The sequence below is a fragment of the Amblyomma mixtum genome, chromosome 1 (assembly GCF_055824585.1).
Source record: "Amblyomma mixtum isolate Tamu chromosome 1, ASM5582458v1, whole genome shotgun sequence".
In the NCBI taxonomy this organism is placed as follows: domain Eukaryota; kingdom Metazoa; phylum Arthropoda; class Arachnida; order Ixodida; family Ixodidae; genus Amblyomma; species Amblyomma mixtum.
Window position 1 is genome coordinate 293,338,898 of NC_143012.1, and position 262,924 is coordinate 293,601,821.

The following is a 262,924-nucleotide window of genomic DNA, read 5'->3' on the forward strand; positions in this document are numbered from 1 at the left end:
GGACGCATAACCGCGGAGCCGTTGCGCAGGGCAGCAGGTATTCGATAGGAAAAGGCCATCGCTGTACATACAGACACGTTACTGCTGTAGTTGCTGAGAAAGTTGCACTTACAGCAGTACTCATGGGATGTTTGACGAGGTCCAAACATCTAGGACGCCAGCACTGAACCACTGCAGTTGTTGCTGGAGCACTGAGGCCATGTGCAATGAGTTACTGCAGGAGATCGGTATTCGGAATCAACATCAAGTGTCATCTCGAAACGAAGACAGTGCCCTGGTTGTTGTGCAACCACAGATCATATGTGCTTCACCCAGATCAAGTGCGATGGCATCGATGTGGTTCTGATGACGGTGCATACATTAGGCTTTATGCAACAAGGAAGCAGATAAAGAAATTTCTCTCTAGCTATCTCGTTACGTACAGTGTTGGCGCTGAAACGCCCTTCGACGACAACTCAAAGGGAAGAGTTGAGCCAGTGATCATAACGAGGTGTATCAACGCGGAAATTTCAAAAGCGGAAATCCAGTGGTTCAGCAAATACCCGAAGAAAGCCTATAAAGTAACAATTAGCACAACGGACTTAGTGCGACAACACGACAAACCAGAGTAAACAACCACGCCTTCACTAGGGGAGTCGACTTTAAAACTACCAAATATGTCTTCTAGTTCAATATGCACAGTCTGTTAGTCTCAGCACTAGAAACCGAACATGACGAGAGCAACAACAACATCGAGAGGAAGGAGGAATAAAGAATACTCAAAATGAAGAAACCGCGTTGTTGTATTCACACTGACAGTCGTCGTCGTGAGTATCATGCAGAATTCTCTCGCACTTCATAGGCAACCTCCGTAGTGGTTTCTGCAACATTTGTTTTTGGTTTGAATTGTTTGTTTAATTTACGGGGGTTTAACGGCTTAAAGCGCCTTAGGCTATGAGGGATGCAGCAGTGGAGGGCTCCGGAAATTTAGGTCTCCTGGGATTTTTTAATGTGCGCTGACATCGCACAGTACCCGGGCCTCAAGAATTTCGCCTCCATCGAAATTCGACCGCTCCGGCAGGATCGAACCCGCATCTTTCGGATCAGCAGCCGAGCGCCATAACTAATGAGCCACCACGGCGCCATTTCTTTAATTGTGAGAGCATATTTTTTTGCATAAAGTAGTGTTTTAACAATGCAGATATAGGTACACGTCGGATCGAGGCCAATGCTGGGGCCCCCGAGATCCAATCTTCTACATCCGGCGGTCGAGCTGGGGCCGATGCTCATCGAATTAGGTGTTTTTCCCGGAGGGCTTGCAAGGAGAGGCAAGTTGAGGTTAGGTGTTCTGTATCCACATTGCACTCAGAAGCGGGGCAGAAGGAAGTCGTGGTGCAGGTCCAGGCCCTGTTGTAGGAGAACATCGTGTACGGTGGGGCTCATAGTAGAACAGGTCCGCTCGTGAGTATCACAGAGGAGTGATAACATGTAGCCCATGTGCAATACTCGAACGGTAATACGCCTTAAAGTGAGTTGTAGTTCGACAGCTGAACTAAGTATGAGGTGAAAGCAAAAGCAGGTACCAACTACAGTACCATCTTCTCGAGCTCGATTGTGCGTTCTGAGAATGATGCAACCTTAGTAGGCTGTTTCGATTGCAAGATTTATCTGTGCAACTAGAAAGCAAAGCACCCAAAATTAAAAATAACGCTCAGGAGAACATCGCATCCCTGTTCGAAAGCAATTTCACCCTCATCCCCCACTTGTTTTGAATTCACAGACGGGGACTGACCTGTTGGAGGGGGAGGACTTATGGAGTGGCTACCATCGAGGAGCTCAGCAGCATGGGACATCGCTATTTGAGCGGAGGAGGAGTGGAGCGAACGATCCTTCAGTAAAGTCCGGTGCCTCCGGGTCCCATGATTATCGATCCTTGGCCTGAAACAGTGAGTTGATATATCGTGTTTATCTGTGTGATATATCGTGTTATGAGGCTTCTGGCGTCAATTTCCAAAGCACTGTTTAACGACGTCAACCACTGCTAAACATGAGAGGGCTGCTCGCTTCTTAACTCGAAGAATCACCTGTCATGCAGGCACGACTTAAAAAAATAGAAAAAAAAATTATAAGCGACAGTCGTGCTTCTGGCGACATGCCTCTCGACGCACCGGGGCGCGCCAGCAACCGCTACTCGTTTACCTGATTGCGCATGCAGTTTTCGTAGCGCGCGGCTTTGTACGCGTGACGCCCGAGCCCCATCCCGGAACGGGAATTAACCCAGCCGTGGCTGGGCGATGACACACACACCGACGTCCGCATCGCGCAAGCTGTGCCTTCCGACAAGCGCTCGGGAGCGCTCAGGCGCCGGCACGGCACTGCAGGTGCGCACAGCTATAGTAGACGACGGCGGAGCGAGTTTTCTTCGCGCCCGTTCGTTTATTTTTTTCTTCTCTCTACTTTTCGGCGGCTGCCACTCAGCAGCAGCACAGCCGGCATCCCAAACACGAAGCCGATGCCCCGAGGAGCGGCGTCGGCGGCCGCGAGAGGGGGCCGGGCCCGGCAGACAAGGAAACAAGGTCATGACTACTCCTCCTCTCTGGCCGAGCCCGCCCGTCGTATAAAATCTAGAACAAGTTCAGGGTGAAATAGTTGCTGGCTTGGCATTGATCCTCGTGGATGCGGCGCCCGACCTGCGAGCCAAAACGACGACTCGCACCCAGACGACGCCGCCGCCGAGCACCACAGGCGAGCCCCATAGCGCGCGGGCGCATCACCGTCCGCCACCGATCCGCCTCCTTCGGTTTGAACGTGTGCCGCCGCTGCTGAAGTGACCATCGGACGTTCTGCCCGGTCGTGCTTGGGAGCGGGTTTTCGGTTGCGCCGGCTCCTGATTCGTTTGTGTCACCCGCCGTACTCGCGGACGCTCTGCTGTGCGCTACGCCGCCGGACTCGGGTGGACTACGATACTGGCCTTGACTGTGTTGTGAAACGACCAGTGGAACCATCATCGTTGCCAGGATGTTGCCAGCCGTGAGTAAAGCACGACATACGTCGTCTTCACTTGGTTAGGTGCTTACAGGCTGCGATGAGGACTGCGTGTGGGTATTGGAACGAGTGGAGTAGACCTTCGTTACAGTGCAGTCGGCCGACGTGGCGAAGTATATCAATAGGAGCGGTATTTCGATAGAGTGGGACTGCTACGAATGCGCGGGGATCGTTAAGCTTCTCTGAATGGGTCCTAATATACAGGCATTGCCCATTTGTTAATGAGAGGGGGCTCTGTACAACTCGGGCGTTGTTCCTCTCAACTGTCTGCTTCACCAATTTACTCTTTGCCCGGCAATGTGAAGAAAAGAGAAATTCGCGATGAAATTTGTGAACTTTCAGCATTTCGTCGTTACTTTCCCGTAAATTGCAGCAAGGTAGATATGTTGTGAAATTAATATTTAAATCAGGTAAAATGAGCGATTTGGACTGGTTTTTATTTATTTCATTTGTAGAATACTGGGCATCTTAAACAATCCAAGCAGGAGGGCGTAAAGTGCACAAAACAGCAAAGAACAAAACGTAGAGCAAAACTTCGCGAATGTCTCACAACAGTAAAGCTGCGCACAGATTCTCGAGCTAGTACACTATAGCTCCATCACCTAATGACGTAGAAGCATACGTCACCTGAAAGTTTAGCTTGGTTTGATGGTGGGGTTAGCTTTGGTAGTGAGTGGTCTTTCAGGACAGCTAATACTTCGCTCAAGTAAATACGTTGGGAGATGCGACTTGTGCAATACGGCGAGGATGCGATATGTTTCTACCACCATGAACGAACACTGTTTGCAATCGCGCAGTGTGTATCGCACGTGACACTCCGGCCATTACGAGGTTAAATTCGTGGGCTTCCTCAACTTTTTTACAGCTGTCGACCAGGGGCATGTATTTGAGCGTACTTTAACGTTTCAGTGAAAGCGCCCACATTTTGAAAAAAAAAAAAATGAAGAAAAAAACATCCAAAGAAGTAAAGGTTCCTCAAGAAACGGTTTCATGGAGATGTGGATAGGCGGAAGGATCTGTGAGCGATAAATGAGGCATTCACAATTGTTTTTTTTTCTTTTTCCCGCAGAGAGAGGAGGGTGCGAGCTAAAGAACTTGTCTAGGATGAGTGTCGCATACGGCTAGAAAAACCTTGTTTGGAAGCCTCGTGACACGAGACCGTTCCGATGGGAAGGATTTTATCGTTGATTAGTTTATGAATGGATACTATCCCAAACATCAGCAACCACGGCATATTTCTACAATGGATATGCACAGGTATTATAATTAAATCTGGCTCAGCGGTATACAGTGGTATGCCTGAGAGCACACGGGGAACCTTCAGGTTGTGTTGGCGTTCACTTCTGAGACTAAATTGTGTCTGACGCGTCTCGGAATCCGGCTTAGTCTTCAGCTGCGGTCCCATCAAGCTCGCAGGTGCAGGCTGTGTTGCATGAATATATGAGTGCGTTAAGTGCGTTAAACAACTAGGAGAACGACGTTTTAGAAAAGAAAGTCATTGGAGATCGGGCTATCTCTCCGCGCTTAGTTGCAGCTCGTTTTGAGACAGCCTTTGCATTTAATGAACTTTACACAAAAATAAATAAATAAAGAGCGAGCGGAGGGATAGAAGAAGAATCTTAGGAAATAACTAAAGTGCTACTGATAAAACGAAGGTAATTTACGAAATGAGCACCTCCGTCCTCCTATGCGTGGGTCATATGCGCCGAAGCAAAATATGACAACAAAAATAAAGAAGCAATTGCTTTTCTCTTAATAAAAGATATGGCATGTGAGGTTCAACTTCCTAAAGCGACGCGTGAGCTGTGAGGTACGCTGCAGTGGAGGACTCCAGATTAATTCAGACCAATGGGGATTGTTACGTGCACTGACATCGCACAGCACACGGATGTTATGTGAGTGTCACCTCCATTGAAGCGTGGTCGCCGGGCCGGATTTAGACCCGCGTCCCGGAGATCAGCAACCGACTGCTCTAACCACTGAGCCACCACGGCAGATCCTTATCAAAGATAACCTTGAGTGCTGCTGTTTCTCATTGACGCTTGCAAATTGGCCCTTTTAGCAAGTAAGAAACAAAACTTCTGCATGAAAGCATTGCTCGCCCCGCTGTAATGCCCTGCAGCTAACATTTGTAGGAGAATACCCGTGCAGATACGTTGGTAGTAGAATTTGCGCAAACTGTCGTCGTTAGGCGCGAATCCCTGCGAACGACGAAGTTCAATGTCCGGGTCTGTTTAAATGAAAGTCAAAAGTAAAAATAGCTAGCTATTCGTTCATAACGGTAAGAGGAACTATCGCTAAGCCTTGAAAAGGCAGTAAACTTGATTTCTGTGCATATTCGGCGATATATATTAAATTTCCTGGTACCGAGCATGGCCTAAAGAAAAGCTAAAAGCAGCCAAATATTTTGCTTATTAGTTCACAGCTACTTATGCAGCTTTTAATAAAAACCACGTTTTCAGACACTTATGCGATCCTTTGGGATACCTACCTTTGTTTTGGCTTATACGCAATATTGCGTCTCCATTGCACTCGCGCGTCAAACGCTGTTAGCGTAGCCTCAGTCGATCTGAAGAGCTTCCAAGTCTTCACCTTTCCATGCAATCCTCGTCAAACGCTACTTTTTTAAGAGTCGGACGCTACTTTTAACACTGCGTGCCGAAATAACTAAAAACTTCGTTACGACGGTGTTACGTAATAAACAAGAGAGCAAAGAAACGCAAATGACACGGTGGTCTATTTGCGCAACGTAATGAGGTCACTCTGCCGCCCAAACTCGCCGGGGGAGGAAAACACGGCGCAAAACGCTTCGACCTCTTTTGTATGCAGCCGGCGTCGCGCGCGCTGAGGCCCGTCGATAAGGGCGGAATGCGGAATACCTGCTCAACCTGCTAAGCACTTGAACCAAGCACCGAGGCTGTTCAACACCGCTGTATCGTCACAGCTCTTAAGACATCCAAAAAGGTGGTCTGAATGGGACGAACATCTGAATGGCTGGTTGGCTGGTTTATTAGGTTTAACGTCCCAAAGAGACTCAGACTACGAGGGACGCCGTAGTGGAGAGCTCCGAATGATTTCGATCACCTGGGGTTCTTTAACGTGCACTGACATCACGCAGTACACGGGCCTCTAAAATGTCACCTCCATCGAAACAACGTTTGACAAAATGTCACTGTCGGTTTTGAGTTTACCGTGTGTGCAAAATGAGGACCGGGGTGAAAGCATGCTTTCATCTGGATACCTTATAAAGAAACCGTAGTAAATGCTGCCGCTGCGTTTTGGCGAACCAGCCCAAGAGTTACAGCTGACTATTGAAGAATTTATTTGCCCCAGTGTTGAACAATTCAAGGCCTTTGCAATTGTTGCGGATAAATTTTCAGCTTCGTAGGGGCACATAGAGCGGTATGTGCTTTTCTTTTATCTGTTCCGCATACATCCCGAACGAAGCGGCAATTTTTGGTTTTGGTGGGAGATGGAGTCAACAGTAGACGTCGCTAAGGGTCGGGTGACGGCTAGTGGTGCCTACCGCAGCCTGGAGAGCAAGTGATTCGGTATTACAGCCCTATCGCTAATTCACATTTTACAGCTCAGAGCATGTACAGTCGGCGAAGGCGTTGTGAGCTTCTGCATCAATGCGTGCTGAGCACAGTGACCACACATAGACGACGTGCGCACGGGGGTGTTCGAGGAGGATTCTTAATGTTCAACTTAGAAGCGAAGTCCCTCCAACAACACTAAATTTCTGCTTAACCGTGTTTTTGTTTGTGGTAAGTTAGAAGGAATGTTTCTAGGTGTTAAAACCCCATCTGACGAAAATGTATTGCTGAGGGATCTTCTGCGTCGTCCTTTTCAGTTCGGCTCCAAAATTTTTTCTGAGGGACTGGTCATTGTAGTGGTCATGCAGGAGCAAACATTTTTTTTTACAAAACATGTAAGCGAACTGCGGACCTTGGAATTATCTTAATGAGGCACCGCATGTCAAATTCATCTAAACTGGCGCGTTAGTCTACAATGAGATTAGTCTTTCAAGCAATCCAAGCGGATAAAATTGGAATCCATGGGATAGACCTTAACGAGATAAACTGCAATGCCTGGGGAATCGCAATGTTGCGTGCTAGATGTTCAAGTATACAAGCGAGGCTTCTCATAACATATTGACACCCACTTGAACACAACTTGCATGACTAATTTGCAGCGATCTCAATGCTTTTCATCACGTCGGAGCGAGCTGAGTGCTGGATACATTCAGTTTAATTCTACATTCACAATATTTGCACACGTCTATCTCTGACATGTACTTCAGGGGGTTAGAAGGAAAAAGGACGCACAGAGGAGAGGTCACTATAAACAGAGAGAGGGCGCGCTGTGCTGTCTCGCCGCATTCAGAGCAATTAGTGATAAGATGCTAACGAAAACAGTACGTTTAAAGAACTTTTTATTAAGTGTAGAGAGATCACGTAAGCCCTGTAATTTAGACTAGAGAAAAATACTCACATACATCGCTTCCTCAGATAAATAATTATTTGCTGAGGTTGAGCCTATTGTGAAGTTGTACTATTGTACCTCTCAGGAGCGTACAGTAGTTGCACTTTTTAAAGTTGAAGACATAAACTGTTTTTTTTTTGCAGTATTTTGTTCAGCAGGCTTAGCTAAAGTCATGCACTGATTGCGCAGATGAAACCCTCGAGAAATGACGAGTGTGGCCCAAATGCCCGAGTAGGTGCAAAGAGAGCCACTCCTCAAAAAAGAAATTAGGCTATATTTACGCTGTCACTTTGTAAATCATTAGCTCGGAGAAATTTCGGTATACAGAGAGGTAGCGCGCAGCGCCTCATGGTGTCTACGATGCCTCAAATCACTCCGTATATCCGCGTCGTGACGTCACTGCTGCGTCATGCCTCATCGCTTTTCATTAGTTCATACAGTGTATAGCAGCGCCTCTACACGCGCGTATGGAAATTTGTTCCCACTATCCGTTTAAAGGTATGACGTCAGTTATGACGTAAGCCTTGGCTGTAGCGCTTCATGACTGGTTCCATAGAAAAAAAAGAGGGTGGGAGGGGGAGGATGGACGTCTCTAGCGATTCGAGCGCAAGTAAAGATGGAAATGAAGAGAGAGAAAGAGAAAGCGGATGGCGGCTGGTGGCCTGACCCGAAATACGCGGTTTCGATCCCGGCCGCGGCGTTAGAATTTCGAGATGGAGGCGAAATTCTATATGTCTGTGTACTGTGCGATGCCAGTGCACGTTAAAGAACCCCAGGTGGTCGAAATTTCCTAAGCCCTTCACTACGGCGTCCCTCATAGCTCGAGTCGCATTGGGACGTTAAACCCCCTTAACCAAAACCTTTTTAAAGGTCGTTGTTTGCTGAGTTTTGCCGAGTACCTGGAACATGTGAACAGTCCTTACTGAAAATCCCAATGAAATTTTCGGAAGGGTAGAGAAGAAATGTTTCGTCTATCACTAACAAGATGAATCAAAATTGGTTGCCTGTTTCGGATTCATGCAGTTCCAACATTCTAGCACGGTGGGTCTCAAATCCCCTTGTTAATACTCTTGAGGGGTCTGATACCCTTCGAGGCCCACCTCATTTTAAGCCCTGCGAGGACGCGCCCAAGTGCTGTGCAACGCCAGTGCACGTTAGAAAACCCGTTGTGGTCTAAATTATTACGGAGCCCTCCGCTACGGCCCTTCTTCATCTGTTCCCTGTTTAGCTCTCTGCTTCATCCCATCCCCTCAAGGAGCGAATGAGGTGACCATCGTGAAGTGGGACAGTTACTGTGTCTTTCCATTCATTGAAATTAATTTTTCTCCGCAGCTCCATCCTGTGGTGGCGCAGCTAACCTGTGTAAAGTCACCCAGTGAGTTTAAACCCGTGCTGCGTGCAGCGCCCCTGGTGTACGGTATGCAAACTACTGTCTACGGGTTCGAAGCGGCTACCCGCGTTTTTCATGAAAAGCCTTCCATCAACAGCTTTCGCTGTAAAAAAAAAAAAAAAATCACTTATGTCTCTTAAAGCGATTCTGACATTCTGAGAAGCCGCAGGGCTGCGAGGCGGTCTGGTGGCGTGTGCATGACGTCAGGCGTTACTGATTGCCTGCTTTCGTATGCAGACATTAAAATTTGTTGTCTGGCACCAGTGTTCAACTCCTCGAAAAAAAAAAGCACCGTTGTGCGTGTGCTGCAGTAGGGAACCTATGAATATTTTTAGTAATTTTAGGCACACTGCGCTAAGAAACGCGCTTTTACGAGAGAAGTACACCGCGCATGACCTGAGCTCTAATTTCGTCCCGTGCCCGCAGACGCAGCGCTATAAACTATCTACTAGCCCGTCAGACAGTCTTACAATGCCGTCAAACGAACAGAAGCTTTGCGAACATAGGAATTCTTCGTAGTGTCTTGTAAAAATTTGGCTTAAGAGACACGATAAAGATAGCCAGAGCTTATGAAAATTGTTTTTCATTACATTTCGGGGACATACTTATGCGATGCATAATTGGCGCAGTAAAATCCACTTGTAATACGACACAAACTAGTTCATGCTTTTTTGGATATCACTTTTAATTTTGAGCCAACCGCTCAATATTGTAAGACACTGTTATGGACATTTTGATAGGAATGGTCTAACATTCCGGTGCGTAGACAAACCTTGCTTTTGAACCTTGTCCGCCACTCGCACAGAGTAGCTCCCTTATAAAAATGGTCTATAGAGAGTCTATAGTCTTCTTATAGACTCTGTTGGCTTCCTATAGATATTTCTTTTACAGACAAAAATCTACTAAAAGTGTATGGCGATAAATCTGTAGATTGTCTATAGACTGCCCATAGCAATTGTATTGCTTATAGACTGTTCTCTAGGATTTGTCTATAGAGATTCTATAGACTTTATAGAAAGAAGTCTATAGACTGTCTAAAAAATTTTCTGAGGGGGAGTAAGGCTGTCATAGACAACCAATGGGGTAGGCTTTTGACTATAAACAGCAGAAAACTACGAACGTAACGAGGAGGGATTTGCGGATTCAGTGATTGCAATGGTGAAATCTTAAGATAAGACAAAACTTGCATTCCTAAATAACTCCCTGTTGAAAAAAAAAATGCACTTGCCCAGAATTTGTGGGTGTGAACGTAGAAATTTCATAACGTACTTACAATAGACACCGGTTTCATGAACAGAAGTGGAGTCGGCCTGAGCGCGCTCATTTAAACACATACAGTGCCTGGCTTCGCAACCATTGCGCCGGGCTAAACATCACCTTCGTGATAATTGCAAGGTGTTACGCAGTTGACTGTCGCTAATACGAAGTATCTTAACTCGAACTTCCGATAATATGAACTGACGCTGTGGTTCTGTCTGCATCGAGTGCATTAAAAAGGCTCCCCTTTGTTGACTCTGCGAACAGATTTTTGACCAACTTCAACTTCGAATTATCGAGACTTAAAAGTGCTAGCTTACTGGTTTATTTCAGATATTCTCCGCCTCACGTTTGGTTTCTGGAAAACTGAGAGCAGGCTCATCATTTTAAATCATGCTTCTATATATTGCGAATCCCTTCCAGTTTATCTAAAAAAAAAAAAAAAACAGGGGGAACGCTTTAGCTCCGCCTTTGAAGGTATGACGCGACAGCGGTTCCTCTTGCCCACGTAGACACGTTACACACTGTTTCCTCTTTCACAATCATTATGTGAAAGGCTACACGACGAACATATAAAGCACCACTTTAGCCAAGCCCTACGAACGTGCTTGCGTGTGCGCTCTGAACAGCTTTCCTCTAGCACAAAGAGAGCACGCTAGAGGCCTGCTTCATCTCTTTTTACTCCCCTATAGGCGTATTCGTGTTTAGAGTGTAGAGTGTCTGACTCCCAACCGAAGGTTCAGGAGATACAGCGATGGGTCTGCTGCGTAGAAGCGTGAGAGGCGATACTAGTGATGTGAGTCGTCGCCTCCTACATGTTTATATGAGGGTGAGGAAGCAGACGGTGGCTGACGACCCGAGCGCTTGGCGCGTTGCTCACGGTTACTACCATCGCTGAAGATCCGATGTGCCACTGGTGTGACTTGCGCCATCTATGGGATACTGTTATAACAGACACTTTTTCGACCAATCCGGATTTTTAGGTAACAATAGGAACGCCAACTGTAACGCCGAGGCCGGCTTTTCTGAACAACGAAGCCCTCAGGCTGTCGCGTGAAAAAAACATAGTTAGAAACCACTCAGCGCAAGAAATTGCTGAAGGCGATCGCGAAAATGTAGTGCCGTGAAGGCGAACCTCGGCACGCTCTCCACTGCCAGCGAAAGTATTCGTGAACGAATTGCGTGTAGAGGCATTGACGACCGCTGTCGCCTTTGGCGCACCTCGGGGTTTATGCACGCCATAAAGCCGGTCAGTAGAAGAAAGCAGGCCTTGAGCTTCGCGGTGTTAACCACCCTCACCGTGAACAAACAACGCGCGCGCGTTTTCTCGGTGACCCATTAGCTCGAGCGGCTTCGCAAAGTATCACTAAGTCCGAGCTGTCGAAGCCCACACCGCCGCGGGCGGACGCCTCTAATGGCTCGCTATTATACGCAAGAGGCACGTCGAACAAGGTTAAAGACCGCGTCTTTTATTGCGCCTCTTTTATTTTTTTGCATGTGCGTGTACTGGCCCACACGCAACCGCGCCTTCGACGAGAAAAAGCCGTAACGCGAGGGATTGTGATGGAAAGGTGACAGAGGGTGCGTGAGTGGCTAGCCCATTGCTTGAGACAGCAGGAATCTCGCTACACTTGAGGCAGTTAGCTCTTGCGCGATCAGTGAAGATTCCGAAAACTTTAGCGATGCAAGTTGTTTTTCTCGATGTGTTTTAAAAGCAAAAAAAAAAAAATGACAGTGGTTTAGATCTGGTTAAACATGGAGGATTGCAAAAGCAACGAGGAGAGAGAGAGAGAGGCGATGGAGAGAGCGCGGCAGCGGCGGCGGCCCCGGCACGCTACAGCGCATGCTCATCTGGCGAGCGCGGAAGCGGCACCTCTGAGTCGCGCAGCGACGGCGGCGGCGAGCCAACTGTGCGCCGTGCGACGTCACTGCTCTTCAAGCATGCGCAGTATGGCCTTTCGTCAGCTCCGCGAAATGTCTCGGCGACTGGCGTAGCGCAGCTTTTGCAACAAAGAGCTTTATTTTTTAACCAACAATCCCCAGCAGTAGTTTTTCCGAGCTCGTCTTGTTTCTCACTTGTCAAGCCATTTCCTCATCCCGTTAGGAACCGCGATTATTCCGCGCGCGCGCGGCGCGCTCTGCCGTGCAATCGCCGGAGGCGCCACTCTGACCGTCTTTAATTGCAGTCCAAATAGGAACGAGCCCGTGCGCAACAGGCCGCTCTATCTGTTTACTTGTTCCTCGCTGCCTCCCAGAGGCCGGGCGGCGGAGGAGGCCGTCTTCCAAAATGAGGCTAACACGCGACCGGGGGAAGCGCTCGGGAGCCCTCGCCGGCCGGCGGCTGCCTTCCACGGCACAGCTTCTTTTTCGTTCCCTTCCCCCTTTTTGCACCGGCGTTCGTTGAGAAAAACCGGCGAAAATAAGATCGCTCGGTGCATCGTCATCAGCGGTGCGGCTGTTGCCGCTGCCGGGGCCTCAATTGACCCCTTTCGGAGCTGGATTATGTGTGCCGTAGCCATTCCAGAGGGGAAAAAGGCAGAACCAGAAAAAAAAAAAAAAAACTAAACACCACAGGTACACACATAGCCGCGACGATAAGAAACGTGACGCTAGAGATAGCGATATTGACCGCACGAAACGGGTAACTTGCAGATAAGGCAAACAGATTAATAGCCGATGCGGCGGTTACGCGGGATTCTGCTAAAAATGATGACTCGCGCCTTAGCCTACAAGCCGGGAACGTGCGCGGTCTATGCGGGAGGTCGTTTATATAGCGCAGGCAAAACGAAAGAGCGCCGGTGTTGCCTTCGTCGTTCTGTTTGTATTCAAGCTCTGGAAGAAAAAAAAAAATAATGGGAACTTGAGGTAGCTGCGTCCAGCTTTCAACGCTCACGTACAGGAATATTTTCGCATTGCTGGAGCCCAAATCGAGCCCGAAATCGCGCAGTCGGCTGCAGGTCGTGGTAAAACTCGTTAACCCTGGTGACCACCCGAGACGGGCGCATGCCGTGGGAATATGCGTGCGGGACATAGTTTGCGGTCCGCTCCTTTTTTTTCAAACGTCAGCCGTAGTAAGCCCGTAAGGGACTCCGCACACAAAGACTCGATGGTTTGGCAGCCTGTACGTGCTCAGTCGCCAGAATGCGATGATACCGGGAAGAGACGTCACATAACCTGAATTCGTGACAGCTAAATGTGACGTGTGCGAAGCTCTTCACAAGTCTATCACCTTCTTGCAAGAATCTAAAGGCGCAGACGAACGCTAAGAGGGGGAGTGGGAACGTTTAATAAAACGAAACCAGCAGAGCGGCAACGGGATCACGTGACGGTGAGCAGACCCAGCTGAGCATATTCTCATCAACGTGAGGCTTTGGCGAGAACTGGTGTGATTAGAAAACGGAGGCGAGGCGAGGAGGGGGGCAGGGGGGCATTTCAACTTTGCAAGCCCTGTATTTATGTATTTATTTGTGCCTCACAGGCTCCGAAGAGCATTGGGTGAGTGGGACATATCGAAAAATTAATATGCAGAAGGAAAAAAACCATAATAATGGCACAACGAACGCGGTATAAAGGAAATACACGAAAGGAACACGAAACTGATACAAAACGAAGTTAAAATAACCTCAAACATCATCATTTTTCATTTTTTTTTATTCCAACATCAACATTACAGATGCTGAGGGCCGTGAACAAAAAGTCTCTAGCTGGGCTTGACGGGGTTCACGGCCCCTAAAAATCATGGCATTGGCAACAAAACTAGAATACAAACACAACGCATCAGACATGGGAGGATGTGGCACAAAATCAGGACATAAGCAAAACAATTACAACATTAGTAGAGTGTTTAATGAAGTATACAATGTACGGTGCAATACAGAAAAAGGTAGAAAGTGCAATTATTGTGGCTATGATATATTTACAAAAAAAAAAACAGTATTGTGGCTATGAAACAACTCGTTTGTTTAGAAGCGACGGGAGCATATTACGTAGCATCTGGTATCCATAGTTAGTGCGTGCTCGAGGTATTTCCCACAGTTCAGTACTGCGGGTATTCAGTGTTTTTCGTTTAGGTGTGAGGTTTGCTATGCCGCCTAAAATGTTTTTATTCTGTTTAATTCCGTTAGAATAACGCTTAAGGAGCATTGTTTTATAAATGTCAGGAAGGGTGATAATGTTTAGTTCCCTGAAGAGAGGTGCAGTGTGACTATCGTATGCAGCGTTTGCAACTATACGAATTGCCTTTTTTTGTAGGAGGTGAAGTTTAGTAATATTTGACAAAGTAGTTGTACCCCACACTAGGTGACAGTAGTTAATATGTGAAGTAAAAAGGGCACTGAAAATAAGGCGTTTAATGCAAACAGGAGCAAAATATCGCAGTTTGCACAGGATCCCTGTAATGCGACAAATTTTAGTTGCAACTGCATCTATGTGAGCATTCCAGGACATATTTTTTTTCGAACAGAACACCAAGACATTTAACTTGCGATGCTATCTGAATATTTGCAGTGCCGAGATGGAGTATGGCCTGCGTGTCTATGTTACGGTTACACAAAAATAGAAAGGAAAAAAAAAGCGAAACACGAACATGTCGAAAAAAAGGTAACCACGGCAACACAAGCAGTGGTAAATGGGAAAACAACGTTAAGAGCAAATTAAACTGTCGTACATTTCGAACATCACTAGGGCAATAAATGTATACATAGATGTTTTTTAAACTCTCCAGGATCAATGAAAGAAATTATGTTGTCAGGAAGATCATTCCAGAGTTTAATTGCTTTAGGTAATGCAGAAGAATTAAATGACATGGTCTTTCCATATATCCGGTTGAAGCTGAGTTGATTATGTAAGCATTGTGAAGAGCGGAAAGGTGATTCCAGAGGTAACAACGAAGGGCGGGTGGGGACATATTTATGGAACAAACACAGGAGTGAAATGGAGCGACAAATTTCAAGCACCTGTATGTCGATAAGGTTTTTAAGCTGGGAGACACTCCTCAAAAGTTATCTCTATATCTCAAAAGTTACTGCGCTGCCGCGGTGCCTGAGTGGTTACGGCGCTCGGCTGCTGACCCGAAAGACGCGGGTTCGATCCCGGCCGCGGCGGTTGCATTTCGATGGAGGCGAAATGCTAGAGGCCCGTGTACTGTGCGATGTCAGTGCACGTTACAGAACCTCAGGTGGTCGAAATTTCCGGAGCCCTCCACTACGGCGTCTTTCATAGCCTGAGTATCTTTGGGGCGTTAAACCAAATAAACCATAAACCAATGAAAGAGGAGCTAACTACTCGAGAAGATTGTTGCGCGGCTACTCAGGCTGAAGAATGCCTTCTTTGCGTCGATAATTGCGGTTCTGTTTCGTAGGGCCTTCGTTAGCGCTCCTGCTTGCTTGGCGTCGTGGTTACAGGCGACGACCTCTGTGGATTCCCGCAAGGACGGGGCGTTTGCATTCACCCCTTTCTGAGGTGAGGAGAGGGGCTGTCCTCATCGACGGTGCACTGCAGCTATTGCACACGCACACACGAGGGGTGCGAGGTCGAACGTTGCTCCTCGAGCCGCTCGGCCGCGCCGTCGCGCTTCGCCAGCTCCACGCGGGCCTCCGGGATCGACCCGATACCGCGGCGGTCGCATGAAAAGTGCATAGGGGCGCCAGATACGTATAAATAGACACACACTCCTGGCCGACCCTTTGTACGCCACCACCCCACTAGCATCGGACCGCTATTCCCCGATCTTTCTGCATTTTTCCTGCGGTATAGAAAAGGCCTTACGCACGCGTCCCCCTCCCCCACGCCACCTCCTGTCCCGCTCTCTCATTCCAACGTAAGGTCCCCGCAGTGCGTCTATTTTTGACATTTTCTGCGATTCCTTGATTGCCCGCATATGTATTATACACTCACACGCCTGTGTGCGTGCGAACGTGGGTAACCTGCGTCACGAGCGTGAATCCAGCCCGGTCGGCGATGGCTCTCGCGTATCGTGGCCCACTCACCTGCTGGGGCTGTAGGAAAAAAGCTGGGCATAAAACGAGGCAATGGTGCATATGGGACAGAGAGGAAAAGGTATATGTGTGCTCAGACTCGAAGAAGCGGCCTGTATTATGGCGCAGGAGAGAGGAAATAAAGGAGGCAATAAAAAAGAAACGGCAGAGATGATTCGACGCGGCGCGGTGGTCGCCACGGATCAAAGAGAAAGAGGCGGCCGTGCTGGCGACCTTGCACGGTTCGGGGGTGCTGTAGAGGGAGCCTCAGCGCCGAAAGCAATAACCTGGGAAATTTTCAAGAGCTGGCACGAAAAACATGATGCATGGCGATCGTGATGACTTTACTCTCGTTCATAGAATACTGTTCGTCACTGTTATAAGAGCTTCGTTTTTGGCGCACGGAATTTTCGTTACTCCTAATCCAGTTGCTCTCCACACGAATAATTCCCAGCGTAGTGACACTCGCTTTAATTTGCTACCATGGGTCACGCCGAGTGTGAATTATGAGTTACGTAATTTTTCATCTATGTTTCCAAGAAAAGCAGTCGCTAAGAGGCACATAGCTGAACAAGCGAAATAGCTGTGGGGACTGCCATCATTGCATTTAGTCGATAGCACAACAAAGTACGCAGACGTGGAACAGAGGATATTGTCCAGAGGATCCTAATAAACTCTACTTGCTCTGGATAGCCATAGCGACGTTTTACCTGCGACGAAGTAAAAAAAAAAGACTATCAGTGACTATCGTCCGCATCCGCAGCAGGGGCTATGAACATTCGCCATGGTATGCGTGAGGTGTGGGGTTCAATCCGCAGTGCCGGCGGGTACCCAATGGTTTCCAAAGCCTACATGCTTTCCTCTATAGCCTGGTGCTCAGCTTCAATGGGATGGGATGCTCGAGGTGGCTTTGACCCCAGCTCGCGAAGACCGCAAACGACAAACATTGCACCCTCTGACCAAGCTGCTCTTGTTCCTTCTAAATTCGATCAACACCATCGCCACTACTTGCGTTCATTAATTCGAGCTCGTAAAACAGAGATAAGCGTCATGGCTCGGTCGTTTGTTATCAAGTTTTCTTCGGCTTTTTAAAGGGCCGGTGTTTCCTCCGAACGCGTGTTTTCCTGCGCCGTCCCACCCACCGCAGCGAGTCGGCAGAGCCACGATGTTGGTGCCCAGGCAGCGTGTCGTGGGATATCCAGGAATGCAGCCCGCCCCCTCAGGCGGCATTCCCGAGCGATCGTCGGCACTGACCACGCGGCCCCAATGGCGGCAGCCGGGCCGCTGCTTTCCGGCTGACCTTCCCGGTCGTGGCGGAAGTCGGCGGTGCAGGCAGGCGCCGGTTCAGTGTCAAGAGCGCCGCGCCGTCGGGACACGCCGTCTCGAGCGGCCGCCGTACCTCCATCTCGGAAGCTGCGTCGTGCTCTTCCTCCTTGCCGCGCCCGCATGGAATATTAATTGAGCCGAAGGGACATCCTCGAAGGCCCGGCGTGCGTGGCACATCGCGACCGGGCCCGCGTGCTGCGCCTTCGACGGTGCTCACGCGCCGGGAAGATCGGCGGTGTCGCCGATCGCGTGCTGCTCCCGTTGCGGCCTCCGTGGGCTGTCAGGGAGGCACGGACGAGGAAACGCCGACTTCGTTAGTGCGTGTGTGTTCTGTGTGCCCGGTGTTACACGAAGTGAAGCGTGTGCCGACCGGGTTCCCGCTTGCGCAATGGAAACGAGTCAATCCTGGCCACCGCCGCGGAGATTTCTTCGCCCGACAAGAGTGGGCCTCTTACGGCACACGGTCGCTTATCTGGCACGAAGGCAAGGCATTGGGACGAAACTTTTTTGGGAAGGAGCTATACAGCGCCCCTGGCAACGGTCGCCCACTATATGTACGACAGCTGCCCCGACAAGAAAACGTTGCGTTCGCTCGACAAATGCGGGATGGGGGTTATGTGGGACGCACTTGTACAGAGGGCAAAACGACCGAGCTGTGTGTTCCGCAGCTCCCAAAGTCGCTGCGACCGGGAAGGCAATACATGACGACGAAGTCCTAAGGAGTCTAAATGGACATGCTTACATCTAGACCATTTCTAACCAAATGTTATCGCTAGATATCTCGTGTTCATCCCCAAACACATCCAGAACGTGTTCTAAACAACCGTTTTGCCCTCTGTGCATGCTCTCGCAGGTATTCCAAGCGACGACCGAAAGTTTGATTAGCTTGCGCCGATTGATTGAAAAACTTTATTGAGCTCTGAAAATGCTGATGCGCTTCCTCGAGCTCCGCGGAGGAGCCCTTAATCCTTAGCTTGTGCCAAGTACCCTGCCTTAAAAACACCCCTGGCAGTCAGGCTAACTACTAATTAGGGAATGGAATGCGGTTATATGTTAGCCTGTGATGTCGTTGAAACCACTCAATCGCAAATTTAGCGATTCGTCAATTAATGTGACGACAGTTGAGAATCGCGAGTTTTACGGAGAGCATCTGTCGGCCGGCATCATGTGATCGTTCGCCGGCATAACCCACGAAATGTCATTAAAGCGACTGCAAAACGCTGTCCAATAAGTGTGTCCGAGAGAGGCAAATCTGAATCTTTGCTTGTCGTCTGGGAAGTGTAAAGGCTGTTTCTCAGCTGTTAGTCGAACGACTCAGAAGATGCTGCCTTCACTGAGTATAGTTGGGGAGAAAGGCTAGCCGACGGCGTGAAAAGCGCAACATACGAAGACGTCGGAGAAGTCACCGCGGAGACCGAGTCCGAGAGAGCCTCTACGAAGGCAGAGAGCGCCGGCGAAGGCTCGAGCCACAAGGCGTCCAGCTGCGCAGCGATGCGGCCAGAGCGTCCGTACTGCGTGAAAGTCAAGGCCCAGAGACGCGGCTGTGCCGTTGCCCCAAGGCGCGCGAGAGCGCGTGCACGGAGAGGAAATCGTCCGTGTCTGATGGCCGTCACCCACTGACCATGGCCATGACGATAGATGCAGCTGAGAGATGGACAGGGAGAAAAAGAAGAGGCAAAGAAAAGAAAAAGGAAACACCATACTATCCGCTTCACGGTGCAGCCCAAGGACTCGCCGGCGTACCGCTCGATGGAGGATAGCCAGGGAGCAGACACCAACAGTCCGAAAGAAAGGATCAGTGGATGAAAAAGAAAAGGAGCAATGCCAGAAAGAAAGAAGAAAGAAAGCACGCGGGAAAGAGAGTATCTGGAGCACCTTGGCCGAGAAGGTAAGCGCATTACACATTTGGAAAAACGGCCGTCGGCGGCGGCGGCGGCTGCGCGCAGATCTTCTCCTCGGTCCCGTAAGCGGGGTCTGCCGAGCGTGTGCTCCTGTGGACCATCCGACCAGAAACAAGGCGTGCGTCCGAGCGTGACATCTTGCTCCGAGAAGGAAAATATAAACAAGCAAGAAAGGAGCGCATGGGCACAAAGAGAGCAGAAAAGTCAACAGCGACTCCTTCAAGAAGAGGGAAAGCGAAAGCGCCTCTCTTGGATTGAAAGTTGGCGAGCGCTCTTGATGGATTCGGTCTGGACGCCGAAAACGGCTTCGAGAGCGGCACGCGCGACTCGCGGCCTGCGTCGTTGACGCTGGGGGTCACGGGATCCATCCCATCCTCCGCGCAAGCTCTCCTTTTTTCGCCGCTTATTTCTTATACCCCTGAAACTCGAGCTTCGAGCGGAGGTGTCTCCACCGGCGTCGTCATTCTCTTTCGCGCTCACTGCTGTGGTCGTGGCGGCGTCTTTTCGGGCCGCCTAATGGTCCTCCGTGAATGAAGCGGCAGCTGGATGGCAAGTCATATGAAACTGGCTTACGGTCTTCTTCCTCCTCTTTCTCCGGGGGTAAAAGGATGAGACGAGCGGGATACCGTGCGCTTTACGAACCGTGACCGAGCATTCGCCCAGCGGCGCCCACGACTCTCTTTGTCGGGGGAATGGCGCAATCTCCGCCGCGTGAGCCCGTCCGTGGATTAGCGCCGCGTTTGCCGGCGACGCCGTTGAGCAAGAATCACGCGTGGTTGTTACACGCCTACTATTTCTGACGACTTCAAAAGACGGCTATTGAGAGCAGGGAACATGTGTAAAGAGGAATTCGGTCGCCACCTGCGTCAGACACCCGCGGTAGTGTGGCCTGGCTGCAAGTCACATTCACGGCGGGAAGCGTCCGGGACATGAAAAGAATCAAGAATTTTCGTGCACTGGATTTTGAGAACGGCTGCTAGCAGCTGACGCTGGTGGCACGAAGAGCCTTTTTGAAAAAAAAAAAAGAAGAAACACGCGGACTGAATTCGCAGAGCATTGAAACTACGACTAACGTTGGCTCACTTGAACTGAGCTGGCCTAGATCAAGGTATATAGGTTATGCACCGTCTGCGCCGAAAGTAACCAGATTGGCCTTACCCTTCTCATGCCGTCAGAGGAATTTTCATCACCCTGAGGAGGATAGCGATAGCGCACGTTCCCAGCACGCGCACCCTAAACACAGATACGTTGATATGGGAGTAAAAAGGGAGTGAGTTGTACTCTGGAGGACAGCGCACTCCTCTTTTTGCTCCTTTGTGGTTAGAGTGCAAGTGATCTTCGTAGCCGATAACCGCAGCGTAGCCGACCTGCCGGATGCCAGTTCTCGGAACGGTCATGGCACTCCGGTTACATTTTGGCAGAGACGGTACTGTTCTCAACGCCCTGTGGTTATCGAACCCTGCATCTGGACGCCGTAGTGAGCTGCACTTTTTGCTCGAAGTAGGGAAGCATTCATAAAGAGATAATTTGAAGGAAGAATGTTCGGCCACTCGAGCTATGCAAGTATAAGCCGTAGCTGCCGCGTATTTCCTGACACAAAACGGAATCGCTAGTGCGTCGAAATTTATTTCGCTAGTGCGAAATAAGTGCGTCGATCACCTAGTGGCACTCTGAGCAGTGTCCCGAAAGAGCCCACGCTAAACCTTAATTATTCAGTTCGCGTCGCCGTATTTGGGCTGCGGCACAACAAGCCGGCACTGCACTGCGTCTAGAAGCACTCGAGGAAGGGGAAGAAAGTGCGCAGACTCGTCGACGCCAGCGCGTGGCCTCGACCCGTCGTCCCAAGGGTCGGGGCGCATTTTGTCGCCGCGGACAATGCATCTTTGTTTCCGTGTTCCCACGCAGAGACGCCGGTGTCGCGCCGGTCCAAGGGCAGCGACCTTCCACGGAGTGGCGTTGCGGAGGTCGCCACTCGAGAAGGCGCGGCCCTCTCCCACCGGCGGCCGTCAGCGGTGGCCCGTCTGTAAGATGCGCAGTGTTTGCCGCGGCGATGTAGTGTGCAGCCCAGTTCCATGCGGAATCCAGCGAGCCACCCGTGTGTGTGACCTTCTTAAAGAGATGCCGGCCGAGATGAGTGCGCGCCGTCGAGAAAGAGGAGGACGAGGCGCAACACTCCGCACTGGGAGTGCGCGGTGCATTGCGCTCGGCAGTGCGCGGCCATCACGCCGCCACATCGGGAAAGGCACTTGTGTGCAGGGGACAGCGCGTAATGGGCCGTCTCCTCTGTAGGAAGCGACCGCGGGGGTATTTTACGTGCATGGGGGTCGCGACATCAGGTGACGAATGCTTGCGCGCGCGGCCAGGTGGTGTCGTATACGGGCCGTGCGTCTCTTTGTCGTCCTGAGCGCTTAACTTTCTATGCTCCGTTGATGTGTTGCTGCGGCTGCAGACCAGGCCAAAGTCAACGGCGTTGGGAGCATGAACTTTTTAGGCAGTCAGGGTTTAAAAAAAAAGGCAGCACTTATATTCAAGTGGGGGAGGGGGGGGGGGATATGCGCGCTCAAATGGCTCTAGCAACATGCTGATGTGATGCTAAGGTGGGACGTCCACATGTCAAGTTGTTCTTGTTACCAACGAAAAATGACGGGAGCGAGTACAGAATGAGAACAGTATACCTTCACACTGAGTGAGAAAGGGACACAGGGTACGATGTGGACAGAGGGTTTGTTCATATTGCTCACTTTGTTCATTCTTCTAGCCGTTGAGAATTGTTCATCTGCCATGATGTGCTAATGGTCTCAAGGTCGCACTACATTTCCATTAAGCCCCAGTTTCACGTTTTCATTTCAATGCGGCGTGGAAAGGCAGTAAAATGCTCTTAATTACGGCCTGCAAAGTTATTCTTGACTAATAAGGGGGTTAATTGCCTGCTTAAACGTTTATTCACGTTGCTCGCCACGATTGACGTGTTAATTAGGCGGTAGAAGAATGTAGCGTCGAAGTTTCCAAATTGATGACTGAGAAGTGTGGGCGTAAAGCAGAGGCAACAGCGTTGACCGATAGTGGCTAAAATGACTACCGCGTAACTAACGCAACCAGGCTAAGTCTTTCACCGGAAAGAGAGGCAAGAACAATTCAAATAGGCCCAGTTTGGGCCCTATGTAGTACTTGCACACTAGGGAAAGGTAACTCGGAAAGATGTAAGAAAAAAGAAGCGAATGTGCAGATCGGTGCTTGTAAAAATTAACAGGTACAGACGAGAGTAATGCATGCGATCCCGCCGTTACCTCTCGTACTCTCGTATCTCCCACCAGCTGTCGGTTCTTATTTTACGGCGTGGCGCCGATATCGCCTCGCGTAGCAACGGAATCTACACCATGAACAGAAAGGAGTAAAACGGAAAGCAAGCCCTGTTCTAGCGCATTCTAGAGGACAGCTTACTCCATTTTCACTCCCATGCAGACCTATTTGTGTTTAGAGTATACCGCAGGCCATAGCGAGCGCACGTTGTAGCACTGCGGCGTTCTTGGCGCTCAAGCATCCAGTTCGCGCGCGAAGCAACTTCTCGGAGCTCCGTTGCAAGTTTACGCAAGGCGGTCTGTTTGTTTGTATCATTGGGGCCTGCTCCCTCCCGGCTTCTCTCATTCAGCGAGGCATGCGAAAGGGGAGCGGCTCCGTCACATGGCGGCTGCCTTACATGCACGGCCTGCGTGCTTTCCTATTGCGCCTCGCTTTCCTCGTGCAGTGGACGTAACACGCCGCCGGCGTAAGCAGCTCCCGAGGCGAGATCGCGAAACTGGAACGGGAATCTCGTGCCGGGGCCCGAAGCGCCAACTGGTCGCCGTTCCATTTTCCGAGGACAGAGCGAGGCGCGGATGCCGTCCAACGGCACACGAGGGAGAGGAGGTCGTACAAACCCTCGGCGCGCTGCCATCGCGGTACTGGCAAGAATGCTCGCACAAAAACACGCAAATTTTCGACGGCTCAGTACATCAGCGAGCGAAGAAATTATTTGAAAGATGAAAATTCTTTTTTGAACTTCTAAGTCCTCTGAGCGCCAAGAATGGCAGGATGGTTGGTAAACTGGCTTTTGGGGAAAGGAAATGGCGCAGTATCGTTCTCGGATATCTCGGCGGACGCCCCAACCGCGCCGTAAGGGAAGGGAGGAAGGTAGGAGTGAAAAAGAGAAAGAGAGAAAGAGGTGCAGTAGTGGAGGTCTCCGGAATAATTTCGACCCCCTGGGGATTTTTAACGTGCATTGGTACCGCACAGCACCCGGGCCCCTTTTGTGTTCCGCCTCCATCGAAACGCGGCCACCTTACTTTGAATTGTGTGGTAATAGCAGCTATAGTAGGATAGAAGTTTAAAAAGCAGCAATTATTAACACAGCTAAGTGGATGCCAACGAGTAATTACGCCCTTATTACTGTATTATTCCGCTGGCCAAATCTTATAGTAAACTAAATCAAATTTTTAATGTTTTGTATATTAAACGAGCCAGGTGTCAAAATATCAGAGCTTATAAATTTTTCTCGCGAATAGCTTCTTGCTTAGGCAACAGGAAAAGTTTTAACAACGGGCTACTTTTTTCCCGTGGAGGATTCTTTGAGGCGGTCCTTAATGTGGAACATGGGCACAGCTTCACTGCAGACTGAAGTTGTAACCGACTGTGTAATAGTAGCGATTAGAATCGCATGATTTAAAAATTTCGACGTTGCTAGGTTAGTCCGTCGTGCATATGGCCAGCACTGTAACGGCGAGCTAAGAAGCAGCTTTTGGGAATATTTACGCACACACAAGACAGGGCGTGAAAGGAGACACACACGGGCGCTAGCAGAGGCGTCGCCATAATGGCCGCCACCGCGGATAGTAAAAAGTGGTCAGTGAATTATTTCTGTACGCCGCGACAAGTCGGACGCCTCTTGCAATATAATCGCAGGCTGCCACCACGGTGGTGTCGTTTTAATGCTGGAAATGCCGTTTAGCGGTGATTGTCGACGCAACACGAGGCATTCAAACCCTTCGAAGCCAAATAAAATCACGGAAATACAACTTAGCCCAAATAGAACTCATGCTATGGGCTGTTACTTAGTGAAGAAAGTGGCGCGACAATTTTTAAGCCGCCATTACAATGCCTAAACACGAGAGTTCGTATTTGGCTTGGTCTGTGCTCGGAGGAGAACAGGGATTTGGTTGCTGTTTAGATCTCTCCGGAGCGAACCATCAGAACACCTAAAAATTGTCCTGTTGTTTTTAGGACACACGCCAAGTGAAAAGCGTGCTTTTGGGCACGGTTTTAAGATAAAAGAAAGTGATGAAATAATGCGGAAGCAGACCATTTAAAGAATACAACCGGCACAATGTCGGAGCGTCTACTCTGTCAAACTCAGCAACCTGCAGAAATGATGATAGTTTGACTTGTGCAAGCTTTGTGGTGTTGGTATTACACTGACGTTGAAACAGCCTATGACATGCATGTTAGCTGCGGAATATGACCAGTTCTATGACATTTCTATTACGCTCTTTGTCAAGCATGCAGTATAATTAAGAGAGCGCAAACGCACAAACCCAAGCCTGTAGCGCGATCACGAAAGATGGCGTGACGTCGCACTGTTTTTCACCAAGTTCAACCTAAGCTTCGTTTATGGCCCCCAAACTAAACGTACAGACACTTGAGCAGTGAGACAACAAATTTGTTTTCTCCATAATAGCACGGTTGAAGAAAAAAAAAGGGGGTATTGTTTTAGCGTAATTAAACCGAGTAGACGTTAGGTAGCATGTGTTTATTTTTAGCCTCTTCTGGCATCTGGATGTGCAGGCAATTTCGTTTCTCGCTCTTCATCTTCACACCCTCGCTCCACTGGGCGGCAGCTGGCACGGCGCCCTCCTCTCATTGGCTACATCTGGCGCGACGCTCCTCACATTGGCTACAGCTAGCGCGATGCCCTCCTCCCATTGGCTACAGCTGGCGCGAAGCCCTCTTCCCATTGGCTACAGCTGGCGCGACGCCCTCCTCCCGTTGGCTACAGCTGGCGCGATGCCCTCCTCCCATTGGCTACAGCTGGAGCGACGCCCTCCTCCCGTTGGCTACAGCTGGCGCGATGCCCTCCTCCCATTGGCTACAGCTGGCGCGACGCCCTCCTCCCATTGGCTACAGCTGGCGCGACGCTCCTCCGAACCTACCCGAGGTTTCCTGAGTTACTCTGAGGCTTCACAAAAGATTCTTGGCCTGGTCCGGGTTAATTAGTATTTTCGCGCTAAAAGCAAGTGGTGCAGGCAGACAGAGAGCACCCACAGTCGGCCGCTACCTTGCTGACCTTCGGCGATAGCAGCTAGCGAGAGTAACGCACAGGCGAACACCAATAGCGCTTGACACGTTGAGGGCCGGCGGAGACTGAAAAAGAATTAAACAGCCTGGCTTAGAACAGCCTGGCTTAGAACAGCTTGGCCTAAAACAGCGGGAACGAGAAGACAACGCACGATGCACACTAAAACGCACAGTGCCAAACCGTTTTTGTGTGCCGTCTGTTTTAATACACTGCTTGTGTTGCGGCTACGTTCATCCTGTTTCAAGGCAAAAGATTCGGTTCCGCCGGGTTATGCAAAGTGCTTCGTAAGTTAGGCTCAGTTTCGCTCACGTATGCGGTAAATGAAGCAGGCTGATGTCCAGCTCGGACGACAGTAAAGCATCAGGTGTACAAGAAAGAGAGGGAGAGAGCGTAGAAAAGGGAAAGGCTTGGTGGTTAACCGGACCAAGATCCGGTTTGCTAGCCTTGGCGTGAGAATGAGACAACAAAAAAGCGGAAGGAGAAAAGAAGAGAGAGAGAGAGTGTGTGTATGGTGTAGAAGTAAGCACGAGTATATATGACCTCGCGAGTATTTAAGCGAAGTAATGGAGTGGAACGTATATAGGGATGAAATATCATGCTGCGATGCGCTAAAAAGGGAGAACAAAAAAGTGAAAACTTTCAGGCCTAACACCATCCCTAAATGCCGAGATCACATGTGAAAGCATACCAATAATACGCTAAAAAATATTTAATTCGCTCCCATTCTAATCATACTTTACCCGAAAGCGTAAAAGCATGATATTATTAGCGGGGTGATTGTAATTCACTGTCATCACTGAAATCAACGTTGTCAAAATGATGGTCTTTCTGGCTTGATCTTTGGAACGCTGCTTCGTACACGTTGGCTTAGCCCTCAAAACGGCCTCGTCGGTGACTTCTCTTGGGGAAGATTGCCCCTTTGCTGCCGTTGCTTTCTGACTTGATAACGTGTCGATGGTGCTCACGACCAGCCAGCGCTCTTACATTGTCTCGGCACGCAACACAGTCCCTCTGGCGAAGTTTTAGGGACGAGGCCGAACAATACTGCTCGGGAGAACAACATGCTCATCTCGATTTACTTAGCAAGCAATGTAGAGACAGCGTATTGCGGGATTAAGTGTGTGAGCAACGAGGAGTTCGGCTTCATTAGCAGAAGAAAAAAAACAATTTGCGGTTGTATTTTATGTGAAAGTAGTCATAAAACGTATTTATAGATTGCCTGAACCAAAAAAAAAAAAGACCTTTCATGCATATAGGCGAAAAATAATAGTGCTCTCAGCAACACGAGCATCAGTAGTGGCTGGAAGTCACTGCGTAATTTATGTTAGCGGGGATGTTCGAACTGCACCCTCGCAATTTCATTCACTCCAATGGTAGAAGAGTCCCCACAATTCTTCTGTAACTGGCTGAATACCAAGTAGAGAACTGCGGGGCTTAAGGGGAGCTATACCAGCTGCCATCTACGCAGAACGCAGCAGTGTCACTTCGAGAGGAGCAGAAATCTCAAGCAAATATACGGCTTTTTTATTCTTTTTTTCTCAAAGTGCGTTGACCTCAAGGCGTTGCTGTTGTCTTTGGCGCATGACATTGCGACTTCGTTACACTCTTGTCCCGTTTTCTCCGCCATACATTGGTAGTAAAATACGGATCGCAACGAAGCATCCCTTACTCGCAGTTGGAACTGCTCACACCTGCAGTGTTCCCTTGGCTGTTCTGACAACAAAACGCAAACAGAAAAGAACCATCGACCTTTGTGTCTGAAGTTTGCTCTGGATTGAAGTGAGTTCAGCTCGAACTGGTTCACTCACCTTACGTGTCAAGGGCCGGGTAGAACAAAAAAAAAACAAAAAAACAACCAAAAGAAAGAAAAAGAGGCAAGGATACGCAGTCGAGGTGAAAGAGCCAGCAGATTACAGGGGTTCACGCGCAACCTCCTGCGGCACATAGCGCGCCTCGCTCACGACTCCGAGACAGCCGACGTGCCTGGAGTCGAAGAGCGACAGCGACGATCGCGTTTTCTGTACCGCCGATATAGCTTCCCGCGTTGTTTCGAATTCGAAGCGGAGAGCCGCTACGAAGGAGTAAAGAAAGGAGCAGAAAAAAAAAGAAGACAGGAAATAAAAGCGCATAGGGAGAAAGAAAGAGAAAAAGGGGATCTCCGCACGGCCGGACTACGCGGTGGTCCCCTTCATTTTCAGCGACTCCGCGGTTGCGGCGTCGCGCAAAAATCGCGCCCGTCCTTCCTTGCACGGGATTACGGAGGCGCTTCGAGGGCATAGCGCCACAGGTCGCTGCCGCTTCTCGGCGGCCGGGGAATGTGGGTCAGCGACGTGGGATGCCTTCGGATATGGGGTAAACACAGGGATAGAGCGCCGCCGCGACTTGCCTCGCCCGAGGGGCCTTGATCTTGAAAGAGCCGCCATCGGCTCCTCCTTGCCTCGCCTGCAGCGGAGGCCCCAGATACGTAATCCCCCGGCCGCCGTTGGCCCGTTGCTCGGGGGCGCCCGGAGGATCGGTAATTCAGGTCTGGCTGGGAGCGTTGCCCTAGACTGCGTGTCGCGCGCGCGCGCACGCCGTTCCGTTGCGCCCTCGACGGCATCGCGGGGCGCAATCTGCGCGCGCCGCGGGCGCCGAGCGAGTTTTGTGTTTGTGTTGTCGCGCGAAGAGAAGGAAGGCCCTTTCTTTTGCTTCCTCCGGAGCAGCGCCGCCGCTCGCGTCAAGCGCGTCCTGTTCGGGGGGCGATAACGATGCCCTGCCATCGGTTGACGCTTGCGACTCGTTTCTTGCGGCCTCGCGCTGACGACGACGACTCGCGCCCCGGCAGCTCGTCGCCTGTAGCTGCGCCGGGCGCGAACGTTCCTGACAGTCCCGAATGACGCCTCCCCCACCCCTCCTTTTTCTCTCTAGAGGACGTAACTGCGCCCTCACCCCGCTGTACGCGTATACAGGCAGAAAAACCGAGAACTGTGCCGCTCCACTTTTGAGAAACGCTCGCATTGGTATTCATCATGCGGATGCCGCCGCCGACGAAGCAGTGAAGGCAGGGAGAGGCGCTGCCAACTGACGAGGAGAACTGGGCCTTTGTGCGTGTGCACACACAAAGGAATTGCGTACATCAACGCGCGGAGAATTCCATCGGCATCGATACGTGATTCTGTGCAGCGTCTTCTGTTTATTTTCTTGTTACCCGCCTCTGCTGAACAGCAGTAGCCTAAGGGATCACGCTGCCGCTCATCTTTCCGGCGGAGACGCCGGTTTAGCAACCTGACACTAAACGACGCCTGTCCGTACATACACCTGAAGGATGTGTAGAAACTTGGCGGTGAACCGCCCTGACCGCTGTGCAGAAAACAAAGCTGAGCGGCGTGTTCGTTAAGTTTTCGCAAAATCTCTCTGAATGGTTATTTAGCATAACCTGCTTACGGAACGCTTACTCACTGGCAGCTTCGGCGTCCATCAGAGTAACAGCCTGGGGCTACAAATGTCTCTTGGTATTGCCTAAGCCCGGCGCATCTCCACTTGATACCTACTGTATTCCGCTTTGGTATCCGTGCTGCTCCTTCTGCGAGACTGTCTCGCAAAGGAAGAGCAGTTCACAATTGGTAGCGAGGTACTGGAAGTGGTAAGGGAATATGTCTACTTAGGGCAGGTAGCGACCTCTGATCCGGATCATGAGACGGAAATAACTAGAATAATAAGAATGGGGTGGAGCGCAAATGGCAAATTCTTTTGGATGATGAATAGCAGCTTACCAATATCCCTCAATTCAAAAGTATACAACCTCTCTATCTTACCCGTACTCACCTGTGGGGCACAAACGTGGAGGCTAACGATAAGGGTACAGCTTGAGTTCAGGACAACGCAGCGAGCATTGCAAAGAAAAATGATAGGTGTAAAGTTGAGAGACAGGAAAAGCGCAGAGTGGGTGAGGGAACAAACGTTTGTTAATGATATTTCTAGACAAAATTGAGAGGAAGAAATGGGCTTGGCCAGGGCATGTAATGCGAAGGCAGGATAACCGCTGGTCCTTAAGGGTAACGGAGTGGATTTCAAGAGAAGGCAAGCGTAGCAGGGGTCGGCAGAAAGTTAGGTGGGCGGATTAGATTAAGAAGTTTGCGAGATGCGATGGGCTCAGTTGGATAAGGACAGGGTCAGTTGGAGAGACATGGGAGAGGGCTTTCTTTGCCCTGCAGTGGGCATAGTCAGGCTTATGATGATGATGATGATGATGCGTGCTGCTCTCTTCTTGGCCACCGATAAAAAGCTTATGTAGCTGTTGCTATGAGAACTTGTGTAGCCGCAGCTTTGCTGGTCCAGGAGCAACCAACCCACGCTACGTTTAGTCTCTCTCAAAGCGTGCTCTTCGCAAAATCCCGTTCCCGAATGCGAGCACCATCTGGCGCGCGCCAGAGATGCATGACAGCGTTGTATAATACGACACTGCCATTCTCTGCTTTGGTGAGGTCGGGGGCCAGTGCTTTGACGTCACCAGTCGGACGGTGACAACATTAAGGAGAGACAGATTGTGGAGAGAAGCTGCTCAGAACTTGACTTAGATGTCGTTAGAATTGCGATTGGAAATTACGTGGAACTTTGCATACGAGTATTGTAGAATTATAGACAGTATATTATGAGCTTTCTTGCAGTTCTGTAAACGCGGTACCTGCAGCCTCCCTTCCAAGCACGAACAGTCTGTTCATGCTACCACGTTGTTTTGGCGTTGCTTTCGCCCGTCATGAAATGCTCGCGACCTTGCCGCTCGTTCCCTTAGCAGAAATGTTGACTCGCAGACGCTACGCACTAAGCGAAGTAGGAGTGGAATAGGCTATTCATTGCAGTCCATTCATTCCACGAAGATCGCGACTGCTGCTTAGCAAACAAGCACGCTGGCTCGCGTCTGGGGAACCCACAGAAAGCTGCGAGTCTCAACGAGGTTAATGTCACGACGCTCACTGCGTGTGAAGCAGCTTTCCGTTAAAGACGGCGGAGATTAATTGCGAGCTGCTGATAGAAGCCGAGAAGTAGCCTGCCTATAAACGCGCCTCATTTCACAACGTGGGCAACATGCGCCCGCAGGTCATGCATATGTGACGAGGCAGGCCTGCCTGGATAACGCATCCATAACGGCCCTTCGTTCTTCGTATGAGAATATGGCGCTTACATTTTGCACACCCTCCTCTCAATGGTGGGCACGTTGTGTGTTCACCACCGCCTGGCACACTTTCTGCGCTGTTTCTGCATATTGTTTCTGCTTTCTGCACGTTGTAGTTCTGGTATTCGGAGCCGACGTTATGAAGGTGTTTCCTTGGAAGCAGCAATTTTTAGTTGAAAGAGGAGAATAGTCTCATAGCACAACACAATTACAAACTCAGTCCATTAACTGGAACGCCTGGTGTTTGCATTCCATAGAGGTGAATAAGCCCTTGCATGCATTAGACGAGTATACTTGACTAAGCGCTCGCATTATTAGGTTCACTTAAGCTCACAAGCTGGCACACTGTTCTGTGCGTGGGCGTACTCTTTATCACAAGCGAACATATCTCCTTACCATGCAGTACTTTGCAAGATGCCTCCCCGCAGCAGGGTAAGCAAAGAGGCTATGGTGCTCAGCTGATTCTTGCTAAACCTCTTTAGAATGAAAATGCGCTTCATGAAGAAGTTTCCGTGCTGCGCAATACTATGCCTTTCAGAAAAAAAAAAACAACACTACTCTACTTTTACAGCAAGAAGTTTCTATAGATAACCACAATGTTGACATCAACGAAAATTCCTACACAGACAGTGTGTGCAACGCTGATTGCTGATGCTAGCACGATGTGCGGTATGGTTTGGATGGCGCGAATTCCAAAGGTCGGTCGTAATTTTTGCTTGCGTCTGGACAAGCACAGCCAAGGTAGCTAAACTGAGTATTATAGGGTGCATGCATTGCACAAATTTTTCAGATGACTGAGCACGTCGACCTCCCTGTGGGGTGTTTCATGAGCGACAAGGTTATAGTGACCTCATGGCTACGTTTTAGATACTTTGAGTGTTCTGCGGTGGAAGTTTTAGCACAGGGCCAGAACATAAAAGTTTTTTGTTATTTTGTCTTCGCAGGTGGTATGCACGCTCCTGTGTGGGATGGCAACTGCCCAGAACTTCTACCTGCAGCAGGGACTGGCACCACCTTATATGCCGCCGTCAGTGGTGCCTTACGCTCCGGCCGAGTCCAGTCCGAAGCCATCCTTCTTCCGAAAGCCCTTCTTCTCTTCCGGAGGAAATGGCGGAAGCCGTCCTCCTGGAAAGGGCTTCTTCCGGCTAAGGGCCCCGTCCTTCCTCTCCGGACTCAGGGGCTCAGCCAGTTCACCGCGACCGAGCTTCTTCTCCTTCGGAAGACCGTCCCAATCGCAGCAGCACCACCAGCCTCAACCCATATTCGCTCACCAAATACCGATGCCTCCGATGCAGGCAGCCGCGGCGCACGCCACGTTCCAGACGCTCCCGATGCCCGGAGGACCACGGTTCACCTTCGGCCCTGAAACAGTCCTCCAGCACGCACCGACGCACATCGCCCAGGCTACAGAGTTTTCCGAGAGCCAGATCGACTCAGACCGGTCTCCTGGCGGCTTCCCTGGGCTGTCTTCGCTCTTCCAGCCGCAGACCAGCGAGTCCTTCGGGTCTTCGGTCGGAGACCAGGACAGCTTCCAGCAGCAGGTGAACTCGGTAGTTCAGCTTTCTCCATCACAGAGCGGCGCTTACGGGTACAAGACGGAAGGCTCGAGCATCTACAATGGCATCATGACGGCGCAGCTTGGAGTGCCTGTGAGCTTGACTAATTACGGAGAGAATCCCGTGGCCATTCCAGTCGGAGCAACGAGGGGCCAACAAAGCGAAGGATCAGGAACCGAGTCGCAGAGCTACACACCTACCGCCGAACTCTACTCTCAGTCACAGGGGACGAATGCACAAAAGGCGCAGTCGTCATCGGCGGACCAGCAATACAGCACCTTCAGTGCCAGCTATCAAGGGCAGCCAACTTCGGGAGGTTACGGTCAGAGCAGCTCGTCAGGAACACGGTACTCGTCGGCCCCTTCCTCTGACCCTACCGTGGCCTTCTTCGCATCTCAAGCAGGTTCTGGATACAGCAATTCCGCTCCTACGTTTTCACTGTCCTCGGGGGGCGGATACGTTAGCTCCTCTCCGTCAGCCTATCTTGGCGGACTCACGAGTGGCTACGAAACGACTATCACAAATCACGGAACAGGCTCGAACAAGTACGGACCGGCGTATAGTCTTGTAGGAGCAGGAAACTACCCAACGTCATCTTCAGGAAGCTACGGTAGTTCGCAGCCGTCGTCATATAGTTCATCTAGCGGGGCGTACAGTCCGTCCAGCTATGGCACTTCCTCAGGCCGCTATACTGCACCTACCAGGGCATACACTTCGAGCCAGCCGTCGTCTGGCTACTCGTCAGCGTACACTAGTGGTTCGCCAGCCAAGTACAGCACAACGGGCAGTGCGTACACCAGCGGATACGGCAGCAGCTCATCATCCTCTCTTCCGAGTTCCTCGGTTGCGTATGACAATTCACAATCAAACTACGGTTCTTATGGCCAGCGATACACGTCGTCCACTTACGGAGGCTCTTCGCAATCGGCTTATTCTCCGAAACGGCCAGCTACGAACTATGCCAGCACATCCACGTCGTATAAAAACTCGCAAGCAGCGTCAGCCGCCCTCGCACAGGCATTGAAGGCTTACGCAGCCGGAAACGCCAAGTACGTGTCTACGAAGACCTCGTCACCGAGCACGGACAGTTCTTACTCAACCTCTTACAGTTCTTCATCGGGGTCGTCCAGCTACGGTGACAAGAGCGCGGCAGCTCCGTACTTCAGGACCAAGACGTCGTCGCCAGCTTACAGCAAGTACAGTGACACTTCGTTAAGCTACTCTGACAACGGCAGTGACAGCGGCAGCAGTGGCAGCAAGACCTCGTCCAAGACATCTTTCGACCAGAGGACCGTGGGCCAGACACTCCGGGTCAGCGGGGACAGCGCGAGCAGCGGCGACAGCTACAGCACATCAACGAGAACCACAAGCAGCGCGCCCAGTAAATCGAGTACAGTCTAGGCCTGGTCTAATGGCGCCGCTCGGTTGAGAGGCACAGAGCAACGCGTGTGGTAGCCTGGGCAAGCGACGCCTAGCGCAGAACTTAGCCATCTGTGTCTTGCGCAAAGGCAGCATACAGGGTGCCAGATGCACCACTGAATAAGCGCAAAGCAGGGGTAGGGAACGAGAAGGAGAGTAAGAAACCAAGAAGAATAACAACGCGCGGAAGGAGTTTTTTTTTCTTGGCCATCTTTCAGTTGAAAGGTCCTCTAGTTTCACGTCCGCTTGGTTTCTATCTTACACCGAGAGTCAAAGGGTCCTGCTTTCCGCTGCCATTTGGCGACAAGAGAGAGAAGAAAAGGAGTGTAGCTACGCTATTTGTTCAGCATTTTAAAACAATCTAACACATAACACTAACTGATAAAAACACGACATCAGTGCCTATGGTCAGTATCCGGCAGCACCAAAAGACATATGTGTCCTTTGCGCTGGCGTCGAACTTAATGGTCCCACCGCGCCTCTCACTTAGAGAGCAGATATTAGTGATGCCCAGCTTGAAGTTTATAACATTGAACATTAATTTTGTTGTTCCTTCGCTGCGTGAAATTTATGAACACTCAATTTCGAAGCATTGCAGCAGCTGGCCTGTGGTAGTGTATTCAATTTACTTGGCATCGAACGTAGCGAAACGGCTTAGCGTGCACATTCCTTTCGTTAGATTTGTCGCTCTGTGCCTATCAACTTAGTCGGTCGAACACAATTTATAAGGAGCGCATGGGAACGGGTAGACAAGTCGGTCGGCCTCGAAGGGCCGCCCTATGGTAGCAGTGATGTGAGAAAAGAAAGGAAAAAAAAAATGTACATACCGAAAATGCTCCCACGGAGCTCGTTTCAACTTAACGCTGTGTCTCTGTCGTCCATTCCTGCTTAACGCCTATTTTTTCTCTTATTCTCACCTACGCTGTCAATCACCTCCACTTTTATTTCGCCATAAAAAAAGAGAAGAAAAAATATTCATCTTCATCATACTGTAATGTGAGAAAGGCACCTACCTATTACATGATATCAGCGCCCTGCCTAAGGTCAACATGTCGTGTGTGTGTTCTGTTTACCTCCCCTTTTTTTTCGAGTGCTTATAGTGGCCTATTTATGACATACTGATCATTTTCTTCCCATGTTCACTACCTAATTCCTGTCCGAAGTTGTTTTTGATATGTGTATGTAAGCTACTTGCACTCTTTTGTTTGAATCCATGTCACAGGGCGAGAAGATGAAGAGAACAAGCTGGGCGCCTATGGTATACATGCATTACCTCTACTTGAATGACCGTCTCCTTTTGTCGCCATTTTTTATTTATACCGAAAAAATAAACAAAAACACATTTAACAAGAGTGAGTGTGTTGTTATTGGAAACGGACGACCAGCTGACACAAGCCAAGAAGACGAGTATTAACGTACAGGAAACGTGTAAGAGTGCAGCAGTAACGTGGGCGTATAGCGTCTCTGCATACGTGCGGCTCTGATGGTTTGGGGGCTTGGTCGTCACTAGGGAGTCAAGCACCGTTTATCTATGCTGTTCCCTAATGCTGCAATTTTCGATGTACCTGAAGTAACCCTGCAAGTGTTACCGCGTAGTTCGTGAGGTATCCGACAAGGGACAGAGAATTACACCAAAGCATATTTTTAGATCTTGTGCATGAAAGATCTAGTTTTGAAATTCAACAAGGTGGGGCGCAGCGTTGCTTGCTAGCAGAAAAATCACCCAAGATATGTTATCAAAAAATAAGGAATGTGTCTCAAAACTGCTTAATTCTGAATCTAGTGGGGTTTTCCCAGCTCTGTTTACACGCGAATTAGTTTGCATTACCCTGGCTTTAAATTACCGTCAAAATTCTCCTGTCTCTTTTGTGTACAATCAGGTCAGAATTAAATGCCAACAACGCGTGTGAACAAAACAAAATATTTTACCTGTGTACTTGCAACTGCGGTGTGCAGTTAGCCCGATTCATATTTATGAGTAAAATGTCAACTAGTGTAAATATTCATGAGCCGGTTGTAAAGCAATATCTCGCTGTAAAGTAGAAAAGTATGACATATGCGTGCAGTCAAGCCTGAATGCGTACTTGATCCCCGAGCAAGCTTCTCACGCAGTTTGGCACGCCACTGGTTTCTATTTTTTTTTTAAGGCAAATCATTTCTTGGGGACATCTTCACTCGTGTTCAAAACAGAAGCCCCATCACGTCTCAGCAGCCTACACACTGAGATTAACCCCAGCACAAAGAGTTAACATGCGAAGCTGGCCTCTATTCAGAAGTTCGAGCTTCGCTCATTTGGATTGCCTTAGTATTAGAATAATCCTGCTTCGCCGTATTGCAATAAATATACGCACGGATATGACTGTGGACTTTTCAAAGCTTCTTTGTCCCATGCGGCTCAACCACAACTCTCTTGAATACGAAGCCTGCGAAAGTCAACTCGTGCGCTCGGTCTGGCAAGCATTTAATTAAAGGAAGCCCCTCAGAGTTGGTAGTTTGACGTCATCGCTGACATTGAGTCAGCTGCAGTGAACTTCGGCTGGCATCAATTAAATCCGCTCAAAATCCTTTCACTCCACCTAATTAGATCGAGCGTCCTCTTTCTTAATAATCAGGAACGCCGCCCCCCCTCCCCCAACTTCAGTCCCTCGCGCTTCCAAAAGTCATTGCTTCCGAGAATTTTGAGCTGCTTCTGCCGTCAGCGTCCAAGGAGTTTTATTGAGAAAATGTGCTCGCGTTTTGAATAAACTCGATGAAGTGAAGTCTACAGCTTCAAAGCGAAGCTGTAAAAAAATAAGTCTCATCTAAACTTGCGTATATAGTCAGTTTTATTTAATAGTCTTGCTCAAACTTTGATCGGGATATGCCTTTCAGATTTGCGTTGCTTCTAAAACCAAACAAACGAGAGAGTACTTTTAAGAATTACACTTCGTACTGAAAACGTGCCGGTTCTTCGAATTTACTCGCTAGAAATTCAATTAATATTTTTTTGATCATAAGAAGATAAAGAAAAATAGCCCACGAAGGAAGGGTAGGGTACTAGGGCGCCGAGTAGGATTTCTAAAAACAAATTGTTGGCAAAGAAGACTATCTTGAAAAAAGTGGCAGGCACTGTTACGAATGGAAAACCTGAATTTTTTAATGAACCTAGCTGTTTTGTGATCGGCATGTGCCACAGCATAGCGTGTAAATACATAGCATAACGCTGATTACTACAAACGCGGCTGCTTAAGTTCACATATTATAATTGCCAGATAAACTATACAATTCGCCGCATTTCCAGATGTGTTGAACTCTGAGGGCCGGGCTCACAATGAAAAAGAACGATACGTCCCAGTCACCAACACCGATATAGAGGCATGCATAGATGCCGCACTGCTGCTCGGAAATATATTTGCGCTGTCAGGTTTGGTCACGAATTAAAAAAAAAAAAACATGCTCTAGGATACCTTGGAGGCTAGCTAACTATAACAAGCGATGTCTACAGCCTCACTGCAAGGCGAAAAAATCGACCCCCACTCCAATTGCGCTTGAATTGCGAGCCATTATTGAGCTTGATGGCTTCTCCACTAGATGACGCTGCTTTCTACGCGGTGGTAGCTTTTAACGATAGATGTCGACACCAAGCCACTTTCTTTTTGTTACCTGCTGCACGCGCGCTGCGCTATGCCTGTGTTTCTAAAAACACCGGCAGTTATGAATGGCGAGAGCACAAAGGCTAAATTCTCATTTGCGGCAAGAAACTGTTAAGCTAACATCACCAGTAGCTCGTCCATCTTGTGGAGCCAGTGCATGGAAGGACCCATACGTATTTAACGCCATTAAGTTAGCAAATTTTTTTCTCCCGGTCGCAGTGACTGTGCTGTCATTCTGCATGCATTAAGGAGCCACCACATTGTACTCCTGATATGCCACTTCCTGACACCAAGATGTAAAACAGAGCGTAAAAATAGACGTGAAATACACAATCTTCCATGTGCACGAGTCCCCCGCCCACACTGCACCCGACATCCGCCACACAAGCGACGAACCTGCTCACTGCATTTATCAGCAAATTTGGACGATGGACCAGTCCGTTGCTAACATTACACTTCAGTGGCGTTATAATGTCGCTTCTTCGGCGGCTATTTTCTCAGATTAGCGTCCGCCCACCAGACACAAGTTCTGTTCAATTTATCTCCCGCTGCGAGACTCACAAACGAATTCATGCTGTGACGTGCATAGTAAAAAGTGGACATTTTAATTATCGGTGCATCTACTGTCGACAAGACAGCTTTATCCAGATGAGTGCATATTCTAAAGTCATTCGCTGCCCTGAAGTACAGTGATTCTTATCTCAGCATTAATTTGAGGCCCGGTAGAGTATAAAATTGCATTCCGATTCTGTTTCATTTACCAATCTCACACCCTTATTAATAGAGCTTAGGGACACCAAATCCCCCTTAATGGCTGGATCAAGTCCCTGCGATTAGCGGGAATACAAAATTGGAAGGAAATCAGAAAGAATCTTAATACCGGGCCTTGAATGGAGCCCCGTCCTTGAGGCACACAGCGGATATGCCATCCACTTGGTGTCCAGATCTCTATCGGGTATGCTGTGGCTCGGAACTCAGAGGGCGCTGTCTTGTTTCGTGCGAACGACCAATACATAAAGACGCAAAATTATCGCCTTAAAAAAAAAAAAAAAACCCTCGTGGTAGAAATCTGTCACCGTGCCACAGGTGAGTTGAGCTAGAAATCGAAAAGACAATACACATAATCCTTAGAGAACCAAAGGAGATCTATGGATACAGAGTGTCTGCACAACACATGACGAACACGAACCTGGGGATAACGCCAGCGTGACTGCTGTGGTTTTGGCAGTACGTGGGACCACCTTTATTAATCCGTTCATAGTGGCGGGTAAGGACTAACCACCTACAAGTTTAATAGTTTTATCGCGGGGAAGGAAATGAGGTGAAGAGATGTCTGGTGGGAAGCTTTACAAGAAGTGATGGATGCAAACATCGCTGTCTAGGTGATCCACAAGAGCCTCCTGAACACTCTTCCGACCACGGAAATCGATGAGTGATTACTAGTAAGCAGGAACGTTTCCTTATCAAGCACCTGAAAGCATGCGAGTTGTCAGACGACGAGGCCAGCGTCAGAAGCTTTGCATACTGCTACGATCTGCCGTAAGTACATGTTGTTCGTGGCGCTTTTCAGCGGAGAACAAGTGCTGGTGGTTGCAGAGTACGCTTGCTCGGACGCTCGTTCCCTTTAAAACTCTTCGCTAGTCAAGTTGAAAACTTTTTCGGGCTAACGTTAAATATACGACTGTGACGGTTAGCTTCCAAGCGGTTTGACTCATAAGACGCCGTGTCCTTGCCGATCGCGACAACTGTCACCACTGCCGTCGACCCACCCCACACAGGGAACGCGGAAAATGGGGAAGCTGTCGCTTATTTTAACGGACCACACGCGACGCCTCGACTGGCTTGACCAGAATTAATATGTGCGAGTGAGATGAGACTGATTGTAATGGGGGTGGTTGAGTGTACACAACTGCGCACCACGGTGACATGAAAATCGAACTATGACGGTCATTCGCAACTGGTCTACATTGATTCATCTACACTGCGCTCTAAGTGCAAGCTAATATCAGAGACAGCAGAGCCGGAATGGTGCTGGTATTTTTTGGTTATTTTTCAGGTTCTTATTCACAAGGGTGTCCTTACCCCGTGCTCTTAACAATGGCTGAAACGTCCAGAAGGAAGAGACTTGAAAGATTAACGTCGCTGTTATACCGAGACGGTAGATACGGAGAGAAAAAGGCGCCCTTCCCTGCTTGCTGAAGAAACGTGCATTTCCTGACAGGTATGTCGTTCTGCATCCCGCCTGCCATGCTCAAGGGGCAACGTGAATCAGCAAAAAGCACCCAGACCATGTTCCGTCTGGAAGACGGAACATGGTCTGGGAAGATGAACCGTGAGCACCACATGGACCCATCGCCGATCTCGTCTGTTTTTTTTTACGCTTATTTTTTTAGCAGCCAGCGCCATCTCTCGCAAAGGTTTTCGAACTGTCGCTACATTCGCGGTCGCAAAGGGACGCGGTAAGTAGGGTAGGTGGCTCCTCGGAATTCCTCTAAAGCCGTGGGTGTTCGGATCAGTTTCACGCGTTTCTTATCTCTCTCCTGTCCCGTTTTGGCTGCTTTCTTTCATTGCGTAGAACAGATCTTCATCGCTGTTTTAGCATATATAGGAATGACACAGCTAGTTGGTAATCAATCGTGTAATCTTTCAGTTTCTAAGCTCTTTTTTCCTTTCGCTATTTCGGCATCGTGGTCACAACGCAGTGGAGAGCGCTCCGCTGCCATATATGCCTTGCGCTTGCAGTCAGCTTTGCACTGCATTGCAGTGAACGTGTACATTGAAATCAGCACGCAATGTCACCTAGTATAGCGAGCAATAAAATTCCAATAAGGAAGGATGTCAAGTAGGGAGACACAATCTCTCCAGTGCTGTTCACCGCCTGGTTAAGGAGGTATTCCGAGGCCTGGATTGGGAACAATTGGGCATAAGAGTTAGTGGAGAACACCTGAGTAGTCTGTGATTAGCTGATGACATTTCCTTGCTAAGTCACTGAGGTGATGAACTGCAAAGAATTATCAATGTGTTAGACAGACAGAGCAGAACGGTAGGTATAAAATTAATATGCAGAAAACTAGAGTAATGTTCGAAAGTCTCGGAAGGAAGCAGCAGTTTACAATTGGCAGTGAGGTGCTGGAAGTGGTAATACATCTACTTGGGGCAGGTAGTGACAGCAGATCCGGATTACGGGCGTGAAACTAGATGAATAAGAATGGGATGGAACGCATTTGGCAGGTTATCTCAGGTCATAAATGACAGGTTACCAGTATCTCAAAAGAAAAAAGTATATATCAGCTGCATCTCACTGGTATTCACCTATAGGGCAGGAACGTGGAGGCTAACGAAAAGGGTTCAAGGACAACGCAGCGAGGTATGGAAAGGAAAATGATAGCTGTAACGTTAAGAGACAAGAAGAGGGCAGTGTGGGCCATGAAGAAACGTCGTTTAATGACATCCTAGACGAAATCAAGAGGAAAAAATGGGCTTGATCAGGGCATGTAATGCGAAGGCAAGATAACCGCAGGTCCTTAAGAGCAACGGAGTGGATTCCAAGCGAAGGTAATCATGGCAGGGGGCGTCAGAAAGTTAGGTGGGCGTACGAGATTAGGAAGCTTTGCGGAGATAAGGTGGCCGCAGCTGGCACAGGACAGGGTTTATTGGAGAGATATGGGAGAGACCTTTGCCGTGCAGTGGACGTAGTCAGGCTTATTATGATATATTTGTGCAGGGGAAACGCAAGTCACACATGGGCAGCGAAAGTATGTTTATGAAAACTTGCTGGCTAATCCGTACTACGCCTTGACTGCATATCCTTACACTCAATTTGTACCGCTCTCATAGACTGCCCGTGGCGTCTTCTGCGAACGATGCTATGGTCTACGCAAAGGTGCTCTTGTTTTTCAAATGATCTTGGACCTGTATAAGTGAAGGCTCCCACTGGACTTCATGCATAAAGCGCTAGGCTTTTGCATTTTGTATGTCCATTTCACGACGCCGGACGTCCTGTGGGGAGTGTAAGCGCAGCTGCAGGCCGTGGTTAGACAGAGCTGAATAAACGGACGGGCGTACAGAAATGAGGGTATTGGCAAAGCAGACACCGAGAAATCGAACACGTTTAAACTTTCCGTTAATTTCATTCGAAATACGGAGCACACTATGCAGATCAGTCATGAATGCTCAAAATATTTTATTTTGCACACTACAGCTTAAGCATATCTATCACGCTTATGAGCTGTAATAATCCCGATTATAAAATTCAGCGCAGAAAATAACACCTGTACATTGTTTTCGCGGCGTACAACCTCCGCTTTCGTCCACGAGAACTTCAAAACTTTTGCGACAGACGACGCTGGCTGCTCAAAAATAGGATGAAAAACAAAATAAAAAAGACGACACCGGCTACGGGGGACATCAACACCGCCTATTCTAAGTAGTGTTGGGGTTATGCGAGCGCATGGATAATACTCCGTGAAGTATCTGCCCTTCACTTACGCTCACTGTGGCTCCGTTAGTCCGTCGCCTTCTGATGCCCTCTATCGCCTGTGCGCTGAACTCGTCTTGGGCTGCGTCCTACTTGGGCGCTGTTGTTGAACCGCGCCACATTCAAACATACGCACAGCCGCATAAGCGCAGAGCTTGCTGCCGACAACGGATAAGGTGGGATACACACGTTCCAAGGCTTATGACAAAGGCCCTGAAAGAAAGAAGTTGCGCAGAATGTTGTCAGGCGCGTGAGAAACAGCCTTGTTTTGCCAAAGATTCCATTCCATACTAAATGCTTAGAGGTTTTGAGCCGTGCAGCCGGAACACTTTTGGATAGCATTGAGTCTAAGTCTTGCAATATCCTTTCAATGTACCCATATATATCTAGATACGCGCTTGCAAAATTCTATTTCAAGTTCCTGAGCTCAACAGCGAACTCCGGGTGATGCTGCTGTTTGCCGCCCCGGAAGTGGTAGTGTTCATGAAAAGAGTGCTTCATTGCCTCGGTGATTACCAGGCAAATGCGAAAATTATGTAAAAAAGGGGGCAGGCAGCTGCAGCAAGGCAGTTTTTTCGCAATCAGGATAAATGTTTTCTTGAAAGAGTAGCGACTTTGCAGAAAAAAGAAAAAAAATTGGAGGGGACACTTCAGCTCCGCCTTAAGGATATGACGCGATAGCATAATGGACGAATTCCCGTATATGAAGAATGTCGTTCTCTATTCTTTACATTCAGAGATCCCTGGGAGTCCTCATAGCCCTCCGGGCGCAGTGCTTCCAGCGGTTAAGCGATGCGCAGATGCACTGGGACGCCGCTGCTCCCAGCGGTAGGCTTTGTCCGGGCCAGGTTGCTCTTCGCGAGCGACCAAACATTAACTGCCACCTGCCAAGGTGGGCAGATTGCTCATTATTCGGTGCGCAGGTTGTGATGACGCTGGTCACGTGACCTAGGTGGCATTAAAAAATAAAGGCAAAATTAAAGAACCCCGCGTGGTCGAAATTTCCGGAGCCCTTCACTACTGCGTCTCTCATAGGTTGAGTCGCTTTGGGACGTTAAACCCCATAAACAAAACCGAACCAAACCAAGCAAAATAAAAGGAACGCAGAGGGCAGTGAACGTCCAGGAGGGAGTGCAGAATGCTACACAAATCAATGCTGGCAGTCCCAGCTACCAGCAAGGAACAAGAACTCGCTTTCTTCCTTATTTGGCTTCGCGTATGGAAAGGTATTGCTTGCAACGAACTGCCGCACATGCACGGCTCACGCTTTATGCCCTCCAGAGCTTAGCAGGTGCTGAATTTGGCCTTGGACAGGTGCAATCTGACACCGCAAGCTTCTGCGAGACATGGCGAGGTTTCTGTCGAAGACCCGAGCGGTCGCTCCGACATTCTTGTTACCGAACACGGCTTCCCTGTGAGTCAAGCCCATAGAGAATCGTGTCCGCTTGTCGCCTCCGCGACGGCAGGCGACCCGCGAGGCGGCCGTAAATTATCCGGCACGCAACACCGCCTCCTCTGGCAGCCCGTACGCACGGCGTCATTTTCGCCCACTGCGACCACGCGCCATCGGATCGCTCGGAATGAGTATTGTTCACGTGAGAGTGTGTTGCGCAGCGCGTCGCTCGCTACGGCCGCAGGCTTCTGCCAACACCGTGCACGCCCTCGCGCCTGGGGCGGAAGCAGCAGAAGCGTTTAAGGGGAGCCATCACCTGTGGTACAGATTAGACATGTGCCTGTGAGGCAAACTTCTAAGCGTATTATTACAGTCAGTAGTAGTTCATGCGAATCAATAATAGCGAGAAAAAAAAGCTTCATTGGGTCATCGTTTTAGCAGGCAGCTTGGAAGAGATGTATGTCCATGAATTCTGAGTGCGGGCTGCACAGCGCATCATTAAATTTGAAGCAATGCGACCTAGATGCAAAGAAATTGAACATTATTGACAAAGCCTACTCCCATAACCTTATCACTCTGGGCGTGCACCGATAGACGTAATAACTTCATCACCATCATTATCATCATCATCAGCCTGACTACACCCACTGCAGGGCAAAGGCCTCTCCAATGTCTCCCCAATGACCCTGTCCTTTGCCAGTTGCGGCCACTGTATCCTCGAAAACTCCTTAATCTCATCCACCAACCTAACTTTCTGCCGTCCCCTGCTACGTTTGCCTTCTCTTGGAATCATCAGTAATAACTTACTGATGAGTAAAGAAGGTGTTGTGTCCCCTTATTGCTTTTGTGTGTGTGCGCCCCCGCATCCTCCTCCTAACGACCACTCGCATCCTCCTCCTAACGACCACTCGCATCCTCCTCCTAACGACCACTCGCATCCTCCTCCTAACGACCACTTGCCCCTCGTCGCACGCTGTCGCCAGATGCCCCCCCATGGTGCGCCCCCGCATCCTCCTCCTGTTTTGGGAAGCCACTCCCTCCCGTGGACGCTTCTCCGCTCCCTCCTTTCTTCGGGCGGCCAGTTCGGCTCCTGCCTCGGTCGACGCTGGTCGCACCCTCTTCGGCTTTAAATAAACGAAGTCTTAAAGTACCGTGTGCGTCTTTCGCTGCATTCAACACAGCGACCGGACACGACAGTGGCGACGAGAAAGTGGATTCGACCCGCGCTACGCAACGCTATTGACAAGCCATGGCTACGCGAGGGTTTCCCAATCAGATACCAGAGTTCAACGGCTCATCGTGGTCATCGTGGGTTGGACGCCTTCAGTTCTACTTTGAAGCTAACAACATCACAGACCCGGCCTTGAAGAGGGCCAACCTGCTGACGCTGTGCGGGGAGCAGACCTACGATACTGTCTGCGCCCTTATTCAGCCAAGCACACCAGCGGCAGTGTCTTACGACGACATCGTAAAAGCGCTGCAAAAGCACTACGACCCAAGGCCATCCGAGGTCTACAGCCGGGCTCGCTTCCAACGACGAGATCAACTGGGAGGAGAAACTGTGAGCGCCTACGTAGCCGCGCTCAAGAAGCTCGCTGCCGACTGCAATTTTGGAACGCTGTCGACAACAGCTACCGGGCAGGAGGGAGACGCAGCTTCTTCTGCTAACACCACCATGCTTCCCTTGGACGTGATGTTACGCGACAGATTTGTGTGCGGACTGAGTGACGAGTCACTGCAGCAGCGCCTGTTCGCTGAGAAGGACCTCACATTCAGCAAAGCTTACGACATCGCCGTTCGAGCGGAGAGCGCCGGTCACCAGCAGAGAGGGATTCGCCGGAACACCGAGCCGGTACACCAGACAAGCAACCAGGTGCGCAAGCCTTCTGTTGTTGTAAAATCGGTCAAAAAGGCACAACGCTGCTGGCGGTGTGACGACCAACACAACCCCCAGGGATGTCGATTCCAGTCAGCCACGTGTAATTTTTGCTACAAGCGAGGGCATATCGAAAGAGCATGCATTACGAAACGGAGACTTGCCAAGATAAAGTCACCTTCCCAGCCTAATCACAGCGTCAACGCCTCAGAGAATACGCCGCTATCTGATCTCCATGGAACAACATCAGCAACACCATCTGTGTTGTACGACCTGAACACCATGAATCTCGGCACGCGACCGAAGATTTTTACAGAAGTAAGCGTACATCACCAGCTGATTAAGTTCGAGGTGGACTCCGGCGCAGCCTGTACTCTGATCAGTGAGGACACGTTCCGAACTTCATGGCCATCTGACGCACCCGCCCTGCAACAAGACGACACGCACCTGCGAACGTGGTCAGGACAGAATCTGCCACTATTAGGCTCTGCCAACGTGCAGGTTAACTACAACGGCCAGACCCATACGCTACCTCTGCTTGTTGTGAAGGGCACAGGATCAAGCCTTCTAGGGAGAAACTGGTTTTCTCCACTAGGCGTGATGATATGCGGCATACACCAGACGCCGAGCCAGAACATGGTTGAGCAACTGCAAGAGAAATACGAAAGAGTATTCTCGGAAGAGATTCCAGGAAACGAAGGGCCCCCGGTCACACCGGAGTTGTTGGACAACGCGCAACCCAAATTTCTGAAGGCCAGGCCGGTGCCGTTTGCTCTCCGAGATTCAGTTGAAAAAGAGTTGGACAAACTGGAGCAGCAAGGTGTCATCGAGCCGACGCAGCATTCAGAATGGGCCACACCACTTGTCGTAGTTCGCAAGAAGAACGGAACCATACGCCTCTGCGGAGACTACCGGAGCACCGTCAATCTTGCGACTAAAGCGTCCTCTTACCCGCTACCGACGCCTGAAGAAGTATTCAGTGTACTGCGTGGCGCAAGAGTCTTCAGCACATTGGACCTCACCCAGGCGTATCAGCAGCTGAAGGTGAGCGAGTCAACTGCTGAATTATTGGCAATTAACACACTGAAAGGCTTGTACAAAGTCAAGCGACTGCCTTTTGGCGTAGCTGCAGCCCCGGCCATATTTCAAAAATTCATGGAGACAGTGCTTCAGGGCATCCCAGGAGTTTGTGTCTACCTTGACGATGTCATCATCAGTGGCACTTCCACTGAAGAGCATGCAGTGCGCCTAGAGCTCGTTCTCGAAAGGCTAGCAAACGCTAATTTGTGCATAAGCAAATCGAAGTGCTGTTTTGCGGTGCCAGAGGTGCAATTTCTGGGACACCGAATTAATGCGGAAGGCATTCACCCTACCGAGGACAAAGTGCAAGCGATCACAGAAGCACGAGCTCCAACAAACAAGCAGGAGCTACAGGCTTTTCTCGGACTCTTGACGTTCTACGACCGGTTCTTGGAACAAAGAGCTACCGTGGCCAACGACTTATACCAACTCCTTCGGAAAGATGTGACATGGACATGGTCGCCACGCCATCAGCAGTCATTCGATGCCCTGAAAGACCTGATTCGAAGATGTACAGTCCTCCGCCACTACGACGAAAGGAAGCCTCTGCTTTTGGCTTGCGACGCATCACCGTACGGAGTCGGCGCGGTTCTATCACAAACTGACGAGCAAGGAAGGGAAGCTCCCATCGCCTTCGCCTCACGTACGTTGTCGCAAGCAGAACGCAACTACGCCCAACTTGACAAAGAAGGGCTAGCCATCGTCTACGCGGCGACACATTTTCACCAGTACATTGCCGGCCGGAAGGTGACCTTTATAACCGATCACCGACCGCTATTGGGCATTCTGGGACCACAAAGGCCTATGCCACCAACTTTGTCTCCGCGAATGACACGTTGGTGCATCAAACTCTCAGCGTACGACTACGCTCTGGTCTACCGCAATGGGAGTAAACATCAAAACGCCGATGCGCTAAGCCGTCTGCCACTAGACGCAACTGTTGACGAACCATTTCCACCAGGAGACGTTCTGATGTTCGAAGCACTGCCAGAACCTCCGCTTACAGCAGGCACAGTTGCAGCATCTACGCAGAAGTGCGCAGCTCTCCGGCTGGTTTACACAGCTGTTCAACAAGGCAACGTGCATAAACTCAAAGGGGACACCTTCGACGCTTACCGCAGGCGAGCTACAGAGTTGAGCACCCATCGCGGCTGCATCATATTTGGGTCCCGAGTTGTGATGCCGAGAGAACTACGCGCACAAGCTATGTCTCTCATCCACGCCGGACATCGGGGCATCGTTGCAATGAAAAAGTGTGCCAGAAGCTACATGTGGTGGCCTGGCATTGACAACGACATCGAAACAGTGGTGCGAGAATGCAAGCCTTGCCAGAGCAGCCGGAGCGCCCCGCCGAAAGCTCCTGTCCCAGAATGGGAAAAGCCAGACACACCATGGCACACACTGCACATTGATTTTGCAGGACCAGTTGAGGGCTGCACTTTCCTTGTGGTCGTAGATGCCTACACAAAGTGGCTTGAGATAAGGCAAATGGGACAGACGACTTCGGCAGCAGTCATTGACAACCTCCGATCACTATTTGCAACGTTCGGCCTGCCGCGCAAGGTAGTGTCGGACAACGGAACACCGTTTGTGTCTGCGGAGATCCTCAAGTTTTATCGCGACAAAGGGATCTCATCAGTTACATCGGCCCCCTACCACCCAGCGACAAACGGACAAGCCGAGCGCTACGTAGCCGAGCTAAAACGCGCCCTTGAAAGAGATCAGACAGGCTCGCTGCAGCGCCGCCTTGCGCGCTTTCTCTTCAAGCAGCACACGACGGTTCAGAGCACAACAGGCGAGACCCCCTCGAAAATGATGTTCGAGCGTGAAATGCGAACCCAGCTCACAGCCATCCTCCCCGAGCCAAAGGCAGAGACGTTCCGGGAAGAAAAAGCAATTCCGCGCTGCGGCACGCTTAATGAGGGGCAGCGCGTCCTCGCCCGACAGTTTCTGAAAAAGCCACGCTGGGAGGAAGCTACAATTGTCAGACGCATAGGCCTGCGCTCTTGGCTCGTCAACATACATGGCACAGTAGCACGCCGACATCTCAACCAGCTGCGTAGATTTACGACGCCGTCTGAGAGCTGTCCGCCAGCGGAGAGAACACGTGCACCATCTTCCCACATAGCCTGGCACCTCTTCCCGGAAGAAGAGACTTCGCCCAGGACAGACCTAGGAGACACAGCGAACAACAGCCAGCCTACAAGTGTTTCTCCCCCGAGCGCACAAAGCCAGCGCGCCTCCACGCGTGAGCGCCGACCCCCTGCACGATACCAGGCAACTTTCTAAGGGGGAAGGAAGTGTTGTGTCCCCTTATTGCTTTTGTGTGTGTGCGCCCCCGCATCCTCCTCCTAACGACCACTCGCATCCTCCTCCTAACGACCACTCGCATCCTCCTCCTAACGACCACTTGCCCCTCGTCGCACGCTGTCGCCAGATGCCCCCCCATGGTGCGCCCCCGCATCCTCCTCCTGTTTTGGGAAGCCACTCCCTCCCGTGGACGCTTCTCCGCTCCCTCCTTTCTTCGGGCGGCCAGTTCGGCTCCTGCCTCGGTCGACGCTGGTCGCACCCTCATCGGCTTTAAATAAACGAAGTCTTAAAGTACCGTGTGCGTCTTTCGCTGCATTCAACACAGCGACCGGACACGACAGAAGGTTTACTCTTTATGCATGCTTGTATGCAGAAGTATGTATGCACACGTGTGAGCAGAAGTAAATGGAGCACGCTATTACCTTCGAACCCTAATTACGTGTTGCCTAACGGAGATCGGGAGGTGAGTAGTGTAGGCTGGTTGGGATAGCTGCTGAGGATGCTCATAGGCACACAGTGTTGGGTGATTTCTTCAAAACAAGGGGGTTGCTGCGCTCAACCCAAAGTAGTGTGCCCCGTTTGCTTATATATCTACAATTCTGCGTAGAAGGTGTACGTAGTGCACGCTCGTATTAGGTAAAGTTTGTTGCTGGAAAGTCAGTTCTGATTATCTGAGAAACGCAAAAAAGTAGTCTGCTCCAGCACTATGAGTGAACATTCCAAAGATGAAACCATTACGTACTTTCCTCTTGACGGATATTTGTAAGGTACTAATTGTGGCTTGAGAGTGCACTGCAACATCTTACTAAACTATTTACTTCTCTTGTGGTCTGAATTAGCACGTTCTCCCTCGCCGTTCCTGGAAGGAGGGCAAAGAGCCCCTTGGCTTAATTTTGTTTTGCGGTATGCCAGAAGCAAAAAGCATGAACGCACGCAGTTGCTTACTGGCATTCATTAGTGACTGCCCCAACGGTGGTTAACGTGCACTGTTAACGGTATTACCGGGTATTAACGGTACAACGTTAACGTGTACCAACCATCCCAAAGCAGCCTACCCTCTCCCAGCACAGACTACAGCTCATCTTCGCTCATTCTTCGTGCAAACTGCTCGAGACTGGAACAGCCTGCCAATCGACTCCGTGCACCACTCCGATCCACTGCACTTCAAGGCTGCCATCCAGTCTCTTATTAGTGACACATTCAGCCCATCCCCCATGTAATACCCCATTCCTGGGGCATTTGAGGTATTGATAATAAATAAATAAATAAATAAATAAATAAATAAATAAATAAAAATCGGTGGCATTTTGAGAGGTGATAGGAAGACACGGCCGGCACAAACGCTAAACTTCTGCTGCTCTCGTTTATTTGGCGCTAAAATAAATAAAGTCGCCAAAGACACTTATGACTGCTTACATGTGAGAATGCGAAAGCATTAAAGTGCTGAGTGATGCTACGTTGTATTATGGCTATGATAACGAGGCATAAGTACGCATATTTTGCACAAACTCTGTACACCTTACACTGCGTTACTTTTAAAGTGCTGTATCATGCTACGTTGCAAAATGATTATGAAGTTTGCGCAGTCGTGACTGTGACTACGCATACTATGTCATGGTTCATATAACATTGCGTTTCATCATTCATGACTATACATTTTCACTTAGTTGTGTTGTGACATCGTTCATCGGCGTTCTGACATCATCCGAATTTCGTGCCATAGACGGCGACAGACGGCGGTCGGCAGCTTTTGTGCTAATCGGAGATATAATGCTGTCGCATTAAATATGCCTATACTATTTTAGACCACGACCAACTAGACTCGTCGTCTGCTCTCAGAGAGTTAATGTTACGCCGGGACGCAGGGTAATGATAACAGTGCTGCGTAGCATCCCCAAATTTCTCTCTTCCTGCGGAGGTTAAAAATTACTTTATGGCTATGCTTTCTCCTTAACGTGCTTTACCAACACAGCTGTTGCATGAATTTACGACGCGAACTGCGTGACGCCATCCTGGCGTTCGTTGCTCTACACATCACTTTTTATAGCATGTTCTGACCTTTTGTTGTTCTTTCGTATAACTTGAGGGGGGGGGGGGGGGGCACTCGTAGTTCAACCAGTCAGAAGCGTCGAGTAGTCACGTGATCTGCGAGCGGGGAGCACGCTCGGGCGGCTGTATGCTCGCGGTGACTTCGCGGCGCAGGGTCATGTGGCATGCCTTGTCACTACGCCAACGTCGACTGATCCAGGAGTCACTTTCTACAGCTACGCTGCAGAAAGTGACAGCGATAGCAGTAGAACGCTTCCTCCACTCCCGAGCCAACCACGTGGACCACGTGACCAGAGAATCCAAATGGGCGCACTTGTACATCATCCTCGCCAGCAGTTTTTGTTATGACGTGCTACAACACCGAAGACGACGCCATGTAGTGAGGAAGAACTCTCTGACGCAGGTATTGTCACGAAGACTAGAACTTCGACACCGAAAGCGCGAAGTTACTGAAATTTTCATTGAATAAAAACATAAAGCGCGTCGCAAAATGAATGACCAGTGCTTGCTCATGTTACGACGATACAGTATGGAAGCCGGAGCTGTGACTGTGCGATGCAAGCAGCTGCAACTTCCTGACCATATTTAGACGCAGTGGATGGCATCGCAAATAACCACATCCTCGGTGACGCAGTGAGGATTAGGGCCCCGTCATAAAGGTAATTTTTTTTTTAAATAGCGTTATTATGAATAGTTCCGAATTCAAAGAAGATATATGAGATTTTATCAGTTCCGCAAGTTATACCTGATGTAAAAAGGGTACTAAGTGACGAATGGTATAGAGACTTAGCCTTTGCGATGAGCAGCGAAAAGCGATACGCGAACAAGTCCGCAAGCTTACTGCAACAAGGAGAGCAAGAATGGGACTGGTTGGAGAGCGGGGCAGGTGAAATCGAATGTTTATTTTTTTTCTTTCATTCGATCACCTCCTCCGCACTACCTGCCACATCCTGGAGGGCGTGGCACTGCTGAATCTAATGCCGTAGAACGAAAATAGTCGAAAATAAAAGAGAATTAAAATTGAATCGTGATATCACTCCAGATCAGATGTGCCACTTGGATGAAAAGTTTAAAAAGAAAAGAGAGTAGACAAGTTTCTACCAGGAAAAAAAAAAAAACACAACTCGCAAATGAAGACGAGGCGAGGGTCAAGGCACGGACAAGCACTTGCCCGGGCCTTGCCCCTAGCCTCGTCTTCATTTGCGCGCTACGGTTTTTCAGATATGAATTATCGATATGCCCAAACCTATTCTCTTCTGATTTTTCTGCTATCTTACATGTGCGTTCGAAATACGGAGCGACCTTGTGTGCGGATACTTCAGTATACCTGCTGCCTTCCAACAGAACGTGCCATTGTTGCGCCTTAACGGATCAGTTGCCACGATATGAGAATTCTCTCTAAAATCTAGAGTTGCATCATCATGAGCCAGGTTTATGGTTACACCTTACAGATGCTGCGCTACGCAGACTTCAAAGGCGGCGACAGTGGAAGCAAAACAGCAACTCCGGAACGCTGAACAACTTTCCTGAACGAGTAACGGGATACTTCAGATCAAACAACAACAACTAAGAAATTGGCTAATTGGTACCACCTGCCCAGATTCTTGTGTAGACACTCGTCTATGGTGTCCCTCGTTGACGTCATTTTCCTCGCTCATTAGCGGTTAACGGAAAGCGAAAGCGGGTGGTACTCAAAAGACAGCGCTGTGGCGCGCTACAAATCAGCCTGTCCTCGTTCAGGGCATCACGCTAATTCAAGCGAGAATTCTAAAGGGTTGGCGAGGGAGTATGACGCAAAGGGAGGGAAAAAGGGAGTGACGGTTAGACGGCTCGGGGCGAACAAAAGAGGGGCTCCCAAATTTGAGCCGGCGAGGCCTGAGAACACGAGATACAGCGCATCACAACAACACGCGTCACCAGCACATTTAATTTTTGTTTGCTTTCCAAAAGCCCGGTATATCCCCGCGAGCTGTAGCCTATAGGAAAGCCACTGTGGAGTTGCAGCCCAGCTTTCGCAGTGTTTTCATTCTTGTCAAAGCCGCGGCGACGGTGAGGATCGACTTCGCTGCGGGAGCGAGGGGCTCAAAGAAAAGTAGAGAGGAGGAAGGGAGGAGAAAGCAGCGATAGGGGGGGGGGGGGGGGGGCGTACTGCACCGAGAGTGTAACTTCGCCATAAAACAATACCGGCACGGAAGGAAGCCTGGGCGGAAGCGCGCTTCCGGCAAGAGCGTCGTTAAGGGTTCGTTTACTCGGTCGGCCGATCCTGTGTCGCGCCCGAAAATTTACGGCTTTGTGTTGCTCTTCACGGCAAGGCACGCACGCTTCTCTTGGCGGCCAGAGAGAGAGAGAGGGGGGGGGGGGTCTTATTTTTCGGGGCTCCCTTTCCAGGCACCAGCCCCGCGTGCTTCTCCTTGAGACAAAGCGCGCTTACGCCGTAAGCAAGGTGAGATGAAGCTTGCCCCCAGTTGTCTAGTAGATTCGATAGGCAAACCTTAAAGAGCATGTCCTGTACGCAAAGCTAGTCCTTATTATGCGATACGCAGAACTTGATACTTAAAAGAATGACGAAACTACTGAGCTCCATACACGACATGTTCGGAGAACGTGCCTGCCTCTGCAAAGACAATGTGGGGAATATGTCGGCTCTGAGGGGCTTTACCCCAGCCTGAAAAGCTAAAGCAGCCTTTGATAATATGATAATATTCATGCCATGGTGTCGTATTTCATCTGCTATCGGTTTCCTGTGGAGTGCTATCGTTAGCCTTTATTTGGTCCCGCGTCGTTTCCTTCTTGATCGTAATGACGAAATATTATACGCTCGATCTTGGGCCTTATGAATACAGGTACTCATTGCTCAGGTGTCGACGTTTTCTTTTTTTTTATTGCCCAAAAACAAAAACAGGAAGTTCGCTATGTTATAGCCCGGAACAGAGAGAAACTTACCTATGAGTTGGTTAAAAGTACTAAGCTCATTATCGAGAGAGACAAAGAGAGAGTTGATGAGTGAGTGAGTGAGTGCGTGAAACTGACAATGAAGGAGTGGCAGAGAATTAAAGCTCACGATCATATGACTTACACAATATGCTCCTGCATGAATGCGAAACTTTATTCCTCAACGGCGGGTAATGACCAAGCCAGATTCTACGATCAAAACTACCAGTGATGACTGGAATACACTCGGAGCAAAGCGGAGAATGTAGGCCTTGATTCCCGTAAGGACCAACTAGACTGGTGTCAAGGAGCCTGGAAAATGATTTTTTTTAATATTTTTTTCCAGAGTTAGTAAAACAAATAATTGTAGCAGGAAGCCTAGTAAAATACTAAAATGAAGCCTTATTCTTCAACAAAGCAAACCATAGAGGTATCGTTTTAGGTGACACATTTTTACAGAAGCTGGCGAGCGCAATCTTCCTAAAAAAAAAAAAAAAACTCTTGCCGACCACAGTTCGACTCTAATGCTTTCTATAATCTTCCAACGACCCATGTACACCTCACGACACCACACCGAAATCCTGCTCTTGTGTCGGTGAAATAGTGCAGACGTTCCAAACACACAGGCGTAATAGGCTCTCGTGGTCTTGTGTAAACACAGCGTCGGTTGCAAGCTCCCCGAACAGCGACACTGCAAACTTTCCTCTTCAAATCGAGGGCTTTGTTTGCGATGGCGCTCCGAACACGTGAGCGGACGGCTGCTTGCGAAGGTGCTGCGCGATAATACATGGACTTCGTGAGGATAATCGTGTTTGGTGGATTTACGAGCAGCGAACTCGCGACAGCGCGGTAGGCTAGAAACTGTCTCACTGTATGTCCGTTCCACCCGAGGCACGGCGATTTTGCAGATAGCTAGTTGCTCCGCATTGTGTGCCATTACTCCTCCGAATCCCGCATATGGAATCAGCTTTGGCGGAAGCACTGACTGCAGGAGTGCGCTAACAGTGCCCGGTGTGCTTTAAGCGCTGACTGCTCCGATTACGCGGTTACAGGAAGCATGCGCAAGATTGCGAGTAAATCTCAAGCTTCTCACGTGTGTCAATCTGAAAAAGCGGGCGATTTACGGCCACTTTCTTGCTATATTGTTTTCTGTCCTATTTGCTATGTATTCTTGTCTTTTTTGTATTTTTGAATTTTGGAACTTCATATTTTTAGTTGCGAATTTTCCAGTTTCTTGCTTTTTATTTTTGCTTTGTTCGTTGTGCATATAACGCAAGGTAAAAAAGTACGTTCACGCTAATATCTGACTGCTGCTGGTACCGAAGCCGGCGCAGAAACTATACATGTGATAAGATACCGAGAATTTGACGCACTACGCCAGAAGGCAAAAGGTGCACAGAAGAAATGTTTGAAAAGGTCCGCCTCTCTCAGGAATTCATGGATGAAAAAACATGCCGGCAACTATCAGGACTGTCCCGTGGTCGCGCTTGGAGACATAGGGAGCCTAAATGCTCCCTGGAACCTGCTTTGAGGAGTGAGACAGAAAGAAACAAGGATTTCAAGAGGAACAAGGATTTCAAGGAGAGATTTCAAGGAGAAACAAGAGAATTTCTCTCCCTCTTGCGAATGAATGTACGGGGGCAACGTGTTTCAACGTCGGTTATATTGAAGCGCGTTTACTGCTTGCGCGTATCTGCCCTATATGACAGTGAGGGAGAAAAAAAAATTCGCAGTACTAAAGGTGGGAGAACCACACCGCATGCAAGGACGAACGGCAGAATTCGTTGTTAGTGCTGCAGAGAGCTGTTCATACGTCTGATCCGCACGGCGCTGGCGCTGAGCCTAGGCACGTTTGCACTTGAGGCTCCACTCCCGGTGAGCGTCCATTCTGCGCCGGAGGCATCTTGTGTACTGATTTCCTTCGGCGCGAGCAGCCGCGGTTCTATTTTATTATATGCGGCTTCACTGTTGCGCTGTTATTTTGTTGCTATCGCGGAAAGCAGCCCGTGCTTCGTTCCCAGGTGCGCGCATATTTGCCTTCAGACGACAGTGACTGACCTTTCCGCTTCAGCTAGAGCCATTACCGCTGGTAGTTACCAGGAAAATGATGTTTGCTCTCGAGCGCGACAAACTCTGCGATGACGGATGTGCAAGCAGTCCACATGCAATTCCTTTCACAGGTGACGACGCCTAACGTGTTTACAAATCACTTTATGACTTGTTCACATATGGATCACCTGAGTAAACGTTCAGATGAACGTCCTCGTACACAGGGTCGAATAATGGCTGGTCGGCGTTCATACGCCGGATATTTCCTGCAGTTACGAAAATGTAGCAAAGACAGGTACATCATGCATGGTCCGCACCCTGGCCAGTCGAAATAATAGGCATCAGCTGAGGCGCCGGCCAATGACCGAACAGTCTTACGTATGCAGACACATGCCGTCTTTGCCAAAGGTAATCGGGTTATCCTTACTACTTTTGATACTATCAGGACACTTACCATCCAGAGGAGGATAGCAACATCAAATGTTCGCTTAACGCGGATGCCTGGTTTCTTTTGGAAAATACGCTACAGCCTTCGTCGTAGATAAAGAGCCCAAAGGGTTTCTTTCTGAACTTCGCTGTGTGGTTGATTATGCATTTGTCAACTCTCCAAATTTCTTCAAGGTGAGATGGACTCCCTTCCTGAGCTATTGGATCCTTAGTATACTTCCACGCATGCTACAAAAACCACACTACAATTACTGACAAGCAAACGACTCAAGCACTCTCCTATTGACAATGACTGTGCGTGCCGGTTGGTAAACGCGGACTGAGGCGCAATTTTCTCGAATATTTTCGTACGTAAATTCAGTTTGTGAATCAGCTTCCTGGCGTGCGTGACTGCGTGACTGCGTGACTGGCGTGACTGGCGTGACGTAGCATTCGTCAAGAATGATTTTAGTCTCACGCTCTGCCCATATCCCTTGAATGACGTATATCTTACGGACTAAAGAGTCCGAGAAGCGTTCGGAGCTCTTGCCACTTACTGTCAGAGATACGGCCCCACATTTATGGGGCAGTATTTGCGAAAGTTTTAACAATTAATGCCTGCTCGTGATTGGTGGTGCCCACAGGCTGGCTGACTGCAGCAAGCAACCAGAGAGCAGCCAAATCGGCGGCCAATCACAGACCGGCCTTACGTATCGACGAGTACGAGCAATATTGATGGTTTAAAAGACGTCTGTAGGACGGAAATAATAAGGAGGAGCACAACGTGACAAGGCACCTGCATCGTACTGTCGTCCTGGAGACTTTTGAGCAACAAGAATTCCAACCAACTAGGCCAATAGCGATTCCCGTCAAGCTTTGGGAGTCCTGCGGCTGTATTTGTAAACATTTTTTTTCCGGCCCCTTATTTCGCCCTTTCGCCGTTTGTCGTTACTAACCGCGACCTCAGAGAAGTAGCTAACAGGCAGTGCATTTCACAAGCCTTAATATGGAAGGATTTAACCAATGGCAGGAGAGCAGATAAAACTGTCACGAAAAACATTACAGCAAACCTCGACCTCCGAGTCTGTACTGTCAGTTACCAAGTCGTTGCAGCAGGCTAAGTAGCAAGCCTTGAGGCTCTAATTGCGATGGGAAGGCAACCGGGTTGCGACAAAGCTGAGCAGGTGCCAGCAGCTTTGCAACCAGTACGACGCCAACTTCGCCGAGGCCATGAGTGGATGTGCAGCATAGTCGACAGGAGAAGCGTGATCAAAATGGCGGCAGGTTTCCTGGCTTCTGAGAAAACGCAAGGGCTGCAGGGTGGAATGCAGCGACAAGACGGGGACGAGGCGACCCTACAATTATGCACACCCGTCTTCTCTGCGTCCACAGAGCTGACGGCCGTTCTGATGTTACATGAGCTGACAAGGAAACCCGTGACATTCCTGTCCACTCTTGCAGATTTCAAGCTGATTAAGACGTCAGGCCGCTGGATAAGGACAGGGTCCATTGGGCAGAACAACTTTGAAATATGGGCCCATAAACGAGAATGAAAGAGCAACAGAGCTCCGGCTGGCAAAAGTGGAGGAAATGCTATCCACGATAGTCAATGGCGGCCTACATGGTAGCCGTATTATCCCCGCTAGCGAAGGTGATTCGGTCAGGGTGCTCATCTCAGGCCGATGACATCGCTTGTTCGATGAACAATGCGCGTGACGTACTGAGGCATTACGTCCTCAGTCGTCAAAGGGCGCGGCGAATGTGACGTAGCATTGGGCGACGGTGCACAATATGAATTATGCATCGTCGCGCTTCGTGGTTGCCGGAATGGAGCGGCGTGGGTACCGCGCACAAGTAGAGCTTGGGCACCGCAAAGCGGCGCCATAGGCAGTCAAGGCTTTTTCGTGTTGGCATGCTGCGTATGTGCATGAAGCGCTGGTATTCACACTAAACGTATACTCCTGACTAAGTCTGGAACACGCATTAGCGCCCGTGCATTATCATAGCTCATGTTGCTCTCAAACTACGCAAGTATAGCTAAGAATGACTCATAAATAACACGAGCTTCTCCCGGCCGGTGTGGTAGCTGGCGCACTATGAGAAGAAATAGTGTCATTTGGAAGCGCGTTACAACAGCTAAGCCTTACCATTATATAAAAAAAGGCTTCCAAAGCAGGAACTGCGTTTTGTTTCGCATTGTTATCGTATCTTTATCGCATTGTTATAAGACATTTTTCTCACACGAATGGGCAAGGCTGGAAATGTTCCCAAAATACGCAGATAATTATCCACCGCCTGATGTGGCAAATTAGGAATAGAAATTAGTACTCGTGAACCCGAGATATGTAGGTATTTTATGTTTCATTCTTGTCATTGCTTGTTGCTTTTTTCACGCCCTGGATGTATTGATGGATGCGCAGTGCCCTACAGACAAACAAGCAAAAAATAATTAGAGCGGGAGATGTCAAGGTTACTTTACCTTTACTTGGCCACAGTTTGTAAATCAAGATAATAATCGACTACTGTCACTTTCATGGCACGATAACACTAAAAAAAAGGTGCGTTCCTTCGAACACACTATTTATTATCGACTACGCAGTGTCCCATAGGCGGGCTTGAAACTTTCTTCTCTGTGTTTGTTTCGGTTTGTGTTGTCGGTGCCTCTGGTCTCTCAGAGCTCGGCTTCAGGATTGAATCTTCGGTTCAAATTGAAGATTCGAATCTTCTGAGCTGGCTGAATTTCAATAGCCTTTACAAGGACTGCACCGACTCGAACTGCAAGGAAGTGTGAGAGTAAACCAGCGTCTCGTAAATGCGGAGTCTGTGAACGCAGCCGGATAGAGCTCACGAGCAGTTTCGCCCGTACATTTAAAAGCAGCTTCAAATGCAGCACGAACAAGACGACTGAAACGCGAACAGCCAAGCATCACGCACCAACTGACCCGACTAATTACCGTGTAATTCCCGTGAAGCAGAGCAAGTTCTTATACGAAGGTTGTATCAAAAGTAATGTAAAAGTTTGCATAATTTGCTTAATAACTGATGTACTGCGTTAAAAATCTATGTGTTTGTAGAGTAGCTCTCACTCTGTAAGATCATTCTTTTTTATTGCAGGTAACTAAAAGATTCCAAGCAAAAACAATGGGCTTTCATTGATTTGTGAGCGACGGAAGGATGCACGGTGTCCGGCCTTCACAGAAGGCTACCAAATGTTTGCGGAGATGACACCATTGGCAAGAGCAATGAGAAGTTTAAAGTAATAGAAAACAGCGCTGATTGCATTTTAATGGATAACTTATTTAGTATAGGTGACCGCACTATTGCGCTGCTATTTTGTTTTTGCGACCACTAACATAAATCTTCAGCGAGTGGAAGAACTGATTTGCGAGGAGTGGAAGAACAATCCATGGGCTGACTGCAACTGAACTGTGGTTACAGAGCCATACAGAATATGGCGGCCATCAAAAAGGTATCAAAAAAGGATAGATCAAAAAGTAAGTGTAAAATGGGTACTTCGGCAGTCAACACGCAGTTTCAAAGAGAGAAGAGTGGGAGTCCGCTCTGGTTTTCTAGAAGCATTTGAAGCCAATGAAGACACGTTTTTTTTTTCGATCTGATGAGAGGGGATGAAATGCGGGTGTATCTTTTTGTTTGCTTATTTGATTAATCAAAGTTTTCATGTTGAGACATTGCATGAGGGAATGGGAGTTGTAGGGCAAACAGATGCAATAGAAATCAGAACGAAATGTTTTCGATGAGCTGCTTGAATACTAGTGGGTCGATGATGGTGGCAATTTCGGCGGGCAGGCCATTCCTGCCCCGTGCAGTCATCTTTCCCAGGGAAGATGACTGCTGAAACGGCGAAGTATGGACTTGTGGGGTATACACGGCATTACTGGCTGGAGCTGGCGATGCGGTGGGCTCCTTTTATGTACTGGTTATCAGCAGGCAAAGAAGCTAGAGAGATTAAATTTATACGAGCTTTTATCGCTGATATGCTTGAATCGTAGGAATACTGAGACCAAATGAATCGGGCTGCGACGTTCTGAAGCGACTCGAGAGATTTAGTAAGGTTATTGCGGTGTGGGTCAGAAATATAAAAAGCATTCTCCAGCTTGGGTTGCACAAACGTTGATGATCTTAATGATCCGAACTCTTTGTTGCACGACCACATCACACCTCTCTATGCGAAGAGAAGTTTCTCAATTTTCGTTGTTGGCTTTCATAGCCTAAATAACAACAAGCGTATTCCAAGGATCTTCCAAGTTCAGCAGTAGCTTTGTAACGCTGCCCACGTGGTAAGCTTTCTCGCACTACACGGTACACTTGCGAGGCGGCACGCTTTGGGTGGGCAGAAAAGTAAAGCCTGACAAAGCTTGAGAACTCACATAGATGCAAGTGAAATCTAATGAAATCATCCCAAGCAGGAAATTAAAAGGTTACAAGTGCAGATGAAGAAAACGCCTGCGCGCGGCGGTTAAATGTGCCATTAAGCCTTAGGACATCATCGTCATCATCAACTGCGACACCTCTGTAGAATCGTGCCTTCTGACATCCCCGCTACAAATTCTCTTCCCAACCCAGAAACAATGAAAGCGTGTTGTTCATAGCACTTTTGGCTTTCTGTTGACGCTGCATTGTTAAGGAGAAGAGAACAACGTGAAAAATACAGCAGGCCTTCGCTCACCGGAAGCCTTTTGAAGGAAAAATGCAGAGAGGCGACATTTTGCACGAATCTGATTGACGTGTTGAGAAGCGGTGTGCGTCGCGTGAGTATTAGGCCAATTTGCGCAAATGGTGCCGGTTTGGCGGATATTAAAATCCATTTGTGATTGAAGACGTGGGTGCTTTCTTCTTGATATTGAGACAATAGCATGACGAACACATAGCGTACTGACACCCCACGGGTGCTCAGAAACTCATGAGGTTTCGGTCCGGAACAACATGCTCACCACCGGTGAATAAACGCGATCACGAACACCACAGGCAGTGCCGAGTTAAGCATCCAAGAACTTTCACTTGAACAGTTTTTCCGCACTGTAGAAAACGCTGGGTCGTTGGAACGTTAGGAATGTGGTCGAAAGTCTGCTTCCTAGTTTTCATTTAAACAATGCTGCTGCGCGCTCTCTGCCCCTTCTTTCTTTCACGCTGGCGCTCGTTTCCTTTCCTCTTCCTGAGCTACTGCACAGCATCTCATCTCATAGCCTATAGCAGCGTCACAACATCTCGTAGCCGATAAATGCGAACGCCTAGCGGCTAAAAATGCGTCTTCACCCTGTTCACTAGTGGATACTATGAAGAAATGCGACGTATAATGCTCCGTAGTAAAGTGACACAGCGTGGGAGAGACAGGACACAGGGAGAGACACAGGCGAGAGCTGAGTTTCAAATGAAGATTTATTTCCTACAGTGAGGGGAAACAGAGAGGGCGAAAAAGGACGTGAGTGTACAGGGTACAAGAACCGAACTACAACAAAAACAAAAACACACAAAAAGGGGGGAGGGGGGGGGGAGTACCCATAAAAGTGACATGGCTGCTCACAAGGGCAGCCGCAAGGCACCCTGTGGAAACATTGAAAGCGCGCGAAAACCATCTGGGAGGGGTGAGCGGGGGAGGGGGAGGGGGGGGGGCGGGGTAGGATGCAGGACACGAAAGACAAGGTTAAAAGTCGGGGTGAGGGAAGTATAAATAGGGGAGGAGGACGACACTCTCGAAGCACCTGAGCCTCTCCCTCTTAAGCTGAGGTGCCGGACATGTAGGCCTATAGCGCGGGAAGTGCCCCAAGAATGCGGTTCTGCATTAAAATAAAGAACGAATGGTGGCAGGATTCAGCACAGCATTTATAGCTTAGGTGAAGGCCACAAAAGACACAGCTACACGGGAGAAAAGAAAGACATCGAGGTTGTTTCGGCGAGACCCAGTAAAGGCTACAAGTCTCATAAGGGAATGGTGTTTAAGTGGACGAAAGGCAAACCAAGTTCAAAATTTGTCGGCGACCATAACTGCTAATTTCAGTGGATGTCTCATCCACAGAAATTTGTCACCAGCCGCGTTTCCACTCCTATGGAATAACTGAGCCGAATGTTTTGCGAACGTGCTACTCGAGAGTCAACTTCAGGCCTCATAAAGAGCTACCTTGCTTCGAGCTACGTCGAATGAGCGGTGCAACTGGTGTGTGGCATTGTACCGAAAGCTGGAGTCGTCAGCACTGGAGTTACTTTATGCTCCTGCCACTGAAACGACCCGATCAGTGGAGAATTTATTTTCGTTAACTTTAGTTTCATGACCTAAAGAACGGTGCCCTAGGATTCTTGTGTCATTTAACTTTATAGGTGCTTCCTGAGATCAACGGTCTGCTGCAACCGTGTGTACTACCGAAAAGTTGACGCCTGTTCGTAACGTAAAAAGGAAATCTTGGTGCCGCTTACCACCATCGAAGTTTAATTGCATGCTACTTTATGGAATTAGTGCTCTTTAAAGATTTCGCCCTTTGAAGAAGAGGCCAGCATTGGCCCGAAGGACGTCTAGAACTCCGCTCTGCTCTTCTAGTATGTTAAGTCAAGCTTTGGGTCTGGTCATCAGACCCTTCTTCCAGGCTGGATGTCTGTCACTCGTATAGTACGGCAGACGCTGTCGCCTCTACTAGTAATCTTATGCCATCTTTAGGTCCTACGAGGCGAAGGCTCTCTATTAGCCTCCCAGTTCTAAGAAACAGGATTTGCCACCTGTTGCGCTTGCAGTGCAGCGCAAGTCCATCCACTTTCTACTCGACGAGTTTCATTCAGACCGACGTGTAGCACGGGGGCTCGGTCAAGCGAGAGTGCACTGCAAGCCCTTGCTACTCAGCTGATCCCTCCCTCCCCCAGCGCCTCGCAAAGCCACCGCCTCGCCAGCCCTCCTCCTTTCGCCTTCCGGGCTCTGCCGCCTTTTCCCCCTCCCGTCGCTCTCTCCGCCGCCGGCGTTTCGCCGAACCATTACGTCAACGCAGGGCCGGTGCGCGGAGCCAGCGGCGAGGCGCACGCCGCCGCCGCCGCTCCAGCGCAGCACTGCCGGCGGGGCTTTTTGAGCGCGAGGAGCCGCGGCCCGCGGCCACAGCGCGCGCCGCCTCAGCGCCCGCCGCACCGTGCCGGGGCGCGCACCCCGAGACGACGCAGCGAACCCGCGACATGCGCCGCCACGGCGTGGCCAGAGCCGAGCCCGGCTGAGCACTCCCGGCGAGCAGCAACAGGCGGACCACCACCCTCGCTCCCTCAGCGGCATTTGTTTTCTTCCACTTTCTTTTTGTGGTCCCCCGCCGGCGCGACTTCGGTGAGCTTTCTCTTCGTGGAACTGCGCTGTGGCTCGCGAGTGATTGAGCGCACGCGGGCAGCACGCGCGGCCTTCCAAAGTCAAAGGGGTGCCTGTGCGCCGGACTCGGCCGGAAACTGTGGCCCGGGTGGTGGACGGCATGACGGCGTCGCGCCGCTGTCCGCCGCCGCGACCGGTCGCTCTGGTGGGATTCGCTGTGCTCGTGTGCGCCTGCCGATGCTGCTGCCTGGAAGACGGTGAGCCCTCCTTCTGACATCGCTCGGTGGCAGCTGTCACTCGCTTGTATTTTCCTTTTGCTTTTCTAAGCTGTACTCCGCGACCTGCTACTGTTTGCTAGTCATTCCTTTGTTCCTCCGTAATTGACATCTGGCTGCTAGAGAGCTCCGGTATCAAAGAGGCGGAGCTGATCAATAGCATAAAAAAAATCAAACGAGCAGAGAGCAGCTACGAAATAGAACCTCACGGACCGTAGGTGAAAGAAATGTTTTTCAGACCACGGCACAAAGTGGAAAAACGAAAACAGGCGACTATCCATTGCAGACGCGCTGCTTAAAATTGGAGATGACGCGATTGCCCCTACCAACAACTGTGCAGCAAAAAAAAAAAAAAAAGCCAGACTGGACTTTCATTGACGTTTAAGTTAACAAAGTAGTGTCTCTATCTGTTGCGGTGCCGTACAAGTAAATGTTTTCATGAACATGAAAGTACTCGATTCTTGGAGTTGAGCGCGCGATACTGAGTAGCACGGTGCACAAGAAACACGTGTTAAAGTTTGACCACTTGTGCAAATTAGCTTGCAATACAGTTTTGGTTGTTAATAAGCCGTTAATTTCACCTGTAAAGCAAGAAAGTGAAGGTGTTTATTTCCTAGGTCCAACGTTGAAATATAAGCAAGTGAAGAGAAAAGGAGAGAGCAGCTTGGCGTCGTCACGAAAGGTGAACGGGAGCTACAGTTGGTTTTTTTTTTTGTACCTTCATGTACTTTCGGTTCCATATCTGTGGCGCCTTGCTACTTTTCGGTACCTCGTTAGGTACACGCCTGAAGCTGTGCGGATATAGAAGACGAAGGCTAAATTTATAAACAAATTGGCCCGACACCTAAAACGCCATGAATACACGCATTCCTTCCAGCAGCAGCTTTCTTCAAGGCTGAAGCGACAATCAACTAATTTCCCACGCGAGCACCAGCAGAAATCTTCCGTATTTTTTCTGTTCCTAGCTCTATCTGGAACAAACTGTTGTTGCCCGTATACCTTCTAGAGCTGCTCTCGTTCGCAAAGAAAACAGGGGGAAAAAAAAAGAACGAGCTAATTACATCTGTCAAACAAGCTTGCTCCTCGCCGCCGACCCAGACCCTGATTCATCTATTTCTTCCGTTCAACCGTGTCGTTCTATCCGCACGTGTGATAATTGGGCGGTTTGGTCGTTACCCTAACAATTACTGGCCGTGTACGGGAACGCCCATAATGACTGATAATGACAGCGATCGATTGTTGTGTCGCGACCACGCGACTCATTGATATGCCACTCCACACGCGCTCCGCGCACCCGCACAAACAGGACCACCGGGCCTGTGCCGGCGACGCTGGCGGCTAAGCACACAGCCTCGGGAAAGCGGCAAACTGCCCCGTGGCTCGACCAGTGCCGGTGCCAAAGGACGCACAGAAGCAGACAGAGGAGGCCTTCTATAGCCGCGTTTACATGCATGCGATCTAAGTCGACTCCAGTCGACCCTTTTTGAAATAAAGAGCAGGTTGTGAAAAGGGAAAGGCGTGACTAGTCATCGACTCTCTTCCTCGACGTTTTTGCACTTTCCCTCAAAAAGTGGGCTGGAGTCGACTCCTGTAGCGTTCATGTAAACGCGGCTTACGGTTTCGATTCCGTTCAGATTACGGTTTCGTCATGCGCGCGGTTCCTATTTGCTATTACACAGGAGGGTTTTTTTAACGTGTCAGTTTCCACGCTTCCGGAAGGTAACGAGAGGAGCGCAGACCTGTTGCGCCCGCTATGCAAGCTCGGCAAGCAATCGACGCCACCGAAGCGAAGAAAAAAAAATCATCCTCCGCTATGAGTAACGCGCGTTCATTCTTAAAATACACGCAGATAAAAGGAACAATGCCAAGTTGTGTGATCTATGGTAGGTTGAAAGAAATGGTTTGTCTTAGTCAACCCTTATCGTTGTCCGGTTCCGATGCTTGTAAGTTGGGTTGCAAACGTTGTTGAATAACTCTGCTATCTAAATGTATACTTGCTATCAGCATCTGTGCGAGTGAGTTTGACTTTTGTCACGGTACTGCACTTAGGTGCGACCGACATTGACAGCAACAGGCGTCTTCTGCCGGCCCCAAAGAAAGGGTTTCCAACTGCGGAAGGGAAATTAAAACATGTTGCTACAAGAACAATCGCAAATGCACCCTTCCTGTCCGCTGTATAGCCTAACAATGTCACGCAGCTACTCTGATGCTAACCTGGCTTTTGTTTCGTGTGAAGGACGAGGACGGGAAAGAAGCTCTTTAACACTGTCCGTGCCTCTGGTGTGAGTGATGAGAAATGGCAAGAGCGTCTGTCTTGTAGAACACGATTTTGGCAGACGTCATGCGAGAGACATGTCGGCAGAGTGGATAGGATGCATTGGGGCGTCGAAACACGGACGGACGGACGGACGGACGGACGGACGGACGGACGGACGGACGGACGGACGGACAGACAGACAGACAGACAGACAGACAGACATACATGCATGCATGCATACATACATACATACATACATACATACATACATACATACATACATACATACATACATACATACATACATACATACATACATACATACATACATACATACATACAGACAGACAGACAGGCGGACGGACGGATGGACGGACGGAAATATCGCACCGCACCATATCTCACTGCACCACATTATACCACACCATTTCACACCACATTACACCACATTACACCAAACTGCGCCACATTTTACCACACTGCGCCACATTTTACCACACCACCAACACCCCACCACATAATATTAACGATAACTGCATGCCGTTTCTCTTCTTGTACGCTGACCTCATCCACTGCGGCAGAAAAATTTACAATGCGTTTATGACTACGCAGGGAATAACATAAGTGCGAGCGAAGCGTTACTTCTAGTCCTGCTTACGACGGCGCGCCCAAAAATGCGAAATAGAAGAAAGATAACTGTCTCAAGGAGAGCGGATCTTTGAGAGAGCCGTTACTCGAGAAACCCGTCCCGAGGTGATCACTGAGGAGTGTCATGGCAAAGCTCGCGGTGGTTCGTTCCCGTAGCTTGAAAGCCTTACAGAAGCTGCGCTGCTTCAGCTTATCTCCGCCGACTGGTTGGCGAGGCAATTACTTCACGCTGTGTTGCAACAGCGGCCTTTCATCGGCGCGAACCGAGTGCGGCAGCTTCAGCGGTGGTGCCGTTCAATGGCCGCCGATATTGCCGGTGCGACAGCAGTGTAATAGCCTCGCGCGCGGGCCATTTTTCGTTTCCTAAGCTCGCATTTGTCAAGACAGGAGCCCCACGCGAGAGGAGGCGGCACGGACCACCCGTTGAGCACTCTGTCTTCCAGCTGTTTCCGCGTTTTGCCGTGAGAGGCGTGGTCACCATTGCAGCCTGCATCTCAGCTGAGCATGCTGCTGGTGCTCCCAGGTGCTGCCCTATCAGGCCATTTTAGTTTCGGTCAAATGCCATGTCCGCTAATGGGTGCCGCACATACATCCCCCTCTCCGTTCATTTTTGTTAGCCCTGTATACCCCCTGTATGTCCTTTCTTTGCTTCCTCAGTACAGGATATTTAACCGGAATCTTCTGATGAACTCGCCTTTATTTCTCCTTTTCTTTTTGGGTGTCTGGGTTAATAATGCGAAGTATTTCTTATTACGTCATTCCGCTTCGGTCACATAATATGTTCTTAATATGAGAAAATTTGTTCTCTTCTTATCGACAACCTGCATCTGGGCATTATAGTGACCAAACCTCTAACCTAACGCCTTTCGTTTCTTATCGGCGCCGTACATCTGTGCCTTAAAATGGAAAAACCTCTAACCTAACAGCCCAAGATGTCAGTGCCCATAGATGGTAGAACTCAAACGGAGCGCACACGTCTCTGGCGAGATCCACAGCTCACTCGCTAGTGCCTTTCTCGTTGCCATTGCTTATCAGCCATCGTCTACACGCTTTGTTTGTGAATATCTTTCCAACACCCCAACGATAGCGCAAGAACAGCTCGCGGTAGGGTTAAGTGGCTACCGCCACCGGAAGCTAGCAAGAAAAACAAACCAATTTAAGGTATAGTGAAGCCCAAACCAACCAATCGCTTCTCGAAAAAAAAAAAAAAAGGCTGTGCGGGTAAAGTGCGTCACAGCCTCTCGAAGCTGTCACGCGGTCGAGCTTAAAGTGGGGGCCAACTTGTGCCAGGTTGGCGAGAAAATGCCGGACTGGTAGACGCCGCCGTGGGACAAGAAAAACAAGGCGGGGGCCGGGAGAAGACGAGGGGCCCCCCGGCGTCGGCAGCTTACGGAGGCGTGCGAGGATAGGCAAATTCAGAAATGCCAGGAAAGCTCTTTCTTTCCTCTTTCGACACTCGCAGCACATCCTCCCCCTGCCAAAGTCGACGGCTCTCTGCCTCATCGGTCACCGACGGCAGCGCCGTCGGGACGCCGCCGGCTCCCGCGGTCGCTTCCAGAGAACGCGGGAACTGCTGGCGTACCGCACCCTGTATATACCCACGGCTGCGGGAAATGTTATTGATCGCCCACTCACCTGTTTGCTTCTGTCTGCTTCTGTCTGCTTAGTTTACATTAGTCGCTATTATAAGCGCGCGAAGGCCAAACAACGACTTCTCAGCGTGTTACTGTGATATTTGAAGTGTATATAGGCTCTAGGCGCCGTCCGCACGACGCACAATGTTTTTTTTTCCTGCGTGACGTCTGCATGTATAGTAAATACACTTCTCTTTTCCTTCTGTCTTTTACAAGCTTCATTCTCCTTCCTATGGCGAGGTAGACAACCGGACGTACCTGTGGCTACTCCTCATAGTAATGCTTGCTCACCCGACTGCTGTTTGTCTAATAGGACAATAGAAGACCCGGACCTATGAGCTGGCGGCAGGTCGCAAGTCTGTAAGACATACACCGACATACCGTCACGCGCACTTGAGCGGAAGTGGTACCACCCTCTTTCGAAGAAACGCATCACCATAGGAGCGAATTTTCCCATGACTTGAGGATCTCGTTTTCTTTTTCCTTCTCTGTGCCGACTCGCCGAAAATGGGATAAACAAGTACGCGTGGGCTAGGCGTGTGGAATCCTGGCTTTTCGTTTCACAATAGAATAACAAGCCGATTTTAGAACACTTCAAAAATAGTTTTTGAAAAAGTAGTGCTTAAAAAAACAAAAAAAAAAAAGCCACGGGTGGCGAGCGGCCGTGGGTCGATTCAACGACTCCGTTGCTTGAGTTAGGCAAGGTCTGGGATTTCTGAAAAGCTGGCAGAACCTTCGCCCTGACATACGGTGCCTATTTTTAAATTAAGGCCCTCTCAGTGATCGGCTTAAAAACGGAGGGGTCTATATAAACGAGGAAGAGAGAGAGAGACAGAGCAGCCCTTTTTTTTTTCATCTAAATTTACCTGCTGTTTACGTGCTATGGTTGGCAGTAATCTCAGCTGTGCGGCGTAGTCATGAATTTATTGCGTTTCGTCTCATCACCAGTCATTTTCCTCCGTGTGCCAATTACCAAAAGACGCGAGCACTTTCTCTGCGTCAAATGCGGGTCCAGGAGTGCATCTCACTGTCGCCTTTCTTGCTTTTAGTCCGACAATGGCATGAGAAAACCAGCCTACTAACAGGCGGCTTTCGACCACATAGGCATCGTTCACCTAGGCAGAGATACGTTTTTATGTTTCCTTTAAGCCTAACAGCCATCCAAGAAAATTATCACTCACTCACTCACTCACTCACTCACTCACTCACTCACTCACTCACTCACTCACTCACTCACTCACTCACTCACTCACTCACTCACTCACTCACTCACTCACTCACTCACTCACTCACTCACTCACTCACTCACTCACTCACTCACTCACTCACTCACTCACTCACTCACTCACTCACTCACTCACTCACTCACTCACTCACTCTCTCACTCACTCACTCACTCACTCACTCACTCACTCACTCATACTCACTCACTCACTCACTCACTCACTCACTCACTCACTCACTCACTCACTCACTCACTCATACTCACTCACTCACTCACTCACTCACTCACTCACTCACTCACTCACTCACTCACTCACTCACTCACTCACTCACTCACTCACTCACTCACTCACTCACTCACTCACTCACTCACTCACTCACTCACTCAGTGTAACTACAACAAAATCAGCAACAAAATTTATTCCGCACAACATCAAATGCAAAAACTCCTTTTAGCACAACTGAGTGCGCTCATTACCTTGCAGCGGCAGAAGAAGGCACCGACGTGGCTTTCATGGGCTGTTGACTCGTTAGTAAGAATCTATTATTCAGCTTGTTGTTAACGCATTTTGTTAATTTGCCATGAAAAAAGCTTCGCAGAAACGGATCGTAATGAAGATGTGCTTCGTTGAGTGTATTAACAAGACTTTCCGGCTGCGAGCTGCGTTTAACAAGCGTGCGAGAAGTCCCGACAGCCAATCTATTTTTTACGACCAGCGGTGCCTCTATTCGAAAAGCTTCCGAGCAAGCTTTTGTTACTCATCACGTTTGTGTAATTAAGCTGTTTCTCATCGTCGGGACGACAATATCACTGAAGAACCACTCGTCTCTTAGCAACTGGTTTTGTTTTTTTTTGAATAAAAATAAATACTGTTTTGTAGGAGAACATTTCCTAAGAGCTTTTGTCAATTTCTGTTGAAAAAATACTCAGCGGTGAGGCGTTGCCTGGCAGTAACTGCTGAGACATAGAAACGTAAAGGGGATCCCCGTAAAGCCCAATGTGTATCTTGTATTACGGAGCGTAAAATGTGAACTATTTTAATTTCAGCTCACACAACTAGATGAATTGACAGCAAACTTGAAGAAACATTCTTTCCAACACATTTATCAAACCAAGGTCAATATACCTGCCTCCCGAGTTGCAGCAGACCTGGTAAAAGATGAATTCATGCAAAAGCTAACTCTAATGACGAAAGCGCGTACAATTTCAATGTCTGAATGGAATGGGCTGCCAAACGAAGTTGTAAATGCACAATTTCGAGAACAATTTTCCGTCCGTCTTTCTAAACATATAAAGCAATAAAGTATATAAAGAGAATCTTTTATTACCTGCCATTTTTCACCTCTGTATTTTATTACTGTACTTTGTTAACGCTGTTTTATTGTTTTTACTGTATTGACTGCATCTTGTTCCTGCTGGTCTGCGTATGCCGCAAGTTTGATGTTGTGTCCACTCCTATCTTGGTTCATGTTGGACCGATAGTATGTACAAATAAATGCTCGTAATGCTAGAATTGCAGATGAAGGAGCAATTTAGAGATTTCCTGTTATTTGAACCCATGCGCCTGAGTTTTATCAAGTTTTATCGTCATTGGACATGCAGGAATTATCCAAAACAGGTTAATCTAATTTGCTGTAGTTACCCTTCTTTTTTTTTTGTTAAATCTGCAAGCTTTTTTTTTACGTTTGTATAATGATGGCACCATTTCTGATAAAAGCCTTAGAAGTTCATCACCTTTATACGGCGTTTTATATGCCCGAGGTTTACCAGTCTAAATATCGTTGTCGGGGAACACTGGTACGCCTCGTTACAACCTCCAAGCGCAGCAGCCCGTCCTGGAAGGAAAGTTGGCGCTAGCCGCTGGCGACACTCTACTTGAACGGGGCGGCAATACGGAACCGGGAAAAGACCCGCCGCGGTGGCTAAGTGGCTGTGGCGTCGAGCTGCTGATCCCAAGGTTGAAGGATCGAATCCTGGCCGCGGGGCCGAATTTCGATAGAGGCGAATCGAAGAACGGGTCTTCTGCTGTGCTGCATCAGCGCACTGCAATGAACACCCGGCGGTATAAGTTAATCCGGAGCCCTCCACTACGGCATCTTACCGACACATGTCTTACTTCGAGTCGTTGAAGCCTACAATCCAATACGAACTATAAATAAAAAAAAAATCCCCAGCATAATACCAGTCGCCGCTTCCTACGAGCCGCTGTGGAACAGGGACACATTTTCACAAAAAGCATAGAAGTGCCCAGGGCAGGGATCGAGTCGGACTGTTGTTACATGGTAGACTGCTTTTTTATTGAGAGTAGAAGCAAGAAAACGGGTATCTACTTCTAAAGCCATTCCTTAAACATATACATGAAGAGGCCTTCATCACTCTAGCCGTCCGATAAAATCAGTTGATAAAAAAAAATATAGGTCGCCAGTTAAGCTATGGCCTGGCTTGATGAATTCAGCGAGAAGCTGCCATAGAGATCTAAGCTTGGTGTCTGCTTTGGCTGAGGGGATCATGCATTAGGTGAGCAATATGCACACTTATAGTAAATGCGTCTTACTAAGCGACTGATTGCAATGACGGTTATCCCGGATGATGCCCCTTAACCGTCTTCTCGCTGTAAAAAAGGAATGATGTGCGCATCATTAACAGCATGCTGCGCTGCGTATAAAATCAGGGCGTTTTAAGAGCGCTGTCGCGTCAAGAAATGTATGTACGGCTCTCTTTTTTATTACCATTCATACACAGACAATACACCTAGTTGTCACGAAACTGTTATTAAGAACTATCCCATGAAGAAGATAACTCCTGGCGAAAAATACTCAGGAGAGCTCAGAGCTTGCGGAAGAGATGCTTCTTCGAGTGAATAAATGGGCTTATTCTAAGGCCGAAAGCTGCAGTTGAAGGTAGCACTGGATGACGTACTGGCGTTGTTTTCAGTCTGAAACCACTATTTGTTATGCAGAAAGAACAGGTTTCCGGAAGACAGTTTAAAGTGTGGTACATGGGGGTTGGTGCATTTAGGAAATAAAACAAAAATGGCGCTTATACGTTCGTCCGGGTTCAAGATATACATGCTCGATTTTTCCTTTGGGGATACGTTGCTGATCTCAAAGTCTTCGTGAGCGGCACAAGGCCTACGCAGACGTTGTCAGTATACTCAATCACATCAAGCGCAAGCGTGCAAAGTAGAGAGACTCATTCGGGAGATCTTTAAGCGCCGTCGTGGGCAACCTTTGATACTTCTTGTTCTTGTGTTTCATTTTTAGGGCTCAAGGGAACCTGCGTCTCGAGATAAGACGTGTCAACGACTCTGCCGGCACTCGCCCCACACGACGCATTCTGATCACCCCACCAGATTAAACGGCCAAATCGTCGGCACGAATAATTTACGTGATCCCCTTTCCGAACAAGCCGCTCTTCGATGTCTTTCTCGATCAGCTGCAATCACGACAAAACGTTTCGAGCAACGAATGCGTCCTCGTCGTTTCTGTCTGCCTTAGGCGGGATTTATGTTTGTGATTTCCTGTCTCCGCAGCCACCCGAGGCAAGATTTGGATTGCGCCACGAAGCTTTTGTATCAATACTTCCGTTCTGCGCACGTCTTACTTGGATGAGGTGGCAAGCGGGCAGACTTAAGCTGACACGGTGGACAAATTTCGGTTGACCTGTATTTATTGGTGATCACGTTGTGTTGAGAAAGACGCTAATTTCACATAAAGTAGAGCGGGTATAAACTAGAAAAGGCCGACAATGAAATACAGACGTCGCCACCACCGGCAGTTTTCGCAAGTAAACTGGGTTGACGTCAATGCTATTTTATTCTCGCGGATCACCGAGGCTAGGCTACACCTCCATTTACTTCCCAACGGTGTTCACGGAGTCCGTTTCGAACTTGACGTCACGAACTTGAATCGAGTAAAGACAATCTTCATTTATAATTCCTAAAGCCGTACTATGTAGCAATTCATTTCGTCTTTGTTTCATTTGGTTGTGACGACAGTGGTGACGAATGCGATTGGATGTGGGCAGGCAGACGACCGAACGCAGGTACGGCCGGTAGGGTCAAGGCGCCGCCGATACCCACTCTGCTGGCGTTCACAGGAGCCATGCTTCGATAATTCATCGCGCAATCACCACACAGTTTCTTACTCGAGGCGGTATTAGAGCAAATATAAAGCTCGTGAGGGGAGTGAAATACGTCGTCGTGCGCCGCCATCATCAAAATCGGCGACACCCCGCCAGTGTGCCATGGGTGTCGGGCGCGCTATGCAAGTGAGCGGCACCATTGTGGTGTTCCTGCCACGCCTCACATGGCGTGCCCCCCCCCCCTCACTAGCTTACGTCATCGGGATCAGCTACCAATTACAGAAGAACAAATGAAATCAAAAAGAAAAAAAATGATCATAAAGTCCCAATTTTCTCAGCAACAATTGCGTTGTTTGATGCCGAACAAATATCACCATAGCCAGGAAGAGTCATACGGTTGAATTTTATTAAGGACAAAAATTGAATGGAACTGCCCTCAGTAGGTGAGCAATTACTCATTAGCATCCACCCAGTCCCAGCCGTGCAGTTGGAAAGGAAAGCTATGCAGGTGGAGAGAAATTCGTCCATCTCCGGAGTAGATTGTAGTACGGGGAGCCGATTACAAATCTACTCTACTTTGAGAGATTCCCTAAAGCATGGACTAATTGCCCTCTGTGTTCCTTTAAAGGCGGGATTTGCAGCAACATTTAAGATTAAGGGTTATGTGCAGGGCAGTCCAAGCAGACCTGATTTAGGAAACAGTTGAAGCGCAAACACAGACAACCACAGGAAGACGGCGCACATACGTAAGTGCAGTCTCCCTGTGGTTTTCTATGTTTTCGGTATAACTTTTTTACTAAATCACTATGTACCAAATCGCCCAAAAAGAGGTTTTAATCAACCAGACCTGCCGGCCAAGGGAACTGTGGCAGAAAGCAGGTCGCGCGGGCTTCGTCCGCTACTCGTAAGCATGCAGTAGCTGCTTCGCAATAGTCTTCGGTTAGTTTTCAGGGAGCGTGGACATCAGTATGCACATGGAGTTCCTCAGTACGGTAGCCTGCACAAGAACTCTGTTCGCTTGCGGGTGCACTACGAAATCGCGTGAGTACCTGCTGAGCCCTCAAAAACCCCTCTCCGACAAAATACACCTAAACCAGACATAGAAACTTTTACCTCACGGCGCAGTCGCTGCAGAAATGGCGGCACTTGATATTCAGAGCAAAGCAAGCACCGCTTCGCTCACTCTGACGTAATCTCCGCCTGAACACCATTCCACTTTTGCAGCGCTTACAGCCACACCTAAGCCATCGATGGGTGCAATGTATCTGTGCCAGGCAGCCGTCAGGGACTGAGTTTCGTCTGTGAATGCTTTAGTCTCAGCCAACTTCAGCCGCAGCACTTCTGCCACTGCCGCACAACCGAGCATGTAGAGATGCACTGCGCGCAGCCTTTGCTTTTGTGCGAGAGGACCACCATGGCCGTGAGCGGCCTTCAACGGCTCGAGAATGGTTCCGCGCTCTGAGAGGCGTTCGCGCGCTCAGGAGAAAAATCATTATGCGCACTAACCACTAGTTTCATCTCCTGCTCACGTATGAAACTCACTGCCTGCACACGAATTCAGCAGTCGACTGCTGCTCCGGTACCCGAAATGTGGAGGACTGGAGGGCCATTTATGGGCCTTAGGTGCAACCTTATGTGCATGCGTTCTATCTCCCCTCTCTTCTTGTTCTCCTTTCGTTATGCTTCTTCTGTCAGTGCAGGCTGGCCAACCGGACATGCACAGCTAACTTCCGTGCATTTCGTTTCCTTGTGGTGCCTCTTTCTCTCGGCACATGAAGCAGCCAGTCCGCCACGCGTCATTTTCTATACGACGGGAATTCTACGATCTGGTTTCCCAGCGGCCTTTTGTCTACCAGGCTTTCTCATAGTTGCAATGTTCTTTTTTTTTTTAGCTGCAGAATGTTCTTCGTACGCGAGGCGCACACTGGATGAGTGAGGGGCGCGCGAAACGAGGGTGTTTGCTTTCTTTGTGACTCAACAGATATCAAACTCTGTTACGGGCTCTGAGCGCGTGTTTCAAGTTATTTTTTGGCGCAGTTTGAGGCAGTTTGAGGTAGCTAGTGGAAATGCTAAAAGTTGCAGTTTTCACCGAATTATTTTTATTGAGGGAATTCATGCAATAGATTTACTTTTGACTTGTCTGTTTTTTTCTTCTTTTTGTTTACCGTTGTATATTCGCCATATAAAAAAGACGGAAATCATCAAATTCATGTCTTTATGCTTCGAAATTATTCGCCGTGCTGCAATATATTTATGCAGAGAACGTGCACTTTTCAACGCCAAGAGCGTAATGCTTTCTTCGTGGTGCCGCCTTTAACGTGAAGGTTGAAGCCAACCGGAATCCGGAATCCTTTCTGGTAAACATCCCTGCCGTTCTCTCTCTCTCTTTAAATAGAATTCCGCCGCCCTCATAAATCAGTCAGCTGGGCTGCCGTAAGCTCACGTTCGTTGAATAGGTGCGTAGCTTGTCCGCAGAACAGTCCTCGTCGCCAGAATGTTAACTGAATGTTGCGGACTGCGGAAATAGATTTGTGAGGCCACTATGAGTGTTAGGATGGTAAAAGGACGCCTCGTTTATTGTTCCACTGCAAAAACATGGCTACTCATGGCCACTACAGCAACATAGCGAATCAACATGATGTCCGCACATTTCCTGACATTCTTTCGATTTTGGGGAGGACATATTTGTAGGTGATAATATAGTTCACGTGGAGTGGCTTACTTTTTTGTTCTTTATTGAAAATATTACCTAATTTTGAGACTCGATTAAATGACAAAAATCCCTACGCAGTAAAAGCAAGATGAGCATTCCTAAAAACACGATATAGCACGATTATCTTTACACGTGCACGGGAAAAAAGTGGAGCCAGGAGCACAAAGTGAACACGTTAAACCATTGTGGCCATACCGCCCGCTAAAGAGCAACAAAAAAAAAAGGGCAATGACGAGAATGGAGATGGCGCACAATTTATTCTTCGTGACCTCACCCTCGCACGACACTCAAACTGGCGCGTTCTTTTGGCGAACATTAATCACTGTCCCATTTCACGAGCAATTAACTCTTGCCTACGCAGATTGCCTGTCTTCACATATGTTAGCATCGCAGCCCTCATTAGCTCTGTGTCGAGTCCCCATTAGCGAAAATAAGCGGCCACGGCATCACGGGGTCGCTGCTGCGACTCCACCCGATTTCAGATCGATGTCGATCTGTTGGTACGTCCCAAAATATTAATGAGATCTGTCAGAAAGGGGGAAACAGACCTATGTTCACCAGCAAAGGGTTTTGTTGAGCTAACGGAGCTACTGAGACGTTTTGCTCCCAGCCGAAAGCTTACGGTATTGATTATCGATGGTATAGTCTGATGAAGCCCTGGTATGAAAATATGCGCTCATACCTTTCGTTGAATGTTAGAGAGCCCGTTTTATGTTGGACTGGCCACTTCAGGCTGTTTCATTTTGCATAGCGCTTGCGGTTTTTCGTAACCGCATACAATTTTTTTTATTGCCAGCAGAGTGCCAGTTTGTAACGGCCTTTTTTAGTATTACTTTTTTTGTCCCTCAAGTGTACGAACTTTACAAAAAAAAAAGTGTGTTTTCTAAATTGCATTTTAATTCAATCTTCGGCAATACTTTCATAGGTCCTACTTTTTTTTTTCTGGAGATGATTCGATGAAAACAAACACTTGCCGTGAAGCACATTTTTGGCAACCATGTTAGCTGTATACAAACCTCACATGTTTTACAATGCAGAAAAAAATTGTTCGGGCTTTGTAATTTCTTCTCAGCAGTGTCAATTAATATTATCTAATACAAATAATAAGAGATGCTCAATATACTAGTGATTCGAAACCGAAGACGGAACTAAGAAGTTTTGTCTTCACTGGCATATTGCGACAAGAAGCGAAAAAAAATGTATGTAATGATGTTCATTTCTTAATTTGACTATTTCAGGTGCTCTAAAGCCTATTTATTGATGGTCATTGCCGAATGGGCCTGTTCCAGATGCTCCAAAACCTATTTAATTATGCTCATCGCTGAATGGGCCAGTTTCAGCTGCTATAAAACCTATTTAATAATGTTCATTGCCGAATTGGCCTTGGCAAGTGCTCTAAAACCTATTTAATGATTATCAATGTCTAATCAGCCTGTTTCAGGTGCTCTCTAAAACCTATTTAATGGTGTTCATTGCCGAATGGGCCTGTTTCAGGTGCTCCTATTTCCATTTTCGTCGCTGTGGAGCGTCTCAGTGCAATCCCCATTTGTATTTTCTTAATTAATAGTCGATGGTTATCAATTCAAAGAAAAATGGCTAATTACTGCTGTCACAACGATTAGTCATCTTTAGAAAAAGGATAAAGAAAAGGCCTTCGTTCACACTCACGCATGCACTCAAGCAGCTTCGCGGTTTTATTTTTCCTTTAGTCCACTGCTTCGGCATTTTGCGGCCTGCCAGATTAAGATTAACGAGCGGCCCGCCCTATTAGTTGCTCGAGCATCGAGTGTCTTGACACAGTGTACAAGCCGGCAGGCGACCTTATCTACCAGTCTTACCACTTCCATCGGCGGTCAGTGCGTGCGCTGAGGAAAAAGAAAGGAAAAACAAGACGCAAGGAAACATGCACACACACAAACTGGCTATTTGAACAAGTCCGTCTGCAACAGGTAGGCGCTGGTTTCCCACCGTAGACTGTTCGTTCGATCTGTTTGGTGAAGGCCGTTACGTTTCGTTTGCAAGTTAACAGTGAAAGGCGAGCCTGTGCTGGAGCGGCGAGCGAGCATATGATTGCCTTCCCGCTGTCCTTAGTAGGCGCGGTTTTTGCGCTCGACTAAATCTTATATCTCGGCGTGATTGTTTTTTGGTTGTTATCGGGTTTAACCTTCATAAACGACTCTGGCTATGAGGGGCGCTTCAGTGGAGGGCTCCGGATAATTTCGACGACTTCGGGTTCTTTAACATGTTCTGACAACGCACAGTACGCGGGCCTCTATAATTTCGCCTCCATGGAAATTCGACCACTATGGCCGGGACCGAACGCGCGTTTTTCAGGTCAGCAGCCGAGCACCATAACCACTGAGCCACCACGGCGGCTTTATCTCGGTGTGAGTGGAACAGTATTAAAATAAAGTAAGCTTTACCAGCAGTTCACAAATAACAACGAGAAGAAAAAGAACGATGCATTCTATTCTCTCCAAGACACTGTAGAAAATTTTCATTTTTTGCAAAGACGACGATGAGAATTATAGAAATGTTCTTTGAGAAGCTAGCATGGTGCATATTTTACCTGAGATATAAATTAGGATGGCAGTGGGCGTGGAAATTGGGAGCGAGAGGGGCCCAGAAATAAACAAGATTGAAATATTAGGGTGCTCAAATTATTTTTGAGCTTAACGCATTTTGCTGAAGTAGAACAGCTTTTTGGGGAAAGTTGGCTCATACCTAATAGAACTGGCTGCAGCGTGAATAGAAACTTAGAGGAGAGAACTCACAATCACAGCGCACGACCTTGTCGTTATGTGTCTTTTCGTCTATACGTTACTGATCGCTCTGAAGCTAGTTCTAATAGCGCATTTCAGCTGCTGGCCTCATGACGCGCTCTTAGATTCAGTAATAAACACAAGGCTTGAAGCTTGTGTGCATGAAGACAGCGCAGTAAGCCGTAATCCAGTCAACTGTTCTGGCTTATTTCTGTGGCAGAAGCCTTAGGTGTAGGCTTGTTGGAATGAGCGCTTGTCGGGAGTATTTTAGGTGAAAGAAGAAAGGCGCATAAACAAGACATGCAAGCTGCAGAACTGACGACAGACTTTCAGCTGAAAACCGAGAGCGTGTGCAGGTGGTGAAGTTAGCAAATTTGCAGGAATAATGTATCCGCGGCTGACACAAACTATGAGCAGCTGGAGGTCACTGAGAGGACTCCTTGTCTTGTCCTGCAGTGGGCCGAACTCAGCTGCTGATGATGATGGTGTGCAATGACGAGTGAAATAAAATCCTTTCTTCTAAGGCCTGGGGATTTTGGAAAATCTCAAGACTTCAGTTAGCTCTGAATCCGTCATGAAAAAAAAATAACAAATAAACAACGGCACTGCACTGAGATGGCTAACTACAAGGGATGTGCGAATAGTACTTTGTCACAACCGATTCGAATACAAATAGTATAGCATCAGTACCGAATCGAATGAGGATAGAAAATTACGATGATTATTCGCTACTTGAGCGAATATTGATTCCAAATAAATAATAATGCAAAACAGCGAAGCTCTAGGAGTGGCGCTATAGCTAATGGAATTAAAACTGTAGCTACCATAAGACCCAACAGTGATGTTCACTAGGGGTGCAGAGCACGAAATCAATATATTAATTTTGTGTCAGTCTTATCATGACATAAGGCAAACAAGCCAGTGCCACGCCTCATTTGATGAGAGGAGCGAGAGTTATGAGGGATGACCTCCGATATAAAGAACACTAAGTCTGCAGCTGAACTCTGCCACGTCGCCTAGTATCGGACATATGTAGGGTGTTTCACCTAAGACTTTACACAATTTTTAAAAACAGGCATTTTGAATTAGAAGAGCGCTTTCTTAGTCTAAGCACTGTCAGCGGTATTGGACATCAATATACAGCTAAGACATGGTAACTAGCAGAATGGCAAACTAATATTGAATAGTTAACTTTTTAACTACTACTGTTAGGCTCCTTAATTGCTGACAAGCGTGTAGCCCACCTTAAGTAATAGGCATATCATGTTTTAGAATTTTGAAAATGCGGTTACGCTAGGTTCTGTGGCTCTACAAATATTGGCTATTTTGATGAGTTACGTGCACTGGAGAGGTTGCTTTGCCTGAAAGCTTCTCGAAAGCTCAAGTATTTTGTCACTATATAGCCAAAATTTGTTGAGCCCCAGCGCCGAGGGTAACAGCGTTTTCGAAATTATAAAAACTGATATGGATATTGCTTACGGTGGGCTACATGCATACCTCTTAATAATTAAGGAGCCGAAGAGTAATAGTTAAAAGTAAGCGTTAAATATTAGTTAACTAGCCTGCTAGTTAGCACGTCTTAGCTGTATTCTGATGAACTACACCACTGACAATGCTATGCCGAAAAAAGTTCTCTTCTGAAAGCCAAAAAGCATGCTTTGCGGCGTCGGAGTGGGCCTTGCTTTTGAAATAGACACCGAAGAAAACTATACTGCGTGCTGAATTCGAATTTAGTCTGGAATTCACAATATATTCGCAAACTCGATATTGTATCCGATTCGTTGCGGATAGCTTTAAATATGCACTATTTGATTCGTTCAGCGAATTGAATGGGAGGATATCGTAATAGATATTCGAAAATTTGAAATATTCGCACACCCCTACTAACTAAGCGATTAGGCTCCCTTTGGCCTTCTACCTCTCGAACAGAAAGGCGACGATCGGTCATCATCATCACCATCATCATCAGCCTGATCACGACCACTGCAGGGCAAAGGCCTCTCCCACGTCTCTCCAACTAACCTTGTCCTTTGCCAGTTGCGGCCATCGTATCCCCGCAAATTTCTTAATCTCATCCGCCCACCTAACTTTCTGTCGTACCCTGCTACGCATGCCTCCTCTTGGAATCCACTCCGTTGCCCTTAAGGACCAGCGGTTATCTTGCCTTCGCATTAAATGCCCTGCCCAATCCCATTTCTTCCTTTTGATTTCGACTGGGATGTCATCAACCCGAGTTTGTTTCCTCACCCACTTCGCCGGCTTCCGATCTCTTTAATGTTACGCTTACCATTTTTCTTTCCATAGCTTACTGCGTTGTCCTTAACTTAAGCTGAACCCTCTCTGTTAGCCTCCACGTTTCTGGCTCGTAGGTGAGTACCGGTAAGATACAGCTGTTGTATACTTTTCTCTTGAGAGATATTGTTAAACTGCCATTCAAGATCTGAGAGAACCTGCCATAAGCGCTCCACCCGTCTTGTTCTTCTAGCTATATATTTCCGTCTCATGATCCGGATCAGCTGTCACTACCTGTCCTAAGTAGACATATTCTCTTACTACTTCCAGCACCTCGCTACCAGTTGCGAACTGCTGTTTCCTTGCTAGACTGTAAAACATTACTCTGGTTTTCTGCATGTTAATTTTCGGTAAAGTGCAGCTAAAGTACTGATCTGAGGTTGACTGGCCTCAGTAATCGCTCGCTATATTTCCGCGGGCATCATACTGTGCTTGTATTCTTCGAGCTCTGCTACGATCACTTTATGTCCCTATTTCGCTAACCAGTTATGCTATTTTCTTGACTGTTTATTTGTGTCGCCAGGTTATTAGGCCAGCATAGAAATTATTTATTCTGAGTAAGCATTTGCTCATTCAGCAAAGCATATATGTCCACGTTCTCTACTAGACTACCTTCAAAAATCAACTGCGGCTTATGCCTGGCAATTTTCTCAATTACTCTTTCTTCCTAAAAGTAAGTGAGCTCAAATAATGCTAGATCCTAGAACACCACTTACTTGTGGTTTTAAGAAAAAAACGAAGCCAGAATTAAGGAAGCCGTAGTGGAGAGCTTGAACGGTTCTTACGCCTCCCACTTGAAGCCCTAAGGATGCATCATTAAGCAAAGCTTTGTAATTTGATTTTTTTGCCCTCATCCGCAGCCTCCGCTAACCAATACTAAACCTTTTCAGCAGTGGGTTTTTCTTCAAACCTCTTGGCTCATTATCTAAATGTCAGATCAACCTGTTCAAGGCAAGGTCGCCTTTGGTTACTTTTTTCTAAATGCCCAGAAAAAGTTATTCACAGTAGACTCATTAAACTTTGCGCTAAACTTTGCTTACAATCCCCATACCGATATGGGTTTCCGGAAGGTAAATTTACGGAAAGCGCATGGTTGGCGGAAAAAGAAATTATTCCAAGGTCTCTTGAAGATGAACAAATCTGTCTAGTTCTATTTATAGATTTTTTAAAGGCGTTCGACCCTCTTAATATCACCGCTTATCCAAGAAATTAGAATTTGTAATAATCCGTGGAACACCTCTGCCTCTCATAAGGTCATACTTACAGCGTCGTCGCGTCGTCTTCAATGTGTAATGATAGCAAAGGAGACCTCATTATTTCGTATTTTACAACCGGTGTTCCAGAGGGCAGCATTTTAGGAACGCTACTGTCTCTTTTGGGTATAAATCCCGCATAGAACCCTGAGTTTAGATGCATCCCCTTTTCTCGCAATAAATATGGTCATCAGACACGGCGCCACAGTGCTCCGTCGACCCTTAATAAGCTTCTGTCCGTGAACGTTTGTATTGAAAACTGCAGCCTATCAGGCATTCGTGACGTGCTTTTACGGCAGTGATCTTATTTGTTTGTGTTTCTTGTGCTTGAGATTGCGTTTGACTGCTTGACGCACTTCTTTTCTTGCAAACTTGTGTAATTGCGATTTTTAAGTTTGACAGCCACGTTGCTCGATCGTTATTTTGCTATGAATGATGAGCAGGATGGATGTCTTGTGTGGCAAACGTTTTGTGCTTTTCTTTTTGTCACACAAGCCATATGCGGGTTTTCATTTTCATTCTTACATGTGCCCTCTTACGCGGTACACCCTGTATATGGGTGCTCAGGCTGTCCCGAGTGGAGATTAATTTCGCTTTTTGCCTGCGGCTACCCTCATCTTTCTGACGAAAACAAAACATGGATTGAATGAATGCTGACTCGGATGCTGCGTATTGACTTTTGAGTGATCTCATCTGGTGACATGCGGGCTTCAGAAATGGTTGCTTTGAGCGGGCTGGGCAAAGCGACCCAATTTTTACTGGTACTGCTTTGGAGATTGTCCTAACAAAAACGTCTTGCGCTTGTTGCAGCGGTGAAAGAAAGCGCACATTTTACCAGGTTTTTGATAACAGCAGAAATGCTGACCGCTTACAAACCCAGGAAGCTTAAGTAAGCAGATACAGTGTTTCGTCTCGTAGAGGAAGCCGAACTAGATTTAGCGAGCAAAAATGTTTTCTATCCTTTCGTCGGTCGAGAGTAGGCGTAAGCTTGAAAGGCATTGCTCAAAAGACGTAGCAAATTCCAGGATGGTCCATAAACGGTGCCAGCCGCACTCTAGGGTATTCTCTAGGTTCATTGGCTCCTTAACGAGCTGACATCTTCGTCCTCTGCTGTTCTACGAGCTAGGCAGCGCGCATGGTCTCATTGGCGCGCTTGATCTCACTGGAGCAGCCATTTCTCTTAGCTGGACAAAGCGCTTGCCTTTATTTGCCGCTTTTCTTGCTTCATGTCACGCCTTCTTCACATGCTCATGCTATTCGTGAAATCCAGCTGCTTGGCCTTCTCTACGCGTCGCGTTGTCCTAGTGTTGGTAAGCGTCGGCCAGAACAGTAAACAGCTGGCTAGATCAAAACGATGGGCAAGCTGCTGGCTGGTGCCCTGCGCCTGGGGAACGTCGATTTCCACGGCAGTTGTGATAATCTTAACCGCGGTTGAACCAGCACCTGATACTCTTAAGTAGTGGGCAAATGCAATCACTCTGTGGCTGCTGTCACTACAGGAGGTCGCGAGTTACAGGTCGCTGTATCACCTCTCGTCTTCAGTTTGTTCCTATTTCTTTCTTTTCTCCCCCGCTCTCCACCACTGTAGGCTGGTGGGACAGAGAATGTTACTCCGGCCGACCTCTCCACCATTCCGCGCATTAAAGATGTCTTTCTCTCTCTTCGTGGGCGCTTAGCGTGCCTTACCGCTTTCGCTGTTTAACGCGCCTTTCATCGGCCCTAGGGAGGAGTTTGGCCGCCTTCACACCTTCGTATGCGACTGCACAAAGCCGCTAACATTAGCGAGCCCATCTTCCTCTTCCCTCAACTGGCCTAACTTCACGGCCGCGGGGTCTGCTTGGAAATAATGGGCATTTCGAAGCGCAGAACGAACGTATGATGGATGACGATGACCACGATCCACAACGCGCAGCTCGAGAGGAGGCCACTTAGAACACGCAGTGCAGGAGGCTGCGGTGTTAGCCGAGTGGTCTGAAGCAACCGCAAATGAAGCTGCTGTGTTTTAACCGGCTTTGGTATAAATATCGCTCGGGGAAAAAATTGTTTTCCTGCTGCTCACAGTCTGAAAGAAAAGTTAGGAGTTTTTCTAATCAGTTCGGATTCGAGTTCTTATTAGGTTCAGGAAACGTTTGCCTGAGTTTGCCGATAATGGAAGCAAAAATCATTTCGTGCTTTGAGAAAAGAGCAGCAAACCAATATGTGCGCCTTTCGAAAGAAGCGAGTGAGTGCAGTGTCTAAAACAATTCAACTCCAATACGGATGACTTGTGTCATTACAAGGAGAGGCTTAAGTGAGTCATGCTTTTAGAACTTAGAAGACAACCAGCGAAGTCAACCGAAATGCAACGCATCCTGCTCATCGGTCAGTTACTTGCTGCAGAAAGAACCATAAAGTACACTTGATGGGCCGCAAATAAATTACGCGCAGAAAAAACACGTACAAGCGCAAGAGTCAAGAAAAAGATAACAAAACAAAATCTGATTTTCTTCGTCCCAGCCCTGGAAGGTTAAAGTTTCCGTGTTTTATGAGCCCATGATACTGAGACAGAGAGGCCTCCGTCGTTTGGCTGGCACGCACGGAAGGAGCTACGAGTGGATCTCTGTTTTCTGCGTCCTCATGCAATACCTCCTCCTCATTCTCCGCCATCACTGATTATGGGTGTGGTTGGGCTAAGAATGATCGGTCAGCGTAGGCTTGCGTTGCCAAACAAACAGCCAGCGCTTCAGTCAAGATTGAGAGGCTGGAGTGGAGCGGGCCCTTGATTGATGGGGCACGCGAAACACTCCGAAAGGATGCCAGGCATGAACAGAAAGCATGTAAACACGATGCATTCCTGTTTGTTGTACATTTTCCAACTTTCACCCCCGTTGTGTTTACACTGGGCAGCGATAACTGATTGACAAATTGCTCTGGATCAACCACTGATCCGTCCATTCAAGTAAATTTGCTCGTGAAAAAACTGTTGAGTACGTAATTCTACCGCTTTAGCATTTTAGTTGTTCTTCTAATGCTTTGCAAAACATTAGATCTGAATTGTCGAGAAAATGAATTTCCGAGTGTGTAGTGCAGCCGCCTAGGCAAATTATGCCGCTGTACTCGGCCAAATAGAGACGCTGCCCGTTTACTTGTGAAAGGACGTCAGCGTGCCGGGCGATAAAGGAAGTAATTTTTGAAAGAATCTGCGCTCTTTTTCAACTCGCGTCTTCTTTCATGCCGCTCACATCAGAATTCGAGACCCCGAGCTCGCTCTGAAAGGACGCGCCAGAAAGATGCAGTAAAGAAGAGAAAGGAAAGAGCAGAAAGAGGAAGAGCGCAGTTTCCGGAATAGCATATCAGGCACGAGGCGTCCCGGACGGTAGGGTGGTACATAAAGGAAGGGCCAAGTGCGTTAGGACAAGAATGCCCTCATCAAAACAAGGCCGGTGAAAGCAAATAGGGCTCAAAATCTCGGCCGCTGCTGTACGTAAGATGGGGAATTTTCTCCCGCGACATTATTTGCTTGGGGACGCTTCGTTTCCCTTCCAGAAATGGCCCAGGCCTAAAGAAAAGCGTGGAAGGGAGTGTATGCTAAAAAAAAAAAGGAACAGCTTGAGACGACTTTCCTTTTTTTTTCTTTATAGACTATTGGTAAACAACATACCCGGGGTAAAAGCATTTCATGTGTTCAAACCTAGCGTCTTCTTCAAGCTCCTTTATGAAAGGCAAGAGTCCTCTCATTTGCATAGCATTCTGTAAGAAGTAGTTTAGAGGTATGCATAGGCTTTGCTTCATTCTTCCCGGTATTGCGAGAACACAGGAGAGTGTCAGTGCGGCACCCAAGCATTAATGACGTCAGAGGAACGTCGGAAGCTTACAAGCAATTCAGCACGGGTCGACCGCTCTACGGTAGTGTCCAGCGCTCGAAAGTATGAGTAAGCCAGAACGGAAGTTTGTTGGCACAAAACTTTTTTGCGCGTAATGAACTCCTGCAATGATGTTTCGCAGGGCCCAACTTGCAGCAGTGTCAGTAATTTTCCCAGTAACTTCCTCGTTTGCCGCTAACGATTCTTATCTTCAAGCTTCATTATGTGCTAGTTTACCTCCCAGCGTTCATTGCTGGGCCTCACTCTCGATCTGGCCCGGCTGCCACATTACGGCACGCCATTTAGCGGCCACTGAACGCTGGGTCAGCATGAACGGGTGTGCGCAAAGCACAGAACACGCGGATGCAGAACCAGAACGCGCCCTGAAATACGAGCCTCATCAGAGGGCAGCTGTTAAGAGAAGCAAGTGAAACACCAGGGACCGGTATTGTTACGCTGCGAGCTTGGTCGAATCCCCCCTGCTCAAGTCGTTACTACCGCCCTCCGCTCACATGACAGTCGACTCCACCTCTTTTAGTGTCCTAAGAATGGGTGCGCCCATCTGTGTTGCTTTTTGTGCATCTGTACCGTCCCCACGCTCTGTTTTCCAGCTCGATTCACTGTGTGCCGCAATGGCTGATTTCCTAACGCCAATAAGTTCGTGCAACGCTGAGCCTCCCAAAGCATGCATGAATCACTTTCTCTGAACGCCTCTCATCCCACCACTCCCCACTTCCTTCCCTTCCATTTTTAGTGCTTGAATGCTAATTGTTTTCCTCAAAGACTGCTGGAAGAGACAAGGATGCGGTATGAAGATTTGCACTTGAGGCGACCACTCAACACTAACGAGAGCACGGTGGGTGTAGTACGTTCAGTGCAACGTTCCGAGGAATGTGACTCTCATTATAGCCATCGCTTAGTTGGAGTGAGCCTCTATACGACTCGTAGGGATTAGAGCGGGCAAGCTGGTGCGCCGTTACAATTCAACGCCGACTCCTCCCAAAGTGTTGCCACTCGCTGCCGCCACTCCTTTCCTCATCGCGTCGCACCTGGCTTTTCACCACCCGATCCGGGCGCTCGATAGCGTGCGCAGCGCTGCCGTTACGGAGCGCGCCTTATCGGAGCAACTCTCTCACTGGGCGGGAGCGGTATCGTGGTGCCCCGCCGCAAATGATGGCGCTGCCTCCGTGTCGTGCAGCTGTTCGCCGCAACTTGAGTGCAGCGCAGAGATGTGCAGTCAGCCGTTACGACTGATTCAGCAGTTGGTGCGACGACACTAAGTATGAAGCGTGGACATCGTCGTGCGAACTCGGAAACGCTCGCTGGGAAGGAGAAGAAAAAACGAAGCCGGGAGTTCTAGTTTTTAGGCTACATCCCTTCATAGAAACAATCGTCTTACGCCGAACGGAATGAGTAAGGACGTTAACAGCAGGGAGCATTCCTGGGAGCTAACCGTTGGTGTAGTGTTACAAACGATTCGGGTATGTGCTTGTTACTGCTATACTTCAAACTCCACCCACGCCATGAAGAGCTGAACAGGCTACGACAGCGCACTTCAGAATACGGAAATCGTCACGCAGCTGACGTGTCGCACCAGGAGCGGAAGACGATGTCGTCGTTTTGTGCCCTCCTGTGGTCATCGAAACAATGCTTCCCTCCACTATCTTTCTTAAACTCTAAACGTTGTTGTTGTGTTTTTGCATAGCATCGGTTTTGACTGCCAAAGCGCTTCAACAATAGCGCGCGGTTGGACTCTGGTATTCCAGAGTCAGGTGTCAGGACAAGGGCCCCTGTTGGGTAGACTGAGTGAGACTCCTTTGGCGTCCAGCTTCCATCCCACTGCACCGAAGTACCGTGAGAAGGGCCGCGAACGACCGGCGCGGGAGCACTCGCCTCCCTGCCGCCGCCCTGCGCGAATTTGCATAAGCACTCTGCGCGCGGCCGCATTTGTTCTCGCTTGTGAGGCAGGCGCTCGCCATCTTACGCCGATAGCGCTGTTAATTAGCCGCTATTGAAGACTCGTTCGCGTTTTAAACGGTCCTCCTCCACCCCCCCCCCCTCTCCTCTCTCCTTCTTCGCGTTCCCCGTCCCGCAGTCCACTCCCCCTTTTGTTAAGATCTCGCCTGTTCCCAGATCCCTTAACATGGTTTTCTCCACGATGCTTTGTTTACAAGCTTTTTAGAGCTGCTCCCGTGGTGTGCCGCAGTTAAAGCCCACAGCAACGCTATAGATTAGGTTATGCGATCGGGCTGTGTGTTAGCGGTGACACAACCTTACTGGAATCGCACGTTTTTAGCAAGACAGGGAGATTATTTCGTCTCCGCGGCTTTGGGTTCTATACAAAACCAGTAACCGAGAAAATATAAACGTGCGCGCAGGAAATATAAAAGAAAACGTGTAGATCAATATCACTTCAAAAGCCTCGTGGAGATTATGGGAATTGTGTGGAGCGTCTCCTTGTTTCATTGTAGGGAAGGATTCATGACGAAGCGCTGGGGTCACCATAGCGGCTCTCGTGTTTAAAAGCTTGTGGTTTGCGGGGGCACAGGATTAATCGATGAAAATTTCTCTTAGCGAGAATGGGTGACGCATATATTGAGCTGGATTGGTTAACGCGCTGGAACGGAGAAGTCACTGGTATTGTGAAAGGCGGATTATGTTGAAGTAGCATTATGCCTTAGCTCTAACGACTGTGTTAATTAGGTACATCTCTTTTACCATTGCGTAGGTCGAAATTTCGCAATGAATAAGAGTGGTGTCCATTCGTAAAGCGGATTCCAGATGCTTGCCGCCAATTTCGATCATTTCATGGGCGCAATTTTGTCGTCCCGATAATAATATGACTATATAATATAATATAATATAATATAATATAATATAATATAATATAATATAATATAATATAATATAATATAATATAATATAATATAATATAATATAATATAATATAATATAATATAATATAATTGTCGTGTCCGGTCGCTGTGTTGAATGCAGCGAAAGACGCACACGGTACTTTAAGACTTCGTTTATTTAAAGCCGATGAGGGTGCGACCAGCGTCGACCGAGGCAGGAGCCGAACTGGCCGCCCGAAGAAAGGAGGGAGCGGAGAAGCGTCCACGGGAGGGAGTGGCTTCCCAAAACAGGAGGAGGACGCGGGGGCGCACCATGGGGGGGCATCCGGCGACAGCGTGCGACGAGGGGCAAGTCGTCGTTAGGAGGAGGATGCGAGTGGTCGTTAGGAGGAGGATGCGAGTGGTCGTTAGGAGGAGGATGCGGGGGCGCACACATACAAAAGCAATAAGGGGACACAACACTTCCTTCCCCCTTAGAAAGTTGCCTGGTATCGTGCAGGGGGTTGGCGCTCACGCGTGGAGGCGCGCTGGCTTTGTGCGCTCGGGGGAGAAACACTTGTAGGCTGGCTGTTGTTCGCTGTGTCTCCTAGGTCTGTCCTGGGCGAAGTCTCTTCTTCCGGGAAGAGGTGCCAGGCTATGTGGGAAGATGGTGCACGTGTTCTCTCCGCTGGCGGACAGCTCTCAGACGGCGTCGTAAATCTACGCAGCTGGTTGAGATGTCGGCGTGCTACTGTGCCATGTATGTTGACGAGCCAAGAGCGCAGGCCTATGCGTCTGACAATTGTAGCTTCCTCCCAGCGTGGCTTTTTCAGAAACTGTCGGGCGAGGACGCGCTGCCCCTCATTAAGCGTGCCGCAGCGCGGAATTGCTTTTTCTTCCCGGAACGTCTCTGCCTTTGGCTCGGGGAGGATGGCTGTGAGCTGGGTTCGCATTTCACGCTCGAACATCATTTTCGAGGGGGTCTCGCCTGTTGTGCTCTGAACCGTCGTGTGCTGCTTGAAGAGAAAGCGCGCAAGGCGGCGCTGCAGCGAGCCTGTCTGATCTCTTTCAAGGGCGCGTTTTAGCTCGGCTACGTAGCGCTCGGCTTGTCCGTTTGTCGCTGGGTGGTAGGGGGCCGATGTAACTGATGAGATCCCGTTGTCGCGATAAAACTTGAGGATCTCCGCAGACACAAACGGTGTTCCGTTGTCCGACACTACCTTGCGCGGCAGGCCGAACGTTGCAAATAGTGATCGGAGGTTGTCAATGACTGCTGCCGAAGTCGTCTGTCCCATTTGCCTTATCTCAAGCCACTTTGTGTAGGCATCTACGACCACAAGGAAAGTGCAGCCCTCAATTGGTCCTGCAAAATCAATGTGCAGTGTGTGCCATGGTGTGTCTGGCTTTTCCAATTCTGGGACAGGAGCTTTCGGCGGGGCGCTCCGGCTGCTCTGGCAAGGCTTGCATTCTCGCACCACTGTTTCGATGTCGTTGTCAATGCCAGGCCACCACATGTAGCTTCTGGCACACTTTTTCATTGCAACGATGCCCCGATGTCCGGCGTGGATGAGAGACATAGCTTGTGCGCGTAGTTCTCTCGGAATCACAACTCGGGACCCAAATATGATACAGCCGCGATGGGTGCTCAACTCTGTAGCTCGCCTGCGGTAAGCGTCGAAGTTGTCCCCTTTGAGTTTATGCACGTTGCCTTGTTGAACAGCTGTGTAAACTAGCCGGAGAGCTGCGCACTTCTGCGTAGATGCTGCAACTGTGCCTGCTGTAAGCGGAGGTTCTGGCAGTGCTTCGAACATCAGAACGTCTCCTGGTGGAAATGGTTCGTCAACAGTTGCGTCTAGTGGCAGACGGCTTAGCGCATCGGCGTTTTGATGTTTACTCCCATTGCGGTAGACCAGAGCGTAGTCGTACGCTGAGAGTTTGATGCACCAACGTGTCATTCGCGGAGACAAAGTTGGTGGCATAGGCCTTTGTGGTCCCAGAATGCCCAATAGCGGTCGGTGATCGGTTATAAAGGTCACCTTCCGGCCGGCAATGTACTGGTGAAAATGTGTCGCCGCGTAGACGATGGCTAGCCCTTCTTTGTCAAGTTGCGCGTAGTTGCGTTCTGCTTGCGACAACGTACGTGAGGCGAAGGCGATGGGAGCTTCCCTTCCTTGCTCGTCAGTTTGCGATAGAACCGCGCCGACTCCGTACGGTGATGCGTCGCAAGCCAAAAGCAGAGGCTTCCTTTCGTCGTAGTGGCGGAGGACTGTACATATTCGAATCAGGTCTTTCAGGGCATCGAATGACTGCTGATGGCGTGGCGACCATGTCCATGTCACATCTTTCCGAAGGAGTTGGTATAAGTCGTTGGCCACGGTAGCTCTTTGTTCCAAGAACCGGTCGTAGAACGTCAAGAGTCCGAGAAAAGCCTGTAGCTCCTGCTTGTTTGTTGGAGCTCGTGCTTCTGTGATCGCTCGCACTTTGTCCTCGGTAGGGTGAATGCCTTCCGCATCAATTCGGTGTCCCAGAAATTGCACCTCTGGCACCGCAAAACAGCACTTCGATTTGCTTATGCACAAATTAGCGTTTGCTAGCCTTTCGAGAACGAGCTCTAGGCGCACTGCATGCTCTTCAGTGGAAGTGCCACTGATGATGACATCGTCAAGGTAGACACAAACTCCTGGGATGCCCTGAAGCACTGTCTCCATGAATTTTTGAAATATGGCCGGGGCTGCAGCTACGCCAAAAGGCAGTCGCTTGACTTTGTACAAGCCTTTCAGTGTGTTAATTGCCAATAATTCAGCAGTTGACTCGCTCACCTTCAGCTGCTGATACGCCTGGGTGAGGTCCAATGTGCTGAAGACTCTTGCGCCACGTAGTACACTGAATACTTCTTCAGGTGTCGGTAGCGGGTAAGAGGACGCTTTAGTCGCAAGATTGACGGTGCTCCGGTAGTCTCCGCAGAGGCGTATGGTTCCGTTCTTCTTGCGAACTACGACAAGTGGTGTGGCCCATTCTGAATGCTGCGTCGGCTCGATGACACCTTGCTGCTCCAGTTTGTCCAACTCTTTTTCAACTGAATCTCGGAGAGCAAACGGCACCGGCCTGGCCTTCAGAAATTTGGGTTGCGCGTTGTCCAACAACTCCAGTGTGACCGGGGGCCCTTCGTTTCCTGGAATCTCTTCCGAGAATACTCTTTCGTATTTCTCTTGCAGTTGCTCAACCATGTTCTGGCTCGGCGTCTGGTGTATGCCGCATATCATCACGCCTAGTGGAGAAAACCAGTTTCTCCCTAGAAGGCTTGATCCTGTGCCCTTCACAACAAGCAGAGGTAGCGTATGGGTCTGGCCGTTGTAGTTAACCTGCACGTTGGCAGAGCCCAATAGTGGCAGATTCTGTCCTGACCACGTTCGCAGGTGCGTGTCGTCTTGTTGCAGGGCGGGTGCGTCAGATGGCCATGAAGTTCGGAACGTGTCCTCACTGATCAGAGTACAGGCTGCGCCGGAGTCCACCTCGAACTTAATCAGCTGGTGATGTACGCTTACTTCTGTAAAAATCTTCGGTCGCGTGCCGAGATTCATGGTGTTCAGGTCGTACAACACAGATGGTGTTGCTGATGTTGTTCCATGGAGATCAGATAGCGGCGTATTCTCTGAGGCGTTGACGCTGTGATTAGGCTGGGAAGGTGACTTTATCTTGGCAAGTCTCCGTTTCGTAATGCATGCTCTTTCGATATGCCCTCGCTTGTGGCAAAAATTACACGTGGCTGACTGGAATCGACATCCCTGGGGGTTGTGTTGGTCGTCACACCGCCAGCAGCGTTGTGCCTTTTTGACCGATTTTACAACAACAGAAGGCTTGCGCACCTGGTTGCTTGTCTGGTGTACCGGCTCGGTGTTCGGGCGAATCCCTCTCTGCTGGTGACCGGCGCTCTCCGCTCGAACGGCGATGTCGTAAGCTTTGCTGAATGTGAGGTCCTTCTCAGCGAACAGGCGCTGCTGCAGTGACTCGTCACTCAGTCCGCACACAAATCTGTCGCGTAACATCACGTCCAAGGGAAGCATGGTGGTGTTAGCAGAAGAAGCTGCGTCTCCCTCCTGCCCGGTAGCTTTTGTCGACAGCGTTCCAAAATTGCAGTCGGCAGCGAGCTTCTTGAGCGCGGCTACGTAGGCGCTCACAGTTTCTCCTCCCAGTTGATCTCGTCGTTGGAAGCGAGCCCGGCTGTAGACCTCGGATGGCCTTGGGTCGTAGTGCTTTTGCAGCGCTTTTACGATGTCGTCGTAAGACACTGCCGCTGGTGTGCTTGGCTGAATAAGGGCGCAGACAGTATCGTAGGTCTGCTCCCCGCACAGCGTCAGCAGGTTGGCCCTCTTCAAGGCTGGGTCTGTGATGTTGTTAGCTTCAAAGTAGAACTGAAGGCGTCCAACCCACGATGACCACGATGAGCCGTTGAACTCTGGTATCTGATTGGGAAACCCTCGCGTAGCCATGGCTTGTCAATAGCGTTGCGTAGCGCGGGTCGAATCCACTTTCTCGTCGCCACTGTCGTGTCCGGTCGCTGTGTTGAATGCAGCGAAAGACGCACACGGTACTTTAAGACTTCGTTTATTTAAAGCCGATGAGGGTGCGACCAGCGTCGACCGAGGCAGGAGCCGAACTGGCCGCCCGAAGAAAGGAGGGAGCGGAGAAGCGTCCACGGGAGGGAGTGGCTTCCCAAAACAGGAGGAGGACGCGGGGGCGCACCATGGGGGGGCATCCGGCGACAGCGTGCGACGAGGGGCAAGTCGTCGTTAGGAGGAGGATGCGGGGGCGCACACATACAAAAGCAATAAGGGGACACAACAATAATATAATATAATATAATATAATATAACATAATATAATATAATATAATATAATATAATATAATATAATATAATATAATATAATATAATATAATATAATATAACATAATATAATATAATATAATATAATATAATATAATATACTAATGACTGGAATGACCTTCCATCCGAAGTGGCGACCATCATCAATCGTGTTCTATTCAAAACCGCCATTGAAGACCATCTGTGTTCGTATTAACTTTTTTGTTTGCCCACCCCTCATGTAATGTCCCCTGTGGACCCTTGAGGAAACAATAAATAAATAAATATGGAGAATATGTAAAAATAAACGGAGTAAACGTGACGTAGGCAAGGAGGGAATAAGAAACTGCTAGAAACCAGGTGTACGCAGTTAGAGGTAGAGGTGAAAATATCGTCATTATTTGGTACCGTTTCAACGAAGAACCATTTGGACAACATTTTGTTGAGGAATTATAACTTTTACGATAGGCGAACTAATTACGGCGCAAATGTTTGAATTACTTATGCGAAATGAAGACGGGAAGTAGCCAAGGAAAGGAAGGCGTAGTCAAGTGCGGCATCGATTGGTATGTAGGGGTGTGGATGGGAATTTTATCGGGACTTGTCATATCTAGTCTGCGATGATGCTCTGCCTGTCTTGTGTTTACGCTGCAATACCACGTAGCTATTCACTGCATACGCTGGTAATAGGTGCGCACACAGTACCGCACAAGTTTGCCCAGCTTAGCTGTTAAAAAAAAAACAGCAATTTAACACTTTATCTCCGCCCCTCTGCACTGAAAGGTGCATCTGAAACAGCGCGAAAGATTGGCGCGATATGCACATAACAAAATTGCTCGAAGTGTACAGGATGCCAGAGATCAAAGATTCACTTACTTCCTTTCAGTGGATATGAGTTAGTCTGCCGCAGATACCACTTAGGCTTAGTCAGCTTCATCATAAAGACAGGTTTGGCCCCATCGCTTCCGCCATGACGCCTGAACTGGATTCGGCTCGTTGCCGCAAGCGCAGTGATTAAACAGAAACTGCTTTCGTTTGTATTTTTTTTTTTGAAAAATCAAACCAATCCAATCAGCGGATGCAGTTTCCGGTTTGTGCGCAACGAACGAGTTTAATTTCCGGCAGCTTAGGTAGGACGCCGACAGAGAGGTCGAGGGCCAGCGCCTTGCACAGCACCGAAAGAGTTCAAGCAAGTCTGTTTTTATTGACAGTGACAAAACGTGAGCCTTTTAGTTAAGTTCTTTCACAACCATCTTGTTAGTTCATGTTCACGCACGTTAAGCACGAACAGTAACCGACAGAAAACACGGCGTGAGAGCGACTCCCAGGACTTGTGTTGTGCCGTCCCCACTCTTCTCCCTTTGGTGAACTAATGCACTGGAGGATTCTGATGGTTGAAGCTGAATGCAAGGTTGAGGTGGAAGGGGGGGGGGGGGGGGGATGGAGGTCGTTTGAAGGGTGGATGTGGGAAGTGATGAAGATTTACCACTTTGTAGGTGAATTTTATTATTTTGGAGTAACTTTGTCGAAACCAGCGCTTATTCCACGAAGTTCCATCGAGCCAATCACTGCATGTTGTAGCACTTATCACTTCAATGAATTGTTATTTCGACAAATAAAAAGAGAGAACGGAAAAAGGGAGAAGGGATCGGGGCTGTGTCAAAAGGCTCATCGAGAGGCAGCCATCCACGTTCAAATTAGCGAGAGCTGTCGAGTACGTTTAGCGCGGAAACAGGGTAGACACGCCTCGTTCGACGGTGACGAACCGCCCGAGCGTGTACCGCGCCGCCCACATTTCCGCGCCAGTGAGCCGATCCTGGTGGAAACGAGGGAGAGAGGGAGCGACTCGTGCAGCGAGCGAGGCTGTTCATTCACGGCCAGACAGGCTCGCGCCGCCGGCCCCGCGGTGCAGCGGAAGTTTGCCAGGCACTGTTTATCGAGAGTCGCCGGCATTTTGGCGCGCACGGCACGCACGGCGTCGCCTTTCCACATCCTTACTCGCTTACTATATCCGCATACACGCGATCGCGCCTCTCGTGGCAAACGTGCATCCATTGACTTGCCAGCTCCCGATCGGTCGACCTAGATGCATCGCTCTCTTGTCACACACCACGCACCCCGAGACCGGACAGATCCAGATCCGTCCGGTTCGTTCCATCAACGCTTTTCCGGAGTGCGCAGTTCGGGCCGATGCTCTTCATCACGTCCGGCGCTTGTTTGCCCCGTTGTCTACGGATCAATTACGAACGAGGACCAGCACTCGTGGAAGCTGCGAGAACCCTTGCAGGAAGAGGAAATGAGTGCAGACTTGAAATTCAAGACGGCGCTGATGTGCACTGCACTGCAGGAATGGGCTTTCCCTAGTGGCTCATGCTTAGGAGTGCGTCATCACTCTTCTAGCGGCAGGTGCGGAGCTCGCGTTTCGGACCATCTGTCCATCCCTTCTTCGCCTCTGCTATGTGTATTCTTCGCTTGAGTTATGTGTGTTTCGTGCGAGTGGGGCGGTTACAGCCGGAACAAAGGTGGGAAAGAAGCCACATCAACAAACACAAAGCGAAGCGATCATGGTATCTAATGGTTGCCACAGCTGACTGATGCTAGCAGACCAATTTGTCCTAGTATCCTTTGCATAAGTACTCAGCACGAACGAAGTGGTGTGTACCACCTGTACGCATCTATGAAAGCACTAACGGACCGTAAAAGAAAATAAAAGATGTGCGAGTCATTAAAAGCCGCAGGTTTCGACCAACGATGGGTCAGTGACTGTTCCTTGATTCCAAGGCTAGCTCTCAGCTGGACTTTTTACCTTCCACTACACGGCCTAAGTATTAAAATTCTACTGCTTGTATATCACACAGAAATGTGTAAAGAGGAAGCATTCAGCTTTAGCTTGACCTTCCTTTCCGAGCAGGGCGGGAAGTAGTGGTGTTAATGTACGTTGCCACCGAAAACATGTTTGACGGTCAACGCTAGAACGCGTCGTTGTATGGTGGCAAACGCATGCGGGATTTTTTTTTTTTTTTCATTTTAAGGAGCCCTCTGCCCGTTGTCGGCGCCATCACGGTCGGCGTAACATGTTGTAACACGTAGATGCTGGAATCACTCGTTAGCTTATGTGAAAGTGATCCAGGCATGGCTTGGCTGCTTACTGGGGTGCGACATAGGTGGTCATGGGATGTAGTAGGTAGACCTAGGAATATTCGCATTCGAGAGAGCGGGTGCAGTATGCCTGTCGCTATCACTTCGTATTGGAAGAGTGCGGGGAGGTGCTGAGGAACGAACAAAATAAACTGTTTCCTGACGCCATAGCATGGCTGGATGTTGAAACAAACATCCCGCTTGTGGCTGGAACTGCGACCTCAGTAATTCCACGCGTGCACACGAAATGAACTTGGGCTGCGAACGCAACTCGGATGCATGGATTTTGAAGCGACCTCAGATGCGCCCTTGGACGGCTGCGCAATCTGCTCGGCGTTAGCGCTCCCACTGATAGTAACTGGTTTCCTGCGCTGCTTGGCAGGCCAGCGTAGAGAATGGGCATTGTTAGTCAATGTAATTCCACTGGTTGGGGTTGATTTGGCTTCGCAATGCTATATGTAAGGACTAACCTAACGCGATTTCAGCAAAGGTTGCTCTCGTTGGGCAGGTGCAAGACCTTCGTGAAAGACTCGTATAGTTATATACGCTCGGGCTGTAAAGAGTGGAAACGTTTGTAATAGAATACCAAGTCTGGTGCCTCAAAGCCAGGGTGCTCTGAAGTACTTAAAAGTATGTGCAGAGGATCTGGTGTAATTTAGTGAGACGGTTAGGTCGCTAAAATGTACTATTAGGGCTGGAATCTGATACAGGGACTGAGTGATGGGGTATTGTAAAACTAATTCAGTCACATAATCGCCTGTTATTGAGCGTGCGGAGCAGCAGATCAATGGGATAGTGCTAAGTCTAAATTTCGCGTTGCCTATGCGTTACTCCCGATTTGCCCCAATGTGTTCTTTTAAGAAATCAGCAGATCGCCATTGTAAAAGAGCATTTGTCACCGGCGCTCTAACAGGGCTCTGCATTACAGGAAGAAAATTCTGAAAGCAGCTACTGCCGTGTTACAGATGAGCTGCTCGTATTAACAAGGTCGGTCAAAAGTTCCCAGGCCACAGGGTCTGCTCTTGAACAGTGCAGTCGGGCAGTTACGACACCTCCCATATCCGTAGAGGGTAGAAGAAGTATCATTCTAACGTCTGAGAACCTTTATAGGCTTACCGCCATCTTAAGTGCCTGGATATACCAATGAAAAGTCGACCCTGTGTCCTGGGAACTTTTGACCAACCCTGTACATATGTGTTGGTTTGTGTGCACGTGTCTTCAGCTGCCGCACAAAACACTTCCCACAAAAGGAAGAGGACACCACATGCGCTATTTGTCCTCTTCGTTTTCCCGTCTCTGATCGAGCACAACTTGTAGACATCCCCACAAGGTCGCGCTTATTCCCGAAGTCAGGTGAAGCTCCATTTTTTTTTTTTTTCCATGCCAGACATCGCCTCCCGACTGAAGCGGAGACAAGCTTAAGATCACAGTACTTGTCTCGGAATACGCTTCGTCATTGATGTTTGAATCCTGTGTAAAATTCGAAACTGAATAAAAAATGTTTATCCACAGTAAGCCAGTGAGGAACATTGCAGAGAACGTGAACACATCATGCAATCATCATCATCATCCTATCTACCACAGGACGAAAGCCTCTCCCATACATCTCTAATTATCCCTGTCCATCTCCATCCACGGTTGCCATATCCATGCACACTTCCTGAGGACATCTGCCTAACTTCACTTTGGACTTTCCTTGGTTGTGGGTGAGGAGATGGCTGGGTGAGCACAACTACACATGTAACCCCCGTAAGAGCCTTTGAGTTAGGCCGCAGGGTAGCAAAGACAACGCAAAAGACCTGTCTGTAATTTCAGCTATGATGACGGGTTACAGGCCGGCTAATCGATTGTGTACGGCTCCCGACTTGAGAATGCACCTCGATGCATGCAGTGTGTACGTGCAGCGACCAAGGCAACTCGTTGTGTACAAACAACGTGAAGCAATGTGGAGAGGGAGAGCGCATGCGCAGCCTACAAAAAGCGTCCCCCCGCTTTTCCGCTCGACGAAGAAACACAATGCACTGTTACAGCGCATTAGCCTCGTTCCAAGGTGAAGCTTACTTTCGCAATCGCAGTGCAGCAGTACAAACACACGTGCGCACGCGACGGCCGCGAAGAGTTGTCGATTTGCAAAGCGAGGAGGGGTCCCGGTTACGCTTGGGCTCGCGCCGGGCGTCCCCTTTGTCCGTGGAAGTTGGCGGCAAGGGCGCTCTTGCATGTCGCCGATACGATCGCCGGGCGCAAATCCATTGCGAGACGCGAGGGTGCGGTTATCCGCCAAAGCACGCTGCCCGATGATGCGGTAATCTCCGAGTGGACGCCGAACCGCCGCATGACGTGACCATTCCATTGCTGCTGCTGCGGCTGCTGCCAGTCGTCGCTAATGGTGTGCCGCGGCTGACTAATCGTGCGGCACCACTGACCCCACTCTCACCCTCCACATCCCCTCCCCTCTCCAGATCTCTGAATCCTCGCGCCGCAGGCCGAGCTCAGCTGTGGCCGGATATTGTCTTGCCGCAGCTTCACAGCAATCACTGGGACACGCCATTGGTCGCTCATGAAGGTTGTCGAGCGGGTGATATTGAGTACAGCACGAATGGCGTTTAGAGTGTCTGGAGGTTGGTCAATTGGGCAGCTATCTTCTGTGTCCACTTTGGCTTGATTGTTAGCTTGCTATTATAAATGCGAAGCACGTACTCTTTAGCTACTTCAACTAATTTCGCTATCTATCGATCTCCAGTGTGCGTGCGCACGCTAGTTGTCGCCGGCTCGCACTCTACACAGAAGAGGAAGAGGTAGACACATCTGTTGTAAGGCCAACAAAAACAACAACAAAAGCAATAACAAAAAGAACAGGAGGAGATGGGGTCTTGCAAGCGGCACCACCCACAGAAGAGGAGCTCCACGAAAGAAAAGGGAACGCGCAGCCGCCGACTGCCGCCGATACGCATCCAATCGGACGATTCGCCTTCAGCAGATGCTTGGCGCCACCTCACAGCGGCACGTGAGCGAAACAGCCCAGGAACATGAGCGAAGGCTTAGAAACACGCGTGTAGCTAGGCTACGTCGTGTGCAAGAACAACAGTCTACTGCCGGGAGCGATGCCTCCTTTGCGAAGCACTTCGTAAAAGACGGATACAGAGTGTCGAGTAGTGTGTGCGGGACACTGTGGTTATCGTACATCACGCGTGCAAAAGACCGACGCCGAGAGATGATATCAAGGGCTTTCTCAAAAGATGTAAGTACCTTCGTAGTTTGTTCAGCGAGAAAGGGAAGTTTAGGGAGGTGCAGATTCCCAAACTATCTAGAAATAACGGCTTCGCTTGCCCGGAAAGGCCAGCCCATTTAATGATCATCATCATCAGCCTGACTACGCCCACTGTAGTATAAAGACCTCTTCCATATCTCTCGAATTAATCCTGTCCTGTGCCAGCTGTGGCTACCTTAAGCTCTCAGAATTCTTGATCTCATCCGCCCACCTAACTTTCTTCCGCCACCTGCTAAGCTTGCCTTCTCTTGGCATCTATTCCGTCACCCTTAACGAAGATCGTTTATATTGCCTTCTCATTACAAACCCTGCCCAAGCCCGTTTCTTCATCTTGGTTTCGACTAGGATGTCATTATACTGCGTTTGTTCCCTGACCCACTCTGCCCTCTTCCTGTCTCTCACCGTTACACCTATAATTTTCCTTTCCATAGCTCGCTGCGTTGTCCTTAGTTTAAGTTGAAGCCTTTTCGTTAGCCTCCACGTTTCTGTCCCGTAAGTGAGTGCCGGTAAGATGCAGTTGTCATATAATCTTCTCTTGAGGGATGTTGGTAAACTGCCATTCAATATCTAAGAGAACCTGCCAAATTCGCTACTCCCCTTTAAAAAGAACAATGGGGTGGAGTGCATTTGGCCTGTTCTCTCAGATCAACATCTCTGAGCGCCTAGGCTCACCGCGTTTCCCCTTCGTGCTCATCGGAAGCCTCATGCAGGGTTGGCAATTCGGCATCGTCGTCCAAATTGGAAGCATGCCATTAAACACATGGCCAAGTTACCGCATATGCAATCGACGACTTGGGCGTGTACGTGAACCTGTGGATGAATGAGGAAAACTGGAAATCAAGATATTTCATGGCTGTATTCGAACTGAGAGGCGTCGTGAGTATCATGCGAAATGACTTAACATACAACTAGACTTGTACCATTGCCCAGCGAGTAAAATCACAGTTCGTGTTGATACTGACAAGGAAACAAGAGCATCAATAAAAGGAGTGCGTGATGTGTGCTTCGCACAGGTGAAGTGCCATGGCATCGATGTCGTTCTCGGGGCGGTGTGCACAAAGCGGGGGCCCGACGCTTGCGTGGCCGCTGGTGATTTTTCACAGTGCTTGCGCGATCGCTGTTGCTACTAACAATGTTGGCGCTGAAAAGCCCACTAACGACCACTGAAAGGACAGAGAGAAGCTAATGATCATAACGGGCGATTTCAACGTGAACATTTCCAGAGCGGAAAACCAGTGGCTCATCGTGTACGTGAACGTCTATAAAGTGAGAATATACAACGTGACAAGGAGGAGAAGGAGGAAGAAGAGGGAAGGCAGAAGGTTAACGGGAAGAATAATCGATTTGTTACCCTACACGAGGGGAACGGGGTGAGGGGATAAAAAATGTAAAGAGAAAAGAGAGTAGCAGAAAATTCAAGTGGTTATGAAAAGTCAGCGTTCGTTAAAGTCACAGCATATCGTGCAGGCCAGAAGTTCGCAAGAGGAGGAGCAGTGCCTTAGAGGCCTTCACTGCCGACGATCGCCGCAGCCAGTGGCCGAAAATCTTCATTTCCGTCAGTCGGCGTGGATCCAGACGCTCCAGCGCGCGGCTGAGAGACTGCCTTTCGGCGCTGTAGGCAGGGAAGTCACAAAGAATGGGGTTATAGTCTCGTCATACCCGCAGATGGCACATGCAAGGCTATCAGCCATACCGATTAGGAAAAAGTAATGGTTGGTGGAAGCTACACCAAGCCAGAAGAGACACAGCAAAGTTTCTTCACGTCGTGGTAGGCCGAATGGAAGCCGGAGTTTCAGGTCTGGGTCCAAGGATTTCAAACGTGAATTGGAAAATTGGTCGGAATTCCACGCGGCAAGCGTGATGTCCCGCACAAGTGCGTGAAGCCTGCCCGCTGACAAGACTTGGGGCAAACAACACGACATGGCAGTGTATCCGACCACGTCTTCAGGGAAGTCGACCTGCCAAATGCGTCGTCGTCGTCATCATCATCATCATCGTCATCACCATCATTTATTGTTCCCTTAAATGTCCCCCTTAGGGGCGTTACATAAGGGGGGTGGGGGAGACAGGGTTACCAAGCGGTCATAGGTACAAACAACAACAACAAAAAACAAGAACAAGAACACGAAAAGAGTAGCAGGCATTTTCTACTTCAGTAGACACAGACCATTAACCTCTATACTAGAAACCGAATACGACGAAAGCAACATCGAGAGTGCGGATGACTAAAGAGAACTCAGCATCAAGAAACTGCATCGTTGTATAAAAACTGACCGCCGTTGTGAGTGCCATGCTGAATGCTCTCGCACTTCATAGACAACAAGTGTAGCGGTTCTTGAAACTTAGATTTTTTTTTTAATGGAGGTCGATGGGGTAGGGTCAAACCTATCGAGGGAGGGGACATCCACAGAGAAGAAGTGACTAGTTAATAAACACACTTGCATTAGAACTGACAAATGTGTTTTTACCTCAATTTTTACTGAGTGACTCACTGACTACCGGATTGAGTGGCTGAATGATTCTACACACGCATCATTTACTCTGAACTCGTCAATACCCAGTTCTACTTCTCTGAAAATATTACGTTGAGAGCGAGCTAGCCGCGCCGGTAACAAGAACGCACTATGAAGATGGTTGCATCAGAGCTTTGTTTTTCTCGGCTCACATGCGCCTTCCGGCCAGACGGTGTGCACAATGAGTCACTGGAACGTGCGCGGCGCCTGTGCGGGTGCGTAGTGAAGGCAGACGTTGCAGGCACGTCTTAGCTGACCAGGCGCTGACAAACGAGTATAACCGCTGACGCGAGAAGCTAACAGCCTGGCGTTTTTCGTCCCGTTTTCAATAACTGCCGCTGGAATTGTTGTTTCAAGACATGTGGACTGCGGTGGAATATTCACGTTTTCATCGAGTAGCTGTAGCGCGCGAAAGCCCTATACTTTTAGCACGTTCTGTAGAGCCTAGGGCTCGATTTGCGACGCCAGCGTAGAAAGCGTTATATGAGTAATTAAAATAAATATAAAACGACATTTGATGGAAAGGTTTGTATTGTTACCTTGAGCATGCTCGTTGTATGTTAGGTTTTTCTGAATTCATTGTCTTGTTGTATCAAATATTTGTATCGTGAGATTGATATTGTTGATTCATTTGTATCGTTTTGTTTTTATGTGCTAAGACGTACGTATATACTGCTTTGTTTTCTTTGAACGTTCTGTGCAGGCTTGCATAGATATTGCATGATGTATTTAATTATGCTTGTAATATGTATGCACATTAGTGGCCTGTGGTTCTGCCAGGGAGCCAAGGCCCAGTCAGGTCCACCGTCTTCTTGCTCTGACTTCCCCTTTATTTAAAAAAAAAAAAATATGTGACAGCCAAACCAAACCAAACAATTGCAGCCTATTTGCGTAATTGAGCCAAAGTACAATATTATTCCACCCAGCGGCCAGGTGGGCAACTTGCCACGAGGCCACACTTCATACAAGCAAACACACAACGGCTAAAAATGCGGCAAATGGCCGAGGAATGGCGGAGGAAACGGAATTCTATGGACTTCTGTGAAGGAAACAACACCATCGCACATTACAAAATTTTAGCCACTTGATCCTAAATCGTTTGCTGGAGGCAGCCGACATCGTTTTGGTCACCTTGACACTAGCCGTGTGCTGACAGCTGGGTGAAGAGATAACGAACCTTGCCGTGAAGGGTCCTTTTAAAAGTTCAGCCCATGCTGAACAATCGTAATAGCATGGGTGAATTCACATGATAAAAAAAGAATAAACATAACATCTGGTGCCTGTTCCATCGCGTAAGGTGCATCTCAGCGAAAGCTGTGAGCACCCCACGACGAGAAACGGAGCTTGCCAACGTAGACGGGGATCGAACGACAGTCCACAAGGTTTTTGCGACGCCCCCCTCCCTTCTTCCTGAAGTGAATGAAATGTGTTGCGCGTGTGTGGAATTTATTTCGCATTGCCTTTTCCATGCCACCAACGCGTATTGTACGGTTATTTGTTATTTCTTTTGTAAACCTCCGCGTACCTGGTCATCGTTGTGAGAACCGGTGCTTTCTCGTGACGTCACGTCAGGAGACACACACGCACACACTCACACGCACACGACACACGCACACGCGGGCGCTCACTCGGTACGCGTGTTCACGCAGAAAGTCCTGCAAAGTTAGTACTCCCAACGTCCAGCACCGCAGAAGCTGCAGCATTGAGCGTTGCACTCAAGATCAAGAAGTATCGAGGACACCGCTTTCGCGATTATATGCCAGAGAGCGGAAGACACTGCAAAGAGCCACGGGTGAGACATGGCTCCATCTGCGACGTCGAGAGTCAGCTAAGAAAACTTACGTGTCGCGAAGTCGGCCAAAATTCTTTTTATTTTTCTTTCGTGAGCGCGGGTTGGAAATGCGACCGAGTCCACGGGCGTTCATCCTGGAATCACCGTTGTGACAGGCTTTCATTCGATGTGCTATGCATACTCTTAATATGAAAACGTGCTCGTCGAGAGATCTAAAGACAGACGCCACGTGTCAAAGAATCCCATCATTGGAGCTGGAGAAACACCCGCGGTTTCCGATCATTTTGGCAGCTACGTTTTCATCTCCTGAGTCTCGGGGGTTAACGACCTCCAAGAGAGATATGTTACTCTCGATATCGAGACCAGTAGCGTGCGAGTGGGAAGGACCTTTGCAAAGGGGCCGACAGCGCGCGTGTATATATGGCGTCCTCCCGGAGCCCATAGAAAGACGGGTACGGCCCACTCTCGTAAGAGGCAAGAGGCCAACAGGGAGAGAAAGACGGGGAGGAAGGCATCCAGATTAATGGCTGGTTAGATCTGGAGCCGGCCTATAATAAAGCCCTCTCGCCATAACGCGCTCGGCTGACGAGCACGCCGTCGCCTCCGTAGTCGGATGCATCCGCGGCGTGTTTCTTCTTCTTTCACGCGGCGAATGAAAGAAGAAAAAAAAAAGGAAAAGGCAGCTCGGACCGGCCCGTCGTTAACCAGCCGCGAAACACACGCTGCCGCCGGCGGCTACTACGAGCACTTCCCGATGCAGGCATTCCGTCTGTCCGGCTGCCGGTCTCCATCGTTTGTCATTGGACCGCGGAGCGACGCAGAGCGAAAAGAAGACGAAGCACGCGTTGTTGCTCTTTGCTGCCTTTTCACTTTTTCTGCTCTCGGTGTTTCTGCAGCTTGTTTATACCTTTTATGTGTATATTTTTTCGCGTTGACTCCTCTTTTTCATTGGCAGTCGTCGCGTGCGCAGAGTTGGCGAGAGGCAGAAAGGGGCAGTCGCTGGAGCCACGTTTCCGTCGTCGACACGCGCGCCTTTGCAAAGATATTGCCGGACAGCGAATACACCGCCAACGCGCGCGCACTTTAGCTGGGGGCGCGCCATGAGCGAAGCGAAAGCAACAAGCGATAACTCTTCAGCCATTGCACACCAGTGCCGTAGTTTTTAAGCTGACCCCATTCGCCCCCCGCCTCCTCCTCTTCTTTTTTCCCTTATATCGTCGCCTCTCTCGATTTCCCTCTCTTCTAAGCATTGAAGTTGCGTCTGGTCGGTGAAAGTACTTTTCTCTTCAATGTATGCGAAGAGCGCCGCCGGCGCTTCGTGGGGCTCCGGCCAGGCGACGGACGGCCCGATCGGCGGCGAGGAGAGGAGGAGAGTAAAGGGGGAAGTTCTCTGATGACCTCCTCTAGCCAGCCACTGGCTGGTCAAGATCGCTGGCCAATCTCACTTACCCGAAACGGAAGCTGGGATAGATTGAATGCGGCGAAAATAAACTGGTGATGCAGTAACAGAGTTCGAGTTCGCCCCGCTATAAATCAACGCGGCCAGATCCTTCTCTCCATCCCCTCTCCTGACTTTTTTTTTTTTCATTCACTCTTCCGGACGAACGCGGAGGCTTTAGGACCTCCCGGCTCCCATTTGTTGCGCCGCGGCGCCATTCCGGTGGGCGTCGGGTGGCACCACCATTTAAACTAGCGCGGTTCTTGTTTTTTTTTTGTTTCTTTTTCTGTTGAATTTTACTTTACCCCTGTCTAGTTTTATACTTCCCCTGCTCCCGCAGCCTACAAGGCCATCGTTTAGCACATCGTTCACCGAGTTGATGCGCTCGGCCCACTTTTGTTTCGCACACCGAGAGGAGGAAGCCATCAGGCCTTCCGAGTTGATCATCGTGCAGCCGTTCCTTCCGGCAGAGTGAAGCGCTTGATCTGTTGCAGTGTACGGCAGGCGCGATGACCTTGGATGGAGCGACGCGAAATGACAATGACACTCCCTAAATGCGAACTTGCAGAGGCCATTCATTTTCATAAAGAATACTGAAATAGATCTTAATTAGATTTTTCCCTATTTGCTGAAGTTTTCAGCCATGGGAATTGTATACCTTGGATATTCACGGCGTCTTCCAACGCGCTGATAATTGTAGAACCATATTTTTCCCATTTTTGTGTCTTTGCTTTTATGGCACGTTTCGCTCTTGCAGAAGCGAGCGCATGCTTTGAAGCCCCTAACTGGTACTTTAGGTTGGCGATTTAGCCAGTGTATTTCACTCCCTTCAGACACGGCTGCAGTATACGGCGTATCTCCTCCACCAAAACAAGCGCGAAGAACTTAAAAGGCACGCGTTGTATCCACTTCAAAGTACATTGATGCCACTTATGCATTTACAGATGCCGAAGTCGTTTCAACGCGGGGCGTCGCTGTATAACGCAACCGTGGCATAACCGTGACTCTTTGTTCTGGTTCTTTAGAGAAACAATGTTTCCAGTGAAAAGCAGGGACGTTCAGCCTAGCAGAAGCGGCAATTGAATAGCAGCCGGTCAACTCCGCGAAAAAAAAAAAAAGAGCTCGAATGAATATCTGAACGCAAAACTTAGAGCCGCGGAAGCCTGCATAGAGCGCAATAAAAACCCGCACTTCCCCTCGTCGCTTCCTGCGTTCGCTGGTGTCGGCACAATAGAGACTGAACTCCCTCTTCAGCTTAATGCTCCTTTTCTGTTAACAAACGAGGCCCGGCTGAATAAGTAAGCAGAGTATGACAGCGTGCCCGAGACAACTTTACGTATATATCCTCGCACCGGCCAAAATGAGCGCCCGGGGAACGCTTCTCGCGCTCTGCTCCATTATAGTCTCCCGTGAGTTATAAATTTTGCTGGCTGCCTTTCTAATGTGTGGCTTTCTTCCATACTTGTTTCTCCTTTCTTGCTTCTGCAAACCGATTTGGCTACGGGAAGCTTTAAAACGACGAAAAGAGAATCAAACAGGGGCAGAGATGAAAATGATGAGAGCGGTGGCAACTCAGTGGGTCCGGTCTGAGCTCCCCTCGTAAGCCCTGGCTGGCCCTCCTTCTGATTTTGGCCATAAATCTCGGCTTCGCGTTTCATTTTTGTCTGCCGCTTCGATGCTTTGTTCGGGCTTGCATTGGCGACCGGCTTTCGAGCGCCATGATAGCACTTTCAATTTAGCCTGCGTTTACCGTTCCCCAATCCCTTCCATTCTTCCATCCCTTCCATCCAAATTAGGTTAGCCACGTGCTTCATTTATGTAGGGGCGCAAGTTTTGATCGCAAAGCAATATTTAACCTTTAAGTTAGGGGTGGATGAGCGGTATTTCAATATAGCTTAGCTAGAGCCCCATGCGTGACATGTCGTCTCGGATTTTAGAAAAAAAAAAAATATAGGCCCGAAAGTTGTCGCAGCGATGTTACCTTCTGAAAAATTAAGAAACAAGATTCAATGGTTCAGCAAACGTCCTTTTGATCTCGTCCGTTTATTCATCGCACATGACAGCAATTCAGCATTTTACTGTACCCTGAAAGGACAGCCGTGTTTACTAAATTGGCGGTAAGGTGACGCCCCGATCATTTTGGACACCGTGTCTGCATGTTTTGTTATTTAAAACTCTGTAAACTTTTACTAACGCAGGAAATTATTGAAGAGTTGGGAAATAATAAGAAAAAAGAGTTTGGCTGCAGCCCAGAATTTCATTCCATTCCCGGAATGGAATGAAATGAATTCCCGATTCCATGCCCGGTGTTCCAGCATAATCAATAACGAAAGAGTTTCAACTCCGACTTCAAACTGGACCGAAATTGAAGAAAGCAAGAATAATAAATCGGAAAGAAGTTGACTAAATTATACGACTTGCCGGTATTGTACCGTACATTTCTCACGGTATGTGTGAACCGTAAAAGAATGTTTTCACTTCTAATTATCTGCATTAAGAATTCGAGGATGGCAAAAAAAAAAAAAAGAGCTTCAATTACTTGTTTATTCTTCGACTAACCAAGCATGCATATAAGCGTTGCATTGTGAGTTTGAAATCAGACATAAATCTACCAAGCATTATTGCTGACTGAGCTGCACTTGCGTTGCTTGTATAGCGCCTGTGCTTACAGCACTCTGAAAAATTTTTCCACGCGCGTCCAACGCGACACCATGCGATAAGAACACAGTGTGTTTGGTCAACGAAGTTCATTGCTGGGAATCGTTATGCATGGCAATGCTCTGCGAACTTCTTTACGCGGATAATGGACGCTAGTGCTTACTAAGGGCCATTTCAATTCGACAGAAAATGCCGCTTCAAAATTTTTTGATACCTAAATGCTTCGAGCTTAAGCAGCAGCCTCAATGTCGACCAGCAGCGGGCCAGTGGGCACATCTTACTCAGTCGTCCTGCTAGATCGAAACAGCATTCGTGGTCTGTGCCCAGTTCGCAGAAGCACATCTGTGCTTCCTCAGTCAGAACAGCTAGGACTTTCTCGGCTCCCAAACAACGCGACCCTGCGGCCCTTAGCATACATGATGGTTGGTGATCGTTTTAAGGCGTAATGCCAGCACTGGTTCATTAGATTTTATCAAGTCCGCCGTACCACAGCCCTAATTTTGTTGTAAACGCTTGTTACGCACGCACGACCTGACGACGGAAACATTTTAAAATGGCACCACTAAAAGTTAAAGAGCTTCTATATTTCACCTATATTAGGTTAATATTGGAGTATGCTTGTGTTGTTTGGCACCCCCCAACTTTAAATTTAACCGACATGCTTGAGCGTATTCAGAACTTTGCCGCTCGGTTTGTCTACAGTAATTACGATTTTAACAGCAATGTTACTAACATTAAACTAACGCTGGGATGGGAGCTGTTACGGAACGCCGTACCAACTCCTGGTTAGAAATGCTGTTATAAAATCTTTCACCTAAAAATAAAAATAGATAGAGAAAATTATTTGCTTCCACCGCATCTCAGGTCAAACAGACTTGACCATGGATGGAAGATTAGAGAAATTAAATGCAAAACTAACACTTATCAAAATGCATTTTTCCCATCTACCATTCATGACTGGAATCGCCTGCCCCATGAAATTGTTGAGTGCCGTTCCGAAGCTATGTTCCGCGCGTTGCTGTCGGATGTATGAGTGCGCAGTTGGCTTTTTTTTTGTTTTTTTTTGTCATGCCTAGTTGTATTGCTTTTTTTCTTTCTTTCTCTTTTTTTTTCTGGCCTATTGTTCTCTTATGTATCCTCACCCTTCCTGCAATAATGCCTACGGGCGCTGCAGGTATTTCTAATAAATAAATAAATAAATAAATAAATAAATGAAATAAGGGTCATATGCATTGCGTACCTCATAGCCAAGTTTCACTACACTGGGGGAGAAAAAAAAGGCTTGCACTTTTGGTACACTTCTCGAAGAGTAGGAGTGCATCTAATAAAATGCGCCTTATAAAGCAGGATGACTGATCACGTCTTTTGTCAGTTGATTTGAGCCGATCACTTCCTGGCCTTTGAAGCGAGAGCAAGACCTCAGTGCGTTCGCGTAAAGTTTCTAACTTGAGCCATTCCTTTCCTGCTCTTAGTAGACAGCTCAGCAGCGCTTAGTGGCGCAGTATATCATAACCATTAGTCCGCCATCACCGTCACTTGCACAACGTACAACCGATAACGACGGCACGATGGGCGCAGGATAATCAATCAACGCGCGAATGTCAGCAGGAAAGCCGAAATAAAAGACGGCTGGTTAGGATATATCGGCAGTCAAGTACGCTGCTGACAGGGCAGACCCGTCTGGCTACAACGCGAGGGCTGTTTCTTTCTTACTCGGGCTCCTTCCATTGACGTGATGGAGTTCTGCGGGCACACTGCAACACGGAAATCCTACAGCGCACGTTCGTGCACAAAACGGGATGTCATGTTGCTAAAACGCTGTTTTCCCTCACTGGACATTGTTTTGCTCGCACTGCAATGAAATGAATCTAACGAGTGATTGATTGAAATGCTGCTCGAGGCTTCTATGCAACAATATATTGATACAGATTTCAAAGGAAGCCACCGCGCACAGACGGAACACAAAAACACAAGGCGAACAACCCAGATTTTTTTGTTCCGTCTGAGTGCGATGCTTCCTCATCAAATGAATCCATACCTACTAACCCAGATAGCCGTTCTTGTACAGTACGTTGCTATGTAGTACAGCAAAGTTATGGATATGGAAAACAAGCCCGTGCTGAAGAATGGGTCTAGACAATATAGTAATAATTTGCTATGAACGCGGCAGTTGCACCTGATGATGCACGACAGGTCGCATGAAGGTTGACAATATAGGCAACAAGCTTAATCAGACGCCACGTCTGACAGTCCGCACCCACCACGAGACTAGGCGTATAGTGTTAGAGTATAATAATATTTAATAATAGATAATAATTTGGTTTGTTAAATATGCACAATATTACTCAATAAATGTGTGCGTGCAAGAAAGTAACACTTTTTTATATAGACACTTGCACGTAACCGTGGGGTTTTCACTTCGAAGGTCATCAACCTCTGTAACCCTTAAGAATCAGGAAATGTGTCCGTTGGAATTATGCACTTGTGCAGTTCCTATACGCAGCTTGATAGTTTAAGGAAATGACCTAACAAAGAAAGCGCTTTCACAAATGACCACACGCTGCGCATGCATCAATTTAACAGGGGTGTGAAACGCTGGGGGTCAACTCCTCTCCCTTTTCGTCAGCACTGACATCACAGCTCTGTTTCCAAAACACCGCCTCTCCGGTCGAGGCACCAACGGACATGCTTTCTCTCAATCCAAATACGGCGTGAAAAAGACGACAATGTTCCGCAATGTTTTGAGCCAACAAAGAGGTTCACGTTGGGTTCTGCTACAGAAATCTGTCTTGACGATAAAAACCCTTGTCGTAACATACCATTTTTGTTTTAGCAGTGCGCGGTCTCAGGTTGCCATCTTGTAAACCAGCGCAATGGCTGAAAGCCAAACAAGGAAGGGACAAAACACAGCGCTGACACAACATCCACTCCGTCGGAAACACATCAACTGGCCTGCGGTTCCTCAGCTCGTCGGGCAACTTACCATAGCAAGTAGCTCAGGAGGTTGCATTCTTGGCTGAACAGCACATTTTGGGCCAAGACGTAGGACTCGTTGAATATCCTTGGGAATAGGCACACCTTCGACATTGTGAACTTTGTTGAGCATCCCTGCTTGCTTGCTTTGGAACTCACCCTCGAAGTAGTGGAAGTAGTTGCTGCCACCAAAACTCCGCTGTGCTGCTGATGAACCGGCGGATTTCGTGCCACTGTTGTTTCCAATACAAAACATCAGCGCTGTGTTCTGTCCCTTCCTTGGTTGGCTTCGAGTCAGCGCTGTGTTTTTCCCTTCCTTGTTTGGCTTCGAGCCGTTGTGCTGGTTTACAAGAACCGTCAGACCAACTCGCCCACCATGTTGTCAGGTTGCCTCGGCACATCACTTCAAAAAGATTTTTCATCATTGGCAACCAACAATAGTAAGACAGAAATTGACCGATTATGTTGTAATCGCAGAGCTTTCTTTTCAACCGCGCTCGCAGTGGTAAAAAGACCCGCGCAGGTTGCAATCACTCATCCGACAACTTTCATGGTTCACCATTCATTTTATTCCGGGACTTTCCTTCGTTAGCAAACGGCGCTTTGTACCCGTCACCTTTCTCTTCCTATAGCCATGCGGCACCCCCGGCGATAATCTCCGCACGCAATATCTCCCATCAGTGGCGCCCTCAGCGGCACCACGGCGGTCGGCAATAACGAGACGGGCGTCCCTCATAAAAGCGCGGTCGCTCGGGACACGCCGGCCTCATCTGCACTAACCACATCGACGCGGATGCGATGCTTCGCAGCGGCTGGCGAAAACAAGAGGGTTCCACATTCTCATATTCGTACGAGCGGGTTTTCTTTCCTTTTGTGTTGCTGAGACTGAAATGTCTGCTCGTCATTTGTAGGAAACGTCGCTGTACGCTTAAATAACATTGCCATTTCCGTTTCCGGCGCGTTGCCCTGCTCACCAACGGAAGCACCATTTCGAACATTCATTATTACAGCGCAAAGACGGCACAGAACAAGAAGGGGACACAACAGCGCTGACAACAACAGCAGGGACAACAGCACAACACCAGCGCTGTTGTGTCCCCTTCTTGTTCTGTGCCGTCTTTGCGCTGTAATAATGAATGTAGGTAACCAACTCGCCAAAAATGTTGTATTATGGCACCATTTCGGAGCCAACCTGCTCCTATAAACTTGACAGACGCAAGCCAGAGTGTGAGAATTAGTCTTTTGGCTCGGTTATTAAGCTCTCCCAGTTTCTGATAGGCAAGTAATGATTGTGTGCAGGTAAATGTGATTCGTGTAATAGGGGGCCATTTTGATATTATTTTGCAAGCGGGAACAAGAGCTCTCGACACACGTACGCTGTTTATCGTGCGCGATACGCAGGACATTACAGGGTTCAAAGAATTTTCGGAAATGAGTGACTCGTGGAGGTACGGGATTGTTAGTGAAGCAAGTAGCGCGATGTCTTTCGAGCCAACTTTGCACCGGTGAGTTTCTCTTTCTTTCTTTCTTTCTTTCTTTCTTTCTTTCTTTCTTTCTTTCTTTCTTTCTTTCTTTCTTTCTTTCTTTCTTTCTTTCTTTCTTTCTTTCTTTCTTTCTTTCTTCTTTCTTTCTTTCTTTCTTTCTTTCTTTCTTTCTTTCTTTCTTTCTTTCTTTCTTTCTTTCTTTCCTTCTTTCTTTCCTTCTTTCTTTATTTCTTTCTTTCATTCTTTCTTACTTTCTTCCTTTCTTTCTGTCTTTCTTTCTTTCATTCTTTCATTCATTCATTCATTCATTCATTCATTCATTCATTCATTCATTCATTCATTCATTCATTCATTCTTTTTCTTTCTTTCTTTCTTTCTTTCTTTCTTTCTTTCTTTCTTTCTTTCCTTCTTTCTTTCTTTCTTTCTTTCTCTCTTTCTTTCTTTCATTCTTTCTTTCTTTCTTTCTTTCTTTCTTTCTTCCTTCCTTCCTTCCTTTCTTTCTTTCTTCCCTCCTTTCTTTCTTTCTTTCTTTCTTTCTTTCTTTCTTTCTTTCTTCCTTTCATTCTTTCTTCCTCTCTTTCTTTCTTTCTTTCTTCCTTCCTTTCTTTCTCTCTTTCTTTCTTTATTTCTTTCTTTCTTTCTCTTCGTGCTGCTAAAGGGCGCAACGGCCCTGCCACCGCACAAGAGACGGCTTGTCGCTCCGAAAAAAGCAGCGGTGACAGGGGGGGACCAGGTCGCCGCAACCGTTCGTTGCCAGATTTACGAGACGACTCGTTGCTGCGAGAACAGCTTCCACGCCAGCGCCACCAATGTCTCCCCGTACCCCGCATCCGGGGCGAACGAACGCGGCTGCCGCCTTGCTCGCGTGCCTATAAAGCAGCAGGGACGGGGAGGCCTCAGCAGCAACGCGACCGCCGCATTCGACCGAAGCAGCGACGCACGATCCGTAAAATTGATTTGGCTCTCCCCTCCGCTTCCTCGAACGCCTGGTAGCTGACGATCGCATAAAAGGGGACCTCACCTGCTCCGCTGGCGTGTCGGCCGTTGTCACCTGGATCCCCGCGAAATGGCCAATGTCCGTTGCGGGCCGTACACTTTGCGGTCGCCATACCGGTATGGAGCGACTGAAGAGAGAACTGTAAAGAGAACAGCTGACAGGAAAGAGGGGGGAAATGAAATTTTGGCGAGTTAGGGGTGGTCTGAGTGAGTCGTTTTGTATCTTTGCGGATATGTAGGTTGAAGCAGTTTGACGACTTAAATTTCCTGCCGTCCGCTGCGAGCCCGATAAGTTATGGACCAAGTCACGTGTTTCACGGGCTGTTTGACGCTGTCCCGTATTCGAGCAAAAAATATCAATAAATAAAACTCCCTATTTGACCCAAAAACAGGCCAGACGGGATAGCAGACGTGCATGATCGAGAGAAAAATAATCGATGTCGTAAACCTGGTACATGAAATCATATGGTTCCTTTGAAACTGGTTTGAACGCGAGTAACATTTTTAGGATTGCGAAATTTTTGTTCGCCGGTTGCACAGCGAGCTGAGTGATTCGGCGTTATGCGCGTTAGGCGCCATAAATTGCGTCTTCGGCAGTGGTTCTGCTCATAAATAAACTTTCTACTGCAGTTCACTTTTTTCGCTGCATGTAGGTTTGCAACCGCGGTGCTAAACTAGCACGATACACGTGCTCTGATTTTGTTTTCTTTTAGCTGAGCCTCAGTTTTATAATAGTTAGGCGCACCTCTTGGACAAAGGAAGGACAGTATCGCTAATACGCTTCGAGGATCAACGTATCGTATTTAGTATGTTGCATATGAATGAGTGATTTATGGTTATTTGTTGTTGCTGCGGCTTCAAACACGACGTAGGTTACCAAATGACCTAGTTAGGCAAATATATATAACAAAAAATGACCGACAATTTAGCTTGGTTGGGCCAAATGAGACATAGGTGCTCCAGCACTAGGATTGCTCTGCTTAACTTGGGACACATAAGTTCTGCCTTAAGGGTGTGACACGGCAGCGTTAATGACTCAATGCTCATATTTGCGGAAGTGATCGTTCTTTCTCTACTTAACATTCATTGATCCGTGGTAGTCCTCCTACCCCTCCTGAAGCAGTGGTGCCGTGGTGCAGCGGTTAAGCGATGCGCCACTGGTGGAGATTACGAGACTTAAGGTTGCTCTTTCTGGGGCAACCTCTCGGGACCAACCATTAATTAAACTGCCACGCATGACATGGTTGGCAATTCGCTCACAATCCGATGGGCAGGTTGTGATGACATGATCACGTCACGTGACCTAGGTGGCCCATCTGCTTCCTAGGGAGGCCACCTGGGGTAGGTTGCCCACAACCCGGTGGGCATACATACAGAAGTCACAAGAACGGCTAAGCGGCTCAGTGGAGGCTGTAGTGCTAGCACATTAAAACCATGGCGTGGATTTTTAATACAACAAAGCGCCAACAGTGTTTGAGGTCATGACCGGAGTAGTAGAAGCGTGAATTTTTCATTGCTTCAAAAGGGAGCACTGTTTATCATAAGCGCATCAAGCTCTTCCCTCAGAAGCTGCTTGTAGCCCTGGTAAACAAATGCTTAAACGAATGCAGTGTCACTGTAATACAAATTTAATTTGGTCTTATGAAGCTTAACTTGCGTGTTAACGAAAAACACTTGTCTTAGAAACGAAGCCCAGACAGCTTGATAGCACCTGCCGTAAGGGGCAAGTAAAAGCGCACCTACTAATAAATTTAATAAAGCGAGTTGTTGTAAGAGAGTGGCACTTTTACGTGAATTGTTTATACACTTCGAGCGGAAAGAAATGGTGCCGTATTGACGGTTATGCCCCCCTTGTAAAGCTTAGTATATACTATTTATCGCGCTGTCATGTAAGACGCTTTTCAGCGAGCTTTCGTTCTGTTCTAAGTTCACATGAGGATGATCGTTCGAAGAGGACTTTACTTGAGGGAGCTCGGCCGAAAGCAAGACAATCAGGAAAATAAATAAAGAAAAAAGAAAACAAGGAAGAGGAGACGTGAGCTTTGGGAAAAAGTTAACCCTAATCGAATGACGCGATAGAGCGCCATAGCTATAGCCTGGTAAGTAGAACATCGGCAGTGCAGGCCGCGGTGGGTGCCGAGCCCATACGTGTAAGGCTGCCCTCGTGCAGCAAGCACCAGTTCGTGCACGCGGCGTCGTGCAGCGCGTGCAAATGCAAATGGCGACCGGCATCCGTTTTACTCGCTTTACGAGCCCATAAAACACGACGCCCCGGTTGATATTGGAAGCCGCCGCAGCAGCAGCAGCAGTGCAGGACCCCGGGATCGATTGCTTGCTCCGTCGCCGCGTCCTTGTCACGGCTGCGTTTCGCGGCGGATGCAGCAGTAGCGGCAGCCAGTGCTGTTCACGTCCGCCGCTTCTTCCTTCTTCCTGCTCTCTTTCTCGGCTGTTCTCTCTTTCTCTCGGTGTTTACTGTTTGTCGCTCCGCCTGTTGCCCGTGCGTCGATCCTGTCCGCGGCTGTCCTTGCCCGGCTGTTTCCCCCCTGCCCGAGTCCGGACAGATGGGCGCGAAAGATGCGCGCCGTCTCAAAATAGATCGCGAGCGTCGACCTCGGACGTTTCTCAGGTTTAGGTCACGGCGCGAATTTGTTTTCAAGGAGAGACAGAGAGAGAGAGAGAAGAAAAAAAAAAAAAGGTGCAATTGAGGAATGGGAGGGGAAACGTGCTGGGAAATCCGGCTGCAGAAGATGAGGAGGCAGAGAGGAGGCAAGCTTAGGGGTGGTACGAAAACTTAGGTAAGTTAGCAGAACTTTTTGCTGGGCTAGTTGGTCCATTCTGACATTAGTGAAAACAGCGCTAAAGAAGGTAAGTAAGTAAAGAAGAAGAAGGTAAGTATTTATGGAAAGAGTTAACTGTCGGGTTATTGAATAGTCTGACATCCTTTTCATCCGTGTTCGACTTCTTTCTGGTGTCCTGTCCTTTGCGCTAAATGAGGTTAATATGATGTGAGTACTATGTGTGCGTGTGTGCGGATGAATTTCGGCTTTGTGACGACTGTCACTTGCAGCCTTGTTAGTACAACTAGGGTAGCTCATACCAGTTCCACAGCCTTGTTTCCAACAATTTGTTTTACGCCAGGAGTGGCTTGAAGTGCAGACGGCGAAATCGTTAAAGGAACAGGAAGCTACTTGCGTGGTGCTATTTTACGACTGATTGTTATCACTTAAACGCTTTTTCCCTCTTACAAATACTTCTGCTTTACTTTGATGACTCAGAATTTCTGTGAAGGTTAGTGAGTTTTACTGGAGCAACATTAGAAGCCTCGTCAAAAAAAAAAAGTGTGCCGGGGGTCATAAAATTCGCCCATTGCCTGGAGGAATGTCACGTCATCAGAACGGAAGTCAAGTAACTTCGAACCGGTTAGAAATTTTGCACTAATTCGCTTCATAATTTTTTGACCCTAAAGAGTAAGCTACTCTCAACGCCAGAAAAAGAGGAAGCTTCGTTCTTCATCGGCCCGGCCCGCTTAACATTGTAGCCAGGCCTATCACAGTTATCGAAGTTACGAAGGGGGGGGGGGGGGGGTTGCTGCGGGAGCCCCTGGTTTGTTGACGATCACTTTACCTTTCCCTTCAGTATGAACAAACTGAACAAGAGTAAATGTGCACCGGTTAGGCGTCAAACAGGCGTCTCAAGTTCACGTGGAAGAACGGTGAAAGGAAACTCTTGTTGGCCCTGCACTGAAATTAAGATAGTAAAATAGGTACATTTAGTCCAGACAAAGACTGTTTAGTAATAAAGAGGTAATTATATTCTGTAGTACATAGACAGTAAAGTTTGTTCAAATGACTATATCATGTTCCATTACGTACTTCTCACACTCGCACTTAGGACAGCTTAAGCAAAAGCTAAAGAGCACAGGGAACGAAGGGGAAATGAGCCCGAAAGATCAGGAGCCAAGGAAGAAGAAGCAGAGAGGGCGCAACTTTGGCGACGTATGGCACACGCATGCAAGAACGGTGAGTGCAGACACAGCAACCACTAGTCGCGACAGCACTCGTTCATTTACTGCACGAACATTCGCATCGAGCTTTGTTTTCATTCGCAACTAAGCATCTACTTTCCGCACGACGCCGAGTTTCTCCTAAGAGCGCAGATGCCGAAACGACCGCGCCAAAGTAATGGGCCGAAACGGCCGCCGCATGAGCAGAACCGGAAGCCAACACGCAGCGCAGGCTCGGAGAGATAAATGCCGCCGCGACAATGTCCCATGTTCTGTCGTCCCAAGGACAGCAGACACCTACTCACAGGCGCGCAAACACACACACACATACACACACGTAAGCTGCTCACGCGGAGCAGTGATCTCTTATGTCGGTGCTCAGTCGGAAGCAGCAAAACGTTGAGAAACGAGAGCAAGATCAGACGGACAACGACAGTGAGGGGAAGTACAACGCTGGGAGAGACATGTGAACACGAACTTGGTTGGACGAGAAGGAACGGGCCGGTCTTCTCGCCTCTCCCAGAGAGGGAGAGCGGTGCCTTAGCAGCGCCTTAGCAGCGGCTCATGAGCGGTTCCTAATGGTGCCGTTCGCGTCGCGCGCTGCCTCTGTGGCTGCTGTTGCTGCGCCGTGTTGCGTGAGTGTCGAGCACCAGAGGCAACTTGGAAGGGGCCGAATCTGCACGAAGTCGTCGGCATCGTCGTAGCCGTCGAATCTGGGTTAATGCCGCCGACACACACGCTGCCCAGCGCGAGCTCCCTCTCTCTCTCTAGACGAGACTGTTTCTTCTCTCTCTCTTCTCGTGTAAAAAGTCGCCCTCCTCGGTGAGGGTTCCGCAAAGTTTTCGTAGCACGCTGAAGATATGACTTTTCTCGGAGAGAATGAGAGAAAAGAGGAGGAGGGGAAGAGGGTGTATGGCGCACGCCTCCATTATACGCATGCGCTCGCGTGATGATACGACATTCCTCTGCCTGGAGTCACGCTTTTCATGTCATGATCCCCCTCCCGTGGGTTTGAATCGATGTCTCCGCGTGCAGCACCCTTCTCTCTGGACGTCAGAGTTGCCGCTAGAATGTAGTATGAACTTTCTTTATATGCCAACTGGGGTACGGGTCACGTGAGACTCGCGAGCTACGTTGAGAGTTGACAACAAAATGCAATGAAACTTTGCCTTGAGGTGTGAGAAAGAAACCGACACGTTGCAGTCCAGGTTGGCTGTCAGGGTCCCACGAACGTCACAGCACACCGCTTCTAATTAATCTTAGTATTTCGCTTCTGATCGGAAAGACAAAAAATAATTAGTTTTTTCCGCAGACAAAGTGGACAGGAACCTTACGCACCTAGACCGTTACGTACAGGAACCAAATATCGTCGTTTTGATCTGTTTCGAGCCACAATTCACTCGAGAATGTTTAATTTTCCGGGGGGAAATTTATCTACTGCTCAGCACGTCAGAGACCTCCGCTGAGAAAAGAAGAGATTAGGAACATATTTAAACTTACAGAGCTATTCTATCATCCACTAAGCTGCAATGTTCATGTCCCAGCCATGTTCATGTCATGCTCTACTGTTGTGACCGCGAGGTGAGCCACATGTCGCGTCACAAAGTTTGCTGTGCGGGCCCAGCGTAATAACATGGTGTTTTAGCGCTGTCATAATTGGACATACAATATGCTAGGACATGTCATGTCCACAGGTTTTCATAAATAACGTTGGGGCATGATCTAGCTAACTTTGTCACATTACTCCGGAAGAGGACAAGGAGTGAGGAGCATTCCATTTCTCTCTCTCTCTCTCTCTTCATAAAACAAGCTCCTCCTTCGGCACCTATAACTGTGTGGTTGACTTTCAGACTCCTCGCCAACTCCCTACCATGCATCCAAGCAACCAGACGACACCTCGCCATGAGTTTTCGAAACGCTGCCCACCCCTTACCGAGCATCAAGATTTCGGCGCAACGCCTACTGCCAAATAGTTTACACCAACTCCTATTTTTCACTGGCAATCGCTGCAGCCACCCGCTCAACAATCGCCGTATTTGTTCATTCTTCGTGTTCACTTCTCCTGGAACTCCACTCGCATTTGATCGCACAGGAATTCCAAGTAGTGCCGCGAGTAGGGCGCACCTACTTTCCAACTGACAGCTCCTGAAGCGTGGTCTAGACGCTGACTAGACGTCCACCACGCGGCGTTTCCAGCGCAGCCGATACCGGGCTGCAGTCGTCAACCGCGTCCCGACGACCTTCCCTGCCTTCCTTAGGAACTGCTTCTGAGGAGGAGGAGGAGGAAGAAGAAGAGGAAGAGGCAGGCGTGCGTTTCTGCGGCGCGCAGAGTCATTCGTCCGTTTACGACTGCCCCGACTTGCCGTAATGCGCATCTTTACGAGTTCATAAGCACAGACACACACACACTGTTGGCAGCTTCTTCGACGCCTCTGCTGCCTGCCCGTTCGACGCTGTGTCATGTGTGGACGTTCGAATTACGCACTGTTGCCGATATTAGCTTCACTTCCCCCACTTATTTTCTGGTTCGCTGCTTGTCTTTTATTGCCTGTTTCTTTCTTCTTTACCACCTCCGCGTACCATGAAGTCACCGAAACGTATACGACGTTCCTGTTTTCTAAACTGGCCGTCAACATTTGCATTCCTCTGCGGCCTCTGGACGCAGTTCAAAAAGTGCGTAGCAGAGTTGAGCGTTCTTTTCGAGCCAACGTTTCAGGCGACAGGGAAGATTGAAAAAGAGGCGAAAGAGAGAAAGAGAGAGATTGAGAAAGAGAGAAAAACGCAGCGCCTGCTTGCCTGTGTTTGGATTTACAGCGCTAACGTGCGAGGAATAGGAGCGTGCGATAAGCAACGTGGGCGTGTGTGTGCATAGGCAATGCGGTGGTGCAATGTTTATGGGTTTTTTTTCATTTTCTCCAGACCGCCTCTATCTCGCACTCTGGTAGTTCAATGACTGGCCTGCGATGCAACGGGTTAAACGCGGAGTTATGTTTTATTTAACGATTTCCGACCAGCTCTGCAGGAAATAGCGTCTTATAGTGTAAACACCGAACACTGCGCTCACGACACGATGCCGATAGAAGATGAAAATAACCAGCGTGTAGTGGGCTGGCGGCATTCTCAATGCGGATGGGTAAGCCGGAAGTTTCACCGTATTAACACGCCCGTGACCACGGGGAACTTTCTCCTTTTTTCTTCCGCAGGTTTTAGCTAAAAGAAAGAAAAGGAATATGGTGAATAACACCGACCGTCTGCCGCATGTTTTAGCTGTCACCAGAGCTAAAAGCAAGGAAAAAGAATGCGGCGAATAACCCGACCGCCTGAGATCTCAAACTGAGGCATCTGGGAGCGACGACACCGAGGTGACACTCATCGTATAAGCACCAGAGGTTAAGATTATTTCTTCTGCCAAGGCTAACCGTTGCGTTCTCCATCGAAAGCTTGTGAAGCAAGTTCTGCGTGCCCTTCAAATGAAGCAGGGCATTCGACCAGTGATGGGGGGCTGAACCTGAGGTTCTGGTAAAAGATTAAGTAATGTATGACGATAACGAAAGTGGTCTGACAGTGATCTCGGAGTATCGTATGCCTGATACGAGGGTAATCCCAAAAGTAAGGTCTCCAAACGGCTGCGGCTGCAGGGAAACAATTTGCGTGGCTGCTCTCTATACTGCTGTGTTCATTGTTCCCCGTCTTCTAAACAAGCCATGATTCAGCGCGAAAGGGACTGTCAGTCTTGGCACGGCAGCCATTTGAAATGGAGCTCCCGTTTGTCGCTACTGCCATGTGCGAAGTTCGCGCAGTCATTTGATTTTTGAACGCAGAATGCGGTCAACCAATCTAAATTCATCGCCAATTGACGGAGGAGTACGGACAGTCGTGCATGGATGTTAAAAACGTCCGCAAGTGGTGTAGGGAGTTCGCAGCTGGTCGCACTGAAATTCACGGCGAAGAAAGAATCGGGAGACCGTCAATTTCTGATGAGACAGTCGCGACGGTCGAAGAAATGATGCGTCAAGATTGGAGGATTACACTCGACAAACTCTGCATTTTGGTTCCTGGCGTTTTTAGTAGCACTATTCACAGGATTTTGACAGCAAAGTGTAAATATCGGAAGGTGTGCACAACATGGGTTCCGCGAATGCTCACCGACGACCATCAACGGCAACGCGTTGACACTTCTGGCGAATTTCTTCGGCGTTATGGAGATGAAAAGGAGACCTTTTTGGATTCCATTGTGACGGGAAACAAAACCTGGGCTTTCCACTTCACACCTGAGACCGAACAAGAATCACGTGAGTGGCGGCACTCCTCTTCTCCCAAGCCGCGAAAATTCAAGCGAACACAGTCTGCCGGCAAAGTCATGGCACCTGTGTTTTGGGATCGAAAAGGGGTATTGTTGGTAAACTTCATGGCTCCTGCATGGTACCACAGTAAACAGGGATAGATATAGTGAGACATTTAAAAAACTCAGATGGGTGATTCAAAATCGCAGGAGGAATGCTGAGCAAGGGCGGAGTTTTCTCCACGACAACGCTTGCCCCCACGTTGTCTGCCAAACCGCCGCTCTGCTGCAACAGTTTGGATGGGACGTCACTAGCCACCCACCTTGCAGTCCGGACTTGGCACCAAGTGACCACCACTTGTTTCCAAAGCTAAACGAACATTTCGCTGGAAGGCGCTTCACCGATGTTGACGGAGTGAAAGATGCGGTCAAACGCCTCCTCAACGGCATGGCGGCGAGCCGGTATGACATGGGCATACAAAAACTGCCCAGGCGTCTGCAAAAATGCATAGACAGCAAAGGCGATTATGTGAAAAAATAGAAGAATGATGTGACTTTTAAGTGATTTGTAAATTGCTTAAATTAAAGATTTGTTTCGATTTATAAAAGAACTAGAGACCTTAATTTTGGGATGACCCTCCTGTTACGCATCTTGATCAAGTTCTGTTTTTATGCGCGGGTTCCTGAAAGTGGTTAGGCCTGATCCGAGCTCGCATATCTTTATGAAGAAGCTGATGCGATTAGAAGAAAACACTTTTCTTTATCATCTGCTTCAGGGGCGAAACAACCGCACTTAGATACAAATGAGAGTAGTCAAAAGTCATACTTGTGCTAAAGAATATTTGAGCCACAATACTGTTGTCTAAGAAGCAGCGATCGCAACGGGCAGTTTATGTAGATTTGAAAAGAACGGACTTCACTAGTATACGAAATTCTTTGAATGATGAACGAGGATTCTATGTTCTGTTTAGAGCCCAGGAACAGAAGCGGGGTCTTTTGGGGGAAACGGATAATACATAACAACAGTGGAGGCCAAGTCTGAAAGTAAGAGGCAATTTCAAAAGTAAATGTTGCAAATGGTATCCGCTTACTTACAATTAAGTACCCAACCACCAAGGCTACCTTTAGAGCTAGATAGATCTGTTTGCGCAATCCGAGCGATGTCTCGAATTTTTAGCGGCCGCTCGCTGGCATTGTGTTTCACGCCTGGCTCGTATAACAGAAGAGCACAAACTTTCCACAAAAAAGCGGAAAAGAAAAACTAAAGAAAATCTCGAGATTTCGGCAGAACAACAACAGATACCCAGGGATTGTTGAGTGGTTGGAGGAGAACGTTTTGTAAGCAACAAGTTAGCTATGGGATTTCTCGCTGGCCGCCGCGGTGGCTGAGTGGTTATGGCGCTCGGCTGCTGACCCGAAAGACCCGGGTTCGATCTCGGCCGCGGCGGTCGAATTTCGATGGAGGAGAAATTCTAGAGGCCCGTGTACAGTGCGATGTCAGTGCACATTAAAGAACCCCAGGTGGTTCTTTCACGACCCCAGCCCTTCACAACGGCATTCCCCATAGCCTGAGTCGCTCTGAGACGTTAAATCTCTACATACCAAACCAAACAAAATCATTTCTTGCTGATATAGAGACGTAAGTATCAGGATGACAACCGGCAGAGAAAAGGCCGCAGAACTTGTCTTTCTTTACTTAGGTGCACGAGTCATTTAACGAGCTGGAACTCAATCCACAACTCGGTTGCCGGGGCTCTTTTCACGTCAGGTGTTCCGCGCGGGCCGACTCCATGATTCCGCGCCGAGAAAAAAACCGCGCGCTTTTCGGGCTCCCGGATTCCGCGCGGCCGCCTGAAAGCCGTCGGCGCTCTTTGCGCGCGCAGCTCTTCCACATCCTCGCTTCTCCGCCGGCGAGAGGAGAAACCCGGCGTGCACGGGGACTGCGCTTTTCCCGGACAATGGCTCCTCGTCACCGCTTTCGGCGGCGCCGCCTAATGGCTTTCTCGCCCACGGCCGGCCGTCCCTGCCCTTGATGATTTCACCTTTCCCGTTGCGAGAGATTGTTGCGAAACACGCGACGTAACAGTTTTTATGCTCCAGAAACCGCTCGGGACGACCCCCATGCGTTCTCCTTTTTCCGCTCTTGCCGTTAAAGCGACTCGCTATCTCTCAGCCGAGAAACGTACAGCGCTAGAGGAGGTACAGCTTTAACACCGTCGCTTATAGCCTCAAAGCCCGCTTCGCAAAGCTACTTGGGAACTCAGTACTCCGTTACTGTCACAAATGGCAACAATTCCCGTGCGCTTCCTTATCATGGGACGTTTGCAAGTGAGTGCAGATTTGCGAATCCGGCTTCTGACGTGCTTGTATAGCGCCTACTGCGACAGCGCTGCACCGTATTAATACGCGTATCAACGAAAACCACCAGGCAAGGGGAGTTTCCAGCACACCGATTCATGCTATTCCCCTCTCAGCTCATTACCACGAGCTTTATTCCGTCCATTTGCAGACTCACAACTTCACATCAGGCTTTCCATAATTTTTTCTTCATTTCATTATCCTTTTTAACCCTCATCTCATGCTTGAGAAGTCGTTTATTTTATAATAGACGGGTGGGAATTCGTTTTTCGCGTGCTCGCGACTTAGGCATTCTGTCGAAGTTTCTGTAGTGACAGCGATTGTGCTTTGCCAAGAGAAGATAGCAGTGAGCTACAGTGAGTGCCTGAATCTAGACACACTCATGGTACTCGTGGTGACCGCGTTCCTGGAGACACAGGCATAACCGGGCCATGACCACTAGTGACTATCTTTCGGAGAAAGCTGCAGTTACGTGAATCAGCTCCTTACTGCGACAGTATCTCACACGAAGCATCTAGATGCTTCCAGTTATTCAAAGATCGCTTGGCTCCCCATATGACGCGGGACGGCCCCGTTAGCCTCGCCAAGAAGGGAAGGAGCTCGGCGCGGTGTCATCAGAACGCACTGGCCAAGAATCCCGGTCTCGCATTAATCTTCATCATCCACATCGTATTAGAACTTGTTTCTTCCGACTCCCGTGTAGCACTGTTTGAAGTAATTTATATCCATGCAAGCGCTGTGATCTCCGCCATTAGTGACCCGACATTAAATCTTCGGAGGGAAGAATTCGCCCCTTGATTTATCGCTCGTTTAACGCGACCTGTCTTCAGTTTTTTTTTTATTTCTTCTGTTCTGCGTTCCAGAGAAGCTCGCGCAGCCTCCGAAAACCCGCCGGCCCGTTTAAAGCAACAACGGAAGAACGAGAGAAAGGCACAAAAATAAAGAAAGAAAACGCAGAAGAGGGGCGACGATGCAGATGCCGTTGCTGGAATTTGGCCAAGGGTGGAGAAGATGGTGGAGAGGAGGAGCGTGGGACATTTCGGCGGGCCGGCCATTTGTCAGAAAGGAGTAGCACTGGCGCCTCTTCCCCCGAGCATTTACCCGAGAATGTCACCACCAGCTCCGGGGGTAGTGACGAGACGAAGGGCCGCCGGGTTGCCTGATGGCATCGGAAAATGCCGAACTGCGCCGCTTCTGGCCGAACTGGAACAGATGATAAACGACTTCTCCGTCGCGCATAAGTCGACCCATCCCTTGGGCGAGTCGTTCGCGCCCTGTTGCTTGCGTTGCCTGTTAACGTGTTCGGACAATGTTTCGCACTGACTTTGCTTTGGGTTCACATCGAAACGTTTGTACCCAATTAGAAACTCCTCGGAGGCGCTGTATGATGACTGACTGTCATGACGCAGTCGAGTCGTGAGAGACAGACTAGCCCGTTGTTTCACTAGCGTCGCAAATAAAAGGGTGTGGCGCATTCGAATCGCATTAAAATAGAAACCTTCATACCAGCATCACAAAATGCAAGTGTAACGCTAAGGAAAACAGGAAGAAGCTTTGTCTAGGTTTCATGAGTTCAGCACATTCAGCACGAGGACATCATCATCATCATCGTAATCACGCGGTAAAGAGAGCGGTGCTGATAAACAACGTCATGAAGAACACAAGAAATAAAATAAAAAGCAGAAACAAAACAGGAGAGAGTTTTGCAAGTTGGACGGGAGAAGCATTTAGGAGGGGTCACCGCGCGTATTACGGCCGGCGCAGGTCTATGATTGCTCGATTACTGAGAAATGCAGCGTTGGCGGCAGTTGACACATGCTCGCAGGGTGCGGGGGCTTTCGTTAAACCTTGTGAGGCAAATGCGCGTTTTTGTTTTTTGTTTTGTCCATGTGAAGAGACTGGTTCGGTTGGCTTCGCATTTGCGATTCTGTTAACAGCGTGCTTTGGATGGTTGAAATGCTTGAAAAAAAAGAAAGAAGATATAAGTGTCGGGTCGTTGATTGGACACTGTTTTCTTTTGAATGCAGCCCAGAACAGAGGAAGCGGTGCTTCTGCGGGTTGCTGTTATTTTATTTTTGCCTTGATAATGTAATGAGCCGACGTATGGGAAACGCATGGAGAGCGACTACTGGCTGAGGCCAGGATGAGTTTGGAGAACGGATGAATGTGTGCTAGTGCGTGCACGGAAGCTAGACTCACAAATCAGCCGTACGTGAGGTTGGTGACCCCCGATTTCGTGCAATCTTTGTCAAAAATAAGTAAAGTGAGACTAATTAGGCTACTCAGACCTCGCGAGGAGTAGTTAGTCCATAGAGAGGCTAACTGCGGCTCATCTCCGTTTGCAGTTATCCTGTCAGGGAGTAACGATTGATATTTGAGGGTCTAACTGCTGCGGCAGAGCGGTTATTCCCCAAATGACCAATCCTTGTTTGAACACTTTTAGCGCATTCTGGCTTAGTGTCTACTGCTGTGGGCTGAGGTTTGAAGTTTGAGTTGGAAGTTGTTGAAATAGCAGGATGTCAGAAATTAAGCAGGCGGTTTGTGAGTGGAAAGGCTGTACATTTGAACGTAAAGCAGTTGCTTCTATATGAAACAACACTTGCGTAATATGTTTTCGGTTGCCTTGTCTGCCGGAGGTCCGCGCAAGGAGCAACACATCGAAGTTCCGGGTGATCGAGTAAGTCTCCGAGTATTTCTGGATCCCCGCCCTCTTCTCCTGCATCGACCACTCACGTGATGCGGATAAGGGTGAACATATACTCCTTCGTATCAAAGAAAAACGTGTCTGTGACATTTACGGAAGAAAACAGTGCAAGTTCCGTTAAAAGTAGGGGTGTGCGAATATCAAATTTTTCGAATACGAATCGAATACGAATACTTGGTTCCGAATATCGAATCGAATATCGAATAATCACGTACAGACGCATTTAACCACTACAAAACATTTATTTCAGCACCCAAGAACATCACAGTTCAACTATCAGAGATGAAATGAGCACAAACGGTGCGTGTGGCTGCACAAAAAGTATCAAAGTCTCGAACATTGTTCTTAGAAGAGTGGAAATATCAGAGAAGATGGCTAGTACACAGCATTGATCAAGGCTAGCTTGCCATAAGCACAGAAGTGCGTTGCTGGGATGAACATAAAAGGTTGTCCTGAAGGAAAACCGGCTGCTCCACATGGTCAGCAGAAGTAGTTCCCTTCCAGCTGAAACGACTTCGCCAGCCACAGAACATGCCCTCTCAATTGGCACTGAACTGGCTCGAATTGCGAGGTATTTCGTGCACAGCTCTGACTATACCAGCTTGGCAGGTATAGTCACAAAGAAGCTCACCAGTGCAGTCAGCTACTGCATGGCCCAACGTTATGCATTGCTCTGGGCGCCTCCATGTTGTTATGTCTCTGTCGATAGGACTTGCGGACCGAAATGAACGCCGGTGCTCGCAATAGAATATTCGGCTAGATACGAATATTCGCGTCGTGTCGAATATTCGAAACAGCACGAATACTTGGATTCCGAATCGAATACGAATACTAAAAATATAATATTCGAATTATATTCGAAAATTTCGAATATTCGCACACCCCTAGTTAAAAGACAAACAATTAAAAAATTAAAAAACAAAGTATGTTAGAAAATGCCTTCTTGAATAGCCTCAGTCAATAAACCGCAAATTCTTCAGTACAGAAAAGAAAATCTTGCATAGAAACGAAGCTAGTGCATGGCGCAGGAGCCGAGTGTAGTATACAAGCATTCGAGGAGGCTTCCGGCGGCGGTCATTGCAAACCTTGCATCTTTATGGATAAGATACGACCTATAGCGCTCGAAAAAAGAAGTAAAGCATGCAAGTACAGAGTAATTTAGCAACTACCGTCAAAGTCACGCTACTTAGTTGTCCGCCAACGAAAAACTGCACCTGACGGCAGATAGAACGTTCGAGTGTTCTAACCTCCTCACGCCATGCCTACAGTTCACAAGCACATACACAATTCATACGTTAAAAGCCAGGAAGTGCACGTAAGAACAAGGTTATCGTGTAGGCCTCTTGTTTGACCTACATCCGGCAAGCGCCTGGAACTGCCCTTCAGATCTTTGCATGTTATAACGCACGCGGAAGAGCTCGGTATGGGAAAAGCAGAGATGCAATCTTTTTGTGTTTTTTTTTGTTCCCGGAAAAAAGAAACGTTCATTTATTTCAACAGTGACATTTCGCGGCCATTTGACATGCCAGTGGGCCTCGTTAACGAGTAAACTTTCTCAACAAAAAGAAAAAAAGAGAGAGAAGCACCTGTTAGGACGTGCAAAATTGAACGAGGGAAAGACAACACTACGGAGAGCAGAAAAAATGTGACAAATGCTGCTTGTCAAGCCGTCCGTACGTGGTTGTCTTTGTTTCGCGCTGTTTTACTAGTCCTAGTAAACGTAAACTAGCTAGCGTAGCAACTCATTCTGCAGAAACAGGCATCATTTACGCTTAGGAAGCAGAAAACAAGAAATAAAGAGCATTACAGAAAAGACAATTTCCGTGCGCCGAAATTGTGCACAACTGGCGGAAGTGCTTCTCTTGCGAACACTGTACAGTTTCCGCATAAGGCGGAAGCTACAATGCACATCTCGCGGAAGCCTAACAGGGCAGCGAATTATCTAAAGCTAGTTTACTCGTCAGCGAGGCCATTAGCCCGATGTGCGCGCAGCGTCACTTTCTTTTGTTTCTTATTTTACTTCCTGGCGTCCCGGGCGCTTCGCTTTCCCCGGGGAGCGCTAACAAATCTAACTATATGGTTTACCGCGCCGCGGGCGCAACACGGATAACACGGCCAGAGACAATCTGTTAGCACCACGCGCCAAGCTTCCCTGCGGGATCCCTCCCCGGCTTGTGCGTGCAATAACGGGCCGCTGCGCACGAGATTTCACTGCAGCCTCGTTCGTGACGGCGTCACGTCTGCCTGACGCTTGCGGCGAGGGCAGCACGCGAATGCACTAAACTCCAACATCCCGCTAATTCCGCGCAGTGCTGTGGGAAGTGAAAGTTCTACGGCGCGTACAGCTCTCTAGTTTTTCAGTAATACCCCGGCAGCGTCGGACAGGCGAGCAGGACCGCAGTAAAGAAACGGACGAGCGAACGCGCATGCGCAGAGAGCTCTTGCCAGTTGCAGCGTCGTCTGCTTGGTTGTTCTGCTGGCGTGATGCAACCACTGCTGGTCGTCGGGTCGCGACGCTGTGTGCGCATTCGCGAACTCTCGTCTGTTTGTCCACTGCGGTCCTGCTTGTGAAGCTGGACCAAGTAGCTGAACGAGCGTCTGGTCGACGCCTCTGTGATATTACTAAAATATACGGGAGGGCTGCACTGCACAGGATTTGAACATGTTCGACCAGTGTATCAATCCGCCCCCATACACGGCCTCTGCTTAAATAATTTCCAGAATCATCGGAACACTTACCGGTGCGTACAGGCTTCGAAGGCACGATTTTTTTTTTTTTTTTGAGTAGCCTGACACATTAAACGTTAGAGTGGACGGGAACGGGAGGCTTCATTTCGCCATGGTAATTTGGTAGTACAGTGGAGAGGATGCCGACCACACTTTCTGCATGGTAGACCTCATGATACAGAGTAAAAGAAACTTCTGAAGGCTCAGTGTGAGGAACTTACTCATTTCATGAAAAAAAAAAATCATTTATAAGGGCAGTATGCACAATTGTAGGCGTTTGTGATATAGCGCAGTTTAGGCTGTAATTCATTAGATTTAGAAATTCAGTACAGTCAGGTCTCCAACACTACCACAGCTATCATCATCGTCATCATGATTATAAACTCATCACTGTGTCTCGGTTTGCGCAATTTACGTAAGTCGATACTGGTACCACAGTGTCAACCCGCATCTTGGTGAATTAGCAGGCGACAAAACTGTTACTGCAAACGCTGCTTTACGTGACAAAGTCCTCTTCGATCAAGTGTTTCGAATTATGCAAAACAGTGCCTGTGCCTCCCGCCAGCTTCGCAAACTACGATCTCAGCTACATGCTGCCGCAAAACGCGAGACGCCGCTGATACGCGTAGAAGACACGAGCGCCTCTTCACGCCCACAGCGCGCGCTGCGCTGCCCGTAATTAGCGGGGCGGAGTGCCGAGGCGACCGCTCACTACCAACGAGGTTAACTGCGCTAACTGCGCGCGGTTCGCCGCCAACACTTTAATCGACGCCCCACGATGCGTACAAGCTCCCTCCCTCAACCCCCTCCCCCTTTTTCGTACTCGGCTCTCGCTGGCATTGTGTTGCAAGTGAGATAGGGTGACTGGTTACATTCGTTTCGCTCTGTTTCCGTCATCGATTCGGCTGGGCTTTCCTGCATGGCTGCCGGGTGATGTGTGTGTGTGTGCACAGCGCGTCGGTTCGATCTGGTTTGCTGCTGAGAGCGAGGGCTCTCCGCCCTCCGCTCCCTCCGGAGTCGTTATCTGTACTTCGGAGGCCCTCAACTCGTGGTTGACCCCTAATTGCATCGGGGAGCACTCCGGGAGTCCGTATGGCGGGCGTGGTTGTTCGCTGGCGGTAACCCGTCGTTAACGACGCTGCCGCGGCTTTAGTTTGCGAGGGCCGGTCCCCTCACCAACCCCTGCTGTTCTGGGAAGTCGGAAAAAGAGAGCATTCGTTTGACAGGGCGAGTCGGACGTGCAGTCGGCGCGAAACTTGTCTAGAACGTTCGAAACGAAGTTGCCGCAGTTGCTGGTTTCAAGAGGCGCAGCACTCGTTCGTGAACATTTATCCCCATAGACTCCATGCCTCACGGCCACGAGCCCGTGATGTGGAAATAATAACTGCGACATTTTATCTCCTGCTAATTCTTGTGCACTGCTGGGGCGCTGTGCACAAAACTGTGCGCCGATTGTGCTGGCGATCAGAATTGGAGCTTTCGGAGAGAGGAAAAAGAAGAGAGAGAGAGAATGATGATAAAGAATTTTTATGGCGCAAGGGCATCTGTGGCCAAAGAGCGCCATGGTACAAGGTATCTTCCTTATGCTCAAGGTGGGGTCAAAGACCCGTTTCCTAAGCATTTCACTCTAAAGAAGCCGAGCACCAGGCAGGGGAAAGCTTGCAGCCATTGCATCAGCGGTGGGTAGCCGGCGGCACTGGGGATCGAACTCCGCACTTCCCGCATGCGAGGCGGATAAACCACTAACTAGGCCACCGCCGCGGTCAAGAGAGAGAGAAAGTGCAAAAAGAGTACACAGACATCTACGTTATAGTGGTTTCGAAACTGCACGGAAAAACCTACGTCACTGGAAGAGACTGTCAGGCTGGGATGAGAAAATTTATGAATGAATTTAGTTTTTCGCCGGACATGCCCTGTCGTCAAAAAGGAGCTTGTGCGCAAGTGCGAGAGAGACACTTCACTGACTCCCTTCTCCATGAGAAAGTACGGGGATTGAGATAGATGTAGTCAGAAGGTTACAGGAAAAACGTATCTGAAGAAATGCGTAGTTCTTTTTGGAACAGAGCGAAGGACGGAGCAGCAAGTAGAAGAAAAAAACGCAGGCAGCGATTATGGACAGATGCTTTATTTCCAGTAGCGCGTAAGAGGTGGCATCAAAACAAAAGCAAGCGGAAGAACACAAGAAACACAAAGATGGATGACGGTGTGGATAGAACGTGTTTAGCCGCGCGAAATGAGAAGTGATCGAAGGTAAAATATTCATGATTATAAAAAAAATCTAAGAAAAAAAAGAAGGAAAAGCCTCGCGTTATTTGTATTTTTATACCGTTTCCCTTTGTGCTTGTTCTGTTAACTAAAATTCTGTTCACCATTGTTTATTGATTGTTTTAGTGAAAAACAAGCACAGCGTACTCGATGTTTTCTGTTTCCTTCTTATTGCATACAGATCATAGAATCTGAACAGAAAGGAGTAAATAAAAAAAATTACCGACGATTACGTTACTTCCTAATGCGAAATTTGAGCGCAGCAAAAAGCTGTTTCACCTTTTCGATAGATTGAGGCAAAGAAATCGAGCAACACATGTATGCGCTATCACAGAGTTTTTTTTTTTTATTTTTCACACGTATTCCTTTAACAAAGATTCCACTAACAGTTCTTGACAGTCATGAAGGAAGCTTTGTGGTCGGAGAAATAGACTGATATATGTTCGACTTGGTACACCAATGCTTGATTCTCAAAGACGAGATCTATACAAGTGCCTCGCGAGGTTGTCACAGCCGTGGGACGCGTTACGAGCGAGAGGAACGGGATGTTCTCCCGCATAAGTGTTAGGAAATTGCTGTTTGTCTTTATGTCAACATTAAAGTCCCCCACTACTAACATCGGTGTGGATCGATGGACGGTTAATGCGAGTTGCAGGAAGTGCACGACGTCTTTCGTGAGTGCGGTAGGGGCGAAGTAGGCAGCTACTACCAGCAAGCCGTTGGGCAACTTTGCGGCGCACAGTTCGCCAACTTCATGTGACGTGCCAAACATTTCGACTGGTATTGCAGAGAGACCTGTGCGCAAGTAGATAGCGACTCCCGCCGCTCTGTTGTGGTCTCTGCGAGCACCACAGCAGTATAGGAAATCTATGATTTCGAGAGGCTCTTCGGGATCCATCCAGGTTTCAGAAAAGCAAAGTACAGAGGAATGGCGCAGAATGTGATCGTGGTGTACGTCCTTGGCATGTGCGGCAAGGGAGCGTACGTTAAGAATGTGGTTGTGAATGATGAATCAAGTGCTGCCAGCGAATGACGCGTTCATTGGCTGTCTGCGTGTGTTACTGATGTGTGGTTAACATGTTAAGCTTCGCCTGTAAGAGTGGAACGCGACAGCGTCTTGCAACGCTGCCAGGGAGTCTACAGAACGCCATCGCCAATTCGGCTGTACGCCTTGCTGGACGGTAAATTTATTTTTTGAGGAAAGGAAATGTATCTCTCTCGCATATCTGGGTGGACACCTGCACCTCGCCGTAAGGGAAAGGGGGAAGATGGGAGTGAACGAAGACGCCGTATTAGCTAGACGCGCCTTTGTTCATTCCAAACCATTCAGCTGGCATTACGGAGTGGCTAGCGTGCTCGTATCGCACTCCGGAGACCCTGGTTCGATTCCCCAACTCGATCAATTTCGTTCTCGGTTTTATAGATTTATGCGGTCTAACTAGAAAGGTTAATTAGGCTTTTTCATATTTACATTATTGCATTTCTATCCTTCGTGTTCTGTCATTAACCTGTCAATTGTTGGAACTGTCTAGGATGTTCGACACAACGTATATGAAACGAGCAACGTCTTACTGAGTGGGGAAGTGCGTGGTGGTGGAGGGAACGCGGTTTCGTATTATGTTTTTTTTTTTCAGCAGCGTCTCCTTCCGCGGACGCTGTTGTCGCTGCGGCGCACGTCTTTCTTTTCTTTTCTTCTGACCTCTTCATTCTCCTCTATATTAATTAGGCTAATTGATTAATTAAGCAATTAACTAAACTCAGTCCAACTTAGTTGCAGCATCACTATACGATCCCTTTGATTGGTTGCATGGTTACTAGCCAAAGTACAATTGGCCCCATTTGAAATTCGCGCACTGTGACGTCACGAGCATTTCGACCAATTGAAAAGCGTGACATTGGGGGCGGAGCTGGTTACGAGGCCGACGCCGACGCCGACGACGACGCGAAACCCAGGAACGGACGCCAAAGAGCTGCGCTCTAAAATTGCCGACGATTACGTTACTTCCTAATGCGAAATTAGAGCGCAGCACATCAGCTGTTTCAGCTTTTAGATAGATTGAGGCAAAGAATTCGAGCAAGATATGTGTGAACAATTTCAGAGAACTTGTTATTTTTCACACATATTTCTTCCCCAAGACGCACATCGCTGATTGTGCTTTGTCAAAAGCAAATAACGAAAAAAGAGAAAAAGAAGGCCTGGAGGTAGGAAGCGAAATTTCTGCGGAACAACTGAAATAATAGACGAATAACAACCACTTTACATTAAAATACAAAACAACACGCGACTAGGGCAACACTCCAGAATCAAACTAAATACCCTAACTTGACCGGCTTGGGTTCGTTACAGATAAAAATGATCCTTTCCTTAAAATGATCGGAGTGTAAAACATTGTCAGCATCAATGAACCCAACGAACGCCGAAGGCCTATGGCTTCAGCGCCGCGTTTCTGGCACAACGTTGTCAATGTCAACGCATGCAGCGCACCCGAGAGACGCGCCTCAGCAGTCGGGAAGAGCGGACGTGTCTCACGTCGGCTCCGCCGAATTTTATGATCCTTTCCCGAAGCATTCGCCGAAGCGCTGCGACACCATCTGGCTACACTTCCAGAACAAGGAGGAGACCACCCACCCTTGTTCAGGTGGGACCGTTTTCTCAAATCCTGCGAGAATTTGAAGACCAAGCGGATCGCGCGAGTTGCTAAGCCTAACAGTTAGGCCACGACTCAGCTGCCCGCCGCGGCTCCGCGGGCAAATTCTGCCGCAAACCATGACGACCCTGATGGGATACGACCCGGAGGGGATGCAGATTGTCACCATGCCGCAGGCGAAAACCCCAGTTTTCGACAAGGTTACGGAGGCGATTATCCAACGCAAGATAGAAGAGTGGGAACGCGCATCAGCCCGTGACAACCACTCGGCACGGCAAAAAGGTCGAACGCCAGATGGACGCGTCACCGCGGCAGGAAATACGCCGCTGCAGCAGACGCCCCGCACGCAAGTCAAGCGTTGGAAGCCTCCTCCGCAGCCGCGTCTGGACAAGCAAGATGCAGTGATCATAATCAAACCTAAAGGAACGCTGGATCTCGGCAAATTCAGAGGAAGCAACGCGGTCGGAAACGCCTTGCACATTGCTGCTGGCGTCGACAAGGGCTCAGCCGAGCTCAGCGTTTGGCCCATATGGGAACAGAACATCATCGTCGTCGGGGTGCGAGACGCCCAAATAATCAGAAAGATCCTGGCAATTCACGAAATTCAGCTTGGGGACAAGGCACAGGCAGTGTACTCCTACCTCCGCCCCTCCGACGACACTTGCAAAGGAGTAATACAAGTGGACCCGAGGGTTTCCAACGAAGACATCACGAACGCGCTTCGCTCCCCGGACGCACCAGTGGTGAGCGTGAGAAAATTAGGTTCCTCCAACGTGGCGGCCATCACGTTTGAAGGAAGAAAGGTTCCGTTTCACGTCTTCTACCACGGTGAAGCGGTTACAGTAGGCCTATACAAGAAAACAACGCCAGCCTGCGCACTGTGCGGGAAACTTGGACACCGGGCGGATGTTTGCCCTTGCCCTTCGAAGTCAAGATGTCCGCAGTGCGGTCAGCAAGATGTTCCAGAATCCCACGACTGCCAACCCAAGTGCACGGTCTGCGAAGGTCCACATCCCATGGGGTCGAATCAGTGCAAGTACAAGTACCGAACATCACAAAAAACCAAGCCCAAGACAGGAGAAGTCAACCACCGGTCAAGATCCAGGCTTCGGAACCGGTCCGGCAGCAGAGGTCCATCGAGCAGCGGGGACCGACTGACTCACCAGGACCAGTCCAGCAACAACTCAGTACCACCCGGCTCACGCTCTTCAAGCAATGGACCTGGGACTACCGATAATGTGTCGCACAACAACGGCAGTCGTCCAGCCGAGAAGACAACAGGACCCCATAACAAGGAGCAGCGCAACGGCAGCAAGGTGAGCTGGGCAGATGTAGCTGCCTCCTCCCCCGAAGCGTTGGTTTACAAACGACTTAAAGCAGAGATTGAACAACTAAAATCAGAAAATAGCACATTAAAGCAGCAGTTAGTCATCGCAGTCAATCCAAACAACACATTACCTCCATCGACGCAACAGGCATGTCCGATGGAAGAAGATAGGGCAGAGCTACACCCTCCGTCTCCACACCAGTTAGATGCTAGCACCCCCGAGAGGCAAGCAACTACACCAGACGCACCCCACCAGGCACCAACTCCGCAGGCACCACCATCGCAGGCACTAAAGCAGCAATATACAGAGGACCCCCAAACCCAGGAACGCATCACTCGCTTGGAAAAAACAATTCAAGACCTCATTGAAAATAAATTACAAATTATGATCGAGACGACAATCAAAAGTATGTTCGAATCAGTTATTAAACCCATGATGGAAAACCTCGAACCAGTTTTAATAAGGTTGCAATCGCAGGAGATCAGAATTGACCGCGAACTTCAGGAATTATCAGATGTTTCTCACAACAGGGGCACAAAGCTGCAGGGTAAAATGGGAACTCCTCGTCTGCCAAGCACTCAGCCAGATCTACAACCTGAGGGCGCACCACATGATGAGGCACAAGTTTCTAGTGTTCAGCATGGCTCCACAACGTAGACATAAACTTACTATCCTACAGTGGAACTGCAGGGGGACTAAAACGGAAGAGGGAAACATTACAGCAATACATAGACTCTCATCCCGATACGCCGCAAATAATAGCCCTGCAAGAAGTGAATATGGAGGCTAAGATCAGAGGATACTCAACACATCAAACAAATCCCTCGACATGCATCTTGGTCCACAAACCATGCACGGCAATCACTGCAGACCTTAATCTAGACAGCGACATTGAATATACCTTCATAAAAATACTGCCACAGCACAGAAACAGCAAGGGCACCTATATACTCAATATATATAGTCGCCCCAAACAGCACCGCGTAGCCTTCGACGTGATCTTTCTTAAAGCCCTAAGAGAAGCCCAAAAAGCTCCCCTAGCTATTGTTGGCGACTTTAATGCTTCTAGCCCCCTATGGGGATACCCCAGGGAAGACACGAAATGCAGAAAACTAGCATCCGCCATCGCTGACATGGCCCTGACCCTACTCACGGACCCGCAGCACCCGACGCGAGTCGGCACCAGCGTAACGCGGGATACTTCTCCCGACCTCACGCTCGTCCGCAATGCCCGCAACTATGAGTGGCTCAATACAGGAGAGACCCTAGGCAGCGATCACTACGTGCTGCAGACCATCTTCGAAAGCAACAAGCACAGCAAACCACGAGGGCAAGCCAGAATTACAGACTGGGAGACATTCAGAAAGGACACCAAACTAACCACATCCGGACAAATAACCAGCTACGAAGATTGGGCGGCTTCCATTCTCGACCTTAAAGAAAAGCTCACAAAGTCTCTTGCCACCACGGAGGACCACCCAGCTGTTGACAACCACCTCCTACACCTTTGGGAAGCAAGACGTAGTCTTATAAAACGGTGGAAAAAACAGACACAATCGGAAACTAAGACTTCGAAAAGCCAAGCTTACTATTCAAGCAGACCAATACTCATGGGACCTCGCTCGCACCTATTGGCTAACGAAGTGCGAATCCCTCAAAGGCCGCCTAGACACCAAGGCTACATGGAACCTTCTGCGATGCCTAATTGACCCTCCGAAAGCGAAGAGTGAACAACACAGAAATTTGCATCGAGCCCTACACAGCTTTCAAGGCACGGATCATGAACTCGTGGATGAACTCACGCGTCGCTATACCTGCACCGCGCGAGACCCACAACCCTACAATAAGGAGTACCGTGGGGAACCGAACGAAGACCTAGACAGAGATTTCACTTCAGAGGAAATCATTGCAGCACTAGCAGATATGCGCCGAGGCACAGCCCCGGGACAAGACAAAATTACTGTCGGACTTCTGGCCAACCTCGGCACGGAGGCTCTGCAGCAACTCACGGATTACATAAACGAATGTTGGCGTACCGGCACCATTCCGCAAGCATAGAAAACAGCCAATGTACACTTTATTCCCAAACCCGGCAAGAAAATCAGCATCGAAAACCTGCGCCCCATATCCCTCACGTCGTGCGCAGGCAAACTCATGGAAAAGGCAGTCCACACGCGTCTCTCCAATTATCTTGAGGACAATGAGCTACTGCCACACACGATGTTTGGATTCCGGGCACACTTGTCCACCCATGATGTGCTTCTGCAAATCAAACGTGAAGTCATTGATCCCGCACGCACAAACAGTAACCGAGCGCTTCTAACACTTGACCTCAAGGGAGCGTTTGACAATGTCAAACACTCCACAATCCTCAACAACCTCCACAGCATGAACTGCGGACAGCGAGCCTACTCGTACATCTGCGATTTCCTTACGGACAGAACCGTCAACATCAGCACCGGCTCAAAACACACAACGCAAGTGAAGATGGGCACGAGAGGCATTCCGCAAGGGGCAGTACTATCCCCACTTCTCTTCAACAATGCACTCCTAAATCTCCCACCTCTTCTCAATCAGGTACAGGGCATACGCCACGCCCTGTACGCTGATGATATAACCATCTGGACAACCACGGGAAGTATGGGAATGATTGAAGAACAACTACAAACCGCGGCGACAACAGTTCAAAATTATGCCCGGGCGTGTGGACTAACGTGCTCACCCGAAAAATCCGAACTGATAGTCTTCCGTCAACGCAAGAATCAAGACACCATCAATATCCGCGTAGACAACTCACCCATCAAGGAAGTTCAGACCATGAAAATACTGGGTCTGTACATAAATAACAACGACAACAACCTTCTTGCCCTCCAGAAACTACGGCTCGTGAGCGAGCAAGTCGCCAGGATGATCGCCAGGATAACGACGCGCAAATCGGGGATGCGAGAAGACGATACTCTGCGACTGGTGCAGGCTTTCGTTGTAAGCCGCGTCGTCTACGTAGCGCCCTACCTCCGCCTTAAGAAGCGTGACATCAAAAACCTCGACATCATAATCAGAACCGCCTACAAGAACGCCCTGGGACTCCCTCTTGCGACATCGACGGACCGGCTCTTGCGACTGGGTGTGCACAACACGATCGATGAGCTGATAGAGGCACACCTTACGGCGCAGGTGGTACGGCTCTCCACAACTCGAACTGGCCGACAAGTCCTGAGTGATTTAAACATCAATTGCCCCCGACAGCTAGACACCAAAACCGACATCCCAGCCTCATGGAGAGGACAACTCAAGGCAGCTCCACTACCCAGGAATATGCACCCTGATTTTCACCAGTCAAGACGACAAGCACGAGCCGAAGCCATGAAAAGACACTACGGCGGGCGCGAGGGCGTGTTCTATGTCGATGCTGCGGGTCCCGAGCAGGGAATGACGGCCGTCGCGGTAGTGCACCAAAATACAACAGTCGACGGACTAGTACTGGCTAGCCAGGACATACTGGCTGCGGAAGAAGTGGCGATTGCTCTAGCTGCAACACACACTAGCTCAGTATACATTCTCACAGATTCACAGACAGCGTATCGCAATTACCTCAGGGGCAGGGTCGCACCGCTAGCAGCTAAAATCCTGCAAGATAGCTACATCCGTGGCTACCAACCCACACACAAACACTTAATATGGGTACCAGGTCACCAGGGCATCCCAGGGAACGAGAGCGCACATGCCTCAGCCCGAGCATTTCTCCCCCGGGCACCCAGTGCGGATGCCGTGGAACCTCCTACCCCACTACTAACTTACAATGACATACTTCAGCACTTAAGATTATCCCGTCGGGTCTACCGTCCGCCGGCTAAGACACTAGATAAAGGGGAGGAACAACACCTCCGAAAGCTACAGACCAACACTTACAACAACCCACGAAGACTACATGCCATAGACCCGGAGTCATTTGACTCACAATGCAAATTCTGCGGAGAGAAGGCGGACCTGTACCATATGGCATGGGCCTGCCAACGAAATCAGCCGATCACTGTTAATAACCAGCCAACGCAGGAGGGGTGGGAGGCAGCTCTGTCCAGCTCGGACGAAAAGAGTCAAAAGCAACTCATCGAAAGAGCCCGGACAGCAGCCTACGCCAATGGGGTTCCGGACTGAGAGCTCCAACCACGGCTACAACCTCCTAAACCATTTCATTAAAATATTTTCACCACCACCACCTGCAGCGCACCCGTGTCACTACCGTCACGTAGTTTAAAGCACGATTGAGGTGTGCACTGTTCCAAGAGGGCAGTTATGCTCCTTCCCTCTGGTTCCGGTGTCCACCGAGATTTGTGAGACAGACAGTGCTCCATTTCCTTTACTCAAAAACCAATTTGTCAGTTTTACAGTCTGTTTTTAAAGCTCCCGCACCATTCGTTTCGCAATTTAAAGCGCGATTAAGTTGTCCACTGCTGGTTACAACGGACAACGGCGACGGCGACGCCGCGAAACGTAGACACGGGCGCCAAAGCGCTGCGCTTTGTCCTCCAGTGCACACCATTTTATAAAAGAATGTGCCCTACAGGACAGTTCACTCCCTCTTTACTGCCATAAAGGCGTATTCGTGTTTAGACGGCAGGGTCGTAAAGAGGGTACAAATTACGGTTATGAGGATGATGAGAAAAAAAGAAAATACTAGCCCAGCAGAAAGCCCAATATCGAAAGATTTTGGTATTCATAACTGAATTGTCCGAGCTCACACGAGAGCTAAACTGCAGTCAATACAAAGGAAAGAGATACGCCAAAGTAAATTCAGCATCCGCGCAGGGAACAGCGATCGGAAGCCATCATTCTTGGCCCAGAAACGACAGTCATCCTGACGGCCAGAAGATGCAAAGGCGCCGGGAATGACGTGCGGCGGCGCGGAAATGACAGCACGGGAAAAGATTTCCCAGGTAATGGGAGAGTAACACCACGCGATCTCGGGCCCGGCGCGGGAGCCTTTATTACGGCAACACCGCGTGGAAAAGTGATCAAACTCGCATCACATCATTTGCGCGCTGAACAGGGCGCCGTTGTCGCTGGGGGATCCGGTGCGGAAAGTTGCTAGCACCGAGTCGTTATATGGGAATGCTATCGGGGGCTTCCTTTCTTTCTTGTAGTGTCCTTCCTTTCTTTCGTTCATTTGTGCGTTTCATCCTAGGAAAGCCGAACTTCGGACAGAGTATCTTGTTTTTGCCTAGACTGCGAAAAAAAAAAAAAAGAAAGGACGACGAAAAATGATTCAGCGCGCTTCGCGCCCGCCCGAAAGGCAGAGAAACCGAGACGGACGATTTGCGGACTGGGGTGGAATGCAAGAACTTCCATTTACCGTGATTTACATGCACGTTAGAGAAGCCCAGGCAGTGGGAATCGACCTGGAGACTTTAGGAAGCGTGCCATAAAGCGCAAATTGCCACCTTGGTCTGTATCGTCATAATAATTTTTTAATTTCTTTTTTCCTCACTTCAGACAGAGAGATAGTCTTGGTGCTTATAGGCTCTTAAACGCAGGAAATGCGTAAAACATAACTTTACCTTGATTGCCTCACGCACATTGAAAACTACCCCAGCAGCTTTCGACGCAGCAAATACACATTTTTATTCGTAGCTAAAAAGATATGCAACAACTTTTTTGAATTTCAAGCGCGTTTCGCGTTGATGCAGAAGATATTCTCGTGGGAGAAAAATATGTGAGCAGTGCTTGCTGAGAGCGGCGGGAGCCGAAATAACAGTGACGGTCTTGTACTGAGGAGTCATCCTGGTTGCTTCCCAGGCTCTGATTATCGTAGGCAAGGGCGGTGAAAAACGCCGTGAGCGTCATTATATCAATCGGTATTAGCTGATAGATGTCCAGTGGACGTAATTAAGTGTCTCTTGAACACCTGTGAACAAAAAACCTTCAGTTGCGAGTAAGCGCTGTGTCCCTTTCTGTGTCGTTGTTTGCTAGCGCTAGAAGTATTTCATAATAAGCGTCCTCTGTACGGCGTGAATATGCGAGAACTGATAATGATGCAGCTTCCTCCGGCTTCAATAGAAAAAAGTCTCTGGAATCAGCGAAACAGAACCCACTTCTTGCTCTCATAATCTTTTTCACCCAAGAACGACGCGTGTTTGGTTCGCGTCCGTGGATTCGGCAACCGTGATTGCTCCGACGTGTGACAGCAAAAATGCCTTCCAATCACTCAGTACCCTCAAGCTTGAACAACTCCGACAGTTCTGGCCGTGATTAGCAGCTGAGGGCCGTAGCTTCCACTTCAGCGCTTGCAAATTGTGGGACAGACTATGAGTAAACGCAATCAGAGGACAAAAACGAAACCGGAAGTGTTTGCATTGCAGGATCCATCACACTGGGGCCATGCGGTGCCACTTCCGGCCTACATAACACAAAAAAAGCATCGCAAAAAGGAAGGGCACAAGTCTGCTTCTATTCGGGGCAACATCCGATCGAGACTCGCTTATTGAGCGGCGAAGTGGGAGGCGTCGCGCAGAGCGGTTGGTCTCGCGACGCCTCCCGAACGGGTGGCGCGAACAGCTATGCACTCTGTCCGCAAAACCGTGCAGTGCTCTGGAAGCCACAGCAGCTGGGCGTCACCTGACGAAGAGTCAAACTAAAGATTCTCATACATAAAATCTACCGTAAGAGTATGCCGCCATAGCGAGTGGGTTAATTGCCGTATATGCAGAAGGCTATTCTGTGCTTTACATTCATAGATGCCTGGGATATTACATTCATAGATGCCTGGGAGTTCTCATATCCCTCCTGGCGCAGTGGTGGAACAGTTAAGCGATGCGCCACCACCCTACGATGGCAGGCGCTGCCACCGGTGGGCCTTGGGCGGCCCATGTTACTCTTCCCGAGCGACCAACTGTCAGTTTAACTGCCGCCTGCCGCGGTGGGCAGTTTGCTCACAATCTGGGGCGGGCGGGTTGTGACGGCGCCGCGAGGTCACGTGACCTAGGTGGCCCACCTGTATCCTAGGTTGCTCTCTATGTGAGGACCACCTGCCAGAGTCATGCCCGTTATTTTTCGCTCACAACGCCGACAACATCGACGCCGGATTTTTTGGGTAACTGCGTAACTGGGCTTTTAACGCTATCGTGTTAAGTGAAAGGAGGTTCATGATTGGCTTCTACCTTGACCAACGTTTCACTCGCCGTCATGATCGGCTAGTCAGTGGACTGCACCGCCGATCGTGAACCGTTTCACGACGGTAAGCGAATAATTTTCATGAACTACAGGTTCCGTTAGTCGCTGTCGCTCCTATAACACTGCACGGTTTTATAGGGATAGGGCGCGAAGAAGGGACCGCGCGGTCGCGGGAGGCTCGAGCCCGCGCGTCGTCGAACGGGACGAAATAAATCACGGCCTCCGCCGAAGCGGCGAGAAATTGGCCGCCGTGCCCTGGGCGCGGCACGTTCGCCCCTCGCGAGCGGTGCGGCACGTCGGCTGCTCTCTTCGGAAATCGCCGGCCTACTTTCGCGTCAAATTAAAAGCGAGCGATTGCGATTACGTGGCCCCGCATTAGGGCCCCAGAGAGCGCGACCGCCGCTGATTTGTGCGTCTGAGCGGGCGGGCTTGTCTGCGGCCGCCGAAGCCGAGGCATACACTATACCCACGTGCCTGTGAGCACGGTCAGCCGCTGCAGAAGGCCGAAGTGAGTGTAATGTCATCGCTTACGGGCGCCTTCGGTGTAGAGCGCCGGCGACGCGAGAGGATACACGTAGGACTGTACGAAAAACGTTTCTTGCGATAGATGCAAAAATGAACTTAAGGGCAACAGACTGGATTGCAAGGGAAGGCAAGCATGGCAGCGGTAGGCAGAAAGGCCGGCGGGCGGATGAGGTTAAGAAGTTTGCGGGGATAGGGTGGCCGCAGTTGGCACAGGACAGGGTTATTGTGAGAGATATAGGAGATGCCTTTGCCCTGCAGTGGGCGTAGTAAGGCTGCTGCTGCTGCTGCTGCTGACGATGATGATGATTTTCTCTTTGCCATTGGCCAGCAAAGCCTTTCATAGCCACAGCCGGCGAACGGCATTGCCTGCTGGTTATGAAACCTGACGTCACAGGCTGAAGAATTTGTAGTAGATCCCTTCGTCGACAGTAGGTGTAAGAATAAAATGGATTGTTGGGAAGGCGTAGCGTGTTCTACGACGGCTCATATAGGCTGCATTAGGCCAGGTTTATGGGCTGCTGAACATGCCCTATTTTCTCCCGCTTGCGTTCTTCGAGCTGGTCTCCGTGGCTGCTTTCGCGTCTCTTTGGCATGCTTCTCAGTAGTCTTCGCGATCAGCTGCTTTTCTTAGCTGGAAAGCGCGCGTGCGTTCCTTTGCCGCTTTTGGTGCTTTACGTGCAAGCGCGTTGAGCCGCGTCTGTCTTTCGTGCTGGTTTTAATCTTGTTTGGGGTTACAAGTATGCTTTTTTGCTGCCTTTCGTTCGAATCGAAAAACTTGGTATGGTTCCGGATCACGCTCCTCTTCGGTTCAGTGTTTTTCGTTTGGTTTGGACGATGTTCGCCTGAGTTTGCAGAGAATAGGAGCCAAAAGCTTCTCATGCTTACTACGGTCCCTAATCTATGATGGCCACTTTATAGCGGAAGGCTCCCAATGAATGAAATCCAGCTGCGGTTCTTTAACCTGGGTCGATATCTCAGTACACAGCCTTTTTTTATTTTGTTTTCGTCGCAATGGATACACTGGGCCCGTCGTTACTTGAACTCGCGGACTGGTGTTGAGAGACACAGCACTTCAGTCGCTTTGCTATCACAGCGAATGTGAGGCGTGGAATTGCAAGTTTTGTGGCCTCTCTCCCGCTATACGTGAGGAAGAGGGCTTATTAGAGAGAGTGTCATAGTTGGAGTACTTTGCCATTTTTTTTTTTTTCGAGCGTGAGGTTGCGCCTCTGCTTTGCTTCTTGAAAGACGAAATCGGACCTGCGGCGTCTTCAAGCATATATGGTGTCTTAGACACCATATGCTCTCTCACCAAGGTTCCAACCTGAACAGCCATGTGTCATTCGTCTTCATTGCTTTTGTGTTGTTTCATTGGCAGCTGCAGCAATTCGAACATTTTACTCATTCTATGTTTTAGCACAGTTATAAATGAAAGAGTTGTGTTTAATTCCTACTGCTGCCAACTTGATGTTTCGTTGACGTACCCCTGCTTCGCTGAGTTCGATAACAGCCTTGCGTCCTATAAATGCAACCTACTTGTGACCAGAGGTCACGTGGGGTTCACCCAGCATTCCTACTAGGCACAAGAGTAAATTACAAGAGCACACGAGTAAAAAGTCAATTGCGGTCTCCGTTGCGGACTCGAATATGCGCCTCTATAACGAAGTGTTTTGTGGGGAAAGGGGGGGGGGGCTTTTGTGGCAAGACGTCTTGGCATCTGGCAGACGTCTTGGTGTCACCGGAGACTGTAAGGCCTTCAGCCTTCGCGCTCACAAACTCCGCCATATTCGTCGCAGCCGTCTTGATGCTTCCTCTGCTCTACTATTCCTGCCCATTCTTTTCGCTCTGGCGCTGTTTTGAGTACCTGGTTGCATACTTATTCACAAAGCCAAATCTGCAGTTGTTCAGTCAAAGACATTCTCTTTACCGCTCAGGTGCCATTCGACAGATAAGAACAGGCTACGTGCCCTTGACCTCCCCATCACTACTTCAAACAGCCGGCTTATGGCCCTTGGGGTGGTGAATACTTTCCGGGAGCTCCGGGAGGCGCACCTTACAAACCAGTACACGCGCTTGTCGCTAAAGGAGTCGGGTCGCCGCCTTCTTGCTCGACTCCATATCCAACACACCCCTCCAATGGAAGACAGGTTTCACATCCCAGAACCGTGGAGACGTGCCCTCCACGTGCGGCCTCTTCCAGCAAACGTGTCACATGAAGACCATAATGGTCGGCGCCTGGCACGAGCGGAAGCGCTAGCCCGATATTATGGCAACAAAACAGGTGTATACTACGTGGACGCCTCCGGCCCTCACCACGGGGGATGGTACACGGCCGCGGTAGTTCTCAACAGCAACACAGTTAACGGCCTCACTTTCAGAGCCCACAGTGCAACACAAGCAGAAGAGGTCGCGATTGCTCTCGCGGCCTCACATTCCAATTCAAAATCCATAATCACCGACTCGCCAGGGACCTGTCGGAACGTCGAACAAGGCTGTACTCCCTTCCTAGCCTATCGAATATACCAAAATTGCATACGGAATACGGACCCCGCACACCGTTACCTTACATGGGCCCCTGCTCATCAGGGGTTGGCAGGAAACGAGGCAGCAGACGCAGCCGCCCGCGCGCTCTCTCACCGGGCTGTTTTCTCCTCCCCACCTGATCAGGAACCCGATTTTAATCCGGTCTATACGTTCAAAGATATCACAACCTACTATCAAGATAGCCATCGCCTTTACCCTAGCCCATGTAAAGGCCTCAAGAAGGCGGATGAGCGGCTCCTTCTCCACCTCTTCACCAATACATTGCTGTGCCCGGCAGCCCTAAAACATTTCGACCCCTCCTTTAGCGGCAACTGCCCGCACTATAGTGCGGTGTCTTCGGACACCTATCACATAGTGTGGGCCTGCCCCTCCAACCCGGCCATTCCCCCCATCCCCAACCCAACCCGGGAGGACTGGGAGGCGGCCCTGCTCGGCTGCCACGACTTACAGGCCCAACAAGACTCAGTCGGGCGCGCCCGGGCGGCGGCTACCGCCACTGGGGTCCCAAACTAGGGACCTCCACCTAGTGTTTGTAAGGATCGGTCCCTTACGGGCTGATCCAAACTCCTCCTGTCCCTTATGAATAAATGTTTTCACCACCGCCAACCTCTGCGTGAACTCCGCATTTAGTTCTACCTTTTCGGGTTAGCTGGCTTGTAGCAATGGCGGTTTCCACCAGATAATGCGCCGTAGACTCACCTCTTTACCTCTTTTAAAGTCGCATCACTGCCTGGGTTCCCAAGAAAAACCTGCCGATGAGAAGTTAGAACATATCCCGCTTCGTATGCCTCCGCTTCATACGCGACCGCCGAACAAGATGCAACACTGCTTCAAAGTAATTATTCATCTCTCCATTTTCTCACGTTCCCGTTTAGAAACTTATACATTGTGTACAAGCAATTAAGCATCGCGCGTAGGACAAAACAAAATTCTGGTGTGACTGGCTATGGGACGGACTATCGTCATTTACGGCTCCAAACTAACGACCCACGCACCCAACTCGCATGCGAGCCGTACGTAGTGCGCTCCAAAAACAGCCGTTAGCGATCCGCTCCACATTTTCGCCAGATAGATCCCCTGCCTCGGTAACTGAAGCTCGCGCTAGCGCGAGCGCCACCGGCGCATTTCTCTTCGTGTGTCGCCGTAATTGGCACGGGGCAACAAAGGGACATATCTGGGCTGCTGCCAATTTAGTCCTCGTGCGTTTCAATAACGACGCCCCGTGTCTGCCCGCGCTCACAAACCAGGCCCGTGGCGTCGCAGCGTTCGTCCTACACACGGCGGGACGCACGACGGTCGCGCGCTCCGTGAGGCCGTAAATCAAAAAGAGAAGAAAACATAGGGGGGAAAAGGTAGAAATAGTCGCGTAACGCCGTTTGCTATCGCGCGATCTGAGTAAACGATCGCCGGGAGCACGCTTTGAGAGCGCGTGAGGCATGTAAATGCATTGGAGCGTGCCAGGGGGCGCAGTGCTCTATAGCGAGCTGTCGCGTTTATATATATTTTGATGGCCTAATCACCCTCGGCTGAGTTAACGACCGCTCAAAAGCCAGTTTGTCCGCCTGTCTGGTGGGGAACTGTCGGAATTCTCCGCGTGCTTTTTTCTGATCGGAATAAGTAGATTTTCATGCGTTATCTGAAGGACGCTGGGGGACGTTTTACCTTTCCGGTTTCATTCTATTCTACAGTAATGTGAATATGATAGACTGAGGGTGAGGGTTAGCGACCCTGAGATTTAGATGCAGTGGAAATGTTATCATTCTCGGCTACGCCTTACGCTTTATAAAATTGACAGATTAAGAGCGTCCTAAATCGAAGCGATCAAGGAAAACATCTTCTTTGGGAGCCTAGAAGATTAAATGTGTTGTGCAGACGCTGATATCATGTACTTCTTATTCAGTACTCCTGCTCTTATTTGAGCGATAGTCCGGTGGCTAAAATAGCTAACAAACAGAAATAATCAAACTTAAGGTAATATTTTTTTTTGTGACAGGCGGTAATAAATGAACTGAATTGCTCTAATCTGTTACTCTGTGGGTAAAACCTGAAACCTGAATAAATCTCCAAGTGCAAAATGTGGTGATAGTGAAGTAGATTGATGGTTGTGGGCATGACTTTAAGCCAAAGGCAAAAGAAGCGACGAAGGGTCATTTAGATGACAATTCAAGTGCAAGGGAAGAAATCGGAAACTCAAAATGTTCCATCGAATTTTTATACGTTATGGCGAGGCCCAGAAGTAACCAGTAATTCAGCTCCCTACATTCACTGTCATTCCTCAGGTTTAATTGCGCGGATATTGGGTATAAGGAAGCTAGCCGCGTGGTGTAGTTCTCAATTTCACTCTACACACTTCTTAAGTGGTGCATCGACTGACTCGGTTCGGTACCTTTATTGCCATATGAGCGAACGAAGCAGCACTATTGTTAGTTTACGTTACAAACTGTACGTAGATGGAGGTCGGACAAATGCCGAGTTAGTAGCTAGTTTATCAGTTTAATTCTGAATTATTTGTTTCAACCTTATAGTTTAGAAAGTTAAGAAGCGCACTAGCAACGCAACAACCAAGCACAAAAATGGACAAGGATAACATTCATCTAGCGCTTGTTCCTCTTCCCATCTTCCTTCTTGGTGTTTGTGTTTCCAGGGCGCTTTTCCACTATCCGAACCATAACCGTGACTCATCTATCCCGCCGGCAAGTTCTGTTGTCTTAGGTAGCTCTGAGCTAAGCATGTGAGAGGGCAGTGCGTCGAGCTGTCATCGAACTTTGTGCATACGCGCGAACTTAGACAGCACCGAATAAGTATACACGGTTTGCCTTCCTGCGCTGATCACGCACGTATATCATACAGCAAACGTCTTTGGAGGACGCGTCCCTTATACGCAGTCCCAAATGCCCAGGAAGATATAACAGTAAGTTGAGAGCAGAAAGAGGTTTACAGAGCTGAACTTATCGCGGCGGCGCAGAGCCGCGGGCTTTTGTGAATTAAACCACTCGTGTTATTCCACGCCTGTTTCGATTAGGTTCACGCACACACACTTGACAATTTGTACTTTATTCCTTAGTCTCTACATTTTAGCCTTTGTCCTTGTATCTACCGCTGTTTTCCTTTTTAGTTTGCGCATTACATTACTCCATTTTACTGTTTCATTTCGTCTTCCTTATGCTGGCTTATTTCTCTTCGAATATTGCGTTCACGCCTTTCGTTCGTTCGATGAACTGCACTTCGCAAGAACCTCTCTATTTTGCTGCTGGTAGAGGGACCTTTCGAAGCTTGCCTGGGACTGCGAAAGGGTCTTCTTTTTTTTTGGTGTCCATTGGCTGCTTCATAGAAGCGTCCATTCTGTCATGCATACATTTTATTTTTTCTGAGAGAAAGATGAGAGCGCCAAGATGCAAGCTGACCGCTTTTTGCCTATCAGTCCTGAATCTACCACCCTGTTCCAGTCTATCCTGCTCCGTCCTTTTCTCCCCGAAGTCTCTTTCTTCCTTAGCACTGTGCATATTTCTATTCCGACGTTTCTTTCTTTCGGTAGTTCTTCCTCTTTTTCGGTATACAGTGCTGGGCTTCGTTGCTGCTATAGGAACGCGTCGCTCCGTCAACTGCCACGGGCCGCTCGGAGCGTTCGCACTCTGGGCGCGGAAATCGATACCCCGTGAGAGTCCGGCGGTTTGTCGCTGTCGTCGCGGCGTCGTCCACTTTCGTCGAGCTCGGCTCTGTTTGAGGAGCGCCAGCGTCGTTTCTGGCACTTTTGTTTTGTATTTTTTTTTGCCTCCGGTTTCCTTTATGCTTTGCTTCTTTCGTCTTTTTTTTCTTCTTCTTGCAGCTGCCTGACGGGAAGACGGAGGGAGCGGACCCCTGTCAATGGTCTCTGCCTTCAATTTTAGCGCACGTCTTTTTTTGGTCAATCGCGCACCACAAACTACAACAAAGGAGCGACGAGATGAGACGGGCACTAATGGTTACATCGAATGCTGTTTCGGCATGTGGAACCGGATCAACTAGTCGTGGTTTCCAGACTGACACTTCTGGTTATTGGAGACACGATATTCGGGGAGCTTTGCAAATGGGCTTTTCGATGGGCGCGGCCTTGGTGGGGATAGAAATTTGGAACAGACGAAGAGGGAAGAAAGTAATCGATTTATGCATGCTTTGGCAAAATGGGTTGAGTTCCGTGTCTCAGTTATTTCGCGACGACGTGCTTAGTGGATACATCGTGAGCGGCTTTATTGCCGATTCTAATTTCGTATTCAATTCCTTTTTAATGCCGGAATTATTTCAATAGACTATTTTTGCAAATTTTTGTCCGTCCGTACGCAGCACAAGAAAACTCGAGAAAATAAAACGCACGCGGGAAGCTATAGTCTTGAGCGGGTTCGAACCTATGCTTCCTATAGGTGCTAATCGGCGGCTCTAATCACCCGGTTGTCACCCCATTTTTTTTTCTCACACACGCATTTCTTGCAATAGGCTGCCCGTGATGCTTCTAGTTGGTAATTCCACTAGCCCAAGTCACTTGCGGTTCAGTGGGCGTTGTAAATTGAATTTAAAAAGGTTTTATCATATATATTCGCGATTTAGGCAGCCTGTAATGTATTCTACCGTGCAAGAAACGGAAAAAAAAAAACCGGACCCTTCCAACACATAAGTTAAAGCACTTAATTGATTTTAGATGGCGCCACAAGGTTCTACTTTTTCAGTAGTGACGGTCATTTGTGACGGTCAGTAGTGACGGTAGCGGCTAAACGGATGATCTATATTGCTTAAAAAAACTGTTCGTCAGACCACAATATGGCTTACGCTCTGTCCAATGAATCTTTGCGTGTAGAAAAGCTCTGTGCGTCGTGAAACTGAAGGGCTTTGCACAGTCGTTATTAGATAAAGCCACACTGCATGAGGGTCAACAACAACAGCAAAGAAAAAATAACAACAGCCGAAAAGTGAGCTTAGGTTTGTCCGTTAAGAGCGCGAACAAAGGTGAAGCACGGCGGCTTGCATAACTTCGAGGTGGCGCGCAAGATCGTGTTTAAAGCAACGCATTTCCCTCCGGCGCGTACATCGTGATACTGTTCAGTGCTTCTACTGATGCAGCCAACTATTGTGATGTTGTAAACAACTACAGATGACTAGAGACAGTATCTTACACCTTACGTAAACACACAAGAAGAATACCGCTCACTAGTACCAATTATGGCAGACAGATCTTACATTTCCAAGTTCCTTATTTGCTGAATTTCATAGGAGAAGAAATCAAATTCCAAAAACCGGAGTTTAAGAAATATGTCAAATCGTATTTGTTAAAAAAACCCATTTCTTTCCTTCAATAAGACATTGTTTGTATTCATTAATTTTCGGTGTAATCAAGGTGTATATATATTATCAGAGTACGGTGTGCTATGTGTCTGTAATCTATGTGTGTGTGTGTGTGTTTGCAATTACATGAGTTTTGCAGAGTGCCGAGATGTGCATTTAGCGTTTCTTTTTTCCTTAAATTCTACTAAGTGTTGTCTAATTCCATATTTATATGCTCACTTTTATATGTTAAAGTATTTATATGTTCAAATGTGTTTATGTAAATGAGAGCTGTTTCCCTGTCTATCTTTTCTTTTTATTAAGTGTGCACTGAAATGCCAAATTGTGCTACCTGGGGCAGGAGCCTCTGTCAGGCTGTGAGCCTTTAGCTCCTGCTCCTTTTTTCTCTGTTGTGAGAAAATGAAATGAAATAAAGAAGAAAAAAAACAGCTCCTCCAACACAGACGAACACAACAGAAGACCGACGCATCTTGCGTCAGTGTTCGTCTTTGCTGGCGCTATTGTTTCCCGTCTCAAGTACTATGCACCAGCTAGCCAATATTGAAGTTCTTCTAGATTATCCTTCTAACTGACCATGAAATTACCTACGTAAGCACTGCAAGATACTACAGATCAAGCCAGCCGCAGCAGCTTTTTGGTTTGGTTTGGTTGGTTTATGGGGGTTTAACGTCCCAAAGCAACTCAGGCTATGAGGGACGCCGCAGTGGAGGGCTCCGGAAATTTCGACCACCTGGGGTTCTTTAACGTGCACTGACATCGCAGAGTACACGGGCCTCGAGAATTTCGCCTCCATCGAAATTCAGCCGCCGCGGCCGGGATCGTACCCGCGTCTTTCGGGCCAGCAGCTGAGCGCCGTAACCACTGAGCCACCGAGGCGGGGCACCAGCTTTTTCTCGTCTGTGTATGCTTGCGCTATGCTAATATGCATGCATATTATGAAAAATGCATATGAATGCATATGCATATATGCGTATATGCGTATATGCGCTATGCATATGAATGAAAAATAGCGTAATAGCAATCAATTAGGTTTTCGTAATTGCTCAGTTCCTTTGCACGGACTGTAATTGACCACTGAAATCAGTTACACTGCAGAAGAAGGGGTAGTAATTCTAATCGGTTACTTGTTTGCAGTAACGTGTACAAGACTGACTGCAAAGCGCCATTACCCGCCGTGGTGGCGCTGTGGCTAAGACGTAATTTCGTTTATCACAAGGTTGCAGGATCGAATCGTGGCTGCAACGGCCGGCTTTCGATGGGGATTAAATGAAGGGAGAGAGAGCAGAATGGAAAGGCAGGGTGGTTAAACAGGCTGCGCCCGATTTGTTGCACCACAGGTGGGAAGAGGAATGAAGAGAGCGAAATAGAGAGATAAAAAGAGTAGAAGGTGTCGAAGAAGAGTGTCGAGCTATAGCCTACATCCTAAGGAAGATTCTGAGGCATTTAACCGTCTGGCCTTTGGAGCCAGATGTTTTATTTTTTTGTTTTGTCCGCCCATCTCGAAGTGACGCCATCAGTGTTACCTACACCCCAACTCCTTAACCTGGACTCATATTCTCCACCGTCTTGAACTGAATTAAAGCTCCTATTATTTTTTCTTCAATAGGCCCGAGCCTGTCATGACTCTGCTCAGGTGCATGCTTTCCTCCAAATTTATTTTTACTCGATTTCATTTATCTGTGGGTGAAACACTCGGGGAGGGTGTGCTGAAAGCGGCCAAGGAGTTTCCCCCGAAAGCACTGAGAATGCGACAGGGTGTCTATTATCTACCAGAGAGAGGGGGAGAAATGGGGGGGGGGGAGGGGGGGGGCGACTAGAGGTTGGGAAGCTACTCGTGAATTCAGCATCGCGTGGCGATTTGTCGACGTATGGCCATTGCGGGGAAGCCATTCCTGTCGCTGCGGCCAGAATGGAGAGCTTTGCGTGCCTCTCGCACCGAGCTCGCCTGATCTGTATCGTGGCCGCGCAGTCACGGTTCACCGAGGATCAGACCGGCAGCCCCTCGCGGCTGACGGCCAGGCCTGGGAAAGCACCCCGTGGGCGGTCGCCGATTGTGGTCCTTAGACGCGTCCTTCCTTGTATCGCGCGGCCGCAGCGGTTGCGCTCCGGCGAACCAAGTGTCCTGTTATCCGAGTGGGCAGCGTGGTGTGCGAACTCCGCTCAGGGGCTTTCGATGGCGCACAGGGGCACTTGACTGCTATGTCAACAGTTCAACGAGCTTTTCGCTGTCCAGTCTGTGTCACCTTGGCGACGCTACTCGTTGCAAGCCTACCGCAATCTGTACGACCACTGAAGCCAAGGGCAACAATCTCTTTCGTCGTCGATGCTTAGGTTGCGCAATTATGAAACACAGAAAACAAATGTTTCTATTTTAATCCTAAATTAACCTCTAATGATTGCCGTACAAAAACACACACATACACCGTTATAATTCACCACGGAAATCTAGCAGAATTGTTGCTCTCATTAGGCAAAAAAAAAAAAGAAACAAAACGGGAGGAACGTTCGATCGGATACAGCTATCTCGTCGATGCCACATACCTAGTCATCACACAAACATATATTGAAGACAAGAGCAAGGGAATAAGTTAGAACAAGACAGACGGCTATCAGCAGAAGCTGAGTTACCATGATATAGTTATGTCGACAATTACTATTGTTTTGTTGGTATTTACCTGATCCACTTTACTTTAACAGACGCTTTTCTTCTATACCAGTTTTCTTTACTCCACCCTCGCTTGGTCATGATCTTTTCTTCACGATCTAGTACCGCGTCGGTACCTTTCAGCAAAATTTTCATTATTCCGCCGTGCTCATTGTATAATACCATAAAAAGACTGTTTGTTGTGAGTTCTGTCCTTTAGCTTAAGTGTAATTCATCGTAATCGCTTTCAAGGTCCGCGATTAATTTAGCTTTAAGTGGTCGATTATTGGATTGCAACATCTTCACCCTCGATGTCATGCTTCAAGTTGCTTTGTGATTTTTATGCGAAGCATATTGCTAGAGCTACCACTCACGCCGTCGCCGTGGGATCCCCACGTGACACCGTGACGTCACACCACGTGACACCGTGACGTCACACCACGTGACATCGGATGAGAGAGCCGGCCTCCACCTCGCGCCGTCGCCGTGGGACCCCTAGCCGTCACGCCACGTGACACCGTGACGTCACACCACGTGACATCGGATGAGAGAACCGGCCTCCACCTCGCGCCGTCGCCGTGGGACCCCTAGCCGTCACACCCGCGCATTCCCGCGCATTTCGAACGCGCGTTCACACTCGGTGTAGGTGAAACGCTCGCTCCACCGGGCAGGCAGACGCGGCTTCCGTGGCAATCCAGGCGCTCACCCAACGCGCGTCTCGGGGTTAGCCGGCGTTCCGCTGTAGCCATGCCGTTGTCTTCCCCCACGACGAAGGCTTCTATAAATGGTTGTATTAAAATGACCAAATATTCAACCAAGGAAAGCCATGTATTACCAAGCCTAGCCACTAATATGCTTCGCATTCCCCAGGCTTAGCCAAGCTGAGCCTCAGCAATTTTTTTTCATTCTCTTTGCATTGTGTGCTCGCTGCACAACCTTCCTTTTGAGCCGTTATAGAAAATGCTAGTAAGCGGCGCCTTTACTTACAACACGTTGATCACCCCTTTCTGCGGACTTGCGGGCTGTTCTTTGTTGGGCATCTTTCGAGTCTTCCACACGCAGAATGGAATACGAATGAAAATAAATGTTGTGCAAAAGCAATACCCGTTTACATTAATTTTCATCCAGGGCAGCGTGTTGAAGTAAAATACAACACCCGATCCATTGGAGTCTGTTCGTAATGCAATTACCGAGGGCGTGTTAGCAGGCTCATTGCAAGCGAGCGAAGAAGCAGGCCGTAAAGTTACAATTTTACTCTTTATTCAATGTTGTGTTGAGAGTTGGGTGCGATCAGACCGCGTCGCGAGCAGCGAACGCTGCTCTGCTAATGGACGCGGAGCAGCCCGTTCTGGGGAGGACAGCGTCATGTGTCGCCCCGTTCTATGGCGAAACGCGAACATTATGCTCTCTCTGTCTCTCTCTCTCTCTCTTTCTCTCTCTCTCTCTCTCTCGAGAGAGAGATTAAACGTTACTGGTCTTTAAAGTGTTGGAGGAGTCAGGTGGGCGGACCCATTAGCTCAGAACTCCGGCGGCTTGTTCTGATGTCTGCACCCGTCGGATGGTCTGACGTTGTTCGTCCAGACCATCGCTTGTCAGGGCCGCGTGAAAGGCAAGAAATGGATAGTCCAGGTAAATCCCTTTGCTTGTTTGAATCTGCCGTCCCATATCTTTGTCTCAAATAGGTTCTAGGCGGGAATAAAGAATAAGGTGGTTAAGTAGACAGAATGAAAGGTAAAGTAAGAAAAGCGAGAAGTTTTCTTCAGAAAATCTCGTTGGTTCCGCGAAGAAATTTTTCGCGAAGAAATTCAAGGAGCGAATTCTGCAAATAAGACCGCCTTCTCCAAGAGCGGCCCGTTCATCCGGTCCTGGCTTTCTGATTCGCGAGGTCAGCCTGAGCGCGGTGTTCCGTGTCGGCGGATTATTAACGAATTCGTGGGGTTCTATCGCCCGGAACTGTCCCCGCAAGGCTTCTTCGAGGGCCGCGGTGGAGGCGAGAAACGTTGGCCTCCGAATGGTTCGCCGCAGCGTCGTTCGTTAACCTCTGACGCGATGTGATCCGGCGGCGCTGGTCAAGCTCAGGGGTGCACGACCTCGAGCTGGCTTGGCTTCCCGCCGCTGCGAGCCCCGGGCCTGCGTTCTCTCCGGCGCACCAGAGTCGCCGCGGGGGACCCACTCAGTGCTGCCGACAGAGCCTCCGCGGCACGCCCACGACGACAAGGCCTTTCCTTTTGTCTCTGCCAGAAAGCGTCGGTCGCGTGGGGGGTGCCGCGTTTACGCGCCTACTGGCGGCATGCCGCGCGTGCTGCCCATGCCGTCTTTTTCCTCCATTTGCATGCATTACCAGGAGATATTGGCATTAGGATTCAAAGCCGGCTACACCTCTCGTAACACAATGAATCCTCCTTTTCCTCATTAAACTTACGCAATTTGACTTGTGGGGTGGCTGTGTCTAATTCACGTCCTCAACCTCTTCCTGTTCTGGGCTCTCTCCACTGCTCCCAAAGATCTACATCCACAATTTCTCCCCATCTTCTCTTGTCCTCGATGCCCTTCTTCCAGCTGAAGTCTTCGTCCATCCTGAAATCAACGCTGAAAAAATATAAATAAAACAAAACGCATCAAAACTTGCCAAAGACTAAAGGAGGCCCTATTAAATACTTCCGTAGAAATCAAGCTTGAGTGAGCAGTGTGCAGTCGGCAGCATAAGTTTACTGAACGCGTGTGCTCCAGAAAATCTATACTGCAGCGTCCCTCGCGGCCCAGTTGCTTGGTGTCGACACCAGCGGAAGCAGCATGCTGGTCTTTCAGGCGGTTGGCTTCCCTTACACCCCCGAAATGATTTGTTTGTCTGCAGTATCACATCCTGGGAAGGAGTTCTTCCTACTCTAAGTATAATACGCGGCACGCAAAACAGGCATAAATTCATAACATAAATGTCCACAGATTATACCTGGAGTTTATGGATTCTAGAATAATATAAGTACGTACGGAAACCAGCCCAAGACCACAATTTGTTTTCAGTACCCATAAACACACGTGAACCAAAGTCAGCAAGGGCAGTATATGGACATAAAGGGCGCACACGGATGTGAAGCTCTTAATGCCTACATTCAAGAACATTTGGGTGCACAGGCGCGCAGTTAGGATCTCCATCAGCGAGGGCCGGTCATATGCCAGGTTCAGAGCCCAGTTAGACTGCCCAGTAACCAGGGAAGTTGCGTGATTTGCCTGTGAAGGCCCCTCTAGTGACGTTTCAGTAGTGGCTTCTGAGCCGATTGCACCTCACTTACCTCAAACCATTTGCGCGAGCTTTTAGCCTGACGCTTGTTCAAATCTGCGCTTCAAAAAACAAAACAAAAAAACGCTTTCCCTGCAAAAAGAGTGTCGCAGAATGAAAATGAGCAAAATGGGAACCAATAAGTCCGAAAACGCAGCAAGCAAAGGCGCCGAACACATTTCGTATTCTTTGCGGTGAGGTTGGTTTAGAAGAAAAGCATCGGGTAACAAAAACCAAAACGGGGTTGATCTGAAAATGAAAAAAATCTAATCTTCTTTCGAGACCTCACTGTTTATGCATGGGCTCGCTCTTCCGATCTGTATAACGTGGAGGGGGGGGACAGCTCATTGACTTCACTGGCTGCATGCACTGGTGCCAATTTTCGGGCCTCCTTTCAGACGAGGAAGAAAATGAGTTTTGAGTTTTAACCTCTATTGGGACGACCCCGTGATAATAAGCTCCACCAAATATTAAACTTTCGAACTCTTAAGTTAGTCCTTCGAGGACTAAGCGTCTATTTCAAAGTTTTTATACCGGTATTCCGAACAACAAAGGCGTAGTATTATGCCTCCCCAGCCGACAATACTTGAAGATACGGTTCTCTAAAGGTGCCTAATTTTTTCCTCAAGCGCACTTTTTCCCCTAACACCAATTTAAACTCGGCCCTTGGGATGCTTTGCATTGCAACAAACGCAAGACACGCCTCTCACGGGTATATTGAACCATATTTTTCCACCCAAGCGCTCAACCAAACGTTCGCAAAACAGTTTCACATTCCCGGCCGATCTTAATTATTTTCAGGCTAGTGTGCATAATTTTTCCTCGCACTTCCCTCCTCCACGCCTCGGTAAGCAAGGCGGGCGACCGTCGCCGGGTCAAGCAACGACGCTTAGCACTTTTCTTCTTGCTTACTCCTTCGTTCTCTCCGCCGTCTTCCTCCGGCGCTTCTTCGGGAGATTTTCGACGCAGACAAGGGGCGGCGTTTCGCTCGGCTGCGCGGCCGCTTCGAGACGCGCGCGAAGCCGTAAAGAAGCAGTCTTTCCTCCTCGCCTTTGCTCCGAACACTCGTCTGTGCGTCGTCACGTCCACTTAGAGCTGCTGCCGCCCGCACTGGCGGCGCGCACGCTGGCGTCAGCTGGAGGGGCTGCAGATGCACTGCACTGGAGAGAATGAACGAAGAAAAGGCAAAACCGATTTCCCTAACTCGCGGCCCCGGATTCAGCGAGCGGGGCGCCCACTCGAGTTCGGCTGCGTGACACTCTAGCGAGTTGTACGCGAGGTGTGTCACAACTTACGAATAACGAGTACTGAAAGAAAAAAAAAAAAACGGAGAAACAACGAGGCTTCACATCGGCAGTTTCGTGTAGTGCGACGCAGTTCGTTCGAAATCACCCTTCCGGAAGAGCGGATGCATTGTGAAGTATGTGTATCAATTCTCCTCCGGCTTTTCTGCGCTTGTCAGTGGAGTGTATTTAAAAACTGCTTGGCACGTGCCGTGTAAGCCTGAATTAGTAAGCAGCCCAGCACGCTGCCCTGCACGCTGTCTTACGCAGTTAAAGCATTTACACCTCGGCAAGTAGTGCATCGCGGCTCAGAACAGATACGATTGCAGACGGGGTTAAATATTAGGGCCTTGTCCTGGCAAAATATCTTCATGTCATCTGACCATTAGCGCAGACAGCCGATGTTCTTTGCGGACAAAGGAAATGCGCATTGTGTTGGTTGTCCAGCCATGTATAACTACAGTGCGGTGTTTAACTAAATAGGGAAATGAAGGAATAATTACTCATTAGTATCCACTAACTAATAATTAAGCCCTTGTTTCAAATGTGCACTTCGTTGGGAGATAACCGCGGTGAATTAACTAAATAATACACGAATTCTAACCCCTCGACGCAGGCCAGACTTGCCGCTCTAAAGACCTGCAGAAATGGCACTGCTTCAGCGCGCTTGTCCCAGTCCATCCGTTTAGCCGCAAGGGTGGAAACACTGAGTCGTTGTGGCGCTAACATATGCCTTTTGGAACAAATGGCTTTCTCTATTAATTTATATCAAGCTGGCCATTTTTATCATTTATCTGTCTAATTATTATTGATTTATCTTTGCCAATCTATCGATATACTTTTTTCTGGTGCAAAGTAGAAGAAACACGCCATTGTGGCTATTTCCATCGCTAATTTTCAGACAGCAGACACAGCCACAATAAATACAACCTCAGGAACGAAATAGCAGACGATGTTGATAATTCATGGCAGACAGACCGGCTGATCACAAACACTGGCAAGAAGCTCATGAAAGTTGGTTGTGCATGGACTCTACAGGAGTCCGCTATCTGCACACGTCTGGAGTTCAGTAGCTCTTGGGCGCCCGTATTGCGCACGACATGGTGGTCTGGACTGTTTCTGTAACTTGCCCAGAGCTCAACAAGACGTTCTCGGGCGGTGAACTATTTCATCTCGCGGAGCAATCAGCGGCGCCTTTGTGCTCGCGTATGCACAGCAAGCGCCCCGCCGGGAATTAGTGTATGGCGAGGAGAGAGTATGGATCTGCCCTGACACGCTAAGTGAGATTAACAAAGGCGCGAGGCACGGCTACATCACGTCCGGCCGGGCCCTCCGCCGCGCTCCTTGGGCCACGGGACGGCGCGGCGTCTGATGAAGAAATCTTTCACTGCCGTCGTCGCTATGACGGGGGAGGCGAAACCCACTGCGGCAGACGCCCTTGACACAACCTCGCGGTATAGCTGGCCACTGCGGGGGAAGCGCCTACACTCTTTCAAGCAGAAAGAAATATAGGCATGATCCTGGATACTAAGAGTGAACGAATGTATAAAACAAAACTAAACGAAAGATGTTTTCATTGTTTATTTTTCATTTTGTATGAAGCCATTTCGGTATCTATAGGAATAGTTCATGTGTATTCATATCAGTTTTCTTCAAATGGTTCCTAGTAGATGGAAATGTTTTGTGTTAAATGTATGATTATATCAGTTGAAATTTTCTTGTATAGTTAGTATATGGCAGAAATGATTGTAACTGTATATCACTGTCTGTATTATGTGGGTTTTTTATCTTAACAGTGCTTGCAATTACAAGCTATTACTGATACATGTTTGCATTTTCATATTACACGATTCTTAATTTGTGCGGGGAGCAGGGCCCTGTGTCAGGCTTTATCATTGCCTTTAGTTCCTGCCTCCTCTCGCTTGTATGATGAATCAATAAATCAATTCCAATTTCAATTTCAAGCAAATAAAGGTAGAAAGAAGGTAAGAAAAGTGAGAGGAAGAAAAATATGGGAAAGGGGAAGGAAAAAGTAATGGAAATAGAGCCGGAATGAAGGGAAGCAAGTGGGAAATGAATAAAAGGAAAGAAAATGTTATGAAAAATTAGGGGAAATCAACTGCCTACGACATGGAGAATAAAGTGTTCCAGAAAATAGCCGAACAATGTCAACAATGTCTAGAAGTAAACAATGTATCTGAAAATGTCATTGTTTAAATTGCATCAAGTTGTTTTCGACTTGTGCGCATAAAAGGCCTCTTTGAGAAAATGCATTTCACCGAACAGCAGACGAAAGAAAATACACTGACTTCTTCTTGGGGGACACAACGGGAGAAGCTGAGACGCCTGCCACGGCAGCTTTGGCACATGGACGTTTTTAGTTTCGCCTGGTCTAGTCTAACCTGATCTCATTTTCGTTTGTGAACTTCGGGAAGAGCGTCAGAAGTCTGGTGGTTACATCGGCGCGTCCAGTGCCTGCTGCACTGGAAAGTGCAGAACACGAGGACCTAAGCGCAGTTGTGCCGCAGGGCTGCCAGACCATGTCTATCGAAGTTGATTGCCAAATCACCTAAGATTCCCAACATATCTTTTATGCTGCTTTGTGAGATTTTCGAGTTTTAAGACACTTTGTACACGAAACTCGCGCGAGAGAACTCCGTAAACTCGACGCCAAGCGTCCGATATCAGAGCTGGCGACACGAATTTCTTTCTACTTGCCGGCCCGCGAGTAGCACGCGGTATATTTGTGAATTGTAATGGGCAGGAGCGTCGGACAGGAAAAGAGCTGTTCCACTAGAGTGCGGAAGGACTGGATAATATATCAAACCCACTGAAACTCTATTCACTTTATTTTATTTTCGCTCATCACGATAAGCTTCGGTGAAGTCACGTTCCAACTACCTGTAGGACTAGGCTCTCTGTGAGGCGAACTATCAGAATGAAATAGAAAAGGAATAATCACATCATACTAACGCAGGTGCCTAATACTGACACCGTTCGTAGTAATATCCGGCGGTTTCGTTGAAAACACTGCGAAGCAAACTGTCCTCCTCTCCTGGGGCACCCGAGCGAGCCGTTCTTGACGGAAAGAAACGAGAGATTTTCCTGCCCTGTTGTACGTACACGCTCGCGTCTGCCGTCGCCGCTGCGCCAACTGGCGGAAAGTGGCGGTGCCACGCTGTCTAGCCGGCAGCTGGCTTGCTTTTTCGCGAGCCCGTATTTCTTTGTCAGCCGCTCGAGCTTGTCGCTCCTCTTCTGGACCGCAGTGGAGGCTTCGCAACAGCTGTCAGCCGGACGACGCTGCCAAGATTGGCAGCGGCGCCGCCTTTGGGAAGGACACGCACACACGCTTACACACTCGAACTCGGAGCTCGGTGCCAGATCTGGAGAAGAGTGAACAAGCGCGAGCAGGTCCGGGATGAAAGAACGGCGTCGGAGCGCATTTGTCAGCTCCCGCCACAGTAGCAAGACAGGCTGAGTGCCGGGTGGGCGAGTGCTTTTTCTAGCTTGTAAAGGAGTCGTTTAGTTAATGTGTGTGATACTCTACCCAACACCGTGACGTCCTTGGAAAACCTGGTGTTCCAACACCACCGTGAGAACAGAAGACCGGCCTTAAACTTGCTCTGCTGACGACAGACTTTTTTACCTGTTGAATGTTTTCCGGGATTATGATTATCGTCGTCATAAATGGAACACTGGTTGTCGCATTTACCTTGACGCGATAATGCAGTCTGCTTTGCACTGAAATGCCATTGTCGATTGTAAGCAACTGTTCATGATGCGAAAAAAATAAAAAAATAGACTGAAAATCAAAAACACGAATACAATAATGAAAAAAGCGAACGCCCCGTCCGCAAGCAATGTAAAGACCACTTCGGTATGCCGCCTGCTCTAGTTATTGTGTCTCCAAGGCAGCGCATATGCACTTTTCTTGAATTCAAGGATCTTTCCAATGCTGGCGCGAGTTCCCAAATATATTCAGTTTGTTGTTGTCATTTGTTTTAATTCACCGCGTACTGCTTGTTCTGAAAGTAAGTTCTCACAGTTCGTCAGCATATTGGAGCTTGCTGGCGGCCCTGTAGAGGCATGACGATTACCAGGGGATGTTCAGCTAAGCACTGCTCCCATATCTGCGGGAGGAGAATTATTAGGAGCGGATACTTTTACCGGCCTTGATAATTTACAGGGAGTGAAAAATTGGCCGTGATTTTCGTCAACCACCGCGCGTAGGTTGATTTCATTTTTAACGCTCTCTCTTGACACTTTCCGCTTCAGTCAGTCTGTCTGTCTGTCTGACAGGAGTTTGACCTAAGACTATGGTCGCTTCGTTGGGGAGGGGATTTGGGCTCTCTCACCTAAGACGTTCGCGCCTGTTACTTCTTTCGCAGCGCCCTACTTGGGGCGCCGAGTTGGCAGAGAGCCTGTGACAGGCGCGCAGATCTGCAACACGCATTCGCTGGCGTCACAGGCGCTCTTACAGGTTGCGCGGTTTCGGTTTCGGCCTTGTGCGTCCCCGGCATTTTCGAAATTCCAAAACTAATATGAATATAATTTAGGGCGTCCTACAAGCCTCGTGATAAAGCGCCTAACAGTAATATTTAAAACTTTAACTTTTCAGTATTTTTAGCCAGCCCTCTAGTTAGCACGTTTTAGGTGTATCCTGATACTCTACACCACTGACAATGCTGTGCTGAAGAAAACAATCTTCTCAAAAAGCTATTGCTAAAAATTGCTCATAGGCTTAGGTGGCACACCCTGTATATAACGCTAGGGTCGTGCGAAAGTATTGCCAGGCAGTGCTGCCAACCTCCAGAGCCGCTTCTCCCCCAATTGGCAACCAAAAATTCCCTAGATTTCCTTAGATTAGTTTAGTTTATGGGGTTTAACGTCCCAAAGTGACTAAGGCTATGAGAGACGCCGTAGTGGAGGGCTCCGGAAATTTCGACCACCTGGGGTTCTTTACTGTGCACTGACATATCGCACAGTACACGGGCCTCTAGAATTTCTCTTCCAAAGAAATTTTAGCCGCCGCGGCCGGGATCGAACCCGCGTCTTTTGGGTCAGCAGCCGAGCACCATAACCGCTGAGCCACCGCGGCGGCATTTCCCTAGATACGAAAAATAGTGTTCAGTTGCATATTGTAAAATTGTAAAGTTGTATATTTATGCGTAGTTCAGCAGCAAGTTTTATCATGCAGCTACCCTATTACCAGACATTGGTAAGCAAATTAGCTGTAAATTTGAAAATGAAGGATGCAAAATGAAGAACTTCTCAATGAAGCTACAAGATAAACCGTAGTGTTCTTTGGAAATTACAAATTAAAGGCTCTATATTGTATATGTCTTTTTTTTTTCATTGTACGCAAGATATTAGTAAACATGCATCGGCATGTGGAATGAACTGATTTTTTTCCCTCATGTTGTGTCGGTTTAGACTTCAGCCGAAGGATACCTTGCACAAGATGCCTGGAGGTCGCTTGAGGAATGTACGGAAACTGCCATATAAAAGCTGCTTGTTCATTTGCTGCGGTTGCTCTAGAGGGTGGTTGGCGCAACAGTTTGAGTTAAGAGCAATGAAGCAGTGATTGGCTTTTGTATGCCTGCTGTGACCTCAACTTACTTTATTCGTCGTGGTGGAACTGGAAATTATGGTTTATGATTTTGGAGGGTCTAACCTCCCAAAGCAACCCAGGCTATGAGGGATGAAATAGTGAAGGGCTCCGGAAATTTCGACCCCCTGGGGTTCTTTAACGTGCACTCACGTTGCACAGTACACGGGCCTCTAGAATTTCGCCTCCATCGAAATTCGACCGCCTAGGCCGGGATCGAACCCGCGTCTTTCGGGTCAGCAGCCGATCGCCATAACCACTGAGCCACCGCGGCGGGTGAACTGGGAATTGTTCCCTTAGTTAGACTAGCTCAGATTTACAACACGGCGCTCCTTTATAAAAAAAAAAAAATGGCGCCCTTGTTCTTTCCTAGTTATCAAAACAAACATGCAGATATGCTTACTAAATAGGAATTGCACGTCGTGCAGCGAGCTCCAAATACAGCGTGAGGAAGGGGCGCGCGTGTTGAGGGAAGACGGTGGCGCGCCAGATCACATCAGCGGGTGCCACAGGCCACGTCAGGGGCCATACACGTCCGACTACGCCCGTGTAAAGGCTGGTTCACATGCATGCAAGCGACGGAAAATTGAGCAGCGCAGCGCTGCGAAAAATTTGTAACTTGTTGGAACATCGCCGCTCTGACTGCTGCAGCCGCCGCGATCGCTCTAAACAGCTTTTTCGCTGCAGCAACAAAGCGTTTTCACATGCCATGCATGTGAAACAGGCTTTACTCGAGCGCTCGGCGGTGTTGTGCGGGCCTCCGCCAGTTGTAGAGAAAAAACAGCGAAAAGCTTGTACTGTCTTCACAATTTGAGGCAGAAAAAAAATTATTCCCCGAGGAAATGAAATTTCCCTAGATTATACAAAAAATCTATTTTCTCCTAAACGACGTCAGAATTCCCTAGATCTAGGAAAAAATCCTTAGGGTTGGCAGCACTGTGCCAGCAATACGTCGTGCATGTCAGGGTGGGCACCGCGCTTTCGCGAGGATAAGAATGCATCTCAGTAAAAAAGAAATGGTCCTAAGCAAGATTTGTTCTTTTCTTGTTAAGAGTAAGCGCGTCGGATGATACGGGATGGCGGAAGGACGATGTGTCGGCGTCGGTCGGGCACATCTGCAACAGCAGAAAAAACGCGGCTGGGAGATCATCTCTAGTGACAATGGCAGCGCGGACTGCTGCAAATGTTTGTGTCACCAGGGAGCGCGGATTTCTGTTCTTGCTGGTTTGGGGAGATGCGGTCGGAGGTTTTTGTTGGTCAGAGAAACGTCCAGTAGAGAAATACTGACCCCAACCACTAATTTATTTTCAATCAATGTTTCGAGAAGACCAACTCGGTCCCTTCTTCAGAACCCAACCAGGCAGACTTCCGTCGAAGATGTTCTCGTTCAGTTCAGAAACGTCCAGTGACTGAACCAAAGGCAATAGGATATACCGGATAGGTATCACAGTGTAACGCTTTTCTCTCTCTCTCTCTTTCTTCTTTAACTCCATCTGTACTCTTGTCATGTACCGAGTAACAAAACGGCCGCTGCGCCTGGTTAATCTCTCGGCCTTTTTCTCATTCTCTCTATTACTCGTTTGGTTAAGGTGCGAAAATGGAATAACAATAACAGCACCGCTAACAACGACAAACAAAAGTAGGAAGCTGATGCCTGAAATAAAAATATCTGTATGAAATGAAAGAGGTGTTTGTCCTCAAAAAGGATCCATTGAGAAAAACATGACTTTGCAGAAAGCCTGCTTGGCCAGAACAATGTTTTTCAATAGAGAAGTCAGGGTTATGCCATCTTGTTTGTCCGAGGCTCGCGTCTTGAATGTCAGCGAAAAGTGGAGGGTAACACAGAGTATTATTTTTAGTAAAAGCTCGGGAAAAGCGCACTTTCGTAACGAGGCCAAATCGGGATTTAACTCGCAAAGGTCACAACGCTGAGAAGCGCGTCAGGAACGGCGGAAGAGACCTTTGCCACCGGGTTTAACGTCACAAGCACTGCCAGTTAGCCGAGGTGCGGCAATTTTTTTTCGCTACCTGAATAAGATAAACAATCGAGTGTAAGTCCGTCTAAACCGGACACAGTAAAGAAAATTTTCTTAACTTGCGATTCCCGGGTGAAGATTTTTTTTACCAGCTTCGAAGGAGCCGGTAGCTGTTTCAACAGCTACGCTCTCTTTGTCTACTAAACGGAGGGCTGATCATTCGTGGGGAATAATCATGTGGTTTGAGAAGCATTCAAACGCGCAAGTCACGCCTGAGGGCAGATAAGTGTCATTTACACCTCTATCATTATTATTATCATCATCATCATCATGATTCGCAAGTGCTTCTTATAGCACGTTATGTTTCTAGCAGTAACGGTAGTAGCAATATTATTAAAGAATTATTATCATCGTACTAAATCAATATTGTTATCTTCTCATTTCACTTTGGGGTTATAGACCTGATTCCCCGTTTTTACAAGCGCGTTCTACGCCTGCGTTCCTAACTACACAGCTTAATTGATCGTTTGACGCGCGTCATCCACGAAAGACACTGTCGGATATTGTGTTGCGTGGTGCCTTTTCATCTCCATATTTGGACTCCAGTGAGTTCGGCTGCCACCTTGCGCATTCAGCGCAACAGTGTTCTTCCCTTGAATACTGTATTAGTCAGGCGTCTTCTAAGTATTAATTTTCTAAAAAATTAAGTAATTCGCATAAGAACATAGCTATGAAAAGAAATGAATTTTAAGGCGAAAGCCTTTATAGGCTCATGACTCGCCGGCGTGTGCGTCCGCAGAAGTCCCACCCTAGCTGTCAATCGAGCTGATGACGCCATCAACATGGCGTAGTATGTCGTTACACGAAATTAATTGCCACACCTCAGCTGTCTATTCATTAAAAACTCATGACGTCATTTTCATGGCGTGGTATGTTAATTAATTAAATTAATTAATAGAGTAGACAAAATAGTTAATAGAACAACTAATAAAAACCGATGAAATCATCGACATTGCGTAGTATGTCGTAACACAAAACTAATTAAAATTAAATAAAAAATAAAAATGAGCAAAAACTCATGACGTCATCACCACAGTAACAGGGGCAGCAACGGAGGCGGAAATGGCTTTCGCTTCATTGCACTTTAGTAAAAGCCGATTGTCCCCCCCCCCCCCCCCCCCCACACAATTTTCTCAATCTTAAGGATGCATTTTGCGGCCAGCTGTGCCCCGCAGTTTTCACACTCGTGTTGAGCAGTGCCTCTGACGTCATTCTGCAGCGGCTGACTCCGGAACCGAGGAGCTGGAGGCTGGGTCGAGCTGCCCGCCGGGCCACGTGCCATGCAGCAACAGCAGCTCTTCCGACTGCCTGCCGAGGAAGCTTCACTGCGATGGTCACCCGGACTGCAGAGAAGGCGAGGACGAGAAGGACTGCGGTGAGCCCCAGTTGCTTTCGTCATGCCGGATGCGCTTTACTTAAGAACGCGTTCTCCAGAGAGATACGCGCAGTTGCACTGATATTTTGCTGTGTCTGCAGATGAAGGGATGTGTAGCTCTGGTTGGTATGGCAGCTGTGGTTAATAATCGCGTTCTAATTAAGTATTCGAACACTCCTTATTTGTTTGTTAATTTATGTGCTCCTGCATTTCCAGTCAGACCAGTATGTCATATTATCGCTTATCACAAAGCTAGCTTCGTTTTTTTTCCCAGTGTTTTATTTATGTTGTTAATCCGGAACAATAAGATTTCAGGTGACCAGACTGTATTCCTAATGCGTTTCTACGCTGTTAGGCTTTAGCACTCGGTTTTTTTTTCGTTATTTTCCGTGCTTATTTGCTGTCTGGCCAAATTTAAGACTTTCCTGCTTCCGACGATTTTCAGATATTTTTTTTTTTTTTGTGAAGGCAAGCTATCTTTGCTTTGAAAAAAAAGAAAATGATATGACTGTTACGGGTTGCTACAAAATCCCTGGTCTTTCCGGCGCCGACATATAGCAACAAACAGAACTGTTGAGTAGCACGGATTTCCTGCCTAGCAACGACAACTAACATCGAGCTGCTTCCTTTATTGCCCCAGGGACCTTGAGATTACGCGGCGCGGAGAAGTGATGCGCATTTATTACTGCCAGCTGTTACCATCAAGGAGCGCCTAGATCAATACAACGGTGGCCCCAGCAAGAAGAATGGCTAGGGAGATTGAGCGAACTTAAGTCAGCGTTCCACAGAGAAACGTGAAATTCTTTATGAACTCTGCCTACGAAATCAGCGAGCAGTGCCTGTGGCCATGACCGCTGACCTTTATCCAAGGACAGGGTTATGAAACAATGCCATCGTCTAGTTGGGGAACCCGACGTCTCATATTAGTCTTGGTCGGCGTGGAGGACGGCTTACTGGACCGGCTCATAAGACGGTCTGTCCTTGACTTCATTGTCGTTCATGACACGTACGCTCCGACTGCAATATCACTGCTTCCGTAGCCTTTCCGCGGAATAGTCGTGAAAGCCTTCAGAGAAGCTTTAGTTTTTCTTTTCTGTTTATTAAACTGTTCCTATCTTTATGTCGTTTAGAAGTGCCTGCTGTCATCTTACATCACTCTTTGCTCGCCCCCATGTCTAAATGTGCCATCTTTTTCATTTTTTTTTCACGTCTCTCTCAACCTTACTCTCCTTCCCGCCCTATTATGTTCAAGTAAAGTCAGGTCACCTTTATTTAAAACCACATGGATGTCAGGAGCGCCTCAGAAAAGCCTGTTGAAAGGCTTGACAGAGGGTCTGCGCCCCCCGTGCAAAACTTGGCCAGCACAAAAAAGTATTTCACTTATACAATAACAACAACAGGAGAAAATGGCAATTTCAGGTGCGATAGACAGTAACAACGGAAAAAGATGAGACACTAGTGGGAGAAAAAAAAGTATGTTGTAACACTATGTTGCAACACCATAGTCTGAAATTGCCATCCCATGTCCTTTTTTAATTTTTTTAGTGGTTCCTCAAACTCAAAGAATGTTTCAAATTGTGAGAACTAAAATACCGAAGCGACACATAGGCTATGAGGGACACCGTAGTGTCGGTGTTCGGAATAATTTAGTCGCTCTGGTGTTGATTAACGTGCTCTGAGGTCGCACAGCACACGGGCGCTCTTGTATTTCGCCTCTCTCGAAATACGGCCACCTCGGCCGGGGTCGCATAAGCCGCGACCTTGGGATCTGCAGCCGAACGCAAAAGCCACTGAGCCCAGGTGACGGACCCAAATGTAAATGAGTCACTGCATGTCTCCACGCCATCAGGCGTCTTAACATGCCTCATTAATATTTTTTTAATGTGCTTGTATTAGAATCGTCCTGTCGGAAAAATCTGTCCATCCGTCGGTCTGAGGCCTCGGTTCGTGGGCGGAGAAGTGGAGATAGGGAATTTGCCCTCTCCACTTTCAGGGTAAAAGAGGGAAAAGGAAGACGAAGAGAGGATGGGAGGCGACGGATGGCGGCCCGGGGAGAGTGGAGGGGTTACGGCGGGTTACACTGTGATTGCTGGATTTTATCGGGAGAATGGAGTTGGTGTACGGCGTATCATACGGTGACTGACGGTGTGGATAAGGGCACACGCTCGCACAGTCTAAACCCGTCAGAAGCAGCTGCTGCTCCGTCCGCGGGGAACACTAAAGGTAACGTATATTCTACCGCATTAATGAGATTGATTATCTATACTTTTTTTCTTTAAGCTGTTTTCAGTATCTTCTGTGGCGTACGGGGGATAAAAGAACTGCACTGTTCTTTTTTGCGCAGATTCACTTTTTGAATTCTGACAACCACAACGTGAAATCAGGTGCCCGGTGTTAAGTTGTAAGACGAAGGACGTAAATGAGTACCTGGTAACTGTGCTCAGCATAATGGGAACGAAATACCTTCCTAAAACTATGGTCGAAAATTAGGATCCCTGGCATCATTTCTCAAGAGGCTTGCAATAAAAAAAAAACGGTCACCTTGCGACACAGTAACCTTTGCTACTTTTATGTGAATAACGTTATCGGGCGGAACTTCTCACTGAGAACACGGGGTAAGATGAAAAGAAAAGACACAAAAGTAGGTTATTTTGAGACGTAAGGAGCAAAACAACTCTAATAATTAATACTAAATAAATAAATACCTGTCAGCATGAAAACACAGCTACATGATAATACAGATGGGCACCTGACTACAAAATATCGCCCACATAAAACTTTCCTGCATACGTCTCCGTGTCCCGAGACTAACCCTGGCAAAAAGTATAGCACAGCGCAAACTGCAAGCAAAGTTTAACCTAACAGTACTCTATAAAGCTCGATAGGATCAATTTGAAGCAAAAATGTAAGAACATTGCGCAAAATGAAGGACGCGATGAAGATAGACATGAGGCAAGACACATCTAAAGCGATCTCCGCTGTCCTGCGAATGCGCCATCAATCTTTAAGCACGCCGGGCCCCAAAGCGGCTCACGTAGAGCTGCAAGCCCGTAACTGGAGTCACCGCCGTATCGGCACAGATAACTCTCTCGAACGTACACTGCGTCTAAAGGAGTTGCTGCGCCTTTCTCGGGCATCATTCAGAGGCGAGAAGCGGCCGAGGGCGCGACGCGACAATGCTGAGCGCCTGCCTCGATGGCGGCACCCCCTGACCTGCAGAACGAGCACGGTCTGTTGCTCTTGCTGCGGTGAACAACGACCCGACGCTTTTGTTGCTGCTTCTTGGTCGGCAAGGTAAACAGCCTTGTCCCGTTCATGTCTCGTCGCTCTGAACCATTGTCCCGCGAGGCCCGAGCATGCGAGGCTGTCTGATTAAACGACGTCCGACAGCCAGAGCACAGTCGGCAGTTTTTTTTTTTTTGGCTGGCGCATTCATCAGTAGGAAAGTAAGGAGGGTAACAGTGTTCTGTGCTAGTTACTGTATCACATTTCTGCCGTATCCCCTAGACGGGTGGACTTAGGCAACACGTTTCGTTGTGCCTTCTTTATACCCCCCCCCCCCCCCCCCCCCCCCCCCCTTCGTGGAAACAATGACGGGAAAGAAAAGTCGGTTTGGGTTATTGCAGGTGGCATCAATACTAGGAAACTTTGTTCGCACAAAGTTCCAAGTGAAATATTCGCTGCCGTATGCTCAGTTTTCAAGATTCAGTGTTAGTTGCTCTGAATCACTGGTCACGAATAGCGGAGTCGGGGCCAATAATTAGAAAAGATGAAAGCTTATGAGGAAGGGATCTGATAACCTAGCCGAGACGGAAGAGATGAAGCTGGGGTCCCAAGTAGGAAGAATGAATGAGACACCGCTGTAAAATGGTATTACGTAATTTGGTCTCCTCGGGGTTCTTTTACCAGCACTGACATCGCACATCACGCGTAGGTCTTGTGTATTCCGCCTCCGTCGACCGTCCGTCGCGGTGGCTGGGACTGAGCCCGTTCCGGGACAACCCCCACATATGTAGTACGCTCTTGCTTTCCATCAATAGCGCTTTCTATTGCCGGTGCGCCGAATAGGGTACCCACATGTCCAGTGTTTCTTCGTTTCTTCAAACTTTAGAGGACACTTCGTTCTTCGGGACTAGAACATAGGCAAATTAATGCTGTGGTGGCCCCTTTGAGGCAATAGCTTTTTCACTTCCGGCCTCAGTATTTTAATGCAATAGCATTAACGCCTCCCAGTTCGCGGGGTACTAAGCGATTTATTGAATGAAGTTTACCACCCCCACACCAGCCGCCACCAATTATTGCAAAAAGTGTCCGGCACTGACGTGTGAAACCTCCGTCGAGAAGAGGCAAATTAAAGAAAGGGAAATCCCCTTCTCCGCTTTCAGGGAAGAGGAGGGAGGGAGACGGAAGGAGAGAGAGGAGGGGAATTTAGGGAATTGAACAGGGCAAGTTAGTGGTAGGATATGGGTGGTTGCCGATCAGAGTCGGGGGTTGGGGAAAGTGGCGAGGGGTGCGGTGTGGCACACTGTGATTAACGGACTGGAGCGCTCAGCCGCCACCGTCAGGGAGAACATTACTTTAAGGCATCTCTGCTTCATTAATCGCATTGGTAGTCTGTGACATTTTAAAGCGAAAGCTCTACTAGCCTCGTCGAGCCAAGGTCATCGGCGTGGCACATTCGACTTTCAAATGGAGGAATGGAGGTGTGTCATGCACGTGACGCACCACGTGACTGGCCGCAGCTGCAGCCGCGCGCCGCTGCGCCGACCACCGCCTCGCCAGCTGTGTCCACGTGACTAAGAACGTGTCTCGCTATTCACTTGAAAGGGGGGCGGCGCCGCACTCGCGTGCGTACTGCGTGCATACAGACTGCCGCCTCGCAGTTTCTCGCTATGGATGAAGCCAGTCGGCCGGGACCGTGTACGCCGTCGGAACTGTGTTGTAGATGACGGACTGAGTCTGATCACCCGGCTGACGTTGCCAATTATACTAATTATTTAGCTGGATGTAGGGAAGTTAAAGGTGCCAAGCTAGCGGCATAGACCGACGAAGAACGGGAGCGTCGACTGGCTCAACGGCGGTTGAAGGATGCCGAAAGGCGGCAGCGAAGAGCTTTGGAGACAGCCGATGCTGCTTCTGCCTTCGCCACGACTTCGGCAAAGGACGAAGAGGTTGAGACCTGGCTTAGCAACACAGCATAACCACGCATAACAAATAACCAGGCTTAGCCGAGCTAAGCCGCAGCCATTTTTACCATCAGTCTGAACGGAAACAATTCCTGGGAGAAAAGAAGTTGCCTTGACAATTAAAAAAAAAATAGCGGACGTTTAGGCAATGCCTAGCTCAGTTTAACGATAGCACAGTGACCTCGCCGGGCTCGCCAAGCACAACATCACGTGCTCCACACAAAGATCGAAATTCATTAGCTGTGATGTTTCGCGTGCCCTCGTTTCAATTCAGCCCGGACCGCTAGTTCACAGAGCGGCCATGAGGCATCCAAAGATGCCACGGCGCGGAACTCTGGTGCAGCTGTACGCGTTGCCAGAACAAGCGTTACGGCGCATATAAACTTTGCGAGCTGACGAGCTCCATAAGCTATCGCTTTAAAAGCCTGTATGCGTAGTGAAGACTCCAGTGGACCTGCAGACTGAGGGGACCCCTCACACCGCAATCTGGCTCCGGAACTCTTGGCTACGGCGCCTCTCACGTGCAGCTCTGGGGCGTTACGTTAAATGCCACATGCCATGGCGTCAAGCATCACCGCGGGCCATAGCTCAAACCTACCTTTGCTCACCATGTTTAGATTGCACTGCAAAAAACTTGTTTGGATCTAATAAGTATTGCGCACTGGAAGAACAGGGAGAACAGTTTGCCTCGTACAAGAAAAAATCACAAAAACGCATATGGTGCATTAGTTCTGCCATGAAAAGGGGATCTAAGACGGGTTATTGTGTTGAAGCAGGGCATAAATGCCTGCAAGATAATTGTGCAGACAGTAAAGATTTGAATAATAGAGCGCTAACGTTAGTGTATTCATCATTTTGTCCTTCTCTTGTTTACTATAACCTTGTGCCCGCTGTCTTGCAAGAACGCCTTTTGTTTAGATAACAGCAATAAAATTTGAGCTGCTGGAGCTTTGTGTCTGCACGCTGAATTTGCGTACGTACTATCAGCGTCAATTGAAACGCGAACAAGCCAATTGAAACGCAAACAGCACAATTCGCAGATATTATACTAGGGAGGCAAAATGCATGAGCAGTTGATTTTCCCATCGAAACCGAAAAGACCGCTCTTCTGAAATGTTAATAGCCCACGCCTGTATTTCATCTCCAGCCTCTAATATGCTTGATTTTCTGTGCTCGCGTTCTAGTTGTTTTGTTCGCGTTTCATTTGACGCTGATAGTACATAAGTCCCCCGAGAGTGTGGTCGCATTCCGACACCTTACAAAAAGTAGACGTTTAATCATTAAAGCACAATACATGCCAATAAGTAAGTGGCCATAAATGCTCAAAAAGCTGCTGTGGGCTCTCTACCACTACGAGTGCATCCGGTGAACTGGAATTTTTTCTGGAAGCAGCACTCCAGCGCAAATTTTCGTTCGTGTTCTTGAAAACAATCTTCGCAGGTTGAGAAGCTGGAAAGCCGCCTGTTTATTTTCTTTGTTGGCTGGTAAGACAGGCAGAATTTAGTGAACAGGGTAATACTCAGAGAGCTGTCACTTACCATACTTAGCGCTAAAATGGAGATGCGCCAACAACGCGAGAAACCGAATCAATTGTTAAGTCTAAGCATGCTCCTGTGCGGCTTAGTCAAGCCATTATGAATGCCAAAAAGCAGTAAGCTGGCTGTAATATAGACACCAGTGCTCTTCTTTTTTTATTACTGAATGGCAGGAGGGACGCAACGACAGTTCTATGAAGCCACAGAAAGGAAAACTCTCACTGTCAAAAAACAGGATCTCCGAGAGCATTACGGCGGCGAGACCATTTAGTCGGCTTCTCTGACCTCTAAGGATTTAATTGGGTGTTGACGAGTGATATCTGTTTGAATGGTGAACGCAGACAAAACATAGGGTCCAGAGTCATCGTAGGGCTTTCATTTTTTGGATAATTCAGCCCTTTGTCGACTCTATTTCAGTACATTCCAGCAAAAACAGAGGTAAAAGGAGGGAAAAGAAAAGAACACGGGACAGTAAAAAAAAAGAAAAAAAAAACTTTTAGTGACTCACGGGAGGAAAACAAAGGTTTATAGCGTTGTTCACTTGAACGTATTCGCTTACTTTTCTTCCCTTGAAGTTCATTTCCTTTAACTACACGAAACATACACGTGTACCCTCATTTTCGCGCAGACAGAGGTCTCACAATACAATACTGTAATGGTACATGTGTAATAAAATGAATAAAGCAATGATCGTTGTTTTCAACAGCAACCGCGACAGCATTGATTTAAACATATACCAGTCAAGTGTCACAATTGATCTCGTCGAAAGCACAGATTGAAGTATAAAATGGATGCAAATGAGACATGAAAAACAACGCAATAAGGAAGGAAGAAAACTAAAAACATGGCATGCTAGAAATAAGAAAGAAACATGAAGTTTGCGTTTAAATGGCGATAGAGATGGACCTATTTAATGTCATGCAGTAATTAATGCTAACTCTGATAGATGAAAATCTACGTGCGATGTGCTTAACGGTATCTTTCGGTCTCTAGTACTCATTTTCCACGCCGCAAGGGTGTCGAGAGGTGAAGCCAACCTAACTAACAAAGCTTAGCAGCGGCCCTCGCGGTGGCGTGCTTCGCTTGTTTCGCTGCCTGAAGCGTTGCGGAAAACTAGTGCGTCTTAATTTTAATGATCGAGTGTTCTATTTACAGCGTACTTGAAATAGCATTGACATCAATCGAGAGCTTTAATTTTGTACTAGCAACATGATAGGCAGTGTCTGGTTCTGAAGAATTATCCTCTGCGGCTTCTATGCTAAGCATATTCGGCCCAGAAACGTTTAACTACCGATGCTCTAACAGCGCTCCGGCGGGCGGCACGTGGCTGTAATAAGCCCGTCACTAGCGTGGGTTCCGTGTATTGTGTTCTAGGTTACAGATAAGTTTATCCATTGCCATTTTTTATATGCCCAACCATCAATATATGGAACTATTTCGGGATGCCCTTCAACTTGTTGCGGTTGGTCTTCGCACTGAATGTTCTGGTTTTGCTAGAGTGGCATCGTTGCGGTCTCTTTACGAAACATTATGGGCCGCTACTGGAGTTATATGCGCTGGACCATGGTCTATTTATGGACTATGAAAGTTGTATGTGGAAAGTTGTGGACTATGTTCTAATTCACGGTATCCGTGCCGGAACGCGTTTTGTTTTATTTTGAACGTGAGCCGTACCGGATCGAGCAGACTATTTTAGGTCCTGTTTTTACCGCTTAAATTTTTTTCTGAATATTTTACCTCGAGTGATCAACGTACTGCCCACATTATGAAAGATATTTTTTGGAAAAAGTACGTTCATTACGCAATTAAATACAGAAGAGAAGGATAGGCCTTTTGTTTACTGATATTACGTGGTCTCACCTTGTGCAGTGACTAACGAATATGAACAGTCACCATTGTGTGCTGAAGGCGTTCCTTATCAGGACGTTTGAACGGCTCTTTGCTGGTTAGTTTTTTGCGAACTCAAAGCCGAGGTACTCGCCAAAAGCATGAATTACGTTTTAAAAATAACTCTCGAGCCTTAACTATTGGTTTTTAACCCGAAAGAGGTGAATCCGAGTGGCACCAGCAAATTACTAACGTAATTCGTACAGCACCCTGTTTATCGTATTCAAACCACTGTTATCCACAAATGGTTGGTTGTTGATCTGTGAGGGATAAGCGAGCAGAAAGCGGCCACTGGTACAGGAGCCAATTCAAGGATTAGAAACCTGCCATTTCGGAAAAAGTTGCGGGGATATTCGAGGAGTCCAATGTGTATGGAAATACCGGCCAAACACTAAGGGAGGTACTTGTAAAGAATCACGGGAGTCGTTATTCCTTCCATAGTCTGAGAATTCCCTTTTCAGTCAGTGTCTTATATAATACGTTTTTGCCATTAGAACACTTCTGGGCTCCTCGTTTATTTCACAGCATTTTCATCGGATGTCCTATGACGATGCCGATGACCTCAGCCAGCTACACATTTCTGCCATAAAAGAAGAACGCAGGAATCTCGTGCGGAAAGAAAGGACAAAAGAAGGAAGAGAGAAATAAAGGCCGAGGGCTCGTTTTCCTTCGCATTCCTCCGCGCTTACCGATCACACCTGTGCGCAGCAAAGTCCTTACCGCGACGCACGCTGCCTTTCACCTTTCGCCGGGGGAGGTCGCCCAGCCAGCGCCGCTTTCTATTACTCGACGCAGCACGTGAGCAACGCGGTTGCCGGCGTAACGACCAGCGCTATCTTTGCGCGCACCGGTATCCGTGGTAGCGCAAACAGAGGCAGGAATCGAAGGCAGAGATTGATGAGCTGCCGGGAGAAGAAGCGACTGCTCGGAGCCACGTTTCTGGGGGCGCTGAGCGGTCAGCTCTGCATCGACACGAGCGAACGAGCTCGCGGTTGTATGGCACGGCGCACGCGATGAGCGCGAGATGCGGAGTTGCGGACATATGGGCCGAGAGCGATTCATCACGGCTTCGCTGCGGCTGCGTATTACGGTGCCGCGATTGCAGCGCTCTGGCAGAGGCTAAAGATGGATCGGCGCCAGTCCATTCGGGGACTTGCGAGCGACTTCGTTCCTTCGCCCTCGCCACACTTCACCGGAGTCTGGTAAGGGTCCAGCTACTGCGGGCGGCTCATTGTGGTCTGCCGAGGGCGACCCAAGTCGTATATCATGGACATCTCCGCCGGCGTTTCCCCCTTTTAATGTCCCTTGCGACCAACTTTCCAGGATGCGCTTCGCACGAATGATGTCGGCTCCTTGGCTGAGAGAGGGTTTAGAGCTTCAACACGAAAGGCCGTTGCGCGTCGATCCTTCGATTGCTATATTTACGCACAGGCGGTCGTGATCACTGCACAAATGACTTTCCCGTCTTTAAACAAAAGTATCCGGGAAAACTGCGCACTCATCTTTCTTTCCCTGTACATTTATTTTCACAATCTGCCACCATTCTTTGTACCTTAAGTTACCTCCAGAGAGGAAGGGGTTGCATCTTTCATGACGAAGAATAAATAGACGCCATTCGTTGGTCTGTATTATCAGGGGAGATAGAAGCACGCTCACGAAGCGATCCTAAATAAAAATAAAGGACGGAACCGAGAAGCAAGGGAGTAAATAAATAGGCGCGTGCCTGGTCGAAGATTGCGAAGGGTACCCGTTTTGCGCCGGGCCTGCCTTTGTAGCTGCTTTTACGCTGGAAGTGCCCAAGGGAAATGGAAATCGTCGGAGAAAAACGCAAGGCACCATCGATTGATGGAGAGCTTTAGCCTATCGTTACAGTGCAACGAAACCATAAGCGGCCACCGCCAGCTACCCAGAGCTCATGTGCAGATGGCCCCGATTGGCTGCCCTGCGCAAGCCATCTGCACATGCGCTCTTGACTGCTGGCGGTAACGTTATTCTGAGACTCTATAATGTTGTTTCCGAAGCCCCACAATTATTGCGAACGCGCTAGCTATCATGCGCAGTTATGCGTTTTATGAAATTGACCGATGACTTAAAGTGGCACTAACGCTTAGCTTTTGGCGTTTTGTTTCTGTGGTGAGAGGAAATGAAATGCGAGCGCGCAGACTTTGGCCACAAATCCTTACCCGTTTCTGCAGTGAACGACTCGCGCTTTTCACTGCGGAAACAGTATCTGCCGCTTAAGATGTCAATAACAAGTCAATAACTCTGGTCTCCAGCCAAACATTATGTGAACCGCATTTAGGTCTCTGCAGCCAGAAGAAGGACAGTGCGAACACCGTTGTCTTTTGATCAAGATATTTAGGCATTGTACTTCTCCTTGTATGCACAGAGTATTAAGAAATATCAAGATGATCGCCAAAAATCTAGAAATAGAGTTGTTTTTAGCAAGGCGATTAAAGTAGGAAGTCTATGTGAGGTGGTCAGCCAAGGGACGAGATATGGACACTTAATCGGGAAGAAGCCTGTGCGCAAGATGGTCACAGAATTCGTGCAATGATCATGATATATGTTTTTCCCCTTGCTTTGTGTTGAAGGCGAACTGAGGAGTTATTGAAGCTGGCCTGTACTGAATGATTATGGCACTGAAATAACAAACGTGCTACTTTAATTGAAAACAGCGTTTTAAGGCTATAAAAGCGAAATACAGGAGTCGGCGCTGCAGGCCGTCTTCTTAAGAACACTGCGATGACGTCATGTGCCGCTTGTGAATCTATGAGCCTTCACCCCCACAGCCATCCACTTTCTACCAGCAATCACGGAATCCCTAATGCTCTCAATGTCATTAACGAAGAGACGAAGTGGAGTCGAGACGGGAGAAAACATCTCATTTTCGACTTAAAATTTCTGGAAAATATCGAGACTTCTGTTGCCGAAGGAACATGAACACAGCCTAAAAATTGGAAAACGAAAAGTTCTACGGAGATGGCCTCAGTCCCTCTTTGAAGATCACATCGGCCTGACAGCGTTTTCCACTAACAGCGTGATGCACCAGCCGGCGACCAAACTTGAAGGCACACTTCGCGCCAAAGGAATCGCCAAGTCTATTAAAAGTTAAAGATCTAGAAAAGGGATGATACTTGCATGCCATATGGGCCGCCAGGACAAAGAAAACCCACGCTCACAACGGCGTGAACTTCATCTGAGCGAGTCTCACTGATGGCCTTGTTTTTTTTTGTTCTTTGGTGTTTCAGGGTGGTATTGTCTATGTGTGTGATGTGGTGAAGTATTAAATATCGCGTTAATACAATATTTTAGCACTATTAAACAATGATTGCTTCTCAGTGCGGGACCCGCTGGATTTCGATCCTGTTGTGCACTGTCTCAGATTTCGGTCGCATGATATGCCAACCGTCGCAAAATGAACTTACGCAACAGTGTTCAAAGGCGTACATGCTCGGCGACCGACTTTATGATGCTCTCGTGCATAGTCGTGGCTCATTCCTGCTCTTGGTTGCAGCCGACTTGCACGGAGGCCTCTCAGCGGTGCTGGGCGTGTTCTTCAGCTGGAGCGTACACAACGTCAGCAGATCACAGGATTCCTCTCCTCGCTTTTCCTGCAGTAAGACAGGCCACACTTCCTCGTATTCATAATTTGCTTAATTTTGTTCGGCGCTCAAAAGAGACGGCTGAAAAAGCCCGCCAGTACAAAACTGCAGCTATATTCTGTGTGTGCTAGAGGGTGGGTGCTAGAGAACAGATTACTCCCTCTCTACTCCTTTCTGCTAGGAGTGTAGGCTGAGCCCTTAAAAAAAATTTTAGACAGTCTACAGAGTGTCTATAGACTTCTGTCTATAAAGTCTGTAGATTGCCTATAGACAAATCCTACAGAACAATCTATAGGCAATACAAATGCCATAGACAGTCTGTAGACAATCTATAGATTTATGGCCATGCGCTTTGAGTAGTAGACTTTTGTCTATAGACAGTCTGCAGATTATGATTAGGCATAAAGCAATATCTATACGAAGTCAATAGAGTCAATAAGAAGTCTATACACTCTCTATAGACCAATTTTATAAGGGAAGTCACGTCCGAAATTTTCACTGCGCTGTTAAAATGAACTATCAAACTTCGGCTTTTGTTATATTTAGGATCTGCGAATAGCAGCTTGGGAAACAGTTGGAATTGCATTGAAAACTTCGTCCACATAAAGCGTAGGAAACGTGGACTGATTCTTACCGTCACATTGTGTGAAGGCAGTGGTATGAGGCCCTTTTTTTGAGAGGAACATATTACATATTACAATGTTCTGAAATTATTCGCGATTTATTAAAACACTGCATAAGTAAACGTTCGTTTCTAATTAAAAAGTTTTTGTGCGTAAAATATAAATGCTAAAGAACACAGTATCTGCAAAGAAGCTGAAATCTCAACTCCTTTTTGTGCACGGGGTAAAGCGCGTGCAGTCCTTATATTTTTTTTTCCCACGTAATGCGTTCAATTTTCTCCACAAAGTGCATGAAGAGCCTTTCTAATGTTCTGCTCTCAAAGCTTCCCCCAAGCGCATCGTGTTACTAAAATAGAATTAAAGTTCTCACTATCACTTTACAGCTTCCAGTAATGCTTTGTTCGTTTTATTTTGAAAACATTTTGTTTCTTTAATAGATTTTCCTTTTTTGATAAGGTGGCTTGTTGTAATGCAAGCGAGCATTCTATTTGTGTAGGCTAACTTTATTTAATCAAAATGCAAGCGGTTTACAGCCCATTATCAGGAAGTAATAAAAAAAGTGGCAGTTGTCTTTTTGGTTATCAAACCTTAGAAAAGTTTGACGTTAACCGCTTTAATTGTATTTACGTTGGCCAGGAGACTTTGCAGCCTGCAGTACGCCTGAACAGGCAAACCCAATATTTGTTTCATTTCTTGCAGAAGCTCTCGGTGTTCGTTCTTGCCTGTTTAATGTGTTTGAATGAGTATGCGTATTGAGAGATTGACTGACTTCTCTGCAGATCGCACGGACGTGCCAAAGGCTTGTTATTGTGATCTTCACTCAAAGAGCAGAATATTCTGCCAAAATTCGAACCTCACCCATGTCCCGAAGGCGATACCTGATGTGACACGCCTGTAAGAAAAATTGCATGCTAATTTCTTGCTTGTTTATTCTCAAGTTGTACATTAGTGCAAAGACAAAGGTGCTGCGATTCACGCTGGACCTTTCCCGATTATAATTTGTCGCCGCAGCGTTAGCGCAAATGCCCTACTTTACTGAAAGTTTCCGTAAGGCGAGTCCCATAATTCCATGAATTTTCATGGATTATATGGAGTCACTATGGAGCATATGAAGTCAGTATGAACTGTATGGAAAGCGCTATGGAGGCTTACGGACTCCACATGACGTGATGCACATTTTATGGAAGCTGTATAGAAATTTTATGGAAAGTTTATAGAATCCGTAGAGAAAACGTATGCATGTCTATATATCATTTCATATCTTATGAACTCCATATTCCCATAATTTCATATGAGGGACTCGTGTGCAACGTTTCAGTAGGGCTGCATGATCTTGTGAAACTTTGCTTAGTGAAAGTGCATTAAACTATCGGTCGCATGACTCTGCTAGACATGGCAGTTACTCTTCGTGCACGCGTCAGAGTTTTGCTCATCGGAGATTGCGGGCCGAATAAATCGCGCGCAGTGGAAAGGCACAGAAATAGTTGATATTTCACCCACGCTGAGATCAGCCTTTTTGCGACGTGCGTCAGGATTTTTGTTTCTCGAACACAAACGTTTGTTGCCATCGCGTTCTTGTGTTTAAGATAAGCTGTGACGGGTGCAGGCTGATGAGTGTTACTACCTTTAACGCTAACTGGGTATGGAAATAGGTAATGAACATTTCTAGCTGCGGAAATATTATGACGCACAACACTGAATACATTTCCGCGCTCTGTGTTATGTCCAGAATACAGTTGGAAAACAAAATTGAGATAATTTGCGCTAATACTATATTTAGCACAATACACTGTTGCTGCCCATAGTTTGTTTTTGACCTTATTGTTTTGGAGAACGCACAAAGGAAGGCAGCAACATTAGAAGTTGCCAGTGGCGCACATTTCTCGAAGCAGTCGAGCAGGTAGCAAGCGGGTGGTTTGTTGCCGTGAATGTGTTCGGCCTGGCCTTGCAAGAATCTGTGCCATTTGTTCCACTTGAGCGCGCCGATGCTACGCAAATTGCCGAGGTCGCCCCACCGCGCCGCAGAAGAGGCCAGTGTTCCCGGAAAAAAAGAAAACCTGGGACGAGATGCTTAACATTTTGAAAGGCGCTGTATAACCTGAGCGAGCAGACCACGAGCGATGGGTGTAGTATAGGACCCGAGGTGAAACGTTTGCTGTACATTATTGTTATTAACGAAAATTGCGAAACATAGAAACCCCAGGAAAAGGACAAGCCATGAGATAGACTACGATATATCAAGTGCAATGAGAATCCACGCGCAATTCTTGACCATCAATTCGATACCATATTTTTATGCGGCATGCGATGGAGTATATTAAAATTTCTTCGCACCACTCACAAAAATCTTTTTGCTCGATTTCATTTCTACAGCGACGTCCTAGAATGATAACAGAAAAATAATGGCAACATCTCCTGTTTTTTTTTTGCCATTTTCAGAACATTTACGAACAATACTATGGGAATTCTGCCTCCTGGAGCTTTCTACGGCTACACAAATTTAAAAAGCCTGTGAGTACTACTGGGGAGATGAAAAATTACATGTGCTGACTCAATACATGCGGGGGAATGATACTAGCATGTGCATTTTTCTGCAGGATGATTGTGAACTCTATCACCGGTGTCAAGCCTGGAGCTTTTCGAGGCCTTGATATGCTACGAATCATGTAATGTACTGCTCCAATTTTTAAGCATGAAATGCTTTTAGCTCCCGTTGTCGGCAGTGTGGTGACGTCACGCCGAGACCGAGAGCTATCATCCGGGCACTGAAATCCACTCATCCGGGCACTGAATTCCAGTCATCCGGGCTCTGAAACGAGAACATCCGGGCACCGTACGAGACTTAACGAGATTTAACGAGACTCTCTAAGCCCTCCTACGCGACCGGCATGCAAGCGCCGGTTGGTCTCCAAACGAGACAAAAAATAACTGCTGCCAGTGCCTTCTCAATGTTTATCAAGATATCAGTGGAGCTGTGGGTTTGATAATGCACGGAATTATAATTTCTGATTTCTAATAACGCGTGCAGAAAGCACATAAGTGCCGCGCAGGCGCACAGGGGCCCGGTGGAGAAGCGCTGCGTTCAAAGGGCAAGGCATCGCGCCGAACGGGTGGTGGCGTTCCTCCCTTCCTTTACGGTGCGGTTCGGGTGTCCACCGAGATGGCAGACAATTACTGCGCCATTTCCTTTCCTCAAAAAACCTTGCGTTCAAATGGCAAGGCATCGCGCTGAACGGGTGGTGGCGTTCCTCCCTTCCTGTACGGTGCGGTTTGGGTGTCCACCGAGATGACATTAGGCCCGTAAACATTTCATGCTTACTCTACTCTCGTTTACGGGAGAGGCAGAGATTTTTTAATATTCCTTAAAGAGTTGATGCTCAATATATAAATTTACATAAGGTCAAATATGCAATCGATATAAATGGGTTAATGACCATTCAGAAAAGGTCAGGACGAAGTGATGTTGTTGCATTTGTAATGAAAGGTTTCCTTGAGTTCCCTTCTTTCAGTACATCTTAAATAAGCTCAGCGGCCATGGCAGAATAATGACAATGAGAACAGCCTCGTAAATAGTATTGTCTTTGAATTCGCGTCGCATGATTGTGAAGGCTGCGATCTTCGCATGCATTCCTTTTCAAACACCCGCTATTAAGGTGCAGCACTACATGTTTACGTTATTTATTGTTCTGCCTACAGCGTCGGAGTTTCTTGTTACACTCAGAAGAACTAGCTTCAGCTTTAGCTGTGGAAGCGTGGATCTGCTGTTTTGGCAACGTTTGCCAGAAATTTTATCCCTGATCGACGCACTTACGGTGATGCAGACGAGATTTCACACTTTTATTTGGACTTTGAGTTAGCGCTTTCTCGCATTGACTCCGAACGTAAATGTGGGAAATCCAACTTGCGCTCATATTTATTTGAACTTTGAACGCGTTTTTTTTTCTTTTAGGACAATTGAAAACAACAACATTTCTCACATTGAAGCTAATTCGTTCAGCGGTCTCCTCAACCTGCGCTGGCTGTAAGTGGAAAAAGTGATTCGCAATACAAATATGCGTTGATAAACGCTGATTTTCTTTCTCTTCTGTCTTTAAACCCGCAACTTAGGACGCTCAAGTACAACCACTTGACGGTGTTTGATTTTTGTGTGCTTCAAGACACACGCTTGCTGGAGATACTGTGAGTTATGGTTCTATTCTTGCTTTATTATTTTTGGGGTAACAAAGTTTATAATTTCTTCGCTGGCGTTTATATGCACACCTCCCTTTTTTCTCTAGGAACTTGGAAGGGAATGGGCTTAAAAGTATAGCCAAGCCGTTTCCAGAGCTCACGTACCTGACGTGGCTGTACGTAAACATAAATTATTATATCGAGAGCCTGTACTTCATAACCCACCAATACCAAAGTAATCATCCATTTGCCATCATCGTCGGCTGCTCTGCCTCTCATTCTTCTTTTCAGGGACCTGAAGAAGAACCACATTGAAGTAATACACGCCGACACATTTGAAAACCTTCGAAACCTCGAAGCTCTGTGAGTACCGCATTGCTTAAAGTGCCACCTCTTAGGTGCCTGCAGGGTGCCTCCGCATTCATGCTGTTGAAACGATTGACATAACCTCAGTGTTTCATACTTTCTTACTGAAAGTTTCCGCAAGGCGAAACCCAGAAATTCATATATTTCCGTATGGATTATATGGAGTCAGTATAAACTGTATGGAAAGCGCTTATGGAAGCTTGCAGACTCCATATGACGTCATGCACATTTTATGGAAGTAGTACAAACATTTTATGTAAAGTTTACAGAATTCGGGCAGAAAACGTATGCATGTCCATATATTCTTCCATATCCTCTTCCATATCTTCTTTCATATATTCTTCCCTATTCCTGTAATTCCATACGAGCGACTCGTGTGGAACGTTTCAGTAGGGTTGCCTGCGTTATTAGTGCAAACGGTAGTGCATGTATCATGCCTAGAAATAATGTAAACGCGCGCACGCTATTTTTTTATAATAGAGCTCAAAGTCTCTATTGAATGTCCGTGCCTTAACTGAGCTAAAGGTAACGTCATCTTAGACGGGAGCCGATACACGACAACGGGCAGCTTTCGGCTGGTGCCTGGAAAGGCCGTCCTATGCATTGAAGAATGCGTACAGTCAAAACAGTCGGCTCGTAAAAACATAGAAAGAGCTCGATGAGAAAATGCTGCTATATTTCTCCTTTCACAAAATTAGTTTTCTTGCGGTAACTTTTGCGGAAGTTAGCTCTGAAACGATTGAAATTTTACCTCGGGTAAAAGCCCTTTGTATAGTTTGCGTCAGATTAAGCGGCTCGTAACGCGGAATTGAAAGGACAGCTAATCTCTCAATGTGCTGCGAGCGAGGGAATTCGTTTTGTAACTTGGCACGAAGTTTTCATTCGTGCGGTGCTGCTGCTTCTGAGAAGCGAGGTGTTAACCTTTTCTAGAGATAAAGCCCACCTCGAGACCTGCGAGGTCAATGTACTTTTTGGGAACAAGCCACGCGGTTTCAGGCACAAGAGCAGGAAAAGTGGCCTAGAAAGGAAAGATCTCGCTCGCGCGTTTATTTTTTTCCTTTTCTCGTTTCCGTCGGTGTCTGTCTGCGCGGCAGGTGACACTGTCAATACTTCCGGGAATAAAGCGCATGCTCGCGGATTGAACTTTTCAGGCTCTGCTGTGGCTCCCCTGTCACTTCCCTCCCCCTTCACCTCACGTCCCTCTCTCTTTTTTTTTTAATCCTAACTTTGCATTACTTTCCTGTCTGCCTGTTGTAAGCAACACTCACGTTACACGTAAAAAAATGCACAACGGCTGAAAACATGAATTTTGTTTTTCATACATGCCAAATAAGATCGGTTTTTGTTAAATTTTCTTTTTATATTATTTCAGTGGAGCCGCGTTGAGAAGATAACATAGAAAGGATGGCCTTTTTTTTTTTTTTTGACGTCACCTTCCTGCGGCAAATAGGAAGTTTAGCTCAGCAAGCAAGCCGCTTTCGCTGAAGAAAAAGTGAATTGTTGAACATTTTACCAGATCTCCATTCTTTTGTCTTCGTGGCTTGTATAATACGCTTAGCAACCATGCTTAATGCAGCGCAATTTGAGAAAAGGCGCTTATCAGTGTTATGCGCCGGTTTTTAAAATGTGTGGTTTGTTAGTTCTCTTTTCGCGCAACTATTATGCCAACAATTGGGCATGAGTGCCTTTCTCGGGAGCAGTAACCTTAAATTCAGCCCAAAGCATTACATGCAAATAAGCGATTAGACTAAGCGTCACTGCACTTTTAACTAGTTACGAGTGTGCCGAGGATATCTGCTTACTATGACGCGGAAAAATTGTCTAACTCTGTAACCATTGATTTCTGGCTGTGTTTTATGACCAGATGACCAGGTCGAGTTTTGCTCTCATGAGAAGGAAATAAATATTGCCTTAGGGCATGACTTTTGCGCCGATGCACATAGCCGAGTGCTAGTTAAAAAAAAAAAAATGTGCGGCAAAACCTCTATAAATGGTAGTTAAGATCTTTTTATATACGGTTTTTTAAGCTTTTCGTAAATGTTTTTACTGTGAGCAAGGTGGAAACATTGCAGCCTAATCGAATTTAACTGTAATTTCAGCATTCTGCGTGAAAACCACTTGATTGACGTGCACGAAGAAGCGTTCAGATTTAACGCTAAGATGGTGGAAATGTGAGTATCTTGTTTTCACTCCCTGAAAAACATTTATGGAGCGGCGGTGGTGTAGAATTTTGTGTAGAACGTGTGGTTGCTTTTGCCAGATGCACTCACAGACGCAGAAGATTAAACGCGGTCTTCCTTTAATATTGCTTACTTCAGGTAGTAGTGCATCCTCAATTGTATCGTGTCCTTAAGCGTCTCGATCTCGGCTCCGTCAGAACTCTGCCTGGGCGTCGTGGTGTAAAAGGGAAGTAGCAGAAAAAGTTTGCGACAAAAAAGTCGTATGCGCTCATTTTCTGCGAAGTTAAACGAAAGAAGGCAGAATTTACTTTTCAGCTAGTGCGAAGTATCGAGGAGGGGAGCCAATTCGTGAACAATCAGTGATCAGCGGCCAATTATGTTTACCGGTGTTTCTTTTAAGCGGACCTTGCATGACCACATCTCACACTAAAATGAATCGTAGTGATTAAAATATAAATTTAGTTTATAAATTATATTATTATTCTTATAATTATAGTTTGTGATTATATAATTTATAATTTAAATTGGTGTATTGTTCATGTCATAGCTCTAAAAAAAAACGTGAGGAGCTGAAAGTCATGGTTTTGCCTTTCCGGCAGAAACATCAATAAGGTGGAAAGAAACATTATTATATGATTTTAGCGCCAAGACATACAGCACACAAGAAATTAGACAGAAGGCAACACGAGCGCTTACTCACATTTGTTTAAAAAGGTGTAAGCGGTAGACATATACCCTTCCAAAACCGGTGGCGCGTGCGCATGCGTACAAGGAAGTGTTATATGTTTGTCAGGAGCAGGTTAACGCCCTGACCGTCAGTAGAAGAAGAAAGGAGGAAAGACGGGACCGATGTAGAAGAAATATACTTTATAAGGGTTAGCTGTTGGGCTAAGGATAGAAACAGCCGCATGCACCACGAAGTATGGGATGCAATGTTGAAAGAGGCTTTGTAATTTTCTGCCTAAACAGAGACCTGGCAGTGAATTTCTTGACGTTCGTGCGCCCAGGCTTGTTCAGTGGCCTCCGCGACCTTAGGAAGATGTAAGTCATGTTGCAACTATGGTAGCCCTGTATTGCAGTTCCTTGATGTGACATTGTTGAAAAGTTCCTAACACTTGCTTAAAACTGCTTCTAGAGACCTGTCTGCCAACTCGATCAAGTCTCTGCCAGTCACATTGTTTCACAATCTTCGAAGCCTCAACTCACTGTGAGTATGGCATGAAACGGTGGCTGGGTTCACATGCCGTGTCAAACTTCCCATATGATTTTCGCAGGAATCTATCCGGCGTCGAGATAAACAACATCGATATCCGACATTTCCGTCACTTGCCAAAACTGGAGTTCATGTGAGTAGAGTGTTTAATGCTGCACCTGTTGCAATGCCGGCTTCTCGGGGTTTACACCTTCAAACCACAGAACAGAACGTCCTGTCTTATCATTGAGACAACGCTTGTCGCGTAATTAGAGCGATTAAACACGTTCACGCCAGTTTTTACCGCGGTCACTTCTGTAAGCTTTCAGAAGAAGAAAGCATTAGCTTCAACAATTTTATGAGCGTAGCCATGCAGCTTCAGAGAACAGTTATAGTGCTATCTGAAAACTTCGGAATTGAATGGCCCAAATAAACCATCATGTTAGGATGCAGTGGGAAATGCATCGATATTTGTGGTAATGCTGCAAATTTGACATGCTAAAGAATGCCACGGAGTCGCTTAAAACACGCGTCGCACATATTCCATTGTATCGCCTCTGGTTAGATATGCGCTTGGGCGACTACCACAAGTGTGCTGCCATCCTTTGTGTACTCTTGAAACTCTCGGTCCGTAGGACGCAATTTGCTCCTCTCTCAGTTAACTCCTAGATGCTGCTGCAGGCGTTAGCACGGTCAGCGTACAGTCCGCCGCCGCCAGCGCGATCACTTGAAAACCATCTCATTAAACCCTTTAGCGATTCAATTTGTCTTTGTCCGCGCTGCATGCCGATATTGTAAACTAACCAGGGAAGTCACTCTGATATAGGCATTAACCAAAGCGGCCAGAGGTTGGTACGACGATTACTTCATCAACTACTTTAAGAGGAAGCGGTGACGATCCCAAATGCTAACCGCCATCAATTTTCCAGCTTGTAGGAGAGTCCGAACACATGAATTATTGTAATTAGTGTGCACGTGACCGAAACTCCAAGGCTACAAAGAAGGCGTTGTCAATCACAGAAATACGATTGTTTAGGCTTATGGACCGCTTGCTAGAATCGAGCCTAACTATTGCGTGTTCAGTTAAATAACCTGGTGAGAGCAGAAAAATATTGAAGCCATCTTGTGTGCAACAAACTTAACATGCATGCAAATATAATGAAGACTGCTTAAATTGAATGATCAGAGCAACTAAAGGACAGTTAACTGACATTAAAGGTGAGAGCACCTAACCGGGAGAACGCTAGAAGCCTTGCACCGACTTTTTGATGAAGTCAAAAAAATTCCGGAAATCTTGACGTTTGTTCGTTGTAAAAGCACCTTTGCCGTCACACGCTGCGGTCAATGGATCTCCCCTGTGACTGCTTTACAGAGACATCAGCAGAAATATAAGCAACCGTAGTAGAGTATGCTCGGTGTATGGGCGTTTATTTCTCTGTCTGTAGTGCTGCTACGTTACCGTTCCAAGCCAGTAAGACACATCCATCTATCTGCTCATAACTGCACTGCTCTAATGATTTTCGTTGAGTATATATACATAGAAGTTGCGAGCGTGGTGATGTCGCACTGCAGCTACTTCAAGAAGTTCCAGTACTGCAGCTACGCGCCGTACGTGCGCATCTGCGCGCCCAAGACGGACGGCCTCTCGTCCACGGAGCACCTGCTGGTGTGGCCCGTGCTGCGGCTCTCCGTCTGGGTGGTGGCGCTCACCACGTGCGCCGGCAACAGCGTGGTGCTCGCCTGGCGCATGCTGTCCAAGAAGGAGGACCGCGTCCTCTCGCTCTTCATCCGGAACCTGTCGGTGGCCGATTTCCTGATGGGCGTCTACCTGGTGACCGTGGGCTCCCTGGACGTAGCGTTCCGCGACGAGTACAACAAGCACGCCCACCAGTGGATGTCCTCCTGGCACTGCACCCTGTGCGGCCTCCTGGCCATGGTCTCCTGCGAGGTGTCCGTGCTCATCCTCTCCCTCATCACGGTCGAGCGCTACCGGTGCATCAAGGTAATGCCGCCTTTTTCGTCTGCCGCAAAGAAAGCAGGGGCGCGCTATATTAATAAGGCTTATCCCAGATATTACGTTTAAACGACGGTTCCTGCCGTCGCTAAGCGCATAACAGTTCTCGCCTCTCTCCGTTTTCTTTTCGCTCCCCAGCCCACGGTAGCCAATGGCTAAGATGTCGGAGGTGACATGCAGCAGGCAATTTATATGGCTCACTCTAGCTTGAGATGCGTTGTTTTCCCACTGTCAAAGCGGTACAAGAGCAAATTGAGGAAAAAAAATGTATTTGCCACAAAATACGACCGTGAAGCAATTTGAATAAAAATTTGCCTTCAGCAAATCAGTCAAGCAATGCTGGATGGGGTGTAGCTGACTCTATTAACGTTCTAGGTGGTCTGCGCAATAAGTGGCTGCATATATTTGCATTGCACTGTCTCTAACAATAACAACTTCCGCGCCGTGGCGGCGCAGACGAACGTGCGCGCCGTGACGGTGACGGCGGCGCGCTGCTGCCTGGCGGCCGTGTGGCTGGCGGGCCTACTGCTGGCCGCCTTCCCCGTCTTCAAGTGGCCGCAGGAGCGCGCCTTCTACTCCAGCAACGGCCTCTGCTTTCCCCTCCACATTGATGACCCTTTCATGCTCGGATGGGAGTACTCCGCCTTCGTCTTCCTCGGCGTCAACTTCTTCGCCGTGAGTATGCACTCGGGGAGCCCGAGGGCGCTCGCCTGCAACCATGCCTCGAAACGCGCAGCTTGGCTTTAGATACAGGTGCTTGCAGCTACTATTACTTATTGGCAGCGTGGAGTGTGCCGGCGTAGTGCACAGAGTAGCTTTGCCGAATATTTGTCATTTAGCACGCTAACGTTCGCTCGTATACTACTGCTCCACTGCGCACGGGCTAGCAACCGCCAATGTAGCATCGCCTGAGGATACTGGGTACATCTGTTTATGACTTACTCATCACTGTTGAGAGTGATGCGAGATTTTCCTTGCAATTGCTAGGCCGAAAACGTTGCCCTCAACCTTCCTCGGGCTCCTCGCGAAGTCTGCATCCAACCTGGCCGTGCCAGCTTCAAATCAAATCAAATCAAATCAAATCAAATCAAATCAAATCAAATCAAATCTTTATTTCAGCACCGCAAAAATGCTGAGGGTCGTGGACAAAAAGCCTCTTTATGGGCTTGACTAGGCCCACGGCCCTTTTCTACATGGCAGCATGGCATACAGCAAGAGAAAATTGTTCTAAGTTAATTGTACACAGCTCTCAGAAAAAAAAAGAAAAAAGTAAAAGAAAGAAAGAAAAGGAACACAAATGGAAGTTCACAGAAGGTAAGCGACTTGGTACAGTTGTTAGGAATATAAATAAATATAAATACAGGCATGTATGAAACAAATCTACTATGAAGGCAGTTCTTAATAGCATAGAAATATTGCATGAAATGTCAACAAGAGAATGACTGCAATAAAAACTAAACAATGACTAAAGAAATATAAAATTCGTAACAAAAAGAAAACCGAAAAAAAAAAGAAACTTCTACCTACATTTGTTTAAGTATGAGGGAAGGAGATGACGCAACATTTGAAGTCCATAATTTGTTCGTGAGTATGGAATTTCCCAGGTTTCAGCTTGTCGTGTAGTACGAATACTAGTTTTTAGCTTTAGGTTTGCAATCTTAACTAATGCGGTATTATTCTTTTTTATGCCAGCTTCATAGCGCCTGAACAAGTTAGCATCGTACATGTCCGGGATAGGAAGTAAGTTTAATTCAGTAAAAAGGGAACTGACCAAGGCAAGATTTCCAGACAACAAAATGGGTCGCGGTCCCTGTAAAGCACGAACAGAGATGTTCGGACGAGTATAGGTTTTAAGATGCAGACATAATGCTCGCTTCGGGCGGGTAAATGTTGCTAGAATGTCAAATGTCACGGTGGCTATAATGCAGGAGACATCTACAGTGAGTGGTACAATGTCTGGAGAAATCTACGGGATGAGCGAGAAATATGTGAGGTGATCTGTGTCCCCTGCTAAAGGCTTGAGTGAAGTTACGAGGCTTTCTGCACATACATGTTCTTCGAGTTTTATCCGGTGCAGTGCACACCGAAAAGTTTGAAAAATCGCTAATATAGCTGCACTTTGACTATCGTGCTGCATGAAGGTTTCTTCTCTCATTTGTTTAGAATGAAATTAAGGTGAAATAAATTACTCTTATACAGGTCCAAAACATTTTGGGGCATGAACACTGAGTTGGTTTTCACTTACTCTGTTCAGCAATGAGATGGCTACGGTTTGGTCGCCACCGAATAAAACCTCTCCTCTGTTCTTATCGACAATCGATGAGGTGTCGTGTCGTTCTTGAGGCCTTGCCGATGGGAAATCAGTAATTTTGAAGAATCAGCTTGCGTAGTGTACGGAAGAGCTGCAATATTAATCTTTCTGGGGGCTACAGTTTGATTTAACATTCTGGCCCTGCTGTGAGTACTTGGTACAGAGCATGCGTTATTGGTACGAAAAGTGGCCGATTTCAGCCTTGAGAAGACACAGGATGAAGTAAAGTGGTGTGTAGCAGTTATATACTCCTGAGAAGGGGGTTGAGGCACACGAGCTAAGGGAACGTCCTTAGGCTTCTCGCGGCAAGGAAAAAATTACATGGTATGACATCCCAATAAAAAAAAAAAGATGTGAGCAATAACAAAGCAGCAAGATGATGTCGATAACAATGCGACGCCTGTCCATTATAGCTCGGTGTGAGGGCTTACTGCTTCACGCCCCTATCACTGGGAATGAACAGTTCAAAGATGGGCGACGGCACTTCCCCCGCCCTGTATGTCACAAGTATGTGAGCGTATAAGCGTGTATTGGCCGTATTTACCAGAAGTCGCCAACCTCCCCTCGATAACGAGTTAAAGCCCACAAGAAGGCACTGGAAATAGCAAATAAAAATAGAAAAGGCTGAAGATCGCGGCATGCATCGACGTTAGTGGTGCTCGTGTGCGGTCCTCTTATTGTCATCGTAATAACAATTTTTCTTTGGAAGTGCGAGTATTTCTCTCGTTTTTAGTAATGCAGAATTCACAGCACTAGCAGAATGACAACTCTCGGTCGACGATGAATTCGGGGCGCAGTACATTTTCAGTTGGGTGGAAGAATATGTGATAACCGGCTTTACGAATGACGCAAGGGTATATTTGCTTTGCGTCCCGCTTATGAATGACGTTGCAAGCACTTGTTTATTGATGCTCGATGGTGTTAACGACAGCAAAGCTTCTCAATACATGTGCACCTAAAACATTTTGAACGAAAAAAAATATATGTCATCGATCTTGGCTATACGCGACATCCAAGCAGGAGCGCAACATGTAGCTCTGCTTATTCCCAAGAAGGAACCACAATTCATTTCTGCGGAAAATCTGAGCTGGAGTAATGAAGGCGTCTTGAGCTTGTCCCGTGTCGTCTTCCAGGTCCATGCGCAGTTTTCTAAGAGGAGCGCACTTACAAGCATCGCGAGTGTAGAATGTTTAACGTTCGCATAAAATAAAGTAAACTGGAGATAGCGTCGATTTTATGAGCGCACTGAGAAGAAAAAAATTCAATAAAGTAGCGAAGGCTAGTCGGGCAGAAAAATATGCATTACGCCTATAGAAGGACACCGCGTGCAGTAGGCAACGAATGCGAAAAGAAATGTCGGCAACGTCGGCAGTCGTTCTGGTGGCTTAGCCCATTACCGCAGAACGACCAATAGTTGCCACGAAGCGCCTGAAGCGCTATAACTGCGGCCAGAGTTTTGTTGGGTATAGGCACTCCGGGTCATCGTCAGCGTCAGTGACGCGTTTTGCTCTAATCTAAATATTCCGGTTAGGTCGTTTTGATAAAGAAACGCTGTTCGAAACTTCTTGTCCTTCCAACTCTGAGTAAATTACACATAGCTCTTTTCAGAGGGATGGTTCAGGAAATGACATTTTTCTTTACGGTTTCTGCCTGATGTCGTCGGCGGATGCGTGACACGCATTGCTGCTTGCGAAAAGAACCGCCGTATTGGTCTCTGATGTTTGCTTCTTCTGCGTTCTGCATGCAAATTCTGACCCTAAGTGAGGCAAACGGCTTTTTGATACTGAAAGATTCAACTTTTTCTTCCATCCATTACAAAGATAGACGAGGGTCCTTCATTAGAAGAATAAACTTAGACCTTACATCTTCGCAACGTGGTTGTCAACGCAAAATAAGTTTTCTCTTCTTTCGCCTTTACAACGACCAGTTTTCGAGTTTTGACGGATTAGGGTAGTGCAGAGAAGAAAACAAGTTAGACTTCGCTATTATGGCTTGCTGCTTAAGAATCAAATTGAGGGGCAGTGAGGTTCGTGGCCCGCATCGTGATTAATGATGAAGGAAAGTAAATGCATAAAACAACAGTTAAGGAGGCCAGTGGCATACCAGGACGCAATCGACTTAAGTACTGTGAGGTTTATTTTTAGTTTTGGTTAAAAAGTACGAAGAAAATGGGAGCACTTAATGCACGCATAACACTCATGTTTGGCCTAATTGTTTGCCCACTGCATTCGCTCTGGGTGTTTTTTGTACTTTCGACGAATGAGCACCTGCAGTGCGGTTTGCACTCATTCTGTTTTTTTTTTCATTCCTTTCCTCTTGCCTTCACCGTTGCGCGCAGATGGTGCTGACCATGGGCCTATACCTGTCGATGTTCGCCATCATCAAAGCAGACAGGCAACGGGCGCGTCCAGTCACTATGAAAAAACAGGAGGACGCCGTGCTGGCACTGCGATTTTTCTTCATTGTGCTCACAGACTGCCTCTGCTGGATACCCATCGTCATCATTAAGATACTGGCGCTTTGCGAAGTGCGCATCTCAGGTATGTGCACAACCGACTAAGTAGCGCTCGGAGTATCAGCACTAACGATGATGTGCCATCAGTATTGACGCTGTAAAGCAAGCGGTTGAGCCTTATCGTAGGTAATAACCACTTGCTATTAATTTCGTTTTTCCAGGTCCTACAGCATTCATAATTTGTTCTTTGTTTTTGTATTTGTAACCTCTACCATACTGTGTTTTTGGTTTCCATACGATTCGACAAGTATTTCCGGAATGTTCATTCACGTAACCCTAGTTTAAGAACTTTGATAAGTGAACAGCATAGAAGTTTACAGCTCTGCCCTACCAACAACAATGAACCTCAATATAGGTCAATGTTTGCAGAACTGAGGCCGAATGAGTACCCTACAAGATATCCAGGGGACATTAGGAAAGAGAGGAGAACAGTGACAAGTGGTCGTAAATAAAGCTGAGACATATTAGCATCATTTCTACAACAGTGTTTTGACAAGGCTAATTCTCTTTGTAAGGGCAACAACTATCATACTTGGCACGGTTATCGTGGGGCCCGCCGCCGCACAAGTTGAATGAGTGGTGTAGTGTTGTACTTAGTCTCTTAGGGCGGTAGAACCGTGGGAGTCACCGAAAGCAAGTAGTGCAGTTCGTCATGTTTGGTACAAGTTGTCAGCTCGAAAGCGCTCATATCTCTACCCTCTCTCTCTCTTTATCTGCGTCAATTTGTAAACTGCCTAAAGTGCAATTTCCGGCATTATCAGTGTTCTCAACGTTCACAGCATCAATTACCTACAAATCTCGCTGATAACCATTTCAGTACGCCTATTTCCCAACCAAATATCTTTAAACTGCTCTTAGTAGCGTGCGTGAAAGATCTTGCGTTCTGACGGTTGACTCCGTGAAACGAGGTGTCTGCTTTTATCGCAGAGGACGTCTACGCATGGGTTGTGGTGTTCATTCTGCCAATCAACAGCGCTCTCAATCCAGTCATCTACACACTGGCAGCGCCAACAGAGCTGCGGCGGCGCATCGAGAAGTTCTCGCAGCGCATCCTCAAGTGTCACAAGCGAATCGAGTGCATGCTGACCAGTAGGTATATTTATTCTTCGTCTCTTTTGGCTTCATTGCCTGATTTGGTACTAAGAAATTTTTCTGACAGTAAATAGAGACCGGCTTGCAAACAGCAACTATGCAGTGTGTATTATTATTTTATTATCTGTATATATTTACAAGAACTGTTTATGATGCGTCTGTTGTGTAAGTGATGGCAAAGACAGCCTTTTTTTGTTGTATAATGCAATACCGCTCCTGCTGCTGTACCCAGGCGAGGACAAGACCCAGTCAGGAGGTTTAGCACCTCCTTTTGTCTTGCCTCGTGGGCAATACCTGTATGTTGCCCGAAGGAGAAATAAACAAAAAAAAACAAAAAAAACTTTGGCCCCCTTCGCTTGTTTTCCACTGTTGGATAACTCAGAAGCAAGAACCATTGCCATGGTCGATGTTTAAAGGAGTGGAAACGCCCAAGTTTTCGGCGTGCGCTTTGGCACTGGAATGATGCCTGCGACATCAGTAAACATGAACTACCACGTGGAGTTCGTCAGCGCTTGGTAAATAATTTGTAACTTAACTTTTTTTTCCTTGTAGTTTGAGTCGCCAGACGATGGTACCGGCGCCATAAGTGAGTATGAGATCGCGTGAGGAATACAAAAACTGCAAAATAACCGCTGCAGTGTTACTTTAATTCATTCAAACTGTTACACTGAACTTCTCCAGAAGATTGAAGACAGCAAGTGAACAAAGAACTGTTATATTGTGATTTTTCTGTGCCTCGTGTTATCTGGAGCTCACTAATGATGTTGCAACTACCTTTCGACTGCCGAAGTCGGAACCGAAACTGCATGGAAGAATAAATTTATTTATAAGTTAGGTACTGAGTGTAGGCGAATTTCATGTGGTTTTTTATGTTTACTAATGTCTTGCGGATCGTTACAACTCCAAAATGTATTGCAAAAGTTTTGCTGTCCATCCCTGAATGGAAAAAGAAATACTAGCCCACTTCCTTTTGGGCACCCGTAACGAAATGTTGGGAGCAAAGACAAACTTGACATGGCAGGCTCACCCTCGTCACGGAAGAGCGAACAAGGAATGGATTTGTAAGAAAGGAGGTACCAGAAATGAATCAGGCGTCATATTTGGTCAGCGCTGGTCTCGGATTCCAATTTGCCAGTGGACGGGTATAAGTAGAACGTCTAAGGAGAAAGAAAGTGTTTGTTAGCCTTGACGTGCTCTCATCCACTACCTCAAGTAGTTGAAGGCTTAAATTAACCAGAAATTCTTTGTTTCATTTCACACATTAGCATGTAATTTCAGTCTAATGCATACTTATGATTAGCGACGATACATAGCATTTTCGTGCAGCGTATTTTTTTTTTGTTCTCTCGTTTCCTTGGTCGGCGACGTTGACTTGAGGCTTGTGCATCTCGTTATCTTCTGCTTTAATTGTCCGAAGTTGAAAGCTTGGAAGTATCACTAGCAGCGTTGCCGATAATTCGTTTTCGTAACACACTCAACACCAAGCCCCGCTAAGTTGAGATCAAACTCAAACTTATAAAGTTAGGCGAGGTAACGGCTAACGCTACATTATTCAAACTCAGGATGTCGCATACTTTTGTCTAGCACAGCAGAATTACAGTCGAGGTGAAAGCACTGTGGCAAGATAATAGAAGTACTTCCTTCTTGTTTTTTTTTTCTGGTGGTCGTACCCTCGACCACTCTTTCCTGAATAAGTTTTTCTAAGTAGTAGCTTAAAGAAATATCGCCTTTACGCGTAGCATCCGAATCTTTATCTCTAGCATCACATGGCGGAATGTGCATAAGATAAAAGGCGCCCTTTTAATTTCTGTCTGCTATCTCCCGTCTGCCTGCTATCTATGCCCTTCAAACATTTAAATTTGCGTCCGAAACCACATTACCATGCGAAGGACCGCTTTTAGCATTTTCGGGCTGAGCAATGTTTCATATTTTTTTCTCACGTAGAACCAAAGGTAATTAGATCTTTGAGTAGTTTGTTTCTGCACAAACATGCTGCACCGCTGAAATTAGAAGCCAGGTGGCACATCAGTGGAACCAGATGATAACTCCGTGCTCTGTTGGCCTCGGGCTACGCTGGTGCCGATGAGTTTCATAATGCACTGTGATCGCTACGTATGTCTGCTTTTCACAGGTAGCAGGACTCCCCGGTCTTCAGTGGCCACGCAGAGCTTGACCGGAACAGACATTGCGTCCGCTTCGACGGACTGCACGTCAGCGGGAGGCACGTACCACCCGATGGCCCGCCAGTCCATCGCCGCCATCCACGAGCTTTCAGAGTCTTCCGAAGCAGATGACACTGTTCTCTGAAGGACTTGACAGCATGCGCGAAGGAGCTTAGCTCTGAACTGTTGTTGTGACGATTCCCTCCAGCTACTCTTAGCGAGGCCACGAATGGGCAGTGGAACACCAGAAAGTGCTAGCGATGGCAGCGGCCCCCACTCGGAACGTGGAGGCCTTTTCACGTCTAGGACACTGAGCGTCCGTGAGGTCGAATGCGCCATTGCGGGTTGTACAAGCGAGGTTAAGAAGGCACATAAGCTGAGATGTCTCTGTAGCTGGTGCTTTAGATGAGACACTTTTGCTTACTTGGCTCAGTGCTTGTCTTCGGCTATACCCCAGAGCTGGGGGCGGCCAAGGCATGCTGCACCGCTTGGTTCGAGGAGTTGATCAGACGGTGCTGGTTGCCAGTAAGCTGATACAAGGAGAATAGCGCCTACGTGAGCGAAGATGACTGCGATTCGCTTCCCGGCACGAGTACAGATCATCGTGGATGTTGTACACCCTTGATTTGGCATGTTGTTTCGTCAGTGTTCCAAAAGGGAACGCATTGTCTTCGCGTTTTGTTCTGTGCAACTGCTGTTAGAGGAAACAGTTTGTTACGTGATGTGAAACGCTGTAAGAAGACTCCTTCAGCTTGTGCATATATGTGCCACAGCGGCAGCCGAAGCGTTGATGAGGGCGCTTTAGTAAGTTGCTGTGGAATGCAAAGCACGCCACTCAGGCGGCTATGCGCTGCTGGCCGACTATTCATAGGGGCAGCACTGTCACTGTATGAAGGAAGCTTATAAAAAATTCACTTTATCCTGCTGTTTCAGTTGGGCACATGTACAATTCTAACTAGCCACCGATTCATGCAGTTCTTCAGCTGGGCTTTCCTGGTGCTGATACATGGTTTTGTGTAAATGTGCGGCAGCGAAGAGGTCATGAAGGTATTTATATGGTGAGCTCCGCCCGGTGCTTGTATATAGCTTGATTGTATGTTACGTGTTTGCTCGTTGTGAAAGGATATGGGTGCAGAAGAATCTCATTCGCACACTTTTCACTGGGTAACGCGAAAAACAACGTAGCGAGAGAGGAGACGCCAGTTATGAACTCATACTGCTAGGCAGTTTTAGCTTGATCAGGTGCCAGTGGTGCGAGACAAATGAGAGAGATAAAGATAGAAAAGAGGATATCGCAAACGAATGCAACTCATCACTGCGAAAATATGAACACGGTTCTACTTCGCCCACATCAAGTGATTCAGTGAACTGTTGTGAGATCTCACGTGTGTCGATACTGCCTTTTTGATCCACAGATACTAGAGCAATTTGATCTCAGTGTAAGTAACTGTGCAACATGACATCAAAAAGGTTTTCTCATAAAATCATTTCAAAGTTTTATGACTCGCGATGATTCTTGGGTTAGGTCACGGAAATTAAGTAGAAGAGAAACCACAATCCCGCAAGTTTTAAGCTGCTTGCCAGCGCTGCTATCGTCTATATAGCACGTAACGAATAGTTAGATTTATGTGCGCTAATGACGAGTTGGCTTTGTACTTATCATCAGCACTGTAATACCAGAAGCGGTTCAGATTTTTGCATACTTAAAAGGAAGCCGCCTTTAAGAACGTTTTTTAGTTTCTCACAAGTTGTCTTGAAAGCTGAAATAATTAGCAGCTACCTTTTCTGAAGAGGCACATACACTAAATTTTTCATTATTGTTCGCAGTGATGCGCAAGACATTAAAGGGACACTGAGGAGAAATTGAAGTTGGCTTGTATCGACAGAATACCAGCTCCTGATTACAAAAACGCCACTCATACTGACAACAAAGCTCTTGTAACGTAGAAAAGAGCAAGAACCAAAATACAGGTATCGCCGCCACAGGCCAAACTCGGAAGTACAAGAGTGATGAGATCATAGAACAAAACAGTGTTGCTAGAACGAATGGTTCTAGCATGTTCTAGCAACACCAGGAACCGAGAAACCATGCATCACTGAGGCGCAGCCAATGCATACGCAAATCTCCTTGACGTCGCCAGATGGCGCCACGTGCCCGGCTGCTACGCGCGCTCCTGAAGCATCGGGACGAATCAGCGCCTGTTTTCCGGCGGTAGGCGGGCTCCCGGTATTCCGCTAGCGGTAACAAGGTACACGGTATGCTAAAGGTGTCTATTTGCGAGAACTTCGTTGACGACTTCGAGAACGAGATCCATCGTAACGCTGGCAAAGCGCCAGTGCAAACGTAATAGAAGCGACTGTAGCGACGGCCGCAATAGCCGATAGATGCCTTCAACGTGCGGCCGGCGGTAGCTTTCTTTTCGGCTGCTGCTAGGCCGCACTGCTGGCAGCCAGAAATCACGGAGTCTGCGTTACGTCATGTGCACGTCATGTTTCACGTCTCTTAGTCCTCTGTCGTCATAGACGAATCCCAAGTTTGAATCAGAGCGGCGGGAAAAACTTTTTCAACTTCGAATCCAAATTTCTTAGAAATAAATGCATCTTTCGCTGCCGGCCAAGTGGCAACAAAGCCATGACATGCCGAACTATCGGATTTTACTATAAAAAAAATATTAATAGTGCTCTCCTCAGTGTCCCTTTAAGAACGTAAGTCATCAAGTTGAACAAACGTGCACCCACTAAATAATGTGCACTTGAATTTCATCTCTAATGTCCCTTTGGTTTCGGTTTCAGTTTCAACAGTCGAAAGGTGGCGATGATGTGAAAGGACTTCAGGTCACGTAAGGCAGAAAAGACTGCCATACTGTCGCTGTTTGACTGTTGTAATTCACTCCGGCTATGTCTCCAACCGCTTGCAAGAGCCGGAATGACAAAGAATGAACAAGGGGCTATAACGTCTCATTGTTTTTCTTCCACACGGGATCTCAAGTACGTCATATTCACCATGGGGCTGTTGAAGCCGAGACCAAAATAGCATAAGAGAAGAAAGTTTATTTCAAGTGATTCAACTTGACGCAGGCGAATGGCACGTGGTGATCTGTGCATGCTGCTGTCATAGGCACTATCCATAAGAGGAGAACTAGGAAGCAAAATGTGGGGTCCGCAGGTCTTTAAGCACCAGTTATCTACTAACTGAAGGGAGAGTAACTACTTAATTACAAACGTAATCTCACCCTTCGTTCCAATCTCCTCATGAATAACATGGTACAGTGACATCTAAATCTTTCTCTCAGGCACTGCACTGCCAAGTAACCTGACTGGCGCAGAAGCGTTGCCCATGTTTGAGAACTAAGAGCCTCATATTTTGCTTTCAGATAAACTCATGCCTTGCTGTTGAGGCGTGTACAGTGTTCCCATCCATATTCACACCTGTGCATAACTATATACAGCCAAGTTCACTATTCTTAACAGGGTATTGCCTCCGCACGTCCAACCTTCGTATTTTTCAAGTGCACATCTACACTGTAAGAACACCTCGTCTATCGTCAGTGCTATGTCGTGAAAAAAAAAAACACTTAGTATGATTTTTAACTCCTTTAGTTTCGTTTTACAGACAATGAGGTATTTTCACTTTAACTTCAGTTAATTTTTATTCGTGGAGTTTACTGGTTTATCAGCCTGCAGTAATGCAGTCACTAGTTGTGTCAGACACGGTGTTCCCTGCGCTCTTCCACAGCCATTGTTTTCCGTACCACCGCCGTGACAGCGCTAATTAGGGCGAATATTAAGCCATCGAGAGGTCCTTACGTGCCTACCAGTCGCACATCTTTATATTTTGTTGTTATTGTCAGGGTCAGAAGTCTCGCCTTAATTCGCTAACAACCAGGACTGTGACAATTTCGCAGTTCAACATCCTTCCTGTTAAGAGAACCCACCATTCTCTGTCTTTAATTGTTCTAACCTTCGAGGGTGCCTTACAGACTGGCAAACTCGTGAAGGAACTCAGAAAAGCGAGCGTGTTCTTTCGCATCAGAATAAGGCTAAACTAAACTATCCTTTGTGCGACTTCGGATACCGTGCAGGCCTCAAATCCCTTGAAACGATCATATGGTCCTTGTGTTGCGCTGACTCCACGACAAAACAGCGTGATGTCAACTTATTTACATGGTACTTTGTCCAGTAGCTCCACCTATCGGAGGACAAATCCAACGACGTTGGTTCCTATTGATGGTTTTCCGTCGGTGTTAATGGAGCAACAAACACCGTTCTGTATTGTCAAGTAATTGTGTTGAAGAGTACTGTTCCTTACCCTGGCTGCACTTAAAGGCTTGCGCATTCAAGAGTTACTACATGTCCCCAAAAAGGATACAAATGGTCTCGCTAAAATTTATACTTCTATTTATGAAACAAATGTCAGGCTAACATTTTCAGCGAATCACAATATTTTGAGGCAAGCACAGGTACACAAAATTTGGCTTGCTTTGCAGTAAACTCTGCCTAGACTAACCTAGCTGTCTACTGATATGGTGCTTGAAATATAAACCTAAAAGTGGAAAGAAATAAGCTCGAAAACTTAGTACAGAAGACAAAGTGTTCGATACGCACGGGCGATGTCAAGGTAGTGGCAAAACAGTTTTTGATTTTTTTTCATTCTCATTCGTTTAACTTCATTTCACTCAACCCGACGCTGGCAGTATGTGCTCTATGGATGTACCGCTGTGTTGTTCTTTCAGTGTGTGCTATATGTATATAATGATGGCCCCCTGTGGTGATGTTATGCAGTGACGCTCTTCTACGACAGCTACTTATGAGTGTGTTGATGGGTCCAAACCAAAACAAGGTGGTTGTGTGGATACTGTCGTTTATCGCAATTCTTTTCTTTGTTTTGTGTGCGAGAGTCAAGGTCAATGGATATCGAGTGCATGCAATGGAGAATTAGTGTACTTCAGGCTATATCCTTTCCCGATGTATACAAAACGCACTACGTTGTTAAAAACTCAGCTTGAGCTGCAGACACTGCCCGCTTGCTGAACAGCGCTGGCAACGTTGCTGCACAGAGAAAGCAGGTACGTGGAATATGTGACATAAAACGCCACAAATTTTGAACCGAAAGTGCTACTATTTAGCGGCTCTTGCCAGGACAAAAACGGGCTGGCGCTGTGACTTCCTTATAACTGTAACGTTTTCTTCTTGACAGCTATCTTTCGTCTTTCTGTAGCTGAGACACACATAAAAGAATCCGGATTCTCGCTCAGGTATAGGCGAAGCCCATGTTAGTACTGGAGGGTCATCGAGCATGTGCAAATCTGCTCATACTGCACAGCCTCCGAGAGGCCCATCTTTAGAGCCAACGCGCGACCTCAGCCTTGTAGGGGACGCCGTTGTGGAAACTTTAGAGTCCCTGTTACGCTACATAACTGCCGATATAAAATTAGTGCTGACATAATCAACGACTATAAAAGGTTTATACAAAGCTTAACCTGCCATAATACCCTAGGTTGTGTAGGTGCATTTACTTTCATGGACCGTAATCACTGGAACTGACATGCCATATCGCGTCACACGTATTATAGGGGACACAAGTCCTCAAGACACGCGATTGGAAAGCGCATAGTTTGCAATCAGGCGGATGGTATTAGACGGCGCTATTGGAGTTGAAAGGTGGGCGTAAGTTTTTCAGTTTGCGCTAATAAAGACTTAAGATCGTTAGTGCTCATTGAGCCCATAAGCTAAAATCTCCAGACGCGTGCCTTGGAGACCTTTGTCGCCTATAGTACATTGTGTCACAAATAAAAATAGCATATTAGGGACAGCAACACCTTTACTTGTTGCAAGAAATACAAGGGGAGATTTATTGAGCACTTTTAAAGAAGAGAAGGGCTAGTTGAAAAAGCGTTACGAAGTCTTTCGGTTATGTATGTGTATACATCTTCCACATCTGTATTGTACTTTCATTTTGTTCTGTTTCGTACAAGGAGTGAGTAATAAACTGTGTGTGACATGTACTGCGTGAGCGACTCATTTCATCTTGCTATGCTACTTAAACGATTGTTTCTTGTGTCATTGGTGTTAGTTAAGGTAATTACATTATGGGAACCTGATTCTCAGCCACATTCAATCTGGGTAGCGGTGCCAGGGGAGCGTGCTTGTGCATACAGATGTTAATATGCCTCGCTATTGGCCCAAAAAACATTTCATGTGTTTTGGTACCTCCTACTCCCCGCCCCTTTCCGGTGTAATATTAATTAAAAGCTGCTTTGTGCACTTTTACGAAAAGCGATGACAGCTGTTTGAAAAGGCGGTCACTGCAGCTCTTTAAACAGGGCGCATTATGGGAAACTCTTGGAGAATGCAGTCCTAAATGAAAAGCATATTTCTTGAAAAAGAATAGGGATAATTTTGCTTTCCAAATGAAAATTTATCGCGTGGTAAGGGTTACGCGCTCACATTATATACGCCCATCAACTTAAGCATCCAGTTAAGGGGCGGGCTTATTAAATATGTCCATGAACTTAGGCGCCCATGGAGGGCAAAGTGAGCAGGCGTGGAACAGACAAGAGAGGTGACTGCTTAGATGCAGCTTTGCGAATCGTAACAGTCGACACGCTTTGGAAGCGGAGGCAAACTTTCTGTCGATACATTCGCACAGGATCATGCGTTATATGTCGTGAGAGCTTCGTTTAAAGTCAAGAAGGAAAGTGTCTGGTCTGCCTTGAGGTTGTTGCTAGGTCTCAAAACTTGTCCGCCTGTTTCCATAAGTTTTCCCGTCCTGGAGGGCGTTACAGTAAAGGCAAGGTTTAATTTTAAATATTTCGCAGAAAGCTCGTCCTCAAGCGCTGGAAGCAACAACACGTGCTGGAGCTGAATTCACACAAAACTGCGCTCACACTTTTAGTTGAAGTGGCTGTTGGTTGTGTTGTTTGAAGCGCCACAAAGCCGACAAGAATAGGAAAAGAGGTCTTATTACGATGTGCACACTACAGAAGCCAACAGCCACTGAAATAAAACAAACAAACAAACAAACGAACAAACAAACAAACATACAAAGCCTTGGGGTGGGGGGTTACGTCTTTCATAGCGAAAGCTGTCAAGCTCCCGTTCCTGGGTTTCGTGTCAGTTCAGTAGTGGTAGTAGTAGCGGGAGGGTGATTACAGTGGAAGGCGGGGAGAGGGGGGGGGTCATGACGAGAGCGGAGGAATACACAACCGGAGGGCGGTTACTATCCGAACCATTCGGAGGGTGGTCACCTCAGGAGGAGGAGGGCATGGCGAACCACAGAGTAGTTGTCAAGAGAAATATGAGGAATATATATGAGGAATTCCCTTATATGAGGAATTCGTCATTCGCTGTTTGATATTTATAGATCCCTGGGAGTCCTCACACAACTCCTGGAGCAGTGGTGCAGCGGTTAAGTGATGCGCCACTGCCCCGGCAGGTGGCTATTACTACTACTACTATTAATACTGACGCGAAACCCAGGAACCGGTGCTTGACAGCTTTCGCTGTCAAAGAAGTAACACTCCCCTATGTTTCTTTTTAGCTGTTCCGAACAAAGCTATCCGTGGGGCTTGTGAAACCTAGGTTGCTTTTCCCGAGCAACCTCTCACGACCAATCATTAATTTAACGGTCACCTACCAAAGTGGGCAGTTTGTTCACAACCCATTGGGGAGGCTGTGATGACGTCAAATACATGTTACGTAGTTGGAAGGTCTGCTACCTGCTTTTTCGCTCGCAACGCCACCGTGGACATCTCCGAATACAGTGGATTTTCTGCACAACGCGAGCGTTAGCGCAGCCGCGTTAATACCCCCACCGCCACTGGTAGAGTGCGGACCCGACCTCCGTATGCCGCCTGCAGTGCTCTATTAACTGAGCTTCAGCGGCACTGATCTCGTTTAGCACTTTTAGACGCTTTTAAGGCGACTGTACCCTTAACTTTAGAGTGTTTGACAGCGCCGCCTCCGCGCATAACTGCGGACATGAAACTTCCTGTTGTGCAGCAAGTACCACACAGCGCGGGATTGAACGAGGGCGGCAACCATGTAAGAGACTTCTTATCAAGACTGCCAGAACCAAGCTAGGCAGGCGCGTTGTGATCCCAACGCTCAGATAGATTTACAAAGCGAGAGACAGACAACCTCAGTTGGACGGCAACAATCAAAGGGTCGCCTGAAAGATACAGGACGTGATGCACCGGCAGTCTCTGAGTATATAGATCAAAGGTGGTGAGCCTGGCCTCCCAGTACGAGATATGGCTATTAAGGGGAGCTCGGTGTTCCATGAGATTTGGGACAATGTATGGAATGTTCGTCTTACTTGGTGGCCGCTGGTCAAGGGTGAGTATTGTGAGAATGGAGCTTGTCCGTGGACCCTTGTCTGCAGTGAAGTGAGCAAGTGTGTTGCAGTTGCATTTGCTGATTACGTTGTAGCGCGCTGCAGTGCCTATTTCTAAGAACCCTGCATGAGAGATCGACTTCTCTTTGAATTAGTTTATTGTACCTAGCCTTGTCATGCCTGATATCCGGCAACGTGTCCTGCAGGCAAGCTGGTGTCCAGCTCGTGTCCAGTGCAACGCCCAACTTGTGTCCAGCTTGCTTTTCTGTATCGTTGTTCACCGCTGGACAGCGGTCGGTTGCTCACCAAACCTTACTCGCAAGTTAGCGTACTTTGTATGGAATGCGAGGTGTAACCATCTCTTATCTTCGCCCTATCGGAGGTGGGAAGTGACCAAATGGCATCTGCTACGTCCGAAGTGGCAGTTTTAAAGCGGTTATGATGAACGTGCTCCACAGTGAGTGCCATTGCTACTAATCTGCAAATTTGCTCATTATCCGTCTTCTCGGGCGGCTCGACCTAATTCTCTGTTGTCCACTGACGTACCAAGTGAAGGAAATGAGACAGACAACTAATGACGTAAAAGAAGCGGCTGTTGGTGTGCCTTGCGTTCGACACGATGTCCTTGAACGTTTGCAGAATTCAGAGAGTTGATGGTGACCGAAGGTTCTCTCACATCGATGTACAACTGAACTCACAATTGGCAATTAAATCAAAGTATGCTCGTGTAAATGAGCCAGCAGTACTTGCTGAAGCGTGTAACTTTTTTCCACAGGGGCCGATGTGTTCGTCATCTTCAAGCTAGAGGGGCATGACCAAAAGCGTGAGCAAGGCACCCATCTCAAGACAACGCTGTGCTAAGTTCAGAATTCAAAAAATAAAAGTAGTCGACCTCAGATACTATCAAACTTAGCGAAGCCGTTCACCATACGTCACACCTTTGAGATTGTTGTTCCCCTCCTTATTCCTCCTCTCCCCTTTATATTAATGGCGAATACGAGACAAAGGCTTGTCAGTTTGACCATCGTTATGAAGTTGACTTTGAAATTGCTGATACATAAGCTTGGACAATTCAGAGCTGTTTATAATTTCCTCAACCGCCGTGAAAGTAAATGCGACGCGTTTATTACACACTCTCTTTCTCGAGGGGTGCAATATTGGCATACGGGTGAGTGATGGCAGTCGATATGTAAAGGTTCTAAAGCATAAACGACAAACGGCCCGGCGGAAACATGATACAGGTACAGAGGGGATCATATGTGCTATGTGCTCTCGATAAGGACAGAAATTTAAATGACGAAGGAAAGACTCGGGAAAGGTACCGATGTACTGCTATATATATACTACCAGATTCAGATTTAACGCAGATGTGCATACTTATACTGGTTAAAAACTTTCAACCAAGTTTTATGCGAACGTCCTGAACAGCGACAATTCGAATGGTCAGACAGGACGGTCATTCCGAAAACGTTGAATGTCACCTCTACTCCGTTAGGCGATGCACACAACGGCGCCCTCCGCTACTGACGAACTGACAGAAGCATCATGCAATGCCTTTTTGTCGAACGAGGACGCATTTGTATGCAGAGGGCACGGCATCCGGGTATCCACCAGAGAAGCGTCCAGAGAAGAGAGGCCGCACACAAAAGCTTCTGTCGGCAGAAAAATCACGCAAAAATGCTTTGAGAAATTCTTCGGTATTCCAAGTGCGTTCTCTGCGCCACTCAGAGCCTTTCAGGTTCCGGGCGTGAACAGGGCGCGAAATGGCATCTCTTCCAAATTTTCGTCTCTTACAAGCTTAAAAAAACTGGCCTCGGAAGAAAAGCAGGCAGGTGCGGTCATTTCAGCAGGCCGAACTTTTTTTTTTTTACTCAGGCACTGCGCAATTTTCCCAATAGGGAAACTGGATTGAGTGCGCATGCCACACTACCTCGGGAGATTTTACAACAGCTGTCCGCGGGAAGACAGAAACTATTGAGAACTCTCGGAACATAACTGTAAGGAAGTGGCTTTTTCTATGTTCACTTTTTTTTTCATTCAATACCTGCAAGATAGTTTATAAACACGCAACTTGGATATTTCTTCTCTTTAGGTGTAAGGACGAAAAAGAAGTAAATAAATTAAAAACGAGGCACGCTACTGCAATGCTTTATTCGGAGCCGCGGTGATTGCTTAGTGTCAAAAAGATGTCTTTTGTTGCCGTGAAAATAAATTGTAAGTATCCACATCGTTTCGAACTGCCGACACAATAAAATATCATTAATGATGATATGTTTAAATGTGAGCCGTTGCAAAGAAACCCCCATTTCATCGTTAATAGGCTTTGAACAATATATCTATATGTAACATGTACAGTGGTGTTATAAGCCGAAAAAGGAAGGTATCGACGACCCAAAGTCCTACTGAGGCTATGAGGCTATGTGCCGTCGATTGCACTCCTTGTCCATTTGTTTTACTACAATATATTGTTACCCCATGGCAAAAGTGTTAGTTGGTCAAATGTTTAGGGTAATCCCCCAAGGTGGAGTAGATTTGTAATAAGGGAGTAATTACTCATTGACATCCACCCGAGCGCAGCCATACGGCTACAAAGGAAAGCTATACAGCTTTCTCAGAAACTTTGTAGTTAAAGAAAAATTCGTCCTGGTCCGGGGTTCGAACCAGGGACCACCGCTACACCTGAGCAGTCGCTCTACCAATTGAGCTAACCGGGACGGCAAGCTTATGGTAGGGCGAGAGCGAATTGATCAATTGGTAGAGCGACTGCTCCGGTGTAGCGGTGGTCCCGGGTTCGAACCCCGGACAAGGACGAATTTTTCTTTAACTACGAAGTTTCTGAGAAAGCTGTATAGCTTTCCTTTGTAGCCGTATGGCTGCGCTCGGGTGGATGTCAATGAGTAATTACTCCCTTATTACAAAAGTGTTAGTTGTTATATAGTTGACAAGTTTATCTTCGGGGCTTGCATAATGCTCGTTATTACTCGGCCGTTAAGGCTACACTTTGCGCTTTTCCTTCAACGCACTTTCATTACCAGAAACAACTGATCGCAGCGGTCTCTGAGCCGTGCGAAGCCGGTCGTTCCTACCGATTTCACTGCCCACACTCCACAGTAACAACAGCGCCTCCATCATACAGAGTCGAAGAATAATAGACGATGCGAACTTAAGTACACCAGATATAATGTGCGGTGGGCATGAGGTTCTAGCAGAAGATTGTACAGAAAAACTGGCATTCGTTCTGGTAGCATTTCTCTGTATGTTTGCAGGTTCAACTCATAAATGGAGTCCGGCTCCAGTCTACAATTTATCTAGTATTTACCCATACGGATGTACACTGTACACAGAGGCAGGGGTAAGTTTTAGATTGATTGTTATGGTGTCTTCGACTGGTCGTTTAAGATCGCTCTAGAGCGCTCTGAGATGCAGCCGCACGTTGGGCTGGTCGAAATCAAGCGCTCTGACTACATTCGGCTGGTTCTTTCAGAGCGCCCGCCTCCAGCTCGGAGCGCTCTGAGGCGTTCCGAGAAAAAAGTCGGAGCGGCCCCGAGATGTGTTCACGTGACAGAGCCACTTCCGCCGGGCAGCGATACAGGTTCAGCGGCGACGGCGGCGTGGGCGGTGCAGATTGTATGATTGCTGTCGTTGACACCAGCGACAGCGGCGGCGCCACAGCGCCGTGGCGGTTCCGGAAGTTACGTCCTTTTTCTGCTTCCTGCGCTTTCGCTCTGAAAACTTGCTGACCATTCGGCTTGACCGGTCTCGCTATGCGCTCAGAGCTAGAGCGGCTCTCACTTTGCCAAATCCGAACCGGATCGTGGGAGCGACCAGTCGAAGACACCATTAGTTTGTGAGCTACCTATGTGAGCAGCCGCTGTCAATAAAGAGTGCTTAATACTTTACTTTGCGGAGGAACTCTGGCAAGACTTGTGCATTAATTGAACGTATCTCAAGTATAACATTCTCGGGCTACAAATTTGAAAATTACAAAATTCTAAGATACTCATGGAAATATTGAAAGTAATGGTCCATTCTTATGATATGCATCAAAATATTTCTTTTAAACTGTTTCCATCGATCCTATCGAGCAGGTAACACTGCCATAAAAACCCCATGGAGAACGCTTTTGACGATAGCAAGAACTTTAATGGAAAAAAAAATTCAAGACTGCCATCGGGATATCTGCGGAAATATTGAATTTTAAAGTGAAATCTTACATTATATGAAAAAATAGAGTTTATCAACGGTTTCCCGACCAGAAATGCTTTTGTCTAAAGTTGTTTGGAATGTACAATAAAGTCGGAATGCCTTGTACGCAGCGCCATCATAGTGCACACTGACGCAGTGAAAATAGTCACTACAAAATAAATAAATAAATAATAAATAAATACTTTATTCACACCAAAGAAACAATACAAGACGCGGACGCGCCAAAGCCTCAATTGGGCTTGTAGGGCGCCGTCCGGCAGCAGCAACAACCTGTGTTACCAAATCAATTCATTGTTTTGTGTACTACATTAAAACATATGCACTAGAGCTGTTCAAGCTCGGCAATAGCATCACGTAACTGTCTGCGAGTGTTCAAGTTGAAAACATTATCAGGCATCTCATTGAATATACATGGGATATAATATGACCTCATAGACATACCAAAATGAGTTCGCACTGCAGGGACAATATATCGAGAAACTTTTCTTAATGGGATTGGTTTAACGTTGTGGAACCGAAATTCAGAGTTCCAGAAATATCTGAGTACAGTGACTTGTTTGAACACAATGTCAAAGGAAGGCAGACCTGAAGAAAGGAATACACTTTGCTGTTTATGGGGTATTGAATAGATGACACTCTTAGCCATATTCTTGAGAATACGGTTTATCCTATTTTTCCATGTTGCAGAACAGTTGAAGAAACAGCACATGCCATATCTCAGCAGAGAATACCCCAAAGACTGTGCAATTAAACGTCTTATGGCAAATGGCAGGTAGGCCCTTAGAGCATAGAGCAAGCATGCGACGCCTCTAAGCTTCTTACTGAGGTGTGCCATGTGCGTGTTCCAGGATAAATCACTGTCAAAGTAAATGCCAAGGTATTTCACGGACGGAACACATGTAATGGGGTAGCAAGAACATGCAGTGCAACTGGAGCTGTGCAAAAAAACCGCAGCGTTTTTCGGGATTGGCTTGTGTGCATTTTTAAAGCACACTAGATGAGTTTTTTGGGGGTTTATATCAATCAGGTTACATTGAAACCAATCATATAGATTAGTAGCGTCCTGTTGAAGTTGACGGAGTGCGCAAGAAAAATCTGTATTAGATGAGATGAGGAGGGTGTCATCTGCATATTGATAAATCTGTGATGAAGTTATAATGCTGGGGAGGTCATTAACATAGAGATTAAATAAGAGGGGTGATAAGATGGATCCCTGGGGAACACCACTATATAAGTCTATAGTTCTGCTTTGCACAGGTCCAAGTTCCACCATTTGAGATCGCTGAGACACATAATTTCTTAGTAACATTTGAAAAGGACCACGAAAACCATAGCAAAACAACTTTTCACAGAGAATATCATGGTGAACAGTATTAAATGCCTTCCTGACATCAAGAAAGAGACCAAATGCCACTTCATTTTGATCAAAACTAGAATGAACGGAATCCGACATCTTTTCTAATAACGTTTGGGTACCAGAACCAGCAACAAATCCGTATTGATGTGGGCTAAGCACGTTATGCCTCAGCAAAAATGCTGACATTGTACATAAGACGTGTTTTTCTAAAATTTGTGATATACACGACACGATAGATATTGGGCGATAATTCGTGATATCATTTCTTTTGCCACCCTTGTAAAGTGGTATAACACGCGCTTGTTTAAGAGAGCATGGTAAGAAGCCACTTTCAATCATATCATTTAGCATAAAAAGAAGGACACACTTCAAGCTTTGGAAGTTTCTGGAAAGGTCGCTGATAAATATTCCATCAATTCCAGCCGATTTGTTATGCCGTAGACTGGAGATTATGCTGAAAAGATCTGGCTCTGTTATGTGTGGAAGAAATGCTGAGTCAATCACAGAAGAAGGAAGTAACGGCGAACGTGATGTGGCACGGGCAATGCGCTGTTCTTTAGAAAAAAAGTTATTAAAATCATTTGCCAAAGAGGATGTCAAGTGACCAAAACTATGCTCTATTGCGTCCTTGACCGGTCTACGCTGACGCCCGCGCAGTTCGTTCACGATAGCCCAAGTTTTGGCCACGTCATGGTGGCAATTGCGAAACTGGCTAGCATAGTAACGCCTTTTAGAGGACCGAAGAAGAGCGGTTACTTTGTTCCTAGCAGCCCGAAATTCATTTCGTAAGTTTGCATTTTTTGGTGAAGCGCGACATTTTGACCACAGCGCTTCTTTGCATCTAATGGCTGCGAGAATGTCAGCTGTAAGCCAGAAGCAATTATTATTTCGTTTTTTGGCAATGATACTTTTTTTGCAGGATTCTTTTAAATTTTTAAGAACCAAAACAAAGTTATCGTAGGCGGTATCTTTGTTATTTCGTGATATAAATGAGTTCCAGTCGAAGGATGACACCTTACTGTCAAATAGTTTTCGATCTAGTATAGTCATAACACACCTGCTATCATTAGGTTTCTGTGCAGAATCGACCTTAGCAAAGTGGCATAGCGTAAAGTAATGATCCGCTAATTTCTTTCGAATGACAGCTGCCATAACATAAGACAAGTCCGACGCGCGTACGTTAACGTGGTCTATGCAAGTTTTACACAAACTGTTGTTTACGATCTCTTCTCTAGTAGGATCTGAAAGTAGTGTTTCTATACCATGATCCGCAAGGGCATTTAGGTAGCTTTGTGCAGATGCTCTCTCAGGCTTTAACAGATCAATATTCAAGTCACCCATTATGCATAGGTTACCTTGGCTAAACCTTTGCTTACAAACGTCATGCAATGCTGTGATAAAATTAGCCACGTTTCCAGACGGTGGTCGGTATATGATAAGGAGATGACTCGAAATGTTGCTGTACGAAATTTCAAATCCCATTGCCTCTGCAGCGTTGATGGAGATGTTGATATTGGAAACCGATAATGAATCCTTGAAGAAAACAGCAATTCCTCCACCCTTACCCATTTGGCGGGTAAGGAAATGCTCCGTATAACCCGGAAGCTTGAACATGCAGGTAATATTGTCAGCAATATTTACCTCTGTGAAAGCAAATACGTCTACTACTTGGTAAAGGTCTTGTGCGATTACCAGAAATTGATTCCAATGTTTTCGAATGCTTCTAATGTTAATGTGAAGAATAGTAAGAGAACTCAAAGAAACTGGATGGAATGATTGGAAACAGACGTCAAAACTTGAAAAAGAAGCCATAGCAGTAATAGTGAATTTCCCTACGTCATTTTGTCAATGTCTGAAAGAGACGCGATTTTGATAACGGAAGCCCCCACTTCTTTTCTGGCGAAAACTTTGCCATTCTTGACCCAGACAAATTTGAAAGATTTTTCCTTTCCTCGGATTCGAGCTTTCCAGAACAGCTCACTGTTCATACGGGTCAAGTTTTCATTGAAGAAAACGGAGGAGAGCTTGTGGGACTCATTTAGCGTCCTAAGTTTGCTTTTTACCTGCAGCCATTTCTCCCGTAAGCTCGGGGACGAAAACCTGACCATTACGACCGGAATCTTCCCTTGTCTCGATGATAGACGGTGCAAGGAGGCTATCTCAGATTGGTTGAAGTCACGTACTTCAAGTGTTTCAGCCATCTGCGCAACTTCAGCCCGCAGGTCTTCCTGTGGCTGAACTGGCAGTCCGCTTATCTCTAGATTGGACAGACGGCTGTACTGTTCACTTTCATTGAGTTCCCACTGAATTCGGTGAATCATCGAAGCTTGTTCGTCAATAGTCCCTTCTAGAAATGCAACCTTTTGCTCAAGCGTCTTTGTTGCCTGCACGGCATCGTTGCAAGTCGCAAGGAGCGTGTCGTATTTGGATGCCAAGAATTCTACTGATGTTTGAACCTCAGTAACTGTCGTTTGCAGGCCTTGAATTGTCATGACAAGCTTCTCGAGTTGCGCCGGCAGAGCCAGGAGGCTATCTATGCTTATCTTCAGTTCAGAAACAACCATCAATTTTTCTTCCAACGCAGCCACTTTTTTAAAAACGTCCGATGGTTCTTCAGTTGGCTTATCATTGGATTTCACGGGAAGTGACTCCCCGCGACACACGCGACATCGCCATTTTTCACGTTTTCCTGGTCCCATGGATGAAAATGTATTCTCGGAAAGACCGGAGCAGTCACCGAGATGGTGCCCAATGCTACATTCGCAGCAAACAGTTCGTTTTCCATCTGTAGGTAGAGCCTCATTACAAACCCCACAACGTGCCATTGTGAACAGCCGAGAGTAATATTAGCAGGTGTAGCAAAGCACACGGTATGACAAGGTACAAATTGCACAGATTGCAGTCGGCGGCATAACGAGACAAAAGGCTAGTGATGAGTTTTCAGCAATGCTCACCTGTCGTACACAAAGATTGCAGTCAGTTCGCAGCAAAAGGTTGCCGCCGACTGCGAAGGTGAACCAGGTGAACCACGGTTTTATAGCTGTCTAGCGGCAGCAGTGCCGCCTCCAGGAAGCCTGGCAGTGATGGTCCTTCCGGTCACGCTGTCCCGAAGTGGACTGATTTGCTGCGCCGAGCTGTCCAGTTCTTCCACGATATGCGCAGGATAATGGTATCAGGTGGCCGTCGGAAGCAGTTACCTGTCGTACACAAAGATTGCAGTCAGTTCGCAGCAAAAGGTTGCCGCCGACTGCGAAGGTGAACCAGGTGAACCACGGTTTTATAGCTGTCTAGCGGCAGCAGTGCCGCCTCCAGGAAGCCTGGCAGTGATGGTCCTTCCGGTCACGCTGTCCCGAAGTGGACTGATTTGCTGCGCCGAGCTGTCCAGTTCTTCCACGATATGCGCAGGATAATGGTATCAGGTGGCCGTCGGAAGCAGTTACCTGTCGTACACAAAGATTGCAGTCAGTTCGCAGCAAAAGGTTGCCGCCGACTGCGAAGGTGAACCAGGTGAACCACGGTTTTATAGCTGTCTAGCGGCAGCAGTGCCGCCTCCAGGAAGCCTGGCAGTGATGGTCCTTCCGGTCACGCTGTCCCGAAGTGGACTGATTTGCTGCGCCGAGCTGTCCAGTTCTTCCACGATATGCGCAGGATAATGGTATCAGGTGGCCGTCGGAAGCAGTTACCTGTCGTACACAAAGATTGCAGTCAGTTCGCAGCAAAAGGTTGCCGCCGACTGCCAAAGAACAAAGAACAAAGGAGCCTTTTAAATGGCATGAGGGCGAGACGAGACCTACTTGCTTCTGAACCGTTACTGAGCGCTTGATATCTAAAGCATCTGTGGGCACCCACAGCACTTGCATCACAAATGAACAATTCCGTCAGGAGCCCACCCTGTGAGATCCGGTGCAAAATGAAGGCTTTTTTTGAGCGTTTCACATTCTTGGATTTATCTCTCACGATTTTTGCATTAAATACATCATTTTCATTTGTGCCACAAGCAATCATGGCTAGAGTGCTGAGAGCTTTGCTTCTTACGATTTGAGAGAGGAATGAAGATGTGATTTTTGGTTGAAAAATTCTACCTTGCTTGATGGTTGGTTGGTTTATGGGGTTTAACGTCCCAAAGCGACTAAGGCTATGAGAGACGCCGTAGTGGAGGGCTCCGGAAATTTTGACCACCTGGGGTTCTTTAACGTGCACTGACATCGCACAGCACACGGGCCTCGAATTTCTCCTCCAAAGAAATTCAACCGCCGCGGCCGGGATCGAACCCGCGTCTTTCGGGCACCTACCTTGCTTGAGTTACTAGCCCTGAGTTACTAGCTCTTTATCTGAAGTATGTAGCTTTTTTTTCTCTTAAGTATCTTCATAGTGAAATTTCTTGGTTTATAAGAAACCGGTTTATAAACAATTAAGCAAACAAGGGAAGGGGAAGGAGGGGCTCGTTATAAATATGAGAGAAGCCAACAGCCACAGAAACCAAGGAGCACAGGGGATTTTTTTTTCATTAATTTATTTTTTTTGTGGTGTTGATCAAGTAGGAATATTACTGAATATGTAGTCGATTAAAGGTAATTGATTAGAAAAGCAGAAGAAAGAACAGCCACGTGCCGCCGGTGGGATCCGAACCCACGACCTCCGAATTACGCGTCCGGTGCTCTACCTCTGAGCTACGGCGACGGCTGTCAAACCTTCTGCTTTCGGGGGTATTTATGTTTACAAATAACCTAACCTTGAGAGTGTTCATCAGCGCCACCCACGTTCGTAAGCGGCGGACGTGGGACGTCCTGAGTTACTTGGAGCCTTGTTTGCTTAATTGCCTAGCGAGGGTCTCGGTTCTGGCAGCCTTGACGCCATAGGAAGCATAAGAGGGTTCTCATACAGCTTCCACCCTCGCCGTTCGATGGCGTTCTACGTTACACCAGCGGTAACTCAGGACGTTCCACGTCCGCCGCTTACGAACGTGGGTGGCGCTGATGAACACTCTCAAGGTTAGGTTATTTGTAAACATAAATACCCCGAAAGCAGAAAGTTTGACAGCCATCGCCGTAGCTCAGAGGTAGAGCACCGGACGCGTAATTCGGAGGTCGTGGGTTCGGATCCCACCGGCGGCACGTGGTTGTTTTTTCTTCTGCTTTTCTAATCACCTTTAATCGACTACATATTCAGTAATATTCTTACTTGATCAACACCACAAAAAAAATAAAAAATAAATTAATTAAAAAAAATCCCCTGTGCTCTTTGGTTTCTGTGGCTGTTGGCTTCTCTCGGTTTATAAACACAGGATCCAAGAAAGCGTCAAGGTCAGAAAGCGAAGAGAAAAAAAGTTCTCCCCTTGCCAACCCTCTTAAACCAGTGCTGCATGTTTCCCTGGGTTGAAATCTGGCCCTGGCAGATGTACTGCGGAGATGCCACCATTATGCCCCCGAGACGCATGCTTGTGCACACGATAATGCCAAACATTACAAATTAAAAACTAAATCGGCATAGATTTCTTTCTTTGTGGTTGCTTACAAAGTTTAAAAGGTGTTTCCAGATTAAAGTTATGAAATCATGCAAACATAATTACGAAGATCTTGCTATTGCATGCCTACGCACAGCGATGCTACTATGCCTGTTGCAGCTCTGGTGGATAAATGACTATTTTGAGGAAACTGGGATGGGGTATGGTGAAAAAATTTAGTGACATTTGTCTTTCTTTCTTTTTTTTTCAATCAGCAAATATGAAGTGGTTGAAATGTGGCCTCACTGTCTCCCTTTGGCCTACTGCTCTATCTTTAAAAACTTGATCGAGTTCATGTAGTTTCACAAAAACTTGTGAAATGGTAACAAGAAAGTACTTCAGACTATTTCAGTTTCAATCACCAAACCTGTTTGCAAGCTTTAGCTGTCAAAACAGTTGCAATTCAAATGAAAATCGACGGTTTCTGCTCCTGCACCATGCGAATTCAAGCAAAACACAATAAGGGATCACGAATGTATTCGCAGCAAAGGCCTATCTGTCTGCAAACATAGCGTTGCTTGATGCAGTGTTGTGCAAAAGCTGGAAAATGCTTGCAATATCAGCTTCGAAAATTTACGGAGCAGGCACAGGGAACTAACTACACGTGGCAAAATGTCCCAAGGAGCACAAGCGCATACGCCTTCTTCAAATGTTCCTCCTTTGTTACTCATGCACACACAATATTCGCGCGTTTTGTGCTTCCAGAATGCAAAGTCCTGATTTATAGAAGTAACCGAGTATTATTTAAACAATGCCGCTGCATCATACCATCACAGAGACACATTCGATTCGCATGAGTTAGGTAAATACTTCAAGCCTAATACGAATACAGAAGCAGCATTTCTTAAAGAACAAATTACAAATGACAAACACATCTAACATGGTATATTGTTTCGCAGAAGGCATACAGTCACAACGGAACTGAGGCACGTATGTGGTTGATGACTTGCCAGATAAAGTACTTCGTCAGTTACCATATGGCCTCTTTTTCGTTAATACTTTAGATTACAGTGGCTTAAGGTAGAAATGCTGAAATATAAGCATAGAGGGAAAAATTCCAAAGGCGCGTTTATCACTACGGGTTACAAGTGCTGTAATGCAAAATGCAGACAGATCTTCCCACAGCCAGCCCACGACCGCTCAGGTCAAGGACGAAATCTACTGGCTTCTGCATTTTCAAGCTTCTTCCTGGTTATATCTGCTGGTTCAACCGTATGCTGTCGAAAGTAAAGATAGGCAAAACGGGAGGAGTCTCGTGTGAAGACTCCGAATGTTCAAGGCCGAATCTCCTCGGGACTAAATTGTTTTTTTTTTTTTTTTTTTTTTGTGCGAGCGCAATGCACGCATTCAAATCCATAGTTTGTTGCCCCTTCGCGCCAAACTCTTCTGCGAACATAACAAGACATCGGCTAGAAAATCTGTTCTACTGCTGTTTGCTACCAAAAAGTTAGCGGCCACGAAGGCGGAACACATGAGATAGACGTGCTGAGCTCCAAATGAAGTCACGATCGGCAAGCAGGGTGTTTTTGCTCTCGCGCTGATGGAGAAATTCACGATGTTCTTACCTGCGGTAATGAATCAGTACGGTGCTAATGGGCTTGAATCCCTCGAAGACACCAGCGGCCCAGAAGCACTTCGCATCAACTACTGTAGCCGCCGTAGAAACGTACCTAAGCGACCCGGCAATCTCTGCGGACCTGTCACGTTGAAAATGCTACACCTTCGGCCTGCTTGTACTTGATTTCAGAGCATATCAGAATTAAGTGATCACCGTTACAAACGGGACCGCTCTACAAAACACCGCGAATTTCGCCACAAGCAAGGAAAGCCAATATTGACGAAGCGTAGCTTGATGGGCCAGTTGGTCCAAGATTATGGAAAAAAAAACAGCAGGAAAGGCGCGTTCACAAGAGGAAAGAGTAGACAGGACGACAAAATACAACTTAATTTTACTTGGTGAAAGTTGTCTCAACAGAGGCGGGTGCACATGCGCGTAATCGACAGCACCGACAAAAAAACATAGCAAAAATCAACAACAACAAAAAAATGATAGCACAGGCCTGTTATCTTGAACGTGAAAAACTATGTCCCCATCATGAAACGGAATTATCTTGAACTAAACCAGACCATGCTGTCGCTGACGCATTCCGCGCCTAACTTCTTGATTTGGAATGCTTCCAGGATTTCTCGCTCTCTCTGTGTTTTCCCGAGGCTGACGATTATGACGTCATTGAAGAGGGGATTACAGCCTTGAGAGTGGTTGTAATGTTTAAGTAGTTGGCTGCGTTATCCGGTCGCAGCGAGGTGCGGTGCTGTCTTAGGCGTTTTTTGCCATGAGCCGTCCTCGGTGAGAATGACCCCATGGGGTCAACTGTTCTTACGCGTCTTTGCGGCAAAAAATACTCTCAGGACATCAGTGTTCTTCGTTCTGCTCACATCTTTACACCAACCCTGAAGATTTGAAGTTCTTCAAGAGCTAAAGAGCATGCTTTTTCCTTTGATGAGTTAGTGTTCACAGGCTTGAAGTTCTTATTGATAGCCTCAAGGGGTTTCCTGAATAAGAGGCTCTTTGGCATTACTACGAAACCACTCTCCTTATCGGAAGAGATTAAACTGAGGTCTTGCTGAGGCATTGATGAAGAAAAGTTTTTTTTTTTTTTTTTAGCCTTGAGCACTACTAAAAAATAGTAAAATCTCTGACTTCGCTCTTTATTCCGCGGTGACGCTCATTGCTCGACGAGTCATGTAGTCCCGGCCTGTTGATTTTTTTTATTCGATTTTTTTTTGTTCACAAAACATATGCAAACCAAGGATGAGCAGGCAAAAGGCGCTAAAAGCACCTGGCTGAGGCCTTCCCTCAACCAAAATCATCCTATGGACTACAAAAATTTGATCAATTCGTGGTTTGTGTCTTAATTGTGCGTGCTGCCGCGATCTCATTTTGACAGTCATCTTCCGGAAATTTCGCCTCGTAACACGACTTGCGTGCCATGAAGGCATTATTGTCTACTTTTGCCTTTGAGTTCGAAATGAGTCCTGAAACTTAATTTTAAAGCTAGTTTTCCCTTGAACTGGTTTGTGGTGTTTGTTTTGCCCTCAAGACCCAAGCGCATTAGAGAGGGGCGTGGGTAAATGAAAGCAATACAAAACACAAAACAGCAAAAAGATAACACAAAACTAAATGGTCACTGTACAATAAATATTCTCGAGTGCTCAACAAGATATCAAAGCCCAAAATCTGCAGCAGTGCAACAAAGGAGGAAATGTGTAAAAAGAAAATGAAAAACTCTGAAAAACGAGAGAAAAAATGCATTGTTAAAAATCGGGGAAAAAGGGTAGTGATTGCTCCACGGAAAGCATTTACGCCCACAATTTAAGCCATGGCCTCAGAAAGGCGATTCCAACTGTTTTGAAGTCATGAAGGAATGAAGGAGTCATGACAACATTTAGTGCGACATGATGGAATTCCTACCTTGTGACTGTGATCAATGTGTGAGGAAGCGTAGGATGACCGTGTTAGAATTATCTCTCTTAGATATAGATTTTCTTTGGAGGAGAAATTCTAGCGGCCCTTGTACTGTGCGATGTCAGTGCACGTTGAAGAACCCCAGGTGGTCGAAATTTCCGGAGCCCTCCACTACGGCGTCTCTCATAGCCTTAGTCGCTTTGGGACGTTAAACCCCATAAACCAAAACAAAAACCAGATATAGATTGCTGTGGAAAATATCTTAAAAAATAAATGACCGAAACCATTTTCTTCGTTCCATTAGACTGTCGGAGAGGGTATCGTCCCGAAGCTGCACTTGGGCCATGATAGAGGCCACAGAGAGAGCTCCGAGTTAATTTAGACTACCTGCGGTTATTGAACCTGCGCTGACATCGCACAGCACACGGGCGCTTTTCTTTGCGTCTCCGTATAAATTCGGCCGACGAAGCCGTGATTCGATCCCGAAACTTCAGGATCAACAGCCGAACATCGAAGGGAATGAGCAACCGCGGCGGGTGTGCCAGAAACTAATAACCACGGCTGACCAGTTTCAGTTGAAGCTTCATGCAAGCGCGGCGACGAGTGCAAAATGAAGAATTCGGGAGGGCACGACTCGCTGACGTGTTCTTAGTGCGCCTGTGCGTGCGTGCAATACGACATGCCATTGCCATGAAGCGCTCCAGGAGGCAGAACCTGGGGCGTCCTGATGTGTGTGCAGTGTCAGAAGCTACGTAGCTTCGGCTTCATTGTACTCGGCGCCATGGTTGGTGACCCCACGCACATCGCCACTCGACCACCTGCGCAGCTTCTCCGGCTGGCTGTTCCAGGCTTGCCTCACGTGGCACGCCGGACCTGCTGACGAGGCGCCTGACCCAGCAGAACGAGAAGCCAAAGCTTAGCTTACATGCATATCAGGAGTAAATTTGGTGAAAAGCAATGCGAAATGAATTACTTACTCTAGGTGCTGATTACTATACCAAATTTTATTAATAATATTACTGATGTACTGCACTAAAGTCTTTGATAACATTATTCAATTGCTTTACCATGAAAGGAATTCATTACAGTACAGATTACTAGAAAAGCAAATAAACGAATGCAGTCTTATTCAGCAACTGCCGTGTCTGCGTCAATAGATGCAATTCGTGATCGAGATTTTGGGACGATGTTCGATTACGACTGCCATAATGGAAGCGAAAAGCATTTCATGCTTAATAACGAGTCAAAGTTGCAGCGACTAACGATATCTCATTCCGTCACCAGTGCCCACTTTTCTACCATTTGAAAACGGCGCGTCCAGACGACGAGATGCTTCTCTCACGCCACCTAGCGACAACAGTGGGAACGAAGTGCATGTTCATTGCGCGTGTTCCTCGCCAGGGGACAGGCCGAGATGTCAAATTATTCAAGCATAGATTATGTAGCCGGAACGCGGGATCCTTGAATCCGGTTGTAGCCGTCGACCTTGAAAAGAAAATGTCCCGTCGTACGTGCATGTGCGAAGGAGCGAGGAAGGAGTGGGCAGCCGACCGGCGAGCAGCGCGGAAGGAGGGTTCATTTGTTTGCTCTCTCTCTCCCCGCGTACTTTGCTGCTTGCAGGGCACGTGGCAATAGCGCCTCATTGTCAGAGTTCGCCGCTTCCCGAAAATCAGTTTTGCGTTTCCGTGTATGGCGGCTGGATTAGAAATGACCTGACTCTTTTTCCTGGATATGTTTCTGTTTTGTTTCCAGCTAACGCCACATTCATTCGCGAAGACTTCGTACCTTTTCGTCCGGGCGTGCATAGTCATCAGATGGATTTAGAGGTCGCGATGCAAGTATTTTTTTTTACTTCCTTTACAAAACAATGCTTTAAACCACTACTGTTTTTCCAGGAAGTTACTAAATGGCGCTAAGGAAATAATGATCGTATGCCTCAGAAAAAAGGTACATGTCCGTGTCCTGCTACATGTCATCAGCTGCCTAGAAGGAGCCACGGTGTGTGAAACCGGAACAAACCTTTAGACCGCTTGTCCCTGTAGCCCTACACACTCTTCTTCCAAGCTTATCAGAACACTTTCGGTTCAGTCCACACCATAGAGAGGAAGAAGTCAAATGAGTAAGTGAGACAAGCTTTTCGGCAAGTTGCTTCGGAAGCTCTATCATAATTACAGCCCATAAAATACGATCACTGAGGGGAACACGCACGCCACAGCACATACGGGCGCTGCGCATACGTATTGTTTCGTGAACATTTCTTTTACGACGAAGATTTTGTCGTACACCGCCTGCTACCTGTCGTACACTGACAGGTAGCAGGCGGTTGGTAGAGACAGGGAATGAAAGATTAGGAAGGCAGGAAGGTTAACCGGAATAGAATTTTGTTTCCCTCCCTAGATGGAGAAAGGAGTAGGGGAGAGTGGGAGAAAGAGAACGCAAATTTAAATTTCAGCAAACATGTATCCAATAAATAAATCTCTTATTTGCTTATTTGTTGTTGTTGGTTTGTTTGATTGCTTGTTCGACTGCTGCTTTGTACTATTGTTTATTAGGTTGATAATCGTTAGTTTTATTGTTTGTCTGAATTACTGTCTTTTATTCGATTAGTTGTTTGAATGACTAATTTTTTCAATCCCATAGGCCGTATGGCGAGGAAGGTGCAGGGGAAGCGAAGGAGCAGGGCAAGTTAACAATTGGAACAGAACAAACGACTTAACAGCTGTCGAACGGACAATGTCAAAGAGATGAGGTGCTTTAAAGGGTCCCTGAAAGGGGTGTCTGAGGTTGGCAAACAAATACTTGCATTATGTAGAGCGTAGGCCACTGAACGTTCATGCCGCGTACAATACATCAAAGGCGAGTAGATAATTTACAATACATTTTCAAAAACTACCTCTCCCGAGCCTCGCGGCGACCAGCGGCGGTGAACTTCCGTCCGAATCCGTACTCATTACGTCAGTTCGTACTCTTTACGTCACAAGTGCTGGGCTATGATTGGTTCGCGGTGCCAACGTGAAATCACGCATTTAACAAACTAGAAGCTCTAGATACTTCACACTCTTACTCTTTTCGGGAACATTTCGCATTTCAGCAAGCAGAGTTGTCGTTTATATGCATGTTTACGCAGTTATTGTGTGTTTGGTGTCAGAAATTAGTACTGCACTTCCGGTTTACAATGTTTTCGTCTGCTCGTGCCGCTTGTGTCACTCCGCCGGCGCCGCTGTCGAACCGAATCGAGAATCGAGGTGCGATTTGGAGTCACCGCACTACTGATTTCTGTCGCGACCTCCGTCGCATGCGCAATCAAAATGGACCGGCCGTGCTGTGTCGTTGGTTGCAAAGCCAGGGTTCGGCAAGATGTTGCCCTTCGGCACTGTCTGCCGAAAGATGGAAGTGAGCGAGCCGTCGTCGTCGTCAGGATTCAGCGCTCGATTTCTGAACGGCGTGTCCTTAAAAGCTTGGCCGACGCGCTGCACCGACCGTCGCTTGCGAACTGCCGCCCCACTACAAGCAGGGAGACACGGAGCGGTGAGCATCGCTGCGCCGCCCTACCCAAGCTCCGCTCACAAAACGTGTCGCACTTCGCCGCCGTGCAGCAATGCATGAGCGCTGCTTGGGATGGTGTACAAATATCACAAGGAAAGATCGCCTTGTTATCAGAAATACTTCTCGAGCAGCGACAAAGCACGCCTGCTTATGTTGCGAGCTTTCGGCAACGGCACCGCTCGCGGGCGCTCAGGGCGACGAGCTCTGCTGCTGCCTGGCTGCCGTGGTCGTCGCTAGGCCTATTGCCTCTTTGGCATCGAAGCTGCAGCGGCCGGCGCTTCGGAAGTCGCCTGAGCTATAATACAAGGTTTACTCTACACATCGCTTTGCAGTCAACAGCATCATCTCACAATAAAATAATAGTATGGTCACTTTCGGCGACTCCTTCTGCAGCGAAGCGAGCGGGCGCCAGGCGAGCCGGACCCCACGTCGGCCCAGCGGCAGCTGCGAGACGGTTGTGGCAAGAAATTTGCTCGTATCACAGTCGTTACCTTTACCAGCAGCTCAGTATTGGTCAGCGATACTCAAAAATGACACATTTTTCACATTTCTTATCCCAGGGTTTATTATTTACGTCAAGAACACACTTTAGCTCGTTTTTATGTCGCCGGCAGACGGGATCCAGGCTGGCCGGCCGGCCGGCATGCTCGGCGTACATCACGTTCGCACAAGAAAATGCAAAACAGCCATGATACCAGCGAGGATGCTTCCTAGATTCGAGCAACGAAAATATGTCTGTGCAAAAGTGAATCTTTCGGCAACGACACCGCCTGCGGCAACGCCGCGCGACGAACTGCGCGCTGGTCCCAGGCTGCCCTTGTCGTCGCTAGGCCTATCTGGTTTCGCATTGAAACCGCAGCTGACGGCGCTTCGGAAGTTGCCTGCGCTATAATAAAAGGCCTACTATTCACATCGCTTTACTGCGAACTCGTCCCATAATAAAAGATATGTTCGATTTCCACGATGCCTTCAGCAACGGAGCTAGCAGACGGTAGGCGAACTGCACTAAGTAGCAGCAGCACCAAATCGGCTGTTGGATGAAATTTGCTTGTATCGCAGTCATCACTTTTATCAGCAACTCGGTATTGGCCAACGATCGTCAGAAATTATGCATTTTTGACATGCATCTATCCAAGGGCTTGCTATGGACGAGAACAAACAATACTAGCGCGTTTTTCAGTCGCCGGTGGCCGGCATCAAGGCTGGCAGGCCGGTCCGGCGTGGCTCGGCCCCGAGCGCCCTGAGCAGCGCGCTGTACGGCATCATGACGCTGCCGCTCTCCGCACTCGTATTGGCTCCCGCTTCCCGTCGTTGCGTTTTCTGCGCGCGGCTTGTCGTAGACATCCAGCAGGTTGGACGCAGGCGACGGGCTGCGATCGGTTGTTACGACGTCGTTCACAACGGTGCGCCGCAGCGAATCGCACACACTTTTCGCACATGTGTCCCCGCCTTAAGGCTGAAATCCCATTTCGGCACTCATCCGCAAAAGTCGTTCCTTCTGCTCGGGGTCTATAGTACGAGAGAAGCCGCAGCGACGGTTGCGAGACACAGGTGAACATAGCAGACAGCGGGAAAGCGAGCGAGCGAGCGAGCGAGCGATCGCGCGAAAGAGCGCGTCAACCGGAAGTAAACAAACCGATCTCGTCGATGACGTATTTGTGGGCGGAGCATGGTCCCGGCCTGTAATCTTTATTTTTTTATGGTTCGCTCCGGTGTACGAGTTGAGAGGGAAAAGGCTGGTGGCCATTTTTAATATCCATTATCTCTGGTTCCGCACAAGGTAGATCAAAAATTTTTGCGGTAGGATGATGGATCGTTCAATGTCTATCAATACTTCGACTTCTCTTTGCCTACATGGACACCGTTTCAGGGACCCTTTAAGTGTGTTGATTTGGGCGATAAATTCGTTGCGTCCTCGCTTAGATGGGAGATAATTTCCCAGAAAGTAGAAAGAAAATGCCACCACGCTGCTGGTATAATCCGTACCCACGACCTCTGCGTGTTGGGTTGTGTGATCTACCAACTGAGCTATGACAGTGCCTGTCTCCCCTTCTACTTTCGAGTGTGCTTGTATAAGGTCCAACCTAACCTTGGATGGATGGACAGGAGCGCCCCATTTGAAACAGGGTGGTGGCAATTGCCACTATGCTCAGCTTTTCTTTCTTATACTTTTGTTCAACTGTGTTGTCAATTCTCATTAAGATTCGGCATCTCTTTACCTACGGTTTCCTACACTTCTAACCTTATGCCACATATCTGCTTTTCAGCCACCAATCCTCCAATCGCTTTTTGCTAACTTCTACTGCAGATTTATTTACATGACCATTGTTATCTTTAAATCCTAGGGCCTCCGGAAGAGTGACTGTGCCTGCATCGACATCCGGATGGATAACATCACATTTGAGTATGAGGTGTCCAATTGTTTCCTTGAGAGCCTTCGCCAGCGCCACCGCTAACCATGACGGCGGATGTGGAACGTCCTGACACACCGCAGGTTCCAAACACGACGGGATTAAACGGGGATGGCGGCAAGTTCTCGAGAGCCCTCTGATGTTAGCTATCGCATCGAGAATGCCAGAACCGAGACCCTCGTAAGAGTATTGAGTAGACAGGGTGAAGAGATGAAAAACTCTTGAGCTATGCACATGAACGAAGTCGATAGTTATCAATATCTTGGATAGGTTTGGAGAATGTTACTTTCTGTTTCTTGGTGTTGATTAGAATGAGAATTTAGTTTTGCAGTCGCTCTAGGTAGTACACAATTTTCCAGAGAATGGAAAAGCAAACTAGTGCTTGCTACTCATAGAAGATGAGACAGACGCCATCGTAGCTCCCAGTTAGTACAGCTCCGCATGCGACATGCGGAGGTGGTGGGTTCGGATCGCATCGGCGGCATATGGTTGCCATTTGATCTGCTTGGTGTAGATTGATTGCACAACTAATTTGGCACTCTAATCAACACAACAAATATGTAGCCCCCTATGTTGTCTTAGGTTTCGGTGGCTGTTGACTTCTGTCTTATTAACAGTATTACGTATCACATACGTGCACTAGCAATCAAAGAAGCAAGTGCAAAGATGGCACATGTTCGAACGCAAACTGTAACTTTGTCCTGTGATAATGTACGTGAATCACTGTGAAAGTAGATTCCGAAGAAAACACATCTCCTATTTCGCTACGTCGAACGGGATGTCGTTAGCAGGAAAAAAGAATTGACTGAAACCTAAGAAACGAAAGAAGTGACAGAGAACAAATGCAATTATCAATTATTTAGCGGTCACAGGCGAACACCGCGTAACGAACCATGTATTCTGATGTTTAAGTCATCATTTCAGAGATGAAAACATGCAACTATATTTGGGCGTTTAAGGTTCTCTGATTAACGCGGACTTCCCATAACTGTCATGCCATCACCTGCGCGTTATTATCATCAGATGAGAAGAATGTTAGCATAGCCTTGTAAGACCACAAAATAACGCTTCTACTGCGCAGTCCTGTGCAGTATATTAGCACACACTCGTGCTGTTAAATGCTTACTAGAATACACAGCCGCACTGTCGAATCCTAATTCCAGTTCTAAATAGAAGCCGGTTCAGGTTACTGGCAAGAGTTCATACTCCATGGTATTGCTAAAGGGAACCGGAAATAGCCTTGGCGATTTTCGAAGTGTATTGCCACGCTTAAAGGCTTCCGCTCAGCATGGTTGCAGAGCATCTGATCGTTTCAGCTGTTGACTGCACACCATATCGATAAATGCAAACGGTAGCTCTAATATAGGCCTCGTGTGAGCCCAGTAGCCAATGCAAGTAATTCGCAAAGTGTTGTCACTCAGTCACAAAGCTTAGCACATTGCACCTGACCTCCTTGAGGCAGCCGCACACAAAGGAAAATTCTCTTTGATGAGGATTGCAATGGAAGGTTGCCAATTATAGAGTGGTGACGAAAACTTCTTTGAACGACAAACGTGTGATCTCCGTCGTTTTTTCCGCCTATCAAGAACTGACAGGGTTGGTTGTTTACGCATTTTATGTTACCAGGGGGCGCAATGAAAAGACGGTCCGAGAGGGTACAGGGCGAAACTTTCTAACTCCATTTTGCCGGGGCCCTTCTTGGTCGTTTGTGTTCATTTACAGGTAAATTTCTCGAGCAGGCGAGTCTAGACGCTCCATAAATAAAGGCATTATCGACATTCACAGATACCATTTCTTCTTCGCCATTATAGGCTTAAATCACACCTATAGTTCCGTGCGCGCCAGACGACAACATACATTTTAAGTTAACGTAGCTCTGTGTTTGTAAACATCCCCGAGCTCGCCCACTTGCTGAGTAGACAGAGCAAATTGATTGCTACAACAGCCCTTTCTTGAGGCTGGAAACACGCTAGCACTCACGTTGAGGCTTGACTGAATCTGGCGTGCAGAAAAGGGAGGGACGTCAGCGACACCACGTGAGAGTCCGCGAAGGCCATCAGTGAACGCGCACGTGCTACGAGAAATTATCGAGGCGCCGGTTTTCATGAGGCCGAAATAAAAAAGAAATGAAAGCAGCCGCCGTACATTCGTCAGCGGTACTACATTTCCTGCCTTCGCTAACCGCGCACGCGCGAGCTCGAAAGCGCTGGCAACGTAAAGCGGGCGGCGATTGGCTGACGATGAGACCGCCTTTCTCGGCAGAGTCGTTCATTAACTCATTCCGAAACTTGCCCCCCCCCCCCCCCTCAACCTTACGCAGACGCAATAGTCGAAGCACAAGAGAAGCCAGGTCACGTACGGGCGCGACACGTAGCCGGATAATTGCGGTTGGCAAAGGACCTTTTTACGGAGTTCCCGGAACGGAAATCCCCTTGTTTAGTCGTCTGAGAGCCGGCTGGCCCACAGCCACACTAGAGGACGTTCCCCCCTGTCGCCAAAGTTCGCTAGGTATTATCGGGAGGGACATCGAAGGGGCTCTGATGAGCCTATTGGAGACTGAAGCTAATTCTCTTTTTCTTTTCCTGAAGCCACGAGGTGTGCACATCGGGGCGACGCCGCGGAATGAATTTAGATCAAGGGGACCACACGTGCAGGAATCGCTGACAGAGAAGCAGCGCTGAGCTGGAAATGTTTTTTTTTCTTTGTCTCTTCGCGAAGTTAGAAACCAGAAAACTCGGTTTAAGGATCCGGTCCGGCTTGCGTGTGTATTAATGGGGACATAACTGGACGCATAGGTTACAGATTATCAGGAGCGAAAAGGATGCACTTACTGCCACTAAGACTGATAGGGCTCTTTCTTGGGCTTTAACCTCGCTATCTCTCCGAGTGTCACAATAAGCATATCGGGTGACATGCACAGATGTTTTAGTCAATTGGAGTCAGAGAATGACAGCTGGACGCGACATCCTCGTCTGAAACTCCTGCTGCGATCACGCTCTGAGCGAAACACTGGTAACTGGTGATCAAACGCGCTCACAATGTGAAACTACCAACCAACCAAAAAAAGATGAAAGAAATCAAACACATCGAGTACGCTAGCCTCGCAACATTTCTTTCTACCTTTTAAAAAGAACCAGATCTACAGGCCAGACAGGCCTTCCCGTGTACGAGCTGGGTGTAAGAGAAGCCGAGATAAGATCTCTGTACATTTTCATGGAAGTTATTGTGAAGGGAATACATCACCGTCTACTGTCTTAAATGAGTGGAGGCGCATTCTTTCTCAGACATTTTATTTGCTCTCCTTTTCAAAAAATAAAAAAGATATGTACATAAAGTTCTATGCTCCTTTCACTCCTTATCTACTGAAAATGGCTACTTAAGCAAAAAAAAAAAAGTTTTGAGATCGGAATCACTTCAAGGACAACGTGAAGTGAACACAGAAGAGCTGGTCTCCCCGGCTTCTGGCTTTCACAATGACCTGGTAATCACCGGACGTGATCCAATCAGGAAGCATAAGGGCCGGAACCTCGAACTCTTTGTTCTGCACAGAATATTCACCCTGAAAAAAAGAAAGGGACAAGCATAGTCTACGTGAAAAGTAGCCGAACATTGTACTGTGGCCCGAATAAGAAAACAATTGTAGCTTGTAAAATTGCTTGTTTATAGTTATTTTGCTGTTGTGTACGATGCTTTGGCGCCTAAAAAGTGGCCGAAACTGCATTTATTTGGTTCCGGGGAGCTGTTCTGTATTTACAATACTTTGCTAAAATTAATGTATCAGAGCCTACAGAGCTTGATAATCTCAGGAACGCAATGACGCAGGAAATTCTTTCCGAATTTGCTTGACGCTTGCGCAGTATGTATACTAAAGCTGAGCGCGTTTAGAAGAAGCTAGGGAATGCTGATACGTACAGAGGACATTGCCGATTATCTCTCTCAGCATGGAACGCAGTTTAAGACTGCATAACTTTTCCTGTACATGGCTGGAAACATTAGTATCTACAGGCTCTATTTCTGCCTTCTCAATATATATTCAAAGCTGTGCCCGTTTAGAAAGAGCCAGAGAATGGTAATTTGTGCAGGGGACATTGATGACTATCGCTCTAAGCAAAGAGAACACCTTTATACGGCATACCCATCTCTGTGCATCGCTGGAAACAATATTTATCCACTGGCTTTACAAGAACAAAATGTCACCTAGCAAAATATGCTGTAATTGCACCTGATCATAACCCTATTAAATAAATTAACTTGACTAGAATGATGAGTCAGGGTTCTCATGTTTTTTCAAAACTGCCGCAATGAGTCTGGAAAAAGGAGCGGTTGTGAAATGTGTAGATCGTCCATCGGAGCTGCATTGACAGTAGTGGTCGGTGGAGCTGCCGCCTCAGAGCGCCCACGGCACATCACTGGCGCAAGCAAATATGAAGGTGTCCATCATCTTTTCTGTAACTGTTTCAAAGAAATTATTCGCGGTTATATTTGTGGCAAGAAAAGACTTGATTAGGAGGCAGAGATAAAAGAAAGAGATCATTATCTGTCGAGCTTCATCCTCTACTTGTTGCCGACGGAAAATCTGAGCACAGGACATATGAAAAGACAGTAGAAACGAGATATGGTTGAGGATGTCGGATTGCAGATAAAAATCAGCGAGACGGAAGTTTGTCCTGAGAAATGTAGCTTTATGTGTTGTTAAATATATATAAGACTGCCGCCCCTATCGTTGTTTGCATGTTCCCAGCGACGCTGTAGAGAAAAAGGTGACCCCTCCGAAATTACGCTGCCAACAAAAAAGCGTGAAAATGGCTTCACACTGGCAAGCAGTAAGGCGAAGGAACGCCTTCCTTACCTCCTTGATTGGACAACCACAAGGCAACCCAAGGAACTCATAAAACAGCGGACAGTCCTTAACGCCGCAAATGTCATCGTAGTCGCAGGAACCAAAGTCGTTGACGCAGGGCACAGTGACCCAAAGGTAAACTTTCTTCTTCATGCTGATTTCCACCTAAGTTAGGGACAGAAAGCGGTGAAAGATAGATTAGACATGGGGTTCAGTATGGGAGCCGGTGACACTTCCCTAAGTGCACGATGGCGATTCTAGCGAAAACAAACACAGCCAGTAACGACGCACAAACTTTGAAAATGATGAACTAGCCTATCGAACCAATGAATGCTTGATTTATGTAAGCTCTCTAACACTATTTCGAGTGCATTGCATATTAAATGCATATTTGTCGCATGAAGCTCGCCGCGTCGGCATAGAAAAGAATTTCTCACAGTGCAACCGACTGCATATTGCACGCCGTCCTATCAAATGAATTGTTTGTGTACCGCATTATTAAGGAATCTGATCACGAGGAAGAGTAGTTATGTTCTTCTGACCCATGTGAAATATTTATTTTATGTTATGCCGTTTTCCGTCTGAATCGTCGTTATTCGTTGGCGTAAAATTTCCATATCTTTCAAGTGGAGGAACTTGAACAGTGCGGCGCTAGTAAAATTTGGATTGTTTTTTTACCACCCGGGCCGCATTTTAAAGCCACGCATTTTTCAATTATTTCTTCCGTCCTTATATAACTGATAGCAGTCACCTGTGACATCCGGTTCGATAACCATCAAGCCATGTCTTTGGCACGTTGAGGTATCAAAGACGGGCCTGGCCAATGGCGGAATGACGAAAGAATAGAATGGGAAAAGAATACCGCCGTAGAGCGGTTTGGGTGCAGTGCAACTTTAGTAGAGGGCGTTTTTGCGACTCAGGCCATCGCAATGCATCCTGTGCAGCCAGGAGTCAAGCCCCCTTAATAAATGTGCTCATCAGCAGAACGCCAGTGACGCCGAGTAATGACCATGATGGTTCACTTCCCCACAGCGCACAAAAAACGAACACGAAAAAAAACACACCACATTTGTAATCTTGGCAGTGCAAGACAATGGAGCCGTGATGCCTTGCTGTCCGCCAAAGAGTTAAATACCGCCTAACGGCTAGGAAGACCAACGAAAATCTCAAAAGGTACAGTCACGGGTCCAAACTTTAGACAAGCAATTCCAAACGGGCGCCTGTACCTCAGTAAAGCGTGGGAGAGGAGAAGTGAGGTCATAAAACAGACTGTGAGCATAGCACTAGGTTATCCTCGGAATTTAGGTAATTCTACAATCTATGTCAAGTTTGAACATCGTGAAAGGGTTCCCGCGTACGAGCAAGTACATCAGAATGAGAGCAGCAGTGACCTGGGGTCGAACGAAAATTCGATTCTCCACGACGTAACTAACTAGCTGAAACGAATGTCTGGATGGAACCTCTAGTAATCGAGGAAGGTCCGACTGGAGGAACCTGGCTTGAGGAAAGAGACACCAGATCCCTACCTCTGTTATGGTAACTTGTCATGGAGGGTGGGAGAGCCCGGCGAATGTTTCGTGGTATGGAAGTGCGCTTGAAGGCCGACGGCCGCCTTTTAGGCAAATAACGAGAGCTCACCCTCTGCGGAGGCCTGAAAAGGAGCTCGACTCTATTTGAATCAACTGAAAGATCCCTCGCTGTCCCCAATCTGAACCCAATTCCCATAACCCACATCACACTACCGTTCACATACAACCAATCCCTCCCAGCTTCATCCCAGGGAGATCAAGGGAGCCTCCCAGGGTCGACTGCCTTGGTTGTGGTTTGCTGCAGAAGCTCATTCCCCATTACTTTATTTTCCACCTTCGAGTGTGCGAAAACGCCTTTGTCCGCTATAGAACACTTTTTTTTTTTTACCGTTAAAGTTTGCTTCAAGCATATTACACGACAGTGGTGAGAGCAGCAGAGGTAGTATTTTTCTTGTTGAATTTTACATGCCACAGTGCAACTTCTGTCCATGTTTGTTTTTTGTGCGCTGCAGTGGAGTGAAGCATGTGGAACCGACTAGCTTAGCAATTCATTTCGAGCAACATGGCCGGTGGCCTCGTATTCCTTAACCATGTCGTTAATAGTGCAACGACAGTGTAGTTAAGAGCGCTTGTGTTTCATTTGTTTGTTTTTAACCACGGATTATCATTAGAAACCAAAGTAATCAACGAGGGAAAGTATTCTTGGTGGATTCCTGGTCGCTGGCTCCTAAAGTCTTCGAAATGGCTCTTTAAATTTACATAGGCGGATAGAAACTACCGGTGATGTTTGCCTCGCGATCTAGTGTTTGTTGAAACAGCATGTGTTAGGCTTTATTACGAGCTAGATTATTCACGGCGAGGAAGAGAACACTCTCATCAAATGCTTAAATTAATGTGTGCTTCTCGCTGGAAAATGCATAGCTGCTTGTATGGTCCTCAAGGTAAACTGACTAGACTCCATAGGCAGAGAATCCTAGGAAGGGGTGGCAGGAAGTTAGGCGGGCGGATAAATTTAGAAGTCTGCAGCGATAAGGTGGCAGCAGCTGACACAGGACAGGGTTAATTGGAGAGATATCGGAGAGGCCTTTGTCCTGCAGTAGGCGTAGTCAGGCTGATGATGATGATGATGCTGAATTTAAACAAGTCCATTTTTATAAAGTGACTAACAATACAAATGCAGATAATAATCGAGATGGCTCCCCACTGGGAGTGCGATGTGGATTTTAGAAAAGTCCAAGCCATCTGTTTGGGAGGCCTGGAATCGTGACCGATTTCACCACTGTGCACTCCGCCGGAAAATGCGTTTGCTCCGGGCTTCCCTTGCAACCACCACGGTCTTTCATGTGCACTGCAGTCTTCATTCACTCGGCTAATGGTCAGGTTCCGCACTTGCGCTTGCGTATTATAAGAAAATAATTTCATTTTTCTTTCTTTCGGTCTACGTGATTCCCTCAAGCGACGCCACAACAATGACTAAGTGGGTACTCTGGGAGTGAGGACGCATGAGTCATTCAAAAAGAACAAAACAGGAAATAATGAAGAAAAAAATGGAATGGACTGGCTGTGGGGTTCCTCATGTGATCCTGAAAGCGCTGCGCATGTCGTGACTGCGACGCAGTCGGTGCGGCCTACCCTAAGAGCCATTCAGTGGCTTTGTTTTGAGAGGTACGAAATCTGCTTTACTCAACCGAAACTAAAAGAAAGTACGTCCAGGCAGGTGGTAAAAGAAAGCCTTAGGGCTAAAGCAGCAGTCCGCGAAGCTTTTCCGAATTTAATCTTGGTCCTCTAATTGAAAAGATAAAATTTTCTTGTTCCTGGTAAGAGCGTTCCATGAATGGCAGGCCTAACAAGATTCACCCGCGCATTAAAAGTCCCGAGAAGAGGTGCACAAGGAGTACTAAGTTTTGTTTTGTCCTTTGCGCAGTGCGAGTCAATTAAGTCTTGAAAACCTTGGCTACAATAAAATGCTTTAAGGCAAGGAGAAACAGAAACGCTGTGTTTTTAGCAAAACAATGCCACATACTTTGAGGGGTCCATTACATCTCTTGAGTTCATTGCACTACTACCTTCATAGAAAATGAACCGCGCGCCCATCGAGGACGGACCCTTAATAGGCACGCGTCACTTCCTGCTAATGTTTTGTCTTCACAAAAGGCAGCAACTAAAATTGTTTTCTGTGCAAACACCCTGCGCGGTATCAGCACAGAGCATAACCATCCCAAAACGTAATAAATTGTTTACATGGAGAATTCCAAAAGGGATACCAATAACAGGTATTCCGCCTGAGTCCAGCAAGCACCTCTGTTTCGAACGCTACACTAAAATTAAAACAGTTCGCCAATGGGGAACTAAACTTAGAGATTTTAAACATCAATTTATAAACAGCAAGGCTTCCATGCTTCCGTAGTACTCGCCTTATTTGCTTTAAAGCTGCATCACGGTGTACATCTACACCGAAGTTTCGGCCTTGACACTAAAGCTTGTCGCACGGATGCACCAAACGGTACCTGCTAAAATTTATTCTTTTTTTGAACTACGGAGTTCTCGTTGAACTTGCAGTACACAGTACGACACTGAAAAGAGAAATCCAACCGACGTCCAAGACGTCCGCGTTGATCGTGAGGGCCTTTCAGGCCAGTGTGCATACGAGCGTACATGCTTCCTTGACTTTCACAGTTTTAACAAGAAGTCAACGCATCAGCGTACTTTGCGTGACGTTTCGTTCAATTTATAAGAATTCTGAAGACTTGATAAACGCTTAGACCTTAATTCCTCGTCCTTGGTGCAGCAGCACCATGTAGGAGATATTCCGTCAACCTCTAGACAAACGTAGCAAAGCACGAACTCGGGACTGTGCCACAGAAACCATACATTTGAACTCCTAACCACCGAAATGTTTAGAAAAGAGCTGGTCCCACCAGAATGTCCCTATACTCTTCTCATTCATTCTCCTCACACTTTATATACCGACAGGAAGTGGCGGTCACCTTGATGGGTGCCGTGATGTCTCGGGACACCTTGATCGCCGACGTGACGAACACGGATCCGGGAAAGCTGAGCGGGTCCGGCCTGAGGCGAAGCTCGTCGTAGTGCACGGGGTCGTAGCGCGAGCCGCAGTTCCTCACGGAGTACTTGCGCACCGAGTCGCCCCATTTCTGGAAGGCCAACAGCCACTGACGCCAGGTCACACACCCGAAGAGCAGGAGGGTCCAATTGTGCAACAGTTAGTGACCGACCGGGCAACAAGGCTGGCATATTGTGGCACTTTTGCAGAAAACCCTCCGCTTCGCCCTTGCGCAGCAAGCAAGCAAAACAAACCTGCTCAATAAGCAATACATGCATGGCACGCATAGTGAAAATTATAGCACTGCAAAAGATTTTTCTTCTAAAGCATACAGCATTAAACAGGAAATTTCGTATTCTAAGCGAACTAGAGAAAAGAAGAGAGCTTGCACATAATATATTTGCCAATATTCTTAAAAAATGACTTTTCGCTCTGGCGCGATACAGCTGAGAGGGTTCACGCACTGTCATGACTCATGACTGAAAAGCGGCCAACTCTCACAATAATTTATTGATGATAGGTTCCTATGCATCAGAGCTACCCCCAGGCACTGAAACAAGGCCTTTAATGGGCTCCGAATTGACTTAGATCACCCGGTGTTCTTTAGCGCTTACAAAAATCTCCGTCCGCGCGGGGTTTTAAGCATGAAATGCTTTTAGTTCCCGTTGTCGGCAGTGTGATGACGTCACGCCGAGACCGAGAGCTATCATCCGGGCACTGAATTCCACTCATCCGGGCTCTAAAACGAGAACATCCGGGCACCGTACGAGATCACCCGGTGTTCTTTAGCGCTTACAAAAATCTCGGTCCGCGCGGGGTTTTAAGCATGAAATGCTTTTAGTTCCCGTTGTCGGCAGTGTGGTGACGTCACGCCGAGACCGAGAGCTATCATCCGGGCACTGAATTCCACTCATCCGGGCTTTAAAACGAGAACATCCGGGCACCGTACGAGACTTAACGAGATTTAACGAGACTCTCTAAGCCCTCCTACGGGACCGGCATACAAGCGCCGGTTGCTCTCCAAACGAGTCACAAAAAATAACTGCTGCCAGTGTCTTCTCAATGTTTATCAAGATATCAATCGAGCTGTGCATTTGATAATCCACGGAATTATAATTTCCGATTTCTAATAAAGCGTGCAAAAAGCACATACATGCCACAATACACTTCGTTGTCATACGTGATCTGTTAGGGGCTTTGAGAGAAGGCCGCTTAGAGAAAGAGGGGAGCTCCAGGGCGAGAAGGGCTTTCGGCTGAAAAACTGCTTTTGCGCGCTCCCCAAGGATGGCGCTGCGGTCCTACACTCACGCATGTAAAAGACCGGCCGCAGGGCCTTCATGCCCTCTGGCAGGCAGATGTATACACGCTCGCGGAGTATTCGAACGCGCTGCATATACATCCTTGTCAGGCCTGCGTCTCGTCGTGTCCGCGTACGCTTCTGCATCGTCCTCGATTTCAGTGCCGCCACCGTCACAGCTGCTTAAGCCGAGCAATGGAGCCTGTGTTAGGCCCGTAAACATTTCATGCTTACTCTACTCTCGGTTACGGGAGAGGCGCAATTTTTTTACGTTTCGCCTTTATCGTAGCACAACCGGCGCGACCGGAGCAGAACCTACAATCGTGTTGTCCAGTACAACACCGTAGACCGCGAGGTGGACGACCAAAGTGATCAAAGAAGAAGCTTGGTCATTTGTGGAAGCCGACAGAAAACACGTTATCGCTGGAAAATATCCTTTACTCAAGAAAAGTTTTGCGCGTTTCCCCCTAACTGCGTAAGCCCACTGATGCATGCGGTAAAGTTGCATTAAAGACCGCATGCGCCACACGGATCGGTCCCCTTCAGCTTTTCGGATTTGAAGTTGTTTCTTCCTGTTATATCTATATCAAAACAATACTGACATAAGCTTACAGTTTCTAACGCTGGGCAAAGCACGCAGTACGTTCAGCTAGGTTGCAATTGATATCTGGTCTGTGGGGTTTAACGCCCCGAAGCGACATATGGGGTATGAGGTATGCCGTGGCGGAGCGCTCGAATTAATTTATAGCTGCTGCGGTTAGACCACCTGGTGACCTCTAGGGTGGGCTGATACGTCACAGCACACACGTCTTCGTGTTTCCACTTCATCGAAATGCGACCGCCGTGGCCGGGGTCGAACCCGCGATCTTAGGACCAGCAGCCGAATACCAAAGTACATTGAACCACCACGGCGGGTGGTTAGACAATAAGTATCAACCACATAAGGCTGTTGAAGAATACTGTGAAGCCGACTAATGTGAACATAATAAGGGCAGGATAAAATAAATGATGAACATTAAACTTCTTACGTTAGATGTACGAATATATTTCACATTGTTACCACCTGGTCTTCTCTCGTGCAATTTTCGCGTCTAATACGCGAAACTTTGCAGTACGAACGGGGCGCTAAGAAGATGCACAGAGGAAGCAGAAGAAGGCAGAGAACCGGCTGCGAAGGAGCAAAGTGAAAAACACTCCACGAAAACTTGGTTGGCAGAAAGGGACAAAACTGGTTCCGCACGAAAGTTAGCAAAGGCTGCGAAATGTCCCTACGACTACTGCATGATAATTCGTGAGGTGTTATAGGGATAACCAGCTAAACTGGCTTGTTAAAGATGTACTCACAGCTTGCGGCAGATCCGGAACGTACCGCTCCGGAACTTGAGGAGTGGAAAGTAGAAGTAGGTACCGCTCCCACGTGACGTTGCGCATCTTGTGGATGTCTATGGTGTGATTAAGTGCCTTCAACGCAGGGCCGAACGGGTTCTTCGCGACGGCGCCAGGTGGAAACGGCAACAGGAAGGCAGCCACCACCGTTAGCGCTATGAAGTGATTCCTGTTGGATTGAACAAGGCACCATTTGCAGACACACCGAAGGAAAAGTGATTTCAGTTAATTGTCTGTGCATATGAAATTATTTCCTTGAAACAATGGCCGCACTTTGTCAGAAAATGACAAAGGAAAAACGCCTCAGCGTCTTGGCTAGGATAAGCTAAACGGTGATCATGCTAATAGGTTTGGCATGTTTCCCATCTTTAATCTTTCATATAAGCATCTGAATCCGACCTTGTGCCGAGAGAAACATCAACTGAAAATCTGAAGAGGGAGCGAAATTACGCGATGATCCTTGAGCCAAATTTCTTTGTGGGTTGTTTATTGAAGTCTTTGCAAGTTCATAACGTTTTCACAATCTAGGCTGAGACGGTTGGCAGTTTATGCCTGACTGCTTATGGCTTGTGCAATCAAATGCACTCTAGACTGCTTGCACGTTGCTGCAGACCCCACTTGAGCAATGCCACGTTAAAAGCTTTTTTTAGATGTCTATACGGGCTGCTTCGCTGCACAATCTAACCTATTGTTTCCTCCTCTTCTGTTTTGCTATTTGCCATTGATAGTGCCAGAACTAGGCCAAAGTCATCAGATGCACGGCTGCGATGACTTCAGCAGGAAACGAAGGGTGCACTCAAAGTATTCGTTTGATTTTAGGCTATTGATCTTACGGCCAAAACTATAACCAAATACAGGAAATAAGCATCCAAGCTTCCCGCCTTTTTGTTGTATAGGAGCGAAGTAGCTCAACTTGAAGCTAAAGATCTAATATTTGAGTTGGGGAAAACTAGCGGCAAATACAGCTCATCGTAGTCTGGAGGAGGGAGTGGGGAGGGGTCACGTGGACAAAGCGTTGCGCCATGGGAAAAAGGAGTCCGCGCTGTCTACTCCTATAGAGGGTCGCTGCACTGACGTGATGCCTTGCGGTACCTGATCGAAAGAATGAGCCTTCCATGCTCTGCCGTAAACATCCCCATGCTGTGGAAGAGAGAGCGGCCCCTGAGCAAAGTGCGCTCCGTACCTGAGAGTGCGCTGCCGACTGTCGTCGCGAGCTGTCCGCTGCCGCCGGCCCCGGTCGGCCGCCATGTCAGCGGTGGCTTTGCGGTGGCGGCGGCGGGCGTCGTGCTTCCTTTTCGGGGACCGAGCAACGATGGCGTTCGTACGCGGCACGCGCCGGTCTCGTGTGTGGCGCTGACCCGACGGCTCCCCTCCGTGTCACACGCGGCGCCGCGCTGGAGGTGGCGGGGCGGCACGTCGCTTTCCGAGGAGAGGAGGAGGGGGGGATTGGGGGGGGGGGGGGGGCGACATTTGCCTAATGATGAACGGGGGTCACCGCTGTGGGGGGAAGCCATTGGACACCCCGAAAGCGCCGGCGCCTGCCTGGCCGTCGCTCCTCGTGTGTGCGCAACACGTAGCGCAGAGAATGCAGCTTCGCGCGGACACGGATATGGCGACAGCGGCGCCCGGTCGGCTCGTGCAGAATCCGGGTATTGGCGCACGGGAGGAGAGAGCCTGTTCTCGAAAAGGGAGCACCGCGATGAGGACCGCCGCCACCGTTTGAAAAATAAAGCACAGGATGGGAACCCGCTTGTGTGCTGCTGATGCTGCTGCTGTCGTGTCGCTCGGAGAAGCTGGTTCTGTTCGGAGCCGGGTTGGCGGCCGGTTCGGAGATTTCGGAGACGCTAAACGCGGATGAAGGAGAGCCGGAAGCTGCACCTTTGCCTTTGCTCGTCCGAGAGAGTACTGCCGCCAGGATTCGTCCTGTGGATGCATATCAATGTCTACTGTACAAATTCCTAGAGCTGACATTAACGCTCATTTGTTGTAATACGCAACCGTTACTATTCTATCCGTGCCTGTGGCATTATCGGATGCTGGGACGCATGCAAACATGAATCAAGTTCATCCTGATTTGAGTTACAAACTTTTGAAACTTCTCACTTTAATGAAGACTCTTCTCAGGATTTGGAGCAAAAGTGTTCCAAAAGGGCGCCAGCCTAAGACAACGTGCTTACGTCGCAGTAAATGTGCTGCGCCATGTTCGTTATAGCATCCCGCGCTCAGATCGTTACGGCGCAGTAACTAGAGTTCTGCATTTCAAAAAATGTAAAAAGCTGACTATTCGCAACGAGCGCATAAGATGTGGTACGGTCTGTCAGACAACTTGAGTACTTTTGTAGTTACATTTGAGTAAATTAGCATTGTAGCACTTTTACTAGGACTTCGTCCGGTGGTGAAGCCTGAATGGGAGTCTATGGCGCAGCCTTTCTTGTGCTAAGACTTCGTCAGTGTCTTTTGTTTTAAAAGGACTACATAATCCTTACATAACTGCATAACCTTTACAAGGATTAAATAATACTTTTGAGGTACAAGCCTGTGACGAGACCTTAGCGTCAGGAAGGCTTCACGATAGACTTCCATTCAAGTTTCGCCACGGGACGAATACTTAGTGAAGTCACTGCCATGCTAAATTAGTGAAATGTAACAACACTTCCCGCGAAAGAAAAATTAAAAAGGGATCCCAAGCAGTCATACCATATGAGCTTAATGTGCAGGCATTATGTACCGTCTCTACTATAAGTAACTAGGCAACGCGGTTTGCTTGTCAGCCTGCAGAATACACAAACACCAAAAGGTTTCTAAAGGTTAGAGCAAGGGTTCTCATTACCTCACATAGTATTAGGGCTGCAGGGGTGTCATAGGCGCTCCACTACATGGCCAAGAAAACAGAACACGTTGCCTGGTTATTCTGGCAAAGACGGTACGTACTGAACATGGCGGAACAGTTTTCACAGCTTCTTAAGAAGTGCCATGCGGTGCCTCAAAAAACGAAGGAAAGGCTTCAAAATGAGCGGTTTTCATGCAGCTGAGTCGGTGTCAGCCTGTCAGCCTCTGGACGCTAACGTTACTGCTTCACGTTACCACCGCTGTGATCACGCAGTGACCGGGAGTCGAACTCAACCCCTCTCTTTAGGAAGCACGCACCATTGGCTGCGGCGCCAAGCGACGAGTGAAAAGATGTGATGAAAGCTTTCAAGCGATCAATGAAGGTTTTCATGATAAAGCGTAAATAAAAATCGGCGTGGAAAAGCGAATTACGCGTACTAGTCAACATGACTGCATAGGTACGCCATGTCTCAACAACGCCGATCGCTGTTCATTCCGAGCGTCTGCACAACAGAGCTCCTTTGCACTCTCTGATCGGTGATCCGGGGCACGAATGCAGAACGAATTCGCCGCTGGGCGCACAGAGGGAGATTCTGGAAACGCGTGAGCAGATCCATGTCAGATGGGCGCGCTATTTGGATCGCGACGCGTCCGGGTGTTTGCTTCTCATGCGCTCGGTTCCGCCGAGGACCAAGGCAAGCGTGACGCGGCGGCGAGCAGGGCGTCCCCGAAACCGGGTTTTTCTCTTTTCCACTCTCCTCTCCCTGTTGGTGGCATCCACACTCCCCTCCCCTTCAACACCCGTGTGTCGGTGCAACTGTTGCGTGACGTTGCGCGGTATCAAGAGTGCTTCCCCGCCCCACCGGTCCTTCAGTTAGGCTCGGCGCTGCGCGAAGCAATGCGAGCTTGCGGTCGCAAGAACGCAGAAAAGGAAAACTTTACCAGGGTGCAACTAAACTTACTAAACAGTACTCACCAAGTACGCCTCTTTTTTTTTTTTATGAGCCGATTTTAGCTGCATAAATGATTGGAGTGACGCTTCTTCAAGTGTGTAATAAGTGTTCGCTTACATTTTAACGCGAGAGCGTTAGAAGCGCCATTCTCCAGAAAATCCAGGGTCGGCGGAGGCGTTATGCATAGAGTTTCTTACTATTACCTAGAGGGAAAGCTGGCAAGCCGTCTATGGGAGTTTGCATGGCGACCCCTCGGGACCACTTCAGCCACCATGGGCGCCCAAAGCATCATGGGGCGGTGAGCTACTTGTTGCGGAACTGCAACTTTTGGCCAAAAAATAATAGAAAAATAAAGCTGTTTGATAAATACAAACGTCCTAACATTCAATATCTTGTCTAATGATCGCAACAAACGAGCAGAAAAGCATTTAAGTGCAAAGTTTGCCCAAAATAAGAGACAACTCGCTCTCCTATTCGCCAAGTAGTCAACACTATAAAAACTATTATTTCGTAATTAACAGGCGCGTTTTTAAAAGTAAATATGTTTTCAAAAAAGATGTTGTTGCTTAAATACTATAAGAGGTTTTTTAATGGCACTTCGGAAAAGTGAAACCTTTTATTGGCGTTGTGTGTCGTCGCGTTTTCACTACTATGGATTTTGCCCACTGCGTTCGCGCGAAAGTCGTCTGCGCACACACGAACAGCGTTTTCGGAAAGGAACGTCTTAGTAGTGCCACTCCATGTTCCCAAAAAATTACGACTGTGCCGCAACAAGTAGCTCACCGCCCCATGATGCTTTGGGCGTCCATGGTGGCTGAAGTGCAGCGCCGCCAGCTTTCCCTCTAGGTAATAGTAAGAAACTCTATGGCGTTATGAGCGAAAAATCACGGGCATGGTTCTGGCAGATGGTGCCCAGAGAGGAACCTAGGAGGCAGGTGGGCCACCTAGGTCACGTGACCTTGCAGCGTCATCACAACCTGCCGACATGGTAGTGAGGAACTGACCACCGTGGCAGGTGGCAGTCAAATTAATGATTGGTCGCTCGGGAAGGGAAACCTCGGCGTAAAGGCCCACCGCTGGAAGCACCTGCCATCACTGCACAGGGCAGTGGCGCATCGCCTAACCACTGCGCCACTGCGCCAGGACTGGTATCAGGATTCACAAGAATCTATGAATATTAAGTAGATAATGACTTTTGCATACACGGGAGTTAGCCCATTATGTTGTCGCGTGATACCAGACGGAGCTTGTGGCTCTTCCAACATTTTGAGTGGTTTTTTACAAGAATTCAGCACCTGGTGTTTGCTGTACACTCAAGACAGGTCTTACTCCACGCGAATGTTTGAAACTATGAAGCCACGTGAACTGTTGGCTAAAGCGCTCCCTACTTTTAAGATGTACTTCATGTGTGCTTTTGGCACTGGCAGCACCCCTGTAAAAAATGCAGAATTAACCGACGAATATTATGGCCCCTACCCACGTCGTGCAAATATATGGACTGGAGGTTGACAAACAAGAATATGCGACCGTGGTGGACATGTTTTTCTGTGACGGTGCATGGAAGTTGCTGTACCGGCATCAAACATGTTCGTCGTGCTATCTGGACAGGACCAACTTCGAAGACGATAGAACAAATCGTACGAAATTTTTATGCTCGCCTACATATACGCGTGTAATAACGACGTGAGCACACATCATAACGTAAGAAGACTTATATAGGTTGATAGAAAATGCCCAAAGTTTGTACGAACCAACTTCTAGCAGCTCTAATAACTCATATTTATTGATTAGATTAAGACGCCTATAACGAAACGGCACTTTTGCCTAAATATACCCGCATGCATTTTAGACACGCTTGACGACCCGATGAAATCGCGAGCCTTTCGTCCTTGTCTCATTACGCGTTGGTCGGTGATCGCATGACCGATTCCATAAGCTTTCTTCCGCTGCCTGTTGTGCACTGCGACTTTTCCTGTTTCATACTGTCTAGTTAGGTCTCTCTCTCTCCCCCCCCCTCCCCCTCTCTCCTGAGTGGCTTCCTGGTTCTCCGGTATTGGCGGCAAGCCAGTGCTGCTGCCGGCTGACCACTAAGCAAGCCCTCATCCCAGCCTTCGCTGTTCTCGGTACTTTTTCATTCCTTTTTTTTCCCCCGTTCTTCAGAGAAAGGTGACCTTTTGCTCTCCAGCGCGCTCCGTTCTCGGGTGAGATCTGCTGGTCCATAAAGCCACTCAAGCTTCTACATTCAAGGACACGCAACTAACACCATCGCCACCACCACATGTTTACATTTTTACATTACGAAAGGGCTGCAGCGAGCCCAGCCATAATGACTCCTTTCTGGCAGTCTCGTAAATTTTGCCCCAACAAAAAGAGGAGAAAATAATACCGCGCATTGGCTACAGAAGACTCACTTGCGCGCCTTCAAGGAGTCAGTGGTTAGACCGTACTGTTAACGATAGCTGAACTGAACGCTGTTTAGAAAAAGACAAAGTCTGTAAAAGCGTGGAACTGATCTCCTACGGATGTCGCCGGGAAGCCGAAAAAGAGAGACAGCTATTTTTTTAGCCATCTTTGTGAGCATTCCGTATCCACAGTGCGTCGTGCAGTGGCGCTCGTTGGTGCACAGGCATTATTTATCGCTTCCTCATAACGGGCAGCATATTATCGTTGCAATGCCATGGGCTGGGATGAGCCGTGCCGTTGCTTTTGAGACATGGCGTGTACCTGCTCTCCGAAGTTTATTAGGCGGGTTACTTTAACCGCAATAGGGGAAAGAAGGGTTGTCGAAGTGACTAGGAGCTATCATGCTGAAATCATTATTGCACGATGCAGCTGAACTGTCTTGGGTCTCAGAACTGCTGTATAATATTGGAGGCACGGCGAATAAATGATAGAGATAGCTATGCATCAAACCTTGGAGAGTGCTTCTAGCACATCTATCGCTGCAAGGAATTGTTCACTGATGATTGAGATGAGATTGGCCATTTCTTCCGCTAGTTCTATAGCGCAACATTAGGAGGAAATAAAATAATGATCATCAGAGCTCAAGCTGAAATCCAGAGCCTGTTGCAGTTGCAAGAAACAAATCCGCAGAGAACAAATGTTTTTGGTAACGCATACTGACATACAAACTAGATGAAAAAGCGATGTCTCTAGCGGCGGCCGCATCGTTAAGAAATGGCGTAATGAATATATAAAAAAAAAGAAAAAATGAAACACGTGTTTTTTTAATCTAAATTAGTTTTTCTAAATTAGTAAATTAGTTGTGCCGATGACCTGACTTGGAATAAGAGTAAAGACATACCTACCTGTTTCAGTTTGAAGCATTTGATGCAACTGTTGATAACACTCACGTTACACGGTAACTTCAACGTCTTATCTTTTCTTTTACCTTTGGTACGCGCCCGCAACCTCCTAATCTTACCCTTGCAAAACGGACTGAAGGCAAAAACAAGGAAGTATATCGATGGTTTCGAAAGGCGTCCTCATCCTCACTTGCACACCGGATACCAAAAATGGAGTCGGTAAGGCGCGACTGTTACGAAATTGTCCTCACGCCGGCGGAGTGAGCAACAGTGAGTCAAGAAAAAACGAAGAAGATACACGCTACATAAAACGCCTTTGTCGTCCTCAGAACGGTTATGTTGTAAGGCTAAAGTGAACAAATTCTTCAAACGGGCTGTAAGTTAACGAAACTAAAGCGCAGTGGTGGTAGAGGCGACACTGCAGCTCTTACCACTACATAAAAATCGTTTTCCTCGTCTGTCAAAAACCAAATGCTTCCTACACTTTGCAGCAACTCCGAGGACGTGTCTACGACATATTTCTGCGGCTTACCCATTTCAGGAGCTTTACTTGACCGGTCGAGCGAGTTTGTATCTCTTCTCGCAAAGAAAAAAAGATTTGTCAAGCACCCACGTTCGCTGAAGTAGGTATATATGCCGCGGTAGCCGGTAACAACTTGGCGCGTGGTTGATAACGCGAACATAATATCCTCACTACGCCCGTAGAAGGACGTCAAGCTCACAGTCTTACGGGCACTGGCTAGGGTCAGTTAAACATTACCAGAAGTAAAGGGAAGGCACACCTTTCGATATCATGGTCCGTGCACTGAGAGTTGGAGTAAAGCGACTGTTTTCCTCTCATTATAGGGATGGTTCTTATCATCGTCTCCTTTGACTGGCTGGCTCCACTGAGTGTAGAGGCGTGGCTTTGTCTGAGCCAGCGAAGTGTTGAAAAGTGTGAAAGCGGAAAGCAGTTAGGATGTACTCGTTGTACTAACACGGGCCAGTTTTGCTGATTAATGCGCTACATGAAAGTGCTTGCTGACTAATAATTAAAAGTTGATCGCAGCATCCTACCGGTAATAGTAACTGGTGCGATTAATTCACCAGCGCCAGCAGCACATTTCTTCTATCGAATTCTACAGTTCTGTGGATATAAAAAAGATGATAGTAAACAAACATGAACCAAAGAATTTTTTTTTCTCCGGCAAGAATATGTGGGCACAAAAACCGTCGCACACAGATCGATTAAGTTCAAGAATAAAACAACTGCAAAAAAAGCGCCTCGTATTGCACCTACAGAAGCGACTCAGCCCCAACACCCTCAAGGTGGGCTAAACGGCGCGGGTAAGATGTGCGAGCTCACATTAATAAAGATCAGGGCATAATCTTCCGCTTACAACGAAGACGCGGTGGTGACAAGCGTATGACAGAAATGCTGCCCCATGCCATTGATCCACATTTGTGCCCCTTGAGCTGCGAGCGCATATTATTTAAAATAGTAGCAGCAACCACAGGAAAGCAGGCAAAAGGGAAACGATACCGAGAAATTTCCTGGAAACACTCAATCAGCTTTGCGTCATCAACCTCCATAGCGCTTGCAAGCTCATACAGAAGTTGGGAGCCCTGTATGCAACTTCTCTACCCACTAGCGAACTTCTTCAAACTTGGCAAAGCAAACATCCTCTCCTGTAGAGTCAGCGCTAACGAAGTTCCTTTCCTTCAAGGTGCATTCCTCAAATTTTCAGCCAAGGTGCCTCTGAAGGACGAGGTATTAGACTAGTACCCGAGTACATCGTTCTGGGCCAACTAGTGACCGCAGAGCTGAACCGTGAGAAAGAAATCACCAAGATAGGGCTGGCTGGAATGTATTAGGTAGGCATGCTCACGTTATGAACAGCAGATTAGCGATATATCAGCAGGAAAATATCCAACAGTTGCGTGCTTTCCTGTTAAGATTGAAGATAACGAAGCGGGTTATGGAAATTAAAATGATAGTGCAAGCATTGAGAAACAAAAAAAAAAAAGCAACGCAGAAAGAAAATATACTTCAGGAAGTTATATCATGGATGGGAATCGAGAGAAAAAAAAAGAACTGGGCTGATAGTTTGGTTGGGTCAATTAACAAGCGATGGCCCCTTGGGATAACAGAGTGTACTCCAAGAGAAGGTTCCAAGGCTAAAGTGGTTGCGACCGGCGTGACAGGGTTAACTGGGGATGATTGGAACAGGCCGTTGTGCTGTGATAAGCGTAATCCGGCTGATAATGATGAGGTTGCTGATGACAGCTTAAAGCTCGAACGCCAGGAGAGCTAACAAAATCATCGCTCAGGTAGCCTTACACAACGCGCTTTAGTTAGCTCTACGCAATAGCCCAGACCATGGCCTTCAACCGTGTTGCCAAGGCGGACGAACGACGGTGAAAGGGGCACGTTTTTACACTTTCACCTCACGTGCTTCGCTGCCTGCTTTTTTCTCAGACACGCCGCTGAAACTCGTAACGCCGCGGCTGTCACTCAAGGCGAACGTTTCTCTCTCCCCTTCGTTGTAAACATCTTAATCCTCGAAAGTGTACCGGCGCGGTGTAGAGGGAAAGGGAAGCCAGCCGGTGTAGCGGCGGCGGCCAACGCTGATGCCGGCGCATTCGAGGTCCCTCGTCCGCTGCCGCGCTTCTCTCTGCCACGTGCAGTGGGAGGTGTCTACGGGGGCGCTGGGACCAGCCGGCGAAGGACGTGAGCGGCACGGGAAAACATGAGCCCCCCCCCCCCCCCCCCCCCCCCGCGCATCCTCAAGGAGTACCTGCTCTTTAGCAAGGCGGCTCTCACGTGAGACGCGGCGGACGCCGCGCGAAATTCAAGCACCGCTAGAACCGGTGACGGCCGCCTGAAGGTAGTTGCGGACCGGTCAGCCAGCCGCTTCGCTCTCCCGGTCAGGACGTCTTCAATAAATCTGCAAATAACAATGTGCTGGCTGCAGATTGGCTTCGAGTACTGCTATTGTCGCGTAGCGAGGTTCGTATATTTCACGCGCCAATTTTTCGAACCAACAACCGAGAAGCGGAATGTTTTCTTTCCACGTCGCGATCATCCTTACAAAGTTAAACGCATTAACTGCCAGTCATTCCAATATGCCTATTCTGTTTTACCACGCACAATAACCGAATGGAACGCTTTGCCATCAGAAATTGCCACAGAATCTGATCTAAATAAATTCCAACACCTTATTCACTCATGTTTCAACAACTAAAAAGGTTTTTTTTTTAAGCGTTCTTTCTTCCGCCTTGTCTTCTTTTTATTTTATATTTTTTGTTTTGTACTTCAGCACACTTTTTCCAGTGTCGTTTTTTTCTTTTTCTAGCGGTGCTGTTATTTATTCTCAAATTTTGCTGCTATGTGCATTGTTGCGACCCTTTCTGTGGATGCCTATTTATGATTAATATTTTGTGATTTCTATTTTATTTTAGCGCGATATTTTTAACCTTATAACAATGCTTTGTACTTACTCCCCCCCCCCCCCCCAATGTAATACCCTCAAATGAGGGCGTTTGGGGGTATTTTGGATAAATAAATAAATAAATTTTCTTGTCCCCGCCGTGTGACTGTTGCTCTCTCCTGCAGTTAAGTGTGCGCACCTCGCGCAGGGAGCCATGATGGGCGCTCAGACCCCGACACGGTTGGCAGACCCCTTCTTCTTCGCATCATTGTAAAGGTGTGCCACGCATCCCCTCTTCCCCCCCCCCCCCCTCCCACACACACACACCTTCTTTTTCGGCACTGTTCGAATGTTGTGTTTAAGGAAAACATAGCAAACCGCGAGAATAACGTACGGTCAGCCAAATGCGAAGGGACGAGGCCGTGCAAGGCCGCGTTCGAGAGGTAAAACAGTGCCGATGCGTGGACCCATGGGGTTTTGAGAGGGGTCGCGCATAAGCTATTGTTTTCAACGGCAGGCCGCGGCACCGACCGGATGTCCCAGAGACGTGCAGCGATGGGCAGGAGCGCGATTAGAGCAGTACGTGCGGTGTTTTTGTCTTTGGGTCGTACATACAAACGGAAATGCGTAACGTCTTCGTGCAATTTACGCGGTGCTCGCGAGTAAACAATTTCGTGGGCACCATCGTGCTATTGGGTCCTTTAATTTTAAAGAAATTCTTCTCATTGGCTCCGATAAGCGCCTTTCCGATTGGCTGCAAAAAGGGTCCCCAGAATGGTGGGCATCGGCGCCAATAGACAAGCCCGTACCAGCCCCCTTTCACCCACTCCAAGAGAGAGAGAGGAACGGCCATCGTACGACTGCTGCTCGGGACCTCTGCTCCGAAGATGTTGCGCGCCCTTCGCTATGGCTGCTTTGTTTTTTAATCTGAGATCTTGTATCTCATTTTTCTCAGTTCTTCTAAAGTTTCAGCATTATCTTCAATAAATGAAGTTAATTAATGCTAGCCATGGGCACCTGCTGTTCCCATATGATGCGACGCAGCCACCGTCCAGCTACGGATGTATACACTTCGTTACACTATAACGCAACAAGCGACGTCAGTTCAAAGCTACATAAACTTTAACGCCGCACGTTCTTGAAGGCTTTGTAGCTGCGCTTGATGGAATGGGTGGTAGTTGAGTTAGCTCGGGTAATAGCTACATTGCGCTTTTTAATATTTTTTTTTACAGAAATGCACGGCGTCGTTTCGTAAACCGTCAAAGACAAAAGTTAATGGCAATATAATAAAACGCTGGAATAATCTTTCAAAGCAGTACCGATGCTTCAGAAATGCCTCCCCAGTTTCTAAAGCATGTCCTAGTTCAGATAGTGCGTACTGTGCAATGTCTAAAAAGCTAACGTCTGTTAGTCTCTTACGTCTGCCTTATACAGAATTAAACGATTGTAAAACACTTGGACAAAATTACAACACACGATTAAATACGGAAGATTTCTTACACAAACAGCTGTCTTAACGATATGAAGTTGTGCACGAAAACTTCTGAGGCCTCCGTTCTACAAGCGAAAGGAGCAGTGTATGTCAGGTGAACATTTATTAGCCCATTAAGCAAAGAAATCAAATGCCTCGATAGTTACTATAATTACCCGACCCCAACGCGTTCCAATACTTATTCATTTTCTGAATAAAAGTTTCCACTTGCAGTGGTATCTTCGGGACCACCTCCTGTAATATTAGTATCTATGTATGTACATGCCTCGCACGATGGAAATAAATATGATGATGATGATGATGATTCTAACACCCACACTGCTTTCATGTTTGCGAGAGCCTAATGCCCAAAATTTACACTGAGTGGGCTGAACTTAAAAATCAGCCACTTTTCGCGCAGCTCCCAAAAATGATATTTTACTGGCTTGTTCAAGTAGATGTCCGTCGTGTCCAGCATGTATGTCCTGCCACCGGAGATCACAACAAGAAAGGTATTGCATGCAGCGACCTCATCTTTCTCGCAAGTATACGGTTTTGTTATTAATGTCTTCTCATTTCAATAAATGAAGCACGCTTATCTACATAGTTTATTGCGAGTTCTTCTTTCCACAAGGCACAGGCATAATAAAACGGCGCTTCTACGCGAATAAAAAGAAAATTGAGCAAACATGAGGGGGGTGACCTTAACGAGACAAGCATGCATCATCTACCCCTACAACATATGCTTTTTGCTATCAACCACTCTGGCATGTTCGTTTTTCGCGCACACAGTACGGCCGACAGCGAATTCAGCGTACTACATTGCCATCGACATTAAACCACTCTGACACACTGAATACTGACGTCACAACGTTAACAAAAAAAAAGGTAGAACACGTTTATTTACATTACCAAAATGAATAGAGCACTTGTTTGTGCATGAGTGTATAGGTCAAGATCCGCTGAGTTATGTGCGGTATTTCTATCACACTAACACCTTCGAAGATGTGCAATTGTGTCTTTTTTGCTAGTATGTGCTTTATTCTACTTTTACTGCTTTAATGCGCTTTACTATGTGCTAAGTGCTATGTATTTGTAGTGCCGCGTTTGACTTGTAATATATTCCTGTTTTATTATTACTAAATGTATTTTCGTTTCCACTGCTGACGGGTGGCTGGAGCCAAGTCAAGCTGCATTGCAGCAGCTGTTTCTCCGGCCACTTTTTTCGGCATGTAAAGTTCCGAGATGAAGTTGGTTTGATTGATAGATTGATTGATTGATCCATAACGCCCATCTTGTGAGGTCACTGAGTGTGGCTGTTCCTAGCGTAGTTCGGTCTGGTATACTATTGTAACGTGCTTGCTTTTGATGCTTAGATTCGGCGATAAACAGTGTTCGCTATAATAGAGTAAATGGGATAGTCTTTGGAGCGTGGAATTTCCGCTAGATCATGGAGCTCTCCATTACTTTCGTTTTTTTGTTGCGAAAGCAACACTACGCGAGTCGCCGAGCCATTTCGCGGAGCTGACGAAAGGCCATACCGCGCATGCGCGAGGAGCAGTGACGTCACACGGCGCACAGCTGGCGCGCCGCCGCCGTCACTGCGCGGGTGTCTCAGAGGTGCCGCCGTCGCGTTCGCCAGTTGCGCATGCGCAGTAGCGGCGCATAGTTAGCGTGCCGGGGCCGGCGCCGCTGCCGCGCGCTCTCCATCGCTTCTCACTCTCTCTCTCTCCTCGTTGCTTTCGCAATCCTCCAGGTTTAACCAGAGCTAAACGACTGCCAATTTTCGGCATTATTCCCGTTGCGTATTAGGGCCGCTGTCTCTTATCAATAGTGTTTATCCTGGTTTTATTGCTACTATGGACCTCCGGCAGGATTTTAAACTTTTGTTTTTAATCTCCTCTCACTTCAGTGAATGAAGCACACGTTATCGAGACAGTCGTTCTGTCGCATTGTCTTTCGCCCGGTTTTTGTGTTCGCTTATGTTCGGATGTTTTCCTACAATTTCATTGTTTCCTCTCAAAGAACGTACCATTGATTCCTGTCTGCAGGTGGGGAAGTTCTTTGCAGTACACCGAACTGAACGCGTGCCAACCATACTAACGTCTCACGCGTGTAAAAATTTTGTCTCCTTAAGGTCACCCACCTTATGTTCGCTCAACTTTCTTTTTATTCACGCATACGCGCCGTTTTACTATGCCTGTGCCTTGTGGAAAGAAGAGCTTGCAATAAACTGGATTGTGCTTGTACCGCGGTGTTTGTATTTATTTTCTAGATAAAGGCTGATCGATCGAGAACGACCCTTGTCTGGTAGCTAAAATCGTTCACTGGTTCATGTTAGGGAGACCACTAAATGCACTTCTGAGCTCCGTGGACACTGTTTTTCCTCTCTCTTTTTTTGTGAAAAGAACAACACTTAACCCTCTTGCATCACAGGTGCCCTGTGCGGCGTCTCAGTGCGTAGCCAGAATAAAGTTATTTACGTTACCGTGTTGCAGGCCTATAGGTAAGTGGTTTGTTGCGGCATTTATGCTGGTCATTTGCGCTTTATTACTGCAATTTTACTAGACAAATGACAATACTCGCGTATTCGGTGCATCCCAGTCGTATTCTGCATCTGGCGCGAAAGAAAAGCGAATGAGAAAAACGAGAATCAACGATCATACTACTGGTTTGGTTTGGTTTGGTTTGGTTTATGGGGTTTAACGTCCCAAAGCGACTGAGGCTATGAGAGACGCCGTAGTGAAGGGCTCCGGAAATTTCGACCACCGGGGGTTCTTTAACGTGCACTGACATCGCAAAGTACACGGGCCTCTAGAATTTAATTCTCCTCGAAAAAAATTCCAGCCGCCGCGGCCGGGATCGAACCCGCGTCTTTTGGGTCAGCAGCCGAGCACCATAACCACTGAGCCACTGCGGCAGCTGATCATACAACTCGTCCGCAAATCGGTCTATGTATGATGACCGAACTGGGTACCATCAGAACGCTGAAGAGGCCTTAACAGCGAGAGATGTGGGATGTTTTTGAAATGTTCAAATTTCGCATCTCAGGTACACTTTTTATTGCTGCTTAAATAAGTAATCGCACAACAGAAACTTCTACAGCTAATAGTCCACTTCGTGCCTTTATCAGTAGGCGGCAAGAACTGGCGGAGCTCGTAATGAAAGAATACTAATGTGAGCGCAGTTCTACCTAACAAAAATAATGGCTTAAATTGATCAAGTATAGCTGCAGATGCTGTACTCTGCTGACAGCCATGATAACTAAAGCAAAATCCTTGAAACTAAGGATTTAGCAGCGTTTAAGGAAAGCTGCAGGTGTTGTATTGGTGTTCATGCTGCAAGCTTTCTTGAAATATAAACGTTGTGGATTAATAAAAAAAAAAACGAAAAAGAGAATCAGGCTTTTGAGAGGACGAAAGCCACCACTCTTCTATGCTATTACTAGTGACGTGGAAGGTAATAAGTTGCATCTCATAATGCATGCCTTCTCGAGGCGGCATCGTGTTTCTGTCTTAGCAAAATACTGCGGGGAAATGTTCTTCTGCATTAACCGCGCACAACATGAAACATAACATCATCGGTGGCACTGGACGCAACGGATCTAATAGTACATTGAATGAGGTTGGCACCCTAGGAAATAAATAAAATACAAAAAGAAAAAAAGGAAGTAAGCCTGAACCAGTAACCTATAATGGGGTTAAAGTCAATGGGAATGGATGGCAGCGATTGCGCAGACGTAGAGCATCCGCCTCGCATGCATGATGACCGGGGCTCAAATGTCGGCGCTGCGCAATTCTCCACCGGATGAAAAAACAAAAAAAAAACTCCTCGTGTCGATGGAATTGCATAACCAGGCCTGGGGCGCGGGTTGATCTTGAAGACTGTAACCGAAAACGCACTGCTTCACCAGAACAGGCTTTGGCCACCCTGGTGTAGTACTTGGGCACAATCTAATATAAGAATAAACCAGTTAACCCTCGGCCCTCAGTCCACAGCAGCTGCGGAGCAACTGACCAAGGCAGCGGTCAGATCTGTGATGCAGAGAATGGTGCTAAGAATTTCTGGCTCCGAACAGTGCAGGTCTAACAACAAACGAAAACAGGACGAATAGTTGGGGCAACGCGCTTGTTTGCTGAAATAGGCGTTAGTCCTTGAGCATATGTGGCAAAAACCATTCATCGAGTGCTTCCTTAGGTTAAACAGCAGAAGTTCCTGCCCTGTGCCACCAGGCTTAACTCATTTTAATCCGAGTGTTGCGAGATTGCGAAAGGAAGGACAGCTGTTTGTAGAGTTGGTTGCTCATGAAGAAACCTGTGTCGCTTGAAACATGCAGACGGAGGGAAGTGTACAGCGCATAAGCTAACGTAGGAACGAGCGATAAGACTTTTTGCACGTTCCCGGCCAAAATGACTTCTTCGGGGGCCTAGGTGGAGCTTCTGCTGCCACGTGAGCTCGAGGGCGTGGTCAGCAAGCCACAAGCCAACGAGAACAAGTACAGCTTCAAGAAGAAACCCTACCGGAGACACAGCCAGGCGCCAACTTGAGCACCGCCTTTGCCTAGCTGACTAATTATGTAAATGATTAAAAATTTAGCTTTCTTATTCGCGGAAGACAGCGAGTTAGTACTACTCAGAAAATTGGCAAGCTCTAAGGCAAACAAAAATAGGAAACAAAACATTAACATCTACCACTGGAAAGAAAAGCTACCGAAAGAAACACTAGCACACCAGGCGTCAGCAAGTTACACGCCATGATAACCGCGCGAAATATAAATTTCTCTGACTTTTTAACCCCAAAATGCAAGCTTCGTTCCTTTGTGTCAAGGTGAGTGTAATGTAATAAAGCTGGGAGGTACTTGTATCTCTTTTTCACGCAAGTTGCGCGCTAAGTAAGCATAAATAAACATTATTAGATTTATATTAGAATAGCATTAATAATCTTTGATCCTTTTACCAAAAAAAATACCAAACTAGATAGAATTTAGAAAAAAAAGCAGTAAGGTTTGTATAAACTCATGTGAGAGCACATCATCAGTCATTGTTCTCCTTAAAGAAGCGGCTTAGCGTCTATTCCAAGAGAAATCGCACATTTCAGTGAAAAGTTTTCATCCATCTAATAAGCATTAATATAACCTGAACATACTACATATTTTCACTTAATCCTCGGGCTACCATACTAGAAATCTGCATTCTTTTTCAGTAACATCATTCAACTGGTGGATTGTTTTAAATACTCTTTTTGCAAAGAACCATTACTGCCTGGAACAGTCCCACAGATGATATTGCTATGGAGAAGTAATTGTCTTTATTTGAACAGCATTTCTAATCCTTGTGAATTAGCTTCCCGCAGTATTCTCTTTGATTATCAGTCGTTTTGTTTTGTATAAGCCTCAATTTTTTTTGTCATTTGGCAGAGTTATAATCCCATCAGCTATGATTGGGGTATCGAGAGTGCATTATTTAAATAAAAAATTATTCATATATTATCAAGAATATATTCGTTATGCAATAGGTGCTACAGGGAACAGGTTAGGTTAGGTTTTTATTTCGAGGAACAGGAAATACAAGCAAAACTGACTACTAATATTTTGATCATGGGCTGCCAAGGGATGCTTATAGCCCGTCATTACTCCCTCTCTCTGCTGATTCGTCTCTCTTTTTGCCATTGAGAACGCACGTGGCACAGCCTGTGTTGGCGCGTGCCTCTCTTCCTCGCCGGTATAAATAACGCGATTTTCGAGGACGATCGAGACGTAAATGAAAACCGTGGCTAGGAAACCGACTTGCCGTAGAGGAATTAGCAGCGACAGATCGGCTTATTGTGAAAGGTTCGCTCGTGACTCGGTGAGGCGAGACGAGTTTCAAAAGTGTTTGATTCCTGCGGAGGCTGCTACGTGTCGCCCTTGGCTGAATTCCACGCGGGAAAGCTATTAGCCTGGAATAGCCTCTGAATTGAAACTGACGTTTGAAAACGTCAAACGTCGGTTCGAAACTCGGTGGCTATTCGAGGCTAATTGGAATTCACCCAAGGACCACACGCAGTAGCCCTCGCACACGGTGCTTCTGTTTTTGTTCTCCCTGCCTTCCCCCTTCCTCTATCCCCTCTCCTCGTTTTTGTTGCGAAATATCTTTCAACAAAAGAGGCATGGACTATTGATATCTTTAATGTAATTGGTACGTGCGCACGTCCACAGCGCTAGTGGTCCTAGTACAGCAAGCGAGCACTAGATTTGTGGCGCGGAGGAGGAGGTAGAACAGCGTTATTCAATCAACGGTTTCGAAATCTTTAGTCCTCATGGGCCGACACAGCCTCGCCGGAGTGGTCCAGCCATCGCCACCGGGCACCGTCCTGAACGCGCCCCATTGCCTGAAGTTACCGCTCCACGGTAGGGTCGCGTAGCACTAGCTCCCATTGTTCGTAGGTAGACAGCCTCAGGCCAGTTTTGCTTGTGCTCGAGAGCAGGTCGCCAGTGATTAGGCGAGAAATCAGATAACAAACCGGAAAACAAATAGTCAAACAAGACATCCCCATTATTTGAAAGTCCTTGCATTTATATTTCAGCGCGACGACATAAAATTTCGCATTCTGGTCAAAGGAAGGCATGATTCTTGAGTTCATATTTTTTTCTTGAAAAACAGGGACGCTTTTCCACGTGCGTGAGAGGAATATCAGTGACGTGCAATGCCAGCAGGAAATACGGTAGGCTTTCCCGTTGGCTGCACGGCATTGCAAAGACTGAGTTGCACTGCCGAAGGTTGACAGTGTAGCCGCAGCAACGTTCACGTGAAGGCACGCCGCTCAGACGGATGCGTCGACTCTCAGTGCACCTATTTATAGCTCGGACAGGAGGCGCGAGCTGAGCGCGGCAAAGCGCACGCTGCATGAATATGCATTGCATTGGAGCTGAAACTCGATTTGTTCTTATCACCTTAAACTTGCTCGAAAGCTGCACTGTAGAAACCATTTCCAAGCGAAGCAAAAAAAAAAAATCATCACCATATATCAAGACCTTCCTACCACCGAGATGACCTGAAACAGAACTACGGACCTTGAAACCATCTGAAAACTGGCAGCTTGAAATGACCCAGGATATAATGAAATCATGTCTCCAACAACTGTTGTTTAAAAAAAAAAAAACCAAGTCAGAACTATGTAATACAAAAGTCTGCAATTCTTCCACAACTACATACAACCATTATTCCATAATCAAAAAGTTAGTCAGCATACTGGATAAGTAACAGTTCTTTCCATTTTCCTTCAATAACTTTCCTATAATATTCAGCCGAAATCATGTAATTAACTTTTATAATTTATGGTGGCCTCATGAAGAATGTGTATTAAACAGGCAATATTCGTATGTTGTCAATGTTTCACAGTCTTTCCTTTTCACTTCTGTTATAATTTATTTTGTTTTACATTTCTTTTTGTTTGTAATTTAATTCAACTACAAATCTGAGTCTAGGAGAACTAGGCAATCAGAATAGCCGTACATTATTGGTTATTTCACTCCAGAATTCAGTAAACCCCCGTAAGCCTGGCTCTCTCTTGGCCGCTATCGCTATGGCACGCCACTCTTGTAGTTTCTTTTCTCTCCTTTTCTCTATGTATTTCTTCGGTGCAAAATAATTTGAATTATCTCGTATCTCGTTATTTATTTATTTATTTTACAGCGTAAAATAACCACCGTTCCTGCTGCATTGAAAACTACTGTGAAGTTAAAGGCAAACAGCGCAACGACTCAGACAGAGTAGAAGAAAACACAGGACAAGCGCTGACTCACAACTGAAATTTATTCAAGGAAAGCAATACATTTTATAGAAAAAGTGGCCACCTTATTGGCCAACTTTGCCTTCAGTATGTACCACCAACTCGCCCGTTTGGCTATAGTACTGTGAAGTATTTTCAACAAAGAAAAAAAAGGATAATTCTCTGCCGTTTACAGACAGTGTCTCGATTATGACGTTTACAAGCCTGATGTTTGGAGCCGCTGTTAAAGGTCCCAAGAAATATTGCCAAAGATTTAGATTTTCAAGTCTGCATCAGATTATGCAAATCAAATTTATTTTTTTCCGTCAGGTTAAACTGACAGCACAAATCCCTTTGAAAGAGCTGCATTGTGCATGCGTAAACCATTCTTACTATACAGCAGCCCAGCACCTTCATTTTTCGTTCCCATGAAGATCCTACGACCTTTCGCGTTTCTTGGCATGCATGAAGCGCTATACCAAACTGTTGTTGCAAGAAGCGGGGGTAGCATGCCTAAAGTTTCTTTGCAAGACGCCGGGCAGAGGTCTGAAGCTCTCAACCCAACGCACGCGCGGACACAACACACACGTGCGCACACACACGTACACGCACTCGCGCACGCGCTCACACACACGCGCTCACACACACGCGCTCACACACACGCGCTCACACACAGACGCACACGCGCACACGGCGTGGCACACACGCGCAACTCAACGCATACACAACGGCACCGGGCAACGTAACGGCTATGTGGTTTTAGGTTTTAAACTACATACACATAGCGCACGAGAATACACAGTGCCAGTAAAACGTTGGGCCTCTCTTGGCAAACATATGCGTATATTCACTGCTGCTGCGCTGCTACGTGACAGCAAAACGGCAGAAAATCAAGGAAGGACAGCTGGTACGACTGTTTCTGCCAGCGACTTCTTCCGTGTTTCGCTAGAAACGCGAGTTCAGCCAAGACATTGTCCACAGTGTGGCGGGAGGCATAAGCGTCCAGGAAGCACGCTATTGTGAGTCGCGGGAGCTGCGCGTTAACCGCACATTTTCCTTTTTCTCCGTTGCACGCTCTCTCGCTTCTGCCTTGCCTTTTAATGCCGAGCGGGAAGCAAATCAGTTCGCCCATGCATACAGGAGCGTGGTTGGGTGAACCTTTATTTTGGCGCACGTGCGGGTAATAAAGGAAAAAATTAAATGCAAAGATTGCGCTCGAATAAAGACGGTGCTATAGGCAAGGTCAAATCAGCGTCGGCAGCAACGGCACAGGTTGGACCTCCTCGTTGAAGGCCGCTGAGCCAATTTCGCGAGCAGCGAAGCGGAGGCGGTAGTAGGGAATTTCCCTTTTCAGCGCTCACGTGTGCTGTTGCGCGGGTCAGGGTCCCTGCGCTGGGATGCGGCGGCCGTTGGAGACACAAAGGGGCCTCCGTGGAAGGACCCCTTTTCGCCGAAACATTTAGCTGGCTGAGACACAGCTGCGAGAAAAGGCTTGGGCGCAGAAAGCTATCACATTCAGCTGGGAAGACACTGCTCATCCTAATCCAAGACAATTATGTGAACCTAGAGACATGTGCCGCTGTTTCCAGGGGACCAAAAAATGGTTCGTGTTCAGCTGTGCACGGGAATTTTTCCAAACATAATATAAGTTATTTTTAGGGTCAGATAGCGAGAAGAAGCAAAGCAGGGATGTTAATCAGGTACAGCCTTTGTCAATAGTTTGAAGCCCAGGGGGTTTTCTTTTGAGCCACACTGTGTCGTTCTTAATGAACCTCTAACGCTCCAAATTTCCTGAACGTGAGGAGATTTCTGGTACTGTCTCCTGCAATAGGTAGGACTTCCACGAATGCTTCTGGAGTCCCAATATAAAGCTTAGAAGTGAACGCCCTGGGCTCTAAACTTTTGACAAAGACTGTACATTCGTTAAGGAACGCTAGGTACTGCGTCGCCCGATGCGGGCGTTAATTCAAATGAAAATAAGGCCTCGCAAAAGCAAGTCCATATAATGAAACTACGGCGCCTTAATAATGCACAGAAAGCCTAGTTAATACATATTTATTAGTTTATTTATTAGTTACCTGCTTCGCCCCGCAGGGCATTACAGCAGATGGGTACAGACTTCATTATAGGTATAAAACAATTATTGCAGTGCATGGAAAAATGCTTCATTAGATGTAATACATACAATGCTCGATGGCAAACTGTTCCAATCCCGAACAGTTCTAACAAAAAAAGAATAACGCAAGACGTCACCCTTGCAAGAAAATTCCCTGACCTTCAAGCAGTGGTCCAGTCGCTTTGATATATAATGAAGTGCCTGGATATACTGTTCGCGGTTTATGCCAGTTTTTGAATAATAAATCTCATGGAAAAATTTCAATGTGATGTACCTTCTACGGTCCTTCAACTCTTGCCAGTTAAGTTTTCGAAGTTGGAAATATAGTTGGAAATATGCGTCGCAGGTTTTTCGGCCCATACACGTTTCGCGAGTGGGCTAGAAAGAAAAGAAAGCGTGAAAATTCATTGCTGCCAGCACTGGCCGTTTGGGCTTGCGGTAAATCTGATGGAAGCAAAGAGGTGGTACGGAGAGTGCTTCTCGCGCTCCTCCTGAGAGAGGAGCAGTCACAAAGAGAAAGATAATGCGGCAGAATAGATTTTCCATGAGTTTCTTGGCATCGTTTTGATAGAGAGCTCAAATCCGATACCAACAGCAAAATGCTAAGAGAAAAAGCAAACCTTCCGGATGGACGTTAATTTGAGATAAAGCATTATAATCGAATGACCTCCAGTATTCGCGTTGTACTATTCCTGCGAAGTGATCCCTTTAATCGTTTCCTCTTCCCATCACAGCTTAAAGCCTATGCAGTGCCTTGGCACGAGCAGAATGAAATACTATATGCCATGTTTGTGTTCCTGCATCTATAAAAAAAAAAAAGAAACCCAGTTCCCGTCGTTTTGACCAGAAGTAGCGCTGCAGAAACCGGAGCCTCGTCGAAATGTAGTAAGTCAGCTGATGCAGCAACCTTGAAGAATAAGTACTGTGCCGTGCCTAAACTCCGATCTGACCCCGCAAGGGCT

The 262,924-nt window shown here is 47.7% G+C and overlaps 3 protein-coding genes across 6 annotated transcripts; 2 read left to right on the forward strand and 1 right to left on the reverse strand.

The window, feature by feature from the left end:
• The first annotated feature begins 2,689 nt into the window (after positions 1-2,689).
• LOC149372076 (uncharacterized) lies at positions 2,690-35,119 on the forward strand. Its single transcript, XM_089585687.1, has 2 exons — positions 2,690-3,009; positions 31,783-35,119. Exons 1-2 carry the CDS (start codon positions 2,998-3,000, stop codon positions 33,793-33,795), a joined length of 2,025 nt encoding a protein of 674 aa, XP_089441813.1. The 5' UTR covers positions 2,690-2,997; the 3' UTR covers positions 33,796-35,119.
• Positions 35,120-63,079: 27,960 nt separating this feature from the next.
• On the forward strand, positions 63,080-205,195 carry Lgr3 (Leucine-rich repeat-containing G protein-coupled receptor 3). Of its 3 annotated transcripts, none has more exons than XM_089566446.1 (19): positions 63,080-63,581; positions 168,196-168,351; positions 180,477-180,578; positions 181,967-182,081; positions 183,627-183,698; positions 183,785-183,853; positions 185,137-185,208; positions 185,295-185,366; positions 185,465-185,533; positions 185,649-185,720; positions 187,823-187,894; positions 188,873-188,944; positions 189,039-189,110; positions 189,178-189,249; positions 190,668-191,097; positions 191,566-191,784; positions 195,759-195,960; positions 196,863-197,024; positions 199,159-205,195. In XM_089566446.1, the coding sequence occupies exons 1-19, from the start codon at positions 63,485-63,487 to the stop codon at positions 199,332-199,334; spliced, it is 2,373 nt and encodes a 790-aa protein (XP_089422572.1). In that variant the 5' UTR covers positions 63,080-63,484; the 3' UTR covers positions 199,335-205,195. The 3 variants fall into 3 exon arrangements, with proteins under 3 accessions (XP_089422572.1, XP_089422574.1, XP_089422573.1); XM_089566448.1 differs by having other exon boundaries at positions 196,863-197,028; positions 199,159-199,296; XM_089566447.1 differs by lacking the exon at positions 180,477-180,578.
• Positions 205,196-231,286: 26,091 nt separating this feature from the next.
• LOC149372078 (ganglioside GM2 activator-like) lies at positions 231,287-241,541 on the reverse strand. 2 transcript variants are annotated; one of them, XM_089566450.1, is made up of 5 exons: positions 241,313-241,541; positions 240,088-240,298; positions 237,370-237,537; positions 232,863-233,018; positions 231,287-231,572 (listed from the first exon to the last, which is right to left on the reverse strand). In XM_089566450.1, the coding sequence occupies exons 1-5, from the start codon at positions 241,375-241,377 to the stop codon at positions 231,423-231,425; spliced, it is 750 nt and encodes a 249-aa protein (XP_089422576.1). In that variant the 5' UTR covers positions 241,378-241,541; the 3' UTR covers positions 231,287-231,422. The 2 variants fall into 2 exon arrangements, with proteins under 2 accessions (XP_089422576.1, XP_089422575.1); XM_089566449.1 differs by having other exon boundaries at positions 237,370-237,555.
• Positions 241,542-262,924: the final 21,383 nt, after the last annotated feature.

What these genes read in the sequence shown, in the direction of transcription:
- LOC149372078 (XM_089566449.1), bottom strand. Translation starts at nt 241,377, where the DNA reads ATGGCGGCCGACCGGGGCCGGCGGCAGCGGACAGCTCGCGACGACAGT. An exon ending in AGTCGGCAGCGCACTCTCAG is followed by an intron (nt 240,299 to 241,312) that starts GTACGGAGCGCA and finishes TCAATCCAACAG; the next exon opens with GAATCACTTCATAGCGCTAA. An exon ending in ACATCACGGCACCCATCAAG is followed by an intron (nt 233,019 to 237,369) that starts GTGACCGCCACT and finishes TCCCTAACTTAG; the next exon opens with GTGGAAATCAGCATGAAGAA.
- Lgr3 (XM_089566446.1), top strand. Translation starts at nt 63,485, where the DNA reads ATGACGGCGTCGCGCCGCTGTCCGCCGCCGCGACCGGTCGCTCTGGTG. An exon ending in TACACAAATTTAAAAAGCCT is followed by an intron (nt 183,699 to 183,784) that starts GTGAGTACTACT and finishes ATTTTTCTGCAG; the next exon opens with GATGATTGTGAACTCTATCA. An exon ending in AGCGCTACCGGTGCATCAAG is followed by an intron (nt 191,098 to 191,565) that starts GTAATGCCGCCT and finishes GTGGCGGCGCAG; the next exon opens with ACGAACGTGCGCGCCGTGAC.